Source organism: Labeo rohita, chromosome 5 (genome assembly GCF_022985175.1).
Source record: "Labeo rohita strain BAU-BD-2019 chromosome 5, IGBB_LRoh.1.0, whole genome shotgun sequence".
In the NCBI taxonomy this organism is placed as follows: Eukaryota; Metazoa; Chordata; class Actinopteri; order Cypriniformes; family Cyprinidae; genus Labeo; species Labeo rohita.
The window spans coordinates 46,420,359-46,708,716 of NC_066873.1; the positions used below are offsets into that span (position 1 = coordinate 46,420,359).

Genomic DNA, 288,358 nt, shown 5'->3' on the forward strand with positions numbered 1-288,358 from the left:
AACCACTGAGTGTCTTAAAAACCCTTTTGTATGCAGAACTGTTTCCTTCCACCACGGATGAACAGCTGAGCCCAAGCCTCCGTTACTAATTCAAAAACATCACTTTAGAACTAGTAGCGAAGGAATGTTGAGTTGCTGCATCAAAAGCTTATTGTTTGACTGTATTAAAAGCAGTGTATTATGTGCAGTACAGTATTATGAGAGAGAGAAGGACTGAACGAGTGTGATTACTTGCATTCATTCTTCAGATCAATCTCATATCCACAATAAAACATTAGTTTGAATGTCATTTATGTTAGTTTGAGGCATGGGGAAAGCCTTTGTCATAAAATATCCTTTGTCAGGATGTGCATGACTATCAAAACAATATTAAAGCTACATTCTGTGACAGAAAAACAGTATTATTTATAAATGATAGTGGATTCGGGTGTCCGCCATGAGTGAGAAATGCTGTGGTGATACTGTCTCTGAATAAACATTCAAAATATTCAAAAATATATACATATGATAAGTAAAGTAAAGATCATGTTCCTTAAAGATGTTTTGTGAATTTCCTACCGTAAATACATCAAAACGTTTTGATTAGTAATATGCATTGCTAAGGACTTCATTTGAACAGCTTTAAAGGCAATTTTTCCAATATTTAGATTTTTTTTTGCACCCTCAGATTCCAGATTTTCATATATTTCCTTATCCTAACAAACCATACATCAATGGAAAGCGTATTTATTCAGCTTTCAGATGATGTATAAATCTCAATTTTGAAAAATGTACACTTATGACTGGTTTTGTGGTCCAGGGTCACAAACAGATATCAATCTATTAATATGTTTTATTCAAATTAATTTAGTAATGCTTAAATAGTAGGCCTACGGAAACAAACATCCCTCAGATTCACATTCTGGAGATTGATTTCAATCAGAGTTCTATTATCACACACTTGCTTTTAATCAACTGAGTGTTTTTAACTCATTTGTTACTGCGTCTCTGCGCCGCTGTTCAGATGATGAATATCACGACCTGCTCCTCAGTGGCCGTCACAGGTATTATAGAGAATCACGGGAGATTCACAGATGATTCTGTCTTTAATATGGATGCAGGAGCAGCAGTGCTTTGTTCAGGTGCGTCTCACACACAAACCTGATACACATCAGCGACACAAACACACAAACAAACTCAGCTGTAAGCAGCTTACGTCGCCGTCGCCCACTGCTGCTGCTGCTGCTGCTGCTCTGCGCCTTTTGTCGGCAGTAAATTAGCAGAGCTGTCAGTGAAGCGTGAGAGACTGACAAAGATTCACTTTCAACCGAGAGGATCAGAAAACAGCTGCAGCTCAGAAAGATGCTTTGCTCTGAGAAGAAACCCTCATGAGTTCATGAGACTGAGATCTTAAACAGGTTCTTAGCTTTTCTTTCAACTGTGCTGTTGAGATCATCGCTGGAGTGAAAACTCTAACATAACACGTAAGATATATATGGGAGCAAACACATCAAATAAATGCTTTCAGCGTGAAATCTCTGGGTCAGATTCGTCATGAACCTTCATGCATTTCACAACTTCAAAAGGAGCTTTAACTGCAACAGGACATCATTATTCAGGTCAACAGAGATGCTGATTTTAAATATAAATGTGTCAAAACCAAAGACTACTCAGATCTAATTAAAATGCATGACTTAAGGCAAGACACCACAGGTCAATAGGGTCAAATGAACTATTTTAACTCACCATAAATCACCAGACGTACCCAGTTGATTCAACATGTTTTCTACATAGTTATGTTTAAACATGCAAATGAATTTGAAGATGATGTAAAATGTGCACATCCAAAAACGTCAGGCTGACGCTCCATCACATGAAACACTTTACTATCAATAAAATCTATTTATTAAAATCAGCACAATGTTTCAACCCTAAAGTCTTCATCAGGCAAACAACAAGTGCTCAGAAGAGTACTAATTGTATTCATTTATGTTTTCATTTTATATAAAATTATACTCTTCTGAGCACTTGTTGTTTTCCTGATGAAGATGTTAGGGTTGAAATGTTGTGCTGATTTGAATAAATTAATTTTTGAGAGCAGTAGTGGCAGTTTTCGTTTATTGATAGTAAACATGCAAATTAGGAATTATCTAATTATATATGCTACAATTAATAAAAACTAATTTAAAATGAAAAATGTTGCCATTGCAACTAACTGACATATAATAGATTCAAAGTGCAGGAGTTCAATTACTAACTAAAAAAATAAGTGTAAATGAAAGAATAAAACAAATAGAAATGGAAATGAAACAAGTTACAATTTGAGTTATAATAATACAAATTTTATAAATTATGTTTATATATACAAATGATACATTATCTAATTAAATATGCACTCATTTGGTTACATTTCCTGAACATTTAATAAAGTTTATACAGAGGGGATTTTGGATTCCTTTTTTTTTTTTTTTTTATCACAGCCAGAAAACAAACACATTTTAACCATGTTTTTAGAAGTAAAATGTTATGTAAATCAGTGTGAATTAAATATGAACAAACCTTCAGAATATAGAGAGGAAAACCACTTTAAAATTTGGTGTTTGCAAGATAAAAAGCTCTTTAAAGATATGGACTCGAATTGAGATCTACAGTTGCAAACATATGAAGTGCAATAAAATAAACACTTAAATTTGTCAATTTTGCAAAATTGAGATTTATATATCATCTGAAAGTTGAATAAATAATCTTTCCATTGATGTATGGTTTGTTAGGATAAGACAATATTTGGTTGAAATACAACTATTTGAAAATCTGGAATCTGAGGTTGCAAAAAATTCTAAATATTGAGAAAATCACCTTTAAAGTTGTCCAAATAAAGTTCTTAGCAATGCATATTACTAATTAAGTTTTGATATATTTACAGTAGGAAATTTACAAAATATCTTCATGGAACATGATCTTTACTTAACATCCTAATGATTTTTGCCATAAAAGAAAAATCAATCATTTTGAACCGACATACAATGTATTTTTGATTATTGCTACAAATATACCCGTGACTCTTAAGACTGGTTTTGTGCTCCAGGGTCAGAAATGTGAATTTCGGGTGTTTTCTGTCCACTAGTCTGACAGAAGAGGCATGTTACGGAAGCAAAAAATAGACCCAAATCTCAACGGTTTGACCCGCAGTGTTGCTATCCGTATGTAATATCTCGCTCACCTGCTTGTGTTCCTGAGGGACGGGCGTCTGATGGTCACAGTGTTTTACACCGGTAAGTCTTCTCCTGTCATGTGAAGCATCTGTTGAAGCATATGTCACACACGGTCTCCATTAATCACAGGCATTTACAGGACATCTGCTGTGCGCTGCGAGCGCTGCGGGTTATTCTGGAGCTGACACAAGACTCGCAGTATTATTAGAAACGCGTTTGATGCGTCCAGAATCACACGTTCATTGAGCTGGCAGATCTACTGACGGTACATGAGTACATGACTGTGAGCATTGCAGAGGGTTTGCTGGATTCACTTCAGTTCTGAGCGGTTTGATACTGACACACTCCAAATCAGCACTGACACCTTTGGAGCAGACAAATTCAACGCATTAAAAACCCTTCATAATAAACACTTCAGAGAAACTCTCATCAACAAACACAGTCAAATCAGGGTTGCTAACTTTTAAATTCAGCTTGGAGTGAGATTTTTTTTGTTTGTTTGTTTCGGAGTGGGGGGTTGGGTTGAGGGGATGGGGGTGGTGATCTCAATTCCATATCTATTTGTAGGGGAGCGCGGGGCACATCCTAGCACTTTTTGAATTTCTCACTTTGTGTAAATCCATGTGGGGTTCAGAGCATAAATTTATGGTTACACTTTATTTTGATAGTCCACTTAAGACATTCTACTAACTGTAAGTAACTTTGCAACTACATGTCAACTAATGCTCATTAATTTGCAACTACATGTCTACTAACTCTCAAAGCAGACTGTTAGATTAGGTTTAGGGTTAGTAGAATAAGTTGACATATACTTGCAAAGCTTAGAAGACTGTTAGAAAATATTAAGCAGACAGTCTACTGATACTCTAATGACTAGTTGACATGCAGTTACGAAGTTACTTACTGTTAGTAGAATGTCTAAAGTGGACTATCAAAATAAAGTGTTACCAAATTTATGTCTAGTACACTTGTCTAGTACAAATATGTCGCTTTGTTTCATAATTGCAGTGTGTATGTTTTTGTTATTTACCTCAAAATAAAGGAGGTGAAATGTGACAACATGCCCCATAGGTGGGGTACATTGTAACATGTGAGGGGCACGTTGTAACATGACCATATGACAGCTTAAAATGTTATCTTATTGAATGAAAAAAATATATACCACAAACTAAAATATTTTGTCGATATAATAAAATGATTAACTTTTTCAAATAAAATAATGGCATTTTTTTAAGAATTAAAAATCATCTAATTTTTGGAGTTTCACAATGAACACATCTCAACCATGCGTGGAACGCAAACACAGCTATACAGTATAGTTCAAAACAATGTGCCCAAATAGATGAAACACATTCAGAAAAACACTCCCCTCTCTACAAACACAGCTCTCATAGAACACCAGACACATAAACGAAAATTTACTTCAGCCAGAAATGTACTTTTACTATGGTAAAATAAATATTCAGCCAAAGGGTTTTTGAATTTTGGTGCATTTTTTTCTCTGTTGCTATGGCAAAATACTAAATACTGTACATATAAGGGGATAAAAATGCAGCTGAATGCTTTTTTTTAAGCACCATTTTAAACTCGGTTTAAATTCAGTATTTGCTTGCATTCATTGTGTGTACTTATACCAGTATCATTAAAAAAGGATGCAAGTTATGAACTTTTTAAATTTCAAAATATTTTAAAAACATAGTGTTTAATCATTTCTAAATATGTATTCAAATGAAAAACTGAAAAATAAGTAAGCAGGTATGACCTGGAATATTCTAGATCCATGTATATTTAGTAAAGAGCCATACAAGAAGCTAGTGAGTAAACAATGGCATTACAAATCAAAATGATTTTTTCCCGACCACAAAATGACACTAATATTCCTCTTTGCATTGGAATTTAAAACCCTTTTCTCTATTTAACCTTAAATACTACACTAATTGTAATAAAAGTTTATAGAAATATAAAATAATATATATATATAATATATATATTAAGTCATTAATGGACCATAATTATTGGACAAATAGATTTAGTACTAAATGATCTCCTTAAAAAATTAAAAATGATTGAACTAAAATATAGGACATTTATTAAAAAAGGTTAAACTGTATGGTCACATTATAAGTAAGCAATACCTGAGGGTTAAATACAAGAAAATTAACCATGGTTTTATCATACTAAAAGTGTAGTAACCATGTTTTTGACGCATTGATTACCATTTGTATAACCATAGTTTTACTACAAATACCATGGATAAACTATAGACCATGGTTAATTTGTGGTTACCATGGTTTAACTATAGTAACCATGTTTTTTTGGTTTTATTAAAACCATATTGTTTTTTCGTAAGGTTCTCCTCTCCATCTCTCTCCAGAATAAAATTGCACTGTAAATGTCATCGACGTAAAAATCAATGCATAATCTGCTGTAATGTTTACCAAAAACTGCCACTGTATACCTGTATATTGAAGCTGTGGTCTCTGTCCTACTGAACACATTCAGATATACTGTGAACGCTGGTTTGTTTGTGGAGCTCCGTCAATCACGTGACCGCGTGGCGGCGACGCCGGCGAGATCAAAGCTTGTCGCGGCTCTGGCGTTAACAGAAGCGCTACATTTATGGTTTACGCCACATTACGCGCGCCAAAACGGTATTTATCGTTTGAATTTAGCATTAACACTTACAACATTTGAAAGCTGAAACTTTGTTTAAAATCTCAAGCAGAGTTGCCAATTTGGCGTGAGATGTACATGGGCAGAGTGAGAGAGTGACACGGAGACTGAAAGCGTGTGTCTCACGTCAAATGCGTGAGATTTGGCAACCCTTTTATTTACTGTAACTAGACACGGGACACTGTGTTTCCCCACGGACCATCACTACTGACGCACAAACCGATAAACGCCGGACATATGTAAGACCGTAAATTAATGGTGGTTTGTTACGATGTCCCTAAGTTAGCTATGTTTTGTGAAAGACTAAGTGCCATTTATTCTCTCTCTGTGACACACGGAAAGTTAGAAAGTTAGTGAATATCAAACAAAGAGTCTCAGCATGATTACAAATGTGATGCTGATTTTCTGCAACAGTTCAACAATAAACAAAAAGTTCATATTAACAGACTTACGTTTTAGACAGCATATTGCCTGTTTTTGCTCTATTTCGCCAACAAATAACCATTCTAAACACAGCCACAGTCTTTTTGAGTCTTTGAGCAACATGACGGTGTTTGTTCTTGAATGAATCACCCGTTAAATGATTCAGTTCAATCGCAATGACTCACTGCCGCCTACTGGTGCTTTTGATTTCACATTTAAAGTATCTTCATTTAAAAAAAATACATGTAAATATCAGTATTCAATATTTTCTTTAGAAGAACAAAATATTATTTATGCATTTGTAACTGCAAGTTAAATGCATTTATGAGCTAATGAGCTAAATTAGATAGTGTGTAAATAGGCCTACATCTAAATGACTCAATTTCTTGATTTATGAATTCATTTTAGGTATATATATATATAATTGATATATTTGGCAAATAAATGCATTATATGGGTTTAGTTTTCATGGTTATTAATGTATGCAATTTCAGCAAAAAAAGTTCATTTTTCTAAAAAGGAAACAAATTACTTGTTAATTTAAGAGACTTATCTTATTTTCTCGTGTATATTTAGTATTGCTCTGTAATAAAGAAAAACGACTTCTTATCCGATTACTCGACTAATCGATGAAATAATCGGTAGAATACTTGATTACTAAAATAATCGATAGCTACAGCCCTAAGATAGATAGAACTAACCAACCAACTAACCAACAATAGATATAACTAATCAACCAACAACAGATAGATACAGACAGAAAAATATATCGATATAGAACTAACTAGACAGATACAGAACTAACTAAAAATAGATCTATATCTATCTATGTATCTAACTAGAAAACCTAACATTATAGACAGATATAGAACTAAGATAGATAGATAGATAGAACTAGCCAACCAACAACAGACAGATAGATTAGACACAGAACTAACCAACCAAAGATAGATAGAACTAAAAAAAACAGATAGATAGATAGATGGCCAGATAACCAACTAACAACAGATAGATATAACTAATGAACCAACCAACAACAGATAGACAGATATAAAACTAACCAACCAACTAATTTAACTACCTGATAGACAGAACTAACCAACCAATCAACAACAGATAAATTAGATAACGACTAACCAACCAACCAACTAGCCAACTGACTAACGATAAATAGAACTAACCAACCAACCAACAACAGATGATAGATCGATTAGATATAACCAACCAACCAAATAACTAACAGCAGATAGATAGATATAGACAAACAGATAGAGATATAACCAACCAACCATCCAACTAACGAACAACACATAGATAGATAGATAGATAGATAGACAGATAGATAGATAGATGATAGCTAACCAGACAAATAACTAACAACAGATACATAGATATAGACAAACAGATAGATATATCCAACTAACCAAACGATAACAGATAGATATTACCAACCAGCCAACCAATGATAGATAGATAGAACTATCCAACCAACTAACAACAAATAGATAGATATAACTAACGACAGATAGGTATAACTAACCAAACAACAACAGATGATAGACTGATTAGATATAACTAACCAACTAACCAGTCAACCAACCAACAGATAGATAGAAAGAACTATCAACAGATATAACTAACCAACCAACCAACACCAGATATATAGACTAGAGACAGAACTAACCAACCAACTAGCCAACTAACTAGCCAACTAACTAACTAACGATAGATAGAACTAACTAACCAACCAACAAACAACAAATAGATAGATATAACTAACTACAGATAGGTATAACTAAACAACCAACAACAGATAGATTGATTAGATATGACTAACCAACTAACCAATTAACCAACCAACCAACCAACCAACAACAGACAGATAGAAAGAACTATCAACTAACTCTATCAACTAACTAACCAACACACCAACCAACAACAGATATATAGATTAGATATAGAACTAACCACTCAACTAGCCAACCAACTAACTAATGATAGATAGAACTGACCAACCAACAAATAGATATAACTAACAACAGATAGGTGTAACTAACCAACCAACAACAGACAGATAAGATAGATAGATAACTAACCAGACAAATAACAACAGATACATATAGACAGATGGAAATATAACCAACTAACCAACCAACAACAGATGATAGATAGATAACTAGCATCCCAATCATATTAGTTCATTAATCTGTGTTAATTAGTTTATTAATATTAATCCATGTGGTCAATCAGGTATTGCCTAAATCCTTCAGGACTGTTTGAGAAGAAATGTAAAAGGCTGTTCTTCAGCGCTTACCTGATTACACCGCTCACGTTGTGCAAACGGAATCGACCACAGACGCTGTTTATTATCAAAGGCTTTATTTATCAAACAAAAAGAATGCACCATTCAAATAACATTTCTATATAAAAAGGAACATTGGACTGTTCTACAGTGCATTACAAAACCAGTAATTGTATACAACGTCATGGTAGAAACAGCCGGAGGGTTCGACTCGTCAGCGGCTCCACGCCTTCCTTCACGTGGAAAACCGCATCTCAGATCTCAATCACTACTCTAATTTGGTTAACGACGCTAACATTGGACAATTTAAGGATGAAGTAAAATACACATAAGAATGATTCCGTCTAACACGCCTGCTCGTGATCCTCAACGCTGGCCTTCTGATCCTAGAATTAACACGGCTAATTAATTAGTCACTGCATGAAGGTGATTCTGAGACACAAACATGATCAGCTGATCAGGAATCAATCCCATCAGCCCCGGCACTGCACGATTTCAGGAAGAGCTCACTGGAAAATGAAGGCTGTTCAAACCCGTATGACACGCTGCTCAATTCTACACCATTAAAGGAACAATGTCAATAAAAATGTGTGTGCTGTATTCATGAGAAACTGAACTGAGCTCTAACTCACAATTCAGACTATTTTCTTGCCGTTTTGAGATTCTGTAAACTCAGAATTCTAAGAATTGTGAAAATTGCAAACGTGCAATTCTGAGAAAAAAAACTGGAATATATGAACTTGCAATTTAGAACAAAAATGTGAGTTTGTATCTCACAATTCTGACTTTTTTCTTACAATTCAGGGGGTTCTGCATGACAGAATAAAAACAAAAAAGGTAATTGTGAGTTTTCGTCTGACAGTTCTGACTTTCTCCCTACAATTACGAGTTTGTTACAATTTTTGAGTTTATATCTCGCAATACTGAAAACTGTAAAACAAAAAAACTCAGAAGTGCAGGAAATAAACTCGCAACAAATATTACTTTTTTTGTCAGAACTGCAAAAAGTCAGAATTGTGAGATTACAAAGTCGCAATTACTTTATTTTTCTAACAGTCACGATCACCGCGAACAGATGCAGAGAAGAGCTGTAAGGTCCTCCTTTAGTTATTCATGGTTTGAAACAACATTATTTTCATGTGACCTTTTCCTTTAAAGCAGGAACTGTGAATCTTCACTGTGAGAAAGATGAACAGACCGTGAGGAAATGAGATCGACACAAACTTTATGTTCATGAACAAAAAAATGCTGCTGGATTTCAGACGGAACATTATGGGAGAATCCAAACGCCTCGAATCTCACGTTCGGCAGGAATGTTGTCGATCACATTTAACGTGACGCACAGAAAACGCCAGACAGCTGAAGATGTGTTACGACGCTGAAAATATCTTCGTTCAAAAACACAGTGAAAATCCGTCCCAGAATTCCTCCTTTACTCTCCTAATGGGCTAAATAAAAGCTCTAGAATTCATCACATCGTCTTCATAAATTACCGTAAAAGGAACAATCTAAATCATATATTAAATATATCGTAGAAACCCGACGCCCGCCCGTCCCGAGTCCATGACGCCGCAGCGATCAGTCCATCAATCGCTCGGTGCATCTGTACAGTAAAAAACAGCGTGTCGCTACAGGATCTGTACGCTACCAGAAAAATATCAAATATAGGGACGCGCTTCATCCTCCGCTCAGCGTTCTTCTTTTGTCTCGCGGCACGGCAAATAAAGTGACCCAAAAGTGAACAAAAAATATATATAGGCACATAAAAAGTCTCTTCTGCTCTTAAAAAAAAACGATGAAGAGATGAACAGAAAAGCAGTCGAACTGATGGTGTGTGACGCATCAAACGTCACATTAGCATTATTTAACAAATGAATTCACTCGTCTGCCATGTTTGTCTTCCTCTTTCACCCTCCAACAGCTGACTGATCACGGCCACACCAAAAACATTTTCTTCTTCAGTATTTCTGTCTTGCTTTCCAGTACAAATATCTAAAATACATTTTAAATATAAATTAAATATATTTTAAAAATTAAAAATCTTACTAAAATATTTCAAAATGTATTTTTGGGGTGAGAAAATACTTACAGTAACCTGTATTTTTTAAATAAATGTTCACACGTGTTATAGATGAGCAAATAAAGTTTTTCTCAAAATGTGAAATGTAAATGCATTTGAAAAATATGAAGGGCAAAATAATTTTTTTAATGTTTTAAAATATATATTTAAAAATATTTTTAAAAATATACAAAAATGGCCAAAAAATATATTGGCAGAAAACATATTTACGTATATATTTTGAAACTCATTTTGCAAATATAAATAAAATATTTTGGCCTTTTTTTAAAGAAAGAAAATCTAATTGTATTTATTGGAGAAACAAAATGAAGTCTAAACAACTTAAGTGAATTTATGCTTAAAACAAGAAAAAACATCTGCGAACAGGTCGAGAAAAATAAACTTTATTTATTTTTCTGACTGCACTGGTAGACTTTTCTTGTTTTAAGCATACATTTTATACCTTTTTCAGAAGTAAATGCATCTTGATTTTAGAGTATTTAGACATTTTTACTGGAAAACAAAGTGAAGATACTGAGGAAGAGCATTATTTTTGGCAGCAATCGTGGGTTATTGATCCCTGGATGGAGACGAAACACGTGAAATGAAGATCACACCGCAGGGATTTACAGTTTCACTGCTGTAAAATAATAAACCAATATGGCGTTTGTGTCATACAGAGAATGACAAAGACACGTGATTACAAACAAGACGAAAATCTGCAACAAAACCAGTGCCGCGAGAGCAAAAGGATCCGCTTTCTCCTCCACGCCGACGGCGTGTCCGTTTCATCCGACCTCTTTCTAGTAGGAATATACAGATCCCCAGTAAAGTGTATTTAAGGGATTTTGGCAGCAATAGATTGGCAATGAAACGTTCAGAGGGTTTGCATTTTGGCAACTCCGATCAGTTGAGATGAATCGCTAATAATCCCATTAGTAGATGAAAGTCAAAAATCCTCACAGTCTTCATCCTGGATGGATCTGCGTTCAGCGGGATGGATTCACACGGCCGTGTACATAAACGAGTATAAAATCTCAGACAGTGTTAGAAAAGAGACGCTTCTTCTCCAGCGCTTCGGTTTCGGAGTCATTTTCCCTTTTAAATCCCGTTTGAGGGTCGGGGTGAATCAGAGAGGAGCGTGAACGCCAGAGAGTCTGCGCTTCCTCGTTCCGGGCGTGGGCTCCTCGGCGTCCGCGTGCGTTTGCGTTAAAAGGCCGAACCCGTGATGGCGTTGAGCTGCTTCATCAGACCTTCCAGACTGGCCATCTGCTCGCTCAGATCGTCCTGCTCGTACACCTGCGGATCAGGACGGCAGAAGATCAGACAACTCCAACATTAGGAAACTCTTAACACGGTTTGGGAAAGGTCACCGCGATATTGAGAGCGCCTGACCTTCAGATCCATAGCAAACAATTAGTGAGGTTATTGCAGTTACGGTATTGATGCTGTTCACTGGTTATCTAGCGCTCTGAGCTGCATCTATAACATCAGACGGCCGTATGAAACACTCACTGCCACCGACGGCCGTGAAAGCATCAATCGAGCGTCAGTTAGTGGATCTATTGTCAACGGCAGAAAAAGAGTGTTTGCTTTAAACGCTCTGACACACCAGTATCTGATTTTAGACACATGCAACACGAACTCACGTGCAGCTACAGGCTGAACTGCATCAATTCTCACTCCTGAAATTTCTTTTAAATCCATATCTTCTCTTTACATTTACTGATACTAGTGCTACTTTAGTATCATTGACACTGTAAACTATTATAGTTTTTATTAACATATTTTTAAATTATTTTTTTAATTTGTATTCATTTATCTATTTACATGTTTATTATATATATATATATATACACACACACACACAAACACACATAAATATAATATAATAAAATACAAATAAATAAAAAATAACAATAAATAGACATATTTAAAAAAAATAAAACAAAAGCAATAACATTTCTAAAACTTAAATAAAAATTGAGATGATTATTTATGATTTAGCAATGATGTATCACTACCATGACCATGCAAATGTGTGGCTAAATAATGGAAATAATAACTTAAAATAATTATTTGTTTAAAATTCTGAATATTAAGATTTTAGGACAAAGAGGTTTAGCTGACTTAAAAAAAAATTGTGAATCCCTGCTTTAATAAAACCAGAAAATGCACAATGTGTAAATTGTGTAAACTGCCCTAATGAAAAATAAATATACTAAAATATATTTAAAATACATTTATTTCATGCTACAAGTATACTACAAATACATTTACATATCATATACCTAATAAAATACCCTGCAATTGTACTTTTAGTGTACTAAACTGGTATATTTAAAGTCTGCTGAATTGGAACAACTCATTTTGTACTTAATACACTTTAATTGTGCAGAAATAGTGCTGAAGTCCAACTAAAGATAGACTTAAGTATATTTAATTATGCTGCTAAAGTGGAACTATTGCAAGTAAACTTTCGGTACACTTTAATATTTTACGTTTAAAGATTGATATTATTTAAAGATCATACAATCCTTATCAATAGTGACATTAAAAGATATTTTAGGCTTACTATTAAGAAATGTGCATTGTGCACATGTAGTACTCTAAATAAAGTCAAAATGTCAATAAATATGTTAATAGACTTAAACCATACTTACTACAAAAGAAACGCATTTTAAATCTATTACATTTTTACTAGGGTATTTCTGCTGTTCCGAAGTTGCCACCTGCTGGCAGCAAATGGATTTGCATGTATTTTTCAGTCAGCCCGTCGGCTGTTTTTGTTCAGACCAAAGCGAAAATCAATCCATGATTTTACACTAAAAACATAGAGTTGTAAATGTGAACTGGTGGATAGACAAGATAATGCATTATAAAAATATCTAACAGTGTTTTAACGGTAAACTCTCTCCCTCGTGCCGCGCCGAAGTGTCCGATCAGTGTGGGTTTGTTTATTTGCTTCATCTCTGACGGGAAAAGGCCACTCCAATTATACAGATACGTGTCGGACGGACAGAGTCTCCTGACCTTTCCGTCTCTCGCTCATAAACTAGAAAAGGCGAGTCGTGTGAGGCCGAATCAAAGCCCCAACACAAACTTTCCCACTTTCTCTTGTTATTGTGACATCAATAGTTGAACACTGTCTGTTCTTTCATCTGCCCGTTCAATGATTCACAATGACGGTGGCGCGTTTGCCGCAAATCTTCACAAAATTATTAAAGACTACACCCGATGAAGCACAGGCACGATTGGCTTTTGAATCACAGATGCATCAATCACTCCTTTCAGAGAAGGAAAACGAGCCAAACTGTTGAGGTTTTCATGAAAATGGTTCTCGTCAGTTATTAAGTATTCGGCTTAAAGCTGAGATTTAAAGCGGCTCCCCGCTGAGTCCAAAGCGCTCTGAAGAGACCGAAGCGCGCGTGTGATTCGTTTATCTGATGTGTTTCAGCGTCTGTGTGCTGTAGGTGCGCTGACTCACGCTGGCCGGGTCGTCGGGCTGTTTCTGTCCGTCTTCGGCCGTCTCGGGAGCCGTCGGCACTGAAACGGGCAGTAACGGAGAGCGCGCCTTCCCGGCCTGACCCAACGAGGCCGTCTTCACCTGCGGTTTGGGTAAACTTCCACCTGTGAGCAGACAAACACAGAAAACATTTAATCAAAGGTACAGCGTGCTTGAAAATGAACAGTCGGTCATCACTGTTGTTTCAAATCTGTGAGTTTCTTGTTTTTTGTAAAACACAGAAGAAGATATTTTAAAGAATGTTAGTAAACAAACAGTTTCCGGTCCATAAAATGGAAAAAAAAAATACTATGGAAGTCAATGGCTACCATCAACTGTTTGGTTACCAACAAAAATAACTTTGAACACAGCTCTGAGAAAGAGTAAATGAGCTCAGACTCTCATTCTGACGGCACCCATTCACTGCACACTCAGATGTGCTCACCCTCATGTTGTCCAAGATACAGATGAGTTTGTTTCTTCATCAGATTTGTAGAAATGTACCAATCCATTACTTGCTCACCAATGGATCCTCTGCAGTGAATGGGTGCCGTCAGAACGAGGGTTCAAACAGCTGATAAAAACATTACAAGTAATCCACACCACTCCAGTCCATCAGTTCACATCTTGAGAAGACAAAAGCTCAAACAAATCCATCATTAAGACATTTTTAACTCAAATACATTGAGTCCATAATCCATAATAAGACTTCCTCCAGTGAAAAAGTGGTCTGGTCTGAATCAGAAGAGAAATCTGCACAGATCAAGCACCGTTTACAAGCCAAAACAGCTCAAAACAAACATGTGGATGTATTTTGATGTGAGAGACAACAGGAGATGGACTTTTACACTGGACATCCAAGTGTTAATATGGATTATGGACTATTTTAGTTACAACATCTTGATGGATTTGTTTTAGCTTTTGTCTTCTCAAGATGTGAACTGATGGACTGGAGTGGTGTGGATTACTTGTGGATTACTGTGATGTTTTTATCAGCTGTTTGGACTCTCATTCTGACGGCACCCATTCACTGCAGAGGATCCATTGGGGAGACAGTGATGCAATGACACGATTCTCCAAATCTGATGAACAAACAGTTCATCAAAATACTCAACAGTTGAGAGTATTTTCAGCACATTTTCATTTCTGACTGAACTATTCTTTTATACACTGATGTGACTTGTCTGTGTTTTCTTTTTCTTAACAATGCAATTTTCATCTATCCAGCTGTCCAGAAAACAAGATAGTTGCAAATTATTGTCATTATTTTCAGCACCAGGAGCATCACAATCCTGCTGAACCTGAAAGCAACAAAATCATGTGGAAAAATGAATGTAGTTAAAGGAGCCAAATCCAGATCTCCATTCAGAGCTGCTCTGGCAGACCTCCAGACGAGAGAGAGACACAGACTGACAGAGAGAGAGAGAGAGAGAGAGAGACGGGGTGGTCTGGCAGCAGGTGAGACGGGACAGATGGATGGGCTGATAGAATCCCTGCTCATCCGTGAGCTTTCTCTCTGAAGACGTGGGAACCGACGGACTGCGATGATGGATGCCGATAACAAGCTTCCAGAATCTCTCGCATTCCTCCATCTTCACGAGAGACCTGCGCTCAGCATCAGCAGCGCAATTCAACTGCAGAAACTGGCAGCACCTGCTTCAGGAATGGATGTTTTGAGACAGAAAACCTCAAAACCACTTCAGCTTTATCAATGGCACTGATTAGAGAGCAGAATTAAGCTGATTGTTAATGCAGAACTCATCTAAACCAGCAGAACTCAGTTTCCGATCGAGCTCCAGGTCTATGAAACCTTTGAAAACCTATGAAAGCTTTATCAACCTTGTTTTGCAATGCAGAAAGGTATTTTCTGTGAATGTGCGTGACTTCTCATTCATTAACCTCACAGAGGACAAAAATGTCCACGTCAAAGATGGTCACAGAACTGTTATATAGAATTTTTTTTTATTTTTTATTTTTTACCAACATTCGTCTTAACACAAACTACCAAAATGTAATTTATTTTCAGGATTCTGACCCTCAAAAAATGAGTTTTGAATGAGTTACAATGAGGACATTTTTGTCCTGAAGGTTTCTTGCACCTAGTGTAAAATTGATTTAAATGACAATAAAAATGACAAAAACATAGAATCAAATGACTAAAACTATAACTAAAATTAACACGAACATATCAAAATAAAAGCAAATTCAAAAGTTTAACAAAAGCTATATTAGCATCTAAATGATTCTAAAACATCACTGGTTTGCATTAATACCACTGAAATGATTAAACAAACAAATAAATGAATAATAAAAATATTATCTCGGCACTACCCAAGGAATATTTTAAGACCAGTTCATCTACAATAGGCTAATGCAATCAAAAGGTATTAGAATTTTTAAAAATGTTATTATTAATGTTTAATGAATGGTTTATTACTTTTGACCAATAGGTGGCGTTGTTATCAAATTGATGTGGCGTGGTCAGTGTGAGGTTATAACGGCACATACAAAATTTGGTGTCAGTAGGTCAAAGCTTTGCAGAGATACAGCCTCAGATGCAGTTCGGCATCTTTCCAGCAAACTTATGGATGTGTTAAAAACTGTTTCATATTTTGACACGAAATCCATAGCTTTTTGCCAGCACGGTCTAAAGATGATCTGAGTCAAATTTGGTGAAAATCGGACCAACGGTGTAGGAGGAGTTTGAAAGAGTAGGTACAGTCAGGGCATAGTGCCGAGGACACATAATGAGTTGCGAATGACATGCCAAAGCTTTCGCAAAATATAGCAATTTACGACAAAATACAAAAAGGCCAACACCCAAAATGGCTGACATGGGAAAACTACTCTAACCTAACCAAACTAACCAAATCTAAAGAGAAGAGTTCTGTGATTTTTGGCAAAACCATTCAGAAGTTATTTTCATATTTTCATATCTCCTGACCACTAGGTGGCACTGCGCCGAAACACTGCGGGTAGCCTCAGGTCATTCTTGTTATAACACACACCAAGTTTGGTCTCAAAACACCAAACCATTGCGGAGATATAGCCTCACATCCATTTTTGCATACTCTTCGTCAAATTCGTTTGCATGTTAACCAACTTGCATTGCGTAAGTTTTTGCCAGCATGGTCTGAAGATGATCTGAGCCAATTTTGGTGAAAATCAGACAAACCGTCAAAGACAACATAAGTAGGTTTTTCGAACTATTAAAAATAGCAAAAAAAACTAAACCTTATGATTTTTACATTTTGACCACTTTTGACCAGTTTTTTAAAATTTCTTTATAACTTTTGGCCACAATTTTTACATTTTGACAACTTTTGACTATTTAAAAAAAAATTCTTTAGAACTTTTGGCCATAAGGTGGCGCTGCCCCCAAACATTTTGAATACAGTCAGGACATGCTGCCAAAGACACACACTGAGTTTCGTAACGATATGCCAATGCACTCGTAAAATATAACATTTTACGACAAAATACACAAAGACAGACAGTCAAAATGGCTGAAATGGAAAATCTAGGTATTGTTCGACTCTGCATGCTCCTCCAAATCTAAAGAGAAGAGCTGTGTGATTTTTGGCCAAACCATTCTTAAGTTATAAGCAAAAAAATAAATAAAAAATAGCCTCACATCCATTTTTGCACGCTCTTCGTCAAATTCGTTCGTGTTATTTGAGAACGGTTCGACTAATCAACTTGAATTCCGTAACTTTTTGCCAGCATGGTCTGAAGATGATCTGAGCCAATTTTAGTGAAAATCAGACAAACTTGGCATGAGCCAAAGAATCAGATAAAAAATATTTTTTTTTCTTCCAGACCTTAAGGTTCAAAAGTTATTAGCATAGAGTTATTGAAATTTGGACAAGTGGTGGCGCTAGAGAGTTTTAGTTAGAGACTTCAAACTTGTTATGGTTAAGGTTCTCTATCTGTGTGCCAAATTACACAACTTTCCCACAAGCGGTTCTGTGGGCTGCCATAGACTCGAGAGTGGAAGAAGAAGAATAAGAATGCCAACGAATACAATAGGTGCCTTCGCACATTCAGTGCTTGTCCCCTAATAACACAGCAGCGCTCTTCCATTAAAGATAAGGTGCATAAAACACAAGAGTCTCACTACAATAAAGAAAAGCAAACCTGAGCAGCTCAAATATCCCATAACCCCATTATGAGTAGATTATTAGTAAAGACATTCACGTGCACAACACGCTCAGAGAGATCCAGAGCGCCAGAGGGGCTTGTTAGCATTCGCACCATGCTAACTGCTCAATGCTTTTCTCATATGGATTTTCAGTCAACTGTAAACCAATTTATGGGTCGTGTACGTGCTGCTACTGCTACTCGCCTGCTCGGGAACGCTCGTGCTAATCACTTTTCAACTCAACTTTCCATTTTAGACCACGTGAGTGTGATACAAATATCCACACTGATCAGCAGTTTCATAAATGTGCAAAACTAGTTTAGAGGTGGTTTTGCTAGTGCACAAAAACTGGCCTCATTAACCACTTTTGTCCAGCAAGATCTGGGCGTGACGCCGTTTTCCCTCTTTTCGATGTGCACTGGAGTGGTAAGCGATATTATCGCTGTCATTTCTCTTCTTGTCGCTCGTCCAGAGATGATTAGCGCTCATTAACTTCTGCCACAGATCCGGCCGCCGCCAGATTAGCCAGCCGAGAGCCGAAGCACATCTCTGCCCACGGCATTCAACCCGGAGCTCTCACAGACACACGAAAAACCAGCCCACAGAAGATGCTTTAGAGAATACATCTTCAAGAGCAATTCATAACCTTCTTTTACTCCAAACAGACCCTCGTTCAGCAGGAATGAGGTCACGATGAGTGCTGCGAGTCAGATTGAAACACACATCAGCCAATTCACTGAGGAATCGCAGAAAAACCATCAAAACACGGCTGTGCACATTTCAAACCCAACCAGAAGAAACAAGACCTTTTGCATTTTGCATGAAGAAAATGAAGCCTATTTTTAGAGTCAGTGCATTATTTGTCTTTGCGTTACAGTAATGAGAATAATGATGTATTATTCAACTGGTAAAGTATTTTATACATTCAATTTACATTGGTTTAAATAAACAAAATATCGTACTGTAACAACGAGATTATAATGAGAAACATAAATGAGAATGAGAACTGAAGCTCCTAAAGCATCCAGACACAACTGAACTGATACAGCAACTGAATAATTTGTGTTTAATTGTCATGGAAAAAACAAAAAACTTACGGGCTCTTTCTTTTTCTTTTGCATTTTTGCATGTTGGAAAAGAAGCCTATTTTTAGAGCCAGTGCAATAATTTGCTTCGCATCATGACATTATTTTTCATTGCATTACAGTAATGAGAATTTGAGGGTTAATTGTCATGAAAATAACAATGCATTATGTGAACAGTAAAGTATTTATACATAATGGCAGCATTTATGCTGATTTGCCCTTAATTCATTCTGATTCAAATAAACAAAACACTGGTACTACAACTACGAGAATCCAATGAGAAACATATATGAGAAGCTATTTACACATTTGAAAACATACAGGAACGGGAATTATTTGCGTTTAACTGTCATGACAATAAAGTGAGAAAAATAATACTGGTCCTAAAACCTTCAAAATCACGTCTATGGTCACATTTAAACTCCAAAGACAGAAGAAACAAGAGCCTTTTTTGCATGCTGCATAAAAAAAATAAAACAAATGGCAGCGCATTATGTTTCTTCACAATAAAGTATGAAAATAATGAAGCATTATGCAAATGGTAAAGTATTTACTTTGATTTAAATAAAACATTTTACTACAACGGAATCTAAAGAGAAACATAAATGAGAATAAGAATTTAAGCTCCTAAAACAGGAATTATTTGTGTTTAATTCTCATTAAAATAATGTCATAATACACACGCCTCATTTTCTTCATGCACATTATGCGTTCTTTTGTTTTGGGGTGAAATGTGAGCTGCTTTCAAGAGATTCTCCATAAGTCAACACTCCTCCCTCTGTCTGCTCCTCTTTGTCTTTATATTCTGACAAATCACATCTCTCTCGGTCGAGGACGCTGTGTGTTATGGTGTGTGAAATGGCTGGATGGTTTAAAGCGCTTCAGGTCCGTCTGCCGCACAATCCCTCACATCATCAACGCCGCTTTAAGAACCCCATTGAACTCATGGTGAAGTGGCCGTCAGGTCTGAGCGAACGGCTTGTTTCTCGGTGTTTATTCCACAATGTTTCCTTCACTGCTGCTTAGAGGCGCCTGATCAATATTTCACCGCGTGCTGGGGAACAAACGCTTGATGAAAACACCTTCGCCAAAGACAGAACACAAATTTGACAAGCCGCAAATGTTTCGGATTCAATCCAACTAAATTCTCTCAATTAAAATGCATGAAGGATCTTCGGTGTCGGAGCTTCTCTGGACTGTCTGATGCCTTCATGTTGAAAGAGACTCTGGCATGACTGACATACAGGCTGATAGATTGATCCGTCTCTCCCGGGCAGGAAGGAGACGGCTTTAAATTCTTCTTTAAAAGACGGATGGACTCTTCTGAAACAAGAGGAACAAAGGCGAGTCTGTGAAGCTCGTGGACAGTAAATATAAACCCGACAGCCCTCAAACGCTCAGCCGTCTCCCGAGACCCTGCGGCTTTTATTCTGCTTTATTTCATGTGTTTCCATAGTGAGAGTCGATGCACGTCTGCAGCGTTTCACCTCGCGGCCGATTTACACTCACACCTCCTCACGACAATTAATTAACACGAGTAAATCAAAGCATTAGTCATCCAACACAAGCTGAGATAACAAACTAACTGGGAGCGTTTACTTGATCAGTCATAATTCACAACGTGGGGGAATACGATACCATACAAAGTTCAAACAAATGATTCATTTCTCAAACAAGCCTTATTCACATGTGCTTCATGCCACAGAATGAAGGAGAGAGACACGATAGAAAGACAGATCGAACAGAAGAAAGATAGATACATACATAGAACGATGCATCAAAATAGATAGATAAACTAAGAACAGACATAGACCTAACTAGATAGATAGATAGATAGATAGATAAGAACAGGTAGATATAGAACTAACTAGCTAGACAGATATAGAAGTAACTAACAATAGACAGATAAACAGATATAGAACTAACGACATAGAAGCAGCGATAGACATATAGAACTAACTTACCAACTAACAATAGATAGACAGATAGATAGATAGATACATACATATAGAACTAACTAGCTAATGATAGAGACAGAACTAACTAACAATAGATATAGAAGTATCGATAGGCATATAGAACTTACTAATGGTAGATAGATAGATAGATAGATAGACAGATAGATAGATAGAATTAGTTAGACAGATAAAGACCTAACTAATAATAGATGGATAGACAGATATAGATTTAACTAGACAGACAGATGCTAGACCAACTAACAATAGACAGACAAATATAGAACTAACATTACAAAGACAGATATTGAACTAATGATAGATAGATAGATAGACAGACAGATATAGAACTAACTAATTATACATAGACAGATATAGAACTAACTAACAATAGACAGATAGAGAGGCAAACAGATAGAGAGATAGACAGATATAGAACTAAGAATAGATACAGAACTAACTAGCTAGACAGATAAAAAACTAACAATAGATAGATAGATATAGAACTAGATACAAAACTAATGATACATAGATACAGAACTAATGATGATAGATAGATGGATAGATAGATAGACAGATAGATAGATAGATAGATAGATAGATAACCAGCTAACAATACATACATATAGGACTGATGACAGATACAGAACTAATGATAGATAGATAGACAGACAGACAAGACAGACAGACAGATGGATAGACAGAAAGACAGACAGATCTAATGATAGATAGATATAGAACTAACTAGATACAAAACTAACGATAGACAGACAGACAGATACAAAACTAACTAATGATACATAGATATAGAACTAATGATAGATAGATTGACAAGACAGATAGATGGATAGACAGACAGATGATAGATAGATATAGAACTAAATAACAATAGACATATAGAACTAAGAACAGACAGACAAAGACAGATATAGAACTAACGATAGATAAACAACTAACAATAGACTGACACATATAGAACTAGATAGATATAGAACTAACTTACTAACTAAAACTAACTTATTAACTAACTAATGAACAACAGATAGATAGACAGATCTAACTAACCATAGATATAGAACTAAATAACAATAGACAGATATAGAACTAAGAATAGACAGACAGAAAGATGGATAGACATACAGAACTAACTAACGACAGATATAGAACTAACTAACAACAGATTGACAGAGAAATAGAACTATAGGACTGACTAACTAACTAACTAACGACAGACAGACAGACAGACAGATAGATAAATATAGATATAGATAGATTTCTTTTTAGATTAGTTTCTACTGAGTTTCTGTGTTCTCTGCTCGAATTCTGTGCAAATTTTTTAATCGAATCCTGGAATGTTTCATTTCTCTCACTGTTGGATCTTTTAATCGGATGCTTGTCGAACATCTGAGCGGAAAAAGTGTCCATTCAGACTCCATTCTCACGCTTAATGGAAAAGCGTCAGGAGCTCCGCATACACCAAACGGTTTGAGCAGAACCAATTAAATCCTGACTGCGGGGGAAACATGCGCTGCTGCGTCTGTCTCTGAATATCTGCTGCAGCGCTGCAACGAGGACTGAACATCCAGAGAGAGTCGGATCTCCTCTGAGGAAGCAGAAGCCCTGAAGCGCCAGTGTTTGTGTGTGTTTGAGAGTGTTTCCACACCATTATGATGTCTGCAATCGATGAACATTACAGCCACCGATGGGAACTCCACACACACACACACACACACAAACCAAGCGCTTTATTCGCTGTCTGATTCCCAGCGAGAGACCATCAGACTCCAGACTCACAGCAGATACTGCTTCACCGCTGCAAGCCTCTGGCTACAGACAGCACAGCACAACACAAGCCACCAGATTCCCACATCACCATCGCCCGCACCAAACCAGCACAACCTACACTTTATTGGTACTGATGCTCCATGAGGAACCTTTAACATTCATGAGTCTTTCCGTTGCAAGGTCTATTTATAGTGGGAAAAGGTTATTTAGATTATTAAAATGTTCTTCACGCAAAGAAAAAATGGTTCTTTTAGGAACTGGTAACTGAAAGCTTCATTAGAGAACCTGAAATGGTTCTTCTATGGCAAAAAAAAGAACCTTTTAGAACCTTTATGTTTAAGAATGTAGAAGTTTGGATAGACAGACGGATATAAATAGATAGATAGATATAGAACTAGATAGATAGATAGATATAGAACTAAGATAGACAGATATAAAACTAACAATAGACAGATAGATAGATAGACAGACAGATAAATAGACAGATATAGAACTAGATAGACAGACAGACAGATATAGAATTAGATAGACAGATATAAAACTAACAATAGACAGATAGATAGACAGACAGATATAGAACTAGATAGATAGATAGATAGACAGATAGATAGACAGACAGATAAATAGACAGATATAGAACTAAGATAGACATAAAACTAATGATAGACAGATAGATAGACAGACAGATATAGAACTAGATAGATAGACAGACAGACAGATAGACAGATATAGAATTAGATAGACAGACAGACAGATAGATAGATAGATAGATATAGAACTAAGATAGATATAAAACTAACGATAGACAGATAGATAGACAGATATAGAACTAGATAGACAGATAGATAGATAGATAGATAGATAGATAGATAGAGATAGTATTAAAAAATAGTTTTTAATACATAGGGCCAGAAATCAAACTTGACTGAGGGCTGTGGGCCTCAATTAATAAATAATTGATTGTAATTGACTGTGGGCCTTTCAATTAGTAAATTAATGAATTAATGTAAGAAATAAATGTACATTTTTTACATTTTTTTCCTGTGATATATGCATGGCAGCCAAATCCAAAGTCAACCAGATGCCAGTTAGTTTGGGGATCTCTGTTCTCATTCTTTCATCGCTTTATTTAAGAGTGCACTGATTTCCCGAATAAAAGCAGCCACTATTATGACCGTTAACATGACGGACGAGTGTTTACCTGTCATGGGCGTGTAGACCTTGGGCTCGATGGTGCCCATGGGCGGAGGCAGGAGCGGGTTGGTGAAGCTGCGCAGGGGATGCGTGGGCCGCACGCAGGCGGTCGGGATGGTGCGGCTGGGAATCTCTTCCGACCCCGACGGCTCCGACTGCGCCGTGGGAATCAGAGGCTGCGGTTGCTGCGGGGCCATTGGAGCGGCGCCCTCCGCTGACATCGCTGAGAAAAACACACAAACACAGAACGATTGTGGAAAGATGAGCCAAAAACACTGGACAGCAGCCAATCAAACAAAGATTCAAGGCATTTCAAATTCAAATTCATTGACTGTGTTTCTCATATCCAGTTTTTTACCTTAAAGAAAATAAACAATATTTAAAAAGAATTAATATTCAGTAACACTGGCAATTTAACTGCACTGACACAATCAGATGAGAACAAAACTGAAATATTCTGAATAATGAAACTATTGCTTTCTATAGAGCTGCTTTATTGCTGAAATTTATATCTGTTTATTCAACCATTTAGCACTTTTATCCAATGTGACTTAAAACGATTGAATTTGTTTTATAGTTGATTACATTTTTACAGTGAAGCTGCTTCGGAAAAACGTGTAGTGCATGAAGCTCCATAGAAATAAATGTGGACTGAAACATTTGAAAAATGAAATTAAAAATGTGACTTATTTTAATTAAGCACATTCTCATTACTGCTATGCCAAAATATTCTCATGAATGTAATGCATCTGGATTCATTTTCTTGTGACGGAGCCGAACAGGTTTCGTGCAGCTCATTCCATTCCACTTCACTGTAATTAATTCCGATGCAGTTTGCATGCTGATACCGAGAGTTCACCAAACTCTATTAAAAGTCTGAGTGTTTTGGTCATTTGAAAAGTAAGTTTGAATTTTTCCAGCTGTAATCATGCATATGTATGATGATCGTGTATTAAGTCAAATCAGTCACTGCAGCGTTTGGCCGATATTTAATTTGCTTCAGTAGTCATGCACGCTCAAAGTCTCGTTTGAAGTTTTCTACCTCAGAGCTGTAGTTAGTGCAGACGTCTGCCGCCGCCGTTCGTGCTCACTAAGAGCCTCTTTGAAAACGCCATTTATTTCAGCGATGCAAAGAGACTCGCAGCTGCTGCCAAAGGACCAAATGAAATCAATTTCTTCTGCCGCTAACAAACTCATTTAAAGGAGAGACTGAACCAGAGCGAGACAGCAGCAGGAGCTCGTTCATTCTTCTCAAAATCACACGGATGAAACAGCTGGTGTGTCGGTGTGTTGTGATTGGTCAACCAGCGGTGATCTAGTAACAGCTGACGCTACTCTCAAATACTGCCACAACCTGTCATGTTTTGTTAAATGAAACATATTTGGGGTACGTTTTATACTAGAAAATTCTATTTCAGTCTTTTTCTGTTATTTGCTACTTAGATATAACACAACGAACGATAGATAAACAGACAGATAGATAAAACGAAATAAACAAAATAATGAACGGTAGATTTAACGAACAAAATAATAAACAACAGATACAACAAACAATGTAACAAGTGATAGATAAAATATATAACAAACAACAGACAGACAAAACAAAAATATAACGAATGATTAACAAACAGATATGACGAAAATATAATGAAAGACTGAAAAATAGATATAACACAATATAAATAATAGATATGCTGAACAATATAACGGACAATAGATAGATATCACGAAAATATAATGAACGACAGATAGATATAACGAACAACAGATATAACGAAAATATAACGAACGATTGACAAAAATATAATGAAAAATAACGAACGTCTGACAAATAGATGAGACAATATAAACGACAGATATAACGAACAACATAAGCGAAAGACTGATAGCTATAATGAACAATATAACAATAGGTAGATATAACGAACATAACAAGTGAAGAACTGATAGATACAACTAATGACAGATAAAAGATATAACGAACAACAGATACAACGAAAATATAATGAACAATTGACAAAAATATAATGAAAATATGACAAATAGACATAAACAATATAAACGATATGCGAATGATAGATAAAATATATAACTAACCATATAAACAAAACAAAAATATAACAAACAATTGACAAATAGATATGACGAAAATATAATGAAAGACTGAAAAATAGATATAACAAATATAAACAATAAATATGCCGAACAATATAATGAACGAACAAACGACAGATATAACGAACAACATATCAAACGATTGACAAATAGATATTACAAATAATACAAACAAATTGATATGACAAACAATACAACGAACGATAGATAAACAAATATTATAACGAATGATAGACGGATATAAAAAACAATATAATGAACGATAAACATAATGAACAGTATAAGGAAAGATAGATAAAAGACATATTGTTTATATATTATTGCTATAAACAATATAACGAATGATGGATCTAACAAATATAACAAATTATAGACAGATATAACAAACAACATACACAGAGAAAAATAGGGGTTTAAAATTGTATCTTTTGGGGTACAACACCTTGTTCCTGGAGCAGTACCTTTAAAAGGACATCTTTGTAACTTTTTAGTTTTCACAGATAATAGGTACATATTAGTACTACTTATTAAGAAGGGTATGTATTACTATAAGGGTACGTAGATACTAATAAGTACCCATTAGGGGTAAAATGGGTACAAAGATGTCCTTTTAAGGGTACTGCTCCAACGACAAGCTGTGGTACCCCAAAAGGTACAATTTTAAAACCCTATTTTTCTGTGTGTAAGGAAGGATAGATAACAGATATGATGATCAATATAATGAACGATGGATAAAAATATAATAACCAATATAACTAACGACAGATATAAACAATATAACAAACAACAGATTGCTATAACAAATATGAACAATAGATATAACAATGTTACAAAAATGAGATATAACGAAAAATATGCAAATGATACATGTAAGAAACAACATATAAAACTGATACAATGAACAATGTAATGATTTGTGTCATGTTTTCTAAAATCTTAGAAATGTAGAAATGTATTCATTGTTATTTATTTATCTGTTATTATTATTTTATTTATTTATTTTAATTACTTTTTTAAGGTCTACAATGTATTTATTTATTTTTCTACCAGAGGTGGGATGGGTTCTAAATTTGCACAATTGCTTTGTGTTTTATATTACTGTTCCCAGAAGAAAATTCAATAAACAGTTGTTAACAAAAAAACAAAAAAAATTATATGTATATACATATATATATATATACACATATACATATATATAAACGAGTGAACAACACAATAGATAGACAGACAGACAGGTGTGTTACCTGTAGCGTAACTGCGGTCGACACTCAGCGTGGAGAACGGCATGGGCCGCAGGGTGAATTTGGGGTGTGTTGTGAACCCGCAGGTGGGCGACGGCAGGATACCCGGATACTGACTGCTGTCCAGTGTGGGCACCGGGATGGCACTGACCACCGCTGGAACACACAGAAGCAACACACATCAGAAACACGCCACATCTCACCACGACATCCAAACACAGACATCACAAATGAATGAGGTCTGTTTCAGGAGCCTTCTTGATTTCTGCACCTTTCTGGCCGGCTGTGAACCGCTAACCCAGGCTGCTCTACTCAGGCGATTCGCTCCGATCATTAATCACGCTTAAATATTTAAACACCTACAAGAGGAAAAGTGTTTAGAATTCAGACCCTTGCAAGCAAAATGTGGACCCCATTAGTCCGTTTTAAACTCCTCAATAACGGCGATCCATCGAACGGAACAGAGGAGGAATCCACACGGACTCATTCAAACAATCTCTAAACAAAACAACATCAGGATACAGTACGTGAGAGATGATGATGATGATGATGACGATGCAGTAAAACGCAGTAAGCGACTACAAGACTGCAGCACTACAGCTCAAGCAGAGCACAAGAGCGCTGACCTTGACATTGAAAACCTCACAGACAGAGAGAAAAAGAGAGAGAGACGGGCTGAGAAATTGCCTGAAGTGTTGAGATTTCTATCTACTAAACTGCCCCAGACGAGCAACTGCTGATTGACTGCAAACCCTGTGTGTGTGTGTGTGTGTGTGTGTGTGAGGTTTAGCCTTCAATGTTTGCATCCAAATGTCTCAGGATAGAAAGCCTGAAATCAGCAGCAGCTCATAGCCACAACAATAACACATCATTATGAAAACCGACAAATGCAGAAGGTTTTTATACACATCTACATTTAGCATCTTCACTTTCATTTTCACATCTTCTGTAGTTACATGTGAGGTTTGTAAATCAATCTTTGATTATCTGCTAAACAGTTCTGTTGTGTTTTTATATGTATGTGCATGTATATATAACACAACAGACTTATTAAAATCATTTGGAAAATATAAAAACTAATTTTAAATTAAAAAAAAAACTATAATAGCATATCAGTGATCGTAAAATAACACCGCAAAACCACATTTAACCAGATTTACTCTAAACATACACCTGTAAATTTGATTCATTTATTCATCTCCCACTGAGATGTACAGTTGATTATTTTGAACATGTATTTTGAACATGTCTGTCTGATTGCAGACGCAGCGTTTATCCATTAACCTGCTGTCATCTGAGACTGTATCTGTATCTCTAAAATCACAATCTGCCTTAATGCCACTTTAATTAACTTCACACACCTCAGACTGTTGAATTGGCTTCATCACGTACAGCCATTAATTTCTCAAATCATCTAGTCGACTGGTCTGTCCTACAGAAGAGCATGAAAATCACCCAGACAGCATGACGGGTCAACAAATTGGATGATAAAGGAAGGAGGTCAGGAGAGACGTCCAGGAGAGAGAGGAATCACGAGGGCAGATGGGAGGTGAAGAGCTGGAGTGAAATGCAGACACTGAGAGACTGGAATCATTTCTGCAGGATCACAGATTAAACTGGAGCAGCTTCAGCTTTTGAGGAAATGACCATATAAGGCAACAAACATCAGCAACTGACACGCCTTTGAATGCGCCTCGTCCAATCAGAATGAAGAGGCTGTTTTCTAATATTAGTTTGACGGGTTTAGTTTTAAACTCAAGTGTTCATAATGTGAATCTGCTCATTTGATATGAATCATCTGATCTTTTGCTTCAAGATCACTGATAACGATCGGTATAGTTATTGTTATAGTTATCCTTAGTAACAGTTACTGCTACACTCATTGCTACAGTCACTGTTATTGTTACAGATATAATTTGTTACAGTTATGTTTATTGTTATAGTTATAATTATTGTTACTGTTGTTATAGTTATTACGACTGATTTAGTTAAGGTTATTGTTACTATTATTATAGCTATAGTTAAAGTTATTATTATAGTTATAGCCAGGGTTCCCACACAATGGATTGTGTAGTTGAGTTAAAAAATTGGATGACAAGTAATTTCTTACTGCTAAATTCTGAAAAAACAGAGGTGTTAGTTATTGGGCCTAAAACCTCAGCGTGTAATAACCTAAAACACTGTCTAATACTTGATGGCTGTTCTGTCAATTCTTCGTCATCAGTTAGGAACCTAGGTGTGCTATTTGATGGTAATCTTTCCTTTGAAAACCACATCTCTAGTATTTGCAAAACTGCATTTTTCCATCTCAAAAATATATCTAAACTACGACCTATGCTCTCAATGTCAAATGCTGAAACATTAATTCATGCGTTTATGACCTCACGGTTAGATTATTGTAATGCTTTATTGGGTGGTTGTTCTGCTCGCTTAATAAACAAACTCCAGCTGGTCCAAAATGCAGCAGCTAGAGTTCTTACTAGAACCAAAAAGTATGATCATATTAGCCCGGTTCTGTCTACACTGCACTGGCTCCCTATTAAACATCGTATAGATTTTAAAATCTTGCTAATTACTTATAAAGCCCTGAATGGTTTAGCTCCCCAGTACCTGAGTGAGCTCTTATCGCATTATAGTCCCTCACGTCCGCTGCGTTCTCAAAACTCTGGCAATTTGATAATACAGAGAATATCAAAATCAACCGCGGGCGGCAGATCTTTTTCTTATTTAGCACCCAAACTCTGGAACAATCTACCCTACAATGTTCGGGACGCAGACACACTCTGTCAGTTTAAATCTAGATTAAAGACCCATCTCTTTAACCTTGCTTACACATAACAAATCCACATTCTTATAATTCAAATCCGTTAAAGGATTGTTAGGCTGCACTAATTAGGTCAACCGGAACCGGGAACACTTCCCATAACACCCGATGTACTCGGTGCATCGTCAGAAGAATGGCATCTACGCTAATATTAGTCTGTTTCTCTCTTATTCCGAGGTCACATTAACCACCAGATCCAGTCCGTATCCAGATCAGATGGTCACTGCAGTCCCCCGGATCCAGTCCGAACCCAGCCCAGACGGTGGATCAGCACCTAGAGACGACCTCTACAGCCCTGAATGTCAGCGGAGTCCACATCAACTAGATGAGCCCCAGAGACGGATCCCCAGTGAAGACCTCGTCACCTAGACGGCTGTCTGCACAGGACCACAGGACCTGGTGAGTCCTCTGCGTCTGGCCAGAGGAGAACTGGCCCCCCGACTGAGCCTGGTTTCTCCCAAGGTTTTTTTCTCCATTTGTCACCGATGGAGTTTTGGTTCCTTGCCCTGTCGCCTCTGGCTTGCTTAGTTGGGGACACTTTCTCTTAACACAATATTGCATTTTATTTTATTGTTTTTGATTAACTACCTTTACCTATAATGTGAGTGTTTAATGTTGCCTTTGGCATTGTTGATGTACTGTTTCCTATTTAATACTGTACAGCCGCCTTGTCACAATTCTGTATTGTTAAAGGCGGTATATAAATAAAGGTGACTTGACTTGACTTGACATTGATTAACTTTAAATTCAATGACGTTTTAAGGACTTTGCAGGTCCAGTATTCTCAAATTCAAGGACTTTATGTGAGGACACATCTCAAGTGAGTGCAAGGTTACATAGTTTTACTTGTAAGATACATTCTTACAGTTTTCATGTATCAAATACTATGCAAAAAAACTTTTTTTTTTTTTTTTGCATTTGTTTTTGGTCATATGACAGATCTATGGAAGCCGTTTCTGAATAAAAAATAACAAAGTTAATTGCAACTTTTTATCTCACAATTCAGATTTTTTTTTTTCTCGCAATTTCAAGTTTACATCTCACAATTCTGACTTTTCTTCTCAGAACTGTGAGATATAAACGCACAATTGTGAGTTATAAAGTCAGAATTGCGGGATATAAACTATTCTCGCAATTGCGACTTTGTGTCTCTGTTTACAGTGGTGGAAATATAGGAAGTGGCTTCCATACAGATTTTATATTTTATTTGTCATATTTCTGTTTTGCATAAAACTGAAGAATATTCAGTACATATTATACTCTATTCTAAAATGATCTGATATTAACTTTTGGTTGGATTTTCTGAAAAGAGTTTAGGTCCATGTAATGTTAACACAACACGTAAATGTGCGTAACTATCGTAAATCAAGTGTTGGCAAAACAACACATTAGTGGACCAGAGGGAATAATATGGATTTTTTCCAGAAAACTTCTTGCACAAAATAAATTCACGAACTGTATCTATGTATGTTTATTTTCAAAAACTTTCCAGGGCCTTTTTTTTCAGATTCACAAACTTTCAAGAATTTCAAGGACCCGTGGGAACGCTGTATAGCTTTTCTACTGTTACAATTATGGTTATTATAGTTATAGTTGTTATTGGTATAGATATTGCTATAATTATTGCAGAGTTATTATTATATTTATTTAAAGCTACAGTTATCATTACTGTATCGTTATTGTTTTAGTTATTATTGTGATTATAGTTTCTGTTATTATAATTATAGCTATAGTGATTTTTATGGATATAGTAATGATCGTAGTTCCAGTCATAGTTATACTCATGGTTCGCATTACCTTTATCATTACTGCTGTCATTATAGTTATCACAACTGCTATAAAGTTAGTTGTAGTTATTATTGTAGTTATCATTATAGTTATAGCTGTAGTTATTATCATTGCAGTTATGGTTATCATTAATATCATTGTTATAGGTGTTGTTATAGTTATCGTAATTGCTATAGTTACTGTTACAGTTATCGTTATAGTTATTGTTGCAGTTATTGCAATCATTACAGTTATCATCTTATCTTTTGACCCAAAAAAAGATCCAAATAAAATGAGAAGCAGATCGTGGTTTGTGTGAAGAGCATCTACATTCACGTTACTGTAACTTTGCTAATTATGCAGCGTTTAGTTTCTTCAATCTGAGCTTTCACTTATGACTTTCGTATCCCACCCTCTTATTTCCTCTCAAAACTCCACTTGCTTTCAGCCATTGCCATTTTTCCCAATCATTAATCCGTGCTTTCTTTTCCCAGAGGAGATGAAGCTCCTTTCATGTGGTTTGGGAGCAGGAAGGAGGTGCATAATAAACACCCGTCTCTTTTCGGCAGGATGCGGCGGGGTGAAGAATCGCAGCAGGAGGTCAGAGAGGAGACGCTCACGCGACTGACGCGGCTCGAACCCCGGTGGGAATCAGACGCAGTCGAGCGAGACGTCTGTGAGGATCACGTCACGTCACATGGAGAATCAAAGCCCATGACGGCCACCGCGTGAGCTTCACCCGAACCACACAGAACAAACCCGTCAATAAGAGACAGTCGGTGTTATGAAGACTCATATTCACATTCACTCGCTTCTCCACCGTTCACATCCAGACAGTCTGAGTTGGGCTGAGGGACTGACACCCTTCAGGGATTCTCTGGTCCATCTGCTGGTTTGGGCTGAATTGGGTAAATTGGATTAGGAAAGCAGGGTCACACACACACACCAGCGAATAACTGCCTGAAATCCCATTTCTGCCTGATTTCTCCATATGTGAATCACACTGTGACTTCTGCAAAGTCAGCCTGAGAAAAGAATCTTGTGGCTGTGATTTCAGGGGTTATTGTGGAGATCTGTCTCTTTGCTCAGAGTCATGAATGAGCTCAGCATGTGTGTGTGTTGTTCTGATCATAATGGAGGAGCTCGGTCTGTCACTATGGTGACTGCAGCTCAGGACAAAAACACTAAAGATTCTTTCACAGCAACAACCAGAACCATAAACACAATGTTTCAACATCACTCTAACTCTAAGAGAACAGCAGAGTCCGCATCACACCCATACTGTACCTACCTACTGTACCACACAGAAGAGCAACATCACTGGAATCACCAACAGAACATTTTTAACGAAAATCAAAAATATAGCTGCAAGCGGCGATTACCAGGGTTCGAGTGCTTTAGGTATTTAAGCACATAAGGAAAAAGACATCACATATTATTTAGTAAGACTATAACGACCTAAATCAATTATTTAAAAAGCATTAAGTCAAATCCAGGTGATTTACCATAGAAATATGATGTTTTTATACCATTTATGACTGTTGCAGCGCCAGCTGTGGTCTGATCTCCCTGAAAGCTTTGCATGTTTGTTTAGAATCACCTGTCGCATGTGCTCAGCAGGTTTTGTGAAGCTTTGAGTTTTTGTTTAGGCTTTATAGGCTTTTGGGTATATTTGAACAGGCCCCTTTTCTAAAGGACCCTGTTATAGCTTCCCAAAGGGTCTATCATACGATACGAATACGTCTTACCCCCCCTAGGACTAGCCAGCTGACAGTTAAAGAGTCATGAGCAATTTTGTACTTTCAATCACTGAGCCTCGGTCACGTTGTAGGTGGTGTGAGTGCTACCATCCCTCCATGTTTCAAGTCTCTACGACTTACAGTAGGTCTGCAAAATCACTCATCAGTGACCATTCTAACAATTACAATAATGTTTTAGCGCTATACACTTGAACCCCTAAATAACAACAACTTTGACAGCCAATCAGAATCTGACTTTATTATTTAAAGCCACAGATGACAAAACTGTAAAATGCTTAGAATAAAAAACTGATTTTTACTCCTATAGTTATTGATATAGTCAGTGTTATAGTTGTCATTATAGTTATCGTTACTGTTATCATTGTAGTTAGCATTTTGCTAAAGTTGTGTTTACAGTTAAAGCTACTGTTAGATCGTTCAGAGAGTTTATGTTAGTAATGTTTTTGTTACTGTTATAGCTATCATTATTATGATGATAATGTTTTGATTACAGTTATTGTTATGGCTAAAGTTATGGTTACCGTTTACATTATTGTTATAGTTATCATAATTGTTATAGTTACTTTTACAGTAATCATTAGTTATTGCTATAGTTTTTGTTAAAGTTATACTTACAGTTAAACTAATCATCATTCATTTTATATTAGGTAATGCTATTGTTTAGTTCTTACAGTTGTTAAAGTTATGATATTAGTTATAGTTATCATTATCATTGCAGTTATTGTTACAGTTATCATTATCATTAAACGTTATGGTTATAGTCATGGTTCTAGTCACTATTGTTGCAACTGTAGTTATATCTATTGCTATAGTGGTTATAGTTATTGCTGTAGTTAATAATACTGTTATTGCTATTGATTTAGTTATAGTTGTTGTTACCATTATCACTGATGTTATAGTTTTTCGTTATTGTTTTAGTTATCTTTATAGTCACAGGTATTGTTATTGTTCTAGTTCTTGTTCTAGTTTTAGTTCTAGTTATCATTATCACTCTCAGTGTAGTTATAGTTACATTTTTACCTATAGTTATGGTTCTAGTTATTATCACTCTAGTTGTATTATATTTATACCTATAGTTTCCATTATAGTTATGAATTTAGTTATCGTTATCTAAGTAATTGTAATTGTAGTTATATGTAACGCGCCTAAGTTATGGAACGCATTTCCAGCGTTTATTAGGAATGCTGCTTCCCTGGATTGCTTTAAGAAACTTCTTAAGAAGCATCTTTTTAGTAAAACTTTTAATTTATGATTTATTACTGGTATTCTGTTTTAGCATGATGTGGTTTTGGTTGATTTGTTATTTTGTTTGTACATGTCGTAGCGCTTTGAGTTTAAGAAAGCTGCATTACAAATAAAATGTATTATTATTTATATCTGTTATAGTTATGGTTCTTATCGTTTTCACTCTGTATGTAATCATAGTTACATTTACAGCTACAGTTATGTTTTTTGTTGTAAACGGGTGTTAAATGTGTGAAGCAGTAGCTCACGTGTGTTGCTGGGCTGAGAGTCCATGGGAATCATCATCTTGGTGCGCGTGGCCCTGCGGGCGGCTAACGATCGCTCCAACGTGGAAATGCTGCTGGAGGCCTCGTCCCCGTCGGCACCTGAACAAGAGAACGACATGACCTTCAGCCGCTGACACACACACACACATGGTGGAATGAATCGATGGATGCCTCCGGAGCCCACGGCCTCACCTGAGTGGCTGCTCTTGCTGCCCATCTGGCTCTCCGATTGGCTGTGGCTGACCGGCGCCATCTCCTGGCAGCTCTGGATGGGCGACTCGCGGCCGGAGGGGGCGGAGCTCGAGGGCTTCTCCATGTTCTTCAGCTCCATCTCCTCATGGTGGATCCAGAGGTCAGGAGGTCGGAGGTCTTTCTGGCTGCCCTTCCGCTTCCCGGCGCTGTGTGTCGCACGTTTCCTACAGGAACACAGAAACGATAAGGTTTATTATATTGTATTATTATAAGTGACCCTGGACTACAAAACCTTTTAATGTCTTAAATAGCATAATACATTGCATGGGTCAAAATTTTTGATTTTTCTTTTATGCCAAAAATCATTAGGATATTAAATAAAGATCATGTTCCATGAAGATATTTTGTGAGTTTCCTACTGTAAATATATCAAAACTTAATTTTTGATTAGTAATATGCATTGCTAAGTACTTCATTTAAACAACTTTAAAGGCGATTTTCTCAGTATTTAGATTTTTTTGCACCCTCAGATTTCAGATTTTCAAATAGTTGTATCTCAGCCAACATAACATAACATATAACATAACATAACATAACATAACATTCAGCTTTCAGATGATGTATAAATCTCAATTTAAAAAAAAAATGACCCATATGACAGATTATATTATATTATATTCTCTCTCTCTCTCTCTCTCTCTCTCACACACACACACACACACGCTGGGTTTACATGTTTTATGGGGACACTCCATAGGCGTAATGGTTTTTATACTGTACAAACCCTATTTTCTATCGCCCTACACCTAAACCTAGCCCTCACAGGAGACTGTGCACACTTTTACTTTCTCAAAAAAACTCATTCTGCATGATTTATAAGCCTGTTTCCTCATGGGGACCTCACAAATGTCCCCACAAGGTCAAAATTTACTGGTATTACTATCCTTGTGGGGACATTTGGTCCCCATAACGTGATGAATACCAGGTGCACACACACACACACACACACACACACACACACACACACACAGAGTAAGAATATCACAGCTCTTATTTTGGAAACATAATGATGTTGTTTGTCTGCAGGGCTGCTGCTCATAGTCTGAACTGTAGTGAAGTGTCTGTGTGTGTGTGTGTGTGTGTCTGTGTGTGTGTTTGGCAGGTGCTAATGAGGTCTGAACTTGTGGCATCTCACCTTCACACACACACAGTCTCACACACTTATCTAGAACACACTTCAGCTCTTTAACGTCATCATTACAAACGTTGATGATGTCACACGTGTTCAGTGTGCGTCACTGACGCCTGTTAAAACTGATGAATCTATAGCCTTCAGACACGTTACACTATATATTCATTTAAATTTAATTAGCAGACACTTTCACAACATCTAAAGTGACTTACAAATGTGGCATACACCAATACTACACTAGATTACATTATATTACACTATATTACATTACACTGTATTATATTAGATTATGTTGTATTATATTATATTATGCAAACACACTCAGTTGAACTCACTTCCTCTGCTGTGCGGAGGAGCGGCGGGTGCAAATCAGGGCGACGATCACCACCACTACCACGGTAACGGCTCCCACGGAAACAACGATGATGACCAGCAGATTGCTGTTCTTCTGCGGCGTCACGCTGCCGTGCGGCGGCCGCATCTGACCGATGGGAGGCTCTGAAATCAACAACACTCAACTGATAATGTGCATCTCAACATTACGACTGAGTGTGTGTGTGTGTGTGAGTGTGTGTTTGGTCCCTTGTGTTTATCTGCACTTCAGAAAAATGCTTCACCCACATCATGTTCAGTCACTCAAAGCAACAGTTCACCCACAAATTAGACTTCTGACATCATTCCAAACCTGCTTGAGTTTCTATATTCTTCAAAATATCTTTTGTGAAAGAAACTCGTACAGACAGAATTTTGATTTTTGGGTGAACTGTCTCTTTAAAACACCAGCGGATGATAAGTGCTGACCTCTACACATATGAAATGATTTATAGATGATCTCTAATCTGCTGCTTAGCAACTGTAATCAGTCCACGGGCGACTGAGCTTTAGAACTCAAACGAGGAATTAATATGAGTTTTCTGTGATTATGACTGTTAAAAGGGTAATTATTTCACTGTTTATTTTATGCTTTACTGCATACATAAATTAATATTCTACACTGCCTTGGTCACACACACATACACATGCCCTCATGTTTAATATTTGTACTTTGCACTGCAAAAAAAATGATTTTCTTACTCTTGTTTTCCATTATAAATGTCTAAACATTCTTGGATCAAAACACATTTACAGGAGAAGTCCAATTCCAGAACAGCAATTGACAGATAATGTAGTCACCCCCTTGTCATCCAAGATGTTCATGTCTTTCTTTCTTCAGTCATAAAGAAATTATATTTTTTGAGGAAAACATTTCAGGATTTTTCTCCATATAATGGACTGATATGGTGCCCTGATTCTGAACTTCCAAAATGTACAAATGATCACAAATGCGGTTGTAAATGATCCCAGCTGAGGAAGAAGGGTCTTATCTCGCCAAACGATTGGTTATTTTCATAAAAATAAGACAATTTATATACTTTTTAATGTCAAACGCTCGTCTTGTCTCACTCTGTCTGGACTGTTTTTGTTCAGGTTCATGTCAGTTAGTGTATGTGGAAAAACTCCCATCTCATGTTCTCCCTCAACTTCAAAATCGTCCTATATCACTGTTTTACCTTTTTTGTTAAGGGTGTTTGATCTTCTTTGCATGTTCACTTTGTAAACACTGTGTCTGTTCTTCTGCAGTGATGTAGGATGATTCTGAAATGATTTTTGAAGTTGAGGGAGAAAATACGATTGGAGTTTTTCGACAAACCCTAACTGTCTTGAGCCAGAATACACAGAGTTCAGGCAGAGAAAGACAAGACGAACGTTTGACTTTAAAGAGTATATAAATTGTACTGTTTTTAATGTTGTTTTAATGAAAATAACCAAACATTTAAAGTGCATTTTGGAAGTTCGGGGCACCATATCAGTCCATTATATGGAGAAAAATGCTGAAATGTTTTCCTCAAAAAACATAATTTCCTTACAATTGAAGAAAGAAAGACAAGAACAACTTGGATGACAAGGGGGTGACTACATTATCTGTGAATCTTTGTTTTGGAAGTGGACTTCTTTAAGATCTTAAGTCTTGTTTTTTGGAAAAAATTTAAACATTTTGTTAGTTTTTTCTTAAAATAGATAGATAGACAAGATTTCTGCAGTGTTTATATTACTGTCTTTATAAACACATTTCTTAGTTAAATATTTTAAATACATGTCTGTTTATATATTTATACATTTTATGTTTACATTATCAAAATTGTGGGGTAAGTATAGCCGCTTTTCCACTATCGGGCCGAACTGCTCTCTTTGCTTAACCGTTCCATTCCGTGCCGATCCGGGTCAGTCAGCACGGATACGGTTTCATTTTCCACTGTGGTGCTGATATAACGGAACTCTTTGAAATGTAAACACAAATGCGTCAGTCGTTGCCTTGGTAACGCAATTGTAATATAAACAGAGATATGGACAATGATCAGATATTTCTGTTTTTGGGACTATAAACACAACTATAAACAACACAAAAAATGAAATAAACAGAAGGCGACGACAGGTATAACGTTACCAACAAATGCTGAGGGGATGTGCATGCCAACGGAGACGGACACAGAAGGTAAAACCTTTCTAAAAAAAAATTCCACATTTATTGACAGTATTAATGCATGAGCTATGAACGCAGCGTAACAGCTGTTTACTTGCTTTCGCTTAGCACACACAATTCTATTAGCACGGTTTGGCATGGTTGTCTAACCGTACCGAGAATTCCAGCCCGAGAACGGTTTGTAATCGTGCCGTGCCGTACCAGGCTCAGGTGGAAACACAACTGGAACCTTACCTGACTGTTCTAAGAACCGCTCGGCCCGATAGTGGAAAAGCAGCTTATGATTTTTTAATGTTTTGTCTGTTCACCAGAGCTGCATTTATTTGATTAAAGATACTGTAAAAAATCTGAAATATTATTCCAATCTAAAATAGCTGTTTTCTATGTGAATATCTGTTAAACTGTAATTTATTTCTGTGATGCGCAGCTGAATTTTCAGCATCATTACTCCAGTCTTCAGTGTCACATGATCCTTCAGAAATCATTCTAATATGCTGATTTGCTGCTCAACAAACATTTATGATTATTAGCAATGTTGAAAACAGTTGTGCTGCACAATATTTTTGTAGAAACTGTCATATATTTTATTTTACAGGATTCACAAATAAATAGAAAGTTCAAAAGAACAGCATTTATTTGAACTAGAAATATTTTGGAACATTATAAATGTTTTTACTGTTACGTTTAATCAATTTAATGTGTCCGTGAAGAATAACAGTATTTTATTCTTTCAGAAAATAACTGTAAATCTTTCTGAGCGGTAGTGTATTTCTGAGTGAAACAGCACATGAAATGAGCAGAGGATTCAGAGCTCAGTCTGGATTATAAATACACAGGAAAGTCATTTGTCAGGTGGAGGAAGTTTCTGATAAAAGATTATAAAGACAAACATCATTATTTCCTCAGAATACTGCCACTGATGAATCACTCACATTAAGATGAAGAAACATGAATTAGCACAATAAGGTGAAGTCAAAGTTGAGCTTGATTTCATGTTGTAATTAAGCACTGAATATGACTTGTGTTCAGCACTTTGTCATTCAGCAGCATTTCTATGACAAGCACTGTTTCTGTTTTGTCAGATGTGTTGATTGTACATGTGTTTACAGTAACAGCTCATATAATCACACTCACGCGTCTCACCGTTCATGCTGCTCATGTCAATGGGGTTATTGTCAGAAGGCCAGTAACCGCTGTCTCCATGACGACCTGAGACCAGAGAGAAACACTGAGGTCAGACACACACACACACACACACTCAGAAAAGTGTGCTTTTAAAGCTGATACTGATACTGTCTTTTCAAAAGGTACGTAACAATATGTCCCAATGTTCTAATATGTACACTTTAGCTTCTACACTGAACAAAATTATAAACGCAACACTTTTGTTTTTGCCCCCATTTTTCATGGGCTGAACTCAAAGAGCTAAGACTTTTTCTATGTATACAAAAGGCCTATTTCTCTCAAATATTGTTCACAAATCTGTCTAAATCTGTGTTAGTGAGCACTTCTCCTTTGCTAAGATAATCCATCCACCTCACAGGTGTGGCATATCAAGATGCTGATTAGACAGCATGATTATTGCACAGGTGTGCCTTAGGCTGGACACAATAAAAGGCCACTCTGAAATGTGCAGTTTTACTGTATGGGGGGGCGGGGGTTCTGAAATCCAGTCAGTATCTGGTGTGACCACCATTTGCCTCACGCAGTGCAACACATCTCCTTCGCATAGAGTTGATCAGGTTGTTGATTGTGGCCTGTGGAATGTTGGTCCACTCCTCTTCAATGGCTGTGTGAAGTTGCTGGATATTGGCAGGAACTGGAACACGCTGTCGTATACGCCGATCCAGAGCATCCCAAACATGGGTGACATGTTTTCAGCTTCCAGGAATTGTGTACAGATCCTTGCAGCATGGGGCCGTGCATTATCATGCTGCAACATGAGGTGATGGTCGTGGATGAATGGCACAACAATGGGCCTCAGGATCTCGTCACGGTATCTCTGTGCATTCAAAATGCCATTAATAAAATGCACCTGTGTTCATCTTCCATAACATACGCCTGCCCATACCATAACCCCACCGCCACCATGGGCCACTCGATCCACGACGTTGACATCAGCAAACCGCTCACCCACACGACGCCATACACACTGTCTGTCATCTGCCCTGTACAGTGAAAACCGGGATTCATCCGTGAAGAGAACACCTCTCCAAAGTGCCAGACATCATCGAATGTGAGCATTTGCCCACTTGAGTCGGTTACAACGACGAACTGCAGTCAGGTTGAGACCCAGATGAGGACGACGAGCATGTAGATGAGCTTCCCTGAGACGGTTTCTGACAGTTTGTGCAGAAATTCTTCGGTTATGCAAACCGACTGTTGCAGCAGCTGTCTGGGTGGCTGGTCTCAGACGATCTCGGAGGTGAAGATGCTGGATGTGGAGGTCCTGGGCTGGTGTGGTTACACGTGGTCTGTGGTTGTGAGGCCAGTTGGATGTACTGCCAAATCCTCTGAAATGCCTTTGGAGACTTATTTCTCTTATGGTAGAGAAATGAACATTCACTTCACGGGCAACAGCTCTGGTGGACATTCCTGCAGTCAGAATGCCAATTGCACACTCCCTCAAAACTTGCGACATCTGTGGCATTGTGCTGTGTGATGAAACTGCAAATTTTAGAGTGGCCTTTTATTATGTCCAGCCTAAGACACACCTGTGCAATAATCATGCTGTCTAATCAGCATCTTGATATGCCACACCTGTGAGGTGGATGGATTATCTCAGCAAAGGAGAAGTGCTCACTAACACAGATTTAGACAGATTTGTAATCAATATTTAAGAGAAACATGCCTTTTGTGTACATAGAAAAAGTCTTAGATCTTTGAGTTGAGCTCATGAAAAATGGGGGCAAAAACAAAAGTGTTGCATTTATAATTTTGGTTAATGTAATATGTGCCTTTAAGGTACTTCACGAGTTCACGCTTACATATAATTAGCCGGAGTATAGTAATGCATATTTGGCGTGCTGTCCGGGGAAGGGCTCCAAGCTCGGGAATGGCCCGAACCCAGAGAACCCCCCTAGGTGTAGTGAGAACTCGTGTGAGGAGTGAGGAGATGGGGTGGTGGTGAGATGCTGATAAACCATCAAATGGATAGAGGCAAGTTCAGCTGTATTTAAATTGTAGCATTGATTAACTTGAGTGAGCTCCTCTTGCGATAATTAGGCTAGGTATCTGACGCGCTCCTCCCGAACCTTGTTAATAAAACATCATTAAAATGCACCCTTTAGGAATAAGCAAGGTACAAATGTGTACCTTTTGACCAGGGTTGCCAGGTTTTCTCAACAAAACCCGACCAATTGCTACTCAAAACTAGCCCAATGGCATTCCGGGGGGTAAAATACATGTTTTTTGGCAGGGTTCCTCTGGTAAAATAAGCATTCTAGGGGCTAAATATTATGTTATTGGGGTCGCTTCAACCTGCAGACATGAAAAAACGACCCGCGCCAATACTACGGAAGTAGCCCAATTCCACGGGAAAACCGCAGACTTGGCAACACTGCTTTTGACGAGGTACTGACAATTTTTGTACCTTTTTTGTTCTGAGATCGCACACACATCACAACACTCATCTTTAACACCATCAGTGTGTGTTTAATAAAGCACTAAATCACTTTCACAGTGACTTTACCACAGAAACACAGTGAAACGCCTCTTAAACTTGGTAAAATCAAAAAATTGTATTTTAGTCATATTCCAGTGCAAATGTCTAAAGATTCTTAAATATCTTAAATCAGTTCTCCAGTAAAGATACTGGAGAAGCAAAATAACTTGTTTTCTGAGAAATGTATTAGAATGAAGAGAGTTTATGATTAAAACACGTCATTATGCTTCTGTAAGTATATCTTGATTTAATGTTTGCATGAGATGCAAAATGACTCAGCAGGTACATTTAAGACCAAGTTAAGAATATCTATGCAACACAATACATCAATATGTGCTCTTAATGCAAATGTCTTGTATTAGGAGCTGTCTAAAGATTGAAAATACAACCTTGAGCAGACTACCATTACTGTATGATTCATTTTACAGAAAACAGTATTTTTGCCTTGTGTTCCAGTACAAAATGTATAAAGATTCTTAAATTAAAACATCTACTGAAGAAGCAAAATGACATGAAAAAATGATAAAATGTGACCCTGGACCACAAAACCCTTCATAAGGGTAAGATTCATACATCATCTGAAAACTGAATAAATAAGCTTTGTATTGATGTATGGTTTGTTAGAACAGGACAATATTTGGCCAAAATACGACTATTTGAAAATATAATCCGAGGGTGCAAAAAAATTGAAATATTGAGAAAATCACCTTTAAAGTTGTTTAAAGGTTTTTTTTCCCTCTGGAATCTGTTTTAGAACAATCAAAAAGCTAATTAATTGAAATAATGAACAAAAAATTTAATGAAAAAACAAAACAAAAACAAATTTGAACCCTATGAAATCTGTTTTATTCTTCCCAAATTATTATTTTTAGGTTTACATTTTTCTTTTCTTTTTTTTTTCTTCTGAAATCTGATGCTAAATGTTAAAAAAACTAATTAATTGAAATAATTTAAAAAAAATAAAAATAAATAACAACAATATATATATATATATATTAATCCAATACAATCTGTATTATTCTTCCAAAATCAGGTTTTTTTTTCTGTTTACATTTTTCTTTTTCTTTTTTTTTCTTCTGAAATCTGATGCTAAATGTTAAAAAAACTAATTAATTGAAATAATTAAAAAAATTAAATAAATAAATAACAACTATATATATATATATATATTAATCAATACAATCTGTATTATTCTTCCAAAATCAGGTTTTTTTTTCTGTTTACATTTTTCTTTTTTTTTTTCTTCTGGAATCTGTTTTAGTATGGTCAAAAAGCTAATTAATTGAAATAATGAAACAAAAACTTTAACAGCAATTTATTATAAGTTTAACAAAATTGTAATTTTTAGAGACCTATAAAATCTGCACCACCCCACTAAGAAAGTGAAATTTCATGACCAATTCATAATTGATTGCAATTTTTACAATAACAGGGCCATATCAAATATTTCTTTTTTTTTTTTTTCAGAAAATCTGTGTTGTGTGAGATGATTAAGCTAACAGCCAAGTAAAACTCTGTTTATTCACATATATATTGTGTTTGCAATATTGTTGTTAAAATAAAGTTCTTAGCAATGCATATTACTAATCAAATGACATGATAAAATGTCTTATTTTATAAAAAATGTATCCGAATGCAGTGTGTTTATACTTAGTGCCAGAAAAATCAATTTCATTTAAAGGGAAAACAAGACTTAGAATCTTTCTTACTCTATTTTTTTTCTTGTTTTAAGCATAAAGTCACCATAAAGTCATGGAAAGTCTGGAAAACAAGACAAAAACACTGAGGAAGAAATCTTTTTTTTTTTTTTTTTTTTTTTTTTTTTCGTAGGGAAGACTAAAAGTGATTGTGCAGGCTTGTCTTCTCTGTAATTTCACGAAACCCTTCAGATATAATTAGGTCCCAAACAAGCCAAGGCCGATCACAGAAAGGTTTCTAGTGTGTGTGGGAGCGTTCCAGTCATTCCCAGCGAAGGTGAGCCGGTCTCAGTGTAATAACGGAGGACGAGGCTCTGGAGGAGAATCTGGAGCGTTTGGAGTTTATTTTCAGTGTTGATGATCTTTAGACTCCAGTGTGTGTGTTTGGTAAGTGGAGCAGGACCCGAGGAACCTGTCAAACATCAGTCTCACGGCCCTGATGATGTTTACTGTGATTTATGAGCACACACACACACACACATACACACACACACACACACTCCTTCATTTGGACTAATTAACTGTGTGTGTTGAGGAGAAACACTGCACGATTCAAATAAAACTAAATCCAGTTTAGTTTCAAACTAAAGTGAAATGTTGTCTTCTGTTTCTATTGTCTCAGACAAAACTCTATCTATCTGTCAAGGCCTGATGCGATGAAGATCACAAACTCTATCTTCCTGTCTAGAGCTCATAAACACGAGTGTTTCCCGCTGGACTGAAATGAGCTTGATCAGGAGAAGATCAGATGAGATTCCTCCCGTCATTCTGTGTACAAAGTCGTATGAAATCCATTTTATTTTTTCAAATTCCATGTTTTTTTGCTGTTTTAATTATTCTGGATTCTGCTTAATTTTATCAAAAAGCATGTCTAATTAACATTATGAAGCAAAGTATTTATCAATAATTTATTAAAAAAATAAAAAATTAGGAGCCCTATTAAATCTTTTTTTGTTTTCAGTATTAATTTTGCAGGATTCTGTTTTAATCAAAAAGTACATCTAAACTTAAATCATGAAATAATTTAACAACTATTTATTACAAAACAAAACCCTATCTGTTTTATTCTTCCCAAATTAGGTTTTATTTTCGGTTTACATTTTGCTTTTTCCTTTTTCTTCTTCTGGAATCTGTTTTAGAACAATCAAAAACTAATTATTTGAAGTAATGAAACAAAAAATGTAACAACAATTTATTACAATTTTTTTTTATTCTTCCCAAATAAATTTTTGTTTTCCGTTTTTATTTTTTTTTCCTCAGGAATCTGTTTCAGATTTGACGATCAAAAAGTTAATGAATTTAAATAATGAAACAAAAAATTTAACAACAATATATTACACGTTAAAAAAACAAATTTGAACCCTATGAAATCTGTTTTATTCTTCCCAAATTAGTTTTTTTTTTTTGTTGTTTACACTTTTCTTTTTCCTTTTTTTTCTTCTGGAATCTTAGAATGATCAAAAAGCTAATTAATTGAAGTAATGAAACAAAAAATGTAACAATTTATTTTTAAAAAAGTAAACATTTTTTGAACCCTATGAAATCTGTTTTATTCTTTCCAAATCCGTTTTTTTATTATTTTTTTTTCTTTCTTTCTTTTTCCCCTAATTTTGCTTTAGTATGATCAAAAAGCTAATAAACAAAACAAAAACTTTAACAATTTATTGCAAGTTTAGCAAAAATGTAATTTTTAGAGACCTATAAAATCTGCACCACCCCAATAAGAAAGTGAAATTTCATGAACAATTTCATAACTGATTACAATTTTTTACAACAACAGGGCCATATGTTTTCTTTTTTTCAGAAATTCTGTGTTGTGTGAGACGATTAAGCTAACAGCCAAGTAAAACTGTGTTTATTCACGTAAATGACGCATTTTCTGACACATTTCTGTCTTTATCTGAATATTTCTGGATGTCAGTTAAAAGCATCTGAAGAGCTGATATTCCTGCTGCGACGCGTCTTAATTAACGGCGCGAATCAAAGGAAGGAACTCTCATTAAAGATGCCGCTGACAGCGACACGCGTCCCTCCGTCTGTCTCTCCTCACCGCCGTTATCAGCGCGCTATTCCTAACCACAACACAGCGCTCAAAGGACTCTTAACAAAGCCCATTACAATTCAGTCCATTCACACGGGAGAATTACCAGCGGCGGACGGGAGACGAGACGCTCTGAAGACGTTTGTAAAGAGGAATATGTTTAAAAGAGGACCAGAGATGGAGATTACAGCTGGGACTTTGGTGAGAAAGCAATTATTCGTGCTCTTTGTGACTTTAACACACACACGACATGGGAACAGATTCGCAGAAATGTGTCATTCCATCACTGTCTCACCAATGGATGCGAATGGGTGCCGTCAGAATGAGAGTCCAAACAGCTGATAAAATCATCACAATAATCCGCAAGTAAACAACACCACTCCAGTTCATCAATTAATGCCTGTTTTGGTGCTTGATCTGTGCAGATTTCTCTCCTGATTCAGACTAGACCACTTTTTCCAATGGAGGAAGTGTTAACATGGATTATGGACTCAATGTATTTTAGTTCAAAATGTCTTAATGATGGATTTATTTCAGCTTTTGTCTTCTCACGATGTTAACTGATGGACTGGAGTTGTTTCGTGGATTATTGTGGACTGTCATTCTGACGGCACCCATTCACATCCATTGTGAGACAGTAATGGAATGACACATTTCTACAAATCTGATGAAGAAACAAACTCATCCTAATCTTGGATGGTCTGAGGGTGAGCACATTGTTAGCACATTTTCATTTTGGTGAACTATTCCTAAAATAAAGAGAGATTTATACTTGCTGACAGTATATATTTGTCTAGGGAATGCGTTATTTCAGCATTTAAGGATTTTAAGATCATGACAACCAAATCAAGTCCATATTTTTATATATACAAAGTTGGGTCTAAAGTCTGAAATCCTTAGTGGAACTGCTTTTATTTGGCTCTTTTTTGTCCATGCTTTTTGTAATTTAGTGCAACATTTCCTTGGCATTCTGTGGTGAGTGTCTTTTGCTTACCTTGATCATTGGCCATCTTGTCCGGATGCTCAACTATAAGAAAGAGAGAGATGCATAATTAAAGTACTAATGATGATTGGCCATACACATAAACACAAAACACATTTACATACACAAAAGCACAGAGTTTGTCTCGTTTAGCTGGTGTGGCAGGATGTGTGCGCACACGTTGTTCGTGCAGGGTCAAAGGTCACAGCAGCAGCTGTAGAGTGTGATGGTGAACGTGTGTGAGCAGCAGACCCACGAGACCCTCAAACAGCTGTAATGATGAAGATTCACGACGCGTCTGCTGACCCTTCGCACACACAAACTGATCATAATTAACGGCAAACGCTGCCTGCTGCCATGAACATCTTACTAACAAACCAACGCAAAGACATTTATTATGAAACACCTTAAACAAAACATACGATGCGACAGTCAAGAGTCTGCAGCGGTTATTTACCCGAATCACTGTGATTTCACTGTTTTGCTGCTGTTATTAATAATCAGCTCTGATCATATTTAGCCATTCTGAGATGATATTTCAATATTTGTTAATCAGAAGCACTTGACAAAATCTACCTTCAGATTAGATTAGCATTATGTACTATTATAGTTTTTATTACTATTTTAAATGAGTTTTGGTTGAGTTTACTTGAGCTTAGTTGCATTTTTAGTAATTTTACAGTTTGCTTTTGAAATTTAAATTAGTTTTTGTTATTTTTAAATATTACTATTTAGGTTATTTTTTTAATTTAAATATTTGCAACTTAAATGTATTTCCATTAGTTGCCAAGGCAACATTTCTGATTTTCTTCTAGTGTAAGTTTTTCATTCAAGATTTATATTATATTTTGAATGAGCTTTTATTTTTTTTATGTTCACATTTCACGTTTAATTTTAGTAAAAAAAAATATTTTTAGTAATTTCACTTTCACTCTGCTTTTGTCATTTTCATTAGTTTTTGTTGCATTATATATATTACTATTTGGGTTTAATTTTATTTTATTTCAGATTTATTTTTAGGTTTAGTTGAGCTTTAGCTTTTATCAATTTCCACTTATAATTTAAAATCACGTTTAATTTTAGCTAATTTTTTTTTTTTTAGTAATTTTTTATTTTTTGTTCATTTTATATAGTACTGTTTGGGTTGAATTTTATTTTATTTCAGTTTTATTTTTAGATATAGTTTAGTTTTAGCTTTTATTAATTTCCACTTATAATTTTAGTGCTTAAATGTATATTTATTTCCATTAATTTTCTTTTAAGTGAAGCTTTTCATCTAATATATATATTTTATTTTGAATTATATTTTATTTTTATATTTTCAATTTTCATTTTAATTTTAATTTCTTATTAAGTTATTGTTATGTGCTTTTGCCATTTTTTTTATTAGTTTTTATTCTTTTTAAATATTACTATTTAAGATTAACTTGTTTTATTTAAGTTTCAGTTTTTATTCTTTTTTTTTTAGTTAGAATTCCTTCATCTTACATTTATTTCCATTGACTGTTCCATTTTTTTCTATTTAGGTTTAATTTATTATTATTAGTTCAGTTCGAGCTTTTACCCCGGGTGCGTGAACATTGTGCAAAATAAGTGTCAATTTAATTTTTAAAATGGTTTACATTTTGTATATATGAGATGCATCTCTGTGATAAGATCACTTAAAAAGCAAGACGCTATAAGAAAAAACTCATTCAGCACAGGAAGTATCAGTAACAGTTCAGCCTAATTAGAAGTGTCCTCTGTTTCCGTGTGCTGCTGCATATTTTTCTGCTCATTAGAGAATCAGATCGTTTCCTCGGCAGCATGTCGTTATCAGAGCGAAGCGGCGTGTGTTTAGCGCGCGTTAATGAAGCGCAGATGATTATTTCAGGTGCAGCCGCTCACCTTTGGCCGTCCTGTACTGCACGGGCTCCGACAGCGGCCCCACTCCTTTGGCGTTCTTGGCCTGGATGCGGAAGTAGTAGACGGTGTCCAGGTTGAGGTCCAGGACCTGGTGCGTGAGCCGGTCTCCGCCGATGGGCTCCATCACCCAGTCGTCGATGGGCATGTTCTTGTCCAGCGTGTAGTACAGGATATAACCTGACACAGACGAGCAGGGTTAAACCAGCACCGCTGCGGTTAAACGGGTTAGCGCGGCGCTGACTCTGAGGTCAAAGGTCGAGTCTCTGGCGGTTGAGAATGTGAGTGTGACGTGAGGATAATGAGGGCCGGATAAAGACACGCCAGAGCTTCAAATGCCAGACGAATCTTCAACAGCCTCTTAATGTGAGTGTGTGAGAGAGAGAATTAGGTTCAATTTTTGCTGCTGCTTATCAAACTCAATACAGTGTGTCTCTGCAGGGATTCACACACACACACTGATGAAGGTCAAGAGAAGCATCACGTCTGTGCTGAGACACATGAAACGTCCGTGTGTGACAATCAGAGCAGCATGAATTTGTTTTAATCGCTTAAATTAACAGTCCGTTATGATCTTCTGACCATCACAGCATCGTAACTCTTTAAGACACCATATGGCAAAAATAAATAAATGGATAGTGGAGGAAACAAATGTGTATTTGCTAAACTAGATTTACAGAAATATATTTTTTGCCAATATATTTTTGTATATTAAAAAAAATTAACTAAACTACATTCTCATATCTCACATTAGAAGAAAAACTTTACCTGAAGCCTTTATATGTGATGCATTATTAAATTGTTTTTAATCCATTAATTATGTGTGGAATGCACCTTAATTATCTTATGAATATATGCAGTTAGAATACATGATATTAATTATTGTGATTACCTATAATTATTTCTTTTTTATTTATTTATGTTTAAAGTTTTTCATCTAATAATTTTATTTTAACTTCAGCTTTGCTTCAGTTAAGAGGAGACATTGCATGTGAATGGGGTAAAAAAAAATTAACGAATAGTTATCGCCTTACTTACACTGATAATTGCAAACATTTTATGTACTACAAGTTAGGTTTATGTTAGGTTTAAATATGCAAGGGAGGCATTATTTAATGAAATATGAGCTACATTTTGCTTACATTTCTAGTACATAAATGTAAACACTGGATAAAGTCAGTTTAAAAATTCTTTTTTTTTTGACATATTTGAGTCAAATGTTTTTACAGAGGGAATTTTGGGTATCTCACTTTTGTCAATCCATAATTTAGAAAATACTTAGACTGAAAACAAAATATTTCCACCATTTTTGGGGGAATAAAATGTTGTATATAATCAAGAAAATTATATATATGAACAAATCCCACTGTAAAAACCTTCAGGATATACACAGGAATAAACATGTAAAGTGTGGTGTGTGTAAGTGCTGCTGAAATGCAGATTTATGGCTCAGTGTAGGAGAAAAAAACTCATTTAGTAAAAAACGGCCTTTAGAAATATGGATTGTAATTGAAATCTATTGACACATAGATAAAGTGCTATAAAAGAAACACTTAACAGTGTCTTTTGGATGTTTTCTTTCCACTAGTTTGAAAAAACACTTTCTGAAAAATCAAAAAGCGCAAAATGTCAAACTTGACAGGAAAAAACTGTGCTTTTGCCTGCAGTGTGTCCCCTTAACAAAAAATATTTTTAATATAGTTGTAGTTTCATTTAAGAATAACACTGGGAAACACTCTACCTTAAGCCTTTATATATAATGCACTATTAAAGTATTTTAATGCATTAATTATGCATTGCTATGCACCTCATTATGATCTCATGAATAACTTTAACCACAGTTATAATACATTATTATAATGATCTATTTATTGTTGCACCTTTAGAAAGTATAATGCATTAACACACACAACAAACAATAGCTTTAAGACGCAACAAGAACTTTGCCACTTTTGTAATCCGTTTTTAACTTTTCACATTTGCATTTGTCCTAAATGTAGACTAATGCAAGATTAAAACATATTTTCTTTCCTATTAAATACGTACTGAAACAGTATTAAAAGATATTTTTAATTTTAAAATGCATTTCACTGAGCTTTACTGTTTACAACATATATTTGATTTTTGATTTTTGCCACACATTGAGTATTATTATTTGGATGGACATACAAAACTGTCTCAAACCGAATGATCATCGCGTCGGGTCAAGCGCGTTTAAGCGTCACCTGTGATTCGTCCGTTGGCCTCCAGCGGCGGCTGCCAGCTAATCAGAATGGCTCGTGGACGTCCCTCTCGGCCAATCACAGTCAGGTCCTTAGGGGCGGAGCTCGGTGCTGACCAATAGAAAGAGAGAGCGTTTGTGCTGTACTCTGCTCATGCCGGATGTTAGACTTTCACATTTCATTCCTGTGAGTTTATCATCCTGCACTCAGAGACGACGAGCAGTTCTTTAAGAGAGTGGCTTTAATTCCAGCACTACACAGAAACTAATTAAACATCTTCATTAACCCGAGGCCTGCGATCGTGATGTTTCATGTCTTCACTACAGTCCGTTTCGACAGTGATAAATGTGTCTATTTCTGGAGTGAAGACACTTTATACACGCTGTTTCTGTACATGTGCAGGTGGGTGGATGAGAGCCGTCATAAACCACAGGATGAGACGTTTTATCAGGTAATTAAATACAAAAACTGAGTAATTACTTTCACAACCTTTTTGACCTCACATTTTTATTAGAAATTTTAAGTGAATATTTTCGTAATTTAGCAACACTTTCACATGAATAGCCCCATGACATGGAAGTAAATTAATACAATTTTTCATTTATTTATTTATTTGTTTATTTATTCATTTTTGACATTTATATGATTTAGTGAATTAACAACTTTTCACCGCTCCAGTTTGGGGAACCATGGATATGCCATGACAGTTATCTGTGGTTAAAACACAAGTTCTTTGTGCTTTGTTCATAATAAGGACAAGAACGCCTGTGTGTTTGTACCTGCTTCATATGTGGTGGCGTGTGCCGTCATACTCCATGTGCTGGACTTGCGTCCTTTGGTCACCATGACTGAGAACTCGTACATGGTGTTGGGCTTCAGACCCGTGACGGTGTGACTGAGAGCTGTAGTGTCGGCCGACTGAAACACAATCACAATTAAAATCACACATCACACTCATATTCACAACAACACATCACACATCAATCGCAACCACAATTAATCACAATCGCACATTACAATCACTCATTAAAATCACACATTAAAATCACATCACAGTCACACATCACAATTACACTCATATTCACAACCACACACCACATATCAAAATCACACGTCACCATTACAACCACACATCACACACACATTCACAGCCACACATCACAATTGCAATGACATCACAATTACAATCACACTGATATTCACAATCAAACATCACATATCAAAATCAACAATCACACATCAAAATTTCATTCACTCATCACAATCACACATCACACAGATATTCACAGCCACACATCACAATTGCAATGACATCACAATCACACTCGTATTCATAATCACATCACAATCACAAATCAAAATCACAATCACTCATCACAATTACATTCACACATCCCAATTACAACCACACATCCCAAACATCACAATTGCAATGACACAATTACACTCATTTTTATAATCACATCACAATCACACATCACACTCATATTCACACATCACATTCACAAGCACAACTACACACCACGCTCATATTCAAAGCACACAATGCAAAAAAAATTACAATTGCAATGACACATTACAATTACAATCATGCATCACACATTACATAAATATTCACAACCACACATCACAGATTAAAATCACAATCACATCACAATTACAATCACACATCATACTGATATTCACAATTACACTCATATTTACAACCACACATCACATATCAAAATCACACGTCACCATTATAACCACACATCACACACACATTCACAGCCACACATCACAATTGCAATGACATCACAATTACAATCACACTGATATTCACAATCAAACATCACATATCAAAATCAACAATCACACATCAAAATTTCATTCACTCATCACAATCACACATCACACAGATATTCACAGCCACACATCACAATTGCAATGACATCACAATCACACTCGTATTCATAATCACATCACAATCACAAATCAAAATCACAAGCACACATTACAATTACAATCACTCATCACAATTACATTCACACATCCCAATTACAACCACACATCACAAACATCACAATTGCAATGACACAATTACACTCATTTTTATAATCACATCACAATCACACATCACACTCATATTCACACATCACATTCACAAGCACAACTACACACCACGCTCATATTCAAAGCACACAATGCAAAAAAAATTACAATTGCAATGACACATTACAATTACAATCATGCATCACACATTACATAAATATTCACGACCACACATCACAGATTAAAATCACAATCACATCACAATTACAATCACACATCATACTGATATTCACAATTACACTCATATTCACAACCACACACCACATATCAAAATCACACGTCACCATTACAACCACACATCACACACACATTCACAGCCACACATCACAATTGCAATGACATCACAATTACAATCACACTGATATTCACAATCAAACATCACATATCAAAATCAACAATCACACATCAAAATTTCATTCACTCATCACAATCACACATCACACAGATATTCACAGCCACACATCACAATTGCAGTGACATCACAATCACACTCGTATTCATAATCACATCACAATCACAAATCAAAATCACAATCACTCATCACAATTACATTCACACATCCCAATTACAACCACACATCCCAAACATCACAATTGCAATGACACAATTACACTCATTTTTATAATCACATCACAATCACACATCACACTCATATTCACACATCACATTCACAAGCACAACTACACACCACGCTCATATTCAAAGCACACAATGCAAAAAAAATTACAATTGCAATGACACATTACAATTACAATCATGCATCACACATTACATAAATATTCACGACCACACATCACAGATTAAAATCACAATCACATCACAATTACAATCACACATCATACTGATATTCACAATTACACTCATATTTACAACCACACACCACATATCAAAATCACACGTCACCATTATAACCACACATCACACACACATTCACAGCCACACATCACAATTGCAATGACATCACAATTACAATCACACTGATATTCACAATCAAACATCACATATCAAAATCAACAATCACACATCAAAATTTCATTCACTCATCACAATCACACATCACACAGATATTCACAGCCACACATCACAATTGCAATGACATCACAATCACACTCGTATTCATAATCACATCACAATCACAAATCAAAATCACAAGCACACATTACAATTACAATCACTCATCACAATTACATTCACACATCCCAATTACAACCACACATCACAAACATCACAATTGCAATGACACAATTACACTCATTTTTATAATCACATCACAATCACACATCACACTCATATTCACACATCACATTCACAAGCACAACTACACACCACGCTCATATTCAAAGCACACAATGCAAAAAAAATTACAATTGCAATGACACATTACAATTACAATCATGCATCACACATTACATAAATATTCACGACCACACATCACAGATTAAAATCACAATCACATCACAATTACAATCACACATCATACTGATATTCACAATTACACTCATATTTACAACCACACATCACATATCACAATCAAATCTCAACATCTCAATTATATTCACTCATCACAATCATAATCACAACCACACACCGCACATCACAATCAAAAATCACAATCACTCATCACAATTACAATCACTCATCACAACCACACATCACAATTGCATTCATCACAATCACAATTCACAACTGCAATGACACATCACAATTACATCACAGTGACACAATCATGCATCACATATTACACAAATATTCACAACCACACATCAGATTAAAATCACAATCACATCACAATTACAATCACACTGATATTCACAATTACACTCATATTTACAACCACACATCACATATCACAATCAAATCTCAACATCTCAATTATATTTACTCATCACAATCACACACCACATTCACTCATCACAACACAATTACAATCACACATCACAACTTCTCGTATTCATAATCACATCAAAATCACACATCATAATTACATTCACTCATCACAATCAAACATCACAACTGCAATCACAGTGACACAGTTACAATCACACAACACAATTACTTGTATTCATAATCACGTCACAATCACAAACACATCACATTCACTCATCACAATCACAATTCACAAACACACATCACAATCACGCGGACTCATCAAAATTACACAATCACACATCACAATAACATTCACAATTCAGTGATGAACCGCCTTTAACTGAAAAGTGTTTACTGTTGTCCTCTTGCCTTATTGACACACTATTTTCCTATTTAATACTGTACAGCTGCTTTGACACATTTTGTATTGTTAACAGTGCTATATAAATAAAGGTGACTTGACCAAACGTGACACCACACACTCATTCACAATCACATCACATCACAAATTAAAATCACAAGCATACAACACTATTACAATCACACATCACACTCACATTCGGAACCACACACTGAAATAACAAAAAACGGAAAATATGAAACCAAAATCTAATTCAAACTATAAAAATATCAAGTATATGAAGACATTAAAAAACGGACTAATAAAACTGACTAAAACTTCTACAAAAGAAAATAGAAAATAAATCTAATTCAAACTATTAACAAAACTTTAATAGCACAATGACACTAAAAACACTTGCTTCATGAAACACTCAAATGCATCTGTACGATGAGCATTAAGCACGTTTAAGCTGAACATCTCAATAAGTCACATGGTGTCTGAGTAAATACCACGGTACTAACTTCCCATAGCAGTTTACCATGGTATTCATGTGTTATTTGACTTAAATGGCTGGTATTGACCTTGTATTTGCCGCTGGTGGAGTGGCTGGTCTTCCACTTGACGGAGTAGTAGCGCACCTCCGAGGACTTCTGGTTCTTGGGAATGGAGTTATCGGCCCAGCTGACGCGCACCGAGTCGGACGTGAGCGCCACGGCCTGCACACCTACGGGAGGAATCATGGGCGTGGACGTATCTGGGATGGGGGTAGGGAATTTATCAAACAGATGGAACAGATCGTCATCGGACGGGTCCGAGGGGTCTGTGTGGAGTCATGTGCATGCAGCAAATCATACGTGATCGCAGATGAGAGCGGACAGGACGCACGCACCGGGAAATAAAGGAGTGGAAAATGGAGTGACAGAGGAAAAAAGAGACACAAAGAAGAACATTGAGCTCTAAGATAGTGACACAAACAAGTAAAGGTGAAAGTCAGAAGAACTACACCATGAAAAGTGGTAACCTGCAGATATAGGCCATAAAAGCTGATACGAATGAATGTATTTAGGTGGATTTAGCTACCTGAAATTTCAATAAATAAATAAATAACTAAATAAAGAGATAAATATATAATTATAAAGAAAGAAATTAATAAACATGAATTACTAAATAAACAAATAAATGAAAGTAATTAAAGACAAACAAGCAGCTAAATAAGTAATAAAGAAATTAACTGTAAACAGATTAATAAAAACAAATAAATTAATGAAGTACTAAAGATATAAATAAAATAATTAAAAAATAAGCAAAAACAAATGACAAAAAAATACAAAAAAATAAAATAACAAACTAATAAACAGATAAATAATAAATAAATTACTAAATAAATAGATAAACAAACCAATACATATTAAAAAGAAACAAATAAATAAATCATTTGATTTGAATTAAACCAATTCATTTGTCTGTTACCACTTCTAGGTTACCAATTTTTTAGTGTACAGGGTGAATCCCAGCAAACATGAACAATATTTCAATACAAAATCAAAAGGAAAAGTAGAAATTTGATTCTGCATGAAGAAAACGAAGGCTAAATCCTTAATCAAAGGTTATTTGTATTACAAAAGCTCATTTATGAATATATATATATATATCAAGGTAGTATTCACGTACAATTTATAATATACTGACTAAATACAGGAATGGGAATTTGAGGTTAAATGTGTTTAAATATGCACCAAAACATGTTTTTAAAATACACTTCATCTTCTTCAGGCTACATATATTTTCAGATTTCTTTCTTTTGATTGTGAAATTAATTTATACTGAATTTAATTTATACTGACTAAATTAACATAGGAATGGGAATTCGGGGTTAAATGTGCTTAAATATGCACAAAAATATGCTGCTGAAATACGCTGCATTTTCTTCATGCTAAATGTATTTCTTGTTTTTTTCTTCTTCTGATTCTGAAGTGAAATATGAGCCGCACAAGATTCACCAAGTAAAGCGGATAAATCTACAGCCTCACCTGAGACACAGAGAGAAGACAGTTAGTCAAGAAACAACTAACACACAATCTAGTCGTCATCATCAACAGGCAAACACACATGTCTATACAGGAACAATTCATTCTGTCAGTATCAGACATGATCAGTCAGCATCAGGTGAGACATGAATCTGACATCTGCATCAGCTCCGCTTCAGACCCTACTGAGGGAACTAACTAGACAGCTTTGAAGAAATAAGCAAAATGATCCTGTCTAATAAAAATATCACATGGACCACATCCTCAGCAGTGCTACTTTATGATGAGTCGAATCAATTTTCTGTTTTCTTTTATTCATGTTAGTTAAAGTTTGTCATTTTGTTGTGCGTTTTTGCTATTTTGAGTATTTTTGGAGAAATTTTGAAATTAAAATGTTTAAAAACTAAAGTGTCTATATATATATATATATTAGCTTTTTATTAATTTTGTGAATTATTTTTTTTTTAGACATTCTATTTATTTTCATTTTAGTGAAAGTTTAATTCAATTCATTGTTTTTGTTATTTTTATTAGTTTTTAGTTTAGTTTTATTAGATTTTTTATATAGTCTATATAGTTTTTATTTATCTTTATTCAAAGTTTTTTCATTTTAGTTTAGTTTAATTTAGTTATTATTAATATTTTGAAATAGTTTTTATTGTTATATTTTCTGTTTACATTTCAATTTAAATTGTGGTATTTTGTTGTATTTTTTCTCATTTTATTATTTTTTTTTTTAATGAAAATGTCTATATAGTTTTTATCAACTTTAATTTCAGTTTTAGTTTTATTTTAGTACATCAGAAATTAGTTTTATATATGTTTATGTATATATGTATATCTATACAGTAGTCAACATTTGAAGTGGATCAAAACATTTCATGAAAGTTGTCCTAAAACCAAATGCATCTACATCTATATATCTATCTATATATCTATATATCTATATATATATATGTTTCAGATTTTTTTTTTATGATTGTAGTTTTACTTTCAGTTAATGTTAATAACCCTGATTCTTGTAGACAAGATAATCCCAAAATGCACTGCAAAAAAATAGCCATAATGGTGGTCAAAGTCGACAGAAATGTTTGATTTAGTTTGGTTTCTATTAAGACTGTTGTTGTAGATGCTTTCAGACCAGAAACACAACATTTCTCTACAAATGAAACTCAAGAGACGCTGATGAAAGACGCTGTGTTTGTCCACATCAACAAACAGAGACGGTCTCTGCTGTCGATGAAAAATGAAGCAGCATCTCACAACTGCAAAGTTTGTAACTCTGTAAAAAGTTTGACATGATTCAGTGCATTTGATTCATTTCTGTGAGTCACTTCAAACTGTTCAGTTCCATTCATCTATTTAAAACTCAAACTCATGATTCAATGATTCATTTGCATCATCAGCCACACCGATTCAGGGATTCAGTTTCTTCTCATTTCTCTTTTGTAATCTTCTGTGTTCACTAACGGTTTCACAGCAAATACTGAACATAAATATGAAGCTGCACATCAAATACCATCCAAGCGTTAAAGAATATCTCCTGAGATCTTTCTCCAATTACGACTGAAGTTTTGTGATTGGACATAAATTGTATTGTAATCAGACGTGAGATCTCCAGTGACCCACCTGACATGGATCTGGTGACAGCGCTCTCGTACAGAGGAACTCCTTCGCCCGCGTTATTGAAGGCCTTCAGAGAGATGACGTAATGAGAGCTGGGCTCTGAAACACACAAACACAAAATCCTGAGTTTACTCTGTTCTGGAGAGCTGGAGATTATTAACATGCATCGTCTCCACTGAGCGATTCATCAGACGAGAGTCTCTGGGGTCATTACAGCTCTTAAAGCTACAGGACTCAACAGACTGATTCATTACATACAGAAGATTGTGGACATTCACATATTACGATTAGGGCTGTTGATTTAAAGGAGAAGTCCACTTCCAGATCAACAATGTACAGATTATGTACTCACCCACTTGTCATCCAAGATGTTCATGTCTTTCTTTCTTCGGTCGTAAAGAAATTGTGTTTTTTGAGGAAAACATTTCAGCATTTTTCTCCATATAATGGACTGATATGGTGCCCCGATTTTGAACTTCCAAAATGTAGTTTAAATGCAGCTTCAAACGATCACAAATGTGGTTGTAAACGATCCCAGCTGAGGAAGAAGGGTCTTATCTAGCGAAACGATCAGTTATTTTTATTAAAATAATACAATTTATATACTTTTTAATGTCAAACGCTCGTCTTGTCTTCACTCTGTCTGGACTGTTTTTGTTCTGGTTCATGTCAGTGTGTGTGGAAAAACTCCCATCTCATGTTCTCCCTCAACTTCAAAATCGTCCTGTATCACTGTTTTCCCTTTTTTGTTAAGGGTGTTTGATCTTCTTTGTAAACACTGTGTCTGTTCTTCTGCAGTGATGTAGGATGATTCTGAAATGATTTTTGAAGTTGAGGGAGAAAATACGATTGGAGTTTTTCGACATACACTAACTGTCTTGAGCCAGAACACACAGAGTTCAGGGAGAGAAAGACAAGACGAGCGTTTGAGATTAAAAAGTATATAAACTGTATTATTTTTATGAAAATAACTGATCGTTTCGCTAGTTAAGACCCTTCTTCCTCGGCCGGGATCGTTTACAACCACACTTGGGATTGTTTGAATCTGCATTTAAACTGCATTTTGGAAGTTCAAAATCACCATATCAGTCCATTATATGGAGAAAAATCCTGAAATGTTTCCCTTAAAAAACAATTTGTTTATGACTGAAGACAGAAAGACATGAACATCTTGGATGACAAGGGGGTGACTACATTATTTGTAAACTGTTGTTCTGGAAGTGGACTTCTCCTTTATCTTGTTCTTTTGGTGCAATGAATTCTGGAAAAAACAATGTTAAAATGATTAATGCATTTAACGCAGCTGTCCCATCCATCTTCAGTTGAAGCAGTATCGGATGATTATGATGCAGGACGACTGACTGTGTGATGGAGTCTATTAGAATGCAGTTATATGAGCCTAAAATTCAAGATATGAGCACAAAAGAATCACCCTCTTATATTTGTCATGATTCAGTTTAGCAATATCACACCAGCAAGAGTGCTGTTTCTCACCAGTATCATTGCAAATGTGATATTGATTTATGCAGCTGTTAACAATGAACAAAAAGTTACTGTTATTACAATTTAGACGCAGTATTGTTTGTTTTTGATCAGTTTAACAAACAAAAAAAGTTTCAATTAAAGCCAAAGCAGAACTGTTGAGCGTCTCCGCTTATGAAAATTAACCATGGTTTTATTATAGTAAAAAAGTGTAGTAACCATGTTTTTTGGTGCACTGATTATCATTCGTAACTGTAGCTTTACCATGGTTAAACGATGGTTAGTGTAGCAAGACCATGGTTAATTTGTGGTTAGCATGGTTTAACTGTAGTAGCTTCTTACTTCTTCTTTATGCAATGCTGAATCAAAATATGTTTTGCTAAAGCTATGTTGAAATGTCTATTCAATGCTTTTCTTATTTTACACAAAAACACAATTTTTTTTTGGGGGGTGATTGATGTGTGATTAATTTGCCACTAATCAGATTAATTAGTCAGCACATCATGTCATTAATTAAATTAAAAAATGTATTTGCTTGACAGCCCTAATTAAAATTTTAATATGATTAATGAATTTTGCAACACTGTTACTGAACTGAATTGAGCTGAATAATGATGCTAGAACCTAAATTTGTTCTATAATAGTTGAATATTGCAACATAACACTGTTATTTTCCTGTTTATCTCTGTGAAGCCTGCTTTGAAGCTTAAAGCTTGACTCGACAATGCTCATTGACACAAATATAATTCAGTGATTCAGGGAAAAAATAAATTCAGTAGAAGTGCAGAAAAAATAGCAGCAAACAAAGCAAAAATCAAATGAGGAAATTCAAATGAAGTTATTATTGATGATGATAATAGCCGCGGCGGCATCTGTACACGAGAGCCGCTCGTCTGTTTCCAGCAGCGCCGCCGCAGGACGGGACTGTTTTAATTCAGATGCTGTAATTGATCGAGGCTTTGAAAGATTCATTTATGACTGTGTTTGTGTCCGTATGAAACCCCGAACAAAGAAACAGAAGATGCTCTTTTCCTCTTTCCATTCGATTCCCTTTTCCTTCTGGGCACCTGCTCTCGGTTCAATATCGCTGCCATGGTAACCTGTGGATTCCACGTGAAATATTGATAAGGACGTGGCCTTATTTTTTCGTCCAGAACGGAGGTAAGAGGAGGCCAGATGAGCGTTCGGAGAACAAAAGACGAGCGCAGGTGGAATTTCACCACGAGCGTCTCTCGGCAAACGGCTGACGAAACGAGCGAGCTTTAATGAAGCTATCGAGGGAGTCGTAAACGCCTCTTGACGTCAGTTTTTCTGGGTAATCACAGAAAAATAGAATAAATAAAACATCAGTGTGCTTTAACACAAGGGAGCGTGTTTGATCTCAAACAAACTCTCATTACGTATTCATGAGCGCCAAACTAACCGCGCCTCCTCGTGAATATTAAAATCTGAGATTTGTCATTGTGTCACACGTGATGAGAAAAATTCAGTTTACACCTCACTTCAAATGTTTCCAAATGAGATGCTTTTAAACAAAACATTAAACTAATTTCATTCTTCATAATGAAGAAATGAACAGGAAGACATTTCACTAAATCAATTCGCACCACTTTTCGTAACAAGCACTTAAGAGCTTGCAAATAATAATATGTTGATGAGAGCTGCTCATCATGTGATCAGTGATCTATAATTAACGATCTGAATGAAAGCAGCGTCTCAAGCGACAGCAGAGTCTCTCTGGTGGAACGAATGCAAATGAACCGCTGTTTCTCACCCAAGTTCTCGATGGAGTAGTAGCGCTGCTTGCTGTCCACTCTCACGGTCTCTGCGTACGGGCTGCCCACTCCGTAGCCGATGATGTAGCCGCGCACCAGGATGTTGGGGTTGAGGGGCGGCGTCCAGCTCATGATGATGCTGTTGGGCAGCGGACGCACGTGCAGAGAGCTCGGCTGGTTAGGAACTTGAGTTTCTGGAGAAGAGAAAATCAAAGCGAGGTCATTGCTCAGCTGGGTTCAACAAGTTCTTTGACTCGCTGCTGCTGCAGTGACGCCTGAGCCATCGTCTCCATTCACAACTCAACCCCGAATGACTTTACAGAATAAATGTCATGAAGTGAAACAAAAATGTGAACATTTACATAGAATCATTTTTAACTAGAAAAGAAAATCTTTGAATGCTGACTTCAGACAGACAGAACGAATGAATGAATGAACAAATGATAGACGGTGAACGATAGAGTGATAGATAAAACAAAAGAACAAACAAACAAACAGCTGAACAAATGTTGATCAGACAATAAGACAGAAGACAGAAAAACACATACCGAACAAACAAATAAACGAACAAATGAAAGAACAAACTGACGTCCGACAGAACAGATGAATGAATGAACGAACGATAGATAGATAGAATAAACAAACAAACAGACAGAACAAATGAATGAACAAACAAACAAACAAACAAACAAACGACAGATAGATGGATGATAGACAGACAGATGAAAAAACAAATGACACAACAAATGAAAGAACGAACGAATGAACAAATGATAGATAGAATAAACAAACAAAAAAGAACAGTCAGAACACATGAACGAACGAATGAACTAACTAACTAACGATAGATAGACAGATAGATAGATAGGTAGATAGATAGATAGGTAGAATAAACAAACAAACAAACAACGGACAGAACAAAACAACGAACTAACAATAGATAGATAGAAAGATAGATATAATAAACAAACAACAGCCAGAACACATGAACGAACGAACCAACGAATGCACTAACGATAGATGGATAGATAGATAGATAAATAATCAAACAAATGACAGAACAAATGAATGAATGAATAAATGAATGAACAAACGAACGATAGATAGAATAAAGAAACAAACAGACAGAACAAATGAATGAACTGAGGACAGATAGATAGATAGATATATAGATGACAGATTGATTGATAGATTGATTGACAGACGAAAAAACAAATGACAGAACAAATGAATGAACGAACGAATGAACAAACGATAGAATAAACAAACAAAAAAAACAGTCAGAACACATGAACGAATGAACCAACGAACAAACAAACAACAGATAAACAGATAGAAAGATAGATATATAATCAAATGACAGAACAAATGAATGAATGAACGAATGAACAAATGATAGAAAGAATAAAGAAACAAACAACAGACAGAGCAAATGAATGAACTAACTAACTAATGAGATAGATAGATAGATAAACAACAGACAGAACAAATGAACAAACAAATTAATGATAGACAGAATGAACAAACAAACAAACAACAAACAGAACATATGAACGAACACATGTCAGATAGATAGACTGATTGATTGATGGATGGATGGGTCGATATATTCAAGTGTCTGTGAGTTGAGATCTCAGTGATTCTTGAGTTGTGAACTCTTCATTCGCTCTAATCACTCTCTGTCCTCTGACTGCACATGTTTCTCTTCCTCCACATGTCTTATATTTGCGCTTCTATTTCTATTCTGGTGTTTTTTGCTTTGAAAATCATTTTGTTTACTCTCTCTCCCCAACTAAGAGCACGAAGCCTCGACTCTTTCAGCGTTTATGAAGCCTGAAGCAGCGCCGGTGTTCTTCCACATCAAGGCTCGCTCTCGTAATCGTCTCTCCCTCAGGCACAGAGCGTCTCTGATTAATGACTCTCTCAAAGCTGCAAACTAGAGTGAAGTTCAAGCAGGTACTGATCAAACCTCACGCCACGCGTTTGATCTGCGCACAGAAACGCGCCTCGTTCAAAGGTGACATTCTCACGCCCAACGACGTCTTCAAAGCGTTCCATTAGAACAGACGACGCGGGCGCTCTGCGTCGAGTTGAAAGATAATGTAAATGTCAACTACATCTTCATCTATTCTATGCTGAATGATGTGTGCTTTTAACTTTCATTGCGCTGGCAGACACACTAAACTCAGACATACTGAAGCCAGACGCACTGATTCTCTGATTCTCTGCTTAAACCGTTTGCTCTTATCGGCCGACGCGTCTGACTTACCGTGTCCTTGTGTAGCCTGCGTCACAGTAAGCACACTACCCACTGAATCAAACACTTCCAGGCTGGTTACATGGAGCCCTGGAACGTTTGCTTTCTAGACATTTCCCGTTTCAGGCTATTGAATAATCACTAGTGTTTAGTGAACACTGTCCTTTTTAGTAGTGATGGGAGAAACAAAGCTTTTCAAAACTTTGAATCAACTGAACAAAATGATTCACTGTTTAGAAGCATTCGAAATCCCCCACAACACTGGTCAGATAGATAGATAGATAGATAGATGGATGGATAAATGGATGGATGGATGGATGGATGGATGGACGGATGAATTGGTGGACAGATGAATAGGTGGATGGATGGATGGATGGGTGAATGGATGATAGATGGAAGGATGGATGTAATGATGGATGGATGGACAGATAGATGGATAGATAGATAAAGTAGATGGATAAATGGATGGATGGATGGATAGATGGAAGGATGGGTAGACAGATGAAAGGATGGAAAAGTAGATGGATGGATGGATGGACAAATGAACAGGTGGATGGATAGATGGATGAATGGATGGATGATAGACGATGGAAAGATTGATGGATAGATGAATAGGTGGACAGATAGATGGATGGTTGGATGGACTGATGAATCGATGGACAGATGAATAGGTGGATGGATGGATGGATGGATGGATGGATGGATGGATGGGCAGACAGATGAAAGTATGGATAAGTAAATGGATGGATAAATGGATGGATGGACGGATGAACAGGTGGATAGATGGATGGATAATAGACGGATGGAAGGATTGATGGATAGATAGATGAATAGGTGAACAGATAGATCGATGGATGGACGGATGAACAGACGGATGGAAGGATTGATGGATAGATAGACAGATGAATAGGTGGACAGATGAATGGATGGATGGATGGTTGGAAGGATGGATGGGTAGACAGATGAAAGGATGGATAAGTAGATGGATGATAAATGGATGGACGGATGAACAGATGGATGGAAGGATTGATGGATAGATAGACAGACAGATGAATAGGTGGTGGATGATGGATGGATGGATGGATGGATGATAGATGGATGGAAGGACTGATGGATAGATAGACATGAACAGGTGGATGGATTATAAATAGATGGATAGACTGACGGACAGATGAATAGGTGGATGGATGGAAGGACAGATAGATGTAAGACAGATGTAAGACAGATAGATGGATGATAGATAGATAGACAGATGGATGGATGGATGGATGATAGATACTGGGTTGTGTATTCACACGCATCAGCGCCTCCTAGTGGCAAACCACTGAAAAAATTCGAAATAGTTCTGATGTAACAAAGCATTTACTGACACGCTCCGAGTCACTGGTTTGAAACAAATGATTCACGAAGCTTCATGAAGCTAAAGTCCATCATTAGTGCTAAACTCCGTAAATACCATCAAAACAGACCGGCCTAACCACCTCAGACTGGTTTAAGCTGCCCTAAACAGGGAGTTGTGCTGCATTGTGCGTCTGCAGTCATAGTCACCGTCCAGGTCGTTCTCCGGCGTCTCGGCCGTGTGCCATTCGCTGCTGGGCCCCGTGCCATTGACCGTCATGGCTGCCACCTGGAAGCTGTACTGGCTGCCTTTCTCCAATCCTGTCAGACAATAAACAAAGAGCCAGAGTCAGAGGAGAAGAAAATAACACGCGTGAGAGTGTGTGCGTGTGTGTGCGATTATTATTTGCGATTCTAATTAGTAAACAGCAATCAGTCAAGGCGGCGAGGTAAACAAGGTCTCCAAACCTCATCTAAACAGATCAGGATGCATTTCCATCATGTGTAAAGATAAAAAAACGCAATTATGATAGCAGGGCGCTGTCATCCCTGAATACCCCGGGTGTAGGGAATTAGCATAACACACTCCAACGGCACTGTGAAATGAATCCCTTCGGAAATAGCAACTTAGAGAGATATCCATCAAGGGAATAATGGAAATGAATATGATTTTCCAATAAATTCAGAAATCCTATTCAAACAAACACACATCTACGCTTCCGTAGCCCCGGAGGACGACAAATCCGGCGTGATGCGTCGACTTCTTTAACATGCATAGAATGTGGCGTTAAAGAAACAAAGCGTACAGCGGAGGAGCGCAACACGGGAGAAACGCGTGAATCGGGCAGGAGTTCTTCTGTTCTTCCGTTCGGATGCGTGTGATGGAAAACATCGAGCGCACTCACCGGTGAACAGGTACCACAGGTTGTTGGGTTCGATGGCTTCCTGTTCCCCCCGTCGGCCCGTTTTGCGATGGCGGATCTTGTATCCGGTGATGAATCCGTTCTGTGTGTTTGCAGGCGGCGGCTGCCAGCTCACCTTAATGCTCTGAGACACGAACACACAGATCATCCAAACATCAGTTTATCAGCTACAGCATGTGCAGTAACTGCTCAGTTCAATGCAAAACTACAAACAAACACACAATATGAACAATCACACACACTACTCTTCAAACATTCGGGTTGGTAATTTTTAATATTTGAAGTTTCTGCTCACCAAGGCCGTTTTAAAAATTATGAAATATTATTAGAATTTCATATAACTGTTTTCTGTGCCAATATATTGTAAAATGTAATTTATTTATGTGATCAAAGCTGAATTTTCAGCACCATTACTCCAGTCTTCAGTGTCACATGATCCTTCAGAAATCATTCTAATATGCTGATTTACTGCTCAACAAACATTTTTGATTATTAGCAATGATGAAAGCAGTTGTGCTGCTCAATATTCTGTGGAAATGTCATACATTACCGATCAATAAAAGAGAAAGCAAGGATGCAATAAATTGATCAAAAATGACAATGAAGACATTTATAATGTTCAAATAAATGTATCAAATAAATAAATACATATAATTTTTATATTTTCAGTTTTTATATTTTTTATACTTTTCACATTAAGCTTGAGTTACTGTAGTACATCAAGCTAAACTAAAAAAAACTAACTTAAACATACAGATAACTAACCTGACCCTAAACCTTTTTATTTTATTTTACTTCATTGTGCTGAATTAATTTCAAGTAATACAAATATTTTTAATGGTTTTATAGTTTTTATAATTTTAGTTAGCTATAATAACCCTTTTAGGATCCTTTGATGAACAGAAATACATCAAGTTAAACTAAAAAAAAAAAAAGAAATAGAAATGTTACCTTAAAAACTGGCTTAAACGTATAGATAACTAAACTGATCCCTAAAGCTTTTTACTTTATTTGATTATTTTTTAAGTTGAATTTATTTCAAATAATAAAAATATATTTAAGCTATAATAACCCTTTTCAGCATCCTTTGATAAACAGAAAGTTCAAAAGAACAGCATTAATTTGAAACAGAAATCTTGTATGTACATTACACGTTCACTGTCCATTTAATTAATTTAATGCATTTTTGATGAATAAAAATATGAATTAAAAAAAAAAAAAAAAAGGCATGTTAATTGCTGCTGCTTCCACTCATTTTTATTACCGTTCAGACCTTTCCAGCCATCTGTATTCTGCATGGATGCTTATTAATTATGCAGGAAAGGCATTTAATTGTTCAGTAAAGCAGAGGAAGAAATGCATCGATTTGACAGGGTCTTTAGTACGAGCACAACTTACTGATGAGAAACATCAGCGGGTCAACGCAACCTTTACTAGTACTAGTACTGCTCTCTCTCTCTCTCTCTCTCTCTCTCTCTCTCTCCTCATGCAAAGCATCCAAATTCCCAAACACAGATTCATTAACCTTCACAAACGGCCCTGAAACAGATATAAACTGCACGGTGGCGCGTCTGCGCAGGAATGCCATCATATGCTCAGTGGCGTCGTGAGTCTGCGCTAGTGCCATCTGCCCGTTAACATGCAAATAAAGCAATTAAAATTCACACCGCACCGCTGCCAACGCGACACGTCCACCCCGCTTCAGCCGCGCTGGTCTCGTAACGCCGACCTCGGCCAATCGTGCGGCCAGCGGCACACCTCACGCCCCGCGGCATGTTCGGCACAAGCGCTAATGCCACTCTGCACTCATTAACATTCACTGGCTGCTGGGTTTGGAGAGAGTAATCTTAATTGATTACAGCTCGTGTGTGTGTGTGTGTGATTATGGCAGTAGTTCAGGATTGTCATTTTGGCCCCATCATGGTGTTAATTATCCAGTGTTGAACAGCGAGAATCAACTCAGAACAATGTGTTGCTGCGTGGACCTGTGTGTGTGTGTGTGTGTGTGTGTGTGTGTGTGTGTGTGTGTGGGTTGATGCAGTATTATACATCTGAAACGAATGTGTAAAAGACATATACTGCAGTTTGTTATCAGCATTGCTTTCTGATCAACTTTAGTCTTGATGGAGCAACAGTCTGAAGAGAATCTCACTTAGCGAGGGAAATAAAAAATATAAATGTTACATGAAACACTTCCTTAACCAAAAATAAGAAACGGTGCCTTGGCAACTACCTGAATAATAACAAAGAAAAGTTCAAGAACTAAAATTAGAGCTGTAATTAAAGCTATATGGAACTATTGAAAAATATACATAAAATAAAACAGAAAAACGACAAAAGCACATCACAACACCATTAAAAGAAATTAAGCTGAAATAAAAGCGAGTACAAATATTAGATGAAAAACGTAAAAATGAGAACTGTTGCTTTGGCAGCTACCTGAAATAAAATAAGACAAAGTACTAAAATTATTTATTTTATTTAAGTTACTTTAAATTGAATTTATTTCAAGTAACAAAAATATATTTTTAATGGTTTTATGGTTTTAGTTAACTATAATAACCCTTTGATAAACAGAAAGTTCCAAAGAACAGCATTTATTTGAATCACATCATACAGATATTTACTGTCAATTTTAATCAATTTAATGCATTCTTGATAAATAAGAATATTAATTTCTTTCCAAGAAAAAAACAAAAGCATGTTAATTGATGGTGCTTCCACTCATTTTTATTACCGTTCAGACCTTTCCAGCCGTCTGTATTCTGCATATACATAAAAATGACAAAACTTTTTAAAGAAATTAAGCTGAAATAAAATAGAATACAAATATTAGATGAAAAACTAACTGAAATAAAATATAAAGTACTAAAAGTACTAAAATGACTAAAACTAAAATAAAATGTAATTAAAGCTATATAGAAATATTTAAAAAATAAATGAATACAAATGACAAAAGCACATTACAAAATTACTAAAACAAATAAAACATAAATGATAAATGATAGATGAACAACTAACAAAACAACTAACAAAAAATTTGAAATGTTGCAAAAATGAAAATGTAATTCAATTTGATTTAATTAAAGGTATAAAGAACCAAAAACTAATAAAAATGGCAAAAGCTCAAACCAAAATTACTTAAAAAAAAAAAAATGAACATCAGAAAATACAAGCTCATTTAAAACATTAACAAATACTCAAATAATATATAAACTATTCTGAAACAATGCTGCTGTATATTTGTGTTTCTGTCCCTCGTGACCTTCATGTTGAGGCTCAGTCGAGTGATCTACAGACTCACAGCAGATCGACTGTGTTTCAGTCCCTCCAGACTCATTTCATTCACATCAGATGAAATATGACGTCTATCCTGATCAGATGCAGACAGATGAAGAGCGTCTGTGACAGACACACACTGAATGATCTGCAGCAGGAGCTAATAAGAGCTCAGAACTTCAGAAAGCAGAGGAACACAGAGCTGCTTTATTAACAGTCGTTTCGCAGGATTCCTCATTAGTGCGACGGCAGCCGTCAGCCGTGAGACAGAGAGCAGAAACTGCTGTCCAAACACTCGCTGACCAGAAACTACAGCATCACCATCAGTGTGTTTAACACTACAGGAGACAGACATCATCAGCCGCGAGAACAAGCGCACCTCAGAGACAAAAATCAGAACACCGCCCCATCGCTGAGCGTCTGATATCGCACACGCTTACATTCATTCATGTAGAAGCGCACTTCTGTCGTGAAATTAAAAAAATTAAAATGTTATTGCGACTTTTTTCCCCTCAAAATATAAAGATATAAACCCAGAAATTTGACTTTTTTTTCTTGGAATGACTTTACATCTCTCATATCTCTTATGACAGTTTTTCCTCACAACTGTGCAGTTATATCACAAAATCTTATCATTTTATATATTGCAATTCTGATGCATTTTCTCAGAACTGTGAGTTTTTATAACAATTTTAAATTAATACCTCACAATTCTCACTTCATATCACAATTCTGATGTTTTTTTCTTAGAACTGTGAGTTTATATTGCAATTCAGATTTTATATATCACAACTCTGAATTAGAATAGCAAGTTTTTATTACAATTCTGACATTTTTTTTTTCAAGAATTTCAAGTTTATAATGCAATATCTTGCAATTCTGATGATTTTTTTTAAATTGAGTTTTTCTAACAATTTTAAATTTATATCTTGCTATTCTGATTTTTTTTTATAACTATGAGTTTATATTGCAATTCTGGCGATTTTTCTCAGAACTGTAAGTTTACATCGCAATATCTCGTAATTCTGGCAATTCTGTAAGCTTACGTTTATATCGCATTTCTGGCTTTACATATCACAATTTTATCATTTTTTAGAATATCATAATTCTAAACTTATACCTTGCAATTCTGATTTTATATTGCAATTCTGATGTTTTTCTTTAAATTGCGAGTTTATATCGCAATATCTTGATCAATATCTATCACAATTCTAACAGGTTTTCTTGGAACTGTAAATTTTGACAGTCAATTCTGACTTTCTATATCAACTCTGAATTAGAATTGCGAGTCGTCATTACAATTCTGAGTTTATACTTCACAATTCTGATGTTTATTTTTGTTTTTTTAGAATTGTGTTTTTAACAATATTATGCAATTCTGACTTTATATTGCAATTCTGGCAAATTCTTTTAGAACTGTAAGTTTAATTCGCACTTCTAGCTTTATATATATTGCAAGTTCATCATTTTTTAGAACATCACAATTCTGATTTTATATTTGCAATTCTTTTTTTTTTTTTTGAGTTTTTAATCAATTCTGAGTTCATATCTTGCAATTCTGATGTAGGTCTTAAAATTGCTAGTTTATAATGCAATATAATGCAATCTTGAATTCTGACTTTATATCACAATTCTGAGAGTTTTTCTTGGAACTTAAGTTTTGGTAAGTTTATATAGCAATTCTGACTTTATATATTGCAATTCTATCACACACACACACACACACACACATATATATATATATTTATAAACAGATATAAACAAAGTTTTTATATTTCACTGTAAGCATAAATGTTAAAAAGCAAAAGGTTGTTTAATAATAAATATCCTAAAATGAGCTCTTTCTATTGTCTTAGTCTTTCATCAGACTGTCATCCAGTTTCTCTGGTCTGTTTTGAAGCGCATAATTAATCTGCAGGGTAAACAGCTCAACTTTATATTCCACATCACTCTGATCCATCAAACCAAACGAGCCTCTCGACCGAATCCTAATGGAAAGAAAAGCAAGTTAACGACTCATAAAATCGATAAATATTTAGGATGCTGTCACCGTCGCCGGTGTCGACTCAGATAAAGCGTCCCGTCGCTCCCCGACCTGCCCTCTCGCCGGCCGTATTCATTTATAGAGGCCGTCCGTCTGATTCGGCCATTAATAACCACTAGCGGCGCAGCAAATGATGCACAAATAGACAGTTTAATTTTCCTGTGAAAAATGAAAATGTTTCCGTCTGAAAACGACCCCGCCGAACATGATGCATGGCTGTGGCTTTGCCGGCAAGAAAAGAGCAAGTTTTGTGAAATATAGTCGTGAATTTGCAGCGAACGTGTCGGTCTCACACTGCCATTACATTCATATTTAATTTTTAAGAAAATCAGAGAGAATCATTAGCATCAGAGTCGCACATCCCACGCAATACTCGGCAAAACGCCTGATGATTTTCAAAGACGGATTCCCAATCCTCACCATCCGAACACATTGTTGATGATTTAACGGGCGTGAGCTGAGCTGATGTGCGATAGAGACGGGCCGCTGCTCAATCTAATGTCACAATCATCATTCTGCAGAGCGTCAGACGGACACAATGCATTCTGGGCTCTTTTGTCGCTCTCTGGACGGGCAGAAGCGCCGCGGCACACAATGAAACCCAATTTCCTGTCATAAACAATCCGTTATCGGGCCGCTCAGACAAAGCAGCTCATTACAGTGAGACGACTGGAGGACACACACACACACACACACACACACACACACACACACACTCTCCAATAACAGGCTACACCAACACTGCACTGGAGTACACACTGTTAACCAGAACTAGTCGAGTCACCTCACCTTCTATAGCACTTTATACAATGCAGACTGTTTTACGCTGATAAAACTACAGCCATTAACAATCATCTTCATTAAATTAAATGAAGCGGAATAATATCAGATATAAATATTGTAATTGATGCTGTAAATGTTTTAAGTGTTTTATGTATTGTAATGTATGTCTTTCAGGAGATATCAGTTCTCCTGCCAGACTGTTATTGAAAATAAGAAATCTTAATTGACTTGTCTGGTTAAATAAAGGTTAAAAAAAAAAAAAATTAGATGAAAACACATATTAGAAATGTTGCATTGGCAACTGACTGGACACATTAAGTATACTGCATTTTTACTAATTTAATTTTACTAATTCAAAATGTTAAATAGAAATGAAGTTAGAAACGCAATAAAAAATAAAAAAAAACAAATAACCAAATTCATTTAAAATAAAAATTCAGAATATGAAAATCACAAATTTATTTAAAAAAAAAAACATTACTATTATTATATTATTATAATATAATATAATATAAAAAACATGAAAGTAAATTAAAATATTATAATATTATAATTATAATATTATGACGCCCACTATTGTTGTGTGACGTGCTGACAACCGCAAACCTCAAAATGAAATGTGGAGGCAATAAATAAATGCATAAATAAATAAATAAATATATAAATACATACTTAAATACATAAATATTTAAATAAATAAATCATTAAATGAACATTTAAATAAATAAATAAATATTTGTACATTTATTTATGCTTTCAATAATTAAATGATGCATTTAACAATTTATTTATATATTTCAACATTTATTTAATTATTTAATTTTGAGTAATTTGGCCCACCATAAAAAAAATATATGTTTAGGTAGAAGTGCTAAAATGCTAAAATGTAATTTAATTGAACTGAATTAAAAAAAAAATTTGAATTAGATTTATAGTTAAAAAAAACAACTAAAATGATAAAAATCATTCATCGTTCGTTAAAAATATTAATAAATACTTATAGTATTATATACTACGCATATAATAGTATATAAATAAAATATGTAATGATTTAATTATATAATATAATAAAAATAAATAACAATAATTGAACTGATAATAAAAACATTAAATACTGAGAAAAATAATTGATGTCACAGATAAATTCTTAGAAAACAACACAAAATGTCCTTAAATATTAAAAAGGCTTATCACTATAATAATATGATATAATATAATGTAATATAATTTGATATAATAATAATTAATGCAAAATACAGTGCATGCTCCTCATGATGATATGATCACGCATGTAATATCCTGTCATGTGTGTGTGCACTGAACCACACAGAAATGACATCTGTCCTATAATCAAATGAGTGCACGAGTGTTTCTGACCTTTCGTCTTCATTGTCGTGTTCTACACAGATCAGCTCGTTTTACAGGTTGATTGAGTGGATAAATGCATGATATGAGCCTGATGCACTCAGTTTCGTGAATCCAGTGAATTCAGTCCAATCCTTCACAGTTCAGACTGACCCAGATCTCTCACATCATCTACCGACCCTCATCAGATCTGCATGAGTGGCCGAATCGTCTCATGAGTGGAAATAATGTGTGTTTGACTGCTCCAGTGTTGGTTTATAAGAGCTTGACTGATACAAATACACACACTTGCTTATAATGTGAATGAATAATGAATGAACCCCTGCTGAACTCTCTTTATAACACATGAGTGTTCAACCCAGCCATACAGAGCTGAAATCAAGACTCAGGTTTCATGAAAACACTTCACACTCGTTTGAGTCCATGTCGAATGACATTCACCTCTTGTGTTTTGCAGCATAATTAATAGTGATTGAATGCTGTTGAATCAGAACTCACCCGCGAGTAGACGACCTCCAGTGAGATGTTCTGCGGTGGAGCGCTGGGCACTGCGGACACACAAACACACACCGCAATCATCGTGATGAACACTAATGTGCCCCACGGGTCACCTAATGGCCCTGGAGATAGTTAACCGGTTTAGTTAAGTTAGTGAATCTATCTCTATTCAGCAGGACACCAGCAGGCGGATGTTCTTCCATCAGAGGAATGAAATCAATCTGCAAATGAGGCTACAGATAAACAGGCTGTATCAGAGATGCTCTACAGGTCAGGAGGTTATCTGAGGATTCGCTGCATGTGTTTGGACTAATAGTTTGGAGACTTGATTAACCTAAACACTGTCTGTGACTGTGTGTGAATGCATATATATGTGTGTGCGCGAGCGTGTATGCATGCATGTGTGTGTGTGTGTTTGTGCATGCATATGTGTGTATGCATGCAACTGTGTAAGTACATATGCATGTATGTGTAAAGTGTGTGAATGCATATATGTGTGTAAATCCACATTCTTATAATTCAAATCCGTTAAAGGATTGTTAGGCTGCACTAATTAGGTCAACCGGAACCGGGAACACTTCCCATAACACCCGATGTACTCGGTGCATCGTCAGAAGAATGGCATCTACGCTAATATTAGTCTGTTTCTCTCTTATTCCGAGGTCACCTTAACCACCAGATCCAGCCCGTATCCAGATCAGATGGTCACTGCAGTCCCCCGGATCCAGTCAGGATCCAGTCCAGACGGTGGATCAGCACCTAGAGACGACCTCTACAGCCCTGAATGTCAGACCACATCAACTAGATGAGCCCCAGAGACGGATCCCCAGTGAAGACCTCGTCACCTAGACGGCTGTCGGCACAAGACCACGGGAACTTTGGCCAGAGGAGAACTGGCCCCCCGACTGAGCCTGGTTTCTCCCAAGGTTTTTTTCTCCATTTGTCACCGATGGAGTTTTGGTTCCTTGCCGCTGTCGCCTCTGGCTTGCTTAGTTGGGGACACTTTCTCTTAACACAATATTGCATTTTATTTTATTGTTTTTGATTAACTACCTTTACCTATAATGTGAGTGTTTAATGTTGCCTTTGGCATTGTTGATGTACTGTTTTCCTATTTAATACTGTACAGCCGCCTTGTCACAATTCTGTATTGTTAAAGGCGGTATATAAATAAAGGTGACTTGACTTGACTTGACATGTGTGTGTGTGTGTGTGTGTGTTTGTGCATGCATATGTCAAGTCAAGTCAAGTCACCATTATTTATATAGCGCTTTTAACAATACACAATTGTGACAAAGCGGCTGTACAGTGTTAAATAGGAAATATTGCATCAATAATGCAAAAGGGCAACAATAAACACTCAATTTTCAGGTAAAGGCAGTTCATCATTGGATTCAATGATGTCATCATCTAGCTCAGTTCAGTTCAAATAGTATACGATATCGTTTGAAGAAAAAGTGTCCCCAACTAAGCAAGCCAGAGGCAACAGCGGCAAGGAACCAAAACTCTATCGGTGACAGAATAGCCGTCTATACATATGCATGTATGTGTGAGTGTGTGAATGCATGTGTGTGTGTATTCATGTGTGCATGTACATATGCATGTATGTGTGAGTGTGTGCATGCATGTGTGTGTGTATGCATGCAACTGTGTACGTACATATGCATGTATGTGTGAAGTGTGTGAATGCATATATGTGTGTGTTTGTGCATGCATTTGCATGTACGTGTGAGTGTGTGAATGCATGTGTGTGTGCATGCATATGTGTGTGTATGCATCCAACTGTGTGTACGTACATATGCATGTATGTGTGAGTGTGTGCATGCGTGTGTGCGCGTACATATGCATGCATGTGTATGTTTGTGCATGCATACGCGTGTGCGCGTGCGTGTGCATGTAACTGTGTGCGTACATATGCATGTATGTGTGAATATGCATATGAGGGTGTGTGTGCATGCATAAGTATGCATATGTGTGTGTGCATTTATGTGTTTGTATGTGTACGTGTGTAAGTGTGTACGCATGCATGTGTGTATGCATGTTAGTTAGTGTGTGTGAGCACGCATATGAGTGTGTGTGTGTGTGTGTACATATGCGTGTATGCGTGCATATGTGTGTGCTTCTACGCATGTTAGTGCATGCATATGCGTGAGCGTTTGTGCATGTGTGTGTGTGTAGAATGCCATCACACAATTTCATTAGCGTGACACGAGGGCCTTTAATTAAGCAGTGAAATGGGGAAGGAGCAGCAGCGGCTCATTTGAATCATTCTGCCGCGTGTCTCTAATGGAAGCTGACACGCAATAAATTCCCGCAGCCTCTTAGAGCCGCGCTGAAGCTAATGCAAAGAGACACTGCGGCCAATGAGAGTGAGACACGCGCGGGTTAAGCTGCTCGCACACAGACATCTGGAGAAAATCACGCCAATATGAGACAAAGAATCAGAGGAGTGCATGATGGGAATGGATTGGAGCGAGTGGGAGAATGCAGCAGGTCTGAGCAGCATGTTAAGAAGCTCGCGCTCGTCTCGCTGTCTCTCTTAAAGAGCCACGTGCTGCACCTCCTCATTTTACATCAGCTATAAACCCAGAGCTCGACTGATGGGATTTTTAACGACCGGTGCTGATTTCAGCACTGCACGCTGTAACATTACAGGACAGAGAGAAATTCACAAAATGCATTTAAATATTAAATTGGGCTTATAAAATAAAATATTAAAGAAGATATATACATATATGTACAGTGATATAATATAATAAATAAAATGAAATAAAATACAATGTCCTGCATCCCGTATGAGCGGCGTCCCGTGACGCATCTGAATCTACAGGACGACATGGACAGGCTCCATTCAAACAATTCAAGCTGGGTGATGCTGATAAGAGCCGGCGATTGAATCTTTGAGAATTACTGCAAACATAATCCGGAGGTTAACACATAAATCAATAGCCTGATGTTAGATGGCTAATGAGAAGGGCTGCTGGGAAATATAACCCGCTTTAGCATTCAAACGCCGCTGCGGCATTGAGCTGCTGCTAAAACAGTTTGCCCTCGGGCTACAGAGAGGCAGCGAGGGACGAACGAACGGACGGCATACGGCTTTAACATCAGAAAACGTAAGCTGCATCAAATACAACTTCAGCAGATTCAGATGATGCAGAGACAGATGTTTTGATTTTATTTCATTCTTTTTAAATGTTATTTTATCATTTTTTAAATTTCATTTTATTATTTACAAGCATTTTATTTTATTATTTTACACTTTTTATTTCATTTTATTTTTTAAACGTGATTTTATTATTTTTAAAACTTTTTTTATTTTATTTTATGACTTTTAAGCATTTTATTTTATTATTTTACATTTTTTTTTATTTTACTTTATTTTATTCTTTTTAAACATGCTATTTTGTTTTTTTTTTAATATTTTATTATTTTAAGCATTTTATTTTATTATTTTACACTTTTTATTTTATTTTATTTTTTAAACATTATTTTTTTATTTTTAAAACTTTTTTATGACTTTTAAGCATTTTATTTTATTTCTTTATTTTTTACATTTCTTTATTTTACTTAATTTTATAATTTTTAAACATGCTAATTTGTTATTTTTAAAACTTTATTTTATTATTTCTAAGCATTTTATTTTATTATTTTACACTTTTTAATTTAATTTTATTTTTTAAACATTATTTTATTATTATTTTTATTTTATTATTTTTAAGCATTGTACTTTATTATTTTACATTTTTTATTTAATTTTATTTTTAAAACGTTATTTTATTATTTTTAAAACATTTTTTTATTTTATTTTATGACTTTTAAGCATTTTATTTTATTATTTTACATTTTTTATTTTACTTTATTTTATTTTGTTCTTTTTAAAGGTTTTTTTTTAATGTAATTAATTTTAAGCATTTTATTTTATTATATTACACTTTTTTATTTTATTTTATTCTTTTTAAACATGTTATTTTATTATTTTTAAAACATTTTTTACAATTTATTTGATTATTTTTAAGCATTTTATTTTATTATTTTAAACTTTTTATTTTATTTTCCTTTTTTATTTTATTCTTTTTAAACGTTATATTTTTAAAAACATTTTTACATTTTTATTTTATTATTTTTAAGCATTTTATTTTATTATTTTACACTTTATTATTTTATTATTTTACACTCTTTTATTTTACTTTAATCTAAACAAAATCGCACACAGCTTCTCCTGGACAAATCTGATGCGGCAATACCAGAATGCATTGTGACACATTGAGCCAAGATGGCGGCGATGAATAAATATATTCATTTTCTGATCAGGAAGGTGTGTGTGTGTGTGTTTCTCTCTCTCCAGGGACTCTAATTGAATTTGAGGGAAGATCCCGGCTGCTTCGTGAATAGAGATGCAGTGGAGCTGCAAACAAATCAAACGTATTTCAAATGTCTCATGTCAGACTGTCAGAGTTGAGTGACACGCCGTGAAATTGATTGACGCTTCAGATGTGACGGCCTGAATATTACCGTCAAATCAAAGCCATCATTAGTGTGTGATTAACTGGATGGCTTATGGAAATGTCCTCTGAACGCCGTGACCTGATCGCAGTCATGAATCATGGGTTTGTTAGAGATTCACATCGCTGGAACATGCGTTTCAGCACCGAAGGAACAGACAAACGGACTAATCCTTCTGGGAAGTTCATATTTAGAGCTGCTAAGTCATAACTGTGAGGTCAGATGGATTAAAGTCACTTCGGTCAGACGAACGCACAGGCTCATTTTAGTTTAGTAAAACTAAAAACTCAATTAAAATACATTTTTGTTAATAAAGTTCTAAACCCTAACTAAAACAACAAAATCACTAAACATGAAACTCAAAAATATAAAAATAAAACCTGATTCATATCAAGACATTAAAATCAGGGTTATTCTAGTTAACTAAAATGAAAACTAAAATCATAAAAACATTTTCATGACTTAAAATAAAATCAATTTTAAAATTAAAATGATTTTACTTCAGCTATTTTTTTATTTTCATTTAGTTTAACTTGATACTAAAACAACTAAAACTGAAATAAAATTAATAAAACTATATAGCCATTTAAAAATAACAAAAACAAAACAGAAAACATAAAAATACAAACTAATTCAGAATATTAATATAAACTATAATAAAAAATAATAATACTAAAACGACATTTTCTACCAAAAAATAAATAAATAAATAAATAAATAAATAAATAATTTGTAACTCTGCATCTACTAAATGATGAATAAAGAATGTGCATCAATTTCTAAAGGTGCTGTAAATGAATTGTTATATATTCTACAGTAGTTATACAGCACTAGTTGTTTTTTTATTCATTTCAATAAATTTTCTCTCACTGATATGAACCAAAGTTGCCATTTACAGAAAACCCAGTGTTTGCCACTGACAATTCTGGCTTTGTGGGGACTGTAAATACAATATTTTTGACCCGACCACAGCGTTACTCTGAGGCTGGTTAGCGGTAGAGGTGACTAGTCTTACCGTCTGAGAGCGTGGTGATGAGCGTGTCTTTATCGGAGAGGCCGGGTCCGTGCCGATTGACCGCCAGCACTCGTAACGAATACTCGGCGAACTTCTTCAGTCCCTCCATCCTGTAGCTCTGACCCACGACCTCCACGTTCTGACCAAACACCACAGTCAGAAAACAACATGCTAATGAGCCTTCATTAAGCCCCGCCTTACAGACACTACCGACCAATCACAAGCACTCCTTCAGCAGCTTTACCAATCTAGCTTGTTTAATAATCAAACACAGTTCTAATGTGAGAATGAAACGGGTCAGATTTCTGTGATGGTACTAATAAAATGATTTTTCCTTATTTTTTTTAAAGCTTGTTAATCAGACCTGCTCTTTTCCGCTGGAGGTCTCGGTCCACAGCAGCCGGTAGCTCTGGATGGGGCCGTTGCCGTGGGCCGGAGGATCCCAGGACGCCTGGATGGACGTCGGAGACGCTGCTTCTGCCTGCAGGTTCTCCACTGGACCGGGAACCAGAACTACACCAACAATCACATCAGCGTCAACAGATCAGAAACACAGATGACAAACACAGCCTCTTCATGGCTTTAACTGTGATTCCTGCTCTTCCTGCATTCACTGGTTTCACATTAAAGCTCAGCAAAAGCTTTCATTGTTCAGTGTTTATCTGTTTGTTTAGCTGATATTCTAACACTGTGCTGTCGCCACACCGAACATCCCATAATAGCCCGTGTAAGATTATATGCTGAAGCTGAGATCAGTTTACTTCTTACTATATCGAATCAGTCTTACAGTAGTATCACTGAAATACTATTATAGTTATTGTTAATATTTTTATTTTATTTTTATATTTGTGTTCATTTTTAAACATTTTATTTTTTATTTTATTTTTAAAAAAAATATATTTCTGTTTTGTTTGTTTTTGCTGATATTGGTACACATTGTTTTTATCTATATGCTCTGTTACTGTTAAGACCTTTTCGTGCTTAAAAACAAACAAAAAACTTTCCAAAAAATCATAGTCATTCAATAGACATAATATATATTTATATTTATACAGACATAATAAACATGACAAAAATGACACAGCAAAATTACTAAAAGTAACTAAAAATATATATATATATATATATACACGTTTTATACCCCTTTAAGTTTTTTAAGTTTGAGTTATTTTACTACTTCAACAAGCTAATAAAAATAACATGTCTTCTTGACTGAAATAAAATAGGTTTAAGTTTTTTTTATATTTAATTATTTAATTATTTAATTAGATTTTAACATGTTTCTACTGCACATTTGATGTATTTCCAAATGAATAAAATAAAAGCCAAATAAAAGCTAATTCAAAAAATGTTTCAATTTATTACGTTTTAAATTTTTAGTTTATTACGTTTTAGTTATTTTAGTACTAAAAATAAAAAATGTTGCCTTGACTAAAACAAAATAAGTTTGATTTTAATGTTTTTCATTTTAATTTTAGTTGAAGTTTTAGTAATTTTGTTGTGTTTTCTCACTTTTATTTTATTTTTAAATTACATCTGTATAGTTTTTTAAAATGAAGTTTTAGTGTAAGTAGTGTTATTTATCTTAGTATTTCAACTTAAAAAATACTATTATTATTTAAATACATCAATATAGTCTTTATTAATTTTTAGTATTTAGTTTTAGGTTATTTAGTTAGTCATTTTTTACTTCAGCTTAAACTAACTGAAAATGAGAAATGTTGAAATGCAGGTAAAATAAAAAATGTTTTCTTTTTTTTCATTGTAGGTAAAGCATAATAGTTTTAGTTAAGGATAATCTCTCTGCATCTGATACCGGATACTGGAACAAAGAAACACATCTTAAGTGTCCGTATGCAGATGAGCTCTACATTCACATCGTTTTCATATTTGAAGTGTGTTTGTCTTTCACACTGTTTGTGAGGAAGTGCTGGAGTCTGGACGGAAAGGTCAGACGGCTCAATCTCACCGCTCACTCTTCATTAGAAAGGTTAAAGAGCTCGTGTGTGTGTGTGTGAGATAATATAATGAAATCTCTCACGCCGCTCCTCTGTGAGACTTCAGGAGGAAACGAGAGCATTGTGGGATGTTTCAAACATCTGCACAGCACTGCTGACATTTACAGAGATCTGCTGCATCATCACAACCACCGAATGCATTCAACTTTCATCGCTCCATGTGTGACACGTTCTCCAGTATTAAATGTTCTGGTGTATATTTGGGAGTTCAGTGCTGAGACGAGGCGACCCTTACGCTCGGGTTGAGTGGACAGTCGTATGGCCTCTGAACTCTCTCCGGGTCCCTGCTCGTTATACGCCACCACCCTGAACGAGTACGTGGCCTCCGGTCGCAGATTACTGACCGTCAGCTGCAAACTCTCGGCCTCCGTCACATTGACGCTGCGCTCTCTGACAAACACACACACATAAAAACAATATACTGTTAATAATACATTAAAATATATATTTATTTTGAGTCATATCTACAATTACTGTAGATATGTAACACACTATTGTAATGTAAGGTAGTAAACTAAAGATAGACATGTATAGTGATGAAAGCCAAAATTAAAAATGTCGTGGGTGAATATTTACTGAGTAATCCACTGTTTTGTAGAGGGGGGTCGAAATGACAGTTTTCATCTGAGATTCAGAGTCAAATTACAGGGGGGTAAAAATGACTTCAGAAAGACGGCAGCATCATAATGTTACTTTTACACAGAGATTGTTAGTTCTGTTAGTAAAATCGGTTGACTTTATCAATCTTTGTTGCATTGTGTGCTAATGGTGGCCATTCAAAAATGGGGAAACAGCACTTTTCAAGTTTTTCTCCAAAGTTTGCATGTCTGTAACTCAACTAAAGATACCACAATATGATTTTACATTCTAGTTGTTAATAAACTTTCCATTTGGAATCTTAATTTTCAAGGCCCCACATCATTCAGTCGCAGAGATACGGGGATCTCAATGAGGCTCCGTGCACAGATTGTTGAATGTTACCCAAATGCTGGTCACTTTGTATAAAGCTGATGCTTATTTTATTTAAAGAACAACGTCTGAAGAAGAAATAAAATTGAAATTAGAATTGTATCTTGTTTCCTTCTATCGAAACAACTGCATAGAACATAATCTGCCTGACTCTCGTAAATATTCTTTTTCCAAAATTTTCCAAAATGAGGCGTGGGATTTGTTTCAAACATGTTAAATACTGCATGTTTAAACTCTTGGTAGCTTCAGAAGCTGTTAAAATGAACAATATATCTCAAACTGATTCAAATACAGAATCTAAGTCTAATTTCAACATTTTTTCTTCTTCAGACATTGTTCTTTAAATAAAATAAGTGTCAGCCGTATACAAAGCGACCAACATTTGGTTTTTAACCACTGAAAATGGACACGGAGCCTCATTGAGATCCCCGTATCTCTGGGACTGAATGATGTAGGGCCTTGAAAATGAAGATTCCAAAAGAAAAGTTTATTAACAACTAGAATCTAAAATCATATTGTGGTAACTTTAATACTTCTTGAGTTAGAGGCATGCAAACTTTGGAAAAAGGATATTTATGGCACTCAGACTGGTATGTTCAATGCAATTGTTCTGACTGAAAAAAACAAAAAATCTCTAGTTTTAACATTATTTGTACCCCTGGAGCCATACTGAAATTCCAATAACTCTGGAACCGAATTTCATAGGGCCTTAAAAACAGAGGTGACAAAATAAAAGTTTGTTTAGACCCAATATCTAAAAGGGAATTTAAATATCTTCAAAACTTCTTGAGCTACAGACATGCAAACTTTGGAGAAAAACTTGAAAAGTGCTGTTTCCCCATTTTTTAATGGCCACCATTAGCAAACAATGCAACAAAGATTGATAAAGTCAACAGATTTTACTAATAGAACTAACAATCTCTGTGTAAAAATAAGATAATGATGTTGCCATCTTTCTGTCAATTTTACCCCCCGGTAACTAGACTCTGAATCTACAAAACAGTGGATTAGCCAGTAAATTTTCATCCATGATATGTAATATTTTGGCTTTCATCACTATGTCTATCTTTATTTTGAAAAAAATGTTGGCAAAATCCAAAATTTGAGCCGGGGACCTCTGGCTGAGTCGACACGGAATGACCCTCAGTTTGAATATTCATCATGCCGGACCGATCAGGATGTGATTGGTTGAAGCACGTAAGGTCAGGATATTATTGGTTGATATTATTTCATCCGCAGGCGAACACCTACCTGTTGATTCCCTCCTCGGAGTAGAAGACGCCGTACGTCAGGACGGTCCCGCGCGTCTCCTCCGCGGGGCGCCAGCCGAGGCGCACGAAGCGGCTGGACACGAGGACGGGGGCCACGTCACGGGGAGCGGAGGGAAGGACGCCTGAGCTCGGGGTAACTGGTGGGGGAGGAGAGGAGTAAGTCAAAGAGGAAGTGCGGGGCAACGGGGGCGCAGAGGGCTGGGGGGGTGGGGCGGTGGGCGTGGCCTCTGTGACCAGGGAAGGAGGGACAAGAGGGAGGGAGGGGCGGGGCATGTGGGGGGGGAGGGGCAAACACAACAGAACGAGAGGAGCGTGAGCGATGGAATGAGAAGATAAGGAAAGAAAACACACACAAACAGAAGACATCAGGAAGAAAAGAAAAGAGAGCGATAAGGAAGATCACAGCATCAGAGATCAGGCAGCAGTAAAACACAGAGCATCAACACACACGCACGCACACAGATGAGCAGCCGTGAGTCAGATCGAGATGAAAGCGAGCGATCGGTGAGATTACAGACAGACGAGATGAGAAACACAACAGCGTCAGATCCAGACTGAAATAAATACGAATTCTGACTGAGTTTGGACTCTCTGTTCATCTCAGTCTGGAGCCGTGAATCTGTTTTAGAGCATCAGTGTGTGTGTGTGTGTTGATAGTGATTTCACAGTTCTGATGAGATCCTCTCGATGTCACATGACACATTCACACTCAAACACACACACTCTCTCACCAGGGAATTACTGTTAACACACACACACATGATGGGTGTTGTAGTGATAAACAGAAGCGACGGTTCCTCACACGCCCAGATTAAACACTCGACTGAAGCCAAACTCACACACGCTGCCGAACAACCGTAAGACTCTTTTTTTTTTTTTTTTTTTTTTTTTGTCTCTTCTGCTCACCAAGGCTGCATTTATTTAATCAAAAATACACTAAAAAATGTGAAATATTATTCTAATTTAAATGAGCTGTTTTCCATGTGAATATCTGTTAAAGTGTAATTTATTTCTGTGATGCGCAGCTGAATTCTCAGCATCATTACTCCGGTCTTCAGTGTCACATGATCCCTCAGAAAACATGCTAATATGCTGATTTGCTGCTCAACAAACATTTCTGATTATTTTCCATGTTGAAAACAGTTGTGCTGCACAATATTTTAGTGGATTTTATTTTTTAGGATTCACAGATGAATAGAAAGTTCAAAAGAACAGCATTTATTTAAAATACAAATGTTTTGCAACATTATAAATGTATTTACTGTCACTTTTGATCACTTTATTGCATCCTTGATGAATAAAAGTATTCATTTGTTTAAAAATTAAACAGCAATGTACAGTACATGATGTCACATATTTGTGAAAGAAACCGGATTTTATTTTTGTCAGTCCTAGTTTCAGGTCTTCTGCTCACAGGTGGTCAAACGCCAAAGCGTCAGTGCTCTATTTCCATGTAAGTGGCTCATTTCCAAGCACGTTCTCCTCCTGACAATTCAGAGCCGCATCTGAGCGCATTAGCGCTGGAACTCCTCACCGCGCCGCACAATAGGAACACGTGCGTCATCGCGAGCGCGCGACGCATTAGTCTCCGCGGTAGAGACGACGCTTTAGTGATTCTGTGCGGCTGAGCGGACAAATGTTCCCTAAAGACTGTGCTTTGAGGTGAATATGAACATCAGGCCTTTCAGAGAGGATTTTCATCACAGTGAGAAGAGAAACGTGACTCCGTGAACACCGACTGACCCGCTTCAGTTTACTACAGTCAATCACAGATCAACAGTGTGCAGTGTTTCATTCACAGACGCAGTGAACGATTCAGTGATGTTCTAAACACATGTGCTTTTCTAGGGCCCTGTGAAATCCGTTTTATTTTTTTTCCAAATTCTGTTTTTTCCCGTTTTAATTTTTCTCAACTCCTTTTTAATGGTTAAATTAAATTGCATTAATCAAAGAGCATGTCTAATTAATTAAAATCATGAAACTTGTACAATTTCACATCAATTTCATAGAGGTTTGTCAAAAATGACATGTTTAGGGCCCTATGAAATGTGTCATTTTTTCTCACCATGTTTTATTGTGGTTTTATCATAATTATTTGAATGCATACTTCATTTATTCTTAATAGCCTTATGAAAGGTCAAAAATTCTGTGTTGTGTATTTAAAATGTTCTGGTTATCAAATGAAGGCATAAAACATTAATTTCATTTATCGTTTAATTATTGAAAATTAAGCAAACTCTTTTTTTTTGGAAAACAAAAGGGGAATTTACTATTAAAATTAAAACATGGAAGAAATTGTGTGATTATACCCTTAAAAATAATGTTTGTTTCATTTTAGTATTAGTAGTAATATTAGTCATATATTTCTGGCACAATGTCTTCAAGTCAAACCGGACTTTTATTTTGACGGGTTGCCGTGTCCACCTTTACGTTTCTGTGTGATTATGATATAACGCTTGTTTTCCTAAAATGGAATGGTCAAATGTTCATGAAATCACTCTCAGCAGATATTGTTCATGTATTTATGACGACAGACGCTGAAATCACTGCGAGCGTCACGTGCGCTTCAGTGTGTGTAGTAAACAAAACCTTTTTGCGGCGTAATGTTTACAGATACTAGTCTATATTGCGATTTGATTTAAGTGTAATGACCTCCTTTTGATTAAAAGACTTATTTGTTCATTACCATGCATAAATCGATATTACAGGTTGTTTATTATTACCTTTTTATTGGTTAACAAGCAAACATGAAAATAATGAATGTCTTATCTGTTTCAGCCAGTATTTCAATATTTGCTCTTCATAAAGAGACTCAAAAGTGAGAGAGAGAGACATTTACAAACATACAAACACCTTCAGAAATTATTCTAACATGCTCATTTGCTGATCAAGAAACATTTTATTTTAGTTCTTTTATTTTATTAATATTGAAATGATCAGTGTTGAAAAGAGTTCATATTTTTGTGAAAAATGTGATACATTTTATTTTTCAGAATATGTTGATGAATAGAAAGTTCAAAAGAACAGCAGAAGTGTTTTGTAACAGTGTTGGGGGTAACACACTACAAGTGTTACTACGTGTGTTACGTAATCAGATTACTTTTTTCAAGTAACCAGTAAAACTTTTTAATTTATTAGAAAATACTTTGAAGTTACTTTGTTTTCCCATAGGCCTATATTGACTGACAGCTCTTGTGTTGCCATGTTGAGAGAAATCGTGAGTAAGTGCAGAGGCGTTGTGTGCGCTGTGTGAACATGATGTTAATGTAGTTCTAGACTAAATGTCAACATGCATTAATAATCTCACTCGCAAAAAACAGATTCAGTGTTTATCAAAATGAATTAAAACTCTGAATATGAGGCAAACCTGCAATAATTAAATGTCAAATAAAACAAATATCCTTTATGTATTTAATCCCATTTTATGAACCAATGCCTTTGCTACTGATCTTTTTATGATCCAGTTTAACCATATTAATAAGCAAAAATGACTTTAGATAAACGAACATTTGTGCTTCATTGTTGTTGTTGTTGTTTTATTGCTGAAGAGTGTTGGACCTTCTCCTCCTGCGTTCTACTGTACAGATGTCAATTTACTTGTCTTTCAGCCTGAGGCTGATTCATTTCACTTTTTTGTTTACATTTGCAAAAAAACCCAAACAAACACGCAAGCGCCGACTTAAAAAGTAATGCAAAAGTAATGTAACACTTTTTAGGGAGTAATGCAACATTGTAATGCATTACTTTTAAAAGTAACTTTCCCCAACACTGTTTGTAACATTCATTTAAACGAGCTGTTTTCCAAGTGAATTTCAGTTCAAATATAATTGATTTCTGTGATGCGCAGCTGAATTTTCAGCATCATTACTCCAGTCTTCAGTGTCACATGATCCTTCAGAAATCATTCTAATATGCTGATTTGCTCCTCAACAAACATTTCTGATCATTAGTAAAGTTGGAAACATAATATATTTTTGTGGAAACGGTCACACATTTTATTTTTAGGATTCACAGATGAATAGAAAGTTCAAAAGAACAGCACTTACTAAAAACAGAAATCTTTTGCAACATTATAAATGTCTTTTCTATTCAATTTAATGCATTCTTGATGAATAAAAGTATCAATTTATTGCAAAATAAAGCATTTTTGTTTACATTCTGTGACACAAAAACAGCCAGAAATGGGAGTTTTACAGCTGTACAGACTGTCAAATGTCCTGAACCCTAACAAGAATGCTTTCAAACACACACCACTGCAGACTGTAACCACGCAGGACGTCTGTGGTTTGACGTTCATCGCTATGGTAACTGTGTGGGCCGCTGTGGGATCATTACGCCGAATAGCACACTCTGGCACAGAAAGCAGTGCTGTAAAAATTTAAGCAGGTGAAAAGGTGCTCGCTCTTCAATCTCAAAGACAGACGAGAGAAAGTCTTTGAATCTGACGGTAATATCAGGCGGAAGCACCTGAAGCTCCGCGAATCTCATCGGATCATTAGTCACTAATCGAGTCCATCTACTCTTTTGCTCATCTCAAATAATGCATTTCACATATATTTACAGCATCTGTAGAAGCAGTTCATGACAACACTCTCTAGACTGAGTCGAAGCAAATGCAGCGCTCAGGAAAAGTTCATCACAGCTACACTAACGTACAAAAATCTGGGGCAAGAAAGACAATTTAATGTTTTTGAAGTCTCTTCTGCTCACCAAACCTGCACTAATTTAATCACAAATACAGTCAAAATTGCTAATATATTCGTTGTTTTCTATGTAAATATCTGTTAAATTGATTTATTTCTGTGAAGCGCAGCTGAATTTTCAGCATCATTACTCCAGTCTTCAGAGTCCCATGATCCTTCAGAAATCATTCTACCTGAATATCACTCAAGTCAACACGTCCAGCTCTCTTGAACCAGCTCAAGCTCAAAGAAAGACTGTTTCTAAATGTAATTAACTTTAACATTCATTTTGCATAGCCAATAGAACATGTTAATCAATGCAATAGCATTTTATTTTTTTATAGCTGTTTATTTAGATTCAAACTTTAGAATTCAATCTCACAACAACGAACACTTTTCCGTTTAAAGCCAACAATGATTTAAAACCAGCCTTAAAATATAAAACAGAGACGATTATAAAGCATCAGCAGATGAGATAATCATAGTAAGAGGAAGCATTTTAAAAACAGCTTTTAGAATATAAAACATACATAGATATTATCAAAAGATTAATGCAAAATTGCAAATGCATGTTCAGATGAATCGTTGGTGGTTATTTCTAAATTAAGAGTCAACAATAATTACGCTTGACGATCCTTAATAAATAAAGCATGCGTTTAATCTACTACGGAGGTAGTGAATAATTTAATTTTAATGTTTTAATTGCTTATAACTCATGTTAATTGCTTGTTTGTGTTTTAATGCAGTGTAATTATTTTTTTAAATTATTTAGATTGATCAGATGAAAGTCTCCAGATCCAAACTCTTTGCATATACGTCTCATCACCGTTTAATCGTTTCTGGATATTCAGACTCTAAATTTGGACAAATTCATTAAAAACAACCTTAAAGCATTCACAGATATTATAGAGTGAGATGATGACTGCAGACGCATGTTTAGATGAATCACTGGTGATTATTTAAACATTACCAGTCAATAATTCTGCTCTGTGATCTTTATGAAATAATAAAGCGTGTGTTTGTTTATCTGCAGTGAGCTGTACAGTCTCTCCTCGCTGATCAAACCTCATCTTGACCTGCGTTTCAAACACAGCACGACTGAGAACTGAACATCAAACGCAGCTTCAACCGAATCCATTTCCAGACGACCTCCACAACCCGAATCCCATCGAGACGCTCCACACACACCAATACACACAATGCAGACGCTCACACTCGTCCCAGGGGTTTAACATGTGTCTGGTTTACATTCATCTGAGTGAACACGCTCACACACATTTTTAAAATATTATTTCAGTCTTTCTACTTTAAAAATTCTTGTGTTAATGGCTGTTTCTTTGTAATTATTTGTAAAATGTGGTTTCTGAATGCATGAACCGTTCCAGTGTAAACCCTACTGGAGGACACTCGCAGTGTCGTCGCGTTTATTTTGTACGGCGAAAACTGCAGCACCTTCAATCTCACACTCACTCTATTCTCTTTCCAATTTAGTGCGTCCCGTCCCGGACATTCGTCTTCCCGTTGAAATATTCCATCAGACACAGGCTCGGTTTCTGTCTCTCGCAAAGGAACATTAGTGCGAGATGGACAATATTTCCCTTCCTGCGTCCCGAGCGCCAGCACAAACACAGGCCCGCGGGTTTATAAAGGTGTGCCGTCGCTCCATTTATAACGGGACGGTCATTAGAGAGCTGGGAGATCCATCTAGAGGGACACGTTCAGATCGAACGCTCCTCGATTTCGGAGTGCAGTGAATTCTTCGCCTCCAGATAACAGAAGAGCATCAGGAAGATGAATACAGCAGAGTCAGGCACTTCTGCTCTTCCTCTCCTCGCTTTCTCAAGCGTGTGACGGACACGATAAGATCCCATCAAACCATCAGGGATATGAAAGATCTCATGCATCTACTGGACTCACAGCCGGGACAGATTTATATTCAGGTTTAATACAACACCAAAATGAAACCAAAGCATTACAGATTCATCACTGACTAACCTCTACTGACACCTATTACACATACTGTATACTGTGTCAAGCTTCACTCAAATATGTGACCCTGGACCACAAAACCAGTCATGAGCTTTCCGCTGATGTATGGTTTGTTAGGATAGGACAAATATTTGAACATCTGGAATCCGAGGGTGCAAAAAACCAAAAAAACCAAAAATCTAAATATTGAGAAAATCACCTTTAAAGTTGTCCAAATGAAGTTCTTAGCAATACATATTACTAATCAAACATTATGTTTTGATATATTTATGGTAGGAAATTTACAAAATATCTTCATGGAACATGATTTTTACTTGATATCCTAGATTTTTGGCATAAAAGAAAAATCAGTAATTTTGACCCATACAACGTATTGTTGGCTATTGCTACAAATAAACCCGTTGAACTTTCTTGTGCGTTCTGCTGTACAGATGTGAATTTACATTTCCTTCAGCCTGAGGCTTTTCATGTGAAAACGCTTTTACATTAGAACTTTTTATATTAAAACCAAACAAGCAAGTCCTGCCCAGATTTTAAAAGTAACGTAACACAGTACTTTACATAATAAGTTACTTTTTTAGGGAGTAACACAACATTGTAACACAAAAGTAACATAACGCATTACTAATGTAATTAGTTACTTTTTAAGGAGTAACGCAACATTGCAACGCAAAAGCAACAACGCATTACTTTACGTAAAAAGTAACTAACGTAATTAGTTACTTTTTAGGGGGTAACAACATTGTGATGCAAAAATAACTATATAATATGCAAAGTAAAATGCAAAAAAAATCTATTTAAATCATTATGGCATGTTTATCACAGTGTTTTTCCACTTAATTATTTTAACTAGATTTTTTACTTAACATTTATTATTGTTTTTAAAAAATATTTATCATGAATATTAATTATATCACAACTATAATCCAGATTATAAGATATTTTATAGAAACATTAACATGATTATTTACAGTTAAAGCTTTGAAATGTGTTAGGAGAAACATACAAACAAAACAGATATTTAGAATTTTAAGATAATATGCAATTATACAATCATATTAAATACAAAGTATATAATATACAATTAATAAATGCTATAAAACTAAATAGAGTAACTAAATCTGTTTATATCATCAGTTTGTATTTACTACAGTTTGATTATTTGAACTAGATTTTTATTTTAGGACTTATTATTTTTCAAAATGATTACTAATATATATTGAATATTAACCATCAATATCAGCAAAGATAATCCACATTATAAAATATTTTATAGAAATACTAACACTATTAATATCTGTAAATCTGCTTTGGTATACAAACTGTCAAACACAATTTATTATTCAAAATCATATCAAATTCAAAGTATAAAATATTGTTTATATTTGTTTATTTATTTATTTTACTTATTACATGCATTTTAGTTTTATAAAAATATTAGTTTTACTTTTTATCAAAATTATCACTAATATGCCATAAATACTGAATACATCACCAGCTATAATCCAGACTGGAGTCAGTCTGATGTTTAATATCTGTGATGGTTTGATGGGATCGTCACGGTTGACTATGGTCCAGAAAAATATGAAACAACAAAAGACATTTACTATAATCATTTCCACCATTTTAAAGATAATGCATGAATATTGAGCTACACATCAAATAACGTGAAAATCATGACCAGGTGAGGTTACATTAACCCTACGTGTTCATACATGCAACTCCAGCATCTTAACTTTCCAGCGGTCTTCTACAATCAAACACACTGATCAATTTTCTGATGTGAGATGCTTTCAACGATATTAAAATATGAACTGACAGTTCGTTAGCAGGTTATAGAGCCTTATTTAGTTCCAGACGAGAGTGAATGAGTGTTTAGTGTTGTATCACAGTATCATCTCAAACATCCATATCTACTCCAGCGACGATCTCAGCTCTAATCTCAGCATCGACACACTCCTTCATTACTCTTATGAGACGACTCCATTTCAGAGGCGCGTCAGTCAGAGAGATCGACAGACACAGAGAAGAACGAAGCACACCGGCTCTAATTTACACAATAATAATCATTTGGCAGCTCGAGCATGCAGATAATCGGATGAGCGTCTGATTGAAAGCTCTAGTGGAGCGTGAACCGATGCCTCATCACAAACTCACCGACACAAAGCCTTCCTTATTCCCAGCGTAGCGACATAAAGACCTCTGAACCCACGTGCAGATCAATGCCGCAAAATGCACGTTCAGCTCGGAAAAACGCAATTATACGGAAGATTGTTTCCATAATGGGACATAAGTAAACAGAAAAGGTAAGTGTGAGTTTTTGTCTAACAGTTTTGAGAGTTGTGAGATATAAACTCAGAATTATAAAGTCATAATTGCATCAGAATTACATCAGAATTGCAATAATTGTAGGATATAAAGTAAGAAATGCATCAAAACTGTGATATTTTAGATATACAGTCATAATTGAATCCAAATTGCAATAATTGTTAGTTATTAACCACATGGGTTAACTCATGCATTGGTCAGCAGGTTCACCCGTCCTTCTGCTCTGATTATAATAAACTGATTTCATTTCACGTTCTTTTCTTCAGAAACAATCACGCAGCTTCTACAGGTGACGTGTGACTCACGGGAGACTAATGCATGATGACTAATAATGATATCAGGTTTAATTCTTCAGTGTGTGTCGGTGAGTTTGTGTTTGACATGCGAGAACGTCTCTAAACCCGTCAGAACGGATTCATCCGCGTGGGCCGTCACATCTAAACCCCGCAGTCTTTCAGCCGCTGTCAGCGCAGGATTGAACGGCGCTTATTTTGTCAAAGCCGACAGAAAAGCACATCATGAGGAGCAGCGCGACTGACGCTCAATGAGAAAGAAAAACAAGCCTCAAACAACTGTGAGATCCTGTCAGTGTGGAAACAGTCCACAGCTGATTCAGGACCAGACACGCCCAATGAGACACAGACTGTGTGATTGACAGGTGAAGTGACCAATCACTGTGGTTTACATGAGATGGATGACACTATAATTACAGTATAATAGAGCGACGTGGAAACAACGAATTCAAATGTGACCCTGAACCACAAAACCAGTCACAAGGGTCAAGAGATTTAATAAATAAGCTTTCCATTGATGTATGGTTTGTTATAATAGGACAATATTTGGTGAGATACAACTATCTGAAAATCTGGAGTCTGAGGGTGCAAAAAAATTTTAATATTGAGAAAAGCAAGTATTCGCTGAGTTTCGTTTCATTTTTGTGCAGCGCTCCTGTTCAACACCGAGACATGAGAAAGCGCATCTTGTTTGTTTTCTTTATTTTTACAAAAGCACAACATTTTGTTGATATTGTGAGTGCACGCAAATCGATCAAACATAGGCTGTGATCAACTCACTGCCTTTGGCCACTAGGTCGTTACGTTAAAAAGCAAAAACCTTAATTTAACAAACAAAAAGTGTTCCAAACATATTTCTAAATTAACTTTATAAAGAAACGAAAAGAAATCTAACCACGTTCCAATTAAAAACAAAACTGAGCTATTTTAATGGACGCAACAGTGTAATGGGAAAGAGAAAGAAAAGACTCGGGCCGGTAATTTTGATGAGCCGTCGGACGAGGGCTGTTACGAATTTATGCAACAAATGTTTGTTTAATATTTACCGTTCTTATTTTGGCTACTTTCCTATATAACTGTATAATTTCTTTGATATTTACTTTAGTGTTTTGTAGGCTGAAATAAACACAAAAATATATATATATCTCAACACCGCGCCACCGATGGTAGTTGGTCCATTACCACTGTCACAGCCCTGCATATAACTCTTTAACAGCACCTGTATATGTCTCTCTCTCTCTCTCTCTCTCTCTCTCTCTCTCACACACACACACACACACACACGTGTGTGTCTCAGATGGATCCAGTAATGACTCTATCAGTCCTGTGAGGGACGACAGGTCAGTCTGTCCCAGCGAACCCACGGCTGTATCATCACCTCCATCAGTTGAGCAGATCCATCACGTCTGTCCCGTCGTGACCTGCAGACAACATCCTCCAGCGCCACTGACCGTATGAATGACAACACTACAGCTCATTACAAACACAAACCTGCTCCTTCAGCACATTCAACCACATCACCACACACTCAGTACTCAATAAACAAATATTATTATTCTTAAATATGAAGTCATTTCTGCACCGCTAAGCAGAAGCGAGTCAGAAGCTGACAAACAAACAAACACCAGCGCATAACGGATTCAAACTGAGCTAAACAGCAATTCGACAGAAAAATGAGAAGTACTTTATTGAACAGAAACACTAACATAACAGAAACAGAAACATGACAGAAATGCTATTATAAATAAATAAATCAATTTCTACTGTTTTTTCTACACTGTTTTTACAAACAAGATTGTCTCTAAAGACAGGTTTTGTAACTACTGGGTACAAAAACTGTTGGCAAAATATGGATGAGCTTAGTGTTTTATGAGGACTTTCCACACACATGCTGATTTTTATACAGTACAAACTGTGTCTTCTAACCCCTAACCCTCACAGAAAACGTTCTGCGTTTTTACGCTTCCAAAAAGCACATAATTGAGTTGTAAGCACTTTTCCTCATGGGTACATAAAAACAACAACAAAAAAAATCATAAGTAGGTTTTGTAGGTTTTACTATATCCCTGTGAGGATATTTGTGACCCTGGACCACAAAACCAGTCATAAGGGATTTTTTAAAATTACAGATTTATATAAAATTATAACAATTATTTAAAAATATAGATTATCATCATTTGAAGTCATAGTTTGTTCTGATAGGACAATATTTGGCTGAGATACAACTGTTGGAAAATCTGGAATCTGAGGGTGCCAAAAAATCTAAATATTGAGAAAATCACCTTTACAGTTGTCCAAATGTTGTTTCTATGCAATAAATTGTAAAATTTACTAGCAATTTCCAAATTTAGAGTGTAGATTAATGTATTAAAGTTCACTTCCACAACAACAGTTTACAGATAATGTAGTCACCCCCTTGTCATCCAAGATGTTCATGTCTTTCTTTCTTCAGTCGATAAGAAATTGTTTCTTGAGGAAAACATTTCAGGATTTTTCTCCATATAATGGACTGATATGGTGCCCCGATTTCGAACTTCCAAAATGCAGTTTAAATGCAGCTTTAAAGGGTCTTATCCAGCAAAACGATCGGTCATTTTCGAAACAAATTAACAATTTATATACTTTTTAATCTCAAACACTCGTCTTGTCTAAGTTTGTGTGTTTTTTTCCAGTTCAATACGGTCATGACAGTTAGGGTACGTTGAAAAACACCATATCAGTCCATTATATGGAGAAAAATCCTGAAATGTTTTCCTCAAGAAACAATTTCTTTACGACTGAAGAAAGAAAGACATGAACATCTTGGATGACAAGCGGGTGAGTACATTATTTGTACATTTTTCTGGAAGTGAACTTTTTTAAATATAACTGAATATATCAACTAATTAAAGATATGAATTTAATACACATTTCTATAGGTATTTCATAATCTGTGTTTTATTAACAACTTAAATAAAAATAAATATATATATATATATATATATATTTACAGTGTATCATACGCATCATATATAGCATTGTTGTACTATTATAGTTTTTGTAAATATTTTAAATTAATTTTTATTTTGATCTATCATTTACATTTTAGTTTTATTAATTGTATTTTTATTCATTTTAAATTTTACGTTTTATTAATTTGCTGTATGTTTTTTTTATTATTATTAGTTGTTTTTTTACATGTCTGTATAGTCTTTATTAAATTTTACTTTGGGTTATTTTAGTACTTCAACTTAAGTTTAACCATTTGAAACATTTCTCCGTTGCCAATAAACCTAAAAATGTCTTTTTAACCTTCCAAACAAGGCTTTTGACAAATCAACATTCATCAACTTTGCTTTGATATCAAAATTTCCTTACATTCAAATTCCATTTGCAATTCTGCATCATTTCCATTGCTGTATGGTTTGTTCTGATAGGACGATATTTGGCTGAGATACAACTATTTGAAAATCTGGAATCTGAGGTGCAAAAAAATCGAAATACTGAGAAAATCGGGTTAAAGTTTTATATTTACATTTACAGTAATTACAAAATATGTTCATGGAACATGATGTTTACTTAATATCCTGAAGATTTTTGGCATAAAAGAAAAATTGATCATTTTGACCCATACAATGTATTGTTGGCTACTGCTACACATATATCCGTGGTACTCAAGGCTGGTTTTGTGCTCCAGGGTCACATTTGGTCAACAATGTAGGGTTTACCGGGAGCACAAACACACACACACACACACACACTGAAGCTGTATTATGATGTTCTGATGGAACTGAAGCGTTTCTACCTGATCTGTGGAAATGAGACCCATCAAACCTCAATCATCTAGAAACGACCACCGTATTGAGAACACACAGATCTGTCCGTCACACACGTCTGCGCTAATAAATTACCCGTCCAGACACATCAAGAGTTCAATCAACACAAAGATGAATGTGCTGCTCTTCATCCTTCTGTGGTGACGTTAAACTAAAGCAGCGATGCCGAGTTCGCCCGAGTCCGGCTCCTCGTTAGAGCCGGCATCATAACGAAGCAGACGCAAACACGGATCTGGACGCGTCTGTTGTCCTCGGCCTGCTTCCATCCGCCAGCGCCGGCTTATTGTGTCTGTCAGCGTGGAGCGCCCATGAATAATTCAGCCTCTACAGGCGCGTTTGGCTTCGGAAAATCCATTTACATGAAAACCCCATTCGTGTTTTCCCGTGTCAAACGCTGGTGCAAAAACACCCGTCCTGATGGGAAATCGGCTCCAGCTTGGTAGACCCTACAGAACGGGTCATACCGGCTGGTTGACTGGTTAACGACCAGCTAGAAACCAGCTGCGGTGTTCCAAAACACAGTTTGCATCTAATCAACAGTTGCTAACATGAGCATGGGCATGCAGAGTCAGCTGCTGGAGATCACAGAGAGTTTGTGTTTCTGAGGGACTGACAGGAATATGGAACTGCAAATATATCAAAGCTTTTACAAATATCCAGAAACAAAAGCGCCGGTGTTTAATCCTCATCTGGGGAAGGAAAGAAAAAGCAGCCGTTCCCTCCGGCAAACACGAGCGCTGTTAACACCGCGGTGACCTGAACAAACAGAATCATAAACCAGACGCTCTCAACAGGCTCACTACGAGTGTGAACCTCAACTAAACCACACACAGCACACGGCAAACCCAACTGGAACGACGGGAAGACGAATTTAGTGAATTACAATTCAAACAACATCAACACAGGTGATGCATTCTGGGAAATTAAGTGTTTAACCTCCACCCTCATACACACACGTTCATTCAGAGTGGCTAAAACACTGTAAAAATCACTTTTCTAAGCTGCAAATAAACTAAAGATTACGTTTTACAAGAAAATACTATTTTGGTTTCAAAATTTAGAATTTAATTCAACATGTTACTTCTTGTTTCTGTGCAATTAATTGTGAAATTTACTAGCAAATTCTGAATTAAAATTGCTTCAAAGTAAACAGTGCAGATTATTGTATTAAAATTAACTGAATATATCAACTAATGAAACATATCAATTAAATACACATTTCTATAGTCATTTCATAATCTTTGTTTTATAAACAACTTTTAAAAAAAAATATTTTAACAGTGTATTATCCACATCATATATAGTATGACTCATGTACTATTATATTTTTTTATATTTACTATTTTAATTCATTTATTTATTTATTTATTTTAAATACATTTTAAATTTTAGTAATTTGCTGTATGTTTCTCTATTAGTTGTTTTTTATGTCTGTATAGTTTTTATTGAATTTTGATATTTTCTGTTTGATTTAAGATTTATTTTTATTAATTTTATTTATAAATTTTAAATTAAATGTTTTTAGTAATTTGATGTGTTCTTTATTTGTATTAGTTTTTTATATGCCTGTATAGTTTTTACTACATTTTGATATTTTCTGTTTTAAAATTTATTTTTATTTATTTATTTAATTTTATTTCTACATTTTAAATTATAATTTGTAGTAACTTCATGTGTTTTTATTTTTATTATTATTTTGTTTATGTCTGTATAGTTTTTATTACATTTTGATATTTTCTGTTTAATATTAAAAAAAATTGTATACATTTTATTTCTACATTTTAAATTATAATTTGTAGTAATTTCATGTGTTTTTATTTTTATTATTATTTTGTTTATGTCTGTATAGTTTTTATTATATTTTGATATTTTCTGTTTAATATAAAAAAATGCATACATTTTATTTATACATTTTAAATTTACATTTTTAGTAACTGGCTGTATGTTCTTTTTTATTAGTTTTTATAAAATTTGATTTTAGTACTTCAACTTCAACATTACTTAATTACCTATAAACCTAAAAATGAGTTTTTAACCTTTCAAACAAGGCTTTGTCAAATCAACATTCATAAACTTTGCTTTGCTATAAAACCCACAGCTCAATATGAATTTTATTAATTCTTCTTCCTTACATTCAAAATCCAATTGCAATTCTGCATCATTTCAAATTCAACTCAAACTCTGAATATGAGGTACAGTTCAGTTGTTTTAATTGCTTAAATAAAACGTTTTTGCTTAATGTCTGAATGACAGTCTTGCTTTCACATCTATTCAAAAACAGGAACATAAAACCACTCTGAATTCACTGCGATATCAATTCAAACAGAATCCGGATGGATTTATAGCACTGGTTACTGCATTACGCACGCAGACGGGTAAAAGAAGCCGTGTTAAAGCAAAGCCTGGCGTATTTCCACTGATAACGGTTTTCCACAAAGAGCTGGTAATGGAGGAGTGAAGCAGCTGTAGATGTGAACATCTCAAACACACAACAATAAATGTGCAAATGAGACATTTCAGCACAAAAGGCATGTTGTAGTGAAGCGCACGACTGTGTCGGGTTCCTGTAGCCGCGCTCGCCTTCCCTAACGCGCTTTAGCTTCACTCGAGCCTGCTTAAATACAAATAAGCAATCGCAGCTTTTCTATTATTGCACATGAATTATTGAGTAACACGACCGGCGTGTTTACAGCTACGACTGCTGCGGCGTGACAGAGAGACGGGCAGAGCGGGAGAGAGCGGAGCGGTGACAGAGGCTGATTCCGTCCCGTCACTCAGACGGCAGCATTAGCATTCCTAAAGATGTCCCATGATTCCCAGCGGAGCCGCCCGTCCCGCTCCCGTCAGCCTCTGCTGACACATCCTGAGAGGAAACGCTCGCAAACCCAACAAAAGAGCAGACGCTGCTGAGAGACTCTCAGAGCTTCTGTTTCTGCAGAATGAATGCGATTTAACGCCGATCCACAAACCCACGTGCTGGTCAATCCAGTGCTGCTGCGCTCGTCGAGTCACAGACGTGACATTTCATTTGATAGTATTTTAGAAAAAATAAATAAGTAAGGACACACTAAAGGCTTCTTCTGTTTATATAAATGCAAATAAGACCGAAATAAACCTAAAAACTAAAAGAAAATAAATTGAACTTTTTCTTAATATTATTCTATAATTATATAATTTTAATTCAAATAATTACATAATTATAACACATGTGTTATCATTTTATAATGTATTAAAATATATTCTATACACATTAAATGCATGCGTTTATAAAGTAGAATTTTTTTTTTTTAAAAATCAAACTAATTTTATTTCAACTAGTTGAAAAGGCAACATTTCTCACTCTCATTTCGATACAGCTGAAGTACTAAAATAACTGTATGGACACACAAAAAAACATAAAACAAACAAAAAATACTACACAACTTTAAAATTAAAATAAAAACAAAGCTAATTCAAAATGTTTACAAAAACTATAACAGTATCAATAAATAAATACACACTAACATTTTTTACACAGTAAAAAATCTTTTTTCAAAGTTGTAAATAAAACAGATCATTGGAGCATGTTTTACAGGTCTTTCTACTTCAAAATTTTACATTTAATTCAATGTGTTACTTGGAGTTTCTTTGTAATTATTTGTGAAATTTACTAGCATGTGTGTGTGCATTCATTCACACACAATAAAAGATGAATATATCACTTATCTGATCCAGAAAATCCGTCCAGATGACAGAATATTTCCAAATATATGAGACAGTTTGTGTTAATCTGTTTTATTAAATTGAATATGATAATGAAATCACAGACTGTTAATTACACAGATGAGATTAAGGGATAGAAACTCTTTCTGAGAGACACGCGGGCTGTGTTCCGAACACTAGTGAGCTGCCTACATAGACGCCTTCTGAGGGAGCATCAAACACAATCATTCACAGCACAGCGAACAATGAGTGAAAAGGGCTTTTAAATGAATATAACTTAATGCGCTTCCTGTGCTGAATGATTCATTTCTCTTAATTCACCTGCAGTTTTAATCAGAGTCAGCGTCAGAATGGTACTGGTAGTGATGTCTTCTTAGTTAGTTCACTAGGGTTTGGAACAGAGGCTTAGGGGTTAAAAGGCTAAAACCATAATTATTATTCAGTGATGTTTAACTGCACCAACACTGTCAGATGAGAACTAAACTAGAACTGAATTGATCAGAATAATGACTCTATTGTCTTCTGCAGAGCTGCTTTACAGCTGAATTTGAATTTGCCTCGTAATTGATGAATTTTTCAACATTAATACTGTTCTTTTGTTGTTTCGTAATGCTTTGAGAGAATCTGTACTGTGTAAAGCGCGATAGAATCACTGAGTCGTTCTCTATCTGAGTGTTTCATGTGCTTGAGTCTCGATGTCTCACTGCACTGCTGTCAGACTCAAATCCTGGCCTGGATCTGTCTGTGTGTGGACTGGGATTCACTGACAGCTGTGAGAATCACTCTTGTCTCTGTTCGACTAGTCACAAATCAAATACAAACGGCAACGATAAAGATACATCTGATCAATGGTAAACACATTCATATAAAGGATTCAAACCTTTTTATCACAACTGTTTGGAAACCTGACTCGGTCAGTCTTATTTTAGTATCATTGAGATGTTACTTATATAGTAATATTTTTATCAGTTTTTATCAGTATTCTTCTCTGGTCTCATCAGCATCTCCTCCTCAACTCAGATCATCTCCTTCGGTCTCATCCTCATCTCAGAGCGTCTTCTCTGGTCCCATCAGCATCTCAGATCATCTCCTCTGGTCTCATCCTCATCTTAGAGCATCTCCTCTGGTCTCAGCAGCATCTCAGAATGTCTTATCTGGTCTCATCCTGGTCTCAGAGCATCTCCCCTTGTCTCATCAGTGTCTCAGAACATCTTCTCTTGTCTCATCGGCATCTCAAAGTGTCTTCTCTGGTCTCATCAGTGTCTCAGAGTATCTCCTCTGGTCTCATTAGCATCTCAGATCATCTCCTCCGGTCTAATCCTCATCTCAGAGCGTCTCCTCTGGTCTCAGCAGCATCTCAGAATGTCTTCTCTGGTCTCATCCTGGTCTTAGAGCATCTCCACTGGTCTTATCAACATTTCAAGAGCATCTCCTCTGGTCTTATCAGGATCTCAGAGTGTCTTCTCTGGTCTCATCCTTGTCTCAGAGCATCTCCTCTGGTCTCATCAGTGTCTCAGAACATCTTCTCTTGTCTCATCATCATCTTACAAGTGTCTTCTCTGGTCTCAGCAGCATCTCAGAGTGTCTTCTCTAGTCTTGTTCTTTTCTCAGAGCATCTGCTCTGTTCTTATCCTTGTCTCAGAGCGTCTCCTCTTGTCTTGTCAGTGTCTCGGAACATCTGCTCTTGTCTCATCAGCATCTCAGAGTGTCTTGCCTGGTCTCATCAGTGTCTCAGAGTATCTCCTCTGGTCTCATTAGCATCTCAGATCATCTCCTCCGGTCTAATCCTCATCTCAGAGCATCTCATCTGGTCTCAGCAGCATCTCAGAATGTCTTCTCTGGTCTCTTCCTGGTCTCAGAGCATCTCCCCTGGTCTCATCAACATCTCAAGAGCATCTCCTCTAGTCTCATCAGCATCTGAGTGTGTCTTCTCTGGTCTTATCAGTGTCTCAGAGGATTTCCTCTGGTCTCATCAGCATCTCAGATCATCTCCTCCGGTCTCATTCCACATCTCAGAGTGTCTCCTCTGGTCTTGTTCTTGTCTCAGAGCATCTCCTCTGGTCTCATCAGTGTCTCAGAACATCTTCTCTTGTCTCATCATCATCTTACAAGTGTCTTCTCTGGTCTCAGCAGCATCTCAGAGTGTCTTCTCTAGTCTCATCCTTGTCTCAGAGCATCTCCTCTGGTCTCATCAGTGTCTCAGAACATCTTCTCTTGTCTCATCATCATCTTACAAGTGTCTTCTCTAGTCTCAGCAGCATCTCAGAGTGTCTTCTCTAGTCTTGTTCTTTTCTCAGAGCATCTGCTCTGTTCTTATCCTTGTCTCAGAGCGTCTCCTCTTGTCTTGTCAGTGTCTCGGAACATCTCCTCTGGTCTTATCAGGATCTCAGAGTGTCTTCTCTGGTCTCGTCCTTGTCTCAGAGCTTCTCCTCTGGTCTCATCAGTGTCTCAGATCATCTCCTCCAGTCTGATCCTCGTCTCAGACCGTTTCCTCTGTTCTCAACATCTCAGAGCATCTCCTCCGGTCTCATCCAAGTCTCAGAGCATCTTCTCTGCTCTCTTTAGCATCTCACAGCATCTCATCCGGTTTCAGCAGCATCTCAGAGAATCTCCTCTGGTCTCAAGAGTGTCTCAGATCATCTCCTCTGACTTCGTCCTTGTCTCATTTACCCAGGATCGATTGAGTTCACACTCAGGCTCTGTGGAGAGCAGCTTTTGTGTTGCTGTCAGGACAGCTATTGAATTTAATAGAGTGAGTGATGGTTAACTCTGCGGTGCTTTTGTTGAGCACTGACAGCAGTAATGAGACCGTGAGTGTCTCTCCATGGGCATTATGGGACGTCTGAACACCAGGCTCTCGTAAACCCCATTAAATATCACAGCTATGCGCGAGCTGTAGCCGCGCGAGGCAACCGCTGTTTCTGCGCAGCGAACGCAAGCGCAGTCTGCCGCAGGGATCCGTGATTAAAACAGCAGGAACCGCAGAGGAACCGCAGAGCTTTACTCTCATTCCTGCTTAATTAAAACCTTCGCTTGAGTGTCAAACTGCCGCTAATAGTTTTTTGATTGACATGACATCGAGATTCAGGTATTTTTAATCTTCTCACATTTCTGTGGGAAACTTTCATCAACACCAGATGTTTTTTGGCAGAAGTTTCATTAGCGCCAGACAGATTGATCTCAAACCTCCAACAAACACACACTAACGCGAGACGCGTGTCTGTGTATCAGCGTGTTTCACAGCAGATGCTTGCAGGAACATTTCTGGTTCGACTTCACGTACTACAGGGACTGATGATCCCATACAGCTATATATAGTTGTCATTCAAAAAGCAACAAAATACATTCACAACATACAAGCACAATACATATATATATATTAGGGATTTAACGGTATGAAAATTTCTGATCACGATTATAGTGACCAAAATGATCACGGTTATCGGTATTATCACGGTATTGTTAAAATGTTCTAAAAATGTTCAAAATATACTGACACATAAATCACTTCACCAAGTTTTATGTTGAAAATCAACAAACAACAAATAAAATTACTTTTTATTTGCATAATCACTAAAACAACAACAGTAGCCTACCAGTGATATCCGGATTTTAAATGACAACATGACTGACAACAGTTTAAGTACAACAGTTTAACTAATAGCACGTTCAATTATTAAATGTAACTTTTCAAATAAAGCTAAAAGACAAACCTCACATTTCAGCCTTTAAATAAAGAAAAGGATTAAGTCAAAATGATAATCGATTTAATAAATTATTATATGTATTTTATCCGTTTCATAAACAATCTAGATAACTCGTCTGACTTGTTTAAATGTGTAGAATCCACTTAAGCTTGTTTTTCATCAATTGGTCAGAATTTATGCTACAGCAGGGCATGCAAATTCGGTCTGTTTTTTGGCCAGACAAAAACAGCACACAAGCCGAATGTAAATATAAGTCTCTGTAAATCCACTGTATGACACTAGATGGAGTTTCTGTGAACTCCGTGGATAAAGCAGCCCTGCGGCATGAACACTACTTTAGATATTACATGAATGCAAGCCGAGAGGATTCCTGCTGCCACCCTCTCATAATGCACTCTTGACATTTACCATTAAAACAACGCCAAAAACGGCTTCTACTGAACTATGAAAAAGAGAAAAAAGTCGTAAAAGTTGCTATGTATTTCTTATTGCTTAAAATGAACGGAGACTACCTCGTGTTTTTCCGTGTGTGCTCGATTATTTCCGTGTGCATTGGCGCCTATGCCCTTAGCTCTTTTTTAAAACTTCCGCCGTCTTTCCACACAAAACGAAACTACTCTGCGTGCCGTCCGCAAATGAGACTGTTACTTAAAAATGTGCTTTATGCTGTACAGTATATATTTATCATCAGTTGTTCAAATCGCAGTAATCAAATATGGTTTTAATGATAATTAAAATACGAAACGGTAATACTAACCGTGGGGAATTTTATCACGATTTATCGTCAAACCGGTAATCGTTACATCCCTAATATGTATATTTATTTATATATATATATATATATATATATATAAACTGTAATTTATTTCTGTGATGCACAGCTGAATTTTCAGCATCATTACTCCAGTCTTCAGTGTCACATGATCCTTCAGAAATCATTCTAATATGCTGATTTGCTGCTCAAGAAACGTTTCTGATTATTAGCAATGTTGAAAACAGTTGCACTGCACAATATTTTTGTGTAAACTGTCATATGAATAAGAAATCTTTTGCCACATTATAAATGTTTTTTAATGGCACTTCTGATCCATTTTGATGACTTTGAGCTTTTCTTATTTCTGCTCTCTAAGCGTCACTTCTGCCGTCCAGTGAATCTCAGTGTGTGTCTGTTAATTAAGATCATACAATTAAGATTTCAAACTTCATTAGACCCTCAAATAAGCGGAGGAAACGACCGCCTTCATCTCCACATATCAGATGGCCGTGATCAGATGAAAGCGCCGCAGGACGCGTGTGCATGAACGGAACCTTGTTACTGGCCCATAAACACAAGAGCTGCAAGAAATCAGCTTAACACCCTCAGAGTGTGTGTGTGTGGCTGACCAATGAGATTGGCCTGGGGGCGGAGCTTCCTAATGCATCGCCACATATAAGCAGAAAGCAGTCGTTCCGTATGAGAGTCACAGCAGGTTCAGACAGAATCTCACACTCATTTGAACACCTGGAGAACATCATCTCTGCATCCCGTCTGAATCTAGTCTCTCTCTTCACATAAAGCCCTGGATCAGTGCTCTACACGCACAGCACAGCATTCTGGGTAAAACTCTCAGAGATCACACGGATACGGATCTCAAGACTAAACCTTACAAACGCACGTGCTCTGAAACAAAAGCTTTCACACACACACACACACACACACACACACATCTGCAGCAAACACCTGTGAAGCGCGAGCGAGCGCCGTGAATGCGTGTGCATGCGTGCAGATGACGGATGCTCACAGGTCTCAGATCAGCACATGAGCGTGTTCAGTGCGTCGGATCTTACCGAGCTGCAGCAGGATGAGTTGAGCCATCGCCTGACTGTTTCCAGCCTCGTTCTCAGCGATACACTGATAGAAACCCTCATCGGAGCGAACCAGACCCAGAATCTGGAGATGACCGCCGTCCTGAGAATCACACATGGGACAAAATACTCGTATTACACACCAGAAGTGAGGACACTCTCACATGTGGTCTTACACGGGCTCAGGCATTTATGAGATATTAGCAATTTACAGGACCACATCAACAACAAATAAATAAATAAATAAACAAATAGTACAATAACAATATGTTTTTGGTAAGATATTTTAATAGGACTAGAACTTAAATAAATGAATACATTAAATTAAAAATGACTTTGTAAATAAATAAATATGCATGATTTAATTAATTAATTAAATAAAATAAATATTAATAAATAAATAATAATAATTAAATAAATGAATGAATAAATAAGAATTCATTAATGATTGAATGAATGTTGATGAATAAATAAACAAACAAACAAATGAAAGCTAAATAAATTAATGAAAATAAAATAAATAAACATGTTTATGAATGAATACACCAATAAATAAACAAAAAAGCAAGGCATAAAAACAATAACTGCAATACTGCTTTAAATTGTTGTTGTTTTTTAAATTTTCTGTTTAATTTAATTGCATTTTTGTTTTTCTGAGCAAAAAATAAATATCATACATTTTTCCCTAATTTACAGAAGACGCCCAGTAAAATGTAATTCAGGGTAACAATCTTGTCACATTTACAATAAAAATCAATTTATGAAATATTAAAAGACAAATTACTTTCACCCCAAATACTAATTAGTAATTCTACATTTTTAAAATGTGCCACTATCCTAGGTTTTGCCCATTTGTCAAAAAGGATTTTTTACTCATTTTAAACACAATAAAATTTGCTCCATATTCTTTTATATATTTTAATATGTCAAAGTCAGAATAAACATGTATTTTTACATAAATGTTGTGTTACACTGAATGACAATGTAACATTATTTCAACCAAATTTTGACATTATATTCTCAAAAACGTATTTGAAACCTTAAAAATAGACACTTTGCCTATATTTAATGTGCTTTCTATGGACATAAAATCACTTTTGTAAATTTCTCTTGATGTGGACATCTTAATGTCTTTGACCCAAAAATAAAGAAATAAATGTGATGAAAATGAATAAGTGAATCCAACTCTTGCTCCTGCGTCTCAAACACTAGCTATATTTTCTCACCACGATCTGGAAGTAGTCGCTGGGAATGACGGCCTCTCCGTTCTTCACCCAGCGGACGGTGGGTTGCGGGTTTCCCGTTACGGCACACTCCATCTCGATATCCGTGCTTTCATACGCGTACGTGTTCGACGGGTAGTTGAGGAACTGAGGCGGCACTAAAATCAGAGAGAGAAAAACACCATAAACGTCACTGGATCATCACAGACAAACTCTGATCTGCAATTCCACAAAACCACATGACAGATGATTACAAATGAATCAAACACCAGTAAAAATGGTTCATTTCAATTACAGATGAACCGTGTGTGACGTGTTTTAACACTTACAGATTATCATGACATTACTGCAATCATCATGCGAGCATCAACTTGTGATTTGAGTCTTTTAATGAATGTCTGACGCTTCAAAAAAAATAAAAATACAATAAAATAAAATCTAACTGTCTTGTACTCTTAATTTGTGTGCTGATTTAGATAAAATCATCTTCAAAAAAATAAAATAAAATAAATAAATAAAATAAAATTTAACTTTGTTGTATTCCTAATTTGTGAGTTGCTTTAGTAAAAAGCATCTTCAAAAAATATTTAAATAAAATAAAATAAAATAAAATAAAATAAAATAAAATAAAATAAAATCTAACTTTGTTGTAAAGCATATTCAAAAATAAAATAAAATGTCGGCGCCAATAGCCTTGTGGGATTCTGCCACATGGACCTTTCCCGATCCCACCCTCTCTCTCTCTCTCCCACTCACTTCCTGTCTGATCTCTACCGTCCTATCAGTGAAAAATGGAAAAATGCCCAAAAATAAAATAAAATAAAATAGACTTTTCTGTATTCCTCATCTGTACGGTGGCTTTGTAGAGTGCTTCTAATCACTCACTTTTGAGTGTCGATTACAGTGAGGACGTTCCCTCAGAAGGCAGCACACTATGCAGACAGCAGATTGTAGTGTTTGCATCAGATCTGATGTAAAGACTGACGCAGCAGTGTGGAATATGAATATATCAGCAGTCGTAGAGGATCTGAACTCCTGCTTCACATAAATCAAACTGAGCCAATATATCAACATAATCCGGCCAAATCTGCAGCCGCAGCAGAGCAGCTTTACCTGAGAGAGACGACACACACACACACACACACACACACACACACACACACACGGATGGTCACTCCCTGACGGCATCATTAAAGCGTTCAATCAGCTGAGATCACGGTGGAGATGGACGTACATCATGATTAAAGTCAAAGCACAGACTCCAGTCCAGCTGATTTTCCCCTTCCAGAATGAAAGGCTCATTTCGGCAGGAAAATTACGTATCGATCGGCCTCATCTCAATAATAGTCTGAACGCTCATCTTCAGACGGCCGGCATCGGCCTGATTGGAATGAAATGGATTTGAGATGTTTGTCCACTTTAAAGAAGAGAAATGACAAAGAAGTTCAGAGAGACGCCGACACGAGCGAACGACAGGAAACAAACATCAGCAAACACCGCAAACACAATGAGGCGCTCAATTTAGAGAGTTATTACTGAAAACTACCTGACATTACAATTCATTAGCGTAATATCACACTTATTATTTAATACATATTCGTATTCATTCAGCTCAATTGATACTCATTATAAAAATTTAAATTTCATGTTAATCTTTTTCATTTCTTGTATCAAAATATACTAATAAATGGAAAAACAGATGGAGGACAGGCTCAAAAAATCCTATTAAAATGTTTTCTACACATGATTTTTAATAACAATAATAATATTACTATTTCAACCAAATGTTGACATTTTATTCCCCAAAAACTTATTTGAAACCTTAAAAGTAGACACTTTACTTACATTTAATGTGCTTTCTATGGACATAAAATCACTTTTGTAAATTTCTTTTGTTGTGGACATCTTAACATCTTTGACGCATATGTAATTCTTTTTTTTTTTTTTTTAAATAAATGAATAATTATAATTAAAGTCAATAATTACTTTTAACTATTATCAATATTTTACTAAATAGTAATAATTATTATTGCTATTAAAAATTCAGTAAAATATTGATAATTGTTTAAAGTAATTATTGACTTTAATTATAATTATTCATTTATAAAAATAATAAAAATAAAAAAAATAATAATAGTAATAACAAAACAACAAAAGAAATTTAAAAAGTGACTTTATGTCCACAGAAAGCACATTAAATGTGAGTAAAGTGTCTACTTTTAGGGTTTCAAATAAGTTTTTGAGAATAAAATGTCAAAATTTGGTTGAAATAATGTTACATTGTAAAAATTCAAACAACATGTTTATTCTGACTTGTGCATATTAAAATATATAAAAGAATAAGGGAACATATAAAATTTTATTGTGTTTTAAATGAGTAAAAAATTCTTATTGACAAATGGGCAAAACCTAGGATAGTTTTAAAAATATAGAATTACAACTAATTAGTATTGGGGTGAAAGTAATTTGTCTTTTAATATGTCATAAACTGATTTTTGTTGTGAATATGCCTGACAAGATTGTTACACTGAATGACATTTTAGTGGGTGTCTTCTGTAAATTAGGGAAAAATGTATGTATTTATTTTTTGCTCAGAAAAACAAAAACAAAAATGCAATTAAATTAAACAGAAAAAGTTTTTTTTTTTGAAAAACAACAATTTAAAGCAGCGTTACACTTATTGTTTTTAATGCTTAAACCCTTTTTGTCTTTGATATATAATTGAAAATGCACCACTCATGTTTATAATAATAATATAACAATAACAACAACAATAATAAAAATAATAATAATTATTATTATTATTATTCAGTACAATAAATATTGATAATTATTGAAAAAAATAATGAATTTAATTATTATTAATAAATTGTTTAATTAAATTCAAATGCATCAATACTATTTTTAATTTAAAATTAAAATTAAAATAATTTTATATTTTTTATATTTGGGATTTTTTAAATTTCTTGGAAATGCTGTCTAGAGTTACAGAAGCAGTGTTGTCTTGTAAGTGCACTCAGAATCCAGCAAATTCTGTGAAGTGCATTCACAGCTCAAAAATCACAAAACCAATTGTGAGCTTTTGTCTTCTCAAGATGTGAACTGATGGACTGGAGTGGTGTGGATTACTTGTGGATTATTGTGATGTTTTTATCAGCTGTTTGGACTCTCATTCTGACGGCACCCATTGCAGTCTGGGAATCATCTGTAATACAGATGTTATGCTGATAGTCAAGCATCTAGTGACCACACTGAAGCACCTGAGCAGCACAACACACACACACACACACACACACACACACATTCACACATCCTGCTGAGATTCTAAACCGCATCCGTTCTGTGATTGGCTCTTAAACTGGAATCAAAGCAGGCGTGAGACTAAAGGCGGGCGTGATGCGGCGAACACGCGTGATCAATAAGCACACATGAGCTGTATAAATGCAGACGCAGCACTCCAGGCCCGAGGCCACGCGCTCTAATTAATTCCTCGGCTGTTCTACACCATTAGCTAAAGCGCTTTCTTCCCAGCAATCAGCTCGCAGCGGAAGCCGGCGTCGCGCGGCCACTGTAATCTGCGTGTCGGACGCGTCAGCATCGATACGTCATTAGCTGCGCGTATCTTTATCTGCGCTGTATTGCACTAATTAAAGTCGAACGATTTCCATTAGAAGCGGGCGTCTCCTCTATCAGCGGCGGGTTTGAACTAACTCACCAATTACAATGGGTTAAAAACCACCGAACGCCCGCCGTGATACTCTCAACATACTCAATTACAGCTCATAATGAAATCAAACACACTTATGAAACATTACGAGACTCAGAGGAGCAGGAAGACACCAGCGCTGCGTCTGTAGATGCTTCTTAAAGAGACAGTTCACACAATAATCATCATTCTGTCGTCATTTGCTCACATTACGTCACGATTTAGAGCTGCAAAACGATTAGTCATGATTAATCGATTCAAAATAAAAGTCTGCATGCTATGTGTATATTTATTAGGTATATATAAACACACACATATTTGTATATATTTAAAGAAAAATGTTTGTATGTACTGGTATCTAAACCCTTGTATATAATTTATATTATATATAAATATAAATATTTTACATATAAATCTAACATATTTTCTGTATGTGTGTATTTACATATTCATAATAAATATACACAGTACACACACACATGGTATGCAAACATAAACATTTATTTTAAATCAGTTAATCGGGACTAATCGTTCTGCAGCTCTAGATGATGTTTGCTTTGTTGCAACTCAAAAGAAAATACAAAATCTTATTTTGTATTGTTCAGATGAAAGAAATCCATAGAAATACTTTTGGGTGAATATCCATTTAAGTTCAACATTACAATATTACGGTGTACTGTACATATGCAGCTCAAAAGTTTGGCGCCAGTACAATTTATTTTTAAAGAAATTAATACTTTTATTCATCAGGGATGCGTTAAATTGATTAAAACTGACAGTAAAGACATTTATAATTAGAAAAAATTTCTATAAAAGAGTTCTTTTGAACTTTCTATTCATCAGAGAATTATTGAAAAAGAAATACTGTGTTTTTTAGTGTGCACAGGTATTTATCAAGGATGCTTTATCAAAGATGTTTATAAAAGATTTCTATGTCAAATAAAAGCTTTTCTTTTGAACTTCCTATTCATTGGAGAATTATTTAACATTTATTTTTACTGCATTTTTAGGGTGCATACATATAGGTACCTAAAATTAAAACTAAACCATTTTCCTTAAAATAAATGTTAACTGGGACAAAATAAAATATAAATTTGTTTTAAAATGAAATATTTCTAACTTTAATTTAATTTGACGTAAATTAAGAAAACCTAAAACCAGAATATAACAGAAATATACAGAAATATAATATACAGAAAACTACACAGGCATATGTGACCCTGGACCCTGGCCAACTTTTAGAAAATGAGATTTATACACATTTTATCTGAAAGCTGAATAAATCCATTGCTGTATGGTTTGTTAGGACAATATTTGACCGAGATACAACTATTTGAAAATCTGGAATCCGGGGGTGCAAAAAAAATCTAAATACTGATTTAATCACCTTTAAAGTTGTCCAAATGAAGTTCTTAGCAATGCATATTAATAATCAGAAATTAGATCTTGATATCTTTACGGTAGGAAATTTACAAAATATCTTCATGGAACATGATCTTTACTTAATATCCTAATGATTTTTGGCATAAAATCAAATCAATCATTTTGACCCATGCAATGTATTGTTGGCTATTGCTACAAATATATCCTTGATACTTAAGACTGGTTTTGTGCTCCAGGGTCACATAAAAAAAATTAAAAATAAATACAAGACACAGCAAAATGACTAAAATGTTAACTAAAATGGAAACCACAACAATAATATACGTATCCAGCTGCCATCTCTAAATGGAGCAGAGGCTGATGGGATGGCGTTTGACCCGATGGCTTCATGTCATTGTGAAAGCGTCTGTCTGTCGAGCGATTCCTTCACGACACACCTGAACGAACACAAACAATACGACCTGAACGTCCTAATGGTGTCGAGCGATGAAAGGAGAGGATATTAGAAACGAAGAACAGCTCCGCTCTCACACACGCAGGTGAACACGAGAGCCGCATTAACATGACAAAAGACTGAGTGGACCCTCATAATGACTCTCATCCTCATCCATTCAGATGGAAATACACACACCCTTCACCGCAGTAAACATCTGCCGCACGTGTGTGTGTGTGTGTGTGTGTCTCAGGAGAGAGTCAGTGACAGCCTGTCGCGCCGCTGCTGACATTTAAACCGTCCGCCCTCCCCAGCGACACACACGTATAAGCGTAAGAGTGTGTGTGTGTGTGTGTAAGTGTGTGTCGGGGCCCATCAGCACTCAGGAGCCACAAACACAGTGGCAGGGAAACCGGTTGTTATGACAATAAAACCTCATTTCAATTTGTATTCTCAAACAATAATACATAATTTATGAATCTAGAGACAGTGACGGCAGCACATGCAGAAATCACCCATAATCCTCCACTCATGGGCATTAGGATCACACACACACACACTCGCTAATTACACACACACTAATTAAACACTACAGTAAACACTCATTTGCACACACATATCTGTCTGTTTATCTATCTATATTACTGTTCAGAAGTTTGGAATAATTCAGATTTTTTAATGCTCTCTTCTGCTCACCGAAGCTGCATTTATTTGAACAAAATACAGTAAAAATTGTAAAATATTATTAGAATTTCAAACAGCTGTTTTCTATGTGAATATCTGTTAAAATGTAATTTATTTCTGTGATGCGCAGCTGAATTTTCAGCATCATTACTCCAGTCTTCAGTGTCACATGATCCTTCACAAATCATTCTAATATGCTGATTTGCTGCTCAACAAACATTTCTGATTATTAGCAATGTTGAAAACTGTTGTGCTGCACAATATTTTTTGTGGAAACTGTGATACATTTTACATTTTTTGATCACTTTAATGCATTCAGGGCTCCAAACAAAAAAGAAAAATCAAGTCAGGAGCCATTGGCTCCTATTAGAAACAAACTTAAATGCTAAATTATTTTTTTTAAGTGCCACAAAATAAACGTGTTTTAATTTATTTTTTAACACGTTAACATTTCAATGTTTATGTCTCATCTTTTCTTGACTTTATCAGCATTTTAATTTATCTTGTAGATGACCCGGGAACTAAAGTTCATGCAAAGTGAGAGCTAAATGTCTTTTCCACATTAAAAATATTCACAGTCAAAGAATTATTACAGAATCTGAGCAAAATATCACAGATCTCTTAAAATAGACTACCTTTTGATGTTCATTCAAATTCATTTTGTACTACAGAAGTAAAGACAAAGATATAAAGGGTTCACTTGCCGCTTGAACTGAGGTGCTAAAGCGATTGCTCCTGCCACATTAAAGAGCACCAAAACCGTATTTATTGTTTGAATTTCATTATGAATTTAGCATAATTTTTTACATTTTTACATAACATGTAAATGTATATAGTTGCCAGTGTTGACCTCTGCAAAAACTTGCTAGTGTATGTACCCATGTGTCAGTGGGTGTACACACACACACACACAAATCAGTTTTAGTTTCTGATGTTCCTGCATCATGAAAGTGTGGCGTGGGCCGTGAACAGCATTAATCTTTCCAATCATCCTAGTTAAGCTTCACTAAACCTGCTCTAATGCCGTCTCCCTCATGACCTCTGCCCAACACACACACTATTACACACACACACACACACACACACACATACAGCGACATCGTGAGCTGTGACACGTCTGTGAGACATTACTGTGAACCCTGCGGACATGTGACCTCTCTCTCTCTCTCACACACACTCACACTCTGTCTCTCACATGATCATTTCTACTGTAATCTACTGTAATCAGAAACACTGCCAGCATCACGTCTGTGTGACTGAAGCTCACGTTTTAGTTGAGAGATGCAATAAACCTGCAGATGAAATAAACGTATGCTGTCTGGATGAATGCATTTTCTAAAAGCATGGATCCACCACCGATTTGCCCCGCTGTTGTGTGTTCTTGACGAGTGAACGCTGCAGGAGACACACCGCACGATCAGTGTTTGTCCACAGCGTGAAGCTCCTGCCATTAATCAGCACTGACCTCATCACAGATCACAAACACTGTTTGTCTGATGGGAGAGTCACTATGTGAGCATCAAACGAAATACAAACACACTAACATGATCAATATCATCTGTACATGATCTGACGCACACGTATAAACACCGTCAGAACCGCTCACACGATCACAGATCATTACCTGGGCTGTTTAAGAGGCTAATGAGCATCGTTAGGATTGGAAATAACAAACATTCATTATCAAAATCACCTATTCTCATCCAAAACGCACTGATGAATCCTTCACATGCTCTCTAGTCATAGGCTGCACACTAGTTTATGGAAAAAACTCTATAGGGTCATTCCGTGTCAACTCAACCAGAGGTTCCCGACTCAAATTTTTGATTTTTCTCATTTTATTCTGAGGAAAGATAGACATGTATAGTGATGAAAGCCAAAATATTAAATGTCACTGATGAATCCAGTAATCCACTATTTTGTAGATACAAGTCTAATTTCAACATTAATTCTTCTTTGGACATTGTTCTTTAAATAAAATAAGTGTCAGCTGTATACAAAGTGACCAACATTTGGTTTCCAACCACTGAAAATGGGTAATATTCAACAATCTGAAAACGGAGCCTCATTGAGATCCACATATCTTTGGAACTGAATGATGTAGGGCCTTGTTTGAAATTAAGATTCTAAAAGAAAAGTTCATGAAGAACTAGAATCTAAAATCATATTGCGATATCTTTAATACTTCTTGAGTTATAGGCATGCAAACTTTGGAAAAAAAGAGTATTTATGGCTCTCAGACTGGTACGTTCAATGCAGTTGTCTTGACAAAAAGAAATGAGACACATCACATTATTTGTTCTTCAAAAGAAATGAAGTATCATATTTTTTCAAACTGACCTACATTTGGTTTTTGACCACTGAAAATGTGTACATTTTAACGATTTACTCCTGGAGCCATATTGAAATTCCAATATTTCTGGAACAGAAACATACAGGGCTTCAAAAATGAAGATGCCAAAGGGAAAGTTTGTTAAAACCCAATATTTAAAAGGGAATTTAAATATCTTCAAACCTTCTTGAGTTACAGACATGCAAACTTTGGAGAAAAACTTGAAAAGTGCTGTTTCCCCATTTTTGAATGGTCACCATTAGCACACAATGCAACAAAGATCGATAAAGTCAACAGATTTTACTAATAGAACTAACAATCTCTGTGTAAAAATAAGAAAATGATGCTGCCGTCTTTCTAAAGTCATTTTTAACCCCCTGTAACGTGACTCTGAATCTCAGGTAAAAATAGCCATTCTGACCCCCCACTACAAAACAGTGGATTACTCAGTAAATATTCACCCACGACATTTAATATTTTGGCTTTCATCACTATACATGTCTATCTTTCTTTAGAAGAATTTAAAAAATCTGAGCTGGTGAAGTTTCTGAAATTTGTTTGATTTGACACGGAACGACCCTATAGTGTATACTTTACAGTAAATAACTCAGAATACAGCACACACTGATGCTGTTCTTGCTTTCATTCAGTCAATCATAATCACGCTGATTTACACTCAACGGGTCATTATGGTGGTTAATCCGGTTAAGCGGGTCAGGGTTTTGTTACTGTAATCTCAATCCCGTTCCGTCAGTGTTTATAGCTGGATTTCCCAAACATTCGGTTAATCTCGTTTCACAGCATTAACGAACACAATCCCATTTCAATCACCAGAGTCAGTGCACACTCGCTAGTACACACTGTGAACAACACACACGGTGATGCACATTCAGTATGTACTCGTTAGTTCATGTAGACCTACCCACAAGTTTCCTACGCCCCATGAGGCCTTGCGGCAAAAGTGGGAGCGTCTTCCGGTTCAAAGTAAACAAGCGGGACGTGACACTCATTCATTCAACAGCTGACAGGAGTGACGGGCAAATAAAGCCTCGTGAAGCACCGAGACTTTCCTCTGACTGTTCCGGGTCAAGATTCAAAGCTTCGAGAGTGTCGAAAACAGCGCGATCTGGTGGTTAGTAAAAATAAAGCAGCCGAAAGACTAAAGCTCTGTCGGAAGAATCATTCACCGCAATTTCCATAGATCGGTCCATGTTATATGCTCAAATAAAAGCCTAACCATGTGTGTGTTTGTTTAATTTCTGACTCTGATAAATTAATTTACCCATTGAATAGCGCCATTAAACGCCAGTACGAATACCAGTATGATGCAATATAAGAATAATGTACACATATATTAATTGCATATGGCATATATTTAATTTTCCTGAAATAATGTGTATTCTAAATATTACTTGTATGACTGGGTATTTAAAAAATGTATTATTAAATAGGTCCCAATGAAAATGTACTCACAAAGTAAGTCTGGGAATCGCACACACGACTGGACAGAAAGTGAGGCTTTTACGAAAGTGATTTCTACGTTTCATTTGGCATCTGCCCTTTGACACAAGCTCTTAAGTCTCGGTTCAAATGTCATTTCACTAGTTGACAGTCATTCAAGATTTAGCGATCCAAACTTGCTAATAACACAAATTCGAAAAGCATATGTTGTCCATATGTTTTTTTTTTTTTTTTGACAACATTGTTTTGTTGTCTAAACATAAAGCAGTTATAAAAACAGAACAGAGTATAATTTTTATGGCATACTGATTACCATTTGTATAACAGTTTTAATAAAAATACCATGGTTAGCGTATTCTGGTTACCATGGTATAACTATTTTTACTTTTTTTTTGGTTCATTTCTGTGAGGGAAGGGTTGGCAGGTTAACAAAAAAGTGATAAATTTACACCTTAAGAGGACACAGAGGATAAATAGAGGTGTAGTTTTAAGTGCTTTAGGATGAACAGAACTTCGGATAGTTTCCATGTACTAGTCTAGATCAACTTTGAATAAAGAAAAGAGAGGTTTAGAGGCAGATTTTTGTTTATGTATGTGAAATTTAGCTAGCAGAGAACAACTTAAGTTATATTTTCCTATACTGTCTTCTGAGTAGTCAAACAATCAAAAAAAAAAAAAAACCCAAATTAAAACAGAAAGCTACGTATCTGGAGTAATGATGCTGAAAATTCAGCTATGAAAACACAGCAATCAATTACATTTGAACAGATATTCACATAGAAAACAGCTGTTTAAATTATAATAATATTCCACAATTTTAACAGCGTTTATGAGGTGTGAAAATCACTATTAAAAGCAGTAGGAGAGTAATGATCACATCCTATTTGTACAGTGCATGAAGTGTCTGTGCTGTATGGTTAGTATTATTGTGTGAGTTGGTTAAAGCGCTCGACACACAGAGAGCAGCTATTAACTAAACTGACTCTGACAAGCTTATGTCACTGGTACTTTTACACTGATTGTGTTTCCTCCTCTTTCTCAGTCAACTATGAATGAATTGACTGGCAGCAAAAACACACCGGACAGTCCAGCGGACGCCTCATTATCTCCTGCTGAAGCCCTGCACACACACACACACACACACACACACACACACATTATGCTGGTGAGTGTTGTGTCAGCGCTGGGTTCAGGCCAAAATCCCACTAAACGGACTGCACTGAACTGCCAGTCAAACCAGTGGAGACCGGACTAATGAGGCGCGCGGGTTCACTTACCACAGACACAGATTCACATGTGAAGGCCGAGCGCTCAACACGTCACAAACCGCTGAGATTACTACACCACAGAGAAGAGACACGAGCGCCGCATCTCAAACAAAAGCACCGTCACAAACACTCGTCCAGTAATGCTAATGGAACGTTCATTCACAGCGCTTTAATAACGTTAACACAAAAACACTCTTCTGAAACATTCATTCTTTTCCCCATGATGTTTGCAAAATTATAAAACAGAGTGCCTCCTTAACCTTTGCATAACCAAGAAAAAATGTTCATAAAATAATTAAAAAACTGGACATTTTGAACATTCAGAAAACGTTCAGCAATTATGCATTTATAACATAATGGGGATGTTTGCAAAATGACCTTAGAACAGATCTGGTTAAAGGTACACAGTAGTTCACTTGAAAAAGGTCACCCTGCCATCACTTATACTTCCCTCATGTTGTTCAAACACGTTTTTCTTTCTTCAAAAGAACATAGAGTATTTTTTTGGAATCAAACAACACTGGAACCCATTGACTTTCATTATATGCACAAAAACACTGAAACATTTCTCAGTATGTCTTCAGTGATTCACAAAAGAAGGTAAGTCATAAAGGTTTGAACAATGTACCGGTAAGCAAATGATGAAAGAATGATGATTTTTGCCTGAAATATCATTTAATTCTCTGCATTAGCCAAAATAAACATCGCTACAGTATGTTTCTGGATCAAATTTCCAACAAAAACAACTCTTAGTGTGAACTAAAATGACTCTTATTCTGATTTAAAGGCATAGCTCACTCAAAAATCATCATGCTCTCATTATTTCTTCTGCACTTGCCGTTGAAACCTAAATAAATGTCTTCTGTGGATCAGAAAAAAAGTTTTTTAAAGAACATTGGGAACTGGATTTTAGACCCCACTGACTCTTCTCATAAGGACAATGAAAGTTAAAGGGGTCTTGAGACATGAGACATGAGGCACTTCTCAAAATATCTTCTTCTGTGTTTAAATGACACAAGGTTGAATAAATTAGGACAGAAAGATCTTTTTTTGGGTGAAATATTCCTTTAATTCTCTGCTTTAGCCAAATGCAGCATCCCTACAGTATGCTTTTGGGTCAAATTCCCAACAAAAATAACTCTTAGTGTGAGCTCAAATGACTCCTGATTTAAAGGCCTAGTTCTCCCAGAAATCATTATTCTGTCATCATTTACTTCCCTCGTGCCATTAGAACCTGTATGAATTACTTCTGTGGATGAGAAGAGAAGATATTTTGAAGGGAATTGGGAACCAGATTTTGGACCCCATTGACTTGCACTGTAAGGACAAAAAAAACACTGAGACAGTTCTCAAAATATCTTTTTTGTGTGTGTTTAGATGACACAAGGTTGAATGATCTGTTTTGATTGAAATATCCCTTTAATTGACTAGTTTAGCTAAAAACATTGCTGCAGTGTATGTTTGGGTTGAATTTCTAATGAAAATAACTTTTATAACTCTCAGTGTGATGTAAAAGGACCCCTATTGTGAATTAAAGGGATAGTTCACCCAAAAATCATCTATTAAAAATCTATTAAAATCTTTCTTCTGATGTTTTGAAGACTGTTTGAACCCAAACAACATTGGACCCCACTGACTTTTTATTACATGGACAAAAATGTTTCAATATATCTTCCTCAGCGATTCACAGAAGAAAGGAAGAAAGTCATGACGGTTTGAACAACATGATGAGGAAATGATGAACTGTACCTTTAAGAGGCAACAGATGCATAATTCATGCTGTTTCTGCTTGAAAGTTTTTTAGGTTTGTTTCACACGATCGCAGATGCTGAAAACAACGAATGCTCGTTAAATGAAAGCTGTGCATTCAGAAATCCTCGTTTTCCATCCTCTCGTCCTCTCTCAGATTTATATCCATGCAAACCTATATATCTGTGCAAAAGCAGCGTCAAACTCATGATTAAAAGATGATCTCCGGCAGGCAGCGCTCGTCACACTCATGCATTTTAATCAGAAACCAGACTTAAACATTTTCTAATAAAAGTGAGCCGTGTTTGTGCGTTCAGCGCATCTGATTGCGTAACGTTCGTCCGGATGAGCAGAACAGACGTAAAGAGGTGACATCTAAAGAAACGTGATTATTTTGGCTTTAACGCATCATTACCCTCAATAAACGATGATATTTTTTATTCAGCTTCTCGCTGAACGTCATCTCAGGAGAACAGACGTCTGGAGAATAGCCGAAAAACTCGAAAACACCAAAACACGCACAGAATATTTAAGCTGAGGATGTTATCACGTCGAGGAACCAATTAAAAGTGCTGCGAAGTTTTTGACCGCAAAACTTAGGTTTAATTAAAGGAATCGCAGGAGTCTCGTGATGTAATTGCCGTTTCCCACACGCCATCTGTTCCGGCTCATCTCTCACTCACACAGAACGCTCTCCGTTCGAGGGCACTAACTAGTGTCCGTCCAGAGCAGCGTCATGACGGTGTTTGCGGATCGGGATCTGTGACGGGATGGAGGTTGGCGGCGCGTGACGGAGCTCATGAATACTGCACACGTGAATCCTTCTGCTCCACACCAGCTGAGATCTGAGCAGCTTTAGAAAGCCTCTGAGAACCAGCGACCCTCGCTAGAACATCACGACCTGCTTCTACAGGATCCTCTGGAGTCTCACCTTCAGCCGGACGCCACAAAAACACACGTCAGAGAGAAAACACAAAACAACACAAGAACAAACTACATGTTACATGAGCTACGCTACTTTATTTCAAAAATATTACAAATATAAAGGCTGCAACGTTGCATCAAAACATGTTTTTATGAGCGCTTTTAAATGAACACATTTATTATTAATTGTCTTTTTTAAAAATGAGGAAAAAATGACTGACTATTAAAATACTATAAACTGTATTTATTTAAAAACATTCACATAAGGTTGCAACATGATTTTTTAAATTATTATTAATTTTGAATTAACTTTTTGTAATGGGGAAAATTTTTATAATTGCATAATATAATAACTGAATTCAATTTCATTTCATTTCATTTTTTTTTTAAATTTAATTTAAGCATTAACCTAATTTATTTAAATTGTCTATGTATTTAATTTATATACATACATACATACATACATACATATATATATATATATATATACATACACACACACACACATACATATATATTCATATATAGATATATAGATTATTTTTATTTGTATAATATTATAACTGAATTAAATTATAATTTAATTTAAGCATAAGGTTGCCAAAAAGTTAAATGATTTTTTTTTGTGATTGGGGAATCATTAATTACTAAAATGTGTGACAGCTAAATAAAATACTATGAACTAAACCGAATGAATTTACATTTTACATTTGCATTTACACATTTAGTGGATGCTTTTATCCAAAGTGACCTTCCAAAAATGATTTCATTTCATATGAATTCAATATGTTTCAATGGATTACATAAAATGATAAAACTGTATAATTTTCATTACTGGTTGTTGTAAAAACTTTGAAGTTGTGTTTGGAGTTCATCGTCCCCTCTGTGACAGGCCGTGTTGTTATTGTTAACTAAAACTAAACTTAGAAAAAACTGAGTTTGTTAATTGAAATAAAGCTGAAATAAAATCAAATATATGGTGAAAACTTTGTAAAAAATGCTAATTGAAATTAGAATTGTTGCCTTGCAACTAACTGAAAACAAGTTTCAGCCGAAGTAGAAAAATGATTGAAATGAAAACAGATAGAAAAACAAGGCTAAATGAAAACCTAAAAAACTCCAAGCGCACGACTCAGATCATCTGAGCTCCACGACTCCATGACTTTATTTCTCCCGAAAGAGTCTCCGGAGCCGTGAAAGACCGCACACTCCTGCACGCCCGCTTTATTTGATTTACAGGCTGGAATAATAATAATAATAATAATACAGCCGCCGCTGGATGTCAAATATCCTGCAGTCGTTCTGTAATTGGATTAAAGTGCAGAAAGTGGCTGTACAACATGAACAGCTGAGAACAGCCAGACAAATACACCACATCAGAGAGAGAGAGAGACCTTATGGAAACAGCTGGATTTACACTCGCAGCATACTAATCTGGTCTAGCTAGTGGTTTAATGCACTGTTAACTAACTCATATTGAGATTTCAGAACAAACCGGTCAGTTAGTTCATATATTTTTTCTTCATCAGAATTGATTCAATAACAAGCTGAAGCATCAGGGTTCGTGTCAATCCGTCAATCAGAAACTGAACACAAACACTGAAACCTGAGCTGATCTACAAACAGCCAATCAGATTTGAGGAACAGAGCTAACTGTTGAATAATGTATCAGAGGTGTGTTTACCAGCATCCAATCAGAACACAGAACAGAACCTGCTGCTTTACAACACGAACAAAGCATCTACAAAAGCGCACAAAGCTGTGAAAATCTCACGTAATAAGCCCTGAATATAAACAGGGAGGATTTACATGGATGGCAAACTAAAAACAAGAACAAAAACCTCATTTCAAACGGCTAATGATCAAACAGAGGATCTCACAAAGGAAGAAGAAACTCATGGAAATGAGAATCAGATCAACAAACAAGAGCGTTTCTCAGCAAAGGTTCTCCAGAAGTTTCAAAATCTCTTTAATCCCACACAAACTCAAACTCTCCGTCAGAACAACACATGAATATTAACGCGTTCGGGCGCACGGACTCCGTCCGCAGATGTCTGCAGCTGCTCATCAGCTCAAGCAGATCAATTAGTGATGGCTTTGGCCGTACGGATGAATTCAGAGTCGCTGCAGGATTAATGAACTCATTTATTTCTCATATATTTACGCTTCTACTATTCTGGACAATATCTCAAACTTTGCATTATGAACTCATGTTCATTTGTCTCTTTATGATGAATTGCTTGTTTTCCTCATTTGTGAGTTGCTTCGGACAAAACTGTCTGCTAAATGAATATACATTTAAATGTAAATTTGTCATTTAATACCATCTCAGAATCAAATGCAATATTCATGGCAAACCCAAAAGAAAAAATAATAATTTTAACAACATTTCAGTGAATTATATACAGTTTTTTTCTATATTATTACAAAACAACTTCATTAAAACATGAAATAAATCAAATACATTTTTAAAAATGGCATTTCTAATAATAATAATAATAATAATTATTATTATTATTATTATTATTTAATAATAAAAATTATTAATAATAATAATAAAAATTATTATTTTTTCCTAAAAAAATGTCTATTAATGTACTTTCTAAATAAAATGAAATCATTAGCTTTATTTTGTTATTTTACTATTATCAAAACACTATTATAGTTTTTATTAATAGTTACATTCTGCTGTTGTATATATATATTTTCCTTATTCATTTTAATTTTATTTAATTGTGTATATATATCCATTGATATTTTAAGTTTTAGTTATATTAGTTCATCAAACATCAAACATTTCACTGGCAACTAGATAAGACGTATTTATCCATTCATTCATTCATTCATTTACATTTAAGAACAAGAACCAAAGTTCTGTACAGATCAGGTTTTTAAATATTTTATTTCAGTTCATGTTTATTTTATATTAAGTTTTTTTTATGTTTAAAGTTTCTAGTTTGATGTTTTTGGGTTTAGTTAACCATAGTAACGCTTACAAGACATAAAAATCACATAAAAGCAATTCTTCCCCTTTCAGTAAATTCCCATGTGTAACTCATCATCATTTGGGCTTCAGGTGATTAAAACAGCATCTTTTATCCCGTTTTAATCACAAGAAGCCCAAATGATGATGACTTTTTTAAGTTTAGATGGAAATGCGTCTCCTGCCAAAACCAGAATCACGGCTTCAATCACATCCACACCTCCGGCAATAAAACAGAATAAACAAGCATAAGACGCAGAACCACAACGGCCGTCTGGACGCAATCCACCGCTCCTCTGAGATTACGAGTCAGAAAACATCGCAGAAATCATTGCTTTTACAGAGGGAATCTGGAGGGCATTCATGCAAAAGGCTTGACTTTCAAAAACCTCTCTGAACGAGCTCCGAGAGCCTGTCTTCACAAGAAAAACACTACAAAAAAGTGTTGTATATTTATGAATATCCTTTAACTAGTCTCATGCCACCAACACTGATGTTAAAGTCAAGGCACTAATGAAATAATCTCTAATCAATCAGTAAATCACAAGAACACATTTCTCAGATCACATCTTCAGATGATCTCAATCCACTTCCACTGGAAACTTCAGACACTAAACGCTTCATATTTGACTTGTTATATAAAAACAGCAGGAGATCGTGAGCTCAAATATGGAATGAACAAGCTTGGAACAATGATGTTTTTCAATGTTTTTGAAAGAAGTCTCTTCTGTTAAACAAAGCTGCATGCATTTGATCAAAAATACAGTGAAAATATTTTTAAAATTTAAAACAGCTGTTTTCCATATATGAATATCTGTTAAACTGTCATTGATTTCTGTTATTAAAGCTGAATTTTCAGCATCATGACTCCAGTCTTCAGTGTCACATGATCCTTCAGAAATCATTCTAATATGCGGATTTGCTGCTCAACAAACGTTTATGGTTATTATCAATGTTGAATTCAATTTATAACTTTGTGGAAACCAGGATACATTGCTTTAAAAGACAGAAATGAATATATTTATTCATCAAGGATGTGTTAAATTAATCAAAAGTGTCAGAAAAGACATTTATAATGTTACAGTAGATTTCTATTTCAAATAAACGCTGTTCTTTTGAACTTTCAATTCATCTGCGATTCCTGAAAAATAAAATGCATGATGGTTTCCACGAAAATATTGTGCAGCACAACTGTTTTCAACATTGCTAATAATCAGAAACATTTTTTGATCAGCATATTAGAATGATTTTTAGAATGAGACTGGAGTAATGCTGCTGAAAATTCAGATTTGATCACAGAAATAAATTACATTGTAACAGATATTCAAATAGAAAACAGCTGTTTTAAACTGTAATAATATTTCACAATTTTTGATTAAATTAGCGCAGCCTTGGTGAGCAGAAAACATTAAAAATCATGATTATTCCGAACGTCTGACCAGAAGAGAACATCAGCTGTTCAAATTTCTTTTAGTTGCATCACAATCACAAACTGGTTAAAACATGAGCATCTAATGGTGAGGCATGAACGAGATTTGGAAGCTTTTCAGAGTAATGAGTCACAGAGTTGAGTAAATGAAGACAGACTGATCACATATGTCTGTGTTACAGTAATGAGTCTGTGGGTTTTACTCACCGAGCACCGAGAGATCGCAGGACGCAGAGATGTTCTGCTGTTTGTTGTGAGCGACGCAGGTGTACGTTCCCGAATCGTCGTCCGTGACGCTGCTGATCAGCAGGTTGCTGCCGCTCAGGAGAGAGTATTTCTTTGATCTGACGGAGAATCAGAACAAAAACACCATCAGACTCGACAGAGATCAACCGTTCACAGCAGAGATGAAGAGAAAACCAACATCACAGCTGAAGGGAGCGGCAATAACAGACGATTATTAACATACAGATCAGCTGGAGTCAGAGTTTACCATTCAAACGTTCAGCCCACACAGAAATATATGACATATATCACCCTGTATCAAGATAGATATTGCCATATATGGTGCACAGTGTTACTTTTAATGCATTACAATATTGAACTACTCCCTAAAAAAGCAACTAATTATGTTGCCTGGTTACTTTTTTTTTTTTTGGAAAGTAATGCGTTACATTACTTTTGAGTTACTTTTTTTTTTTTTTTTTTTAAATCTAGGCAAGGCGTGCTTGTTTGTTTTTAACATAAAAAGTTCTATTTTTGGCAAATGTAAAAACTCTTTCACACCAAAAGCATCAGGGCTGAAGGAAACGTCAATTCACATCTGTACAATAAAACACAGCAGAAGAAAGTTGGACACTCTTCAGCAATAAAAAAAACCTTTGCAGCACAAATGTTAGTTTATCTTGAACAATTTATGCTTATTAGTATGGATATGTTGAATACTCATTTGTTAAATATTTGTGCTATTCAACATATTTATTTATTGCAGGTTTGCGTCATTATCTGAGTTGCATTTCAGTGTTTTTATTCCTTTTTTTTTCAGGAACTCTGAATTGTTTTTTGAGAGTGAGATGAATTAATGCATGTTCACATTTATTCTAGAACTAAAGTGACATCGTACTCCCAATTTCTCTCAGCATGGGGACAGGAGAGCTTTCAATCAATAAATGGGGAAAAACGTAACTAGTGTTACTTATTTGAAAAAGTAACTTGAAAAAGATATTTTCTTGTAACTTAAAAAGGAATGTGTTACTTTACTAGTTATTTTATTACATAACTTACGTTACTTGTAATGCATTATGTATGTTTGTATGTTTTTGTGACATTTTTTAAAAATATCTGGAAGGTTCCTGGAAATTTACTAGAAATTTTAAGACCCATTGTGACCTTAATAGGGGGTCAGTATCATTTCTTTCTTTGTTTTTAAGGAAATGAATACTTTTATTCTTTAAGTAAATTAAATTGATCCAAAATTACAGTAACGACTTGAAAGGATTAGACTGGAGACTGTAAAATTCAGCTTTGATCACAGGAATAAATTACATTTTGCAACATATTCACATAGAAAACAGCTATGTTAAATTATAATAATATTTCACTGATTTTACTGTATTTTCCATTAAATAAATGCAGCACTGGTGAGCAGAGGAGACTTTTCTGACTTATAAACATTAAAAAATCTTACTGACCCTAAACTGTGTAGTTTATACACTACCGCTCAAAAGTTCGGGATCAGTAAGACTTGTAATGTTTTTGAAAGAAGTCACTTATGCTCATCAAGACTGCATTTATAATACAGAATACAAAAAGCAAAATATTGCAAAATGTTATTACAATATAAAATGTAAAAATATAACATTTTTTATTTTTATATACTTTAAAATATTATTTTTTTATTTATAATTTTTCATCAGCTGTTACTCCAGTCTTAAGTGTCACAAGATCCTTCAGAAATCATTCTAATATGCTGATTTATTATTAGAATGATCAGTGTTGCAAACAGTTGTGCTGCTTAATTTTTTTTTTTTTTTGGAACCTCGGATTCTTTTTTTTCAGGATTCTTTGATCAATAACAAGTTAAAAAGAACAGCATTTATTTGAAATAGAAAGGTTTAACATACATTACTGCTCACAAGTTTGGGGTCAGTACATTTTTATTCTTTCTTTTTTTGAAAGAAATTAATATTTTTATTCACCAAGGATGTGTTAAATGAATAAAAAGCGACAGCATAGATTTACATTGTTAGAAAAGATTTATATTTTGAATAAATGCTGTTCTTTTTAACTTGTTATTCTTATAAAGAATCCTGAAAAAAAAAAAAAAAACACTGGTAATTCTAATAATAAACCAGCATATTAGAATGATTTCTGAAGGATCTTGTGACACTTAAGACTGGAGTAAGAGCTGATGAAAATTCAGCTTTGCATTACAGGAATAAATTATATTTTAAAGTATATTTAAATAAAAAACATTATTTTATATTGTAATAACATTTTGCAATATTACTGTTTTTTAGTATTTTTGATCAAATAAATACAGTCTTGATGAGCATAAGAGACGTCTTTAAGAAACATTACAAGTCTTACTGATCCCGAACGTTTGAGCGGCAGCGTAATTGAATTGAGCAGCAGTTTATGATGATGTTTGTGCTGATTCTGTGTGTCAGTGATGTGTTTCTCCTCACCTGCTCTGGATCATCTCGTTTCCTCTCATCCAGTAGAAGGATGGGTTGGGATAGCCGGAGGCGGAACATTCTAGAACCGCATCTCTGCCCTGTAGAGCCGTGACCTTCTGAGGCCTCTGGAGGAACGTCAGCGATCGCACTACTCCGGGCTCTGCTCAGGAACACACACGCACACACACACACACACATTAGATTACACACATGCATCTGATTGTTTATTCTTGCCATAAGCACCACACACACACACACACACACATACAGGACAACAAGTGTCTCCTGAGGCGTGTGTGTGTGTGTGTGTGTGTATAATCTGAGCACGCGCACACACACACACACACACACTGGTGTGAGTTTAACAAAGCGGTTGCAGTTGCTCCTCGTCTAGTCGCTGCATGTCTGTGACCTCTGAACGTTCAGCTCAAGCGGTGCATTGTTCACGTCCTGAAGCCTGCAGCGGCGTTTCCTCCCAGAATGCTCTTCTACAGCCCGTCTCTCCCTCCAGAGACGTTTCCTAACAGCCCTGAGCTGAAGATCCAGCATTCGGCGGTCAGAAAACAACCCAGTCAGTCCCGGCCGGAGGGGATTCCAGCGTTTCTGTAGCGCTCCAGTCCTGCACTTGCCATCTACACGCATACGATTACAGCCAAGCAGAAGGTCAGCAGAAACAGCTGAGAGCGACTGAGACGAGTCCGTCTGCCGATGCTCAATAACAGGAACGTTCAGATCTCGGGAACTAAAGTCTAGACTGATTATCCAGAATTTAGAGCATCAACATAAACTACGATTCATCACATGTTCCTCACTCATCATCTCTGCTGAGCAAAACTCTGATCGATCCATCATTTATTAAATTAACAGAAACCAAAACTTGAGCCGGCGTTTCCTTCAAACGTCTCATTAAACTGATGTGTTGTTGTTCATCTAGCTGCTATAAATGTCAACAGTCTAACTAACTGTCCCAGCAGGGTTTCTGTTCCTCATGACAGCAGCTGACAGAGAAAAGCGGCTCCTGTACGGCAACACTGACAACACATTTATGAGTTATGAACACAAATACAGCCTGTGTTTACATTCACAGAGCGTTTCCAGCCCAAAAACTCTTAGAGGAATAGTTGTTTGTGTCTTCGTGGGAACACATTTGTGTAAATGTGTCATTCCATCACTTGTGTCTTCACATCAGTGAATGGGTGCCGTCAGAATGAGAGCTGATAAAAACATGACAATAATCCACAAAACAACTCCAGTCCAGCAGTTGAGAAGACAAAAGCTGAAACAAATCCACCATTAAGACACTTTTAACTCAAATACATCCAGTCCATAATCCATAATCACGCTTCCTCGAGTGGAAAAGTCCATCTTCTGTTGTCTCTCACATCAAAATCCAGCCACATATTTGTTCAGAGCTGTTTTGGACTGTTTTGGCTTTGAAATCTGTGCAGATTTCTCTCCTGATTCAGACCGGGCAACTTTTTGTTTGGAATCATTATAAAAGTTGAAAATGTCTTAAAGATGGATTTGTTTCCTACAAACATGCAGCTTTTGTCTTCTCAAGATGTGAACTGATTGACTGGAGTTGTTTTGTGGATTATTGTGATGCTTTTATCAGCTGTTTGGACTCTCATTCTGACGGCACCCACTCACTGCAGAGAATCCACTGGTGAGACAGTGATGGAATGACACATTTCTTTTGCTATTAAATGTCATCTTTTCAGATCATTAGTGATACAATATTAGGACGAGTTTGTTTGTTCATCAGATTTGTATAAATGTGTCATTCCATCACTGTCTCACCAGTGGATGTGAATGGGTGCCGTCAGAACGAGTCCAAACAGCTGATTAAAAACAGAGCATTTCCAGCCTGAAAACTCTTAGAGGAACAGTTGTTTGTGTCTTCGTGGGAACACATTTGTGTAAATGTGTCATTCCATCACTTGTGTCATCACATCAGTGAATGGGTGCCGTCAGAATAAGAGCTGATAAAAACATGACAATAATCCACAAAGCAACTCCAGTCCAGCAGTTGAGAAGACAAAAGCTGAAACAAATCCATCATTAAGACATTTTTAACTCAAATACATCCAGTCCATAATCCATAATGACGCTTCCTCGAGTGGAAAAGTCCATCTTCTGTTGTCTCTCACATCACAGCAGAGAATCCACTGGTGAGACATTGATGGAATGATACATTTCTTTTGCTATTAAATGTCATCTTTTCAGATCATTAGTGATACAAGATTAGGACGAGTAATAATAATCCACAAAACAGCTCCAGTCCATCAGTTCACATCTTGGGAAGACAAAAGCTGAAACAAATCCATCATTAAGATATTTTTAACTAAAATACAAGTCGATAATCCATAATAACACTTCCTCCAGTGGAAAAGTCCATCTCCTATTGTCTCTCACATCAAAATTCAGCCACATATTTGTTTAGAGCTGTTTTGGCTTTGAAATCAGATTTGCAGATTTCTCTCCTGATTCAGACCAGGCAACTTTTTCACTGGAGGATTTTAGTTAAAAACGTCTTGATGGATTTGTTTGAGTTTTAGTCTTCTCAAGATGTGAACTGATGGACTGGAGTGGTGTGGATTACTTGTGGATTTTTTGTGATGCTGTTATCAGCTGTTTGGACTCACTGTTTCTGACGGCACCCATTCACTGGGTCCATGGGTTTCATTATTTGGCTGAACTGTTCCTTAAATGCCCATTTCTTGGCATCCTGTCTGATTTGTGAGCTTGTTCCATGCGAGTGTTAGTGTAGAGTATAAATGAGATGTTGATGATGGGACTGAAGGTCTGGAGTCATTAGCAGGACGTTGAGGTTTCTGGACTCAAACACAACTAATGAGTCATTGATTCTCGTACATCGATCAACAGAAATGTCAGAGCTGCAGAAATCATTCAGAATCCTCAGAAAATGACAGACTGATATTTGAGCTCCGATACCTGCTGCAGGAAAACAACACAAATCACAGAAACCACAACACGCGTATAATGAGCGAGTAAGAACCAGATGCAATGCATTCTGTAATGTATTCACTGACACACACACTAACACACACACACACCTTTTTTTTCTAACACCATTTTTAAAAATAAACAGATCCCCAAAAGGAGATATTGCAGGTTTAGCTCACTTCTGGGCACACGTCTTCAAAACTCACATCAGTAAACTCAAAACGGAAAAAAAGAAGTTCTGATCAAATTAAAATTCAACCAAATCTAAATGTACAGGATGACTGACAGGCAGATACTGTTTCTGATTGGCTACACAAGCACAGGCCACTCCCACTGACACTCCTGTGCTGCCCACAGTCAAACACAGATGTGATTTCATTGATTTCTGTCAGGTAGTAGCCAAAGTTTGTTAAAAATATTATCAAAAAATTTAATAAAAAAGTAAACAAAAATAAATAACATAATAAAAATAAAATAAAAAAGAAAAACAAGATAAATCAATTAAATAAAATTATAATAAAACTAAATTAAAATAAAATAAAATAAAATAAATTAGTTACAGCACCATTAATTAATGTATATGCTCATGAGACTGGATTCATCTGCAGAATCTGCTCCATGGAGAGGCTCATTTGTGGATTATATACGTTATCATGATTATTTCATATGTAAATTCTAATCATTTCTTATAAAATATTACTATTTCTTTTTTTTGTCATATTTTGTTAATTAATGGCCATATATCACCAGTGTTTGTTACATAAAATGACCCTAAATTGTTTCAGAATTGATACACTTTGCAACATTAAAACACTGAACTGAACTGTTACATATAATGACTTGAAACTGTTTCATAATTGATCAGCTTTGCTACACTGAATCTGTTCTTGAACTGACCTAAATAATGAGTCTTTACAGCTAAGACAGAGTTTGTTTCATATTTGATGAATTTTGCAGCATTAACACTGTGACTCTGCTGTTTATCTCTGCGAACCTGCTTTGAATCCATCTGTATTCAGGAAAGGCGCCGTGTGACTAAACGTGAGCTGACTCGTGTCCCGCAGCACTAGTTAGTCAAGGTTAGGCGGGCCACTCACCCGGTATCACGCGCAGGTCCGCGTCTGTGCCGGTGCGGGCGCTGCCGGGGTTCTCGGCTAAGCAGCGGTACGTGGCCGAGTCGGGCGGCTGAACCCTGCTGACCTGCAGAGATCCGGACGGCAGGACGAGCACTCTGCTGTCGGGGTCAAAGGTCAAGGGCAGGTCCTCCCGGTTCTTCTGCCAGCGCACCACGGGCATGGGCTCACCCGTCACCTCGCAGCGCAGCAGAGCCGTGTCGCCCAGATGAGCCGAAACCGATTCGGTGGGGACGACCACGCGCAGAGGACCTGAAGGAAAACAGCACCAGAGAGAGACAGTTAAACACATGATTGCACTGAGATGCCATGCACTTACATTTGTCTGCAGCGGAAAGAGATTCATTCATTCATTTATTGTTTACAGGAACTGTACAGAATATCATCAGTGCACAGCGCTGAGTGTCTGACAGCTCATCTGCAGCACATGCTCTGAGAAATACAACTAACAATCTAAACTTTAAAACACAGAGAAAAATGAATAAAATAAAAATGAATGAATGAACGAACAAACAAAAATGCACTGTCAGTACAACAACTGACAATCTAAAATTTAAAACAGAGAGAGAAAAATGAATAAAAATAACATTAATGAATGGATGGATGAGTAAATAAAAAATAAACTAATAAATTAATGAATGATTATTACATTAAAATAAATGAATTGTTAGTACAACAACAACTGACAATCTAAAATTTGAAAGAGAGAAAAAAGGAATAAATATAAAAATCGGAAAAAAAATTAATGAATGAATAAATAAATAAATGGAAGAAAAATAAAAGAAATGAATAAATTAACTAATATATATAAAAAAATTTCACTGTCGGTACAACAACTAACAAACAATCAAAAAATTAACACTGAGAAAATAAATAAATAAAGATTAGTGTACATTTAGTGTACATTTGAATGGATAGATGAGTAAATAAAAATTAAACTAATAAATGAATTAATTAATGAAAAATTAAAATAAATGAATTGTCAATACAACAACTGACAAACAATCTAAAATTTAAAATTTACCCCCCCCAAAAAAAAAAAATTGATAAAAATAAAATTATTGAATGGATGGATGAGTAGATAAAAAAATAAACTAATAAATGAATTAATAAAAATTAAAATAAATAAATTGTCAGTACAACAACAACAACAACTGACAATCTAAAATTTGAAACAATTATTTGAATAAATAAATGAAATAAAAATAAAATAAATTAATAAATTAATTACTATATTTAAAAAAATTTAATAATTACTTGTCGGTACAACAACTATCTAACAATCTAAAATTCAAAACAGAGAAAATACCAAAAAAAAAAAAAAAAAAATCAAAGATTCGTACATTTGTAGTGTACATTTTATAAGAAAATACTATTTTAGTATTTGTGAAATAAATGCATGTTTAATTCAATATTACTCACTGTTTTATGTAATTTTTGTGAAAATAGTTTCAAATGAAATTCTACACAAACATCTGTATTTTACTTTTGTTTATAAATACATATATTGCACACATGCAGCCTTACAATGCAATGAGGTTTGTGAACACTGTTATGTTAATGTGATTATGCTCATAATTAGACACAGACGTCTGTTTAACCTGCGCCGTGGCTCGAGCGCTCGTGCTAACAGACACTCCTGCTAACGGCGGCGTGACTGTGTGTTTACAACGCTTCGAGTCCAGCATTACAGCAGCTCACATGGGAACCCCAATTACTCCTCAGCTTTATGCCAACAAAATGCGCCGCCGGAGTCGTGCGTCTTATCGGCGTGATTATTGTTAACATCATTCCCTAACTGCCTTCAATTACACTCAGCAGCCCACGGCCAAAAACACACACCGCCGTACGGAACCCCTGATTACTGACACTCAACATCAACCAGGTCAAACCAGGACACGTCAAACACATCGAGGCTCATTTATACACGACTGGCACTTACAGAAACACACGACTGCAATCAAGAGATCAGGAAACGAGCAAAATATAATTCAGCATATTAGAATGATTTCTGAGGGATCATGTGACACTGAAGACTGGAGTAATGATGCTGAAAATTCAGCTGCGCATCACAGAAATAAATTACAGTTTCACAGATATTCACATAGAAAACAGATATTTTACATTGTAAAAATATTTCATAATTTTTACTGTATTTTTGATCAAATTAAAGCAGCCTTGGTGAGCAGAAGAGAGCACTTAATAGCTTTTCCAGCACCTGAACCCACTGTGACCTACAGCAACACCTCCATCACACACACACACACAAACACAAACAAACAAATACGCGTGTGTGTTATGAATGTGCTGAATGCGAGCGTTTCCTCTGCTGATGAGAGACACGCTGCGGCCTGTGATTACAGAGCTTCATTATCTGCTCTCATTAAGAGGGTGTTCATATGCAAATGAGCGGGGAGAGCGTTTAAATCTAATTAACAGAGAGAGAAAAATGAGGAGGAATAATTCTGCTTCTGCATTCCCAAAATAGAGCAAGAGAAAATGGGATGATGATGCCGCGGGAGAACGAGAGAGACAGAGAGAGAGAGAGAGAGAGAGAATCCCGCTCTAACTGAGGGAAGGGAGAGTGAGAAAACTTATTTGACTCCTACAATCATCCCTTATGTTTTACAAAACTCACATCAGTAAACTCTGAGAAAAATCAAGAAGTTCTGATCATATTAAATTTCAACCAAATCTGAATGTACTGGATGATTGACAGGCAGAGAGTTTTTCTGATTGGTTACACAAGCATAGGCCACTCCCACTGACACTCCTGCAGAGTCAAACACAGATTTGAAATGGGATTCATCGATTTCTGTCAGATGGTATGACAAAGTATGAGAGTAATATTTTCAAAAATAAAATTAAAAAGTAAATTAAGACAACAAAAAAACTCAACAATGAGAAAAAAGCTATGTGGTTGCTAGGGTACCCAGGGCAGTTCCTAGGGTGTTGCTGTGTGGTTACTAAGGTATTCAGGCTGGTTGCTAGGGTGTTACTAACATATTGTTAGCATGATTAGCATGTTGCTAGCATGATTAACAAGTTACTAGAATGTTTTAGCATGATTAGCAAGCTACTAGCATGTTGCTAGCATGATTAGCATGTATAAATGAACTAAAAACAGTTGATTCAGTAAAAATCGAGAGTTTGACTCTTAAAGGCGTCGATGACTGACTGATTCTCTGACGTGTTGAGCAGAGCGTCTAACGCGCATCATTAAACTGTGAACACGAGCGCCGCAAACGTCGCGAGCCCTGAGTCACCGCTCGCGTCCGGCAGAGACCTTCAGAGCTTCTCCGCGGCTGTTTGGATCCTTTCGTTTGTGTCCGCTTTCATTACAGCGCGAGAATGTGAGAATAACCTTCAGCGCAGGCTGATTAGGAGCCCTAATATTAAAATATGATAAAACATTTGCATTTCTCTTTAAAATCTGATTTAAAACTGAAAACAAATATTCAAATATTCACAAGCCAATTATCACCCAGAAGGTCGCAGCACAAAGTCAAACCAACGGCACTCTTTACATGACTGTTTAACAGCGATTTAATAATGATATTTTATCGCATAAAAAAAATAAAAATAAAAAAGTAGTTCAAAAAAGTATTTTTGTACTACAAAGATTCTGCTGTCATTATGCCAGTATTTTATGGCATTAAGTAACAAAAAAATTACATTAAATTAAGTGGAGTTTAAAAAACTGTTATTGTACTACAATTTGTAATGTTGTTATGCCAGTATTTTATGGCATGAAACAACAAATAAAATAATATTACAAGTAAATAAAATAAAATATAAAATGAATAAAATAAAATAAAATAAAATAAACATTAAGCAAAACAAAGCATAAAATAAAACTGGAAATAATATTCAAATAATATGAAATAATAATAATAAAATAATTCCACAACAATGAATTCTACTGCCATTATACCAGTATTTTATGGCATAAAACATCAAAAATAAATTAAAAACAACATAAAATTAAAAAATTAAAAAATTATTAAAAAAAAGGGAAAACAATATACATTTGAACAAAATAAAATAATTTTACAACAATAAATTTTACTGCCATTATGCCAGTATTTTATTTCATCAAACAACAAAAATAAAATAAAAGGCAAAATAAAATAATAAAGCAAAATAAATAAATAAATATAATTACAAGCCAATTACCATCAGGAAGGTCACGGTGGCAAACAAACGACAGTCTCTGTATGCCTTCAACAATGATTTCTGTCGCCATTATGCCAGGATCTCATTCAGTCGACACAAAGGCCGAGACCCTCGCAGACTAATTAAGCTCTTTTTCTTGAGCATGCAGTCTAATGACCCACAATGCTTTGCTGCAGAGCGGCGGCCGCCCACCTGCTCACCTGCCGGTCTGCGTCTCTGTGCTAATCACAGAGCGTTTCTGCGGTCAGAGCTCCGCTAATTGGCCGCGCGCCGGGTCGTAATCCGTCAGTGGCGTTGCGTTGCGCCGGGACTCATTAGCGGAGCCGAGGGACGCGGCCGCATGTGGACCAACCGAACACCGCAGACAATCTAAGATGGATTCTGTCCGTTCAGACCGATGGAGGGATTTTTAAAGATGCTGATTTGATTTTCCAGCAGGATTTGGCACCTGCCCACACTGACCAAAGCACCAGAAGTTGGTTAAATGACCATGGTGTTGGTGTGCTTGACTGGCCAGCAACTCACCAGACCTGAACCCCATAGAGAATCGAATCATATACAGTAAATGAACATACTTTCCAGAAGGCCAACAATTCACTAAAAATGTTTTTTTTATTGGTCTTACGAAGTATTCTAATAGTGAATTGGTGGGTTTTTGTTAAATGTGAGCCAAAATCATCACAATGAAAAGAACCAAAGACTTAAACTACTTCAGTCTGTGTGCACTGAATTTATTTAATACACGAGTTTCACAATTTGAGTTGAATTACTGACATAAATCAACTTTTCCACCACATTCTAATTTATTGAGATGCACCTGTATATAAATCACATATTACATATTAGAACTGTATCACCTGCTAAAACTATAATGCATAAAGTTAAGATATTATAAATATTAACATCATCATTTTTAAAATAAAGAAACAAACAAAAAAAAAGCTTCTTTGAAACAACGTGTGTGTGTTTGTGTGTGAAAGGAGATGCACAAATGCACTGAATTGGCTTGATCTTCTGTAAACGATGTCAGAACGAGCCCTTAAAAAACAAATCTGTCAGGGAAAAGGAAATCGAGCGAATGAAAGGTTACGCAATCGTCTGAATCTGGGTTTCCTGCTGAACGTACGGCCTCGTTACAGAATAAAGCATCCGCGTTCAGACCCTAATTATCTTTATTACGAGCTCCAGCACGATGAACGCGACCTCATCGAGCGCGATGGAAACATCCTGTCCCGCCCACAGAAACAATAACAGAGCGCCGGCCGGCTCACGATAACAACACGCGTGACACGAGCACACGGGTCATATGAACACACCACAACAGACAAAACAGAGTTCTGATGCACACACACATTCATCAAAAAACAGCACATCTGAATGTCAAAACACGGAGTAACTGAGCTGAACACAGAGAATGAGAGACAGAAACACACACACACACTGGACATGCAATGAGACAGAAAAAAAAATCATACTAAATACAAATAATACGATGCAATTAACCACAACACAGGGTTGATATGATCATTAGCTCAAACTAATATAACATTTTTAATCAAATTAATTTCATACATGATGTGTCGATTAATTAATCACAAAATAAATTTGACTTAAAAATACCCACAAAAGATTATTTAAAGCTTTTTGGGTGTTAAATGAGGATCTGCCAGCAGGTGGCAGTAAATGTCTTTATGAGTCAAACATTCGATTCGTTCAAACGGCTGATTCATTCAGGAATGAAGTAAATGGTTCTGTTTATGAACGCGCTTTTGAGTCATTGATTCACGCGATTTGTTCAAAACGTGGATTCATTCACAAACTAAACACCGCTGAGTTTGTCGGAGACGCGCAACAGTTCTGCTATGTCTGCAAAGGTAAGATGTTCTCTGCAAAATTGAACAAAAACACGTAATATTCTGTTTAAAATATAACACAATAGCTTCATCTCAACTTCTTATTTAGTGAATTGTATAAAATCACATTTAAGCTCATGATAGATCAGGACAAAATCAGCACTCGTGTCATATTGCTCTTGCTGCCTGCGTGATATCGTGGAATATGTGATATATAGAAATATCAAACAAAACACATACAGGGGCATTTTTTGCACCAATATCTTGAATTTTAGGGCATAACTGCATTATTATTATTTTTTAAAATATTTTATCTTGTTTTTATTTATATTGTTTTGCTTATTTTTATAAAATTGTTTACATTTTATTTTAATTTATTTAATTTGTTTTTAATTTATTTTTGATGTTTTATGCCATAAAATACAAGTGTAATGGCAGCAGATTCATTGTTGTGCAATTATGTAATTATTATTATTTCATATTATTTTATTATATATTTTTTTATTGTTTTGCTTAATTTTTATTTCACTTTTTACATTTTATTTTGCTTTTAATATTATTGTATTTGTTATTTTATGCCATGGCATACTGGCATGATGGCAGTAGGATTCATTGTTGTAGAATTATTTTATTTTATTTGAAATAAAATGAATGAAAAAAAAAAGAGAAATTAATATATTACTATATTTTACATTTAGAATGTTAATTTTCACATTTTTTAATGCAAAATCTGGTCTTAAAGCAATACTACTACAAATTGTAACTGCAGTCCAAATGGCATTATATATGTTTATTAACATCTCATTTTGCATATTACAGTGTGTTCTACTCTAAAACATAACCATGAATAGCATTACTGTTATTACTTTCAAAGTATCACAATGTTTCATGTCTTGTTAAAATGACTTCAGTCAAGACAGAACAAGCAAAAGCAGTGTTTATTCACTGCTCACTTCTGACATTTTAGATTATTTGGCTTTTCGTAAAGTGTTGTTACAGACTAAAACATCCAAAATACACAACAGAAGTGTGTCTTTTATTGCACTTTATCTATTTGTGTCTGTAGACATGCAGATATGCTTAAACATTACATTTCAGGACACTGGTTTTAATATAGTGTAAGACTGGTGATATTGATCCGTCACTCTGTTCACCTGTGCTGCGTCGTCACACACCATAACGTCTATGAGAATTCTTTATGAAGAGCTTCATGATGAACTTACATGCACTTCTGATGCATTATAAATACAGGCTTCAAACTCTCCACAGCAGCAGCAGCAGGATCTTGCATTTTAATCAGAGTAAACAGTTTTTGGAACTGACGTTAAATTTTGATCTGACGAGCGCAGGAGGACCGGAGCTCTCAAACGAGCAGATCACGCGAACGCTGGATTTAATCAGCGCTGCAGCTCCGCCGGGAACACACAGAATACCAGATGAACACTTACACTCCCAAATAACATTCATTACAGGAGCAGAAGAGTTTATGAGTGTGTGTGTGTGGAGTTTGCATTCAGACTATGATTTCACTAAAGACAGATCAGGATTTTTACACAAGATTTCCTCCAAACATGACATACTGTAACTCTACTGTACTGTAAGCCTGCTGCATCTTCATTATGATCAGAGACGAACAACTGATGGACAACTAGTTCACTTCTAACACAGCATGTCAACTTAACAGTCCAACTTCTAGAAACACTGAATCTTATGCAAATGTCTAAGAAAAGAGTTTGACTGAGCTCCAGTGAAACCAGAGATACATACAGGGATTATTCAATTATATTAGCAAATACTACTACTACTACTACTAATAATAATTATTATTATTATTATTATTATTATTATTATTATATGTCATATTACTTTTATTTATCATTTTATATAATATAATTTAGTACTTTTTTATATATTAAATATTTTAAAAATGTAAATATATTTCATTAAAAATTAATGAAATACTATTAAATGTCAAATTAATTTAATGTTATTTAATGTATTATTTATTTAAGACTACTATTAATAAATTATTTTAAATGATCAGTTATATTATTGTTAATATTATTTAATAATTAATATTCAATAGTACTATTATTATATACATTATATCTAATTTTAATAATAATAATATATTACAAATAATATTGTGATATATTATTTTATGTTAACTGTATTTTTAATATTTTACAATTATTAATATTATTATATAATATTTATGTATAACATATTATATATTTATGATTTAATTTTATTAGAATTCTATTTATTATTAGCTAATTCATTGCTTAATATTTTAATGCTAATAATAATAACAATAATAATAGTTTATATTTAATATCTTGCATTTAATAATAGTGGTATTTTATGTTTAATTTTATTAATAAATAGGAAAAAAATGTTATTGAAAATATTATAAAATATGATTATTAATCTTACACAGAGATGATTCAGATAAAAGCACTGTTGAACTGCCAAACAGGGAAGTAAAGCACAGACATTCCATGTTATTAATTCATGAATTAAAGCAGTTAACAGAGCGTGATTCAGGAAAGGCGTCTTCAGGAAACCACGCACGCTGTGAATGTGCTGTAGGTGCGGGCGTTACCGGATCTGCAGGTCAACACGCTTTGATGGACGGATCAAAGAACATCATCTGAACACAGACGCAGAGAACCAGGAAAACACAGACAGACCAAAGATCCTGCGCCGTAATTACTCCTGGATAAAAGCCTCTCCTCCATCATCCTCTCCTCACAGCAGCCTGAAATATTCATGTGGAGTGGATGATGGAGGAGCGTCTGCAGCGCCTTCAAAGAAACACCTCACCGTTCGGCTGCAGATTCTCACCCTGAACCGACACAGGTCTGGACGCTCACTGGGATCATATTACCATTAGAAATAATAGTAATAATATTTCATTTATTTATTACTTAAAATACAGAAATAATACATTTTTAAATATTATTACATCAATATATTTTATGTAAATAAACAAATAAATACAAAACAAATTAATGCATGCATGAATACATGAATGAATGCATGAAATGAATGCATGTATAAATGAATGAATGAATGAATGCATGAATAAATGAATGAATGAATGAATGCATGAATAAATGAATGAATGCACATATGAATGCATGAATGAATTTATGAATGCATGAATGAATGCACATATGAATGAATGAATGAATGCACATATTAATACATGAATGAATGCATGAAATGAATGCATGTATAAAAATGAATGAATGAATGAATGCATGAATAAATGAATGAATGCACATATGAATGCATGAATGAATTTATAAATGCATGAATGAATGCACATATGAATGAATGAATGAATGCACATATTAATGCATGTATGAATGAATGCATGAATGAATGCACATATGAATGAATGAATGCATGAATGCATGTATGTATGAATGAATGAATTAATGCATGAATGAATGCACATATGAAAGCACATATGAATGCATGAATGAATGAATGAATGAATGAATGCATGCATGTATGTGTGTTTGTATGTATGTATGAATGAATGCATGAATGAATGCACATATGAAAGCACATACGAATGAATGAATGAATGAATGAATGAATGAATGCATGCACAATGCAAGAATGAATGCACTGATCAACCCCGGGCAATGACTGTCTGACCACAGCTGGATTTTGTGCTCATGTATTCTAGTTCACACTACTGGTAGAGGCGAGTGTGTTCGAGAGCTTGTGAATAATAATCACATCGTGCTGCTTTATTTTGGGCCGTCTTCATGACAAATGCTCTCTTTCAAACATGTGAATTGAAGCTCAGATGAAGGTCAGTTTTTCACTGAACTGCTGTGCTTCTGAAATGAAATCATATTCCACATAAAGTTTCTTCACAGATGGGAAATTAACGTCTGAATTCGAAGACTCGTCATACTCACAACAGCCACATCTATTGTGCTTCACGTTTCATCCTGTAACAGACACTTCACACTGAAGCAGCAGTTGAGTTTTCTATTAATACAGCAAACACTGACGACAAGCTTCAAGAGACGCATCTAGAGATTCAGAGTGAACGAATCCTGAACGGCAGCATTAGACTCTCAGATCACAGCCATCAGATTCATATCAGACTCTCTTCTGATTGGCTGAGCTGCTTTCATATGATGAGATGCTGCAACAATTGTAATCACTTAAAGTTACGTAGATAAATGAGGTAAATGAGAGCGTTACAGTGTAACTCATGACTGACACACACGTGTACAGCTGCAGGTAAAACCCTCAGGCTAAATTCACACACACACACACACACACACACACACATTTGTTTTTGTGAATTGTGGGGACTTTCCATAGACTTCTATAGTTTTTATACTGACCAAACGATATTGTCTATCCCCTAACCCAACCCTAACCCTAAACCTACCCCTCACAGAAAACATGTTTGCATCGTTACACTTTCAGATAAACATCATTTACTATTTTTAATAATTTTTTAACATTGTGGGGACCGCAGGCCGGTCCCCACAATGTCAAAAATGTCAGGTTTTACTATCCTTGTGGGGACATTTGGTCCCCACAATGTAGCAAAAACAAGTACACACACACACACACACACACTGAGACAATCAGATCAACCACAACACCACAGCCTGCAGTCAAACAACTCTGATCTCAATATAACATCCTAAAATAAAATAAAATAAAATAAAATAAAGATCCATTTAAAAAGTAAATAAAACTTGAATTTAATAAAATAAAATATAGCAAAATATGAAGAGAAATCAAACATTAAATGGAACAATACAAAAAAAAAAAATCAATTAAATGAAACAAATAAAATAAAATAAAATAAAGATCCATTTAAAAAAATAAATAACACTTATAATTAATAAAATAAAATATAGCAAAATATGAAAAGAAATCAAACACATTTAATGGAAAAATAAAATGTAATTAAATTAAACAAATAAAATAAAATTAATAAAGATCCATTTAAAAATAAATAAAATGTGAAATTAATTAAATACAATATAGCAAAATATGAAAAAAAAAAATCAAACACATTAAATAGAGAAAAAAAAAAAAAACAATTAAATGAAACAAATAAATATGAAATAAAATAAAGGTAATGCAAAAAAGGTAACATTTTAAAAGGAAATTTTAAAGAAATTGAAAAAGAAATAAATGAAACTATTATAAATAAAAATAAAACAAAACAAAATAAACAAACAAACAAACTTGAATTTGCAGCTCCTCAGCAGAAGTGGAATCTGACGCTCATTAGCTGATTAAAACCATAACACACCATCATCGGCCTGGTTAATGAGCGCTAACCAGCACTGGTGGAGTTCATGTGATTGGTAAAACAGCAGGTCTTGTGACTGATCAGCGATCTGACCTCTTGACCTCCGTATGTTGATTAACCTTGTCATGTGATCTGACAGATGCGCGGTTGAGGAGCTTTAGTGAAGGTAACTGGATTACGTGTGACACGCGTGTGACCTGATTGAGTCAGTGTGAGCGTTCAAACCCAACCAGACGCTCAGAGTCTCCAAATACACCTGCAATAATAATAATAATGATCCCGTCATCACTACAACTTTTAGACATTTTTAACTTGAAAACACTGCGATAAGATTAATTAAAGCTGCTTAAGATGTCATTTTTGACAAAGGCTTCCAGTGCAATAAGACTAAATACGCTCTAAATCAAAGACACAACTGATTAAAACATGACTTGATCTCATGCAACGATGCGTCTCAATTAAATTGATTTTGTTCCAAGAATTTCTACTCAAACAAGTCCAAAAGACTAATTAAGAAGTAATATTTTCACTTGTTGCATCATGCAGTGATGCTTCTCAACAAACTGATCCTGATTAAAGAATTAAAATAAAATACATTTCCACTGGAAAACACATCAAAAAGACTCATTAAAACCCATTAAGAAGTTATTGTAAAGGCATATTCCTGGGTTTGAAGCGACATAAGTGTGTAGGACTGATCTCTGATGGTTTGTTTGTTGCGGATGGAGGCCTTTAACCCTGACGAGAGGCTGATATTCTTGAGTGTGAATGAAGACGCTCTCCACCGACTCTCAGTGCCGCACATGAAGCTCCTCTCATCCTGACATTTACAAAGAGAGTCAAACGCCGCCGCTCCTTCTGAGGACTAAAGCGCCGGCTCTTCAGACGCTTCTGTCCGTCTGTGAGCGCCTGAAAGGTCACTCATGTCACTCAGCTCTAACGGCCCACAATGCACCGCACTGAATCAGGAGCCACGTGCAGCAGAAACACACACTCGTCCTGAGAGACGAGAGCCACGCCTGACTTTATACCTCGTATTTCTTCAGACTGATCAAGAGCAGCGATCTTACAACTCTTCATCTAGACGTCCAGAAATGCTCGCACTTTTACTGTTTTCATGATGTTTGCTTCTGGAATAACACATTAAATATACATAAATATTTATATTTTTATTTCATAGTTCATATTATAAAATTCTAAAATAAACAAACCATTCTGAAACAAATTGCATTTACATTGCCGCTCAAAATTTGGGATCAGTAAGTCTTGTAATGTTTCATTTTAAAGAAGTCTTTTCTGCTCATCAAGGCTGCATTTATTTGATCAAAAATACAGAAAAAAACAGTAATATTGCAAAATGTTATTACAATATAAAATAATGGTTTTTATTTTAATATACTTTAAAATATAATTTATTCCTGTGATGCGCAGCTGAATTTTCATCAGCTGTTACTCCAGTCTTAAGTGTCACATGATCCTTCAGAAATCATTCTGATATGCTGATTTATTATTAGAATGATCAGTGTTGGAAACAGTTTTTCTTTGGAAGTTAAAAAGAACAGCATTTACTCAAAATATAAATCTTTTCTAACAATGTAAATCTATGCTGTCGCTTTTTATTAATTTAACACATCCTTGGTGAATAAAAGGATTAATTTTAAATATTTTTATATTTATTTTTATATTTTTAAATTTCAAAAAAAGAAAGAATAAAAATGTACTGACCCCAAACTTATTGTTAGAAAACCTTTCAATTTTAAATAAATGCTGTTCTTTTTAACCTTTTAGAATCACAGGTCCCAAAAAATATTTGTCAGCACAACTGTTTCCAACATTGATAATTCTAATAGTAAATCAGCATATTAGAATGATTTGTGAAGGATCACGTGACACTGAAGGCTGGAGTAATGATGCTGAAAATTCAGCTTTGAAATCACAGGAATAAATTATATTTTAAAGTATAGAAAAATAAAAAAACTTAATTTTATATTGTAATAACATTGTGCAGTATTACTGTTTTTTTCTGTATTTTTTATCAAATAAAAGCAGCCTTGATGAGCAGAAGAGACTTCTTTAAAAACATTACTGATCCTAAACTTTTGAGCGGCAGAGTATATACAAAACAATTTTATTAACAACCTGTTCTGTCCTCCAAAATATGACTATGTGGAGTCATTTAGGAACCAGAATCATAAATATGAAGCGTGATTCTCCACAGAGAGCGAGAGAGAGAGTGAACCCAGCACTCCATCAGTAGATTATTCTCATTAATGTGCTGTAAATTGTCTTCCTCTCCTACCATTTACAGATCTCAAACAATGAGTCCTGCTCATTTAGGAATGACCGCGCAGCACACAAATGAAACGGGCCGTTTAGCGGCATTATCAGCGGCTCCCAGAGCGTTCCCACCGCGCCACGAAAGCGGAAAGCTGAACGAGCGAACGTGGAAATGAGAGCGTTTAATGTCCCTGTGAAGGTTACTGAGCTCCAGCTGCTAAATCAGCTTTATTTCATCTGACCCGCCTCTCGCCATCGGCCTGTGAGTGTTCAGTGAGAGCGAGTCAAAGCCCAAACATCAGACTAACATCATCGTCCCATTAAACACCTGAACATTCACCACTCAACGCTGAAGTACAGACACAGCGTGACTTTGAGTTAACGACCCGCCATAAACTCACTCACCGACGGGGCAAAACAACCATCTACAACCCAAAACACAGACAGGACTCTCGTCAAGTCATGGTTATTTCTACAGCGCTTTATACAAAAAAAGTTTCATATCTGTGACCCAAGACCATAAAACCAGTCATAAGGGACAATTTATATTTGCTGAATTGAGATTTGCTGAGGATAAGCTTTCCATTGATGTGTGGTTTGTTAGGATAGGACAATATTTGGCCGAGATACAACTATTGGAATCTGAGGATGCAAAAAAAAAAAAAAAAAAAAAAAAAAATTTAGAAAAATTGAGAAAAATCGCCTTTAAAGTTGTCCAAATGAAGTTCTGAGCAATGCATATTACTAATCAAAAATTAAGTTTTGATATATTTACAGTAGGAAATTTACAAAATATCTTCATGGAACTTGATCTTTGCTTAATATCCTAATGATTTTTGGCATAAAAGAAAAATAGATAATTTTAATAATAATATGTTTTTTTAATAAACATTAAAAATAACAGAATCAATTATGGAAACGCAACTGTGAGTCTGTTTTAATGAATTATTAGCTTTTGATTAAGCAGTTCTGTCATTTACCCCAGTTTAAGAAACCCTGGAGTAATGTAATATTTAATGCATTTTAAGAAGGTTAAAAGTAATGTAAAAGCAGTCAGAATACATTATATAAAGACTACTAAAATGAGTAATCTAGATTACATTACTAAAATTCAATTTGTCCAATACACTGACAAGCATTTGATTACCATCCCAACTGCTCATCTTCACTTCAGAGGAAACACTGCAGGCAAAAACACTGTTTTTTCATGCACCTGTCAAATTTAAGATTTTGGGCTTTTTGGTTTTTCATAAAGTGTTTTTTTTCCAGACTCGTGGAAAGAAAACATCCACTGTTAAGTGTTTATTTTATAGAACTTTATCTATTTGTGTCAATAGATTTCAATTACAATTCATATTTTCCTGAAGGTTTTCACAGAGGGATTTATTCATATATAATTAGCTTGATTATATACAGCATTTTGTGTGAAAATAAATTGTTTTCTGTCTGTTCTAAGTATTTTCTTAATTATGGAGTGACAAAAATTAGATAACTAAAATTCCCTCTAGGGGAAAATTCTTGAATCTAATATGTAAAAAAAAAAACAAAAAACTACTTCATCCAGTGATTAGATTTTTGTAGCACAAATGCATGCAATTAGTGCATATTTCATTTAATAATGCCACATTTGCACATTTAAACCTAACATTTTAGAAAGCTTGTAATACAAAAAAAGTTTGCAATTATCATTGTAATCAATCAACTGGGTAAAGTGATAACTATTTGCTTTTTTTTTCCTATTCACCTGCAGTGTCTCGCCTCAAGACAAAACTAAGTGTAAATTCACCAACATGGGCATTTTAACATATTTTGTGTGCATTTAAGGGCATGACTGAAGAGTAAAGTAGCAGATGCTCATTCGTGTTTTGCTCCATCTCGGATTGTATATTTCTAAACCACAAAATGTGAATTGTGTTTGTTTTTGAGCTTGTTTTCGTTCGTTTTTCATAGCAATATCTGGCAACATAACAACACTGGCACTTAAACAGACAGTAATAAAAAAACAGAACAACAGCAAATGGAGGCAACGACAGAGAGTCGTGCGGTGTGAGAAGAGCTGCGATCTGATCGTGCGATGTGCGTCGAGTCCTGATCTGACGCGTGTAATCTCACGCCGCGGCTCAACCGAACGACAGGCGACGCACGTGTCACAGCGACGACCTGCTGCATGAGGTTAATGCTGTGCTAATGAAGCACATGTGAATATCTAATGTCATCACATTATCTGTGTGTGTGTCCATATTTAAAGTCAAGTGTTAGCTGTGTGTGATGTAATTAGCATGAGCACATGAACAGCAGATGTGTTTGAGGTTTATTGACTCTGTGTTTGTTCATCATCGTGAGAAAAGCAAACACACTGCAACAAAACATCAAATGAAATGGGACAACTTGCCCCGACGTGCCATTACTGAAAAATACTCTTCTGAGAACACAGTTCAGCCTTCAGTACATCCACCTTATTTTGTGGTTGTGCTCATTTGTAACTTTAACGTTGATCTTAATTTTGCAAAAAGCTATTTGTTTTCATATTATCACAATTTACAGTCGTAATCATAAACACACCGGTTTGAAGTGCATATAGTTGGAGCGTGTACTGCTCTTTGTTATTCTCCTATTTTTCCAGAAGCTCAAACGGTGAAGCAGACGCTTGCAACGCAAAGGTCACGGGGTCAAATCCTAGGAAATGCACGAACTGATAAAAATGTAAATGTGCACTTTAAATGCAGCGCAAGTCGCTTTGACGATAAAAGCGTCTGCCAAATGCATAAACATATAAAATGTTTACAGCAAAGGTTTCAGGGCATCTCGGACTATCTCCAGTGCCTAATCCTCTTCAGCCACTTAACTTTGTGCAATTTTTTTTATTGCAATTTTGTAACTTTTTAGCATTATGTATGAAAATCTTCAGTTAAATATTTTGTTCTCAATGCATCTTGAACTTCTGTTTTCTAAATATAACATAATATATACCTACATATAAAGTTTGGAAACATTATGACTTTTTAATGTGTATACAAAGTATCTTCTGCTCATTAAAGCTGCATTTATTTGAGAAAAACAGCTGAAATATGGCTCAAAAACTGTTTTCCGTGAGTATCTGTTCAAATGTAATTGATTGCTGTGATCAAAGCTGAATTTTCAGCATCATTACTCCAGTCTTCAGTGTCATATTATCCTTCAGAAATCATTCTGGTTTTTGCTACTTAATATATTTAAATTTTATAAAGAAATAAGTGCTTTCATTCATCAAGGATGCAGTAAATGGATCAAAAGTGTCAGTAAAGACATTTACAATGTTACAAAAGATTTCTATTTCAAATATGTCACACAGAAGTCACACTGACAGGAAACGGTTTACTGTTGTGACAACGAGCCCCTGATTCCTCTACATCTGTAAAGCTGATATGAATCTCAGACATCTCAAACTCCCTCTCACGCTCACTAGATACATTAAAACCATCATCAGCCAATCAGGACAGACTGCGTCTGCTCTTACCGGCGACGGTGACTTTAGCGGTTCGGCTGACGATGGCGCCGACGCCCTCCAGCGTGGCCAGGCACTGGTACGATCCCTCGTCCGGCCGGTGGTGTCGCGAGTGCAGCACGTTCTGCACGAGGAGCGATCCGTTCGACAGCTGCTGCCTGCGCTCGTCCACCACCGCGCTCAGCAGAACGCCGTCCTTCTTCCACGCGATGACCGGAACGCCCTGATCCGAACGCGCCTCGCAGTCCAGCTGCAGAACGCCGCCCCGAACCGTCACCATGTCCTGCGGCTCCAGCACGAAACGCAGCTCCACGAAAGCCCGCCGAGGATCCGAGCCTGAAGACGGACGGAGAGAAAACGACAGAGATTTACTGAAGATCAACAACATGCTTTCATTACTCAAATAAATGTTAACTGGCATAAAGATAAAGGTTTTTTTTTTTAATCTGCTAGATGTACTACAACTAAACACTGAAATAAAAATGAATAAAAAGATCTTTGACATAAATTGCACAATATTATTACTACAACTTTAACTAAATAAAAACTCTGAAACTGATGAAAGCTTGTTTCTGCCACAGAATGAAAAAATAAAAAAGGTCATTGTAACATTTTATCTCACAATTCTAAGAAAAAAGACAGAATTGAGAAAATCGTCTTTAAAGTTGTCCAAATGAAGTTCTGAGCAATGCACATTACTAATCAAAAATTAAGTTTTGACATATTTACAGTAGGAAATTTACAAATTATTTTCATGGAACTCGATGTTCACTTGATATCCCAATGATTTTTGGCAAAAAAGAAAAATTGATTTTTAGAATTTTAATAATAATATGTTTATTTAATAAACATTAAAAATAACAGAATCAATGATGGAAACTCAACTGTGTGTCTGTTTTAATTAATTATTAGCTTTTGATCAACTCAAACCACCTGCAGTTCTTTCGTTTACCGCAGTTTATTTTGCAAATTGCAAGATATAAACTTTTGACTTTTTCCTCCTTGAATTCTAGTCTGAGATTTACAGAAGAGAGTCCAGCAACAAATTTTCATTACTTTAAATAAACATCGAACTCAAATTAAACATTATTTCACAATTTCGACTTTTGCCTCAGAATTTATATCTTGCAATTCTAGCTTTTCCTGAGAATTGCATATTCATGTGTCAAAATTACATTTCTATATAAACTTGTGAGATACAAAGTTGCAATTGCCTTTTTAATCTTTTTATTATTATTATTATTATTAATTATTATTATTCCATGGCAGAAACAAAGTTTCACAGAAAACTGAAAAACACAAAACTCAATTCAAAACATAAAAGCCTATACAGTAACCATATAAGCATAACAGCATCTCTTTTGTGCTCAAATAACACCGGTGGGGATGCATGTTTCATACATTCAGACGCTGGTGTGTGTGTGTAAATGAAGGTGTGTTTCAGCAGCAGGCATTTCAGTTTCCTCTCATGGAAACGCATTAATGTGTGTGGTGGCTTTCATTCAGCAGGTTACCTGCGAGACTCTGCAGTGTGTTCATGTGACGCTCAGAAGCGCATCAGACGCCGCTAATTCACATGCTAATTCATACCTGCTGAGAATCTGTGCCTTTGTTTTTGTGTGCGAGGAGACGATACTTCAGCGCTCAGCGTGATGAACCCTTCACCGCACACACACCTCGCTTATTATGCAATATTTTGTCTAATTTGATCAGGCTTTCAGCTCCTGATGAGAGGCCGTTCACACAACACGTGCTTCTGAGTACAAAAGCAGCCAGATGCAGTGAAACGGAGCAGAACCGAGTTTTGAGATGCATTTCAGAAGTTTAACTTAAAATGCTAAAAATACGTAAATGATGCATTCAATCAAAACTTTTAAAAAAAAATTGTTTCAATGTGAAAGAATTGTCTTCTGCTCACCAAGGCTGCATTTAGATGATCAAAAATACAGTGAAAATTGTGAAATATTATTAGAATTTAAAAGAGCTGTTTTCTATGTGAATATCTGTTAAACTGTAATTTATTTCTGTGATCAAAGCTGAATTTTCAGCATCATTACTCCAGTCTTCAGTGTCTGATTCTATAATAATCAATTATCTAATCAAAACAACAGTTGTGCTGCCCAATATTTTTGCGGAATCCGTCATACATTTTATTTTTCAGGATTCACAGATGAATAGAAAGTTCAAACGAACAGCATTTATTTGACATAGAAATCTTTTGCAACATTATAAATGTATTTATAGACACGTTCGACTAGTTGAATGTGTCACTGGACAAAAGTAGTAATTTCTTTCCTTAAAATAAATTTAAAAAATAAATAAATTCAGAGTTAATTAGAGTCTTGGTGAGCAGAAGATGCGTTATAATCTTAATTATTCCAAACTTTTGACCATATGGACCAACAAGTGTAAGAACAAGCAACACATCAGAAGAACAACACATTCAGTGTGAAGTGAAGGATTTCAGCTCCATTTAACATGTTAAATTCATTCAGCAGAAACGCAGACTTCCATCAAAATCAGCACAGAAGATGCACGGAAACGCTGCGTCTGGACGAGCTCATGAGACACAAACACAGAGAAGGAGACTCTCTGATGAATCTCAAACGCTTCAGCATCACTCCACAAACACATCTGCAGCTCGTCGTCTCCATCGCTCACAGACGACAGCTCTTCTTCGTGGAGCGCCGTCCTGAGATGGAAGTACTTTTACAAAGACAAAAAGAGGACGGCAGATACGGGACGGAGCAGAACGGATGTAAGAGAGATGGAGAGCGTCCTTTATTTGACACGCTGAAGCAGATGTAATTGAAAAAAACCTGTCAGGTTTCCCTCAGCGGCAGATTTTAATGCGATAGTCTGACAGAACCACACGCTCCGCACGTGCAATGAGGCAGACGCACGGCCGCGGATCTGAGCTCTGAAACGCCACTGATGTTTCTAACAGACACACACACTCTTCATCTGTAGAGATGAGTCTCACTGCTGTACAAACACACTTTAACATCTAAAATCTCATCTGTGTCACACATACACACCTTTAGCATCACATCAGTCCCTCACAGAGACCATCCTGTCCCACTACATACATGCTTCTGTGTAAACATGTCTTCAAACCAAGTCCGTACTGCAAGCTAGATAGATAATATATACTGTAGATATATTAAAAAAAAAAAAAAAAAACATCCTAAAAATATTTTGTAAACAGTGAGGCGACATTAACATTTTTCAAAATGTATTTCATTTAAAATAAACTGAAGCCATAAGAAATATCTAACACTAATGGCAGATACAATGATAAATACATCAACATAACGACAGATAGAATGATAGATAAATAGAACCATAGATAATAGAACCATATTTAAATTTTAGAATGACAGACGGACAGATAGACGGATGATGGATAGACAGATGGGTGGACAGTCGGATGGACAGGCAGACGGACGGACAAATAGACGGATGGATGGATGAATAGGTGGATGGACTGACAGACGTGCGTATGTACACGTACAGACAGACGGACAAATGGATGGATGGATGGACGGACAGGTGGATGGACAGACAGAAAGGTGGATGATGGATAGACAGATGAGTGGATGGACAGACAATGGATGGATGGATGGATGGACAGATGGACAGACAGATGGACGGACGGACAGATGGATAGATAGATGGATGGATGGATGAATGGATAGATGGATGATGAATAGACAGATGGGTGATGATAGACAATGGACAAGTGGACAATTGAGGGATAGATGGATGGATGGATGGATGGATGGATGATGGACAGATTGATAGACAGATGGACTGACGGATGGATGGAGTTGTGTGTCTCCAGGTTCAGGCTGAGACAGCAGAGGTTCTAATGATTCTCACATAAGGACTGCGGAGCTGCGCAGACGGGACACTGAGTGCAGATTCGCTGGAGAGAGACACAAACTCAATCCTGCTCTTCATCTCAAAGGGAAAAACAGTGCTTTCTCTCATAAGAAGAGACTCAGTCTCAGAGAAACTGTGATTGAACGCGACTCCAGAGGCAGCGGCGGCGACCCGACGCACAGATTAAAGCGAAGGCGGCACGCTTTGTGTGGTTTGATGTGGATGAGCAGGAGGTTATTATCCTGCTGCTGTTCAAACACACGCAGAGGTCAGAGAGACCATCAGAAAAACCATTCATACTGAGAAAATATGACAAACACACCGAACGACAGTCACTCTGATCAACACTAAACTACAGACTGAGAGACTGAGTGTGTTTGAGTGTGAGTGTGTGTGTTGATCTCCTCACATCCCATCAGCTCCCTCATATCTCCTCATCTCTACATTATTGCCTGTCACCATGGTTACGGTGTGTCCGGTCACCTTATCGATCTCTCTCTCTCTCACTCACACACACACACACTCCTGTAGGTCAGTCATCGGTAATTTTTACAAATGAAACACTGAAAACAGACAATGACATTAAGATCAAATCAATTAAAATTCAATTCAAAGGAATTTTCTCAGTTCTAGTTTGGCTGTTAGCATTTCCCACAATGGAACGCTCTCAGACAGACCTCTACTTTCTTGTGTGACAACTAGAAATGATTTAATATAGTCACCAGTGCTCACACACACACACACACACACACTCCGCTCTGACCTTTGCATTTAATCCCAGTAATCCTGTTCTGAGAGTGTTGAACTCACTGTAACATCTTTAATCATTTAAAACATCCTGTCAAGGGTCGAGAGAGAGAGAGAGAGAGAGAGAGACACCTGCATAAACACCTGCCACAGCAGATCTCACCATAAGGGACTCATGAAACCAGACAAACTTTGCTTTTTTTAGATAAAAGTTAGTTATAAATGATCAAACTTCTGTCGTCTGACTGATAGTTTAGAGTTTTTCATCAAGCAAAAGGTCTATTAGTGTAATTGTACAAACGTCCACCTTCAGCTGGTGCTTCATGTGTCTGTTTGCTGTCAAATCTGAGTAAAGTGAGAAAAGCTGTAGTCATATTTCCAGATGAACACTTACTGGACTGAATCAGCTTGGCTTTACTTGACTCTCCATGAATCATTTTGTAGAGTGTCAAATCTGATCATCAGGATCTTTTGAGGAACGTTTGTTTCCAGAAGCTTTACTTTCCCAAGCCTCCAAAACATCTCACATCTTTTGAGGAGCGTTTATTTGTTCATCTCTCAATCATCATTGGATTGCACTGCATTATATTTTTGGATCATCTACTGTATATGAGCTGTAAAAGCCCTATGATGCCTCAAAAATTGAAATGCATCCAATCATGTATTTGTCAGACTCGTTTTTCATATGTCAGTCTGTACAGGGTTCAAAGACCCTGAACCACAGACAACTGGTCAGTCCTTAACCATTTTAACCTGGGATGCTCACTAGCTAAACCGGTCAGTGCACTGACACATGACTAACAAGAAGAAACCCTCCTGACCCAGCGCTCTTCCAAACACTGAAGCCACTGCGTTCACTTCAGATCTTGGCAACACCAAAACACACCAAACTACAGACGGCCGGATCTGATTTAACACCGAGTGTGACATCACGAGAGGAGCTGCACTGCTAACGGCTCCCCGGGGACCAGCGGAGATCAGGGTGAGACGGCAGCTGCTTCACCGCACTGAGTCTGGAGCACAGATGGGGCTCCAACACACACACACACACACACACACCCATCCTCCTCATTTCATCTCACAAACACACTGCGGCCGTGTCAGAGAGAGATGCAACCTGACAACCAGCAGAAACACAAATCAAGATCATAAAGATCCTGCTTATTAATAATGAATCAGTCTGTCTGTATGAGAAATCGGATCAGGTCAAAACACAAGATAAAGTGCTTAAAAATCTGTCATTAACTGCTTCTTCAGACCTGTGTGATGCTCTCTCTTCAAGGAGAAGTCCACTTCCAGAACAACAATTTACAAATAATTTACTCACCCCTTGTCATCCAAGACATTCATGCCTTTCTGTCTTCAGTCGTGAAGAAATCATGGTTTTTGAGGAAAACATTTCAGCATTTTTCTCCATATAATAGACTTCATTGGTGCCTGATTTTGAACTTCCAAAATGTAGTTTAAATGCGGCATCAAAGGCTTGAAATGATCCCAGCCGAGGAAGAAGGGTCTTATCTAGTCAAACGATCAGACATTTTTTTTCAGAAAATAAACATTTGTATACTTTTGTATAGACTAAGAGAAAACTAATGAAGTAACTAATGACTAATGAAGTCCATTATATGGAGAAAAACCCTGAAATGTTTTCCTCAAAAACTATAATTTCTTCACGACTGAAGAAAGAAAGACATGAACATCTTGGATGACAAGGGGGTGACTACATTATTTGTGAATTGTTGTTCTGGAAGTGAATTTCTCCTTTCAGTGAAACACAAGAGAGCTTTATTGTCCATACAGTGAAAGTCAATGGGGTCCAATGTTCATTTAAGCTCCAGAGAACTTCACAATAACATGAGGGTTAGTAAACAACGACAGAACTTTTTAAATATAATAAAAATGATCGTGGAGGTGAAAGTCCCCCTCGGTAGCAATCGCATTCCGCAAGTTTACACGGAAACAAGCGACTGCGGCATCTCGTTCACGCGCGTGCGTTTAATGCAGCGCAGGTACGAGACCTTGAGTTCTGTGATGCTGCTGCTCATTTGACTAAAGCGCAGTTACCCAGGGGAACGGAATAAATTATGCAAATCAGCCTTTAACTCCTATTAATGCTTCTGTTTATTTGTCAGACGTTGTCCAGTGAATCGGACGTTAACGGAGCAGCAGCCAGAGCCTGAAATTAAAAGTTAAATCACAAAAAAAGTTCCTCATTTTGCTCCATTTTTTAAATGAAATAATGCACATTCAGGTAAATATTACCAGCCATGAAATATCTGCAATATTGTAATAATTTTACATGTTTATTTTCTGAAGTAACCAGCCATTGGCAGGTGTGTTGAAGTGTACGTTTGAGGCTGTGGCTGCAGCTCTGTGACACTCGGGAGCATCTCCGACTCCAGAAGAGCAAGACACGAGTGCATATAAACACAGAAAAGCATTGTGTGACAGTGAGCGTGAACCGTCTGAAGCGTTCAAATGCAGGAGAGAGCGATAACGCTTAATGAAACGCCGCTGTCGCTCTGAAGGATGAACAGCTCCAATCATCCATCTCAATAGCTCAGCATGACGCTCTGGAAATTAGCATGTGTCCTTATCAAAGCCACGAGTCTCTCACTCTTTTTATGACTGCCGTCCAGCACACATGATTTATATCTGTCTAAGCAAAACAAACCGCACCAAATTACTAAGTCGACTGATACATATTAATTATGCGGATCGCTCGCGGCTCTGAACGCTCAAAGAACAGGCACCTGAGACGCAAACGACAGCACTGTGATTGGCTGAGCGTGAAGTACGCCGGGACGGGCCACGAGCGCCGTGCAGGTTTAACCCCTTATAAACGGCGTTCTGGAGCGCGTCTGACAGACCGACAGACCCGCGGGACACGGCTAATGAACCCGACCGTCATACGGCACACGCGCTAATGAGAGACGCTCCACATATGTGCCGCACGGCTAACGTCAACGTCAATCACGTATGAGACAATCACAGTCTTCCATGACAGGGTTAACAATTTTTTTTTCAAGTTACCTGAATAAAATAAATGTTAACTGAAATTAAATGACATATAAAGCACTTTTTATTAGTTCTAGTTTCTAAGGCAATTATGAAAACAACAAAATTATTAAAACTTTAAGTTGAAATAAAAATGGAAAATGTAAAAACAAAAAACTGATTCAAAATATTACTAAAGAACTATATCTCAATGATACTAAAATAACACTTCCAGTCAGTTCAAACTCTTATAGAGGAAGTGATTTTTAACAAAAACGTATAAAACATTAAACACTGACCTGCTGTGAGCTACGAGGACATTAATCAACAGTACATTTGTCTTTTGAAACCACCAGACTGTATTATTTCACCTAATTTCTCAAAAAAACTGTTGAATAGCAAAATTCCTGGTTAAGAATTACATTAACCATGATTATACAAAAAAATCCTTCATGTTTTTGTCTGATTTTCAAATACATTTTAGCTTAAAATCAAAGTTTGTACTGAAATCATTACACAACCTTATTAATAAAACATACTATGTACAGGCAAGCAGATGAATAATAATGCAGGTGTTTTCCCATAGAAAACCACAGTAAAACACTTCATGTATAATTCTGTTTATATTCTGAGCTCATCTGTATCCCCGCTGTCTTCAGTGAATGAAATACTATGTATGAATCACATGAGCCCAAAACCTCTGTTTGTTCTCATATCTGTTATTCATATTCTAAAAGCTGATCTAAATATTATCAGCTTGAAACCGATGGAAACTGACCTGTGCTGCAGTCCGTTGATCATGTGACCAGTGCTGGGAAAGTTACTTTTAAAAGTCGTGCGTTACAATATTGCGTTACCCCATAAGAAAAGTAACTAATGGCGTAATGTTACTTTTGCGTTACTTTTTGTCTCCTGGGCTGGGCTTGCTTCTTTTTTGGAATAAAAAACCCCCCAAAACCCAAAGTTGTAATTTTGTCAACTGTAAGGGTTCTTTCGCACCAAAAGTGAAATGTATAATCCTCAGACTGAAGGAACAGTCTCTGATTTCTCTCAACACAGGACAGGAGACACATCAGTCAATACATGGGGAGACACTTGCATTACGTATTTGAAAAAGTAACTCATATATTTTCTTGTAAATTTAAAAGTAAATGCGTTACTTTACTAGTTACTTTAAAAAAGTAATCAGACTATGTAACATTACTTGTAATGCATTACCCCAGCACTGCACGCATGTGACTGAAAACTATCATTAACAATCACTGAGACACGAATTTACAGCAATAATCACTATATTAAAGTCATTAAAGCACTGAGGATTTTGAGGAAAGGTCTGATCTGTGTGTCTGTGTGTCATCCTGACCTTCAACACACACGACGAGCTGATGGAGTGTGTGAAGAGCGTCTGAAGATGATTCTGATCCACTTTTCTCTCCATGACTAATAGATGCTCATGATTCACATCTCAGTGTAAGAAACACTCTCTCTCTCTCTCACACAGGTCAACAGCTCTACACTGATCTCTGTCCAATCAGACACTGTCTCCTGAGAAGCTCCTCCCCCGGATAACATGCCCCGCCCAATCATTTTGCTTTGTGTGGTTTATGTGGCTTATGAGAGCGTGTTTTGATGACATGATTGGCTTTATAATGCAAAACGAGCCAGATTATGAAAGATCAGCGGCTAATCTGGATTAAAACACTGATTTATGCTATTAAAGCACATTAAATAATGTGATTATGAGAGTCTGATTCACTGTCTGTCTGACTGAAGCTTCTTCTGGTTTCAGGTTAAATCCCAGCGTCGGCTCATTGCACCGATCGATCAGAGTGATTGATGGATGGATGATTGAGCAGAAAGACGGATGGATGCATGCATTGATTAGGGTGGATACTGAGAAGGAACAGAACTAGTTCAATTCAGACTAACCAAATGACTAACTGTAACCTGAGACAGAAACACAAGAAAAATACAATCAAATTCAGAACTGAATTAATCTAACACAGAGAAAAACACTGTTCAATGGCTCAAAATGATCTTATAACAATGTATATATGTGTGTGTATGTGTGTTATATATAAATTTTATATATATATATATATATGTGTGTGTGTGTGTGTGTGTGTGTGTGTGTGACCTTAAGTTTTTTTTAAATTTTCAAAAATATATTGTCAAAATGATCGATTTTTATTTTATGCTAATGAAGACATTTTGGAAATTTTGTACTGTAAATATATCAAAACTTAATTTTTGATTAGTAATATGCATTGCTATGAACTTCATTTTGACAACTTTAAAGGTGATTTTATCAATATTTAGATTTTTCTTTCAGATTGCAGATTTTCAAATAGTTGTGTCTTGGTCAAATATTGTCCTGTCCTAACAAGCCACACATCAGTGGAAAGCTTATTTATTCACCTTTCAAAAAATTATGACTGGTTTAATTTATAAGAATGACTATTTATAAGTAAATACATGTATTCATAAAATTATATTTCTATATTTCTATAAACAGACAAAAAACTTCAACATGATTTAAAAAAACAGAAATTAAACGACAGCAACATGAAAACTATCAGTTATTCACAGTTCAATTAATTTCTCATGTACAGAAGGGACAAATTTAATAGATTTGAACTTAATTCTTCTCTGCTGTCACACTGAGATTCATTTTAATTTCATTGACTAGTCGGTCGGTGGAGTCTGAGCAGGTAACCGGTGACTAGAGAAGCAATCAGCTGAACTAATGAAGCAGCTTCAGTCGGCGATCAATAGGATTGAATATGATGGAGTTGAGGATATATCCTCTGCTGACAGATACTGCAGTATTGATCCGCTCCCCATATCCATCAAACCCCCACAAACCAGCAGCTCTGCATTATTCAGGGTTACAGCGTACGACAGAAGAACACGCACACGCCATCAGCGCCCACCGCCTCACCAATCACAAGAGAAGAGTCAGATCATCAGATCATCAGATCAGGGTCTCAGACCTTCAGCGTCATCATTATATGAACACAGGTCAATGCAAAGAACCCGCCTCACAGGTGAACACACACAAAAACCAGATCCTCGTCTCACTTCCCTATTAAAATATTCAATATTGTATTTCATAAAATATATCATATTTGTCAATTTTTCAAATGAATTTGTTTCTCTGTCCACAGCTGATGAGAATATATCTACTAAAACTAGAATGTTGTACTATGAGCCTGACAACTTAAGATTAAATTAAATAAAATTCTAACATTCAAATGTGGAAGAAAACTGAGCATTCTGGGGAAATGAGTGTTCATCCGTTATTATCAATACAGACAAACATATAAATATATGCATGAATTGTATTTATATAAATATAACTATAATAACTAAATAAACACACATGTCAAAATGTTAAATGGTAATAGTATTAATCAAATAGCGTGTGTTCTGTTTGAGTACATGTTTATAATTCATACTGGGGGAAAAAAAATCAAATGTAGCTTATTATTAACTATAAAAGCATTTTACATTCACTTGTAAATGTGTATATGTTTAATACAATATTTTATATTAAATATTTGTATATGTAATTTTCATATTTAAAATAATTTAAAATGGTAAATATTTCTCTTGTTTTAACTTGATTATACTTAACACGACGAGATCTGCCAGTGTTGGGACAAAATACAGTAAAGAAAGAAGATATTTTAACTGGAAAACAGGGCACAAAAAACCTAAATTACTAATATTTATTTGAAAATAAGTAAATATTTAATATTATATTTTTATTTTGTATTTCTATATTTAATGTTATATTTATATAATACATAATGTAAATATTTCACTAGTTTTTTTATTTGAAAATGTAAAGAGATCTGCCAGAGCAGTGAAACAAAACACACTGGTGTTGAAGTCTTAATATCTTCTTCAGTGTAGCATATGAAGCAAATCTAAGATTATTTAAAGACATTTTAGCTGGAAAACAGGTCTAATTAAAACTAACTTAAACAACAATGAACAGATGCAGATTTAAATCAGATTAATTTCTGTAGCATCTAAAGCGGCAGCAAAAATCACCGTCTGTGAGCGATTCTCTGTTATAATGTGTGTAAACGCATCATTCTGTCCTGATCTGAGCATCACAAACTCAACACAAAGTCAGACACATGCGATGAAGATGAAGGGCTTTCAGCTGAACAATCACTCATGATGCAGGAGAAACTGAGGAAATAAGCAGACGCAGACGCAGACGGATCAACGGCATTAAACTGAAGCACCGCTTCTGTGTGTTTGAAGCTCTGCTGCAGGAACCCGATATATATCTTAATATCTCAACATTCGAGTGAGTTCAGCGCAATTAACCAGACGCACACGTGTCTCCTGCGCATACAGCTGCGTTTCTGAAAGTGTCGTCGGTCAAAGCGCTCCAGCCATTTCACAGCCCTACACCTGTTCTCCAAACGCCATCAGCCCTCTTGCCGCGCCACACTGATTTCCCAGATTCAGTCCCGTCTCGTGTTCAGAGAAGAAGAGCTCAGTTCTGATGAGACTCGAGACAAACACAGCGCTGCCGTCGTCCAGCTGCTGCACATCAGCTCTGATTCAACACTTACATCACATCAACAGCATTCACAGCACACGACCTCACAACACACTCAACAATCATCTATGAGTGAGTTCAGATCATCACGTTGTTGGAGTAAATCTGTCTGTTTACTCTCTAACAGGTAAAAGACATTCCTCTCATTTAGACATGATTGAGTCCAGTTGAAAATTATCTGCAGAACAATGAACACAGCCATCAAAACAGGAGATTATTTGGCTGAATATCAGAACAGATTTACACACAGATCATCCTGGAATCCACAACTGGAAAAAATCGACAATGACCTGAACAACTTCAAAATAAAATACTGACATTCAAACTGCATACTGGGAAAATATTCACGAATAAAAAAAGTATTAAAAGTAAAATAAAGATTAAAAGTATTAAATATAAAAGAATTGTAAATATAAAAAATTGTGAAATGTAAAACAAACAAACAAAAAAACAAATGTGTGTGTGTGTGTGTGTGTATATATATATATAAAATATTTATTTTAATGTTAATAGTAGTAATCAAAATTAAATAGCATTTCTGGTTATATTCCACTTTTTTTTAAAGCATGTTTATAGATCATTTAAACTGAAAAATATTAAATACACTGTAAAAAAAATTGTTTCAACTTAAAATAATTTGTTACCCTGGGATCCTGCTTTAGTTTAGTCAACTAAAATATTCCAGTAGTCCCTTAAATTAACATTAAGAAACTTAAAATTTCTTTTTAAGTTTGTGGGGTAATGAATTATATTAAGTTGAAACAACTTTTTGACCGAATTGTGTTTACAGTGTACATTATAAAGTGCAGAACATTCATAAACAGCAGCTTTTGTTCATTTCTTTCCATTTTAAGTCCACTCAATTGACAGTTCTGGACCCTGCTTGGATTCAGTTATAGATTCGGAAAAAAAAAAGGAAGAGAAAACTGAAGATCTGAACATGTCAGTATTGTGATGGGAGTTCAGCTGATTGTAAGCTCCTGTGGATTGTTCAGAAACAGATAAATACAGTAACATCTGATTAATATTTCAGTGAGCATGAATACGGAGGAATGATCTGTACGAAGCCAATGTTTCTAGTTGATGGATTGGTTGTGTTGGACACAGGGGGTCAGAGATCAGGACCTGCAGATCAGATCAATACGGTCAAGCGATCAGACGATTTTGGTCCTGAAGACCAAAACCACAAACACACAAAACTTCCCACCGATCCCAGCGAACGGGACGCTTTTACACCACAGAGAGTCTCAGCTCACATCTGAAGACCGGAACGAAGAAACCATGATGAGAGTGAAACAGAATTCTATTAATGTACATACACAACAGTCTTAAAGGTACAGCATCAAATCTGGAGCGAAGTATTAAAGCCTGTGGAGCTGAATGTGAAGGACTTAAAACTGTCCTTACCAGTTAGTAATAGTGTTTATTAATAAATGCTGTGGAAGTATATACTGTCAATAATAGTAAAATGCCACTGGTTGGAGACTGCTTGACTAGCATTATAAGCAAATCTGGTTTCTTTAAGATCTGAGAGAGATAGAAACAGAGGAATCCTCTGGTCCGGAGGAACGGTTGAGTGTGAATTAAAGCATCAACAGCAGCGCTGCGAGACGCTCAGACATTCAGCTCCCGTCAGAGGATTCGGAGAGATCTGTAATGCCCTTAAGCCGTTCCTTACTCAACATGAAGATGAACGTGGAGTATCACAGCATCTCCATTCAGAGAAACACACGGCTGGGGATTCGGAGAGAGCTGAAGAAAAGCCCTGTCTGATTTCTCTCTGTATGTTGGAGAAAACCACACTCTGAGATCAGGATGTTCTGTATTAATACTGACACACACACACACACACACACACACACTCCGTCTGAACTAAAGCTTCTCTCCTCCATGAGATTCCAGGACATTATTAATATGACACACCAACACCTGCAGCATCAGTGTGTATGAAACTATTGTGTGTATTTTCTATTCTCTTACTGTAACCCTACCCCTAAAAAACTCATTTTATATGATTTATAAAATTGCTTCCCCATGGGGACCTCAATTTAGGTCCCCACAGTAACACGAGACCCCATGAGTCTGTGTGTTTTCAGGTTTAGGTCCCCACCAGCATATAAAAACAAGACCACACACACACACACACACACACATGCAGACAACACTTCATGTGGCTTCTGTGAAAAATTAAAACATGCATGCAACTGACTACGAAAAAATAGAAAAGCACATTTGTAACTTCATTGTAATCAGTTTTTCCTTCAAAGTTCTGAATTTGCATCTTGCAATTGTGATTTTTTTGTTGCCACCACATATTTAAAAAAATAATAATAATAATAAAAATTCCAACCTTTTATTTTACAATTCTGATTTTTTTGTGTTGCAGTTGTGGGTTTATTTCACATTTCTGAGATATAAAAAAAAATAAGGATTATAAAAGATAAACTTGCAGCTGTAATTTAACTGACAAACAAAACAACAAAAAACATAAAAACAGTATCATGACTATTTGAAAGAAAGAAAGAAAGAAAGAAAGAAAGAAAGGTTCACTTATAAAGAAACTGTGGTCATTTGATTATAAGATGAATAAAAGCGTGAATTTTAATTAATTAGAATTTTTTTTTGAAGTTAAATCCAAAAATTCTATAATGAAATACATAAACTGGGCAAATTTGGGCATATAAAATATAAACTTCAGGCTGCAATTTAATTTACAAAACAACAACAACATAAAAACAGTATTATGACTAATTCGAAAGAAAGAAAGAAAGAAAGAAAGAAAGAAAGAAATGTTCTCTTATAAAGAAACTGTTGTCATTTGGTTATAAGATGAATAAAGGCTTGAACTGTAATTATTAAAATTCAATTAAATCCGACAATTCTAATAATGAAATACTTGTAGAAAAATAAATTGGGCAAATTTGGGCAATAACAACAAAGAAATTGTTGAAAAAAAGTTTACGATCTGTGATGGAAATTTTTATTTAATGGCCTTAGAATACGTCAAAAGGGTGTGTTCAACATAGACTTGTTTAGAAAGCGCAGTCTAAGTGATGCTCAGATCAAAGACCATGTCTCCAATACTTACCCAAAAAGTGCTTAAACAGTAGAACTAAGTCATATGACTAACCAATGACCAGATCAGTGTAACCAATTACAGTGAAGAAGACTTGAGTGATATTGATTTTTACTCAACTACAAGGTATAAATGTACATGTATCTTTCTGTTCAGGGAGTCTCTCTTGGCTGTTGTGACCAGTGGGCTCCGGGCCGTGAATAAAACTTTGATTCCAGCAAAGAGCAACTTGGGAGCGGTGTCTGGTATATGCTGCGCAGCTGAGGAATAGGAGTACTAAAGACTCTACGCTCGAAAGACCACCGCAAACACAGTGATAGTGTTGGAAGACTACAGAGCCGTCCTCGGGCTGAGGTAACAGCGTACAGCTGAGAAGGGCGGTGAGAGTGTGTAGATGCTAAAGACCTGCATGCCATGTGCGATTGAGGTAGTGACAGTAGCTTCTTGACGGGACGCCGTCACCATACTTCAGGGAAGTATTGGATTATATTGTATTCGAGGAATTCTGGGAATTAGCTCGAGATACAGTAGTTTATTTAGTTGTTTGAGTTGTTTGTGGTGAAGTCAGATTTCCTTTGAGAATTTCCACAACAGTTCTTACTACTACTACTAGTAATTTTACGGAATAGTGTCCAATCAAGAGATTTTTTCCATCCATATATTTCAATTTATAAAACATGTTTTAATATACAGAGATGTATATAACTCTTACGTAACACTGCATTGTTCTGTTGTAAAGGAATTATCATATTTTCATTTGGATAGATTTAAAACGATGATTAGAAATCCAGAAAAATGAACTGGAATAGGGTTTGGGGGGAAACAAAACCAAATTTGAGAAAAAAACAATAAGTCGAGCTGTAGGTGTGAGCATGAGTCTGTTCAGAACAAACAATCATCATCGGGGTCAGCGTGATCAGCAGGGGTCGTAAAGGTCAAGAGGTTTGCTGAGCCGGGCTCTCCTCACTCCGCTCCTGTGTTTGAGGGGCTGATGGACCCCCGACTGATGACACACAATGGGCCCCATTCACCCACTGTCCCCCATATGCCGGGGCCATAAAGGGCCAATCTGTCGCTCTATTGTCAGCGGTGCTGACAGCAGTTGTGGAGCCCACGCGGTCATGAGTCGATCCGCCGGCCCTGAGCACACGTCCCGTCACAAACAAACACGCACATATGAACGAGCGATCGTACGAGGATGTTCTGATCGCAGATTAACCTCACATCAACATCAATCTGACCGAACACGCTCACCACATGCTCAGAGAAAACAAAGCCCTGCGTCACGGGAAGGTCATTACAATTCATTAACCTTAAACTCAACTCAACTTTATTTCTAAAGCTCTTTCAAAAATCACAATGGCCACCAAAGTGCTGTACATTAAAATAACAACCCAAATACATACGGTTTACAGCACATTATTAAAAGCTAATGAAAATATATGCGTTTTTGCATTTAGGAAATGATCCTAAAGTGAGAAATGTTTTTAAAACTATAAAAACTATACAACTAAAACCATTTTTACACACACACAACGTATGAATAAATTTGTTTACTTTGTAACTTATTTTATTTCAGCTGGTTGGCAACGAAATTTTATTTAAATTCTCATTTTCATTTGCATTTGCTTAAAAATAAAACAACTATGAATAAAAATAAAATATAAACTGAAACAAAAATTTATATAAACAAAGTAGACATAAAAAAATATTTTTTTTAAAAAAAGGAAAATTACTAAACTTTTAGATAAAATTAAAATAAAACAAAATATTTATATTTTAAAAATCTAATTCAAGCTGTTAATAAAAACTGTTACTCAGTGACACTAAAGTAAGTCTGTCTATAATTCTTCAGTTCAGGACGCAGCGTTAGATTCAGGCTGTAAATACGTTAAGAAGGAACATCAATCACATCAGACACTTCAGCAAGACTCCATTTAATAACAGCTCCATCCATGAATTATGAATGAGTTCAGCAAGAGAACATTCAGTTTACTGTACAGATTCAGAATCAGCGGACAAACATCTGCAGCAATCAACAATACACAAATAAAAAACTAAAGATCTACAATCAGCTCCATTCACAGTCATGCATTTACAGATGCTTTCATCCAAAGAGACAAACACTGCATTCAGGACACACACATCCACACCCTGTGATCCAAATTCATGACATAGGTGTTGCGATTACTCTTTGAGCTACAGGAAGGCTGTATTACAGTATATGATGATCATTAGACGTCTGATATGACACTCATGAATACATTTCACGATTACTGTTCGTATACAATGTACAAATGAGCATCTTCCTCTGCATTTTTGTCTTGTTTTCCAATGCAAACATCAAAACATCCTTAAATCAAGATGCATTTACTGGAGATGCAAAATGATGGAAGATAAAAAGTCTTGCTTTCTGAGAAACGTATTAAAATTCTGAAGAAATATGTACCGACGGGGTCAGAAAGAGTTTTATCTTTGAATGAAGCTCAACCGCAAATGTTTGTTCTTTTTTTTAATCATAAACTCACTTTGATCAGTTTCTCAGAAAACAAGACTTCTCATGTCATTCTGAATTTCCAGTAAATGAATCTTGACTTAAGAGTTTTTAGAGGTTTGTGCTGGAAAACAAGACAGAAATACTGAGAAAGAACAGCAAAAACTAGCATTTGCATGAGTTTGTTAATGTTTATAGTTACTGTACCAGTCAAAGATGATCATCTCAGAAACAGCTGATACACGATCACTAATCAATCTACAAAATATAGACCTCGGTCCTGCGGCGTCACTGTTTCAGCTCATTCTTCAGTGCAAATGCTGCACTATTTGTAATAATCAGTAATCTGAACGACGCTGTTCGGCGCTCAAACTCACACGAATAATACTAATTAGAGCTTTAGTCAGCGGCCCGTGGGGTGAAAATACACTCTGGTTAGCAAAGTCAGCGCGTGTCTTCCAGCAGACCTTCAGAGCGGGTCACACTCATGACCTTTGACCTCATGCAGCGCTATAGGGGAGGAGGCTGTTGAATATTCATTACGCTGCATGTTTACTCAGCGCTGTGTGTCTCGTGTTAACACAGCACTCTCCGTGTGTGTGAATGCCATTCATGCACATGATATTTTACAGATCCATGTACAGGTTGGAAACACAACAGATCAAAAGTTTGGAATAATTAAAAATATATCTTACAGTCTCTTCTGCTCACCAAGGCTGCATTTATTTGATGCAGTAAAAATGTGAAATAATATTACAATTTAAAACAGCTGCTTTCTATGTGAATATCTGTCAAAATGTAATTGATTTCTGTGATCAAAGCTGAATTTTCAGCATCATTACTCCAGTCTTCAGTGTCACATGATCCTTCAGAAATCATTTTCTCAACAAACATTTCTGATTATTAGCAATGTTGAATATTTTTGTGGAAACCAAAACATTTTATTTTGCAGGATTCACGATGAATAGAGTTATATACACTACCGTTCAAAAGTTTGGGGTCAGTAAGACTCGTAATAGTCTTTAAAGAAGTCTCTTATGCTCATCAAGGCTGCATTTATTTGATTAAAAATATAAAAAAAAAAACAGTAATATTGCAAAATGTTGTTTTTTATTTTAACGTACTTTAAAATAGAATTTATTCCTGTGATGAAAAGCTGAATTTTTATCAGCTGTTACTCCAGTCTTAAGTGTCACATGATCCTTCAGAAATCATTCTAATATGCGGATTTATTATTATTTTATTATTATATTGTTTTATTCTTCCTCGGCTGGGATTATTTAGGTCGGGGTGCCCAACCCTGCTCCTGCAAATCGACCTTCCTGTAGAGTTTAGCTCCAACCCTGATCAAACACACCTGTCTGTAATGATCAAGTGCTCCTTCAGATCCTAATTAGTTGGTTCAGATGTGTTTGGTCAGGGTTGGAGCTGAACTCTGCAGGAAGGTCGATCTCCAGGAACAGGGTTGAGCACCCCTGGTTTAGAGCCTTTGAAGCTGCATTTAAACTGCATTTTGGAAGTTCAAACTCACGGGCACCATAGACGTCCACTAAATGGAGAAAAATCCTGAAATGATTCCCTCCTTGAAGTGAACGACTTCTTTAATGTGTCCTTGATAAATAAAAGTAGCATTTTCTTGTACACATCTTGTTTTACTGAAAATCTATTTTTTGAACGGTAGTGTATCACAGTTTCCACACCTGACACTCACATCAGAGTTCCTGGAATCACATTCTCACCTCACAGATCCGCTGATTATTTCTCAGGAGCCTGTGAGCCGTCCGAAAATCAGAATCAACCCGGCATCACATCATTACAGACGCCACATGAAGAAATGACCTGATATCACCTCACTAACTACACTTAGAAAAGGAAACGGGGCGGCTGGTAAAACCATATGCTCTAGTACTAGTGAAGATTGACTTAAAATGCACTACTAGCTCAACCAAACTTGCACATTTCCTGTGTTTTGGATGCTGCTGATGTGCTGCACTAGTCTGATGAACTGAATCAGTTTAATAGTTTGATTTGTGCAGTTGTTTTCATGACACACATTATTTCAAAGCAGCTCCACAGAAATGCCTGATGTTCATGTTCATAATCTCTCATTTCTTGACTGGCCACATCGAGTAGATCAGACGGCAGGTTTTCTATACTCTACACATCATGCGGTCGTGTGCCTAGTCTAGCAGTCAAGAGCGGTTTAACAGGTTAACCCAAAGTGTCTCTCGCGTTAATCCGTCTGTTCAGAGATCAGCAGATGACAGAGAAATGATTGAGTTCTGCTGCTGCTCTGCTCTTAATTCTACATCTGTACTTAAAACAATGTAATCTTCATGTTCGCATGAGCTCAGGGCACGACCGCAATCAAACGCCGAGGCGTTTAGTCACACACCTGTCACTCTCGGCGTGCGTCACGCTGTTAAAAGTTGTCGACTGAATCTGCACTAATAAAAGCTCCTGAAGCGCCGCAGGAGAAGCCCGTGGGTTTGAGTCTGAGACGACGCTCGTGACACAAACGCACATGAACCGCTGCTCAACACATCCTCACAAATGAGTCCTGTGACCGCTGCTCGCTCAGAGACTCAATCTGCAGAATATTCATTTCAAAATGGGAGAAATGCATTAATTACATAAACTGCATCAATATTAAAGAAGTAAAAAAACAACATTAATTTAACATAATTTATTTACATTTAAAAAAAAATACATTAATGTTAATTAAACGATTTAAAATATGTAAATTGCATTAATATAAAAAAAATATTACTCTAATTTATTTAATTTAAATTAAGTGTTAAACATTACATTAACTTAAAAAAAACATGAACATGAATTAAAACATGGAAAATGTAAATTTGTAATGTAAAAATGCAAATTTTTCAGAATATAGGAAAATAGAACTTCATTAATTTGTTTCCTGCTAGCTAAATTTCACATACATAAACAAAAATCTGCCTCTTTTCTTCATTCAAAGTTGATCTAGAGACATTGGACACTATCCAAAGTTATTCAAAAAAAAAAAAACATGGTTACTACACTAACTTGTATTTGTGTATACACTCTTTCTTTAATTTTTTTCTTTGTTTTGTTTTTATAACTGTACTGTCTTAATGGTTTGATGTTGTCTACTGTTTAATAATAATAAAAAAAGAAATCGGAAATGACTGACGTCCCGACCTAAACCAAATGATTCGCGAACCATCATTTCAGATCAGGACTCGGAGCGCGAACCCGCTCCCGGTGTTCCGATCTAAATCAAATGATTCGCAAACTCGCTCCTGACGTTTCAAACTAAATCAAATGACTCGCAAACACGCTCCGAAGTCTGATTCGCGATACGAGATTTGAAGTCCCGATCTGAATCAAGTGTTTCGTGATACGCAAACCGATTGGAGCACTTCGAAGTGAATCATTTTGCGACGCAGAGATTTAACTGTTTCGCAGTTTGAAAAGCTCCGTTTCACCCATCACTATATGTGCTTTTTAAAAACATTACAAGCGAAAAGGAATGGCTCTTTTGAACAGGTTTTTGCTACTGAATCGCTTGAACTGAATGATCGAAGTCACGAGTTTGAATCAGTCGGGGCGGTTCAGTATATCAGTATATATTTAGTAATAAATATCTTACAGTGATCATGAGCACTGTAATGTTTAAAGCAGCGCTGAAAAGGGCCGGGGCTACATAAACTACATCAGACGGGCTGCATCAAAAGATATGATATGTGCTTACTGAAAAAATTAAACACTTCCTTCATAGAGAATACTTCAAGCACTTTTCAACTACCATGAATATTGCAATTTTCAAGGGTTTTTTAGGCCTTAAATTTGCAAAAGGTCAAATTTAAGTACTTCAAGAACCTTGTACAAACCTTTAAAAAAATTATAATAATAATAATAAACTATTATTTACTTTAAAGTTTACTTTAAACTTTTTATTTTAATATCCAATAAAAGAAATTAACAATTACATATAATAAAAATGAAACTTGCTCAAAAGTCTTGTTTAAAAATATTCCTAAAGCTGGTGCTTTTTAAAGTGTTTTATGCTGAAAAGTTCAAGTGAAGTTCAAGAAACAGCAAAGGACAGAACACTCGAATTCAGGACACGTCCTCTGAAAACAATCGAAATGTGCGGTTTCACTTCTCAGCTAAATGAACCTCATTTTCAGCATGTGTAGATCATTTTCCTGCATAAGAATTAGACATTTGTAGGCGAGCAAATGATGACAGAATTGAATTGATTTGCTGATGTACTCCTTTAGGAGTTTCCGTGCACCAGTGTAATTGTAAACACAAACGAGTACAATTAAGAAATGAAGCCTACACACACACACACACACACACACACACTGTTGTAAAGGATGCTGCTTCACTAAATGGCTCGTCATCTTTCTCTTCTACAGCCGTGTCACACTGTAATTACAGTGAGCGTCCAGAGAGCTTTTAAAGCGGCCGTGTCATGAAACGCTCTATAAATACAGAGGTATTATTATGTTAACATAAAGGCCGTATTACCGCGTCCAGCAGTGTTGTGAGTGATGTGAATGTTTCAAATGCTACTGGAGTTTACTGTAGACCAGCGGACATCAAACACGTGTGGACATGTGTCGACTGACCGCTCAATCTAACACACTTTCACTGCTCCTGTCAGCACAGATCTTTCTCTCTCTCTCTCTGTGTGTACGAGCATGTTTGTGTGTTTCAGAGTAAAACGCTCACGTCAGATTACAGCTTCATCTTAATCCCGCCGGCCATTTGGCTCCTGCTGCACTTTATTAAAAGCTCGTGTCAAACGCTGCTGCTGCCCTAGAAACGCTGTAACGGTCTGCGCTGACCTTTGACCTCACGCTCACTGCTGCCGCTGCTTTGTCTGAAGGTTAGCGCTGGCGTCTGGAGTTTAGCGCACAGTTAATTGGCCTCCGCTCGCGTCTAATCGCACAGCGTCAACTTACTGCTGGACGGCTTATTACGGGCTGTTCGAGCACACATCGCCCATGGCTTCAGAGCACAGCTTGCCAGGTCAAGCATCACTATTACTAGTACTCATGCTGATCAAAAACACTCATACTGAACTTCAGACTCACTCGTTTAGCAGCGTTTGTGCTCTACGTGAGTGATACAAAAACATCTTATTTCAGAATAACCTAGCAACCACATAGCAACATGTTAACAACCACTAAACACTCCCTAACATCCGCACAGCAGCCACTCACAACACCCTAGCAATCCATCAGCAATCTTTCAGAACACCCAGCAACTGCATAGTAACCGCTACAAACACCCTAGCAACAGCATAGCAACCAATTCAGAACACAACCACTCACAACACCCTAGCAGCTGCATAGCGACACCCTAGCAATAGCATAGAAAAAAATCAGAACACCCTAGCAACTGCATAGCAACACCCTAGCAACAACATAGAAAAAATCAGAACACCATAGCAACTGCATAGCAACCATTTAAATACCCTAGCAACTGCATAGCAACCATTTAGAATGCCCAGCAACCTCATAGCAACCATTTAGAACACAATCACTTACAACACCCTAGCAACAGCAAAGCAACACCCTAGCAACAACATAGAAAAAAATCAGAACACCCTAGCAACTGCATAGCAACCATTTAAATACCCTAGCAGCTGCACAGCAACCATTTAGAATGCCCAGCAACTGCATAGCAACCATTCAGAACACAACCACTCACAACACCCTAGCAACAGCATAGAAAAAATCAGAACACTCTAGCAACTGTATAGCAACTCTCCGGCAATCCCCTGGACTGTGCTGTGTTGAAATATGATGGTAAATGTTTTGTGTTGAACTGTTGCCGTGTGTCAGCTGTTGCTAGTTAAGTACTGGAGTGACCCGTCAGTTAGTCATCTCTCATCAACACAAGGACGTTTCCTGACGCGCGGGCCATTCGTTTGGTTTAGTCACATGTCAGCGGGGAACACGCCTAACTGCAGATCCGAGCGCACGCCAGTGACATCATCCATCACTCATCCACACGCGTGGAATAATGCACGAAGCCTGACAATCATGGCGTGGATGGCGCCGCACTTCCCTGGCGTGCCCATTCAATTAGGATCCAAGGGGAGCGCTGGTGAATTGGACCCATGTGACTGGGAGTATTGAAGCAGCGCCATTTTTCACAGAACACAGATTGGATTCCCACAGAATGTAATGCGATCCCAGTTAGTGCTCGCACGCTCTAATTGACATGATGAAACGGCAGGTGAAGGACAATCGCATCCCATCCTCCACGGGCCACATTCCCATTCCATTCCACAACATCAGTCCGTCGGCACGTGCCGCTCAGCGCGGCGTGTGCGGACGTGCTGATGGATTTAAAGAGACGGGTCACACGGAAATCATCATTCACTCGCCCTCGTGTTTTTCAAACCTGTGCGATTTCTCTGACGGCCTCAGCCACCATTCACTTTCATTATATGCAAAAAAAAAAAAATCAGACGAAATGGAGACTGAGAGTCTTTAACATTCTGCTCAAGTCAAACAGGTCTGAATCAATATGAGGGCGTGTAAATCATGACGATTTCTGGGTCAAATTATTGCTTTAACCTTCTCATCTGCTGTTCGTTCTCTGAATCACAACTTTCATCAAAAATTATTCTGTTATTGTAAATATGTGACCCTGGACCACAAAACCAGTCACAAACTTTCCATTGATGCATGGTTTGTTAGGATATGATGATATTTGGCTGAGATACAACTATTTGAAACTGGAATCCGATTATACAAAACAAAATACTGAGAAAATCGCCTTTAGAGTTGTCCAAATGAAGTTCTTAGCAATGCACATTACTAATCAAAAATTTTACGGTAGTAAATTTACAAAATGTCTTCATGGAACATGATCTTTACTTAATATCCTAATGATTATTGGTTTTGATTTTGAAAAATGTGATGCATGTTTATTTGAACTGAACTGAACTGGTCACAACAAATAGGAAGCTGAATCTGAAATGGAATGACTTGAGAAATTTACTGATATTCAAGTCCAAAAAATTCAAAAAACAATGTCTAAATATCATAAAAAATTGCCCATATGTTGTGTATGTGAACATATTTTGGGGTGATTCAAAATGAAAAATTCAATATACATTTTTTAAGCATATATTATGTGAATTTCTTTTAGTTCTAAATCCTTTGAATTTCAATTCTGCATTCTTGTTCACTGCCTCACACTTAAATTCCATTCAAATTCAGGAACTGAATCCACAAGTCAGTAACTTCAATTCTAAACTGAGCACAACTATTTTTTTTCCAGTGTTGATGTTGAAAAGAAAATGTATGCTCATATTACTACAGTTTATTCAAATGTATAAGCCATAAAGCAGCTGATGAGGCTCAAAATAAACTTCACATTCATTTTTCCCTATATTTAAAAAAGAAAATAGTCAATCCAACAGAAAGTGATGACGGCCAATCCTCCTCTTGGCTGACATTTCATCATTTTAATACTATCAGAGACAACGGCGTAAACAGCATAAAGTGAAGATCCTAAAGGCACAAAGTGAAAAATGTCAGTGATTCGCAAAAGACGACACACGGGGCTGGATAATCTGTGACTAACTAGTTCAGATCCACCCGTTTAACCTGACGAGAGTGAAATCGAACGAGCCGTTCCCTCCGATGCGGCGAGACTCAACATCTGGCGGCGGGACGAGCCAAAGACTGACGCGAGCCGCGCTTCACAGACGGGTCACGCTAGGATCCGGATCAGGGAAAACCGTCCCGATCTGGACCGCGATCACAGAAGAGCCACACTTGAGGCTTTACATCACAGACGAGTGCTGGCAAACAGTCCACGAGAGGCTTGCAGCTGAACTGTGATCAGCGATTAGATATGCGAAGGATTAGACGGGTCTGAAACGCAACTGCGCGTCTGAATCCGGGAAAATTAAGAGCCGTCTGTGTTTCTCACCCATATGGCACCGCGGCGGACGCGAGCAAACATCGAGCGGATTCTGTTTACTAGCAAACAACAACACGAGAATCGACTCTACATACAGACGGGGCAGACGCTGAATTGATTTCCAGGGGCATTTTTTTACCTTTGTAAGCGCAGTTGTTGTAATCACCTCTTCAAATGTATAAGAGTTGGTTTTTATGTCAAATTCTTGCATTTAACCAGCGACTTCATTCAGTCACAACACATTTATCATCAACATCAACAAATAACACCTTTATTTAGATAAAGCAGGTTGGGAAATATAACAATGCTAATTAAAAACACAAATTATCAATATTAATAATATAATTAATAATGTTAATTCTTATTTTATTTCTGAAAATGTCCTAATGTTGTGCATGAAAACATATTTGGATGATTCAAACTGAGAATCTAAATATCATTTCAGCATTCATTATATGAATTTCTTTAAATTTCATTCTCTTTTAGCTCAAGGTCCTTAGATTCAATTTTGCATTCCAGTCCTGCATCTTGGAATCAAATTCAGGAACTGAACAACTCTTTTTGATGCTGAAAACAAAATTCATATTCATGTTCTGTGAACATGCTTAAAAACACATTACTATTTATGACACTCCTTACTATTTAACTACAGTTTATTCAATCAGCATTTATATTTATTTACACAAGCTGCTCCTGCACATGTATGTACTAGTGCTGTCAAATGAATAATCGTGATTAATCAAATCCAAAATGAATGTTTTTGTTTACATAATATGTGTGTGTACTGTGTATATTTATTATGCAAATATAAATACACACACATACAGTATATTTTTAAGGAAAATAAAATAAAATAAAATGATTAATCGTGATTAAATCGCATCCAAAATTAAGTTTATTTTTACATAATATGTGTGCGAGTGTTGTGTATATTTATTATGTATATATAAATACACACACATGCATGGATATTAAAGATATGTTCATAAATATATTTATATATTAAATATATTTATTCATAATATTCATTATATGAATAAAAATATATACATGTAAATATTTTCAAAATATATACTGTATGTGTGTGTATATATACATAGATAATAAATATACCTAGTACACACATATATATTATACAAACAAAAACGTTTATTTTGAATGCGATTAATTGCGATTAATTGTTTGACAGCACTAGTATTTACACAAATATTGCACTGTGTAAATGACCTAAAACAAAAAAACAGGAGCTGATTAGAGACTGAAGTTGCAATATCCTCATGAAGAAACATTGTTGATTATTGCTCTTGATACTGTAATAATGATTTTTAAAGGTAAATGGATTGGTAACAGTCTAGTGTTGTGATTAAATGAAGTAGCTGGTTAAAAGCAAGAATTGGACACTTAAAAGAAAATAAATAAAATAAAAAACTCTCATACATTTAATAAGGTAATTACAACTGCCCAAACTGATTGCACTGTATTTTATGTAGAATCATTTTATTCCCAACTGTTTTAATTCATTTTAAATCAATTTTTAAATCATTTTAAATGTTGCTAAATTCCTTACTCCTTATTGTTGTGATTATTATTTTTAATGATTGTTTTGATTCCTTTTATGTACAGCATCTTGAATTACTATTGTGTATGAAATGTGCTAGATAAATAAACCCTGCCCTAAAGTTGATTAATAGGAGTGTTTTGTGGGGGGAAAGCATGTCTACTTTGGCTACTGACTAAATGAGCTAAGAACAGTTCATGAATGTGTTTATTGCTTATTTATAGATTAGAAAATCAAGGTTTCAGATTGGTCATTTCAGTAGCATGATATCAAACGCTTATTTAGGCTAGGAATAAGTGACAAAGAAACACTGAAGCACTCCATGACTTGAGTAACGTGAGTTATGCACAAAAACTCAGGCTCATACTTACATCTTTTATGTGCTTTGCTGTTTATGATGAGAAAACTGGCTAATGCAGATTCAGAATTCAGGCAGTGAGCGCTGCAATAAACAACATCGGCGTGAATCAAATGCCTCTGATTGGCCAATGCATTCATCAGCTCAACAGAAATGCGGGTGATTGGTTATAACGTTCAACACTGCAAACTGTATGTGAAAATAAATCGAATGCATTCATTTGACATTTCACTTTAATCATGACAGCCATAACAAATCTATCTTGATTGTTCCGGAGTCCTTATATTGAATATTGGGGGCATTTGTGTTCATTTTGTTGGCGTTTTTTCCCCAAGCCCCAATAATTTCCAGCTCTGGTAGCAGCATGTGAAGCAGAAATATGTTCCAAAACAAGCCATTTATTCCATGCAAACTCAGTTGAACGCAGAGCTCCAAACGTGAGACTCATTCATCATGCGTTTTATTTCTGTTGACCTTGAAGTGATCAGAATGCTGTTCATCTGTTCCGCCGTAAACGCTACAGACGCCCGTGAGGCCGTGAGCATCGCTCATCGCAATTATACGAGCGCAGACGTGAAGAGAAACACGCAGACATTTGCATGATGGATCAACGCGGCGCGGACGGAGAGCGATGGAAGCCATTACCCACAATCCCCGGCCTCCCTCGTCTGCTACATAAACGCCGCCGTTCTCCTCCGCGTGGAGCTGGAAGCGTCGCAGCGGCCGAGGAGCGTCAGTCTGTCACCTGCAGCAACACGTCCTCGCCACGCGTGTGAAACGACAGCAGCCGTCAGCCGCGCTTGATGTGATTTCAAAACGAGGCCGTGATGATGGAGCGCCTCCGCTATAAATCTGAGCGCCGCTTCATCGTACCGCGGTAAATCCCGCCGGAGTGTGTTACTGTGGTACGACTGCATTGTGTTTCTGACCTTCAGAAGTCAAGAGTAACTTTACTATATGAGCTACACACTTCACCACAATAATAAGTGTGGATAAATGTGATTAATTCGCCCTCTGGTATTGATTCGATAAAGCTAAATGGTTATAAAAAAAAAAAAAGTCACTGTTGTTCAGTCAAAAATGACTGAACTGGAAATGAATGGGAAATATGCAAAAATACAGATCAATACAAATCATTCATGTGTGCACAGCGACTGTAACACGAAGCATGTTTTTGCAAATGCATGAAATAAAATCAATAATTTGGCCAAAAATGCAGTACAAACACACACCAAGGAAAACATCAAGAGTACAAAACACACACACACACACACAAATGAATTGATGTGGCTGTAAAAATATGGCAAAACTGAGCTAGGAGACTCAAATAAGAGGTTGAAATCAGATTGATTAACCTCTGATAAAGCATTCTTGTTTATCTTTGTTACATTTTTGTTGAATGTTGGTGTTACATGTAACAAAATGTCATTCTCTGTGTTTAGGTTTGACTGTAGTAAAATTAATGCAAAAACTGACATTTCAAATCAATAAAAAAAAAACAAAAAAACTATACCTTTACAAAAACTTGCACTGTGAATTTTGCGGTAAAAAACTGTAAAAATGTTACAGTAAAAACCTGCTAAATGGTTAACGGTAAGTTCCCCTACTGTATACGGTGACAAACTGTATTGGACATTGCATGTCATTTTACGGTAGTATAATTCCGTTTTCGGAAGTGAAAAAGAACCTAAAATGTATTATTTTTCTTATCAGTTTTGTACATTAGGGTTGTATGTTACATCTAATGTCGTTAAATGAATGTCAATTGCATTATTTCAGTTTCATGTGTTTAGTGTTTGTGTGAATGACACTGTGCATCTTCTATATGTGTTAATATTTAAAATCTGCTTGTGATGGGCTTTGGTTCATGATGTGACTTTCTCATCACCACCTGCGTTTGGTGATTATCAGTGTATTACAAAGCTACAGAACACATCTCAGTACTTCAGTAGGTTGATACATTAACATTATATCAGTTCATGAAATGTAAATGTAAGTTAAAAATGCAAAACTTAAAACGTCGCTACTTTATTTTTTACGGTAAAATTCTGGCAACCACAGCTGCCCGTTTTTTTTTTTTTTTTTACCGTAAATTTTACGGTGTCTTTGAGAATGTCTAAATATAAATATAAATCCACAACTTAATGAAAGTAAGTATTTGTGTCTAAAAACAGCTTGATCATTTATAAACATTTTATATAGAGCTGTATAGGAATCTAGTGGCTAAACCATGTTTTTTACTCCCACCAGATGCCACCAATCTGACTTCAAAAATTGGATTTCAAAGGCATTGTCTCTATTTTAACATGAAGTACTACCATAACTGAAAAGTAATATAAAAAATCTCATTTATTTATTTTAATTATTTTCAACAGGAAAAAAAATATAGCATAAATATTAATTAGTACCATGAAATTCTCTCAAAATACAACATAAAAAATACAAATATTATGGAACAAAAATATATTACATTGATTTTACTAAAAATAAAAAAGAGTTACATTCCAGGTGCACGAGTGTGAATCCCAAATACCAGAACAACACCAGATATAAACATCAGCATGTGTTTGAGAGTGAAGCACTGTGTTCATTTACACGTCAGCAGCTCCAATCACAGAAAACCATCCACATGAACTCCATCTATCTGTCTGTCTATCTGTCTATCTGCATCTGTTACAAGTTTCAACTCAACATGCAACAAAATATTAAATGTGCACCAAACATTTTCACAAACTAGTAATGAGAGGCATTTATCAACAGAAGAGAGGAGAAGCTTGACGTATGAAGTAATAGTCAGAAAAATCTAATTTCCTGAAATGGAACAGTTTATTGAACCTTCAGACAAAATACAAAAGAAATAAAAGTTTGCAGATGGGTTTTATGTTTTGCATTTTATTTGCTCCATCAGGATTTTATGGCTCATATAGTCTGATATAGTGAGAATATGAAGGAAATACAGCTCTGTTTTATTCAGAGACTCAAAAATATGCAATTTGGTGCAAATGCTGATATTTATATGTAAACCAATGAGATCTTTATGTCAGTAGAGCAGATACTGACATAAAATGATCTAATTATATGTGTTCACTCTATATCTCCAATAATATGTGTTAGTAAGACGAGACTGAAATTATTCAAACATATAATGCAATGCAATCCAATGAACAAATAAACATTCCTCAAAGGATGTGAGATGTTGTGGAGGTTTGTGAAGATCATTCCTCCACTGAGTGAAAGTAAAGCTTCTGGAAACAAACGTTCCTCAAAAGATCCTGATGATCAGATCTGAGACTAAACAATGACTGATGGAGGAGCACGAAAAGCTGAGCTGCTTCAGTCCAGTAAGTGTTCATCTGGAAATATGACTACAGTTATTCTGATGTTTACTTGAGAAAATCAGTTAAGATTTGACAGCGAAAAGACATGTGAAGCACCCTTTACTTGATAAAAATCTAAACAGAAGAGCCAGTAGATTGAGCGTGACAGCAGAGTTTGATCACTTAAAGGCTTTAGAAATGTACAATCAAATACGATACAGCAGCTTTACAGGGTGATATTGTTTTTCTTTTGTATTGCACAGATGAATATTACAGTAATGGTTGTTCTATAGTTTAATATTTGATCAGACAGCGTCGTGTTGATGCAGCTCAGCGCCGCACTCGTCTCCTGCTGATTCCTGCAGTTTTCTGCAGCTCTCGCCTCAATTCATTCAGACTAAATTTCCCATCCTGATCCGCGCGCAGCTCCAAAACACGCGCCGCTCTATATTCCGCCGCGTTCCTGCCGCCGTCGGCGTGATGTACGAGTGCCATCACTGAAAATAATGGTGTGTCTCGGGGTAATCTTTTATTTTGCTGCCGCAAGGCCGAGCGGGCGTGGACGGGTGCGTCTGCGGCCGGAGCCGAGCTGAAACGCCACACCGTTCTCGAGCAGGGGTTTCGGAGCGACGCGCGTGGAGAAAATGCGAGCTGACGACGAGGTAATAAGATGTTACCGGCCGCACTTTCACCTCCATCGAGGCGTAACCTTCAGCGCGCTGATTTAAAGCCAATCTCGGCACAGACAGCGGAGAGTAAGAGGGTGAATCACAGAAACACGTCCAGGTCAAACCTCACCTCAAAACACAGAACAATCAAAACTTCATATTCTTCTTCAGGAAAACTCTGTTTTCTTAGACCGTTTGGATTATCACAAAATTTTCAGTGACATTTAGCATCTCACTTTCACCTGTGGGGATTTGCATTATTGAAATACTATTTTTTTTTTTTTTTTTTTTTTTTTTTGACAATGATGAGCAGAATAAACGACAAGGCAAAACATCAGTTGCTACCTTAATACACTGTTTTATTATTTTTTTAATTATTATTAATCAATAATAATTATTACTTTTTGAACAACAGTAACCGTACTTTATAAATATACGTAATTCTCAAATATTCCCCTTAATTTCCTGAGAATTAAGAATTAAGAATTTGAGAGTATATTCTAGTCTATTCTATTCTATTCTTTTTATTTTTAAGTTTTTATAAATAAATAATTATTAATATTTATTTTTTTATACTTTTTTAACATGCTCAGTTGACATGAAAATATCACAGTGCAAACTGTTTCATTGTTCCTAAATACTGGCTTCATTTCCTTTAAGAAAAATATAAGAAATGATGCAACTAGATGAAAAAAAAAAATGATCATTAAACTCTTATGAACCTACACTGTAAAAAAAAAAAAAAAATTTTTGAAGAGTATATTTTACAAAAAAAAAAAAACATATACTATTTAAGTCTTCGTACTTCAAAATGTCCTGTTTACTTCATTGTGTCACTTTGTTTCTTTGCAGCTGTTTGTAAAATCTACTAGCAATTTCTGATTATTTTTCTATAAAGACATTTCAGTGGCATGTTAAAAAAAAAATCAAATATTATGAGATCAAAGTTGTAATAGTTTGAGAATAAAGTCGAAATAGAAGGCATGAAAATAAAGTACGAAATACAAACTATAAATGTGTTTTTCCCCTTTTTTTCTAGTTTATATATACATATAAAGGTGAAAGAACATCAGAAGAGAAAAAAAAACAGTATGGCCTAATGAAACAAATGTCTCATTATTGTAATCTCAAAGATGACTGACTTACATGCCGCTTAAACTGAGGCAAAAACAACGATCTATCACACCACATTAAAGAGTGTGAAAAACACACTATTGTAATAGACACATTGTTTGTATTTTGCTATAAAACAAACAAATTTTGAAAGCTGAGACTTTGGAATATCTCCGTTTGCTCCCAGTCTGTGCCGTTTGTGCCAAATGCGCAATAGACCAGAATATACTCTCAAAATACTTTAATCTCGTAATTGCTACTAATTAATTCTAGTAATTTTGACTTTATTTTCAAAACATTTTGACTTTAATCTCGTAATCGTAATTATTATTATTTTTACGTAGCATTAAAACGTTTTTTTTTTTTTACATTCTTTACGGTGTATTTTATAAGATAGTCTCCATGTTTCCTTCGCTGCTATAAATGGAGACATGAGTCCACTTCAATCCACCGTCCAACTGCGTCTCATCACACGGTAAATGATCAGATGGACTCGACGCGTCTTCTGAGAACTGGAGCAGTAAGTGAAGATGAAAGCAGGTGTGTGGTGAACAGAAGCGGCTCAGGGTGATGGAGACGCGCTCAAGCGGCCTTGGCCGTCTCCACCGCCACGGCTTCCAAAGGCAGTTAGAGGCGCGTCAGAGAGATGGGCTCTTTGGCAGACGAGGCTCTGGCAGCGGCTCCGGTATTCGGGACGGGGTCGGACGGTGGGAAAGTCAGTCCCTCTTGGCACGGCGAGGCAGGAGCGGACGGCTTTCCCGCGCGAGCAGGTGGCCGGAGTCGGATCCAGCGCCGCGGGCTTTGGACTCAAGATGGGACACCTACGGTTCCAGATCGCACGCGTGACCTTGAGACGAGATCTGGCAACGTCTCTGCTCCATTCATCTCCTCGTCTTCTTCTGTGTGTGAGAATCAGCCTTATGTTTAGCGACAGACGATCAGCCCGTGTTTGTGCTCTCCATAAACACACGTGTGATTGTGTTCAATCTACAGACACGTCATGAATAATAAACCATCTCTGCTCTCAAACGCATGAATACACTATCAGTCAAAGGATTTGGATGATTAATGTTGTTAGTGTTTCCGAAAGAAGTCTCTTCTGCTCACAGAGGCTGCATTTATTCAATCAAAAAAATATAATAAAATTGGAAAATATTATTATAATTCAAAATAGCCATTTTCTATGTGAACATCAGTTAAAGTGTAATTTATTTCTGTGATGCGCAGCTGAATTTTCAGCATCATTACTCCAGTCTTCAGTGTCACATGATCCTTTATGATCAAACATTTATGATCATTAGTAATGTTGAAAACAGTTGTGCTGCACAATTAATGTTTCCTTGATGAATAAAAGCATTAATTTCTTTTTTTTTTTTTTTTAGTGGCAATGCATCATGGTTCCATTAAATTATGAATTGAACTCAACATTGATAATAATCATAAATGTTTGTTGAGCAGCAAATCAGCATATTAGAATGATTTCTGAAGGATCATGTGACACTGAAGACTGGAGTAATGATGCTGAAAATTCAGCTGCGCATCACAGAAATAAATTACACTTTAACAGATATTCACATGGAAAATGGCTATTTTAAATTATAATTTTTTTTTAACAATTTTATTATATTTTTTGATTGAATAAATGCAGCTGTGCTGAGCAGAAAACATTAAAAACAAATAAAAAAAAAGAATTATTCCAATCTTTTGACTAGCAGCGTGTGCCGTCATCTTCAGCGCTCGACTGGATGTCTAAAAGTGCTGTTTAAACCCAGTTTGCTGCTGGAACGGCTGATTTCTGAAGGAAACGGCGATGCAGCGACTGATCTCAGCTCCTCGTTCAGTGTCCGTATCTGCGGTCGGAGGATCTGATTGGACTGGAGTCTGTCAGAGGAGCTGATGAACAGGCTCATTAGTGAAACGCAGCGCTCCGCTGGCTGATTGCTAAGTCTCTTGGACGGCTTCGTATGGCCGTGTTTCATGTACCGCCAGGACCTGAGGGAAAGCAGGAGGCTTTCAATCACAGTTTTGGCAGCGGTTGCGCCTGTAGCGCTTCCATCTCTCTGAGAGCCACTAGTTACCTAGAGTGCCATTTTGGAGGATTTTCAGCTTTTTTAAGCACCTCTGAAAAACAGAAGTCACTTTATGTTTGGAGAGCCCCTCCACACACTTTCACAACAAAAGAAGCTCGCGTTTGATTCACATGAGCCTCGGCTTTCTGACGGATCACGTTCATTTGATTCACGCTCGAGATACGCTTAATCGGCATGTAATGCGTTCGGCGCGTTATTGTACTGCACTGAATAGCGTTCGGATCCATTTCTGACTCGTTTTCTCAGAAACAATGCAGCGATCCACACAGACCTGCAGATGCTGACTTCACGCAACGCCCGAAATAACTCCTGCTTTCGCAGAAGAAAGTATTTATAGCACAAACTGAACTCAGACCAGCACAGAACAGCAACGTGACCAAATAATATTTCACAATGGCACTCGTTTTAGATCACACAAACAGCTACAAAAGTTATTTTTCGCTGGTAATTCAGCCCAAAAACAAACTGTACCAACTTTAACTAAAACTGTGAATTAAAGAGATATTTCACCCAAAAATCACCATTCTGTCATCATTTACTACCCTCGTGCCATTCAAACACTAAAGAAGATGTTCCGAGAAATACGTTTTTTGTCAATATAATGACAATTAATGGGGTCCAAAACTTTTGGCTCCCAATGTTCTTCAAAATATTTTCTCTTCTGACCCACAGAAGAAAATCACCCAGGTTTTAATGACATGAGAGAAATAAATGACGACAAACTGATGATTTGTGGGTGAACTATGTCTTTAAGTCACAATATAATTTTTTTTTTTTTTTGGAAAATAGATCCAAAATATACTGTAAGAATATCTATTTTGGCTAAAACAGTCAATTTAAGGGGATATTTTACCCAAAAAGATCACTCTACCCTCACGTCATTCAAACAACAAAGAAGATGTTTTGAGAAACGTCTCAGTCTTTTTTGTCAGTAGAATGATACTTAAAGGGGTCCAAAACTTTTGGCTCCCAAAATTCTTAAAAATATCTTCTCTTCCAGTCCACAGAAGAAAGTCATACAGGTTTTAATGACATGAGGGAAATAAATGATGACAGAATGATGATTTTTGAGTGAACTATGTCTTTAAATCACAACAGGAGTCATTTTGGGTCATACTAACAGTTGTTTTTGTTGAAAATTCAACCCAAAAACATACTTTAGCAATGCCTATTTTGGCTAAACCAATGAATAAAATAGATATTTAACCCCAAAAAGGATCATTCTGTCATCATTTACTACCCTCATGTCATTCAAACACTAATGAAGAAATTCTGAGAAACATCTCAGTCTTTTTTTGTCAATATAATGACAATTAATGGGGTCCAAAACTTTTGGCTCCCAATGTTCTTCAAAATATTTTCTCTTCTGATCCACAGAAGAAAGTCATCAGGTTTTAATGGCATGATTCATTTTTGGGTGAACTATGTCTTTAAATCACAATATCATTTCTTTTTATTGGAAATTTGATCCAAAATATATTGTAAGAATGTCTATTTTGGCTAAAACAGTGAATTAAAGGGATATTTCACCCCCCAAAAAGCACCATTCTTTCATCATATACTACCCTCATGTTATGCAGCTTAAACCAGCACCAAAACATACCCAACCAGCATATGCTGTTTTTTTCCCCGGTGTAATGGGGTCCAAAACTTTTGGCTCCCAATGTTCTTTAAAATATCTTCTCTTCCAATCCACAGAAGAAAGTCACACAGGTTTTAATACCATGAGTGAAATAAATGATGACAGAATGATGATTTATGGGTGAAATATGCCTTTAATTCACAATAGTGTTCATACTAACAGTTGTTTTTGTTAGAAAATCGACCCAAAACATACAAATGTCTATTTTTGCTAAACCAATGACATGATGACATGATCATTTTTGAATGACATTTCCCCTTAGGTAGTTCTCATTTAATGGACTCAAAGCAAAAGGTCAGACAAGTAATATCAAATGAATGAATCAATGTAAAAAAGATTCACATTAAGTTCAAAACTAAAGACTCAGAACAGTCAAACTAATGTTGGAGAATGAACTCTACATTAACAGAAACCATTAGAGAAAGGAAGCCAAAATAAAAATATCAATATCAAGACCCGCTTTTACTGCCATATCCTACATACTAGCGTTGAGCTAAACTACATTATCAGCAACAAACATGTGTAACATATATTCATCTAGAAGTGCTCAGTGCAAATAATAACCGTGTGCGTGTGGGATGATTCAGGTCAATGAGCTTTAGTCGATGTGACTCCAGGCCTGTTCTGCGTTTGGGAGAACTAACGTTTCATGCAATTACTGCAGGTTAAAGCAGAGGCGAGGCTTTACCTGCTGGGATAAATGGCTCTCTAATCAGCCGGGTTGGCATTTGCCTCGACCCGCCCGCACGGGGAAGCTAGATAATAATGAACCCTAATGGCCGAGGCGGCGGCGGTCCGCGCGGAGCCCTGAGCGATGCGGCTCCGGAGCGCGTGTTCGCCACGATACGCTTCAGCTGCGGAAGGCCTCGCCGCCAACGGCTCCACGCGCCATTTGTATTCTGGGGGCGACTGGCCGCGAGCCCGGCAGCTAATGCGTCTGTATCGCCCACCGCTTCTCTCGTTTCCCGTCGTGCCCCGCGGCCAACGTGCGGCGCAATCCATCAAGTATTCATCAGAAAAATAGCAAGTCCAATAATCCTCGTGTCTCTCTCTCTGCTCGTGATGGAGTGAAGTTCCTCTGGGAGCCGCGGCGCACAAATAATCAGATGCTTCTCAAATGCCCGCTATTTTAATCATCAAATGCCTCGCCGGTTTATTTTTAGCCCGTCTTCTTTCAGGTACAGTACGCAGCGGTGCTAGCGCTCACAGTGATCTGAACAGAACTAGTCCTGCAGCGTTTGTGATTCAGACGATAATGATTCCTCAAATCACGGCCGGATCACTGGGAGGCACAAAACCAATTTCTGATTCCTGATTATTTAAAGGACTTAAAATATTAAATGATTTAAAGGGAGTTAAGGGAATAAGGAAAAATAACAGTTTTACTCTTAATTGCACGCCGGACTCTCGAGCAATTCAGCTGTTCACCAGCCTTTTGATTGAAGACGATGAAAGAAGCACATTAAAAACAACAGGACAAAAAGATCTATCTGACAGTAGCAGTCAAGTAAGAAACACTACAGAAATCAGAAGAAACGTACAATTTTCTACTGGTTTTTCATTTAAACTGTCCGTCCTTTTCTATGACTGACGCAAATTCATGAATGAATGAAACAGCCTGAACGAGACACGAGCTCTGCTCTCATCTGTCCTCGATAATTACCAGCTCTTCATTAGCAGATCACTTCATCAGTTCTAGGTGAGTTAGTGTGACAGCTAATTAAACCGACAGTCGAGAGTTACAGTTAACATGAAACACAGCCAAAAAGTCACACTTTGACATAATGAAAACTGATGAATAGTTTATAAAAGCAGAACACGAATTTAGAAAGTGAACAGCTTGATTTGAAAGAATCTGAGCGTCATTTCTGTGCTACTAGTTGAAAAACACTCGCCTGTCATTGGTCAGTCGGAGCGATAGCCCCGCCCTAAACTCACGTGATTGGCTGAGTCAGAGACTGACAGGCTGCTCATATAAAACACTGACAAAAAGGAAAGTCACACTGATATTTTGATGAAAAATGATAAAGACAAGCAGGTTTCTACAGAATAATGTGATTAATGTTCATAATAAAAGCAGAAGGTAAATTTAGAAACAGTGAATCTAAGTGTGTAATTTCTGTGCTACTATTTGAAAAATAAATGACTGTTTTCAAACACTCGTCTGTCATTGGCAAGTCAAACACACAGCCCCGCCCCAAACTCTCATGATTGGCTGAGTCAGAAGCTGATACGTCAGGCTGCTCAAATCAAAACAAAACAAAAGAATGTTGTGAAAGCGCTACAATGTTTCACTCTTGGCTGAGTCAGATGTTGACATCAAAGAGGACTGCCACATTATGACATTTTGATTAAAAACAATGTTCTGTAAAATAATGTGACAAATTGTTTTTCAAGAGTCTAAATGTATCATTTTTGTGCTACTAATTGCATCACTAAATAATGACCATTTTCAAACACACACAACGCCCCAAACTCTCATGATTGGGCGGGTCAGAATCTGACATGTCGCGCTGCTCAAATCAACAAATGAATGTTGTGAAAGCGTCACAATGTTTCATTCTTGGCTAAGTCAGTTGTTGACATGTTCAATAAAAAAAGACTGCCACATGATGACACTTTAATTAAAAATTAGGAAGACAATTTTCCGTAAAATACTGTGACAAATTCTTTATAAAGAGTCTAGGAGCATAATTTCTGTGCTATTATTTGAAAAATGACTGTTTTCAAACACTTGTCTGTCACTGGTCAGTCATACGTCATATTTAGTGAAATCATTACAATGTTTCACTCTTGGCTGAGTCACATGTTGACATGTTCACCAAAAAGGACTGCCACATTATGACATTTTAATTAAACATTAGGAAGACAAACAATTTTCTGTAAAATAATGTGACAAATTGTTTATAAAGAACCTAAAAGTATCATTTTTGTGCTACTAGTTGCATTACTAAACACTCGTTTGCCACTGGCCAGTCAAACACAAAGCCCCGCCCCAAACTCTTATGATTGGTCAGAGTCAGAAGCCGCTCAAACCAACAAATGAATGTTGCAAAAGCGTTACAATGTTTCATTCTTACAAAGAAGATGAAAGTGACACACAACAAACATCTGAAACAATAAACCAGTTGATCACCATTAAACGTTTCGACCGGTTGAACAAGGTTAAATGACTTATTTGTGAGTACAAAGGGCTATTCTGATGGTTTCTAGTCATTACGTGCGTGTGAGGGTCCGTGCGTTTCTGATAGATGAGGTGCGTCAGCCCTTTTCTGATTGATTATTGATTGCCCGGGCTCTCGCTGAGGAAACGTGCCGTCATTTCTATCAGCCTCCTCGTTACCAGAGCGACTCGCCGCTTCATCTTCAGGGGAATAATGGAAGCGGGAATAGCTCGTCTCTCTCTCTCTCTCTTTGTGCCGCAGACGCATCCCTGTGAAGACGCCGCGATGCGGATCGATGGTGCGGGTGGGCGGCGCGGAGGAGGACGCGGGGGGTTGGGAACGGAGGGAGCTGATTTTAAGTGCACGGGCGGCATAAAAATGGCTTTCTTGATTCCATGCAAGAGCAATAAACCACATCCGTTTGAAATTCCATTAGCGGCCGGCGCTCTCGCCCTCCCCCTCGGAGCTTTCATTCGGAGCGCTCCGGTCGGCGCGCGTGTGCCTGCGCATGTTAATCAAGCTCTCTGCGCCGAGGACGCGCCGCCCCGACAGAATGCAAATGACCGCAGCTCCTGCGCCGGGTCACACAAATGCCACTGTTTCACATTCCAGGAAAGCTTCCTTCTCCGAGCGCTCGCTCCCGCTTCTGTGCTCCCCAGACGGGCAGAGCCACGGGCCAGAACTGCTTTAATCTAGACTGATCCAACAAGAGCTTGTGTTTTAATCAGCCACTCTCTGCTGCTGGAGCAAAGGTGAGCGCTGACAAACAAACCCGCTTAACCTGCGCTACACACACACGCTGACAAATACACCTGCTTAAAGGCACAGTTCACCCAAAAATGAACATTTGTCTTTGCAAAACCACTTGCTAACCAGTGGATTCTCTGCGGTGAATGGGTGCCGTCAGAATGAGAGTCCAAACAGCTGATAAAAACATCACAATAATCCACACCACTCCAGTCCATCAGTTCACATCTTGAGAAGACAAAAGCTCAAACAAATCCATCATTAAGACATTTTTAACAAAAATACCAGCGAGTCTACAATGCATAATACTGCTTCCTCTAGTGAAAAAGTGGTCTGGTCTGAATCAGGAGCGAAATCTGCATAGATCGAGCATCGTTTACAAGCCAAAACAGCTCTAAGCAAATATGTGGCTGGATTTTGATGTGAGAGACAACGGGAGATAGACTTTTTCACTGGAGGAAGCATTATTATGGATTATGGAGTTTTTTAGTAAAAAAAACGACATTTTTAGGAAAAAAATAAAGCTAATTTTATATAAGGCTCAAACCCCAACCTAAACCTTAGTACACCTTAGGTAGCATCCATGTTTCATCCATGATTATTATGAAGTCTAATCTTTCCTTGACAGGTGAGTGTGACTGAGTTGACCATAGAGATGAGCTGTGCTTAACTAGTCGACCCAAACAACAGTACACACATAACGAGTCCTGAAATCAGTCACACACACACACACACACACACACACAGCAGGCTAAAGCGAGTTAGCGCCTGTCGTTTAGCTTTCCCTCCAGCTGCATTTGCCCTGGGATTGCAGACTTTCATTTATCCAGACTGGAATCAATCGGCCCCACCTCAGGGACCAGACGTTTATTCATAATGGATTTGAGAGCCGCTTTGATATCTGCCGAATCTATAAACTTGCCGGAAGGGAATGGAAATAGATGTTAAGAGGATTTAGCGGCCGATCAACAAGTTTCCAGCACCGACCAAACCTCACGAGCTGAAGCAGGTTTCTTACGAGCCTCGTGAGCGGCGGCGGATCGGAGGAGCGCGCCGTGTCTAGTTTAGCTGTATTCACTGCCGATCCCGCTATCGGCATTACGTCAGCCCGTAGAAGAGCTCGGCACGGACTCTTTGATTAAAGGTGAAGCTCCTCCATCCATCCTGCTGAAGGAACGCATGCGCCGCCGCTGGCCTTTAGTTAACAGGCGGCCGAGGGACTGTGTTTTTCCCGCATGGCACATTCAGGTGGATATAAAACTGTCACACACAGGATGAATGGTGTGTGAAATGACCTCTCACGCGCTCACTGGTGTGCGCCGACGGCTCGCCTGCTCTGTCCTCGTGTTATCTGCTCGAGTAGAGTCGAGGTTAACCCGGACAGAGAACTGTCTTTCAAACGAACATCAAGATTCTCCAGAATATTATATACAGCAGCGGTGTGTGTGAAAACAGACGAGTGAGATACTCAGTTCACAGCGTAAGTTTTCACCCCTGCAGAATCCGTTTTCATCGCAAGGAGGATCATAAAAATGCAAGAGCTTTACTCTGTACTGGCCTAATGGTCAAGTCAGGAAGCAGACAGACTAGCTAAACCGATTATCTGCTATCTGCTTAAACCTAGATATCATACTACAGACACTGTGTCTGTTCCCCAAACTAGCAAATACAAAAAACACCCAAACCAATTTAAGGGTAACAATTTAATTGATGTTCAATAAATAAAAAAACAGATGTAATACAGATAAACAAACAATAAAGCTTGGCTTAATGAATAAGCGAAAGCGCTATAATATTTTCAGTAGAGGTCGGGTTTCAAGTATAGCTCATTTGAGTTCTTCCTGACCGTCTCAATTCCTCAGCATATCTGATAGCTCAGAAAAACTCGATGATGTAACAGAAACTACGGACTCTCTCTTTTCTAGCACTTTAGATATGATTGCTCCTTTACGCTTAAAGAAGATTAGGGAAAACAGTCTGACAACGTGGCGTAAAGAGCACACTCGCACCCTAAAGAGAACAGCCCAGAAAATGGAGCGCAGCTGGAAGAAAACAAAACTAGAGGTATTTCATATTGCACGGCAGGAAAGTACTTCCTCCTACAGAAAAGCCTTAAAAACTGCAAAAAAACCCCTTCATTTTCACCTAGATATCATACTAAACAGACTGTGTCTGTTTCCCAAACTAGCAAATACAAAAAAAACGTCCAAACCAAATTACAGATAACAATTTAATTGATGCTCAACAAATAAAAAACAGATGTAATACAGATAAACAAATGATAAAACTTGGCTTAATGAATATTAGATCAATTTCTACAAAAGCACGTTTTATGAATGATATGATGACAGATCATAACTTAGATGTGCTCTGTTTGACAGAAACCTGGCTAAAACCAGATGATTATATTATTTTATAGTCTACCACCCTAGACTACTGTTAGAAACATGAGCCGCATCTAAAAGGTAAATGAGGAGGTGTTGCTACAATTCATAGCAATATTTTCTAAGAGTAGTATTTCTTAGAGGTCAGGTTTCAAGTATAGCTTGTTTGAGTTCTTCCTGACTTGTCTCAATTCCTCAGCATATCTGATAGCTCAGAAAAACTTGATGATTGCTCCTTTACGCTTAAAAAAGATTAGGGAAAACAGTCTGACACAGTGGCACATCGAGCACACTCGCACCCTAAAGAGAGCAGAGACCCTAAAGAGGTATTTTGTATTGCATGGCAGGAAAGTACTTCCTCCTACAGACAAGCCTTAAAACTGCTAAATCTGATTACTTTTCATCCCTTTTAGAAGGAAACAAACAACCCCAGGTATTTATTCAATACAGTGGCTAAATTAATGAAAAAATAAAGCATGAACAGGTGTTGACATTTCCCAACAGCACAACAGTAATGAACTACTTTACTATTAGAGATAAAATTATAACCGTGCAGGCATCAGCATCACATCAGATATAGATCCCCTGAGGAACAAATCCACTCTTTCCTTGCTCTAGAACAGGAAGAACTTGTATTTACACTCAAAATTTGGGCAAAAATGAAACATATTTCATAAGGCCCTAAAGACCTCATGTAGTTTCTGAAGAACTGCACTAAAAAAAAAACAAACATAAGATCTAATATTTATATGAATTCGTCATTAAGCGTATGCTGTGAACTTACAATGCACGTGAGCTGCAGCAGCACAACTGGATCTTACGCAGCTTGACCTAAATGTTCACTGGTGGAAACTGGTTTTCTGTGAGTAACATAAGCTGATGGTTTGTGACAAGCACACAGAGAAAGAGGCGCGTTTAACCGCAGAATCATCTGAACCGGTCCACAGAAGCCCGAGAGTCACGCTCATCTGAATGACGCGATTACATCCTCACACGCGCGTGGCCGCGGGACAGACGCATGCCGCCGACCAGCACGTTCAACATGTGACGTACAAACACCTGACGCGTCACCAGCCTTCAAGTGTGTGAATCCATAGAAATCCACCCGTCCTTAACGTGAGCCGTTTCTAAGAAATCTCTATTTGTTTCCACGGAGACATAAAGCTCAGCGTTTCCATCTGGAATCTCAAAAGTGATTTAAATAAACACTGGATCCGGAAGCGCTCTTTACCTGGAGTCGTCATTAGTCGCGATCTGTTCTCTGAAACGCACCCGTGAAGGTCGGCCCGCTGCCGCTCTACATAAACATGCATAATTAAGCAGTCGTCCTGATCGGGGGAACGTTCGTGCTCGTTTATGAAAAACAGTCCCAGAGCAGCGCACTGGCTGCAGATGGAGATATTATTCAAATATAATTGGCCATAACAGAAGGAAAATTAAAGGTTGAGGACACCGGGCTTCCGTTTGTAGCACGCAAAGCGTTTACGGCGTGATTCAGCACCTTTCCAAAGGCCGTTCCACTGCGCTGGAGTTTAGAGATCTTCCGCTAGACTCTGTAGCAGTGCCTACCACTAAAAACACACAAGAAAATATGATCATCTGATCCGAAACTATACAAAGCTTCAAACGTCCTGCCATCAAACATCATGTCCAGAATAAGAAGAACTGGATCTCCCGGAAACATCTGAGTTTGTGATCTCATGTGGCTTCTGAAGAACAGCATCAAAAAAAAAAAAAACTACTATAAAAATAAGAGATTATATTTGTATAAATTAAATGAACTTTTCACTCAACTCATGCTGGATCTCCTGAAAATGTGTCGCTGTTTGCATGAAACTCAACACTAATGTCGAAATGTCAAACTGAAAGGATCAATCACACAAAAAAGACCAATTGGAGTTCAGTATGCAAATATCACAGGCGCTCGTTTATGTTTCTAATGAGCTGTGGCTGGGCTTTGATCTACAAAATGATCTACAAGAACTATCAATAGAGTCATTAACGTGAACATGAAGCGTTTGGAGCTCAATTAATTCATTAGACGAAGAAGAAGTGAACATTTGAGGAACATGAACATAGTAAATATTACTTACCCAAAAATAAAATAACTGAGCTAAAACTGAAATAAAAAATAACAAAAAAAAAAAAATATTTTAAAAATTATAAAAAAATTACAAAGACACAAAATTAACATTTAAAGCAAAAAATAAAAACTTGACTCAAAAATATATTAAAAAACACTGAGAAGTATCAAAAAACAACTAAAATACAATAATAACAAAACTTTGTGAAACTCAAAACACTCTATAAAATCATATTAAATAAAGCATGTATTATTATAGTTCTGCAGACACAGATGATTCCACAAACTAATAATAATAACCGCAGATGTTTCATATAGTGGTTTTTCTCACTGGGTCTGAAACGTAATTTCGCCTCAATGTTCAAACGAAGACGTGTGCCAGACACAAAGCATCATGGGAACTGACTGTTTGTCCTTTATCTCATAGAAACAAGCCGTCAGTTCAGAAAAGCGACTCAAACGCCTCCGCATCCGGATCTGATGCCAATATCATCACACACACGGGCCATACGGCCTGATACTCGCTCATAAACACAAACACACACACAATTCTTCCTCCAGAATATCAGTACGTGACCTTCACGGCTCACAGAGCAGCTGAAAGCGGCCGAAGCGGAAGCTGCAATATTCCCACATCGTTCCTGCGCTGAGAGACGCCGCCGCGCATTTTAACGAGAGCCGCAGCGCGACAAACGTTCAGCGTCACGATTTGATGAATAACTCCAGAGTAATTCATTACAGCGATACGGCGTATGAAGCGTCGCACGAGTTCAGCGTCAGCCGTGCGCCGTGACTGTAGAGATTGTGTTCATTAATCACCGCGACAGAACCACACAACGCTTCACTTCACCTAAACCTCACTGACCGGACGACTAATCCAGATCTGCAGACGCCACTCGATGTGAACTGAATCAGCTCAGTGCTGAACACAAATCGAGTGCTGATATGATTCTGATTCTTCTTACTCTTCTGACACACTGACAGATCAGTGAACCACAGTTTACTTCAGTATCACACTGGTACTATTACACAGTTTTTGTTTGAATTTTGAATTAAATTGATGTAATTTATTTTATTTTACTAATAATTTTTATATTTATTTCTAATAAATCTTCCAATTTTCAAATAAATTTTCTATATAGTTTTTGCTACATTTGAATTACCATAAATATTCAATATATACTTTTAACCGTACATTTTTTTCTATTTATTTTTTCTATTTTTTAATAATATTTTTACTAAATATTTTGTTTTATATAGAGTTTTTATTATTTTTTAAATAATAAATATTTATGATACTTTTTTACTAAATAATGTTTATATTTTTTATTTTATTTCAGTTAATTTTTTTTTATTTCAGGTATAATTTTTTATGTTTCATGGTTATTTTAAACTGCAATAATATTTTACTCTTAGCAAATAAATGCAGCTTTGGTGAGCATAACAAGCTTATGCAAACACAGATCTTATAGACTTCTGAATGGCAGCATAATTTTGATTAGTTAACCAGAAAGAGTGCATAAGTGTAAATATCTAATCTTTTTAAAATGCAAAAAAATTATGAATATAAATGAAATAAATAATACACCTGTTACAAAATCATTTAAACTTTGCAAACACAATGCTGCCTTCACAGATGCCTTCATCTGGCCAAAATTCACACGTATCCCAGAATGCACTGTGCTGAGTTCGTTACTTTTTTCACTGAAGACGGCGGATGAACAGGACAGATCATAAATATGCTTTATGCATTTAAAAAGCTCATCTTCAGTCACATGACAGATGCGGTGAGACATGCGTGTATATTTGTGAGGACAGTCCGTGTGCGTCTCATCGTCTCGTCACATGACTGACAGTCATATTAGCCGCGTTCGGGATTTCTGTGGCTTTCCAGGCGTTTTGTAAATGAGATTTTGAGTAATGAGAGTCGGATGGTTTCTGTCGTCGGGTTTGAATGAGACTCTCGCGCCGTCAGGACTTTGTGTTGTTTGTGTGTTATTTCTCTGCTTTATTCTCCGTTCTCTTCTCTCCAGAGATCAGCGCTGGTTTGATCATCGACACACGGCCCGAGGCTTCATTTTTCTGTGAATGTGATCATATGGAGTGATTACAGCAGCGGACGAAGCGTCTGTCCTGGACTGTTCTGAATGAAGGACTTCTGAAGGTCACGAATGAATCAGAGTCTCTTCATCTGCTCCATTCAAACTCTTTATCTGTCCAACGAGCAGCTCTGATTGGTCAGACACAAACGTTCTCATCCAATCAGAACACAAACATTCCTCAATCTGAGCTGAATCTGAATGCAAGTAGAAATCAATACAGCATCAAACTGAACTCCAAGAACGCGACTGGAAAAGCCTAAACCTTTCAACGCCGACCTGACAAATTCATGTTTGAAAGTTTTGGAAAAAATATGTTTTAGCCCCTACAGACAGAGACAGCAATGGAAAAACACTTCATCTCCCAGAAAGCATCAGCTGAACTGAATTTATTTGTATTATAACTCAAATGTAAATTCATTTGTTTGTGTCTCACCTGGATTCAAACCCTCGTCAAGCATCACACAAACCGCTCTGACTCTTAGTTCTGATTTGATTCGATACAAAAATCTCTCAATCCGAGATTCATTTGAATGCATTTAAAACTATAAATCAATATTTTATCAATTTTGTATCAAATTGGATTTCCAGAAATTCATTTATCTGTATTTTTTAACTAATGCTTGAATGCTGACTTGGTAAAAAAAAAAAAAAAAATGTTGTGTTTAAGTCATTTAGAGGATTTCCTTTTTCTTGAAAATGCTAGTTAATGTCGCCACAACTGACTTTGATCACACAGCGTATGACAACACAACAACAACATTGAAAAGAATTATCTTTGAACTTTTTAGGGATTTTTCACACTTATGGTGCTCCTGTCAAACTCAGATCAATGAGGACTGTGATCAATCAGCTCTAAAAAGAAACAAAATATGTACCAACTGAAAGAAAACAAGTGGACAAAGAGATTAAGTGCAAGGTTTGCTGGTAATATAGCAGAATTAGAGATTTACAAGTAGTTTTTAAAAGGACAATCATTTTTGAACAAGAACGCCAAATTTAGAAAAAGATTTTCAGCACAGAACAAGTGTTAAAAATGTTTTACAGACAGAGAGAACAACAGAAAAACACTTCATTTCCCAGAATGCATCACTTGTACTGAATTTCTTGGAATTATAATTCAGTAAAGTCCTCTCTTTGTCAAATTCACACTCATCAACAAGTAAAAACACACAGTTCAGTGTGAGGAGCAGCATCGTCTGTGGAGACATTTTAGCACGAAACCAACACAAACAGCAGCTCTGACAGTCAGTGTGTGTTAATGAATGTTAAAGGAGAAAATCACTTCCAAAACAATTGACAGATAATGTAGTCACCCCCTTGTCATCCAAGATGTTCATGTCTTTCTTTCTCCAGTTGTAAAGAAATTATGTTTTTTGAGGAAAACATTTCAGCATTTTTCTCCATATAATGGACTGATATGGTGCTCGATTTTGAACTTCCAAAATGTAGTTTAAATGCGGCTTCAAACGTGGTTGTAAACGATCCCAGCTGAGGAAGAAGGGTCTTATCTAGCAAAACAATTGGTTATTTTCATTAAAATAATACAATTTATATACTTTTTAATGTCAAACGCTCGTCTTGTCTCACTCTGCCTGAACTGTTTTTGTTCAGGTTCATGTCAGTTAGTGTATGTGGAAAAACTCCCATCTCATGTTCTCCCTCATCTTCAAAATCGTCCTGTATCACTGTTTTCCCTTTTTTGTTAAGGGTGTTTGATCTTCTTTGCATGTTCACTTTGTAAACACTGTGTCTGTTCTTCTGCAGTGATGTAGGATGATTCTGAAATGATTTTTGAAGTTGAGGGAGAAAATACGATTGGAGTTTTTCGACAAACCCGAACTGTCTTGAGCCAGAATACACAGAGTTCAGGGAGAGAAAGACAAGACGAGCGTTTGAGATTAAAAAAAAAATTAAATTGTATTATTTTAATGAAAATAACCAATTGTTTCACTAGATAAGACCCTTCTTCCTCGACTGGGATCGTTTACAACCGCATTTGTGATCGTTTGAAGCCGCATTTAAACAGACTTTTGTACGTTCAAAATCGGGGCACCATATCAGTCCATTATATGGAGAAAAATCCTGAAATGTTTTTCTTTAAAAAAAACACAATTTCTTTACGACTGAAGAAAGAAAGACATGAACATCTTGGATGACAAGGGGGTGAGTACATTATCTGTGAATCTTTGTTTTGGAAGTGGACTTCTCCTTTAAAGTGAAGTGACATTCTCTATGCAGTGATTTATTCCTGTTCAGAGAATATAAATTGTGTATTAAGAGGAGTATGAGGACAGTCATTACAGCTGGATTCTCTTCCAACTCAAGCCACTGAAAATCCACAAAGACTGTGTCCAGTAAATGTGAGAGTGACCCAGTCTCTCCTGCTCATCTGAACATTCAGACTTTATCCCGGCCCTTTATCCAGCGCTCCATTCTTCCCTAAATATGACAAGTAATCTGCTCACAAAACTAAGAAGCATCAGGCTTTTACAGAAGCTCTAAATGACTGACGAGTTATTCTGTGTCACGACACACTTTCAGTCAAATACTCACGTCATTTCATATTTCAGGATTTTTAAAACCTTTGCATCTGATGACGATGAAACCACAAATGACATTCTGTGATGATTCCGATTCATAACGAGTCAAATAGACATACTTTGATTTGAGTTGCATAAACTCACAGGTTTCCCCATGAAAACTTCACCCAAAACTTTCATTAGTGACAAAAACAGACACAATATAATGACCAAAATATCACAGTAAATACAGTTACTATATGTATATATTGTAAGTCACAAAAAAATATATATTAATTGAATTATTTAAAATGTTTAATTTTTAGTAGCTATAATAACCCTGATTAAGACACCAGTAAGCTGTACTAGCTGTAGTAACTATGATAACTCAACAGAAACCAGGTTAAATGTTGGTAAAATAAAATATTATCTGCCAGCATAAAACAAGCCCAAACAAATCACTGCGTAAGACACATTATCACATTAATTCTTATTAAGAAAAATCATGTGTGACCCTGGAGCACAAAACCAGTCTTAAGTATCACAGGTATATTTGTAGCAATAGCCAAAAAATCATTAGGATATTAAGTAAAGATCATGTTCCATGAATATTTTTTGTAAATTTTCTACTGTAAATATATCAAAACTTAATTTTTGATTAGTAATATGCATTGCTAAGAACTTCATTTGGACAACTTTAAATGTGATTTTCTCAATATTTTGATTTGTTTGCACCCTCAGACTACAGATTTTAGCTGTATGTTGGCCAAATATTGTCCTATCCTAACACACCACACATCAGTGGAACTTATTTATTCAGCTTTCAGATGATGAATAAATCTTAATTTAAAAAAACTGAGCGTTATGACTGGTTTTGTGGTCCAGAGTCACATTTGTAAAAGCTCAGATCCATTACTGTCACATACAGTATTCTCCCCTAAGGCGAAATCGGTGCGAGGGGCCCAGAATTCCAGTGACGCCACAGTGCCCAGGTGTTGTGTGACTAGCGTTTAGTGGTCCGGTGTGGTTCGTGTCTGTCATGGTGAGCGTGCTGAATCTGCGCAGCTGCTGTTGGCGTCAGAGCCGCCGCCGCCGCCGCAGGAGGTGAATTGAGCTGAGAGGCGTTTTGGTGGCGGCAGCGGGGTTCAATCAGAGCCCGAGCGCCGAACGCCTGTCAGAGCCTGAGCGCCGGCACTCCATCACGACGCCCACCGCCCCGCTCGCCCGCTGAGCGCAAACAACGCTACACTTCCCTCAGAGCGGCTCACGCTCGCCGACCGGCTCGATTTAACATGAGCGGAGAGAAGATCTCATAAAACACTTGACAGTGGCCGTGCTCAGAATCACATACCAACACTACAAACATGACCAAACGAGCACACTTACTCAGAATGCAATACAATGACTGAAACATGTGATTTTATCATTTGTTTCATTATTTGTTATATATATGTGAAGAGTTGCAAAAGCCTCTGAGTACATCTGACGTTTTCTTTAAAATGAGCATTTTCTTCTGGCTACTATGTGTGGGTTTCTATGTAAGTACTGGCAGTTCTGAATGGGTTGAGGATGGGATTTAACACATTTGAAGTGAAAGGTCTTGATGAACATATATAACGTGTAGAGAGCATTCACTCATCTCCATTTTTGACCAAGATGGCTTTTACAGGTTATATATATATATATATATATGCAAATGCAAAACCTGTATGACCCAGTTAACTAAATCTAAAACCATAAAAAAATAAATTAATTAAACTTTAAACATTAATAAAAGAAAAATTCAAAAATATTTTATTTCACCTAGTTGCCACATTTCTCATTTTCATTTAGTTTAACTTTAAGTTGTAAAATAACTAAAACAGAAACAAAATTAACTATTTTTTTTATTATTATTTTTAATTAAAGAGTTACTAAAACTTTACATTAAAATGAAAACAGAATATATATATAAAAACTCAAAATATTAATAAAATATACGTATAAGTTCAAAAATACTAAAATGCCACTAATACTATTTTTCACAAAATTAGATTAAAAATATAAACCAAATGCATTTTTTTCTGTGCTAACAACTGGATAGTTATGTGAACAATACAAAACACTAAACATTACTGCCTGAAATGATTCACTTTGAGAACATTTTTAGAAAATATGTGACCCTGGACCACAAAACCAGTCATAAGGGTCAAATTTTTAAAATTGAGATTTATACATCATCTGAAAGTTGAATAAATAAGCTTTCCATTGATGTATGGTTTGTTATGATAGTCGAGATACAACTATTTGAAAATCTGGAATCTGAGGGTGCAAAAAAAAAAAAAAAAAATCGAAATATTGAGAAAATCATCTTTAAAGTTGTGCAAATGAAGTTCCTAATAATGCATATTGCTAAGCAAAAATTAAGTTTTGATATATTTACATTAGGAATTTTGCAAAATATCTTCATGGAACATGATCTTTATTTAATATCCTAATGATTTTTGGCATAAAAGAAAATTGGATAATTTTGGGCTTTTGCTACAAATATACCTGTGATACTTAAGACTGGTTTTGTGCTCCAGGGTCACATATAAGCATGTACACTGCCAAAAAAAAAAAGTTTTTCGTCTCATTTTACCAGTAAAAATCTAAACATTCTTAAATTAAGACACATTTACTTGAATAGGAAAATGACTTCAGATATTTAGTTTTATTTCTGAAAAATGCATCAAAATGAAATGGGTTCAAGTTTAAAACAAGAAATAAATCTGTCAGTGGGATCTGAAAAATAATCCTGCTTTCCCTTTGAAATAAGTTGATTTTTCTGAGCACACAGAACGATATTTGTGTTTGTTTTAAGGATAAATTCAATTCATTTTCACTTAAAATTCACTGCATTTTTCAGAGACGTTTTGCATTTCAACTAAATCTATGTTGATTTAAGGATGTTTGGATATTTGTACTGGAAAACGAGACACACATACTGAGGACGAACAACATTTTTTGGGATGTATGGAGCACACAGCGTGCAGTGCTATAGCCAGACGAGCAGTATAGTGTTCAGTGTGTATCTGAGGGGAATCTGCACACAGCAGACGGTCTGATGATGGAGGTGTTTGCTGGAGCCAAACCCGAGCGCTGGCGTTTTGTCAGGACTTACGGCAGAGCAGGATCAGTATGCAGCGCAACGCCGCGCGTCAGGAGAAACGGACACTGCGCCGGAGAGCAAATGCCAGCGGAGACGTGCCGCCGCATACTGAAATCAGAGATGATCCGCTGCACGGGGAACCGGACCGGAACGCTGCCTCACACCTGTGTGTGTGTGTGTGTGTGTGTGTGTGTGAATCAGACATGTTGAGTCCTGGGATCAATTACTGCTGCGACAATGAAAGCAGTGCAGCACTACATACTCTCACAGACAAACATCACTGATGTAAAACACACTACAGTACTCCAGAGTACACGGTGACAGAATCGGCACAGATCATCACTGTTTGCAATGAAGTGCATACGTCTCATTCAACACACAATATGAACATATGCATCATTCAGTCCTTAAAGATCTGATCTTACTGCACAGACAGCTGTCTTCTAAGGGCACTTATCTGAAACACAACCTCAAAGTGTCTGATTGAAACACTCCTCATGAGCAAAAGCTCTGCAAACATTATACAAATCTCATGATGTTCAACACTTCCTGAACTATCAAAGTCACGTTCCACCTGTACAAAAGCTGCAGTCGACATGAAACGGAAGCTTTGAGTGACTTTACTAACCGTACCGTGAACAAAACCGCTCACGAACAAGAGCGCGACTCGCTCAACTGCACGCGACTTCACTTCCACTGTAGACGTCAAGTGGACACAATCACAGCAAACGCAAGTTATGACAGCTTGATTAAAGATTATGAAGAAAAAAATTAAATGCATGCAAAAAAAAAAGTGCGTGGATGAATTGTTCACAATGAGAGCGGTAACATGTATTAGAATAATAAACACGGTCACTTCTGAATTCACGCTGACTGAGGAAAACGAAGAGGATTCATACTGAAATTACAAAATGTATATTACAGCTTTTATCTGCACAAAAGGACAGGAATGCATTAGTGAACTTGAAGGAAGCTGCACGCTGGTCTCAATGTGTTAAACAATCCCTGCGGTCAGGGCTGAGCTCCCGGTTTTATTTATTTAACTTTTTGACGTTAGAATTCCAACATATGAATATTCTTAAAAATGTACTGCTTTTTGAAAGGGTGTTGTGCTATTCTATTATCATCAGTGCACCAGTGCCACGAGCGCTGTTAAAGTTACAAAAACATAATTCACAATATCATCCAACAAAAGCAGTTACTGTGAAAGCTCATAGATGCCTTTAACAAGCGTCCACTGAGAAATTGAACGTGTTATCATCATGACCTGACAGAGACTTACAACGAACACACACATTAACACTCATCTGCAAAATAAATATGGCATTAATGATCAAATGAAAGAAACATGCAAGGAAATCAACTCAAGATCCAAGATCCAGACTCAAGATATCTGGGAGAATGCAATGCAATCTAATGCCATCCTGTTCACAGAAACCAACTCAAAGGGATGAATCAGACAAACAAACAAACAAAGATCTCACCTCAAGTCCATCTGACTGACAGACGGCAGCCAACAATCCAAACAGGAAAATCCAGACTCAATCCAACTGGTATAAACCATCCGAAATCATTCAAACCCAAGACTGTGACTTGATTGAGCTGGTAAATATTGATATGCAGGTTGAAGCTCAAACTACTGAGCCTTGAACAAACACTTTCCTGATGCTTTCAACATAAAAGCGCAATGACAGTAAAATGGCCAACACTGCTTCTGTCCTGTTCATCTTCACCACACCTGTGTTATTGGTAACACATTACAAGTAACACGAGTTACGTAATATTATCACTTTTGCCAAGTAACTTCTTTCAAATAAGTAACGCCAGTTTCCCCCCCCCCCCCCCCATTTATTGATTAAAAGCTCTCCTGTCCTCATTTCGAGAGAAATCGTAAGATGTTAGTTCTAGAACAAATGTGAACATGCATTCATTCATCTCACTCACAAAAAACAGATTGAGTATTCCTCAAAATGAAGAAAAACTGTCAAATTCAACTCAGAATATGACGCAATAATTACGTTAAATAAAACAAATATCCTTTATGTATTTAATCCCGTTTTATTAACCAGTGTCTTTGCTGCCGACCTTCGACGATCCAATTCAACCATACTAATAAGCAAAAATTACTCAAGATAATGACATTTTTTTCTTCTGCATTCTATTGTACAGATGTGAATTTACTTTTCTCAAAGCCTGAGGTTTTTGGTGTGAAAAGGCTTTTACATTTGCCAAAAATAGAACTTTTTATATTAAAAACAAACAATCAAGCCCTGCCCAGATTTAAAAAGTAACACAAAAGTAAAGTAACGCTTTCCATAAAAAGTAACTAAGTAACGTAATCAGTTACTTTTTTTAGGGAGTAACTCAATATTGTAATGCATTACTTTTAAAAGTAACTTTCCCCAACACTGCACCACAATCACTTTATTACACAAAACACACACTCATATTCTAGCTGCATAAAATACATTACAAACACACTCTACATTCATATATGTGACCCTGGAGCACAAAACCAGTCTTAAGGTAGCACGGTAGTATATTTGTAGCAATAGCCAACAATACACTATAAGGATCAAAATGATCGATTTTTCTTTTATGCCAAAAATCATTAGGATATTAAGTAAAGATCATTTTCCATGAAGATATTTTGTAAATTTACTACTGTAAATATATCAAAACTCAATTTTTGATTAGTTATATGCATTGCTAAAAACTTCATTTGGACAACTTTAAAGGTGATTTTCTCAATATTTTGATTTTTTGCACCCACAGATTTCAGATTTTCAAATAGTTGTCTCTCGATCAAACATTGTCTGAAACAAACCATACATCAATGGAAAGCTTATTTATTCAGCTTTCAGATGATGTATATACTTCAATTAAAAAAAAGACTCATATATATTAAATATTCTGTCCCAGAATGCAGTTTGACTGACATTTTTATTTCCAGCATGATAAATGAATTAAAAAAAAATTCTCAATTATAGCTTTATTATAAGTTTATTTGATTAAAAATGTAAAATAAATTATATTCTAAGATTATAACTAAAACAGAAATAAATTTAATAAAAACATTTCTTTAAAAAAAAAAAAAAATTATTAAAAACAACAAAATTACAAAAAACAGAAAATATAAATACAATTTAATTCAAAATACTACAATACTATGTAATAAATGCTACTAAAATAACACTGTTTGAGATGTTTTTCACTGTGTTGTGTTCTGTTTTATATATGATTGACCCTTCGCAAAAACCCGCCACCCTCAGTTACTGTTGCTACGTCCGACAAACAAAGTGGCTCTCACACTAAACAAGACGGAGCAGGTCACTTCTCAATTTTTGGCAACTTTTTAAAGAAATTCAAACAATAAATACTGTTTTGTAGCTCTTTAATGTGTTGTGACTTATTAGATCAATCAACAATCAAGTAGTCTTTTCTACTTCACTTCTACTTCACATGTTCACTGAATGAACATATTTTATTTCAACCATGGAAAGACTTCAATACACTCAATTTTTCAAGTTTAAGTCCACCGAAGTTGATCTACTTTCCTGTCTGATTGTTTGTTTGTTGTGGGACTATGATTGGTCAGATCACCTGTCAATCAAGCTGTTTGCAGAGGGTCAATTGCAGTACGTAGTGTGCACAACTACTACTTCATCCCGATCAGCCACATTTATGCTGAATGAGGTTTCTTATTAACACAGAGTGATTTTTGGCCGGACGAGCCGCACTGACTGGGTTTTAAGCACACTTAAGCAGATTTGTGAGATGTAGAGACACTCCAGACATCGTGAGCTGTGAGTCAGTAGTCGATAGTGTCCGTCACTGTCAGCGTTCGGGGATTGACCTTTGAGACGCCACACACGAGTCCTGCGACGGGCTCACGTTATCACCGCCGACGCAGACGCTCGACACACGCCGCCAGACTCCATCAACCATCTCCAGCTATCGTTCAGCACGAGCCGCTGGACCAACGGCCATTTATCAGACAGACGCGGACTGAGAATTAAAATGAGAGCCACTGACAGAAATCAGCTGTGCTGTAGAGTTCACTCTCTCTCAAACCACTGAGCGAGAGTCTTCAAACCCACTCCGATCAAACTTAGACTGAAATAACAACACTCAACCTCAGCCACGGACAGGTCACGAGAGCAGCCGCAGCAGAGCTCATGATGTTTTATCCCTCGTGTATCAAAACATTTATTCGGTTTTCTGAAATGTTTAATGTGATTTGATGGTTTGAGCTCATGCAGTGCATGTACTGCATTAAATATAGTGTCAGGCCTTTTTGACACTGTGTGACTCTGAGTTAATGAGTCTCTTGTTTCATTAACTGCTGTATAAAGTGAGATTTTTCATCAGCGATCAATTCATTAGAGAAAGAGAGAGAGATGTCATCAGTGCCACCGTCAGCAGAATGAACGATGATGAAATGCTGCCTTCGTGAGTTTCATCTATAAAACAGTCGAGTGTTTCATTCACAAACTGAGCATTTCGCTGAAAGATTTCAAATCAGTGTAAAACGCTCCCGTAAAACTCAAACTCCAACACAGATGATCCTGTTCACTTTCTTGAAGGACATGACACTACAGGTGAACGAGATAATGCACAACAAATACAGTCATGTGAAAAAGTTAGGACACCCTATTGAATTCCATGGTTTTCCGTATCAGGACATCAATAAAAAAAAACTGGTCCTTGGCCGGTCTTAAAATTTTGAAAATAAAACCTCAGATGAACAACAACACATGACAAATTCCACCGTGTCATTATTTACTGAACAAAAATAAAGCCAAAATGAAAAAAGCCATGTGTGACAAAGTTAGGACACCCTTACTGTCAACACTGGAATTAAGAGGATAAATAACAGTCAAATACCTTTGATTAACTGATCATCAGCAAGTCTGAGCGCCTCTATAAAAGCATAAGCTTTGTCAGTTTGCTGGTCGGGAGCCTTCAGGTGTGTGTTAACACAATGCCAAGGAGGTAAGACATCAGCAATCATCTTAGAGAAGCAATTGTTGCTGCCATCAATCTGAAAAGAGTAATGCGGCCATTTCCAAACAATTTGAAGTTTATTCACAAGTGGGAGACATTTAAAACAGACACCTCTCCTTCCAGGAGTGGACGTCCCAGAAAATTCACCCCAAGATCAGACCGTGTAAAGCTCAGAGAAATGGAGGACAACCCAAGAACTACACCTCAGACTCTACAGGCCTCAGTTCACATGTTAAATGATAAAGTTCATGACAATACCATTAGAAAAATATGGGACAAAAATGGCATGTTTGGAAGGTTTGGCAGAAGAAAGACTCTTCTATCTAAAAAAAAAAACATTGCAGCACAGTTTAGGTCTGCAAAGTTGCATCTGAACAAAACACAAGTCTTCTAAAATAATGTCCTTTAAACAGATGAGAGCGAAGTGGAGATGTCTGGCCATAATGCACAGCGCCAAGTTTGGTGAAAACCTGAAGAGCATATCAGCACAAACACCTCATACCAAAAGACAAGCATGCTGGAGGAGGGCTGGTCATTTTGGGCTTGTTTTGTAGCCACAGGACCTGGACACCTCACAGTCACTGAGTTGGCCATGAACTCCTCTGTATATCAAAGTATTCTAGAGTCAAATGCGAGGGCACCTGTCCCACATCTAAAGTTGGGACAAAATTGGGTCATGCAACAGGACAATGATCACAAGCACACCAGCAAATCTACAACAGAATGGCTGAAAAGAACAGAATCAAGGTGTTGCAACAGCCCAGTCCAAGTCCAGAGCTCATCCTGACTCAAATGCTGTGGTGAGAGCTGTGCGTAAGCTGGAGCAATGTTGAAAAGAAGAGTGGTCCAAATTCCTCCAGAACGATGTGAAAGATTGATAAAGTCACACAGAAAATGAATGCTTCAAGTTATTGCTGCTAAAAGTGGATCTACAGGCAACTGACTCATAGGGTGTCTTAACTTTGTCACACATGGCCTTTCCATCTTGGCTGTATTTTTGGTAAATAAATAATGACACTGTGTGATATGTCATGTGATGATGTTTATCTGAGGATTTATTTTCCAAATTTTAAGACCTGCCAAGGACCAGATATTTTTTTATATTATGTCCTGATACAGAAAACCATGGAATTCAATAGGGTGTCCTAACTTTTTCACATGACTGTATATACTTCCCCACTACACGTTTCCAATGCAAATAATGCATTGTCTAATTGAAAATGCACTGATTTGCATACATTTGCAATGTGTTTTTTTGGATGTTTTCTTTCCACGTGTCTGAAAGAAGGCATGTTATGAAAGCAAAACAGACCAAAAACTTAAAATTGAGCAGTGCTTTTTAATACAAGACACTACAGGCAAAACATTGTTTTATTAATGCAAATAACCAAAAACTTTGAGATCTTGGGTTATTTTTCATAAAGGTTGGTTTCAGACTAGTGTACAGGAAACATCCAAAACACACATTCAAGTGTTTATTTGATTGCACTTTATCTGTTTGCCTCACTATATTATATAGTTTTTTCTCTTACACCAAACTTTATAGTTTTATTCCTTTCTATATTCTGAAGGGTTGTTTATATTTCATTTAGAATGATCTATATGGCATTTTACTCCTAAAAACATGGTGAAAATGTGTTTGTTTTCTGTCTGTTGACAGTATTTTCTGATTTATGGAGTGATAAAAAAAGGGAAATGCAAAATGCCCTCTAGAAAAACCTTTAATAAACCTTTAAAATCAAACAAGATTTATGAACCTGACTTTATCCAGTGTTCTGGAAATGTATGCAAATTAGTGCGTATTTAATAACATAATGCATCATTTGCATATTTCAACTTAACATTTCAGAAAACTTGCACAAAAAATGTTTGAAATTATTAATTAAATCAATGAAGTGAGGACTTAAGAAATTTAGGAGCACAGTCAAAATTTCAGGAGCAGCTTCTAATCAATCAAAAAATCGGATCACTTCCCATTGTGAGGTGATATTTGACTCCTTAATGTGATTTACAGGGGGATTTGTTTTTACCTTCGTAATGGCATTTTTCTAACTTTATTAAAAGTACGTCATCTTTTATTATAAAATTATATTTTATAAACTTTTTAAAATTTCTCATTAAAACAACAAAATAAGAACACGTAAAATAAGAATAAGTTACCAATCAAATTTAAATTGTACTACAGAGGTGCACAGAAGAACACAAAAGTGTCTTGTAGGTGTATTTTCACGTCTAATGAGGCTCAGAGGCGACATGAGTGCAATCTAATCGAATTTATCTTTTAAATATAACATTTTAAATACAGAAATATTAAATGATTTAAATAACTGAAAAGATACTTTAAACTTAAACTAAAGCTGCCAGTAGGTGGCGGCAATTCACTGATTTAATTACTGAATCATTCATTCATTTGATTCGTTCAAACAGCTGATTCATTCAGGAATAAAGCAAGTGACTCTTTATGAATGGGAAATTGAATCATTGACTCACTAGATTCGTTTAAACACGCACGTTCATTCATAAAGGAAACAGCGCTGTGTTTGAATGGAGATGTGCAGCGGCTCAGCTGTGACTTGTTTCAAACTATTTTTAACGATGAAATAGAGCAAAATCAGGCAATAGTGTTACAGTCAGACAATGTAAGTCACTTAACTTCTTGTTTATTTAACGGTTGTATTAAATCAGTATCTCATTTACAAACTCGCTTAAAAATCATTAAAAGCTGTCAATCATCTTAGTTCATCGCGATCTCACAAAGTTCCGTTATAATGAACGAAGCTCTCTACACTGCACAATCAATCTCTTATTTACACTTTGTTTGTGAAAGGGTTGGTGAGATGTGTGCGATTCATTACTCAACGCTGCAAAAACCCATAAAAACCTTTGAAACACACATATGCTGATGTGGTCAGTCACACTGCTGCTCCTAAATATGTTTTCACAGTCGCATCTGAGAGTGTGTGATGGTTAGTGATTGTCTGCTCTGGATGTTCTCCATCAGATCGTCAGGTAAAGCCGTCTTTATGGAGCGGATCACACGTGCAGCGCCGAACGCCTCCGTATTTCTGAGCACAAAATGACCGGCGCGAACCTCGACATCCGCGAGCTTCATCCTCGGCTTTGTGTTTGGAAACGGCGCTCTTTTAAAGCAGGATTTATCATCCCGGCCTTTGGAAAACTTATGGGCTTGATCCTGAATCACAGAGCGGTGACCCTAAAGCTCATATCCAGGGCTTAAAGCCGACGCGTCGGCCCCGGGCTTATCGCTCGCCGCGCGGCTCTGAAAGGCGTGTTTGTGAGGCGATTCCGCCCCGTAAATCCGTCCGGCTCAGGCCTGATTCATTAAGGTATTGTTGAGGTTAAAGTCTCTGAAATGAATTTCCTGAGAGTGGCAGGAAATAAAGGCCAGAAGAATTGGAAACCAGCTCAGAGCGTAACGGCCCGACAGGACCGGATGACAAATAAAGCGCACTGCGTTTCCAATAAGCTCTCGTCTATTAACCGCCGCCGACACCGAGTCCGGTCGGCGCGTATGGGTGACTTAACCCGAACCAGCCGCTAACCAAACGCCCTCCAACCAGAGCCGTCCTCGTTACCGCTCGCGCTCACGATGATGGATTCGCCGGTCCGGTCCGGTCCGGTCGCCGAATTATTAAAGACGGAGCTCCTGCGGGCGTCTGAGATGCGATTATTCCTGCTGAATGAAATTACGCTCCGTGTTCTGTGATTATTTTACATGAAGCACAATTATATCTGAACGTCAGCCGTGCTCTGGCCTAGCAGGGTGGTTTCATCCTGGTACTGTAATGAGCGACAGTTATCGATAAGCACAGTTATCAATAACAAAAAACAGAAATCTACGATTTTAGAATCAATAAGTGTTGATTTGACACTAATTGAACTGATCCGAATGAGTCGAGCTGCTGAAACTGAACTTGTTTTTATCATTTTGCATCATTGATTCTCATATTTTCCCGTTTATTTCTGTAAAGCTGCTTTGAAACAGTCTGAAGTGCTGTAGAAATAAATGTGACTTGACTTGACATCTGATTTGATCTAAATATAAGCGTGTGCATTTGTATTTTCGACCGCTGTCCTCAAGAGTCTCAAAGTAAGTGGAGCAGATTGTGATTTATTTCAAATTCATCCGTGGAAAAACAGAGATGGTTGTGCTCTATATGTCAGAAACCATCTGAAGGATTGGCCGTCAAACTCACCGACGCGTTGCATGTAAATGGTTTGCTGTATGAAAACGCATGAATCAATCATTCTGTGTTAAACAGCGAGGATCGTTCTTGTTTGGAGGAGATGAAGTGAAGCTGTGTCATTATTCAAAGCGAGTCATTCACATTTCTATCAGTTCATGCATTTCCTGGGAATCACAGCCGCAACGCCGGGGTCACGGGTTTGATTCCCTGGAAATGCATGGACTCACAAATGTTTGAATGCGATGCACTTTGCTTTGGATGAAAGCATGTGGCAAATGCATATATCTATAATATATGTTCCTTGAGCTCAAACTGTTGTGAATAAAGCGAAATGCATCAAGGTGAGGGGTTCGATTCCCAGGAAAAAGCATGAACTGATGCACAAGATTGCAACTTTGGCTGAAAAAAACTGTCAAATACATACATTTCACAGTAACATCTGATCAATGTAGTCTCAAGATGATCTGATATTTTGCAAAACACCCTACTTGACTGAGATATTATGTTTCTACAATGAAGGACGGCATGATTTATCCAAATGAAACCAAAATTGCAGTATGTCTGAGTGGCAAAGGCTGTAATTTAATTAAAGAAATACATATGCTAATGCCCTGGACCACAAAACCAGTCATAAGGGTCAATGTTTTGAAACTGAGATTTATACATCATCTAAAAAACTGAATAATAAATAAATAAGCTTTCCACTGATGTACGGTTTGTTAGGACAGGGCAATATTGGCTGAGATAGGAAGTAAAAAAAAAATCTAAATATTGAGAAAATCACCTTTAAAGTTGCCAAAATGAAGTCCTGAGCAATGCATATTACTAATCAACAATTAAGTTTTGATATATTTATGGTAGTAAATTTACAAAATATCTTCATGGAACATGATCTTTATTTAATATCCTAATGATTTTTGCCATAAAAGTAAAATTGATCATTTTGACCCATACAATGTAGTTTTGGCTATTGCTACAAATGTGATAACGTGATACTCAAGACTGGTTTTGTGCTCCAGGGTCACATTTACTCTGCCAAAATAAAAGCTTGATGGCTTACTGATTGAAAATAAAGAAATGAAGACCATAAATACTATTACTGCAATTTTAGACTTGCAATGAAAAAATATGTATTATCATTATTATATTGTCTTAAATATTAGTTTTATTCTACAATGAATTATTACATTAGTAATTTAATATTTTATTTTGTAATAATAATAGCCATCATACAATTATCATTATTATTATTTTATAGTAATCACAACTTCTCTTTTTTTATTTTATTGAATTATAGTGAATTATTAAAATAGTAATTGTTTAATATTTTAATTGAATAATAATAATAATAATAGAAATTATAATAACTATTATTATTCTTATTATTATTATTATATAGTTATACTGACATAATCAAATAATTTTTGGCCATATTATGCAGCCGTACTAACAATCACAATTGTAATTTTTATCAGAAAAATTGCAATTAGATTATTTCGCATTCAGTCGTATTACTACATGAGGGATTGGCTGACAGACCCTAAAAAGTCTTGTCATGTGACTCCTAAAACTGCAGTGAATTTCCTAAGTTTGTGCCGTTCTATGGACTTTAACTGCAGAAGCAGCAGCAGCCAAATAACAGTAAGCCTAAACAAACACATCAGGCTCCTGCAGACCTTCAGCTCAATCTGCTCAAGCTGCCGCTGCTCAGCCTTCAGCACAAACCTCCCACAAACTCCATTTTGTCCTCCAATTCCCCAGTAAATGGAAGGAACACACAGGAGAGACGCGGGCTGCGGGTGACGCACGCTTTGTTTCGCCGCGCTGCAGATGGTCGTTCTGGCATCAGAGAGACGGAGCTGAAGACCAGATCAGTCCAAATCCTGTGTGTGTGTGTGTGTGTGACGGTGAAGACGCTGCGAGACGCTCCCGCATCCGTCTGCGGTCAAGTGCATCTCAGCGGCCAAAGCAAACACGCAAACACACAGAGCTGCCATCAGCATGCGGCCCCATGTGCGCGAGTTATTAAGGGCCAGACTCCATCAGGGGCCCGACACGCACGGGACGAGCGTCTCCACGCCACCTGACTCCTCTGTGTTTGATTCCACGGCAGGAGGCGCAGTGAATGGAAGGAGGACGGAACGCCAGATGAAATAAAAGACGGGAGCAGATGTCTGTTCCCGCCTGATCCATCTCTCTGTCTGTCTGTCTGTGTGTCCTGCAGGGTTTTCAGCCTGCCTCGCTTGTGCTATTATATCAATAATCACTGTTATATCAATGCAAAAAAATGAGCAATGCCAAAAAATTATAGCAATGCAAAAAACAAAACAAAAAAATATTTTCAATGCAAAATATATATATATCAATGCAACAAAACAAAAACACATATCAATGCAAAAAAACATCAATGAAATAAAATAATTCAGCAAAAAACTATTTTTAATGCAAAAACCAATTATATCAGTGCATAAAAAAAGTATCGGTGCAGAAAAAATATACCTGCAAAGAAATGTATGAATGCAAAAAACTATAAGCAATGAGAAAAAATCTAGTATATCAATGCAAAAAAATCTATTCTCAATATAAAAAGTAAATCATGAATATTTCTTTTACTTCGCATGAGACATGCTGTGCATTGTGTTATCTGTAGTTAGTTAGTCTAATAACAGAACAGAACAGCATTTTGGACTGAAAGCTTCTGAATGGACACACAAGTAAATTGACTTTTAACTTCATTAGATTGAGAGAGAAACACTTGAACTCTCATCAGATACTTCATTCATCTGCTAATTACTCCAGCACACAGCCTTTCTCAACAGCAAAATAAGCTTCATCTGCCGTAACGTCAGCCGTTAAACGCGGCCGCGGCCCGTGCGGTCGGAGCTCTTTCATCTGTAACCCGGCCGGCTTTGTCCTTCTGTCGCTGTGTTAAGACAGAGGGGCTCGTGGGAATCGCGGCTCACAGCGTGGCCTCTTTATGTGGCGACACGAGCGCGGCTCGGTAATGACCCCGTGCCGAGAGCAGAGAGACGCCCGCCGAGCTCCAGCGCACCCCTCTGTGTTTGCAGAACGCTCAGGCCAATTACCAGGGGCAAATTAGTCCCAAATAAAGGCAGAGAGGAAGAGGGTTGAATAAATGATCAGCTGTGCGGACTGACCCTCAGCGGGCAGCGGAGACGCGCCGGCGCTCAGGTGGAGCCCGTCGCTCATTACACACTACTCGCTCACTTCACTTCAGTCTTAGTTATTCTGAGATTTATTTTTAACTGATGATATCTCACTGCGATACCATATACACAGTACAATGTGTCTCTGAACCACAAAACCAGTCATAAGTAGCACAGCTGTATCTGTATCAATAGCCAACAACACATTGTTTGGGTCAAAATTATCGATTTTTCTTTTATGCCAAAAATCATTAGGACGTTAAGTAAAGATCGTGTTCCATGAAGAAAACTGTAAATGTATCAAAACTTTTCAATCTTTCACTAGTAAGTTGAAATAAGTAACAGTATTATGAGTTTGAATCATTCATTCACATGATTCATTCAAACACACTAAACAAAGGAGGTATGAGTGAGTCATTGAATCATTTATTCAACCGATTCGATTTCTGAACCACATAATCTGTGCTAGTTAGAGTAGAATACTAGTATACAGTTTCAAATTAAGCAGCCGTTTCATTCAAGAACAACGTGAATTTCCTTATGAGTCACTGAATCAACCAATTTGTTTAAAACCATTGATTCTTTCAAGAATGAAGTGAGTTCTGTTATGATTGAGCCACAGAATCATTCATTCAGCAAATGTATTCAAACGCACTGATTTATTTGAGTATGAAACAAGTGACTTTCTTAATGAGTGAATCAATAAAAACCATTTGTTCTCCCAAATCGTTCGAAAGTAGTTATGTTTGTTGCTTAAAATTCTTTTTATTTTGCACTGGCGCTGAAAATTATTTTTACTATTTTAGTCTTAGATTGAGTGACTCTTTCTGAGAGTCGGTGGGTGAAAATAAGTGATAGCAAAATAAGTGAGTGAATCATTTAATCAAGTGATTCATTTAACAGCACTGAACAAAATAAGTATGAATGAGCCACTGAATGATTCACTCAACCAATCAGATTTCTGAACCACACACTACTATCACTAATTCTGCCGCAAAGCTGTGCTAGTGAGAGTAGTACACGATCATGAGGTTTTGAATGTAGCAAATTTTGTTTCATTCAAGAACAAAGACAATTTCTTTGAGTCACAGAAACAATCATTCAACCAGTTTGGTCAAAACCACTGATTCTTTCTTTATGATTGAGTCACAGAATCATTCATTCACCAAATTCATTCAAACACATATTTTCGAGCATGAAACAAGTGACTTAATGTCACTTAATGAGACACTGAATCATTTGTTCTCCCAAACTGTTCAAAAACATAGATTCATTAAGTAGCTATGTTTGTTGCATAAAAATATTTTCATTTTGCACTCCCTCCCGAAAAAAAAACGCTAAAACCAGCCTAAGTTGGTTGGCTGGTCTTAGCTGATTTAAGCTGGAAGTGGCTGGTTTTAGTTGGTCTCCCAGCCTGACCAGCTAAGGAAGTGGCCAAAACCCCTCTAAAACCAGCCTGCTGACCAGCTAAAACTAGCTTAGGCTGGTTTAAGGTGTTTTTTTCAGCAGGGCTGGTGCTAAAAATTACGTTTACTATTTAAGTCTTTCTACTTCAAATATCCACATTTAATTCAATGTTACTTGCAGTTTCTTATTTGACAGAAAATTGCTTCAAAGTAAATTCTGCGCCATTTTTCAGTGTCTTTTACTTTGTTTGAGATGCTTGTGTTGAGTCATTTGTGTGTGAAGCACAGCATCACCTCAGAGTCCACGTGTGATGACAAAATCAGCTGGAGCCGTCCCGGTAACGGATCCGCGAAGCCGTGTGTTGGTGTGAGTCGGTGAGGGACGTGTGTTCTCCAGCAGCAGATGCAGCAGCGCTGATTAAAGGGAACGCCGCCGCGACGCTCCATTAGCGAAACTCACATTCGCCGCATCACGAGCTGAATGCAAATGCCAACAAACGCCCTTGCAGGAGCAAAGACGCACACGGCGGCGTCACAGTGATGTTCGACGGCCTGTTTGCGAGACCAACTGCATCTCTACAGTTGCAGCGTTTTAGCATGAGCTGAACGCTAATAAATACTGTGAAACCACAGCACTGGCGCGCTCCCGTGTAATGGATACGTGCAAAGCATCACTCCGAGGCTGAAAATTGCGTGAGACGGTGGGCCGCAAATGACTTTGCATGCATTTCACTCCAATTCCAGCCAGCGTTCTGCCTGGTTTAGCGATTCTTCAATTGATATTATACTTGTCAACACGCAGAGAGAGAGACGCTTATTCCTGCGTGACCGAATTTGACAGTATTAAGCTCTCGCTGTGGTAAAATTAACCTGCTGCACCACATCGTATCTTAATCAGGCCGAGAGACATTAGTGAAGCGAAAGGGCGAGACGGGTCAGCTACTCAACTCCTCCGCGATGGACAGAAGACTGGAATATTATAGACTGGAGACATCATACAGTGAGGAAACGTAACCATCGATTAATCAACTTCTGACAGTATTGATATTAGCTGTTACATATGAAGAGTTCATTTGCAAAAACAGATAACTCTTTTTCAACAGTTTTCAAAAATCAGGTTTTTTCATTGTGCATTCCAATTAATCTCAATCAAACTGCAGCTGGGTTATTTTGATTAAGTAAAAATTACTAAAAAATTACAGCTAACTAACACAATAAAAACAATAAAAACATGATTAAAAAAAAAAAACTCTTCATAAATAGATCGGATATTCATCAAAGATGCTCTGATCTGTGAGATCTGTAGCTTACACTGATCTTTGACATTAGATCTTTACAGCGTTTGCTCAACAAAACAGACAAACTCACTGGTGTTAAACACTGAAATATGCTGCTTTTATATGGAAGCTCATAAGACCACGTAAGAAAAAAAAACAAGCTTTGGTTAGTCATAACTATGAGATACTAAGTCATATTTATGAGATAAAAGTCAAAATTATATGACAAAAAGGTGAAATTGACAAACTAAGTTAAATCTGTGAGATAAAAAGGGAAATTACTATTTATATATTATAATTCTGAATTTTCAATCTTATAGGTCATCATTTTTGACTTTATATCTATTATGCTGTTTTGTCATAATTAGATTTTTTTATCTCATGCTTGACTTTTTGTCATAGTGTAAACTAAATTATGACTTTATCATATATTCAGCTTTTAAAGTCATATTTCTACTTAATATCTCATAACTGACATTTTGTCGTAATTGTGACTTTTATCTTATAATTATGACTTTTGTCATCATTTCAAATTAGTATGTCAATTTCCACATTTAAACTCATAATTTTGACTTTTTATGTCATTTTGTGTCAACTTCGACTTATCTCATACTATTTATGCCATAACTCTGACTTTATCTAAAAACTGACTTTTTATGTCAGAATTTCAACTTAGTATGTCATAAAGTTGAATTGCAGCCTCCATTTTCCAACTCAACTAAACAGTTTTTATTTCCATAAAACAGCACAATGCCGCTGGCGGCGGCGGTTGAGTAATATACTCGATGTATGACCGAACACTGTGTAACACCAGTAACATGACTTACACAGTAAATCTGATAGGCCTGGAAGAGAAACTCATAATGACTAAATGTTATTTGGCTGAACTCGTCCTTTAATGTAGATGAGATGAACAAAGGCCCTGGGAAACACACACACTCACACAGGCTCATAAAGCCACTTCACAGTCAGACACACTCATGACAATTAAAGCACACACACACACAGCTGACGGCGGGCCAAGCGTGGACAGATGGGTCCAATTGTGATGGAAATGAAGAGTGACCCTTTGAACACGCGGCTCTTTTGAGTACGAGATGTCATCGGCTCGTCTTTTATTTCAGCAGCGGTTTGTTTATCATCCTCTCGTCCTCGTCGCCGTTCTCGCACAGATCCGGTCAGTGTGATACGGCTCATGTGGAATCTGGCTCAATCTGTCATCAGATAACAGCAGATTATGTTGTAGAATGAGCGGCGAGCGTGTCGAGTCACGGATACGATAAACCACGCACGATACAGTCGCAGCGCATTTGGACTCTGAAATTCAGTAGAGCCGTCTGAATGTGAGATTTATGTTCTTCATTGGCTCTTTAATCCAGTCCAGAGCTCTGGGGAACGTTCGGCGTTTATTATTCATTCACTTGAGTCACAACCGGAAAGAATGAGTTTTTAAGAGAACACTAGAATTCGCTCTCGCATCGAGCTCAGCTCTTCTGAGGCCTATTCTGTGATTTGAGGGAAGATTCTGATCCTTCTAAACACAGGCATCGTGGGTTTGATTCCCAGAGAATGCATGAACTGCTCACATCTAACAGACACTTCGATCCAAAGCAACTTCTGTTGCATTGAATGCATGTTAACTCTAATGAACTAATAGTCTTCAGAGTACATCCCTAGTTTAATGCAAATGAATGCATATTCAGTGTTAAGGCACATGCAATTAACTGTACAATAAAAATATTCATATTCAGCCACTGAAGTGTAAGATCGAGTGCAGTAAGGTTTACTTTATTTATTTGGAAATATAATCATAAGAGTTTTAAAATCAAACAAGTCCAGCCAGGATCATGAACATGAATCAGTTTAGCACTGAAAGTGAGATATCTAGGATTCTTTGCTATTAAATTCATCCATGCATTCTTTTGGAGTTGAAACCAAGACCTTGGTGTTGCAAACACAACACCCTACTGTCTGAGCTACAGGAACGCATGTGTGCTGGTTAGAAGTTTAATTTGAGTCCTAATTTTATCCCTTAAAAACTAATCTTTGATGATCAAAATGACATTATTTGTAAACTAATGTCTTCACACCTTAAATGGCCTGAATGTAACTCTACACCGCAGCTCATGAATATGTAAATTAGCCCCGCCTCCCGCTCAGAATACCTGCTGCTTTCGGTCGGTAACTGAAGTATAAACAGTCCACAACATGGCAACACCAGATTAATTCAGCCGTAGATGTTTGATCTAATTGCTGTGATTTATTCGATGGTGTGGACGGATGAATTTGCACTTGGTTTGTATTTAAGTATATTAAAAATGTAAACAAACGTTAAAAGCTTGATTTTCACCACAGGGCATCTTTCAAATTCAACAGAGCATCTGGATATGGCAGAACTTGATGTTATTTGCTGTGACTCTCACACACTAAAGCATCATCATTAGAAACAACAGTGACCTTCCTAACAGCCTTTTATTGGTTATCATAACTTATGAATCAAACATTGTGTTAAACGTCTGTCTTTCAGCGCTAAATGAATTAACAATCACGATCACGGTTGAAAACTCTATGAAAGTTTTTCCAAATAATAAAGCAGTTTAGTTACTGATGCTGCTAGTTCAGTGAGAATTAACTGTGCGGCGTCTATTTTTCTGTTCATTTTAGGTTATTCATAATTAGAGTTTTGTTCAAATTCAACAGAGCGTCTGAATATGCCCAAATTAGCAGCAGAGGTCGACATAAATTTATGATATTTATGATGATTCTCACAAACCATATGGAACGTAATTAGAAAACAACACTGACCTTCCAACGCACACATTTATCTCTATTAACAAACTCGTTCGGTTTTTCATCGTGTGACTTCATAAGTTCCAAAGAGTATTTAACATCAGGGCTGAACTAATTAATGTTCACGATCACGGCTGGACTCGTGCGATTAAAGAAACCTTCGCTGCTTTCAATCTTACACTCCAGTGGTTGAATATAAATATGTTTTTATTGTGAAAACAGATTAATTGCATGTGCAAGTAGGTTATTCTTGACTGAAGATTCATTCATTTGCATTAAACTGTGTGGATGTACTGAAAATACATTTCTTTAGTCTTATCATCAGACTCCAGCGTCGGACTAAATTAATAATTAGTACAGTCACACGTCATGATTATTAAACGCTCCGGCACAAACACACTGAAACCGAACAGAGCCGTATTTCACTCGTTATTTACAGCATTCACTTCATGGCAGAGAACGACGGGCGGTTTGTGTTTCTCTCTGAAAACACACTGTCACCGTCGGTCATCGCTGCTCAGTCTGCTGTAAATGAAGAAACGCACATGTAATGACTGAAAATGTCACTCAGTTCCTGAGGAACAGCATGTCGCATCTCCAAGACCTTCTACAGACGTTTCCTTCATACAGCACTCAGAAATGAAGAATCAAGCCGTCTGAATGAGTGTTTAGCAGTGTGTGTGTGTGTGTGTGTGTGTTTGTATGCGTCCATCTGTTTGTGTGTGTGAGTAACTGCTCTGAGATCAGCAGATATGATCAGTGCGACGGCCGTCCTTCACGCAGACGAGCTGCAGCAGATGCGTGTCGGACAGACAGATCAGCTTTGGTCACGCTCATGCAAACCAACACAAAAACACTTGGAAACAGGTTGATGATTCTCTATGAGGTTTTCCAGCATCTCTCAGTTCAACCGATGATCCGACACACTCTTCATCTGCCATTACTGGCTCAACACAAACCATCAGCAGAACCGTCACGAACAAGTGTGCATCCGCATGTGTTCATGTAAAAAAATCACAAAGGAATCAGGTGCGCTGTAATCAAAATCTACAGAAAATTCACACAATTAGGATCATCAGACCCAAATTGAAGCCTTTGTTCAGCTGTGGACAGATTTGGACTACTTCTGATACCGCTTCTGACAAACTTGTCTGTTTTGTTTTTCTTTATACTGTACATATTTGTAATCAGTGGTTATGGTCGGGTTTAATCGTAGGAGTGTGATCAGTGACTCAAAATATCTTTAAATGCTACAAACTGTCATTTTCCTGCACATTTGTGTGTACACTCTTAAAAAGATGCTTTAAAAGGTTCTTCACAGTGATGCCATAGAAGAACCATTCAGTCAAATGTTCTTTAAAGGGGTCATCGGATGCTAAGTTCACTTTTACATGTTGTTTGAACATTAATGTGTGTTGGCAGTGTATGTACAAATCTACCCTATAAAGATTTTTAGTTAATCTGTAAAAAATAATATCCCCTTTTTCAAAACGAGTCACGCCGACAGAGGCCGCTCCCACCATAGTTGATTGACATGAGCGTTTTACCTCAGACCCGCCTTAAAGCTGTAACAGTCCGACCTCCATTGTTTTGATGCCGGAGCAGGGATGTAAATTAGACAAGAATATCTCTGATTGAGCGATTGAGGTGTTGTGTTGCTGGATGTGATAATGAACGTAGTGGTCGTCATTTACTCCCGACATCTGAGCCGCTGAAGATGCAGTGGATTACGTTTGTTTGTGAAGGGAATGAACCTCCCGATCTACATATATCCGTCTATGTTCACGCGAATCATTTGTGATCCAGCTTCACTTACAGCAGAAGTGAGTAGAAGGGTTTTTTTATGAATCTTTGCGATCACCTTTACTAATAATGTGCTAGTTAGCTAGTTTAGCGGCTAAACGCGACTAAATGTCGCTAAAGTAAACAAGATCGTCACTCCACAGAGAGAAGAGAGGGGCGGGGCGAGCAGAGCTCATTTGCATTTAAAGGAACAATCCCTCAGAATTAGATCATTTTTGCAGAGCTGATTTTGACAAGGTAAAAAGGGTGTTGTTTTACAAAACCATTGAGAATTTATAACCAATGACCCCTTTAAAGAACCATCTTTTTCTTAGCTTTTTATAATCTGAAGAACATTCTTTCAAAAGTTTGATCAAATGTTAAAGGTTTATGGAGCCATTTAGACAAAACGGTTCTTCTATGGCATCTTGAAGCATGTTTATTTTTAAGAGTGTATTATGTTTCATATATTCTTTTATATTCTCTTTAAGTTACAGGTAGGGCTCTAAAATATAAATCATTTATTGACTGAATAATTAAAGTACATCTTTACACAATTATCTTTATGATATAAAGACCTATAAATACTTTGCTTTTTAACTCTGTAAATATATAATAATACTCACATTTTTTATGTTTCAATATGACAAAATGGTATGTAAGTGTTTAATGTCAGAGAGTCATTTAATCACCAGACAAACCATCATGTACAGATCCAGATATTAATGTCCATCATCTCTTAAAGGAGTCATCGGATGGCATTTTCCACAAGTTGATATGATTCTTTAGGGTCTTAATGAGAATCTATAACATACTTTGATTACAATTTTTCAGTGGTAGTGTTAAAAAAACACCCTTTTTACCTTTACCTTTAACATTGCATGTTCCTTTAAATGCTAATGAGCTCTGCTTGCCCCGCCCCTCTCTACTGTGGGGAGACGAGTCGTAATGTTTACTTTAGCCACATTTAGCCATGAAACTTGCTAACTAGCACATTATTAGGAAAGGCGATTTGCAAAGATGCATAAACTCCTATACTCACTTGTGCTGTAGGTGAAGCTGCATCACAAATGATTCGTGCGAACATTTATGAAGATGGCCGGGCACATCTCCTTCTAAAACTAAAGTAACGTTAGTCCTTTGCGTCTTCAGCCGCTCAGATGTCGGTAGTAAACAGTGACTGCTGTGTTCCTTATTACATCCAACATCAGAACACCTCAAATTCTCAATCGGAGACATTCTTGTCTGTTGAAACAGTGGCGGTCGGACTGTTCTCAGCTCTTTTAGGGCGTGTCAAAGGTAAGGCGGTCATGTCAATCAACTATCGTGGGAGTGGCCTTGGTCGTTGTGACTCCACACAGCCAATGATCAGAGAATGGGCTGATTTGAAAAAGAAGATTTAAAAAATACCACAGGGAGGATTTTTATCATAATAGGGTGGTTGTGGACACACACTGCCAACACACATTTATGTTCAAACAACATATAAAAGGATGTTTTGCATCTGATGACCCCTTTAATAATAGAAGCGTACTGTAGTAGAAAGATGAAATAAAGTGATTCCGAGGCTCGTCTGGGTTTTGAAGTGAGACTTGTGTGTGTGTGAATGTAAAGGGCCGACATTCTCTGTAAGATCACATTAATTCACTAATTAAGGCTTTAATTAAGAAAGCTTTTCCTCCAGCTCTCAGAGAAATGTATTTTCTCCAGCAGCTGACGTAAAGTAGGACAAGCGTTCTCTAACCACCGGCAAACATTAATCACAGCGAAGACGGCCGTCTTTACATGTGATGAGTTATTCATCGAGTCGTTCGAGCAAAACACACTCCATCTGACACAAAACAGACAAAGCAGAGAGAAAACACACACACACGCGCATGCTCAAGAGTATTACAACAGAAATATCTAAATGTGAGAATCAGGACTGTCATCTCCAGAGAGTTTCACAGTAACAGTTCAATCACAACGAAGGACTGTTTCTTAAAAGAATCATTCACTCAAATCATCATCATCCCCCTCACGTTGCTCAAACCTGTTGGACTTTCTTCTAATAATGCTGGGACCAAACAACACTGGACTTTCATTGTATGGACAAAAAACACTCAAAATATCTTGTTCTGTGTTTGACTGATGTTGCAGTTTATGGAAACTGGATTGTCTAGAGAGGTTTTGGAGAATCATCTAGAATTTGAGCAGCTTGATCTGAACTCTAGTTTCTGTCATTGTTTCTGATTTGATGGACTCAGGATGGATTTACTACGGTACACAAACTAATAACTAGTTCTCTTCCCAACAAATCTGTATAAATGCAGCACAGATTTTTCACTGGATCTACTGGATTGAAATATAAGCGGCATAAACTCATTCATGTTCAGAATGAAAAACTGACTCTATTCCAATGAAATACATACAAACATGGACTAAAGAACACTGAAAATAAACTGTAACTTGAAAATAAAATGAATGAAAAAAATCGATTTTATTTCAACTGGTCGCCAAGGAAACATTTTTACATACTTTAAATTTGTGTACTAACATATCTGAAATTACAAAAAATAATAATAAAACTACATACATATTTAAAAAATATTTTACAAATAAAATTACTTACATTTATTTTATATATTTAAAAAATTAAAAATATTATTTAAAAATTACTATGTTAAAGTTAAAAAGGTAAATATAAAAATAAACATGATGCTCAATGACACTAAAACAACACTGGGATGGACATGCCCATATAATCTCACTGTCATTACGACACTCTTATATAAGCTGTTTCTAACATAAACGATGAGAAACACTGGTTTATGAAATATTTATGAGCAGAAATCTCAGTTTCTACGTTCTGCCATTTTAGCGAGTGCAGATTTGTCAGTTTCTTCAGTATTTGATCTGACTGGATCTCAGCAGAGGACTCTCACACAAATCACCAACAATCTCAAACTAATGAGATTCTGGGCTCTTCCATTAACCTTCAGCCTCGGTCAGACGCAGAACTTCACACAAACTCTCCACAAAGCTTCACCCGTCGCTCCCGATTAGCCGTGCCACTCCTCAGCGCTTCACTAGCGTACGCTAATATAAGGAGAGCAGATGATGTTTACGAGAGCCTCCGGCCTGCTGCGACAAACGTCAGAGCGCGTTAGAGCCGCGTCTGCATCTGAAGCGCGTCACCCGCTCGTTCTCCGAACGGCCCTTCGTAACGAGCCACCGGAGGCCGTGATTTTACTGTGGTTTAATGACGTAAGACCAAAACACAGTCATGTGCGTCTCGAGCGGCTTATTAGCGAAGCCAAAACCAGTGCTCATCACCAGCAAACCTCTGACATTAAACATCCGACCTCGGCGCACGGCTCGTCCTGCAGCGCTCTCAGCCGTCATTAGCACCAAACTCATCACAGCAACTATAAATAGACTTCAAAAATTAAACAGAGCCTTTTCACAGACCGTGACGACGCATTTACACACTTATTAACATCTATTTAAAATGCTGTGCATTGTGTTAAATGCTATTATAGATTTTTCTTTTTTTGCTGTTGGAGGAAATGGGAACAAAAAAATGATTTGCTGAAGTTTCTGTTCACCACTATAGTGATGAAACGACTGTGTTGATGAGTAAGTCATTGAATCATTGAATCATTGAGAAATGAAACAAATTCCTGTCTTTATGAGTGAGTTATTGAATAACTGATTGAACTGATTCGTTCAAATACACTGAATCATTTAGGAATGAAACAATGAACTGCCTTTATGAGCGAGGCACTGAATCGTTGACTCAGTCAATTCGTTCAAATACACTGAATCATTCAGGAATGAAACAATTCAATAAGGACTATTTTAGTTGCCAAAGCAAAAAGTGAAATTAAATGACTGAATATTAACTTTACATTGAACAGTTGTATTAAAACAGTGTTTCTGTTAATCTATTAACCTAAAAACGGCTTAATATTATTATATGAGCTACATTTTTCACTCAAACTGCCATACTGATATACGATCAAAACCATAAAACACAACCTATCAGAGACATTAAATGCTAATAACATTCTATTCTATTCTATACTGATGTTTTCTATAAAAATAAGGCTGAAAACGCAACTCAAAACTTTGGAAAAACTACTTTGTATTTTGTCAGAGAGCAATGTGAAAATAAATTTGATTGCATTTACAATCAAACACAAACATTTCCACAGGTCACTCAAATCACTTTAAGCACAGGGCAGAGTCTCAGCTGATATTACAGCAGGATTGCACACACAGAACTAGAGCATATGATGGTCTGCGGTGCATCACTGATCCTGGACCTGTGTTTAACCCTCACGCGTGTGTTTCTGACAACTGGTTGTTATGCAGATGCTCTTCCTGAAGCACAGCGGCTGAATTTATGAGCACTTACAGAAATTAGTGACGCACAAGAGCGTTTGGACCGCACCGACGAGTCTCCATCATGCAGCATCACAGGAGGAAAAGTGTAATTATTAATTCACAGCATGATTAGCTGTTGAGCTCAAGAGCTCTCGAGATGACTTATGAAAATGACATGCGCAGCACGCCGTCTTTGACTGACACAAGGACTTTAAATCTCCAATAAACACTGCAATTTTGCGGATACGTTTGCGCTTAAAGCTGGATTCTAACTGAACAAGACGAGAGAAACCAACAACTCTCTCTACTGGAATGCTACTGAATGTTAAATATGCAGTCTCACCATGCAAATAAACTTCTAATCATCTGCCAGACTAGTTCAGTATTGCCAGTGTTTAGTAATGGAGTGATTGACAGCTGTCCGTCATCTGCTACATGTGATTCTGCAACTGACCTTCAAACGACACCTCAGGGTCTGTGATCAAACAGGGATTCAGAGATGTGATTCAAAGATTCAGAGAGTCAAAGACTGACTGATCTCAAAGGATCAGCTGGAAATATGTTTCTGTCAGTGCATTTAGACTCAATACTAACTATTAAAGAACACTAATTGACCAATACTTAAACAGCACTTAATATCTGCCTGTATGACTCTTGCTTTTACGATGCTTTGGATTGAATGAATAAAGAAGCATCTGTTGAATGAACAAATGCAAACTCAACAATTAACCAACAGTTAATTCTGGTGTTAATTAATTTTTTGACAGTGACTCGTTCTATAAGTTACACAGATACGACTGGTGAAAAGTGGCTGTTTAGTTAGTTTGTTCAACAGCACTGAATCATTCAGGAACAAAACAAGCAACTGTTTGTATGAGTGATTCATTGAATCATTGACTCAACTGATTTGTTCAAAAACACTGAATCATTCAGGAACGAAACAATCCACTGTCTGTATGAGTGATTCATTGAATCACTGACTCAACTGATTTGTTTAAAAACTTCATCATTCAGGAAGAAACAAAACTGCTGTTGAAATTATTTGCTCAGACTATTTCCATGGGCAAAGAAAAACTTTTATTGAATTATTGGCAATATTTTACTCAAAATTAACTTGTTATTGTTACTCCACATTAAATGCTGAATATACATGCAGTCTATTTCTCATATATCTGATTCACACAGAGCTATATTTTCATTCTCATATCCATAAATAACACTACTCTGATATTTCCTATGAAAAAAATAGGGATGAAAACATCTCTCAACCAGAAAACTACCCAGTCTATTCCAGAAAACAATATGGCTTCCTGTGAAAAACAGAACGGAATAATGAATGCATGTGCGTGTTGATGCGATTGAGTGTGTGTGGAAGTTTTACTGTTGTAAACACACATCTCTCCTGAGAATGCTGACAGCGATCCATTCCTGGCGTGTGTTTGCGTCTCATGAGCCATACGTTTGCGTTTCTCGCTGTGAGAAGTTGTAGGTGGTGAAACGCAAAGCGTTAAAAATAAACATCCTAACAGTGTTATTGGCACATCATCAATGACACCAGCGCCTGCCAAACACACTCCGAAACGCTGGTGACGCTCACAGCAATGCAGTTAGCCACTGCTGGAATTAACACCAGAATAACAAGCGGCGGCCGACGCTTGTGATTCCGGTCGCCCGTTTCACCTGATTGAAGAGAAAATCACAAACTATCGAGTCCAGACTTCAGAAGTAGCTCAGCTATGTGTAATACCTGAATGCGGATCGATCCGTGAACAAAAGCCTGGAATTGGATACAAACAGAGTAAAAGAGATTGAGCTAAAGAAGTGAGCGCATGCAGACACCTGCTGCAGAACCGAGGTGATGAGTTTCTAAAGGAGCGACCCGTCTGAATGCAGATCTGATTCCAGACACCGTGTTTACAACGATTCCATTTACAGCTTCAAACTCAAACATGTGATCATCACGCTTTGGTTGATGGGACATTACAATTCAACATTCAGATCATTATCTCACGACATTCAGCATTTAGTGCACTTAGTCAAAAACTCACTTGGTTTGAGGAATTATTCACGTCTGAAAACAAACGTGTTTGCTAAAGTTCCCATTACAATGTTATTTCGAAAAAGTTCTCTAAACGTTCGAAAAGCACAGTTTTTGGAATGTTTAAAGAACTGTTTATGTGCATCTTAGAGGAAGATTTAAGGGAACGTTTAATTGTATCATTCTGCAAACACTAGGGTTGTTACTTTTGAATGTTGTTTCAACTATCTGAAACATGGAATTTGTATTAATGTTCAAAAAATGTCCAACTAAAATGTTTCAAATAAAAAAAATAACAATAAAATGAGAACATTATTAAAGAACAGATAAACAAATGTTCTGAGATTACAAAAAGGTTTTTCGCAGCGATGCCACAGAAGAACTATTTGTGATTCCTCAAAGAACCTTTCAGTGATTCTTAAAAGAACCATTTTTCTTAGAACTTTTTTCCACTGGAAAAGATTCATGAATGTTAAAGGCTCTTCTTGGATCCATAAATGCCAATAAAGAACCTTTATTTTTAAGTCAGCAAACACCAGTATTGATCATTTCATCATAAAACAACCTAATGAAAAATGAAACAACATTATTCTAACTGAAGTTTTCTTTAAAAAGTAAGTTTGAAAACATATTTCCCAAATGGAAACTTTGGAAATCTATTACAAAAAACATTCTACATAAACAAAACAGATGATGTGGGGAAACACCTGATGGTTCATTAGGACACTCGAAGATGTTCAGGAGAACACAGCATACATTTCTCTCTTCCAGAGGGGTTTGATTTAATTTAAAGTGCGAGACACGCGACCCGTTCGCCGTACGACGTTCGTTCGGATCCATATGGCGAAGTTCACTTCCAGCACCTGCGAGTCTCCTGAGTGCCTGACAGAGACACAGACACATCTGTTTCCAATTGAGACGTTTGGAGAAAATTAACAATCAGCGTAAAAACGCAATCGTGAATTTACATGAAAACAGCAGGTGCGAGATTCTCCACTGTGAGACACTCTGAGACAGTCCACTGTGAGATGAGCTGGACGGCATTAAGTGTTTACTTCACGTGTAACGCATCTGATACGATCTGCATCTGACTGTAAGCGTCCTATGAAGAGTAAACCATGACGCTTCATATGTGAATACAATGATTAAAGATCACAGCAGAACAAACAAACAAAAATGCTGTAGACGAGAAAGCAGAAACACAAAGATATTTCCATCAACCACTGCACGTGATTTTACAGATCCACAAAACTGGACACCAGACACCGTTATGAACCATCCAGATGAATCCAAATGAACTAGAATTCAAAAATGAATTGATTACAATGGAATCAGGCTATTTAATTAGTGACATGTGGTTCCCACACATTTAGAATTGCAAATCTCCATGTATTATCCAGTCATTTGTGATAACCAAAAAAAAAAAATGTATAGAAATCCGAGCGCTTTCTAGATCACTTTTCAGACATGAGAATTTAGCCAATATTTGCATGTTTTCCATCATGGTTAATCAGAATTTGATTATTTTGAGGAACTAGACTCTCAAAAATAAAGGGTTTTTCACAGTGAACCGTTTTTGGTTCCATAAAGAACCTGTACATTTCTCAAAGGAACCATTTTTTTCTTAGTAATCCCAAGAACCTTTCCCACCACAAAACAAAGCTTTGTGGTTCTGTCCACTGCACAAAGGACTCCTTACAGTGGAAAAAGGTTCTTTAGATTCTTAAAACATTCTTCACACTAACTGGAATTAAAACATGAATTGATTACAACAGAATCAGGCTATTTAATTAGTGATGTGTGGTTCCCTCACATTTAGAATGGCTAATCATTTGCGATTTAAAAACAAATTAATAAAAAATGCATAGAGATTGACTCCGAGCGATTCTACATCAGCATAAATGCATAACACTTTTCCAGACCTGGAAATCTAGACTCTCAAAAATAAAGTGAAGAACCACTTTTGGTTTCCTAATGAACCTGTACATTTCTTCAAAGAATCATTTTTGTAGATTTAATAATCTGAAGAACCTTTTCCACCACGAAACAAAGCTTCTTTATTGGCATTGATGTTTTCACGAAGAACCTTTAACATCCATCCACTGTATAGTCTTTATAGATTATATAAATGTTCTTCACACTAAAAATGGTTCTTGGAAATGATCACTGAAAGCTTCTTTGGGAACCAGAAATGGTTCTTCTGTGGCATCATTGTTAAGTGTTTCCATGGAGGTTTGGTTCTTCGTGGAACCACAGACATCAATAAAGCACTCAGAGATCAACCGAGCTCATCAAATTAACTAATGAATCTGACCAAAACAAGACTTGTGATTGAGGTTTCATCTCTTTTCGAGCCTTTATTCCTCTGAACAATCTGGAACTTCGCGTCTCGTGTTGCTGCCGCCTGATGAGGATGAAGCGCCGCGAATAAAAGCGTCTGATGTAAAATGCTGAATGAATGAATAAATGTAAATAAATGTTCGATCGAGCTGGTTTACTATACAGATGCAAATCTTGACATGAACGGCGGCAGACAGCGAGTGCTCCTGATGAGGAGTACCGTGGTGAAACACTGCTCCTCTGCTGGCGTCACCGGTAAATACAGCAGCTCAGTGGAGAGGATGGAGCCGGAGCGGCGTGCGGTGGCGCAGGGGTTCGTGCTGAACCTCCAGAACACATCCAGAACGTTCCCTCGGCTCTGCTTTACGCCTAATGCAGCCTTACAGCGGAACGTAGGAGCTATGTACAATAAATACAATCCTACAAGGAGCGCCCATAACGCGTCCCGCAGTGACGCATCGATCAGGACGCGCGTCACGGATCAATAACCGCATCGGTAGCACCTGCTGACAGTCACACGTACAGCATCCCATGATGATGATGATGATGATGAGTGCACAGCTAAAAAACACCATCTGACGTCATGAAATGAAACTTTACGAGACACTAAAGCGATGGCAGAAACGCAACAAGACGCTCCGATAGAGTGAACGGTGCGTGCGCGCGTTCGAGTCTCTCCATCAAGCAGCAGCGCTCAACCAAAGCCATTCGAACCGCATTTACACAACGAGACCTTGAGGAAAAGCCAACTTACTGACGCCTGAAGCCGGCAGCGGTCAACCAGTGACCAGTATATAAACCAACCCATGCCGAGCGCTTCGCCCCGATCAAGCGTTCCGCAGCGCAGCCAGATTCCAAATCCAACTTATTCATCCATAAAGTGCGTGAAAGCAGCCCGCGGAGCATGGGCAGCAGTAAACCGGTGTAAAGAGTGTAAAATCGGACTCACCGTGCGTTTTGGAGACACAGGTGAGAACATGCAGCCCGATGAGGAGTGCGTAAAGTCTGCACGGGTGAATATCTCCAGTGACGCAGCCCATGATGGTCAAAATCACCGCAAAATCCGCTATTAATCAATCAATCAATCCGCACAATTCAGGATCCTCCGCTCCCGTGAATGGAAAAGATCAGCGCGAGCGTTACCGAGCCGTTAAACAGCGCGATTCTCCATCCTCGATCCCGGTCGTGACGCGGACAGACACACGCGGCGGTTCCTCTGACTGACTGACGCGCCGCGCCGCTCGCTCACTGTGCGCGATGAGTTTGGCGATGCGAATTCATTGATCTGAAGAGGGCGGGACGAAAACCCGGCACAAGAGAGTCCGTCTGGAACCGGATTCCCGGAGGCCGGACCGTGAATGAGCGCCTGCCATCTGCGCGCACAATAGAGACTCACACTGAGCGCGTGTGTGTGCGCGGAACAATGGCACCGCTGCGTTTTTACTTCTACAGCTCATGATGTTCTCAGCTGGAAAGCTTTGGTTTCTGTTGCTTTAGTTTATGAAAAACACGAACGCTCCGTATTAACGCACCAGAAGCGCTCGGTGTTGTTACGAGTTCACCACAACATTCAACAGCATCAGATGCCCAGCTGCTTTCGGGAAACGCTTGCATTATCAAAACAAAACAGATACAAGTGTTTCAGAAAACACGACTGAGTGAATCAGATCGATTGGTGTCGTCCTTCAGTATAATGGAGTAAACTGAGGTTAATCGTTGCTTTCTATGGATGAAGTGAAACACACAGTAACTGCTGAACAGCTGATCCTGGATCAGCTCTGAACACTGGGCTGACCAATCACAGCACACCAACAACCCTAGTCACATCTATTTACACAGCGCTTTATACAACACAGATTGTGCCAAAGCAGTTTTACAGTATTAAACAGGAAAAATAGTGTCCGAAAAGCAAGAGGACTGTAGTAAACGTTTTTTTCAGTTAAAATCAGTTCATCATTGATTCAGTGATGTCACTGTCAGTTCAGATCAGTTCAAATAGTATCTGTGCAATCAAGTGGACAATTTTTGCCAGAAATTGTCCCCAACTAAGCAAGCGACACAAGCAGATACTTCATAATGTTCTCAACAGATCACCACACAAACCAATGAGACCATGAACGACAAAACGAAAGCATTCTCTATCTATCTATTAGGAATGTAACAATATCAAAATCTCACAATATGACATTACAATACAATATACAAAAAAAGACAAATGAATAACTGGAAAAAAGGTGAAAATTCTGTACATTTTAAAGTTAAATTCTTCTATCTAATACACTTTGAGAGCTTAAAATTAAGAGCTTCAACCCATGTTCTTATCTAAGAAATCTGAAGTCAGAAAAAAGTCAGAGAATCAACTTGTACCAGAACTTTAAAGGAGACTCAACCCTCTTTTTATTTGTGATATACTGTCTCAGTCTAAATTTCATCACAACATTCACACCGGTGACACAAATTAGCCAAACAAATTAGAATATAATAATAACAACAACCACAACAACGACAGTAATAGCCATATATGTGACCCTGGACCACAAAACCTGTCATAAGGGTCCATTTTTTAAAATTGAGATTTATACATCATCTGAAAGCTGAATAAATAAGATTTCCATTGATGTTTGTTAGGACAGGACAATATTTGACAGAGATACAACTATTTGAAAATCTGAGGGTGCCAAATATTGAGAAAATCACCTTTAAAGTTGTTCAAATGAAGTTCTTAGCAAAGCATATTACTAATCAAAAATTAAGTTTTGACATATTTACCGTAGGAAATTTACAAAATATCTTCATGGAACATGATCTTTACTTAATATCACAATGATTTTTGACTTAAAAGGAAAATCGATCATTTTGACCCACACAATGTATTGTTGGCTATTGCTACAAAGATATCTGTGATACTCAAGACTAGTTTTGTGCTCCAGGGTCACATATTGTAAAACAACTGCACTGTAAGAATAATTGAAAATTAATATTTCATATGGGAAATTTCAGTAGGGAAATTACAATGCTTCTTTCCTAATTTGTACACTTGAAAGAGATATGTTGAATTTAGATTGCAGTAACGTTACCCATTTAAACCGCTCGCTGTCAGCAGTTCATTCTGCACTTTTAAGCATTTATTTTGATGAAAACTCCAGCTTCAGTGAAAACAGGCTTACAAAAACACGCCTCGCTATGATGCTGTAATCATCTGCCGTGAAAATAAAGCATAACTGATGGCCGTTACATTCCCAAAGTGCACTAAACTCACTAAAGCGCACATGGAATAAACGATTTCACTGCATTCACTGTGAACTGAGCCGTTCTGAGGGGCGGAAAACACCGGATCACGAGCTGAACGCCTCAACAATGTGCGCGCTTCGCTTTGAAATGCACAGCGAAAACAGACTTGATGAAGGGATTTTGGTTTTAGTTTATTTGACAGATACTGTGCCTAAGCATAATGTCCCAAAATACAACTTTAACAATCTTTTATGTTAGAACAAGAAGTTTAAATATATTTTAAAAGCTACACTTTTTAGCCAGAAGACCTATCGTTTCATATTGTCATCTGACCACAATGATATCGAGATTATCTATCTATCTATCTATGTATCTATCAAAAATGAATTAATAAAATTAATGAGCAAATGGGAACTCGAAACTAACATGAGGAGAATGTTCTGTTTATCTGGGTCTATTAACTGATGTAATATCAGAATCTGTTATTAATTACATGAGTCAGAATATTATTATCATTTCAAATGAAGCACAGAACAGCAGCTGATCTGATCTGCAGTGTTTGTGAACCAGAACCAAGAACAGAAGGTGTTGGTTTATATTCTCCTGATCTGCATCCGTGTGTCAGACATATACTATGGTAATTTACTGTGGTAAAGTTTGCCTGACTGTAAGCGCGTGTGTTTACTGCTGACTCTGGTTCACTGCACTAGTTTATTTATGGAGTTCCTCTCATGTATTGACTAGCTGGATCTCAGTGTCTCCCACGTGCACCCAATTATACCGGTGTGTTCCACAGATCCCCAGACACACACACACACACACTCTCTCTCTCTCTCACACACACTCTCACAGGCAAAGGTGGAATCGCTACAGTAAACAACTGAAGATTTCCTAATGATTTCCATGTGTGTGTGTGTTTCCATGTTGGGTTGTTGTTGTCGTCACATGCGGCAGCAGATGCGTCTCTCTATTAACCTCACATTTCACCTTCGATGTGTTGAGATATTAATGCACTGAAAATAAACACGAATGATGTTGATTTATATCAAAGATTCAACATGAGCTGCATCTTATTTTTCCTTCCCGTTCTAAATGAAGCACATCCTCATTTTCACCATTGGGAATTCTGATTCATTTTAGTCAGCTGGTTTGTTCCTGCAGTTTGTTTTAAAAAACCAACTGAGATTTATGTCCAGCATCATTGTTCAGAACATTTCCATTATCAGCGATATGTTAAAAACCTATGTCTATTATTTTTATCAATATTGCTCCAATCTTTACTGCGGCCAGGAATAAATAATGCTGGTGTCCGGTTTCTCCAAAGGCTTTTTCTTCATTTCTGTCACCGATGGAGTTTGGGTTCCTTGCCGCTGTCGCCTCTGGTTTGCTTAGTTGAGGATGCTTAATTCCCAGCGATATCATCAAATTGATCGCACAGATACTATTTGAACTGAGCTGAACTGGACAACGACATCACTGAATCAATGATGAACTGATCTGAACTGAAAACCGAGCATCTACTTTTTCATTATTGACACACTATTTAATACTGTAAAGCTGCTTTGACACAATCTGTATTGTTAAAATACATCGTATGGGTCAAAATGATCCATTTTTCTTTTATGCCAAAAATCATTGTGATATTAAGTAAAGATCATGTTCCATGAAGATATTTTGTAAATTTCCTACCGTAAATATATCACAACTTAATTTCTGATTAGTAATATGCATTGCTAAGATCTTCATTTGGACAACAATCACAAAGGTGATTTTCTCAATATTTAGATTTTTTTTCAGGTTCCAGATTTTCAAATAGATTTAACAAATATTGTTATTTTTCCAGCTTTCAGATGATGTATAAATCTCAGTCTCTGGTTTTGTGGTCCAGGGTCACATATGTGTGTTTACTGTGTGTAATTATTATGTATATGTAAATACAAACACATTCATGTATATATTTAAAAAAATATTTACAAGTACATGTATTTATTATAATTTATATTATATAAAAATGAAAATGTTTTGTACATAACATGTTTTTCTTAAATATACACGTTAATTTGTGTGTATTGATATTCCACACAGTACACACACATATAAACTCAAACTTTTATTTTGTATGCGATTAATCGCAATTACTCGTTTGACAGCCCTAAAATAAAGGTGACTTGACTTTTTCTCATAAAGTGTTTTCTTCAACCAAATCATCTGTTGTGTTTCATCTTGTCTGTAATGTAATCAGCTTTAGTTCTGTTCTAGAACATTTCCAATTAGTCCAATTACAGGCGTGCAGAGCCACCGGAGACGCGCTTAAACAAACACACGTGAGTTTTCTCTATCTCAGCGTGACACCGATGAACAGAAATAATAAGAGAGAGGCTGAAGTCGAGGAGGGGCTCCGGGCCCTTAATGAGCTGTTTATCACGTCGTGAATTAACTCTCCATTCAGCAGTAAACGAGTCTCTTCTGTCTGACTGTAAACACCATTTCAGACGGGCGGAGGAACTGAATTAAGCATCAGTCGCTGCGTGCGTCTGATGGGCCACATATGAACACGCATCATGAACGCAGACAGATCAACATCACATCCTCCGATTCTCACTGTGCTGATGCGCCACACCGATGATGTCACTTCCTGCAGGACGATGTCATTTTGACAACAGACCAACTGATGGAAGGATACATGGAGGAGATTCTAAACATACAACGGATCCTCAGCACACTGACGCCAGAGTAGGCAAATGATGTTCGTTCTTTACAGTGGCTGGAACAGGGTCACTTCAACCCTTCACACAGTTTTCAGTTTGGCCCAGCAGGTCATTTCACATTCAAAATGCACTAAAACCGCCAAAGCACTTCACACAGTCTCAAATTGACTCATAACAAAGATTTTCAATTAACAGTCACTTTTTTTCACTCATGAAACAATGACCTGAAACCATACACGGTGTTCTCTTTTGTAAAATTTTTCTACAGATTAATAGTAATATTGAATGTTACGTAGTGCATGTTTACGTTACAGTACAAAATGACTCCAACAGATGCAACAAACTGACAGATTAACACGGTGCACATGTTCAGTCATATCTACTTGTTTTGACAGCATTTCATCTCTTAGGTCCAGAATATAATTCAATATGATATTACTGTAGTTGTGTAGTAATGATTTCTGTCTTATTCAGTTTCATATTTTGTTAGGTTCTGAACGTCATTTATCATTGCTGTAAAAAGCATGTGAACATGTGAACAAACCGGCCTGTATCTTCATTCATTTCTGGCTGTGATTGAAAAGCCCATGACATGTGCACATTATTGTCTCAGAATTGTTCAAATATTTAACCTTTTTGGAACCACTATAAAGTGTCAGTTTTGTTGTCCTTTGGTGTGACACGCCTACATTATATTTATTAATTAAAAACTGTATGTTAAAAAAACTGTACATAATCATGGAAAATTATGCAAAAGCGTCTTGCTAACCGCTAATGACAGGTTAGTTCAGAATAGCAAAGTCATTAATGGACACAAAGACCTGAAACGTCCTATGGTGTGACAGATAATGTCCTATGGTGTGACACCTGTACTGTCTCACCACAGGACAAAGACGTCACACCAGAGGACAAGGTCTCTTTAAGAAGCATTTTAAATAATTAAATAAGATTTGTTTAACTCCTTTTTATCCTTTTTTGATTCATTTTCAGGGTTCATAAATGCAATAATTACATTAAACTATTTTCTAATGTTTCTGCATAAAACTTGTGCTGTTGTAAAGTGTCATGAAAATAAGTAAAAAATGTGATACTTTGTTTTGAAACAGAAAGAACTGAGGGAGAGAAATTAGTGGAAGAGAGAGAACACGGAAATATAGACAGAAAATGAACAGAAATCCACCAGAAGGGAGGAGATCCGAACAGAATGATGCAGAAAGTAAACAGAATCAAAATGATGCCCTAAAAAGAGTAGCCATATAGTTTAAAAAAAATTAATTCACATCTTAATGAATATAGTTCGAATATCGATCATATCTAGCTGTGCCGCACATGCGGTGGGGGGCTAGAAAAGTTTTAGTAACATACTGAATTTTGTTGATGAAAATTATTTTGTTTTGTTTAAAAAACACATAAAATTGTTTCTCCTTTGATGTGTTCAAAATTAAATAGAAATACTTTAATAACTACCATTTCTGTCCTTTAGTGTGACGTAATGTCCTATGGTGTGACACAGAAAAGAACCACAGATTTGTTTTTATCTCAAAATATCTTTAGAAAACAGTTGAGTATTGCAACAGGGAAGACATAAATATCACTCATCTTAAAATTGTATAATTTTTCAGCAGTTTTGAACAGATGACAGTAAAGTTTGTCTTCTTGTCAAAAGTTTGTCTTGAAATTGTCCAACAAGTCACAGGGAAAAAAATGATGTTAATTATAATTTCATACTTAAAAAAATAACATTATATGAAAATAAGTGTCCAACAATGAAGATAAATTACACTCATGCGAATTTGTATATTATTATGTTTTTTTTCCCCTTAATTTTCGCTACGTCACACCATAGGACAAATTTATGCTACATTTCAGTAAAAATGTTTAAAAAAAAACAATGAAAGAATTTATGAAGTTAGGAACCCAAATATCATAAATATATATTTTCTAAAAATATACCGTTCAAAAGTTTGGGGTCAGTACATTTTTATTTTTTTTTTTTTTTAAGAAATTAATACTTTTATTCATCAAGGAAGTATTAAGTTAATAATTAAAAGTTTATTAAAAGTTAATAATAAATAATTTACATTGTTATAAAATATTTATATTTTGAATAAACACTGTACTTTTTAAACTTGTTATTCATGAAAGAATCCTGAAAAAAAAAAAAATCACAGGTTCCAAAAAATATTTGGCAGCACAACTGTTGATATTATCCAACACTGATCATTCTAATAATTAATCCGCATATTAGAAAGATTTCTGAAGGATCATGTGACACTTAAGACTGGAGTAACAGCTGATAAAAATTCAGCTTTTCATCACAGGAATAAATTCTATTTTAAAGTATGTTAAAATAAAAAACATTATTTTATATTGTAAAAACATTTTGCAATATTACTGTTTTTTTTCTATATTTTTAATCAAATAAATGCAGCCTTGATGAGCATAAGAGACTTCTTTAAAGACTATTACAAGTCTTACTGACCCCAAACTTTTGAACGGTAGTGTATATATATACTGCTTCTTCAAAAAAGCTATTTTTACTGCCTATTTGTCAACTACCCATATACATGTATATCTATATTAAGAGAGAGAGAGAGAGAGAGAGAGAGAGAGAATTGCTCACTGTGAGCTTCAATACTAAAAGACCGTTTTCTATAAAGCTGCTTTGAAATGACATGGATTGTAAAAAGTGCTACACAAATAAAAAACGCATGACTTGAAATGACTAGAATATTGATGCCATGTGAATTAATGTTCCATGATGGAGGGGAAGAAGGAAGGAGAGATGGAGCGAGTGTGTGTGTGTGTGTGTGTGTGTGTGTGTGTACTTGTTTTTGCTACATTGTGGGGACCAAATGTCCCCACAAGGATAGTAAAACCTGAAATTTTTGACATTGTGGGGACCGGCTTGTGGTCCCCATGGGTACAAAAGCTTATAAATCATACAGAATGAGATTTTTTGAGAAAGTAAAAATGCAGAAGGTTTTCTGTAAGGGTTAGGTTTAGGGGTAGGGTTAGGGTAAGGGGATAGAAAATACAGTGTGGACAGTATAAAAACCATTGCACCTATGGAGAGTCCCCACAAAGATAATAAACCAGACATGTGTGTGTGTGTGTGTGTGTGAATGAGCGAGTGAGTGTGTGTAAGTGTGTGCAGGTCAAGGGTCGTCTGACCTCTGGTTCAGCAGGTGAAGCTGCGATCAGTGACGTGTCTCTGCTGGATTCATCAGGTCTCTGTCCTCTACAGGAAATCAGAATCAACAAACAAACACCACAGGACGATCACGACCCTCGAATACTGGAAAATACACAACTACTGAGCACACAAAGCACATGAAACATTGATATAAGAAGACATGTTCCAGACATGTTTTATCTGCTTCCTGTGAACGAGTCGAGCCTCTGAAACCAATCACAGAGGTGATGATCATATGTCCTGACCGAGGGTCGAAAAGACACTTAATATTCAGTAACATCAGTGATTTAACTGCACTCACATTATCAGATGAAAACAGAACTCAATCTGAACGATGACTCTATTGTTTTCAGCTTCACAGCTGAATCAGTTTGTTTCTGAATGATGCTGTTTGACTCTAATAAAACACACCGAACGACTCCACGTCGTCATGAAGCTCTTCTGTCAGTGGATTTCATTACTCGTCTTACGTCTCTAATAAGGTTGTGTTCCACTCTTGACTAATCTGATTAATTTCTCACAGGAACTCTCTCAACTAGATTAGTTATTTCTTAACCTAATTAGCATCGCCGAGTGCAGATTTCATTCAGACGAGAAGAAAGACGCGCACGCGGCTAATCCCGCAACGCCTATTAACTCCGGATTCAGGGGAGCGGGAGGAGTCGAGAGGGAGGCGGCTGCGATTCGGGCGGGACGAGCTCCATTATCTCTGGGGGGTCGATTCTGCTGCCGGACGCTTGATTTACAAGCTGCCGCGCCGCTTTTGTGAACACCTGTGTCTCGTGGCCACGAATAATTACCTCACTTGCTGCTGTTTTCTCCTAATAATGGCCACAATTTACTACGCCTGTTCTTCACTCGGACAGCTGGTGCTTTGAAGGGCCGAGGGGCTTCTCCGCAATCCAACGATGCTTCAGGCCTCCACGTAACCATGACGACAGAACAAACTGATCTGGAGCAAAACACACACCGGGAGAAGAAACGTCACTGACCAAACCACTCAAGACACAAACATGAGGGTCATATACTTGACCAAAATACAGTAAAAATTGTGAAATATTTTTATAATTTAAATGAACTGTTTTCTATGTGAATATCTGTTAAACTGTAATTTATTTCTGTGATGCGCAGCTGAATTTTCAGCATCATTACTCCAGTCTTCAGTGTCACATGATCCTTCAGAAATCATTCTAATATGCTGATTTGCTGCTCAACAAACATTTATGATTATTATCAATGTTGAAAACAGTTGTGCTGCACAATATTTTTGTGTAAACCATCATACATTTTATTTATTTTACATTTATTTATTATTTTATTTTCAGGATTCACCGATGAATAGAAAGTTTTTTCATTTATTTGAAACAGAAATCTTTTGTAACATCAGAAATGTCTTTAATGTCACTTTTAACTGACACTTGACAATGTATCAGTTTCTACAAAATTATAAACTGTTTTCAACATTGATAATAATTATAAATGTGTCTTGAGCAGCAAATCAGCATATGAGAATGATTTCTGAAGGATCATGTGACACTGAAGACTGGAGTAATGATGCTGAAAATTCAGCTGCGCATCACAGAAATAAATTACAGTTTAACACATATTCACATAGAAAACAGCTGTTTGAAATTATAATAATATTTCATAATTTTTACTGTATTTTGGCCAAATAAATGCAGCTTTGGTGATACATTAAAATAGTAATTATCCCAGACATGTGAACGGTGTGATTATATATGTAATGACAGCACGTGTTAAACCACCGTGAGTTGGACTGGTGTAAATAAATAAGCGTGAGCAAACACGACCGCCGCGAGCGAGCGAGCGCTAATGGCGTTTGAGGTGATGTGCTGTTGTCTCTAATGGAGGAAACGTGTTCACCTCTTCCTGTGAGCGGGCGTAAAGTTCCTCACAGAGGTGATTATAATTAAAGAGCGTCTTTATCAGCTGCTAATGGCTTTTTTAATCTCTCGTCTCTCTAACAGGCGTTTAGTGCTGCCGGCTGTCACGAATACCCACGGTGCATTTTAACGGCGTCGCTCATAACGCCGACTGATGGGCCGTCAGACTCTGGCTAATAATTCAGACTGAACGGCATCACGGGATCGGCCGTACGCCTCCGCCCGCCCACGAGACTCGACCCCGTCGCAGTATCTAAACGATCTCAGAGCCCAAAACCAATCGAATGGGGAATCGACAGTCTTGAAACAAAAGAGTGTTTTCACAGATGCCGTTTTTGATCCTTACAGTAAACACCCTTGTTCTGTGCTCAAAATCTGCTTGTGAATCTCTCATTCTGCCATATTATCATCAAATACTGGATTCAATTTTCTGTCCACTGGTTTTCTTTCAGTTAGCACAGGTTTTGTGTTGGAGCTGACTGATCATAGGCCACATTGATCTCAGTTCATGCACGTCAGTTTTTGGGTGAAAAAGCATTATTTGTGGATAATTTTGGCTCAAAACCTGAGCGGCATAAGCTCTGATCAATGAGACGTACAATCAATCAGTTCCAACAAGAAACACAAAACCTGTGCCAATTGAAATTTAGGCACCACAACAGAAAGACACAGCGTTATATTTAACAGAACATCCCTACTATGAAATATCAATATAAGTATAAGTACTGTCAGTAATTCTCAGCCAGCAGGAAACATCCTCAGAACGTTCTGGCAAGGTGCTCTTAACCTTATAAATAAATGTTCTGCCAGTAACAGACTGTTTTTATAGGCGGGGCTCATTCAAGATTTGGAAGTAAACAGTTTTGCATATTAAAACAGTAGATGGATGCTGAAAACAACATGGGTCATTTAGGTTAAAGAAAATCAGCCAGAGACTCACCGCGCCTTCAAAACAATCCGACGGAGGTGCGTGGACCAAAAGAGTTTCCCAAAAAGTAAAATACTTGTCAAAAGTGAGATGAAGGCAAAGTACTGAATAAAAACAAGGCAAACATTTTGGTCCCATGTTAACCATTTTCAATGCCAAGCTAACAATGCTGGAACTAGAAGCCATCTTGATTTAAGAGATCACACGATCAATCAGAACCAGCACTAATAATAATAATAATAATAATAAAACAAAAACTAAATTACACACACACACACGGATTTTTATCATTATAGGGTAGATTTGTACATACATTGCCAACACACATTAATGTTCAAACAATATGTAAAAGTGAACTTAGCATCCGATGACCCCTTTAAAACTGACTCTTCCTCATCCCAGTACGATGACGCGGCACAACAATATTCAAATAAATTCCTGGCAACTTCTCCCGGTGCCCTCAGTCTGGGCCTTTGCATGTGGAATATAGGATATAATCACAAAACATTATCAAAATACTCTCAAAACTTTATTCTCGTAATATTTCGACTTTATTCTCGTGATATTTCGACTTTATTCTTATAATATTTCGACTTTATTCTTATAATATTTCGACTTTATTCTCAAAATATTTTGACTTTATTCTCATAATAACTTTATTTTCGTAATATTTTGACTTTATTCTCGTAATATTTCGACTTTAATATTTCGACTTTATTATCGTGATATTTCAACTTTATTCTCGTGATATTTCAACTTTATTCTTATAATATTTCGACTTTATTCTCGTGATATTTCGTCTTTATTCTCAAAATATTTTGACTTTATTCTTGTAATATTTTGACTTTATTCTCGTGATATTTTGACTTTATTCTCGTGATATTTCGTCTTTATTCTCAAAATATTTTGACTTTATTCTCGTAATATTTTGACTTTATTCTCGTAATATTTCGACTTTATTTCGACTTTATTCTCGTAATATTTCGACTTTATTCTCGTAATATTTTGACTTTATTCTCGTAATATTTCGACTTTATTCTCGTAATATTTTCGTAATATTTTGACTTTATTCTCATAATATTTTGACTTTATATTTCGACTTTATTCTCGTAATATTACTTTATTCTCGTAATATTTTGACTTTATTCTCGTAATATTTTGACTTTATTCTCAAATATTTTGACTTTATTCTCGTAATATTTTGACTTTATTCTCGTAATATTTTGACTTTATTCTCGTAATATTTCGACTTTATTCTTATAATATTTTGACTTTATTCTTATAATATTTCGACTTTATTCTCATAATATTTCTACTTTATTCTTATAATATTTTGACTTTATTCTCATAATATTACTTTATTTTCGTAATATTTTGACTTTATTCTCATAATATTACTTTATTTTCGTAATATTTTGACTTTATTCTCGTAATATTTCGACTTTATTCTCGTAATATTTCGACTTTATTCTCGTAATATTTCGACTTTATTCTCGTAATATTTCGACTTTATTCTCGTAATATTTTGTCTTCATTCTCGCAGTATTTCAACTTTATTCTCGTAATCTTAGATCTTTAACATTTTTTAACGTGGCACTAAAACGCTGTTGTAGAAAACAGACGATGCTATAGTGGTAAAAACCTGCCCAATATAGTCAGACTCAGCGCAGCATCATCTTTGACTTTGAGTCCGTCTGATCAGCGCCACGAACGGCCGCTGGAATCAGATTGAATCTCACACAACACACGGTTTGCCGTATGATTACATGCTAATTTCCGACAGCAAAAAGAGCGGCACAGACGCCGTGTTTCCATCACTCACGCGCTTCTCTGTGTGAGCGGCTACTCCGAGTTCAGATTTCACATGAGCAGGAATATAAAGAGTGGGAATTCTTCAGCAGCAAACCTTCAATCAAGCGTCACAGAGCCAGCAGTCACGCGGCGGCCATCAGGAGCTCCTCCATTATTTATTAGGCGGCAAAAGATGTGTGTTTGTAAAGTAAATGGTCCTTCACACACTACACGCTGGAATCTAACAAGCCCCATCGCTCAGATGAGATAGCAGCGCGTGGGACGCAGACGCTCGTGTGCTTGTGCTTAGATTGCAGATATTTTCGGGCCCAGCCATCAATCTCACACAAGCAGCCTCAAGTCCCCAAACATGAACACCGGGCCATCATTTACTCACCCTCGTGATGATTTCACCCCGAAACACAGAAAACAATCATCATGCAGCGACTGAAACGGTTCAAATGATGAGTTTTGGTCAAACTATTTATTAGACATTCAATCCAACGCCCCAGAACTCACCCGAATCAAACGAAACGCGGTCGTATTTGACGACGCAAAACACAGACATGAGATTTCATCTGTCAATTTATATTCTGAATTTCCAGCTGATCTGCTCATACTGTATAAATAATCTTCCTCCCAGAGTCAATACATGCACTTATTTCCTTTTCCCAGAAAACGAGTTCAGATAAGGTTTGCTGGTCCCATTTTTAGTGCCCTTGATTTTATCTCTTAAATGAGCTACAAAACAACCCACAAACAAGCGTCAGCGCTCTACAACAGCAGCCACATCCAAACGAAGACGCCGTTCTGACACAGCCTTATTTCCACGAGGTTCGTTTAACACTCCTGTTGCATAGGACTCGATGTTCAACTACTCAAAATACTGCTTTAACTATTTGTTTCTTCCTGAGAATTGGTGAATATTTCTCATTTAGGGTCATGAATGTGCACGCAAACTCTCGACACACAGATGTGTTTTGGAAAGGCTCTACTCATTTCGTTACGACTTTTGTGTTGGGCTCAAATGGACTCCAATTTGCCAAATCAACACTTTTAACAACAGCCAAGTAAAACTTTTTATATTATAGCTTGTCAAACACTAAAATATAAAAAACATTACAACTCTTTACTCTAGATTGACTCGTCTTCTGAATCATCCGAGGAAAATTCACGGTTTCTTCATCTATTCGAGATTCAGTCAAAATATTCTGTCAAAGGTTGTTTGTGGTTGTTCGTTTTTTGGATCTTAATTACTAGACTGCTTCAAAAAGAAGTGTGAGAAACTCGTTTTACCCTCACAGGGGTTTGAGGAAAAGAGGAAGCACAAACATACTTACACTTATAATTCTAGAGACTATTTATAGTTATTTGTACCTCACCATGCAAAGAGTCATTAAAGTAGTCATTACCCAAAAAAAACATTAAAATTCACAGCTAACAAGGAAAGTTCTCAGAACTCTGGCAAGACTTTCTTAAAGTTACCAACAAACAGTCTTCCAGTAACGTTAATACAACGTTCATTTAGAATGATCTGGTCAGTATTCACGTTCTCAAAACATTAGCACAAAAACATTATTCAAACTTCATTCATAGAATGTTCGATTTCTGAAATGTTTTAGCTGGACGTTTATCTAATGTTACTATTGTTTCAAAACACACAGAGAACATTCAAATGTAACATTCCCTTAATGTTTGTAATATGTAACATCCATGTAACAATAAATGGACAAAGAATTGACATTTATAATAGTAATAACAATGTTATATACTGTTTTCTACATACTTCAGTGTACGGTCAAGTAGTCATGAAACTTTTTTTACATTTTGTCTCTGCAGCTAATTTAAAAAACAAAAACAAAGTTATATGGGTCAAACTGAACCCCAACACAATCATTAATAACAAAAAACACAAGAAATAGGAGGGAATTAGTAAAGTAGAGGTTTTCTGTTTTTTCATGAATCTTTGGTATTGTTTATAGGGCTGATTTTGAGCAAACCGAACGAAAACCAATGCATTTGACCCAGAGTTGAAGGGTGGAGGTGCTTCATGCAGCAGTCAGTGTGTTACGATAATGATGAAGAACACAGTGTGTGTGTGCTTGTGTGTTTGTGTCTCCTGTAAGTGCTGAAAACAAGAAGCACCGTATGCGACGCCTAACGAGACGAAACCTCAGTCGGAAACACTCGCTCGTCCCAGTAAGCGCAGCGGCCGCACGCACGCGCTCATTAGTCGCTGAACCGGCGGCAGCAGAAAGGTCGAGAGCGAACGTGAGCGGACGGAAGCCGAGCGAGGGAGGATAATTGCGTCTTCAGACGCTTCTCGACCATTCGGATGAAATGACGTGTGGCGGTAACTCCCTTTCCCAGCAGCCCATTTCATGTCTGCCATCCGGAGAACTGCAGCCGCCGGCGTCTGCAGGTACATGAAAGGATACCGCGGTAATACCTCAAGGCCCGGAGAGAAAAAAAAAGGCCTTTCCGCTATTTCAAAAGGAAGAAATGGCTCATTGGAAAGTCGTGTTAAACATTATTATATGTAATTTGGCTCCTTTTTTATGTCGTGCTGGATGTTGCAACCACCATTTGCCCATTCTCTCAAGATAAAAGCGTCCGTGGAGCTTTGAAGAGAAGGAGAGAGCGGCCGGCGCTCGCCACCGTTTCGTCAAAATAAGCGTAATACATGTTTTATTAAAAGCTAACCAGACGCTCTTCCGTGCAGGTTTTATTTAAACAGCAAATTGAAAATCAGCAAAACTCAGCACACCGTCTTTGTTCTCTCGGGCCCGTCGCGCTGGGCCGTGATCAAGTAATTGTTTCACGCCGCATCTTTCAGATTCACACGTCGCTTTCTGTCATTTATTCATTAGCATTTAGGCTTTAAAGCGAGGGTTATTTGACAGGCAAACCTGCGGACGTGTGCTGCCGTCCTTCTCTGTCTCTCTGAAGAACCGGCAGCCGTTTGGGGTTTATTTACGGCTCATGATGAACCTGTGACAGTAAAACAAAACACACCTACGGATATTGCAATGCACTATATGTTTCCAAAAATAACTCTAACCAAAGTTAAAATGCTTTTTAATACAGTTTGTTTAATGCATCATACCTCCTAAAGGTGCAACAATAAACAGACAAGTATGTAGTACCTATAGATAAATAGATCAAATGTAGTATCTACTGGACAGTATGCATTTTTACATGCAGCATGTGTGACACCAGAAATGACACTAAAAATCATATTTTTGAAAATGAAATTCAGCGCTACACAAACAAACTGAAAAGAAAAACGAACAATGACTGGTGCGTATATGAAAAATCATGACAAATCGTCGCTCTGACGTAAAAACAAACAGTTGAAGGTCGTCTGACTGAAACACTGACATGAAATGAAGTTCACTTAAACCGGGAAATAAACAAAGGAGGCTGAATATCAACTTTCTGCACTATTTACAGGCTGCTAGTAAATTGAGTGATTTTTCCATATGATAGTGGCTAAATCAGATCAAGCTGTTGAATGACTGTAGACCCTTCCAGACCGAATCCTACTGGTTTATTTCTCCACTGTGTAGCACTTATTGTGTGTGTAACACAGACCAGAAAAACAGCTTCAGTGATGCTGATCGTGGACCGATTGTACAGAAACCTCCTCAAATCCATACTGAGACAGTACGAACGACAGAAATTAAAAATTTAAATGTGTTAAATCACCTCCAACAACCTAAAAATACACATGATTCAGTGTGATTTCAGCTAAAAAAAAAAAAGCAACATTTATGATGCCATGTGTTACTGAAACATTATCTTGAGACTTCTTTATAAGAAATTCATCAAACTTGTACTTGAATGAGGTCACTGAGTAACTCAACTTACTAATACAATATTATTCTATTATCTATTACTGCTTCAATGCAATCTCTATTTTATAAAACATACATAAATACATGATGTACGGGTGATGTGATTCTGTTAAAGGAGAAGTCCACTTCCAGAACAAAGATTCACAGATAATGTACTCCCCCTTGTCATCCAAGATGTTCATGCCTTTCCTTCTTCAGTCATAAAGAAATTGTGTTTTTTGAGGAAAACATTTCAGGATTTTTCTCCATATAATGGACTGATATGGTGCCCCGATTTTGAACTTCCAAAATGTAGTTTAAATGCAGCTTCAAACCATCACAAATGTGGTTGTAAACGATCCCGGCCGAGGAAGAAGGGTCTTATCTAGTGAAACGATCGGTTATTTTCATAAAAATAATACAATTTATATACTTTTTAATGTCAAACGCTAATCTTGTCTTGCACTTCCAGACCTCTGTTTTTGTTCTGGTTCATGTCAGTTAGTGTGTGTCGAAAAACTCCCATCTCATGTTCTCCCTCAACTTCAAAATCGTCCTGTATCACTGTTTTACCTTTTTTGTTAAGGGTGTTTGATCTTCTTTGCAAACACTGTGTCTGTTCTTCTGCAGTGATGTAGGATGATTTTGAAATGATTTTTGAAGTTGAGGGAGAAAATACGATTGGAGTTTTTCGACAAACCCGAACTGTCTTGAGTCAGAATACAAAGAGTTCAGGGAGAGAAAGACAAGACGAGATAAGACCCTTGTTGCTCGGCTGGGATCATTTACAACCGCATTTGTGAACGTTTGAAGCTGCATTTAAACTACATTTTGGAAGTTCAGAATCGGGGCACCATATCAGTCCATTATATGGAGAAAAACACAGAAATGTTTCCCTCAAAAACATAATTTCTTTATGACTGAAGAAAGAAAGACGAACATCTTGGCTGACAAGGAGGTGAGTACATTATCTGTGAGTCTTTGTTTTGGATGTGGACTTCTCTTTTAAAAGTCTGGATGCATATCTTATTTCCTATCGTCTCACTGAAGTACTCATAACTCAGGAGCGCATTATAATGTAATATAACCCACTTGCTTCACAACACTAGTTTCTGTTATTTTACAATTATAGTAACAGTCAAACACTTGTGTTAATCATCTTTTCACGTGCATTCACTAACTGTACGTGAATCCAATCCAATCCAAAAAATACAAACAAAAGAAATACATACAGCTATAAATGTCTAATTAGAATAAATCTGAAATATAGCTTTTACACATGACAACTTATATTGGCATAATGCTAAAATCTAGCAAATACTAGAGTGATTTATTTTAAACAAATTCATTTTCAACAGTTGAGTATAAATGACAATGAAAACAACTGTATGAAATCAGGACCATGTGAAATAGAGCGTCCCGTGAGGCGCCTGGAGCCGCGTGTGTGTTTGGATTGAGTCCGGCTCATGATCCTCTAATGAGAACCAGCTCTGCTAATCACCACACTTCCTGTGCCATGATTAAACTAAACACACACACACACACTGCAGTGTCACTCAGGAAAACTGGAAAAAAAATATCACTATTTTTTAAACTGTTGTGACCTAACATTTATTTCAAGATAACTGAAAAAACTTTTTTTTAATGCTTTAGTGACTCTAATAACCGTCCGTGTCTGAAGGAGGTTTATATATTGGCCGGCGGCTGCACTGACTGTGACTCCAGTTCTTCAGAAAGTCATTGTGTGTGTTCACAGCGGGACGGGCGTCACCTCAACTCAGGTTAAGAGCTGCTCTCTACGGCTGTTCAGCATCAGCAGACAGACGCTCTATTCAGTGTTAATGTGTGTGTGCGCGCGTGTGTGTGTTTATTAGACGTGATGCTCGAACAAACGACACAAAGACCCGAGGAGAGTCTGAGCTGAAGATGAAAGAGACGGAGCTGCAGATCAAAGAGCAGAGTTTGTGTTACAATTCAACTAGTGTAGAGCTGATCACACACACACACACACACACACACACACTACAACCACTGACATACACACTAAAGCAAACTTCAACCACTGACATACAAAGTTTGTTTAATGAATTAATCAGAAGTATTTAATACCACAACCAACATGCTGACAGTAAATATTCAACACAACACATGGATGCAATTAAACAACACGTATATGCTGTAAAAATGATTTTTCTAATGCTGTAAGCAAAATATTGACTAGTGGAGTATGTTGTAGAAGAAACTAAGATACTATCTTATTCTTTCGATTTCAGACTGTTTAACTTAACGTTGAACTGTTAATCCTTCACCGTGTTTTTACTCGTCAGTGCACAACCTGCACGTGTGTTTGTGATCATTCAGTCGAACCAATTACAAAACGAGTGCGAATCATGAGTCTTCAGTGTGAATCAGATCACGGCAGGTCATTTTATGATGACGGACTCATATTGAACGGAGAAGTGCTACTATGTTGTGCTAAAACAAGATTAAAATTGAAACTTTGAAATAAACTTTCTGTTTCACAGAAGAAAGAAGGTCATATATGTTTGGACCAACATGATGGTGAGTAAATAGTTTCATATGACTTACTTTGTTCTGTGAAACACAAAGTAAGATATTTTGATCAAGACTTAAATAAATAAATAATAATGTATGCTGTAAAAATAGTCATCAAATTTATGCATCGGTTCATCCTGATTATGTCTATAATGCTTTAGTGTTGAGTTCTGTTCATTTGGTTTGTTTCGCTCTATTAAGTGAGCGGAGTCTTGTCTGAAGCTCGGACACAGAGATAATCAGAGATTTAGCGAACTGTTGGGTTTGTACAACATAAGAATAATCGATTCTCAAAAACATAAAAAAAAATCATCATCTTAAGTAAAAACAGATGGTTGTCAAAGAGTCTGACGTGAATTTCCAAATGTAATGATAAATAGACAACGTTGAGAAATACAGAGTACGGCTGTAATCTCAGCAACAGGGCTTCTGTAAATTTAGGATTTTTTTAAAGGAAAAGATAGAAGGGAACACAAATCTTTCTCAGTATTTTTGTCTGGTTTTCCAGTGCAAATGTTCAAAAATGATTAAATGAAGATGCATTTACTGGAGAGGCAAAATGACAGAACAAGTCTTGTTTTCTGAAAAATTAATCAAACTGAAGTGAGTCCATGATTAAAAGAAGAACAAATATCTGCCAATGGGCTCAGAAAAATTCTACTTAATTCAAAGGAAAACAAGTTTTCACTTCATTTTGTTTAGTTTCTCAGAAAACAAGAATAATAATATTTTCATTAGTAAAGTATCTGGATTTAAGGATGTTTAGACATTTGTACCAAAAAGTATAATTCAAGTCTACTGACATATCACTCTCAAGAAAAAATATATAAATGTTGTAATTAAACTTTATTTGGAGTACTACTTGTGCACAATGCACATTTCTTAATATTAAGCCTAAAATATTTTTTAACGTCACTATTGATGAGGACTGTGTAATATTTAATTAATATCAGTCTCTGCAAAATATTTATAAAGTGTTCCTAAAGTTTACTTGCAATAGTTCCACTTTAGCACAATCAAATATACTTAAGTCTATCTTTAGTTGGACTTCAGCACTATTTCTGCACAATTAAAGTGCATTAAGCACAAAATTAGTTGTTCCAATTTAGAAGACTATAAATATACCTGTTTAGTATACTAAAACAACAATTGCAGGGTATTTTTTATTAAGTACATAATATGTAAATGTATGTGTAGTATACTTAAATACATTTTAGTATATTTATATTTCACTATAGTCAAACCTGCAGAAACCCTGATACAGTCTTGAGTGAAAATCAGAGTCTGATGTGAGTTCAACACTTTACAACTTTACTAAGCAGTCATTTACGCGATATAGAGTATGGCTTTCCTTTCAATAAATAACGTCTCTGATTGCAGGCAGAATTGTGGCAGTTGCTGATTAGCGTGATGTTTTGTTTATTTATTTTGAGGGGGTTCGGGTGCAGGAATCAGCGATCAGTCTCAGCTGTGAGGACCCGAGGCCGTGGGATCAGCGGGTTGACGGGGTCCCGTGTTTGAGCGATTAAATACGCTTAAGCCATTCCTCTACAGACCGTGATCTGCTCTATGAGAGAGACAGACGGATGGAGGAGGCCAGCGAGCCGCGATAAAGGCCGGGACACTTTCATTATTGCTTTGACCTGAAGGGTCAGGCGGCACTAGCCGCAGGAGAACTAGCCATTAGCCGGCTCTCCATCACCGCGCACCTCGCGCCGGACGTGATTTATTCGCACGGAGCTCAAAATGAGACGAATCGATGGCGCTGTAACCGGCGGGCGCGTCCGTCTGCCGTACGGCCAATCAAACGCCAGCATTAGCAGCAGACACCACGACACCACTGTCCGACGAATGTCATCGTTCCTGCTCCGCCGCCACACACACCTTCAACCGGCTGATCTGAAGAGAGAAACACAGCCGATCTGACGGAGGAGGAAGAGGAAACGTGAATAAGATCAGACTGCACAAATGTCACCCTGGAGCACAAAACCAGTCTTAAGTCGCTGGGGTGTATTTGTAGCAACAGCCAAAAATGCATTGTATGGGTCAAAATTACTGATTTTTCTTTTATGGCAAAAATCATTAGGAAATTAAGATCATGTTCCATGAAGATATTTTGTGAATTTCCTACTGTGAATATATGAAAACTTAATTTTTGATTAGTAATATACACTGTTAAGAACACTGTTTGAAGAACTTTAAAGGCGATTTTCTCAATATTTTGATTTTTTTGCACCCTCTGATTCCTGATATTTAAATAGTTGTATCTCAGCCAAATATTGTCCATCCTAACAAACCATACAGCAGTGGAAAGTTTATTTATTCAGTGTTCACATGATGTATAAATCTCAATTTTGAAAAAAATGACACTTATGACTGGTTTTGTGGTCCGGGGTCACAAATGATTCCTTATTTAGTATCTTAGTCTTGTTTTTCAGTACAAATATCTAAACATTCTTGGATCTAGATGTATTTGCTTGAGAACAATACAGATTATATTTCTTACCCCACAGGCAGATGTTGTTGTTTTTTAAATGCTTAATATCTTAAGTCCTTTTGCTTTATTTTGCTTCTGAAGTAAATGCATCCTGATTTAAGAACATTTAGATATTTGTAATGGAAACATACTAAGTAAGAAAATCATTTTGATTTATTTTTTGTTATTATTTAACTTTTTGTTTTATTTTATTTTTTATTCTACATTATTTTAGCATTGTTGTGTTGTCTTCTTGTATTTTTGCACTTCATTAATATGACAGATTGATTATGTGTGCAAACAGACTTGATTCTGATTCTGTTAACAGAAAGAGACGATCTGATGATGATGATGATGATGACGATGATGATGGACAAACAATGTTTTAGATTTACCCTCTTTACTCACTCACTGAAAATTAAAGATTCTTTTTGATTATACATTTCAATTTTTAAGTCAAAACATATTCTGAATTCTGAAAGCAGGACGTTATTTATACACACAGACACAATGTTACAATGCTGTAGGTCGTTGCCTGGGTGTTGCTACGCAGTCGCTAAGGTGTTGCTAGGTGTTTCCTTTCTGCCTGGTTTCTCTGTCTGCAGGATTTTTCCATCTGCACTGATAACAAGCTGGTATAGATTTACTCTGATACAATTTCCACTCAGAAATTGTTAGTAAATTTCCCAATTACATTTACATGATCAACTAGACATGACATTTTTACATAGAAAGGCTGAAACTGTATTTCTTGAAAGACCCATTCCAGTAATCTAATCATTTTTGAACTTGTGCCATTAGTACATTTTTTATTATAATCACACTGATTTTCAGCAGCTCATGATGTGAGCATCACATTAAAACACAACAACTTTAAACTCATTTGCTCTAATTTCACAACTTTCATAACGATTTGACAATAATATATAACTATCCAGAGACGTTCAGCTCAGAAGAAACTGAGAAACCTTTAACGAAACAACAAAAGCAGCAAACAACCGAAGCACCTTGATCATGTTGATTCCGTCTTCAGCGTTTATCTCCAGGGTTTCTGCAGGTTTGATGAAAGTAAAGACTTTTTAAGACTTTTTTAAGACCAAGTAAAGAAAACGTGAGTAATCTGAAGAAGGGAACACAAACCGTCAATACGGTCTCTAAATGTAAATGTCTTGTATTAGCAACATTTAAAAGTGTGAAATTCAACTTCCAACAGATCGTCAGTACTATACAGTTTAGAATAGTTTCTACTGCATCTTCTGATCAGAAAAAGTGAAGATCCTCTTCAGTCTTCATCTCGTTTTCATGTGCAAATGTCTAAAGATTATTAAATCAAAAATGCATTTACTGGAGAAGCAAAATGACATAAAAAAAAATACTGTTTTCTGAGAAATTAATCAAAGTGAATTGAGTTTATGCTTAAATAAAAAAACAAATCAGCTCAAACAAATCAACTTAATTTAAAGGGAAAACATCTTTTTATACACACTGACAGATAACTGCTCTTGTTTTAATCAGAAAACAAGACTTCATTTGTTCATTTAGCTTCTCCGGTAAAAGCATCTTGATTTAAGGATGTCTAAATATTTGTACTGGAAAACAAGACAAAAATACTGAGGAAGACATTCATTTTTTACATTTAATCTCATGACTTGATTCATTTAGACCTTCAAATTGTATAACCTTTTGAGGCCTTGAATTGTGAAAACATGAATTAAGACTTGAGACCTTTGAAAGAGCTGCAGAATCCCTGATCTCACGGCATGACAATGGCAAACACACACACACACACGGGAGCAGAGATGGCAGTATTGAACAACTCTATGAATAATTGTGGTAAAAGCTGAAAGCGGTGAACGTGAGCGCTTTTGCACAATCACAAACACACACCACACACGGCGGACAGCGCTATTGATCAACACGCCGAGGTAAATACCTGATCGATACGCAGCAGTCGCAGAGCACACAGCGCTGTCAGCAGAGCAGCCGCGGGTCTCGAGCGCTTATTTACGCCGGACCGCTACGAGACGCGCATCGAGAGCCTCTTTGAGACCTTATTGAAAACTGGGGCGACTGTAATGCAATTTCCAGTTAGCGTCGCTTCCCCTGTGCAGCGCTGGCGTTTCATCACGCTATCATCAGAGCCGTACGAGAAAAACACGCTTCAATCCGTCACCGGCTCAGCACGACGCCTGTCCTACATTACGGCCCTTTCAGAAACCACCTGAACCACATGAGACACGGCAGACACAGTCTGTTCAGGCTTTCTGCAGGTCTGATGAGGGGCCATTTAGACCTTTTAAGATCTTTTTAAGAACAAGAACATTTAGGGAATAAACTGAATGGAACACAAAGCATCAATAAGTTCTCTAAATGTAAATGTCTTGTATTTGCAACTCTTTAAAGTTTGAAATACAAATTATACTGAGAATGAGCAGCATTTGCAACGCGATCAGAACAGACTGATGACTGTTTTTCAGCACAAATGTCTAAAGATTCTTCAATCAAGATACATTTACTGGAGGAGCAAAAGACAACCAAGAAGCCAGGAAGTCTTGTTTTCGGAGAAACTGATTAAAATGAAGTGAGTTTGAAACCACAATGATTAAAACAACAAATATCTGCCAACAGGCTCAGAAAAATAACCACAGTATGTCACAGTTCACATCCACTGATGCATATTTGTTTTTATTTGAATCATAAACTTGCTTAAATGTATCTTGATTTAAAAAAAAAAAAACATCCTGTATGTTTCAGAACTCAAGACCTTAACATTAGCCCAGAAACAGCTTTCAGGGTTCCCACACCTTGGTTAACTTCATTTCCAAGGACGTTTCAAGGAATTTCCAGGTCCAATACCCTCAAATTCAAGGACTTAAAGTGGGGACACATTTCAAGTGAGAGCAAGGTTACATCGTGTTTCCTTGTAAGATACATTCTTACAGTTTTCATGTATCAAACACAATTATACAAAAAAAGCTTTTTTTTTTTTTTTTTTTTTTTTGCATTTATTTTTGGCCATATGTGACCCTGGAGCTGAAAACCAGTCTTAAGTATCACGGGTATATTTGTAGCAATAGTCAACAATACACTGTATGGGTCAAAATGATTGATTTTTCTTTTATGCCAAAAATCACTGTGATATTAAGTAAAGATCATGTTCCATGAAGATATTTAGTAAATTTCCTACTGTAAATATATCAAAACTTAATTTTGCTTAGTAATATGCATTGCTAAGAACTTCATTTGGACAACTTTAAAGGTGATTTTCTCAATATTCTGATTTAGATTCCAGATTGTATCTCAACCAAATAAACCTTACATCAATGGAAAGCTTATTTATTCAACTTTCAGATGCATGATATAAATCTCAATTACAAATAAAAAAAAAAACATGGACCCTCATGACTGGTTTTGTGGTTCAGGGTCATATATGAAAGAGATCTGATATTCTCTTTGTTGTATTTCTGTTTTGCATAAAACGTATTATATTTGGCACATCCTATAATGTATTCTAAAATGATCTGATATTAACGCTTGCATGGATTTTATTGAAAAGAGCTTAGGCTCATGTAACGCTAAGTTAACTTAACACATAAATGCGCGTAACTAATGTAAATCAAGCAAGCTAATATGCGTAGGCCGCCAAGTGTTGGTGAAATAACACATTAACGGACTGGAGAATTTTTTTCCAGAAAACTCCTTGCACAAAATAAATTCAAGCACTTTGAAGGACCTGTATCCATGTAAAAAGCTGAAAAACGACTTGTTTTTGAATTTGTCACATTGTGACGTCACAGTGCAACGAAACCCCGCCTCTGTAGCCCCGCCCACCGATTCACACATGGAGGAGAGACGCAAACACAGCATTACTCTAACAAAACCACCGTTGCATTGTCTGTTTCAGATTATTTATGCATTTTTAACCCAAATGACTTACGTTATCACCCAGCAGCGTCCATCTATTATTTTTATATACGAAACTGTTAGCCAATCATAGCAGTGGGTGTTTACTTTTGAATCTTGAATGTGCCCCTCCTATAGAGGCTCAAAAACAAAATAGAAAATAGTCTATTACTGCTAAATTATGTTTTTTAATGTAAAAATCATAACTTAGTAAGTGAACCATAAAAATGCAGTTCATGACCTCTTTAGGGATGTTTAGATATTTGTGTTGGAAAACAAGAACACTGAGTTCAACGTTTTATGTCATTACTTTCTAGCTTTCTTTAAATGTTTTTAGGCCTTATTTTCTGGCAGAGCTTTTTATGACCTGCAGTAAACCTGTCTGTGTCATTCTGAGCATGTAAATCTAAGATGAAACCACAGTAATGGACAAACTTGATCAGATGAGCACACGTGTACATCCAAACACCTGAGATCGAGACTAAGAGCTTTTGATGGTCGTCGTCAGTTCCAGATAAACGTGTCAAACTCCATTCATGACGCCATATAAACCCCTTAACAGGTTCTTGATCAAAAGTACGGGCGTTTAGATTGATATCGTCAAAAACGCTCACAGCAAACGTCCGTCAGCTCGACACGAACGTCACGATTCAGCGAGCGTTTCCTACAGCTGTCAGTCGCCATCAAATCTATCCGGGACGTTCGGAAATTCATCTCGACTGCAGAAGCTCTTCTGACCCGTTTTCTGCCATAAACGAGGCAACAATAAAGCATTAAGTTCAATGAGTTACATAAAGTACAAAAAAACTAGGTCTAATCTGATGAATCTTTTAGATGATGCACAGATAGAGGAATATAAAGAGAGAACATAATGAGTTGAGCTTTTCGCTGTATTTCAGACTCTGAATCGAGGTCGACTGACAGAAACGGCGTGATCTTACAGAAACTCGGAGTGCGTCGTGTAATCACGAGTTGAAACGATCACTTGATCACGTTCGACATCTGCAGCTGCTGATGGTGAAACTAGAATGAATGTCACGCAGCGACAACACTGACTGAACGTGACTCACGTGCGCTCGAGGACGTTCAGGAGACCGAGGGAAACGGCGACACGCAGATACACAGAAGATGATGACATCTGACAACAGAAGACAACCAGAGACTGACAAACCACAAACATCTGAACATCAGTCGGTGCAGCTGTAGAGCTCTGATCCAGAGAGACTCGCAGCGCTTCAGTTACAAGAGCTTCAAACACAACACATCTAAAATACAGGGTTTACAGAGAAACTAATACTGTTATTCATCAAAGACACATTAAACTGATCAGAGCACCAGTAAAGACATTTAGAGTTACAAAAGCTTTCTATCTCAAATAAATGCAATGTTTTCAACACTGATAATAATCAGAAATGTTTGTTAAGCATCAAATCAGCATATCAGAATGATTTCTGAAGGATCATGTGACACTGAAGACTGGAGTAATGATGCTGAAAATTCAGCTGCGCATCACAGAAATAAATTACAGTTTCACAGATATTCACATGGAAAACAGCGGTTTAAATTAAAATAATATTTCACATTTTTACAGCATTTTTGATCAAATGAAAGCAGCTTTGACAAGCAAATATACACATCTGACACTCTTACAGTCAGGGTTCACTGCAGGTAAATACTGATGCCATTCTGTGTGTGTAAAGTTCCAAAGGAGCGACAAAAGCATGAATAAACCAGTGAATCTGTGCACTGTCATGAGTGCTGATCCAGTTCCAGCGGTAAACAGCCGTCACTACTCCTCACATTGATGTTGATGACATGAACTCAGATAACACACATGAGATCCAGGGAGGCTGGAATCAAAGTCAGACGCTCGAGTTCATCTCATCAGATGCAGTGAGAGTTTGGCTCTTAAGGCCGGAGAAGAGCGGAGCGCCGCGGAGAGCAGATCCAGTCCCGTCGGCCGTCAGATGAGGTTCAGAATAAACCGCTGCGACTCTGGACTCGGAGAGAGTTCGACTGAACGACTCCGGCTGGTTCTGATTCAAACGTGTCCTGATTTCACTCCTGTGAATTATTGAGGCTCTGCGTCCTCTACATAATGGATCAGGACACTCTCTCATATTAAACGTGTGCGCGTCTGCTGAAGGCTGTTGAATGATTTGTAGCTTTGTGCCGCCGAAGGTCTCTGACAGCAGGAGCTCCTGCGATCGGGGACGAATCTCAGCGAACGCTAACGGCTCGATTCATTCGCGTTTTAGACGTGCCGTTCATCTGATGACACGAACGTCTCGCAAAACAAACACGCGTCACGCGAACAACCGCTAGCTTTATTATTTCAGCTCCTGAGGCAGATCGCGCTCGCTTTATGAGCTAAAACGGAAGGCTCTCGTGTGACGGGCGCGCCCGTCTCTGAAGGGAATGATGGGAAGCTGCCCTCATTACAATCGTCTTTATCATCATGCTGGATGTGAATTTACGGTCATTAATATGCATGTGAACGTGTCCTGTGTGAATTACGCTCCGCATCCTGATGCCTGTTTACCAAGTCAATCTTCATTAGTACTAGTAGCCCTACACTTAAAAAATGAACTGTGTTGCTGTTAAGAACACTGCAAAAAAACAATTATGTTTTCCAATACAATAATTTACAGAAGCAGAGTGACTTAAGATATAAAGTCTTGCTTTCTGAAAAATGTTAGTTTTTGCTTAAAACAAGAAAAAAAATGCCAGTAGTAGGTGCTGGGTAAGAAAAACAAAAACATTATTTTTAATTTTAATTGATTTTCATTTTTACAAAACAATATCAATTCTTAAATCCCAAGAATCAGTTAGTCTAGCGCAGTGGTCGCCAACCCATCGATCGCCATGTACCCGTTCGATTTTGATCATTGTGTTCCAGTAGCTCGACAAAAATAGCAGTACAAAAATGCATTCCATTTCTCCAGTCTTTGTATTGTATTTTTCATACCTTTGCAGTTCCAAGTCCTCAAACTGAAAGTACAATCTGAGCTGTCTTTTACTGTCAGTACCTCAATAGGTAAATCTGGTCTTTCATAAAGGCTGAGGACAGGGATCTTGGGCTTAAAAAAGTTTTCTCAGATCACTGTAGCGCCCTACCATTCAATAAATCTGAATAAGCTTTGTTCTTTGTTACTTTTGATTTGCAACAATGTCTCAGATGTCAAATTCTGTCGGTTTTATTACAATATTCAAACAATAAATGCAGTTTTGGCGCTGTGTAATGTAAAGTGATGAATCGCTGCAGCGTCTCAGTTCAAGAGAAGCTGTACTGATCATCTCCTCTGCTTTAATACTAGTTTCAGCACAAAATAAACATGAATGAACATCTGAATGTATGTTAAAAGAAAGACTACAACTTACTGAAATCTGTACCCTGTCTCATGTATTTGCTCCATCCGTGTTTCAACTGCAGATTTACCTCAGAAAAAACACATTCGGTGACTCTAGAGGAGCATTGTGCTAAATATATGCACCATACAACATATTCATTATCATTTTCACTGTTCTTCAATGTTTAATTTATGTTTGAATAAATATGTCAAGTTCTTATTAGAGTCACCATGAATGTTTACATTAAAAAAAGGGCTGGAGTAGAAATATAATTATGTACACTACCAGTCAAAACTTTTTGGACAGTAAGATTTTCAATGTTTTTTAAAGAAGTTTGTTCTGCTCACCAAGCCTTGAGAACTGAGTAGAATTTTTCAGGTTTCTTCGATGAATAGAAAGTTCAAAAGAACAGCATTTATCTGAAATAGAAATCTTTTGCAACATTATAAATCACTTCATTATATCACTTTTAAACAATTTTATGCATCCTTGCTAGATGAAAGTATTATTTTCTATAATTTCTTTCACACAAAAAAAATAAATAAATACTGACTCCAAGCTTTTGAACGATATAGTGTGTGTTACAAAAGTTTTTTTGGTTCTTTATCTTCATCAGAGAATACTGGGAAAAAAATGCACTTAACTGTTTTAAATATTGGTAATGATGAAAAACGTTTGTTGAACAGCAAATCAGCATATTAGAATGATTTCTGAAGGATCATGTGACACTGAAGACTGGAGTAATGATGCTGAAAATTCAGCTGCACATCACAGAAATAAATTACACTTTAACACATAATCACATAGAAAACAGCTCATTTAAATAGTAAAAATATTTTGTAATTTTAACTATTAACTTTTATTACAATAATGACGCACCAGCTGACCAGCTCATGTATATTTACAGCATTAGTTGAGAGATTTTCTTTTCCTTAAAAATTTGTCATGTACTGTACCTGATTTTAATCCAAAATAATATCAAATCAAATTAGAATTTAATCAAATTTATTTATGTTCCAAAATGTTTACTTTTTTTAAAGTGCATTTTTGTAGTTCTGATTACTATAATAATCCTGGTATTTAAATGTTTATTTGTATATATAAAACATTCATTTTGATGAACATGTTACATTGAGTTTATTGAATTATTAAGGTTAAAACGGAGTATTACAGTTGAGTTTGTATGCGTAGTGTTTTTGCTCCAAACAAAAGTCATGTATGTCGTCTCTAATCCTGTATGTTGTTAAAGAGAGCGGCAGCTGCTGCTTTACTACATTTACGCTGATGCATTGATGCATGCTTTTATCCAAAGCGACTCACACAACATTCAATGCTATTCATGTGTTCCAACGCATAAATTCCCTGGGAATCAAACCCACCACCTTGGCGTTGCTAGCGCCACGATCTACCGTTTGGACTACAGGAATTACAGCCCCAATTATACACCAGTTTGACCTGCTGCATCAGAAAAGAGCTGGAAAAACCCCACAGACGCAGACTGAAGGACTCATCGAAATAGCAGAAGATCGCAGAGACTGGAATATACACCGCTGACCTGCTTGATTAAATTCACACCAAACACGACTCTTATTGATTCCCGCCTGCCCTCGCTTACAACACACACAAAATAATGATTCTTCAGCCGTCGCACAACAGTGACAGTCAAAGGGGAATCAGACACCGGGTCAAATGACCGCATATCTGATTTACAACCACCTGTGGAAGCGACTAAATCCAATCTCGCGCCTTCTTTTCCGTGTATGTGCGACTACGAGTGAGATTTTGTGTTTGTGCATGTGTGAACTAGCATCAGTTTTGCATTAGTGATCTCCAGGCTCATGTGGGAGTGAAAACACCCTTCGTTTCATCACCTGTCGGCTCCCGCAGGCCGTCACGTCTCTGAAATCAAAGCGTTCGATGGCTGCCGGAGTCAGAGGCGGAGCGGCGTCTCCCGATAATTCATCACCGCTGCAGCCGAAGCCAGAAAACATCACGCTGCCATTAATCCAAAAGTAAACTAAACAAACAGTCCATGAAAAATATGATGTCAGGCCCCAAATGAGCACAAACCTGTTTATAACAGCGTTTCGTTCCCTGCAGCGTCATCCATATGTCTCCAGGCAGCAGCGGATCTGACACTGTGGAGCTTCTCCTACACACCAGCTGATGTTCTCTATTCACATCACAACATCAACCATAATGACAGATGCTCGAGACCCAGATCGGGATCACACGTCCTTAAAACAGCCAAACGACACGTCACCGCCGCTTTAATGAGAAAACAGAGATGAGAACAGAATATTGATCCCAGAGAAATCTGGAGAAAATCAACAACACAAGAGAGTAAAACAACACAATCCCGGTCCTGTCAGCAACCACATAAAAGCGTTAAAAATAAACTGTTAAAGGAGTAGCTCATCTCCAGAACAAACATTTACAGATAACGTACACACCCCATTGTCATCCAAGATGTTCATGTGTTTCTTTCTTCAGTCATGAAGAAATTATGGTTTTTGAGGAAAACATTTCAGGAATGTTCTCCATATAGTGGACTTCTATGCTGCCTGTGAGTTTGAACTTGCAAAATGTAGTTTAAATGCAGCTTCAAAGGCTCTAAATGATCCCAGCCGAGGAAGAAGGGTCTTATCTAGCAAAACGATTTTTTTCGGAAAATAAAAATTTGTATACTCTTTAAGCACAAAAGCTCGCGTCGCACAGGCTCTCGGATGCGCGGATCCACTGGTCGTTCTTGAACGATTCGTTCATTTTGAAGAACGAGTCATCTCGGGGAGTGATTCGTTCAGTCGCACACGCGCAACATTTCGAGTCTTCGGGTTTTTCGAGTCGTTCGTTCATCTCATGGGGCGCCATGTGATGCTGATTTTGCTAAAATTAACGAAATGACTCGAAAAAAGATTCGTTCATTTTGCTGAATGAGACTCAAAGGTCCGAGTCTGTAAAATGATCCGAACTTCCCATCACTACTACGAATCACGTGTAAGTTCATCGTCTGTGTACTGAGTATGGAGAAAAACTCCATCTTATTTTCTCCTACAACTTCAGAGCCTTTGAAGCTGCATTTAAACTACATTTTGCAAGTTCAAAATCGGGGCACCAATGAAATCCATTATATGCAGAAAAATCCTGAAATGTTTTCCTCAAAAAACATAATTTCTTCACGACTGAAGACAGAAAGACATGAACATCTTGGATGACAAGGGGTGAGTACATTATTTGTGAATTGTTGTTCTGGAAGTGGACTTCTCCTTTAATAAGTGAGTTGATTCAAATGATTCACTAAACAAATTCATTTAAAAAGTTGATTCATTCAGTAGGAAACAATATCGCATGTTGCTCAGAGATGCAAAATGTTGTCTTTTTCGTTGTTTGGAGCTATTTTCATGGCGAAATAGAACAAAAATGGACAATATGGCATCTAAAATGTAATATTAACTACTTATTTATTGAACTGTTGCATGAAATCATTATCACATACGTGACCCCGGACCACAAAACCAGTCATAAGGGTTCATTTTCTGAAATTGAGATCTATATGTCATCTGAAAGCTGAATAAATAAGCTTTCCATTTGTTATAACAGAACAATATTTGGCTGAGACACAACTGTTTGAAAATCTGAAATCTGAGGGTGCAAAAAATAAACAAAATATTGAGAAAATCACCTTTAAAGTTGTTAAAATGAAGCACTTAGCAATGCATACTATTAATAAAAAAAAACATATTTTGATATATTTACAGTAGGAATGCGGCTCAGATGTCGGGAGTAAATGACGACCACTATGTTCATTATTACATCCAGCAACACAACACCTCAATCACTCAATCGGAGATATTCTTGTCTAACTTACATCCCTGCTCTGGCATCCAAACAAGGAAAGTTACTGGACTGTTACAGCTGATCTGAGGTAAGACGCTCATGTCAATCAACTACTGTGGGAGTGGCCTCTGTCATGTGACGCCACAACGACAGGCATCTGAGAACGGCTCGATTTGAAAAAGGGGATATTATTTTTACAGATTAATTAAAAACCACTGCATGAATTTTTATCATTATAGGGTAGATGTGTACATACGCTGCCAACACACATTAATGTTCAAACAACATGAAAAAGTGAACTTAGCATCCGATGACCCCTTTAAGACTGGTTTTGTGCTCCAGGGTCACATTTGTGATCGTGCTGATATTTGAATAAAAATGGTACTCCTCTTGTGATTTTGGTTATGTCACTTATATATAAATATATAAGACGTACAGGGGCATTTTTGCTCCGATTTAGACTTTTGGGGGTATTCTAAATGCAATTTATTAGACTAAATCACACAGTGAACACATCCACTCTAAATGTGCACACGCAGAAGTTTAACCTACAACTACATCACATTGTAAAGTGAGGGACATAGTCGATAATGTCAGATCATTAAAACAGTATCAGTATTATCATAGACAATATATCACTCGTACGATGTGCACGGGCCCGATCGGGCAAGTGACGGTTCTGTAAACTGGCCTGAGCATCGTTCCTTTGAAGCTGCATTTAAACTGTGTTTCGGAAGTCACTCACAAACTCACAGGCAAACAATTTCTTTACGACTGAAGAAAAATGACATGAACATCTTGGATGACAATGGGTGAGTACATTATATGTGAATTTTTGTTCTGAAAGTGAGCTACTCCTTTAAGACTCTTCCCTGATGTCTTCTGAAGCTCACTGAGAATCTTTCAGCACGTCAGTGTGGATTTTGACATCCATCCACCTTTTCCAATCATGTTACTATTGATTATAGTTAGAGTTAGTCGTTTAAACTAACCCAGATCTGTAAGTACACTCTTAAAAATGAAGGCTTTTAACTAGCATTGACGCTTCCATGAAGAACCTTCAACATCCATGAGAACCTTTCCACTGGTTCTTTATATCGTAAGACACAAGACTGTACCCATAAAAACAATAACATTCTTTGTTCATGGGAACAGATTTGAAGAAATGTGGCCTAATTATGGATTATGGACTTCAGTTAAAAGCGTCTTAATGATGGATGTGTTTCAGATTTTGTCTTCTCAAGATGTGAACTGATGGACTGGAGTGGTGTGGATTACTTGTGATGTTTTCATCAGCTGTTTGGACTCTCATTCTGACGGCACCCATTCACCGCAGAGTGAAGCAAGTGATGGAATGACACATTTCTCCAAATCTGATGATCATTTTTGGGTGAACTACTCCTTTAATGATTTCTTTAATTCATTAATACAATCCCAAAAATGCCATTTTCCCCAAATCTGTCCAAATCGGCCAATACTAAACAGCAGCCTCTTGGAGGAGCGAGTCTGGAAACCAGAGCTGAGATTAAGACACACACTGCTTTATATTTTCTACAGCACTTTTTCCTTATCAGATTAACACGGAGTCCCCCAAATAAAAATAAACGTCTCTATTAGTTGCGGCTGATCTCAGCCGTCAGAGACGCTGCCTTTACCAGCAGTTACTCAAACCGCACCGACCGGGAGCCGAACGAAGCCATGCGGAACGGCATTCGGGTGCTCGTCCGCCAGGAACGGCTCGCTCCGGCCTGTTGCTATGGTAAAGAAGATCACTCGTTTAGTGTCGGCATCTCTGCGGAAATAAGGGACGATTCCACCGACAGCCTGTTATTTATTCATTCGTTCATTGGTTTGCGAGGACAGGAGCGAGTGTGCTACACCTGCTCACGCACAGCTATTATTAATGCGCTGTCGTAAAACACAATAGAACGTCGACTGCGTGCTTATGCACAGAAACACACTTTAGCGGTTATTCCCAGAGGATCAGCCTCAGCGGGGAAACACACCAGACTGCTGATCAAAATCAGGAGGGGAATTGGATTTCAGCTTGTGTGTGTTCGAGTGTGTTTGAGAGTGTGTGTGTGTCTGGGTGTGTGGAATCAGAATCAGCAGATGGCAAAGCAACAAGCTACTGCCAAACCTGACTGAGATCAATAGTCAAGTATTGGAGAATCTCAAATACTCACAGAGATCTACAACAAGGACTGGTGGAGGCGTCACTCGCTCGTCTTCACTGTAACCCGTGTGTTTTATGTCTTGAGAACCTCAACAGCTTAACTTAGAGTACTAAAAAAAAATTTTAAAAAAAACCTACTAAAACTTAAAACTTAAAAAAATTTAAAACAGAAAAATATGGAAATAAAATTCATTCAAAACATTAAACAAAAAATTATAATAGTATATAAATAAATAAAATTAAATATATGAAGAAAAAAAAAATCAACTAGTTGCCAAGGCAACATTTCTCATTTTCATTTAGTTTAACCTGAAGTAGTAAAACAACTATACATAAATAAAAATTAATAAAAATTGACATGTTTTTTTTTATATAATAATCTAATAAAATTACTCAAAATGACTAAAACTTTCTGTGAAAACAGAAAATATATAAATAATTCAAACCATTTAACTACTATTATTAAATATTAAACATACTAAAACTGTAATATGACTGACACTAACCTAAAGTACACATTAACTGAAATAAAGTATTTTTAAAAAGTCAACATTTGGTTTTCTATGGTGAAATTCTACTTATTTAAAGTTTAAATTCTAAACCAGTCAGTATTGTTTTGCATCAAAAACCATCATGATCCATTTCATAGCTTGTAGTGCTTCAAAGCTGTCAAAAATACTAAGTGCGATGTGTTTTGGTGGCGCCAGTGAAATGTTAGCAGGTGAAGCGTAAACCTGAACTAGTGACAGCAGATCAGTCCTGACATTCCCATCATTCTGCTGGCATACTGCGTTAGTAGACACCTATGAAGAGAGCAGACAGTGAGATGTTCACTAGGCCCACAGACTGAGATAGCAGTGAAATCACATTTATATCACAACAGATGGAGACTCCTGATCCACTGCTGGATCATCAGGAAATCACACTGTCAATCATATGATGCCCCGCCCTTCTCATTAGCATACGCTCAGCTGATGCCGTCCAGATCGGAGGCAGCGCTGCAAACCAGACACACACGCGGAACATTTCCATTCGACGCGTTTACGCTGCTAATGCGAAACGGACACCAGAACATCTCAAATCTGATGACAGCGTGTCGTTTCCCTTCTTCACGCGCCGCGTCTCACGATGAACGCAGAACAGAACAACTGACTCATGTTCAATCCATCGAGAGCCACAGAGACTCCAACAGACCAATGTCTGTGTCCGGAATCGCACACTTACTGGATGCTGCCCACCTGCTGTTCAGTATGTGAAACACCAGGCACCAAAAGACACATCAGCTACTGCTTTGACACATCACCTCGTTGTAATGAAATTACTGCACATCAGAAATGATTTTGTCTTTTTGATCCAAACTTCTGTACACATTTGTCAGTCAAATAAAAAGTCAAGAAAAAGATCACAGCTCATTTCACTTCTGGTTCGTTCGTCACACTGGAAATGTCGAGCACACTGCATTGTGGGATACATGAACAGTTAAACTGTACATCTTCAATGCAGTGTTGGTCACTATTGATAAAAGCATTAAAAAAAAAATCAGCAAAATTATGCAGTCCTTTCTAAATAAATAAATAAAACAAACTAATAAAAATGCAAAAATAAAATTCTTACAATTTTTTAATATTTACGTAAAAAAAAAAAAAAAAAAAAAAAAAAAACAACTAATAGTATATCAATGATACTAACTTAAAACATGCTAACTGAAATAAGACATAAAACAAAAACATTTTATTTCAGCTTGTTGCCAAGGCAACATTTCTCATATTTATTATTTTAACTTGAAGCACTAAAATAACTAAAACTAATAAATAAAAATCATATTAAAAAAAAAAAAAAACTAACTACAAAACAAAATTATTAAAACTTTAAAATTTAAGTGAAAATATAAAATGTAAAAATAAAATCTAATTCAATCATTGACACTAAAATACACATTAAATGAATTCAAAATAAATAAAAATATCAAAAACGTCAACTTATTTTATTACAGCTATTTATTTATACATTTAGTTTTTACACCAAATAAAATAAAACCCCCATTTCTGAACATAGACAGGAAAGTGCACTAGTCAAACTTAAATTGTTATAATTCATGAACGCTTTTAAATACAGGCCTAAAGTTGGTCTCTTTTTAATAGAGAAATCAACAGATTATTAAGTAAAATCATTATAAAAAAAAAAGAAAGAAACTATAAAAAAAAAAGTTATAGAAGCTTCAACTTACTGTAAAAAAGTACTGTATTTTTATTTTTATATAAAATAATATTTATAAAATAGTTTTTAATCAAAAATTGCTATAAAATTAAAGCCTCCTGTTATAAAGTAGATTTTTAAGGTCACTCTTGTATTACTGTTCCAACATAATTTGTAACAAAAAACAGTGGTAAAATATCTATTTAGACCTTTCCAACGATATATAGTTTGTCATGATTAGACTTAATCGTAATATAATGAAGGCGTCCCGCCAGCAGAACGGTGACAGTTAAGTGGTTAAAAAAAGCTAATTAAAAAAAAAAAAAAATGGCAAAAACACAATAATAGCATGCAAACCTTTAACTACAATTGAAGTGAACACAAAAAAAACAGTAATTCAGTAACACAGGCGGGAGACAGCAGAGCACACCGCACTGCTAAACACATTATTCCACACACAGAGATGAGCAAGAGCACTAGTGAGAGTAGTGTGCTAGTGTGTGATTGTGAACACAGCCGCTGTGTGACAGCAGTGATGAATCTCTGGTCTCCTCCCCCATCACACTGCAGCGCTGGAACGCACTTATTAGTATGACTGAACACACACACACACGCTGGCACTGCGTGGAGAAAACACTTAAAATCTAATATAGCACACAGGAAACGCACGGCCACACAAACACAGCAGTTCCCATAATGCTCTGTGCCTCTCCTCATGGCGGCAGATCACAGATACATATAAATAGCAGGAAATCAGAAGCGGGAGGCTGAGGAAGCGAGATGAAATCGTATTTCATTTAGTGGAGTAATTACCATCAGGTCACAGCAGATCAGCTCCATTTGTCTTACTTCATCTGCAACTCTGCATGAGAAACTCAACGCGTGTGGACGTCATATATGTGCATTTATAACTGCTAGTTAATCACGGTTTATGAGAGCGATATATATATATATATATATATATATACATATATATATATATATATATATATATATAGGTACATGTATTTGTTCTTGTTTTAAGTATAAACTCACTTAATTTTGTATTGTATCTTGCTTTAAGGATGTTTAGAAGTTTGTACTGGAAAACAAGACAAAAATACTAAGGAAGACATTCATGTTTTGCGGTAAACGCGTAATTTATTGCCATAACTATTGGCAAACTGATTTAGGCCTTATTTTGTGGAAGGATGAATTAAGATTTTTAAGGCCTTCTTAAGATCTACAGAAACTATTTTAATAAAAATACATTAGTTCAGAGTGCATTAGCTAAAGTTAACAGACACTTTTGATTCTAATAACATATTATTTAAGGTTGAAATGACCATTAATGTTCATAGATGCTGTAGAAGTACTGATCATTGCTTCTAATGTAGTTAACAAATCAGCGTAAAAAAATATGATCAGTCATGGCAACTTACGTTTTTACATTAACTCATTTAAATAAGTTGAGAAATTAAGTTTTTTGTTAGTTAATTTATGACAGCAACTGAACTTTAGTCTGTAAGCTGAAATATGTGGAAATTGTTTACAGTAAGCATGTCACCTGCATCATATATTCATTATAATGACAGAAAACACACATATGATACATACTGCAGCATACAACCACTCACTACCATCACAAACAACAGCCACGATGGGGGGCAGCTTGGTCACGAGTGTGTGTGTGTGTGTGTGTGTGTGTGTGTGCATAAATCAGCTGTTGAAAATAAAAACAGCATCCTCACGGACACGGAGCCTCGTGTTTCTGTGCTCTGGACACACATGAGTGTGTGTGTGATATTCAGACTGCATTAACAGCCTGCCCTTTAAGAGTGTGTGCGCTCAGGTCAGTGTGTGTGTGTGTGTGTGTAAAGGGCAGCCTGTGCATGTTTATGAGCTCTGGATGATGTGCTCCAGCGGCCCCTGGAGGCCCCACATTAACAAACACAGCAGGACTCGACCCTCATCTCATCACTGAAACACTCCACTCATTCTCCCACCATCATCATCATCATCATCATCATCATCATCATCAGCGCTTCCCCACCATGTCCCTCATCAAACACACCTGATTCATCAGCAGCTGCAGACACGTGTTCGTGTAGATCTGTGACAGACACACATTGGTGTGTTTAATGATGCTTTCTGTGTCTGTTACACAACAAACACTTTAATCGACAGCATACTTCAGCAGCTGATCACCTAAATATGCCAACTATGCATTATTTCATGAAATATTTCAGAGTTCAGAACAGAAATCTGAACTTTCAGGCTCAATATTCTAGTTTGATTTTTTTTGACATATTAAAGATTTTTCTAGATGGGGTCTCCATAAATCACAAAACACCGTCAACAGACAAAAAACAAATACATTTTCTTCATGATTTTAGGAGAAAAATGTTATATAAATCACTGTGAATGAAATATGAACAAAGCTTCAGAATATAGAGAGGAATAAAACTCTAAAGTTTGGTGTTTGTAAGAAAAAAAAATCTTTAAAGGTTGAAACTGGATAAAGTGCAATAAAATAAATACTTGGATGTTTCCTGTACAGAATCTGAAAGAAGAGATGATATGGAAGCAAAATAGACCAAAACTGACCAGTGCATGAAAAAACACTGGTTTTGCCTGAAGTGGCTTGACTTTAAGTGTAATCAAATCAGTAACTGTTATGAGGAGTGCTGTAATAACATACCGTATGATGAAAAGCGTTTGCTTGGAGTAACAGTGAAGAACATCATCAGTCTGAAACACACAAACCATCCTAGAAACAGAGAAATAAACAGCAGTTTCTGATGTGAAGAAAGAGTAATTTGAGACGACCTGTGGAGCAAAGTTACAACATCCACACTTACTCACTCGATTACCACACTCACCCTCTGTCTGTCTGTACCAGACTCTCTGAAATCACAGACGGCAGCTGATTCTCTCTGTACAGCATGAAGCGTCTGACTGTGTCTCTCTGATCTCCTCTGGATGAGAACGTGTCAGATGAGAGCGTTTTCTCCTGACCGCACATGTGTGTCTGCGACCGCCGCCACACCTGCAGCGTCTACTGAGGATCTGCTGACTAATGGGCTGAGAAACAGGCGATTATTAATGATAATAACCATCAACACCAGTTAGTGCTTACAAACAGGGTGAATGCAGGTGATGTACGGCAATGCTGTATAATTTATCCCTGGTGTCGGTGTAAAACACGACGACTCAGTCCTTCACACAACAGCACGTTAAACATCTGAAGACCAACAAAGATTAAAGGTATGAAGATGACGTGAGCCACTTGGATTCACCCTAAAAAAACTCAAAATACACCGCATTCAATTTCACTGAAACAATGTCAAGCAGACAGGGTTCTGCAGGTTTGGTGAAGGTATGTGACTGTTTAAAGGAGAAGTCCACTTCCAGAACAATTCACAGATAATTTACTTTGAGTCTCTTTCAGCAAAATGAACGAATCCCTTTGAGTCATTTTGTTCATTTTAGCAAAATATAATTAAAATGTTACGTGTTACTTCCCGAACACATCTACTGCTTACACAAACATTGATCACAAACAAGACAAAACTGTAATGCTATAAGAAACAGAAAAGATTCATTCATTGTTTACCTGGGTCTTTAGTCTATGATTATCTCACCTCACCTCTTATCTGACAAGTTTTTAGGTTTGAGTCGTTTGTTCATCACGTCACAGCCCCATAAGATGAACGAACCACTCGAAACAGGTGAACTAATTCCAGTACAGAACCTAATAGGATGTTGCGCATGTGCGACTGAACGAATCACTCCCCGAGTCACATTAAAGATTCGTTCAAAAGGAAAGAATCGTTCAAGAATGACACATCACCAATTCGTAGCAACATGGATGTGTGTCCCAGAGCCTGTGCTACACCAGCTTTTGTGCTTAAAAATTACACTAATGTTTATTTTTGAAAAAAATGACAGATTGTTTCGCTAGATAAGACTCTTCTTCCTCGGCTGGGATCGTTTAGAGCAGTGGTTCTCAACCTTTTTTGGGCCAGCGCCCTCCTACCCATTATCCAGGTCCCTCACCGCCCCCCATCAAATAAATTGTAGTCTAATTGTCCTCACTGAATATTAAAGTTGATTATTATTATTATTTTGTGTTTATAATGAGGACTGTTATTATATTTACAGTAATTCAAATGTATGGGGTCATTATGATTTTTAGGAAATTACTTTATTTCAAGGATGCATTGAATTGATCAAAAAAGACAGTGAAGTACTTTTTTTTACAGTAAATTATTTTAAAATAAGTGTAATAACATTCATTTACAGAGTTTTTAAGCATGTTGGTGGTTTTCATTGCTACAGCTTCAGTGTTGCCCCAAATTGAAAAAGACTAAATAAAAATGGCATAGTGAACATTGTTATTTTGGTGAGTAAATACCACATTTACAAATGCAAATAGAAGAAATGTAAACCCTACTTTATTATATTTCATAGATTTTGTGAGAATATTTCAAGTTTTTTTTTTAAAACTAAGTAGTATGCATCCCACTCCAAAAAAGTTGGGACAGAGGCAAAATAAAAGTGAAAAGGTTATAGAATAACCAAATAAACTGCTTTGAAACACAGCAAGCAGGTGAATTGCCACATGACATTCATCACATTTTTGATTTATCATTTGAAGCACCATTATCATTAGAAGCAAAAAAGGAGCAAAAGAGCTACGTGGATATAAATTAGGCTATATTTGTGAGCTTTGAATAAACTAATATTCTTTGAATAATTTGGTATTCAAACCAACTGCAGCCAATCAGCAAACAAAAAGTATTAATATTAATTTTTCTAAACAAGAAAAAACATCTCTTGATTTATTGTGTCTAAATGCTTGCTATTGTTTTGACGCGGCAGCTGCGCTACAGAAAGTCAAGCAAACAAGCAAAACAAAGTACTGAAGTTGTTGCTAAGGAAATGATACACCGTCAGGTCTAGGAGCAGGAGATTTGTTGTAAACTAGCAGCGAACAGCACTACTACACTGACCGTGAACAGCGCGACACGTGTGTTAAAGCACATAGATCCCGTTATAATCAGTCGTTCAGTAACAACTGAGCACGAGCGCTACAGTAAACAGATGCCGCGTTCTGTTTCTGCTGCGGGATTCCACGCGCCTGCGCTACCAACAAGTTGAAAAATAGATATAGAAAGTGTGTTTTGATGTATCCAGTGTAGAGACAGCGTTAGGATGTGGCAGACCATTTTCTTTGCAAGTTCCAGCTCATACATCTTTGGTGTAAACTCGTCTTGACCAAACGCCCCCCAACAACAGCTCAACGCCCCCCTTTCAAAAATACTGCTTCCAGCGCCCCCCGATGCTGTCCGAACACCCCCCGTTGAGAAACACTAGTTTGGAGACTTTGAACCTGCATTTAAGGGGGTGAGTACATTATTTGTAAATTGTTGTTCTGAAAGTGGACTTCTCCTTTAAGATCAAATAAAGAACATTTAAGGAATAAATTAAATGAAACAAAACATTGTTATGTTCCCACAGTTCTCCATTGCTTTCTGATTGATTTGACTAAAAATAAATAAGCTTAAGGCTTGAATTGCTCTGCTTCAAACAACAAGAATATGAATATAATTCGTACTGTAATTTTGATCACATTGCAAAAAAAAATGTTTTCTGTGAAATTCATCAAATCAAAGTGAGTTTATGATTAAAACATTCACAAATATCTTGGAACAAGAAATACACTTAATTCAGAGGGCAACACTCATCACTGGCAGATAATTGTTCTTGTTTAAAGCATAAACATTCAGACTTTTGAGATTTCAAGTTATATATGCATCCAAGCAAATGTATTGATTGATTTACAGATATTTCTATTGGAAAATAAAAAAAAACTGAGGAAGACACAGTTTTCTCTGTCTGTGTGTGTGTGTGTGTGTGTTCAGATTCAGACGAGTCTCACCAGGCAGCCGTGAACTCAATCTCCTGCGGTCTGTCGGTGCGGTCGGTCAGCGGGTCTCGTCCCTGCGGTCGCAGCTGCTGAAGAGGCCTGGAGATAATAACACACACATGTGTTTGTTCTTCTATCATGGTAAGAGTTCTTCTGTTTCTATTCTGAACCAATCATATTTTCTACCCCAAATGTCCATACAAATCTCTCTGCATTCAGAAAGCTCTTTAGAAGCACATCTAATCTAATCAAGAGACAAACCTGACCTGTTACTCATATTGGTCAGACATCAGACTAATGTACTTTCATTATTTCTATAGCACTTTATACAATACAGACTGTTTCAAAGCAGCTTCACAGTAATAAACAGGAAAATAAGAATATTAGTGTTCATCAGATATAATACAAACACAAATTGTGCTGTAAAGCAGCTTTACAGAAAACCATATAGAGTTATTCAGATCAGTTGAGTTCAGTTCAATAACATGATTTATGTCCTCATATCTGACCCGTGCGTGTGTTGTGTAACGACTCAAATGTCGAAGAGGTTCACGAAACGCTTTTAAAAGCATCAATCGCACATCAATCTCAATGTTGATCACTGCGTTTCATTCAAACGTGCTTTTACATTCACAATCACACACATAAACATATTCACTAAGACAGACCTGCTACATAAAATCCCATTTAAATTACATTTCTGTAGCTCTGACTGGGCGATATGGGCAAAAAATTATCACGATATTTTTTTTCATATCAGTCGATATTGATAATTATCACGATAAATGTCAAATCTTTATTTCTTTCCAGTTTAAAGTCATTTTTTTGCTCCAAAGAGGAAGTTGTAGAAGCCAGACCATTCATTTTCCTCAACAAAATAAATATCTAAATAGAAAAATTAATTTCTGCATGTTCTAATGAGTTATATTGTTTCAAATCAAGAAACAGGTTTGGGTTGTCTGATAATGATAATGATAGTAATAATAATAATAATAATAATAATAATAATAATAGTAATATCACTTTTTTGTCTCCTAGAAATGCACATTTGATAGTAGCTTGAGGATGCAGAGGTAAATTTTTGGTCATTATCAATCAGTGACATCTGTAAAAACTGTAGCAACCTCAGTTTTTTATGGACACATTTACTCTGACTGTTTTTTTTTTAATTAAGCATTGGTCTCCCATAGTAGCATGCATACATTTTAAATCATGATAAACACAGTTAAAACCACACATAATGGTACCTCAATACCATGGTAAAAATATAACTACATGGTTTTATAGGTAGCCTATTTGTATGAAAAACGGTAGTCTGAAAACATTAAGTATAAATGCACACATGCTATAGCTTCATCACAAATACATACATACTATAATTATATACCATTACTCCTGTAATCAAATTCAGTGTGAATATCCCACATTGCTGCCACAATACCATGGTGCAGTGAGTGTTACTACAGTAAATCATGGTAAATGATGTCGATGTGTAGATTGAAAAGTCTTCTGACTGTGTTGTTGCACACAGCTTTAAACTAGTTTGAATCACAGAGTCATTTGTGTTCATCGCTGAATCTCACAGCGCTGTTTAGTGCTCGCGTGACGGAGCCGTTCACATGTCGCGTCTTTTGGCCGTTAAGTTTGTTATTTCAAATGTGGCGCGCGGCAGCTGCGCTCATAACGGAAGGGACGCGCATGCGGTGGAACGCGCTCAGTTTTTGCAGACGCGTCCGCGCCGCATCGAGATAATAAACGCATCTTCTGTAGTGAGCTCGCGCAGGGCGGCAGTTTGAACATTGGCCCGTGCGGATAAACGCTCCGTGTGGCGCGATTCAAATGAGTCGCGCTATTTCGTTCCGCTTTTGGCGCATAAAAGTTATATCGAACATTTATCTCCTTATGTCATTTTACTGAGGAAAATTATATCGAGCAAATTATCGTTATCGAATTATCGCCCAGCCCCACTCTGACTGATGTTAAATTGTAATTTTGGCAGCTCCTGAAATGGATCATGATATCGACATTACCTGAGGAAAAACCCGCGCATTCCAGAACGAGCATTTACCGCATGAACGCTGAACCATAACACGTTTATTCCACTGTTAAACTGAATGTAGGAAGCAAACTATTTCCTCAAATAACCGTAACATTTACAGCAAATCTTGCTGAAACAAAAGCATGTTTGTGTCTGTCAATCAGATCCAGGTGTGCGTGCGCGCGCTTGTTAGTTTGTGGTTGAAACCTATAGTGTCAAGTTAAAAGTTCAACTTTTAAAAACATGTCTGGAGACTTCAAGGATTTATTTTATTACACTGCCCTGCATGCCACAATTTTAAACGCAATTTCCACAGCTAAAACTTCGATGTTCCGATCTGAATCAAATGATTCGCGAACCCCCATCGAAGTTCCGATCTGAATCAAATGATTCGCGAACACTTATCGAAGTTCCGATCTGAATCAAATGATTCGCAAACACTTAACGAAGTTCCGATCTGAATCAAATGATTCGCGAACCCCCATCGAAGTTCCGATCTGAATCAAATGATTCGCGAACACTTATCGAAGTTCCGATCTGAATCAAATGATTCGCGAACCCCCATCGAAGTTCCGATCTGAATCAAATGATTCGCGAATCCGCTTTCGAAAATAGCTTAATTCAAAACGAATAACAATAACATGAAATTAATCACAAAGATTGCACATACAACAAAAACATACCTGCATAAATGGGAAATACTTTGAAAACATGAATTCTGTGACTCCCTCCATTAAACAACACCTGCTAATATCTGCTAATCTCACTCACGAATGCAAACAGTCACAATCGCAATCATTCACAAATACAATTTCATAATCCCACATCGCAAAGTATGTTTAACAAAGCAACAAACAGCTTCAGTTCAGCATATATCATCAAATGTCAGTAATATTACCGTTTAATGCCTCGATGAACCACGACACAAACGTTTCTCGGTTTAGAATGACGTGAATGACGAGCGATGCGCACGCGCGAACAACTGTACACTCTTAAAGCGACAATGCACTTCCTAACAATACAAAACAACACAATACAATACAAAACAATAAAATAAAATAATATATATATACCAATATCAAATAAGCAAAATTACATTTATATTCAAAAGAAAAAGAGGCATTTTGAGTGAAAATAATATAACCAAAATAACTCGCATTTACATTTGCATAACAACAAAGTTAAGGACAGCAAATCAGTCAGCTGAACTGTACATGTAGCCTATGTTTTAAACACTTTGAGTCACTGGGATGAATCAAAATCCTCTACTGCAGCTGAGTTTTTCTATAAATGGCAATGAAACCATGTTAACATAGGCTATTAGTCATATGGTTCAGAATAAGGCACTCAGATGGCATCTGACAAGTCAGAGTGGGTTATATTTTTTACCAGAATAAGAAGCAAATTAGACCCAATCAAAGTCAGTCAACGTGAGACGCTCATACAGTAGTTTGTGCAGACACACACACGGCGTTCACACTGGGTCTAATCACTGAAGCTCATTCGTCTCAGAGCGTTTGGCTGCAGAGCAGCTTCCAGTTTCCTCCAGACAGGTGCCGGTGTGTGCCATCCTCATCCACGCCGATCCATCATCTCTGGAGCGCTGCCATGTCGCAGATACTCCTATATCGGAGCCTCTGATTAATTTCCTGCTCTAATCCGCTGGCAATCACAGTCTGAACACACAGACAGCTGGAGCGCTTTGAGCTTTTTTTGATATAACCAGAATAAATAACAACAGGGAAAAGACTGAAACAGACAACAGTTTCAAACACTCCAGCAGACAGAGAGCTGTGAAGGAGCGAGTTGTGTTTGGTCAGTGCAGTGATCCAGTGCTGATCTAGTAACAGCTGTTCACTGCACAGCACCTGAGTGTGCCATATTCATCCTCTACGATAATACTGTAACTGTTGTTTTAATTATTTATGAGCTGACATTATTGAGTAGCCTATGTATAAGTAGGCCTATATGCGAAAAATAAAATAAAATAAAAAAATCACTGTGTGATGAAGCCTATTAGAATGCAGTTATAATGCCCTTATCAGTCAAGTTATGAAAGCAAACAAAAAAATTCCTGTATGGGCTTTTGCTTTTTATATTTATAAAATATAACTTAAGCAATATCACACAAGCAACAGCGCCATTTTCCTGAATTTCCTGAATATTAATAATATCACAAATGTGATATTAATTTTATACAACAGTTAATAAGAAGACGAGATGTAATTATTGAGTCCTTTTAGACACAATATTGTCTGTCTGTTTGTATGTTTTTTTTCTGTCAACAAAAACAGTTCCGAACAAAGCCGAAACAGGACATTTGTGTGTCTCCAAAGAACACTGCCAAGTTTCGTGCCTGAATGAATCTGTTTTTGAACAAATCATTTGAGTCAATGATTCAATGATCCATTCATAAAGAGTCACCTGCTTCATTTATAAATGAGTCAGCCATGTTGAATGAATCGATTGAATGAATGATTCAATGAATCACTCATTAAGGACTTGTCGCCACCTACTCGCCAGACACTTACCAGTACAAAAACCCTCTAAGGATATTGTTTAATTACCTTTCCAAAAATCCCAAAAATATCAATCATTGATTTTTTTTGTCAATACTGCACATCCCATATCATCAGATCTCACATCTGAAGAAGAACGGCTCACCGTGGCAAAACTGTGCACTAAGCGGTTGCCAGGGTGTTTTGGGTGGTTGCTAGGGCATTGCCGTATAAACTCATATGACTCGTAAACTCTTTGATATTCATGTCCAGTCGATGTCCTTTGAGGTAATTAATGTTTTATATGTAGTGGATGAGATGGTTTCCCTGTAAGACGTCACGCACATTTTGCTGTCCAGGGTTTAATTGGGGCCCGTCTTAATCCTCTCGTGTCACCGAGCAGCGTTTTGCAGCACACTCCATTATGGATGGACGATTAATGTTGACATCATGAATACGCTGGAGTGAATATTAAGCGCTCAGTCCAGCATGACACACACACACACACACACACACACACACACACACACACATATTAATTAGCAGAAGGCGCAAGATGAGATGATCTTTAGCAGCAAACACATCAACAAACACACACAGAGCTCTGCTCCAAACGCTAGTGAGCTCCCTACCTAGACAGCATCATACAGGCGTGCGGTGTGTTATCACGGTCCAGTTAACTCCTGCTGCAGCATTAATAGGGCAAAAGCATTTCAATCATTCATAGCCCGTTCCAGCGCTGCACTGCTCTATGCTCCACTCAGATCTGCTTTGGTGGCAGTTTTTAGAGCATTTTTCACTTGGTTTAACTGTTTATATTTTTATTACTCATTTGTAAGCTGTTATGGATATAAACATCTGTTAAGTGAACTGATATAAATATGTCAAAATTCTTTCAAACCAAACACAAACATTTGGTGAAAACAAAATTCTGAACAGCACTGGGATTAAAAATAATTGATGTGCACATTTTATATGCTGATTAAATTAATATAATTAATTTATTATTATAATAATATAACATTTATATATGTGACCCTGGAGCACAAAACCAGTCTTAAGGTAGCATGGTAGTATATTTGTAGCAATAGCCAAAAAATACATTGTATGGGTCAAAATTATCAATTTTTCTTTTATGCCAAAAATCATTAGGATGTTAAGTAAAGATCATGTTCTATGAACATATTTTGTAAATTTCCTACCATAAATATATCAAAACTTAATTTTAGATTCGTAATATGCTTTGCTAAGAACTTCATCTGGACAACTTTAAAGGTGATTTTCTCAATATTTAGATTTTTTTACACCATCAAATTTTCAAACTGTAGTATCTCGGCCAAATATTGTCCTATGCTAACAATTTATTCATTATTTAATAATGTATTATTTTTTGTTTAGCTTTCAGATGATGTATGAATCTCAATTTCACTGATCCTTATGACTGGTTTTGAGGGCAACACATATGCAGACTAAATTCATAATCAATCAAAAATAATTTTTAATTCTAGCAATATATTATGTTGTATGTATGTATGGTATGTTGCTGTTAAAGTGGATGTCCTTTAGTTCATTGTGTTGATCTGGAGTGTGTGTGTGTGTGTGTGTGTGTGTGTGTGTGTGTGCGTGTGCGTGTGTGGTAAATCAACAGCGCCCCCTGTTGAGTGCAGAAATGCAATGACACTGAGCACTGACTCGACTGCTTTAACCAGCCACACACAGGATGATAACAAGACTAACTTCACCAAAATAACACAGGCGTGACTTTAATATTTGATCGCTGTTTCATTTTTGTGGGGTTTGTTTTATAGACAGAACAACGAGCAGGTGTTTATGAGGAGCTGCTCGTGCAGCGATTGGTTTATTGTTCAGCAAACACTCGAAATCCATCAGAGACTCTCATCATTACACAAGTCGCTTCTGGAGCTCAAACAGACGAACGCGTTAAACGCGTTTGCTCGAACGCTTCACCTGTCGAGGGGCAGAACGGAGCGGAATCACCATGGTTACAGCGACACACGCAGCCTGACGGACTGAAGTGTGATTAATAGCAGGAAGCTGGTGGCGAGAGACAGATGTAGGTCATGAACGCTCAGAAAAGCGTGTTGACAGAGAAATCAATAAAAGCCCCAGAGCTGCACAGCGCGCTTTCATAATCGGAAAGATTCAGTCTCTTCCACACAAAGAAAACAACAATGCTGTGAGCCGCCGCTGACCGCTGCAGGACACCGAATCACACCGAACGGGTGTGTGGAGACTGTAGAAGACCGTGGGAGATCCGTATGAGGTGGATTCAAGACAAACACAGAGGATGCAACAGGATCTGAAGATCATCGCCTCGTTAGGCCCTCATCACCATCTGAACCGATAAACACACGAAAACAAACGTGCTGTGTGTTGAGAGTCATCGGTAAACGCTCTCTTAAGGGAAAGTTCAGTCATTAACATGATTAACATCGGCTCCCGCTGTCTGTGACATTCATTACAAACTGATTCATCAGCTCCAACAAATGACACGCGTTCATCAGATTCACTGAGCAGAACAACACAACACTGACACACACACACACACACACACACACACTGACACACACACACTGACACACACACACACACACACACACTGACACACACACACACACACACACACACTGACACACACACACACACACACACACACACACACACACTGACACACACACTGACACACACACACACACACACACACACACACACACACACACACACACACTGACACACACACACACACACACACACACACACACACACACACTGACACACACACTGACACACACACACACACACACACACACACACACACACACACACACACTGACACACACACACACACTGACACACACACACACACACACACACGTCTGGTTTATTATCTTTGTGGGGACTCTCCATAGGTGCAATGGTTTTTATACTGTCCACACTGTATTTTTATCCCCTTACCCTAACCCTACCCCTAAACCTAACCCTTACAGAAAACTTTCTGCATTTTTACTTTCTCAAAAAATCTCATTCTGTATGATTTATAAGCTTTTGTACCCATGGGGACCACAAGCCGGTCCCCACAATGTCAAAAATTTCAGGTTTAACTAACCCTAACCTAACCCTAACCCTAACCCAATGTAGCAAAAACAAGTACACACACACACACTGACACACATCAGTCCAACACTGCAGCAAACGCTCAAGCATCAGTCATGCTTACATCCTAAAAAAATGATATCACTGATTTAATGCACTGACTCCATGGGATGAGAACAAAACTGCTGAATAATGACTATGGCCTTCAGTAGAACAGTAGATTGTCTTTTTTTTAATTGAGAGACTATAATTAATATTTAAACATGCATATTTTAAATTAGTTTTATTTTTATATTTTCCCTATTTTTTTTAAGTTTTGGTATTTTTATGTTTTTTGTTTTTTTTTATCTTTCTATATACACTGCCACTCAAAAGTTTGGGAACAGTAAGATCTTATGCTCATCAAGGCTGTGTTCATTTGATCAAAAATACAAAAAAAAAAAAATGAAATATTGTGAAATATTATTACGATGTAAAACAACATTTTTCTATATTAGTATACATTAACATTTAATTTATATCTGTAATTAAAGTTGAATTTTAAATCATTACATGGAATGGACTGTACTATTTTGTTTTGTTTTGATTGTATTCATTTTATTCTTGTGCAAATAAAAAATATTAAATAAATAAAAATAAAAAAGAATCACAGGTTCCAAAAAATATTTGGCAGCACAACTGTTTCCAAGATTGATAATTCTAATAATAAATCAGCATATTAGAATGACTTCTGAAAGATCACACTTAAAAAAACTTATTTGTTTCATTTTGGCCTTCCTGTAATGTTCCTGTAAAATCTTGTGTTTGAATGGGTTTATTTCTGTTTTGTATTTGATGTATTCAGTTGTTTTTGTATTTGATTTCTTCTTGTTTGTAAAGCAGTAACTTGTTTGGAAAAGTGCTTGCTTACTTAAGACTAGAGTAACAAAATTCAGTTTTGCATCACAGGAATAAATTAATCATTTAAAGCATATTAAAATAAAACCATTACAGGTCTTACTGATCCCAAACTTTTGAGCGGTAGTGTATTTTTAAAATGTATTTTTCACTTTGAGTTTGAGTAATTTTTCTTGTTATTTTCCGGCTGTGAAGCTGCTTTACAGTGATGTGTATTGTATACAGAACGGCGGCACAAACAATCGTGGCTTGACATTCACACATGCAGCAGATACGAACGTTCATCTGAAGTGCCTCACATCATGTTGAAGGTAGTTGTTATCAGTTCACATGTTGTCTGTAAAATCACTGGTGTTTTGAGCATCACGATGTGCTCTACAGGAATCTTGAAACGTTGAGAGGAGCGTTTGTGCGAATGCTCTATGATTTGAGGGGCCGTTTGTGGTTTGATCGTGCAGTGAGTCACCGTCCGCTGGTGAATCATCTCGTCTCTCGTTCCCCACCGGTGTTTATCAGCTCTGTGAGAACGTCCTGTGTTTTACTGTGTGTCTCCACGTCTCACTTTCATTTGTTTTCTGGGTCTCAGTTTAGGGCACAGATTCGCTCTCAGCAGAGACTGCAGTGGACGGCTGAACGTCTCTGACGTCTGAGCGATGAGTGATGCTCTTTTAGAAAGTCAAACTGATTGTTCCTGATGCACAGTCATTTTCTCACATTTTAGAGGTGGCATGCCTGGAAATGTTCACAGGTGTTTCATTTCTCTGCTACTTCTAAACACCCTACTTTTAGAAATTCTTAGAAAGTGCACTGGACAACAGCTGAGAATTTCTTGGAAATATGCACATGTACTTTTTCTTGGAAACTAAAAGAAATTCCTGCCATTTCGGTGGATGATTATGAGGACCTCATGTCCTGCCTCAGAAAAGAGGACCTTTTTATGAACAGCAAACATTGTGTGTTTTGGTCCATAAGGAAAGTGTTTTTTATGAAACCTTGATGGCAACTCTTATAAAAAATGATAGATAATTAAAGTATTTAAATGACAGAAGTGACTATTACTGTATCTCTACACTGTAAAAACATATGTTTGAAGATTGCAGAGGATTAGGGAAGATTACGGATATTTGTTTTACTAAAAAACAATGTTTCAGTTTTTCTACTTAAAAATGTCCTGTTTAATTCAATGCACTACTTCCTGTTTCTCTGCAGTTCACTGTGAAATTTACTAGCAATTTCTGAGTGAGAACTGTTTCTACTCCATTTTTTTTTTCAGGTATAAGATTTAAGTTAGTTTTAAGTTAAAACATTTTTAATTTTTTAATGAAAATATATATTTTAAAAAAATTAAAGAATTTAATTAATTCATTACTTCATGTTTGTGTGTGTGTTGCAATGGAACAATCCCGATTACTGTACTCACTTTATAATGTTTGACCAATAAAATATTGCAATAAACCACGCACGTGTCCAAACAAGTATACTTGATCTGAAATCACACGTAAGATCTGGAGCGCACACAGATAAACCACAGTCAGGTCATGAGACAGAGCTGTTTGTTCTGGAGGTCAAAGCCATTGCTTATGCATTCAGTTATGTTTAATTTGTTTAGTAAAATGTCAGCATTTTACCTTTGAAATGATACGATAATTTGCATGATGAATGTCAAACATCAAAATGTGTTCTGCATTAAAAGTGTCAGAAAGTGCAGAAAAGTGTGTGTGAAAACGTCCTAATGTTTCTATGATAAGAGCACACCAGAGCTGTGGATCTGAGATCAGAATAAGATGCTCTGAGCTTCTCAGTGTGGTTCCATCACTGTCTCCACGTCTGTATATTCCTATTTCCAGACGTGGGTTTGTTTGGTTCAATGTCCATCATGTCTCTGCGATGTTTTACTGTGTGATGACATGTCAGATTCAGCGCTTCACCTCATCTGAGCTGATGTTTCTCACAGGTCGTATTTCATAAAACAGCTCAAAACTCTTTAATCTAAAGGCTTCATAAGCCTTTTGAGTTTTCTACACAAATATAAATTGAGCCCAAAGAAGAATTTAGCAGCTCAAATATAAGAGTCTTTTAATTTGTGTCACGTTTTGTCCTGATTAAAACATTCATGATGATCAGCTCTTTTTTCACTTTTTTTCTTGCATGTATTTATAAATCTTCATGTCAACATTTGACATATTTAAGAAATCATCCTATTAACATCTCAGATATTCTGAGTCTGACGAGACCGTTTATTTGTTGATTGTAGATAACCAATAAATTTGGGGTTCTTATATTTTAGCCATACAAACGTGATTCACCGTTTCAATCTTTATTAAGAAAACCCAAGACATCTCTTGAGTATCTTGTTGTGCTTTTCTCCGTCTGTGCACGTAAATCCATTTTCGTGCCTTTTTGGTTTTGTTACTGTAAATGTCCCTGATTATGTATTCACATGTTCTGCAATAAAAATAAATAAATAAGACGCGTTACATTAGTGCAGATTTGAGAACCTCCACATGGGGGCGCTGCAACCTGCCCTCTCAACACATGAGGATGGGGGGCTTTACACTCAGATCCTGTGAGGATGAGGATGAGGATGTCCATGAAGTGTTGATTAAGCATCACTATTGTTACTAGTGTGAGAACGAACTAGCCGTTACAAGTTACAAGAACAAATACACAGTTAGGATAGAAAAATCATCTCAGAGTAGAGCACTTCTATTCTGAAATGCTTAGAAAATACTGTGAAGTCCTACATGTTCATCACAAAATCAGTCCACGAACGGCTCTACTCCTCTACAGGAGGGTGAGAACTAAACAGCATCTTCCCATGATGCTTTGTAACAACAGAACAGCCAATCGGATTTATTTCAGTGGTTACACTACGGTGCTGCAAACATTTATTACTAGTTTATTACAGCATGTAAAACGGAAACAGAAACTGTAAGTTAAAAAATATATAAAAACTCATCTCAATTCAGTCAAGTTTTCATTTAGACCTTGTGACAGTTTGACAAGAGCTGCTCTCGCTGATTTCATGCAGATGATGATGTTAACATACAGTTTCAAAAAAATCAACATGTTTACATGCTGTTGTTCTTTGTGGCTCTTAATGTGACAGATGTGAATCTTTGCACAAATATATTAGAAGAGACAAACGTTCATCAGGATTACTTTAAGTCATGCTGATGTTAACTATGAAAGCTCTGAATGTGAAACGCCATTGCCAACAAAACAAACACACACCTCATCTCATCACACACACACACACGTACAGGAGCTCCTCAGTCACCTGCATTCATAGTACATAAGAGCATAATGCAAATAAAATGTACAGTAATACATCATCTGCACAAAATCCAACCAGTAAAACCATCATCATCATCATCATCTCCAGTCATATTTGCGTCTCTCAGAGCATTAAAGTTGAACAAAAGTTGACAGTTTTACAAATGAATAAATAAAACCTTTATGAAAATCACATTCCACCATATTTTTTTACTTCAAATAAAATAAACATTAAGTGAAATACAATATATAAAACCTTTTATTTCAGCTACAATTCTCATGTCACTTTAACCAAAATAACTAAAACTGAAATAAATGTAATA

The 288,358-nt window shown here is 36.7% G+C and overlaps 1 protein-coding gene and 1 long non-coding RNA gene across 5 annotated transcripts; both read right to left on the bottom strand.

Moving 5' to 3' along the window:
• Window positions 1–8,667: 8,667 nt before the first annotated feature.
• dcc (DCC netrin 1 receptor) lies at window positions 8,668–233,549 on the bottom strand. 4 transcript variants are annotated; one of them, XM_051110607.1, is made up of 29 exons: window positions 233,162–233,549; window positions 151,248–151,571; window positions 134,102–134,389; window positions 130,047–130,197; window positions 127,567–127,703; window positions 109,011–109,165; window positions 107,767–107,887; window positions 85,404–85,560; window positions 83,419–83,573; window positions 81,530–81,678; window positions 81,166–81,304; window positions 75,645–75,694; window positions 67,658–67,799; window positions 66,963–67,073; window positions 63,157–63,351; window positions 59,904–59,999; window positions 56,829–57,001; window positions 52,724–52,862; window positions 51,948–52,055; window positions 49,708–49,902; window positions 47,833–47,865; window positions 40,580–40,645; window positions 37,251–37,413; window positions 35,724–35,947; window positions 35,514–35,630; window positions 27,673–27,825; window positions 24,321–24,536; window positions 14,136–14,278; window positions 8,668–11,947 (listed from the first exon to the last, which is right to left on the bottom strand). In XM_051110607.1, exons 1-29 carry the CDS (start codon window positions 233,250–233,252, stop codon window positions 11,858–11,860), a joined length of 4,281 nt encoding a protein of 1,426 aa, XP_050966564.1. In that variant the 5' UTR covers window positions 233,253–233,549; the 3' UTR covers window positions 8,668–11,857. The 4 variants fall into 4 exon arrangements, with proteins under 4 accessions (XP_050966564.1, XP_050966563.1, XP_050966562.1 ...); XM_051110606.1 differs by having other exon boundaries at window positions 40,571–40,645; XM_051110605.1 differs by having other exon boundaries at window positions 56,829–57,067.
• Window positions 233,550–272,981: 39,432 nt separating this feature from the next.
• LOC127165323 (uncharacterized) lies at window positions 272,982–279,206 on the bottom strand. Its single transcript, XR_007827769.1, has 4 exons — window positions 279,149–279,206; window positions 276,225–276,311; window positions 273,163–273,364; window positions 272,982–273,050 (listed from the first exon to the last, which is right to left on the bottom strand). It is a non-coding gene; the product is annotated as an uncharacterized LOC127165323 (long non-coding RNA).
• Between the last annotated feature and the right edge of the window lie 9,152 nt (window positions 279,207–288,358).

What these genes read in the sequence shown, in the direction of transcription:
- dcc (XM_051110604.1), bottom strand. Translation starts at nt 233,252, where the DNA reads ATGGGCTGCGTCACTGGAGATATTCACCCGTGCAGACTTTACGCACTC. An exon ending in GCCGGAGAACGACCTGGACG is followed by an intron (nt 63,352 to 66,962) that starts GTGACTATGACT and finishes TCTCTTCTCCAG; the next exon opens with AAACTCAAGTTCCTAACCAG. An exon ending in CGACCGCAGTTACGCTACAG is followed by an intron (nt 24,537 to 27,672) that starts GTAACACACCTG and finishes TGTTTTTCTCAG; the next exon opens with CGATGTCAGCGGAGGGCGCC.